This window comes from Passer montanus, unplaced genomic scaffold (assembly GCF_014805655.1).
Source record: "Passer montanus isolate IOZ18808 unplaced genomic scaffold, ASM1480565v1 scaffold52, whole genome shotgun sequence".
In the NCBI taxonomy this organism is placed as follows: domain Eukaryota; kingdom Metazoa; phylum Chordata; class Aves; order Passeriformes; family Passeridae; genus Passer; species Passer montanus.
In genome coordinates this window covers 3,522,557-3,810,914 of record NW_024370152.1, presented here as the reverse complement: position 1 = coordinate 3,810,914, position 288,358 = coordinate 3,522,557, and the positions used below count along the sequence as shown (strand labels likewise).

At 37.2% G+C, this 288,358-nt stretch overlaps 2 protein-coding genes across 2 annotated transcripts; both read right to left on the bottom strand.

The window, feature by feature from the left end:
* Nucleotides 1-107,516: 107,516 nt before the first annotated feature.
* CHSY3 (chondroitin sulfate synthase 3) lies at nt 107,517-250,911 on the bottom strand. The gene is made up of 3 exons (XM_039724189.1): nt 249,961-250,911; nt 248,074-248,357; nt 107,517-111,659 (listed from the first exon to the last, which is right to left on the bottom strand). Exons 1-3 carry the CDS (start codon nt 250,673-250,675, stop codon nt 110,094-110,096), a joined length of 2,565 nt encoding a protein of 854 aa, XP_039580123.1. The 5' UTR covers nt 250,676-250,911; the 3' UTR covers nt 107,517-110,093.
* Nucleotides 250,912-274,138: 23,227 nt separating this feature from the next.
* MINAR2 (membrane integral NOTCH2 associated receptor 2) lies at nt 274,139-283,448 on the bottom strand. The gene is made up of 3 exons (XM_039724194.1): nt 283,284-283,448; nt 275,147-275,392; nt 274,139-274,318 (listed from the first exon to the last, which is right to left on the bottom strand). Exons 1-3 carry the CDS (start codon nt 283,446-283,448, stop codon nt 274,139-274,141), a joined length of 591 nt encoding a protein of 196 aa, XP_039580128.1.
* Between the last annotated feature and the right edge of the window lie 4,910 nt (nt 283,449-288,358).

Below are 288,358 nucleotides of genomic sequence, written 5' to 3'. Positions count from 1 at the left end.
CCAACGTGTTCTCACTAGAAACTCATGCCTTTCTGGTCTGTAATTTCCTTTCCTAGCAGCACTGCCAGTGGAATTATATGTTTGTTAGTTATTGCATGAGCTTGCTTATCTGAAAGCAACTTAAAAATGTTCCAGCAGCTGAGCAAATTTGAAAATGGACCTTTTAATGGTTTTGCATATGGAACACTGCACTTTATCAAGAACTTAGTAAATAGACAAGTACAAGAAGCCCCAAAAATGTGGTTATTACTCACGGCCAGATCAAAAGTTACAGAAATTGTCAATTTATTGTTGCTTTTCATATTCCATTGGCAGTAACAATAGGTCAGAATGAGTATGACTACAAAAGAAAGTGGTGGTTAGAGAAACATTGTTCATTCATTTGTTTAACGTACAACCTAACACACGATTGAGACAATTCTTATGCTATCTCCACCCCATAAGAAAATGTCAAGTTAAACATAAGTTTTTTATTATTCCCCAAATACAAATTTGATCACCCTTGCAATCTTAACGCAAATGCATTCCTTGTCAATTCTCCTGGAACAAAGGTCCTGGAATAAAAGTCCAGAACTGTGCAAAGTGCATTCAAGAATTTAAAGTGAATGAAGTAATGCCTACAGTGTGGCACAGAACTTTGCCATCAGTGCTACAGTCCATAAGTCTCTGCTTTTTCTACTCTGGATAAATGAAGTCAAGAATCCAAGAATGCATATACTTGGGGCTGATCTCCCCCTGAATCTTTGCTGGACACCCTCTCTAAGTATTTCCACCCTTGACAAAACAGTCTATCACCTGAACAAGCAGAGCTGAGGAAGTTTCTAAAAAGTCAGTGATATATATATATATATGTAGGTAGAGAGGTAAGTATCTATACAACAGAGAGTTCAAAGCAATTTCTCAAATATTAACTATGTTTTATAGCTTCATTTGGAGAAATAAATCTCTACCTCTTTTGTCTTACAACAGTATTTGTAGGTACTATTTTCCTGCTATGACTAATACCTGTAGTGAAATACAGTTTGAAGACTATAACTAGTACGGATCGGCTTAATTTTTTTACCTTAACCCTATTGCTGAATTTGATGATATATTTTTGGTTTCTTTTACACCGTTATTTTTTCTTTTGTCCTTTTCCCTTTGTGGAGCTTCAGAGTTTTCTGCAATTATTTAATATTTTTTTTAGAGTATAGGATATCCCAGTAATTTTTTTGTCCTAAAAGTATGTATTAAAAAAGAATTTATATGAAGATAAAGTATTAAATTATCATATTGATAATATGTCATTGTACCATAGGCTTAAATACTCATGGTTTCTGGGTTTGAATTTTTTTAAATACTGATTAAGACTCCTGGCTCAAATAAGGAGGTAGATTGTAGTTACAGACATCCTTAATTTAAGGTAAGGAAAGGTTTCCTGATATTGTCAATATTTATTTCCTTTGTCTATTTCTGTAGTTGCTAGTCAGACATTTCTTACCTGTCTATGCTTACTGCTTATATAACAATTTCAATCCTGCCTTACATTTCCTCTAAAATCCCATTCTCTTCTCTTTACCATGGGATTATCAAAATATCAGAGCCTTGGCATTGGACTCACATAATTTCAATCAGTTCAACTGATTGAGGAAGTGAAGGCCAACCAGATTTAATAGTTTAAAAAATCCCCTGTAAATATTTAAGTTTGAATTCTGATAAAGATTTAGAGCTTACCAGACTCATTAAAGGCTGAAACATGCACCATTCCTTTTATAATCTACAAAGACATAAAAATATGTTTGTAAATGTCCAGATAAAAGAAAGGTAATTTTTATCATGAAAATAAATAAACAAGGGAAAACAGGAAATGGGTTGAGATTGGCTTGTTTGGAGATCCACGGTCAAACTGTTAAAGCTGTACTAAGACCTCTTAAGAATGGAAAAGTGGTTTTATCCACTCAATAAGAATGATGGTGTTTATCTTAGCTGACATTATAAAGAATTCTTGAAATAAAAATCTGCTAATTTTCTTTAGTACTATATAATAATTCTGTATGCAAGTCAATATTTAAATAAAACAATACTTTTAAACAATTTTCCAATCATTTTAGATTTTGACAATTTTTTATCTTTTTCTTCTTTGAAAATCACAGGTGATTACTTACATTCTTGCAGTTTAAAGTCACTTAGTCATTCTCTTCTCTCTTCAGCTTGATTGTGTTGCAAGCTTCCAATTCATTACTTTTTCATGGAGTTTGCTATCTAAAATAATTTTTAAATGCACCAGTTGCCCATAAAATGGCTTTGTAAACACTAGTAAATCAATAATCTGTAGAAGCAGGAAAATGTTTTGTCATCCTAGATTGATTCAGAGAAGGTAGAAATGAGCAGTGCTGCTGTACCATGTTGCATTCCCTCTTAGTGAAAAATCATCCACCTCACAAATATCTGTTATGCAGCTGCCCATGGAGTACATAAAATGTAAGACTACCCAGCGCACATCACTCTCAGGAATTTAGAGGCACACGGGATATGCCTACATTGTCTTCTCCAACCAGCACTCAAAGCTCTGTGATTGAAGTTACTGCAAGCCAAATTTTATTCTGAAATTAGTATATAACCAAATTTCACAAGAGTTTGGTTCAAGATGAAATGTTCAACATTAACATCACCAAAAAATTTTAATGTCCAGATATTGCTAAAAAGTTGTGCAGAGAAAAATGTGACTATTTTCTAATAAAAACATATAGTTTAACCTAATAAAAGCTAATAAAACCTAACAAAACCTAATGAAAACTTATAGTTTTTACATCTCCTTTTTAACCCCATATAGAACTTGTTGCCTTAATTTTTTATTAACGAGATTATAAAAGACTTAGTTCCATGTGCACAATTGTAAAATATATTAGTAACACCATTTCTCACTACACTTTTTCCAAAATAATTATTTCAAGTGCTGTGCACTTCTTTTGAAATATTGCAGTGCATAATATTTTGTCTGAATTCAAGTTCTGAAAGATAATAAACCTTTTCAAAATGCCAAAGTGGTTCCTTAAGTATGAAATCCCATTATAAACTAATATAAGAAGAAGAGGACATATTTTGTTCTATTTATCAGGCAGAAATTTTGTGAGGAAGTCTGATACCTTGCTAGATGTTCTGCTGATTATTAGTAAGGGGAATTAGTGCAAAGCAGATCACAGCAGAGCAGATATGTAGTCAACATAAATCACTGTTCATTGGTGATTTGCTATTTGGACTAAATTAGTCAGATAGTCAGATTTGGACACAGATTAGTCAGTGTTTCACAAGAATGTTAAAAGAGCCAAAGATACTAGATTCTAGACTAGGAGCTCAAAAGAAATAAAGGCAACAAGATACATTAAGTGCACCTCAAAGTTTAAAACACATCACTACAGCCATAGTTCAAAAAGCAAGATACAGAAGGTGTTTCAACTTTTGAAAGAATATGCTACCATTTTGACTGCGTACACCAACACAAAAAGAATGCTGGGAAGAGATAAACAACACACATGAGATTATCATGTAAACAGGTTAAATGAATTTGAAGGTTTCAGTAAGAAAGGGCCCCAGGGAGTTCAGACCTGAGCACATGATACTGCAAGAAAATTATCCTAAAAAATAATCAAAACTGTACTTTTCTATGTTACAGTTCTGGTGAAAGTCTGACATCTATACTCTTGAATAGTGGAAAATGGAGGGAGGTGGCCTGTAGCCACAGAGGTGAAGAGCTTTGTTTTCTTGCTTTCTTTTTTGCTTTTGCACACAAGAAGACAATATTAGCCAAAATTAACATCTATCTTCAATGCTAAGCCGCACCAAAATAATGTTCCTGTATCCAAATATAAGGTGTCTAAAAGTATCAGAATTACAAACTCTGCTAACACATTAGTTCAAGTAAATTTTTATGGTATTTGATAAACTCTAAAGGAAGGAGGAGAAAGGTCCCGAATTTTCAAAAGAACAAGCGGAGGAGTGCATAAGCAAAAAGGCTGTGAATCATCAAGGGATATAAGACTCATTGCTAAAGATTAGCCTTATTAAAAGTCACTGGAATTCAGTATGTGACAAACAGCATATTCCCACACTCTACAACCAGTTAAGAGTGGGTGCTCTCACCCAAGAAGAGATCTTGAAAGATGTCAGCATGGCAATTCCTCAGCTTCACATGAAAGAAACATTTTCTAAGGCACATGAAAATCATCTGTGATCCAAAAAGTTAATAACTAATTTTTTTTCCCTAGGTTCAAATGTATGGAGGCACTGCAAAATGCATAGTCAAAATGAGCCAGGCAAGCAAAAGAGATGATAATACCAGTGCTGTTAAAAATAGCCCTTGAAAGAGGAAGCAGTTTATTGTTGCCAGAAAAAAAAAAGAATCTATTAACTTCCCTGACAGTCTTACAAAACACAAGTAAATAGGAGATTATGCTTATCCAGTGTTTCATTTTTAGATGGAGTATCTGTTATGAAATTACCTTGAAGACACATTTCACAACAGAATACAGGTGAAATCCTACTTATCATTATTGCCATGAAAAATGTCTTAGTGGAAAGTAGCAGGAAAATAATAAAGTACCTCCTACCAAAATGGTGCAGACAGGTTTTGATGCTTATTCAGTTATTTTAAAAAGCAGAATAGCACAGGTGAAAGGCAGACTTTTTAAGACCTGCATTAGAAATTAACATCAGGTTATCTAATGACCTGCTGGTATGTATTGACGAAGAAAGCAAAACAATATACTCAAAATGTGAAGTTCCAGGAATTACTAATATTTTTTGAAAACCAGATTGTATCCACCTCTGGTGGGAAGCAGCTGTTACTAACAGCAGAGGCAGGCAGTAGTCAGACATAAATGGGCACCTACAGCACCTAAGTGATGTCTGCAGATCCCAACAGGCAGAGAATTTAACTGTTGAGGTGTTTGCTCAAGAAATCCTCATAGACATAATTATTACATTAGGTTGTAGTAAAGAAGTCCCAGAACATACCACAGCTAAAAGCAATAAATTAAACAAAGCTGAACAATCTGCTGAGATCCCGAGCACTTAATATAAAAGCACTTCAGGCTTGCTCACTGGCTGTTTATCAAATTAAGTATACAGCATTGATGTTTATTAGCTGTTTGTTGCATTTGGCTGGGAGGAAGGCGACAAAAAATAGTAATTTTTAAGAGCATGCAGCCCAAACCCATATTGATTAACAAAACCTCTTGATCAGCAAGATAACTAATAATCCAAGTGTGTTTTGAATTCCCAGGTTTAGAGTGGCTTTTCATGCTGAGACAACCTTTACACTGTAAAGAGATGACTTTCCCAAACTGATTTTTGTTTCCAGAAAAGTGTACACATATTAGTGCGTTTGGTACTACTACAGGGGAATCAGAAGGTCTGCCTCTTCTCAACTTCACTGCTTTCGAAGTTTAATAAACTGTTGAAGAGATGGGGAAGAAGAAGGCAATAAAGTGGGGGAAGGTGTATCTTACTGTCTTGAGTCCAATGCCAGTGCATGTTCATCTAGAGGCACATACTGGAAGATTCCTTGGATGTAGCCATTACATGCTGTACAAAAACATATAGGTTTCATGCCATTTGTGCCTTATTTATATTTTGACACTAGGCTTTAGCCAGAGTCCTCTGAAAACAGGAATATTTTATTATCAGCGCACAACATAATTGTGTGAGTTTCATGGCTTTTCTTTAACACAGTAATACAAGACTTGTCAGATTTGTTGAAGCATCTGACCAGCAGTTCCCAACAGTTTTCTGCTCTGTGTTCATGGAGTAAGATTATTCTCTGCTTTTGCATTTTTCCCTCCCAGAGCCCTTCATTACTCTGACAGCAACTTGCCTGTGCCAGAAACCAAAGTTAATTATCTTAACAGATTTCTCTCAATGCTGTTTTCTACTGCACTTCACAAGCTCCACTATGGACAAAGGAACATGGACAACAGGGACAGGACCTAGAATCCTACAGCATTCAGGGTTTTTTGCAGGTGAACCTAATCATTAATATATTTCCCATTGCCATTAAAATAAAGGAAAAAAAAAGAAAAAAGAAAAAAAAAGGATTGTGACCTATGAGCTTTCCATGTCTCTTCAGTAGCATTTCATACACCATTATCTGATATACTTCTGTTTTCATTACTGGAAGATTAATAAAGCCATAGAGTATTTGAAGGTCTGTCACAAAAGTTTTTGCACTGCACACTCACCTTCCTGTCTCGTTTTTTACATGGTATTCTGCTTCCATGTCATGTTAGAAATACTGTTGTATAAAGGTGTAATAATTGATTTAAGATGATTGATATTAGATTGGACATGAGGAAAAATTTCTTCAACAAAAGAGTTACCAAACTTTGCAGTTGCCATGCTGACAAGGGATGTAGATGAGTCACCATGACTGGGGCATTTAAAAGACCTGTAGGTATGGCATTTAAGGACATCATAATGGTGGATTATGGATTATTAATGGATTCTTATGGGTTATTATTAGTGAATTACTTATCACTAAACCTAGTGATGGACTTGAAACTACTCCATGCTGGTAAGCTCTTGAACTTTCAGAGCACAACTACATTGATTTCATCTTCTATTGACCTTTTTTGACTGGAAAAACTTCCTTTTAAATCACTTGGAATTCATAGAAACATTTTAAATTTTTAGCCAAATTTTTAAATTTGGAATTATCATATGTCCAACAGCAATAATTAAACTAGCTTTTTATAAATGCATAATTAAAGTTAGCCTCTAGGTGGTTCTTTATTTCCTGAAGCCTTTTATGCTTCCTTAACACTACAGTAGTTCCAAGAACCTTTCCTAGTTGATGACAATGCGATTATTATGAACATTGTAATACTTCTTTAAAGTCTTTTTAACTAAAAAAATCTTAGCACTGATGTATTTCTGTACATCCTCACAGACATGAAGGGTTCCCTTTAATAATTTTGCTTACTCGTCTCAAAAATTGAGAGAATCCTTAGTAGTAATCTTTAGTACTTTGATTGCTCAGCAAAAGATATATTTAGACCTATTGAGCACTGGACATAGCCAACCCAGTTAGAATAAAAATGTTTGCAATATGAAATGGTTATTTCCTCCCTGTGGGTGCATAATTAATGAACATACAGTTGCAGTCAGTGACAACACTGAGACTTCATTGACAGGGGCAGAAACACAGGGAAAAAAATGACAATGAGCCAATATATTTACATTGAAAACTGTGATGTCCCAAACCTGGATGCAGGAAATCAGTAATGAAATAATTAAATTCAAATAAATGTATTTATGGCAAAGAAATTTATGATCAAATGATTGCATGACTTTTCAGTCTCATCTAGGATTCCTAGTAATATGCAAGAAAGCCATTTTATGTTGACACCTCCTTTGTACAAGCTCTTCAAGTTAAATTTAAATTGACCCATCAATAGACAAAGAAAGCCTACACAGAACTCATGAGTTCCCAGCTGTAGCCTACCTTAAGGTAAGCTGGACGTGGCACACATGATCTAGATATCAAATAAGAGGTCAAAAATATGCCCTAGAAATCATTGGGCTGTCTTTTGAGATAGGGAGACAGCTTTCATTGTGTCAGTAGAGAGGAGTATCAGAGGGAGGCACTATAAATAGTTTATTTGAATTTACCAGTTTCATAGACTCATTCTTTTAAAATTTCTGCTGGACATTTTCAGGCAGTTTATGTTTCTGCTTTCTTCCTGTGGTTATACTTACTTTTGCACCATTACGAGTATTTCTGTTCCACAGATCTCTGTGTCTGCATAGGTTCTGACCTACTGAAGACAGTTCACCTATCTGAGATACTGACATGTATAAACACGTTGGTTTTCCACACAATTTAATTGTTTAGATTATATATTCTGACACATAACAATTTTATGTAACAAAGCCCCAAAGAGAATAATTAACATTAAAACATGAAAATAATGCATTTTCAACAAAACAGTCTCACTTGACTTTACAATGCACATCCAACACTGCTTTCTAGGAAGGGAAAAATGTTTCCTTATGAACTATGCAAATCCTTTTCTGCCTTTCTTTCAAGAAGAAGGGTACAGCTTTTTATTTCTATGACTAAATAATCTTTTTCTGTTTTGTGATTGAGTTCATTGCTCATATGAATGGCTCTGATAGAAGAGGATCACTGCAGTGCATTTTTATGAATAGGTACAGAGTAAGTGTTTGCTATCACATTTTTGTACCCATGTTCTCAGACAGAATGATATTGTAGGACATCAAGTCCTTATGAGACAGCAAATAAGTAGTGGCAATCGAAAATAGCTATTAGCTAAGTTATGTGCTATTAAAAATATCTGTAATTAAGTTGGAGTTCTGCTTGTTGGCAAGTACCCATTGCCAATTTTCTGATCCTCTACCTTAATCCTCTGCTCCACTGCACGGTGACAGGGGGACCCTTGTCTGCAGAGATAACCATGCTGACTTCTTCTGGCAAGCTGGCATGACCAGCTGGAGAAAAGGCTGTGCAGAGCCAAACTGCTTGGAGACTCCACCTTCACTTCTACAGCTGGATCCAGGTCCAGATGGGCCTGAGCCCAGCGCCAGCACCTACTGCAATGCCAATGCCAGCCTAGACCTCGACCCCTATGCAGATGCCATGTATGAGACCAACCCAACCCAGTCCATTTCCAGCTGAGGAATTGCTGCAATTCTTTAGTCTGCTGCAGGAGCTCTTGCAGCTCCTAAGGGGAAAAATTTCTTGAGCAGCACAATGATGGACCAGCTCCAGTGCAAGCTGCAGAGTGGACCACAACCCTTTCCTTCTGGGACAATGCATGCTGATCCAAAAGTAACCTCAGTGCCAAAACCTGCTCTGTCCTGTCAACACCCCTCTCTGCATCCATGTAAATGCTGATATTGACTTAGTTGTTGAAACAAAGTTGCCTGTTTTCTCAGCTAACCATGTTTGCAGACCTGCTGAGTCTCCTGACAGTTTCTAAGTGACATTTTGCATGATAAATCTGCATGTAACCATGCACTATATATTTTAGCAAATAATTCCTTTGAAAAGATAGGAGTTTTCTTGTTTCACATAAGATAGATCATGAATGGATGGGAGAAAAACCAAAAAAGTTTTTAGCTTTACCATTATGGCATGCCTTATGTGAATTATTCAACATGCTTTTAAGAAAATAACAACATTCTTATTTTTCTGCACTACACCACCATCTTATTATTTTATGATCAGCATTACAATGATTTTTAGGAAAAAGAGAAGTAAAATCATAGGCCATAAAGCTGCTTTTGGACAGGATAGCCTGAAAAAACCAGGTATTACTCTCAGACTTTATCACTGGGAGACATACATCCACATATTCTTCATGCAGTGGTAGCGACAGTCAATATTCTTCTAAGAAGAATGTGCTTTTAATCCAGTTAGATGATGATTTGGTAAGTATTTACTCACTCTAAAATTAGTAGAGATATTCTTCCAAAGAATCATATTGTTTCATGAGATGCATATGCTTTTAGCAGTCTTAAACCACTCTAGTAAAAAATATGTTTTCACATGAAATACAGAAAAAATACACTCTGATCTGTTACCTTCAAACATGCTATCTAAAGCAATTTTTATTTCTCTGATATTTCTTATTTTAACCTTTTGTATCAATCAACAAATAAACAGTTTATGAGAATAAGCACTTCCAGAGCTTGAGCCTTTTCCAGTTATCCATTAGCTAACATAATAGCTAGGAAGTGTCCAGAAACAATAGACACAGAAAAAAGATTTGACTATGAAAATGAAATATTGCAATAGACCACTCATGAAAAGAAGTTTATATTTATGCTTTTCAGAGTTCATAGTTTTATATGTACTTGTCATTGTTACAAGCTTGGTCCCTTCTGACCACAATATTATCTAAATTAAAGCGGACATTAAATTCTGAAATTCAGATGGTTTTTCACTACGAAGAGCCTCAAAACCTTATGCCACATACTCTGCACATTTCCATTGACTTTATTTCACTGCCTTCAGTTCTGCACCTTGTTAGAGCACGTGTAAAAAGATCTCTCAAATGTCAGAGATTGTGATCTGAAGAAAACTCTTTACACAAGGATGTGTGTATATTTACGCGTGACAGGGAGAGAAGAATAGGACTTGAAGGCTTCTGGAACAACTACAAAGTTACAAGATATTGAATTTTCTAACATTTGCAAAAAGTGTCTGTTAAACTGCTGGTTTTAAATTGAATCCTAAAAACATTAATCGAGGACAACCTGAAGACACAAAAAAATGAACACCAAGTAAATATAGTTTATTTCATTTGTTTGTTTAATTAATACTTATTCTGTGTGTAAATATAGAGACCTGTCTCAAGAAAGACTAGTATTACTTTGCTTTTAGAATTTGATTCATTGTATTAGCACTGCATCTGAATCCAAAATCTTCCTGTAAATTTACATGATGAGTATTCCACTATGTTTGGTTTTGTTCCTGTTGTGGGGAAGACATGACCACAGAGGTTAGAGGCACAAGAGGCATACAGCCATTTGAAAAAAAATTTCTTATACTACACAGCTTAGATAGAATGTAGTCCTCAAAAATATTTATCTAATTCTAGATTAATGTAATCAACTATTTTTATGAATCATCTTGATCTTACATCATTGCAATATCGTTTCCCAGCCTAAATTACTTTTGCTTTTCCTCTGTTTTGAAATAGTGCTTATGTCATTTGGGACTAATAATAATATTTTCTATAGTTCTAGCACGTGTATCCTTCATTCCCATGCTTAACTTTTCACCACATATGAACAACTCAGCATTGATGATATTTTCCTTCCTTTGGGTGGTCCAACGACAGCCACACATGTTTTTTTGCAAAACCTAAAGGCTAAAATGCAATCAGTCCTGCAATTATAGCTGAAAAATTTCAGGATAAAATGAAATGTCTTTGGATTTTTTCACTAAATCTTCTGACCAAAAGTATAGGGTACATTTATTAAAGACAATGTTTTGACTGGCTTTATTGTTGACTGCAACACAGAAGAGAGAAGAAGCTGTCATAGAACATAGGAAAACACTGCTCTGGGGCTTTTCAGCCTCCACCGAGGGGTGATCATGGAGGTGATGAATCAAGGGTAAAAAGACCAGAGAATCAGCATGAACACCCATGGCTGGGCTGCAATTCTTTGGAGTGTGCCTCCACTCCCTGACAGTACACAGAGATTTTGGTGAACAGCACATACTGCAGAATCCCTCCCCCACACTACACAGACAAATTGTACTATTCATCCAAGCCAACCAGGACAATTTTTTTTTTTCCATGAATAGAGTCCGTATTCAAAAATCTTTCTGGATGAATTCACCTAGTTTTGGAAACCTTATTGCAGTCTAGCAAACACCTCTTTCATAAAGTCCCTTTATAAGTCTTGGCTAAAATTATGTAATAATGAGTTTAGGTCCAGCAGCTAAAAGGACTAATTTTAACAATGAGGTCAGTAAGAGGGAGAAGATGATGACGTATGATTTGGTGGCTCAAATCCAGTCCAAATAGTCAGTAAAGTAAAGTAAATAGTTCTAGTCTGGCTTTGGTCCGCTCTTCCTTTGGTCTGCACCTGCTGAAAGACTTATTGATGTACAGTATATGAAATTATTACATCCTGTGTGCCTTATTAACATGCTCAGCACTTACAAGAAGTCATAAGATTGCAACATTTTAATCTGTTTATTAAGAAACTAACCACTAATTCTTGTTACAGGAGATATTTAGGATTTGTTTCCACTGTGCATGTTGCACATCAATACTGTCTTAATAAAAAGCAAAAAGTATAGTCTCTAAATATTACAACAGAACTATATAGAAAAAACTCCACCATTTACATGTATTGAACTATAGCCCTGTCGTACTTCAAATTCCTAAAGAGAGAAAGAGAGGTTATGAAAAGAGAACTAATGCTCCCACTGAGTTTTGTTGAATTTCATCTCTCTTTACAGCTATAACCAAATCATTCAGTTCAATGTTCTCGCAAAAACTTTTGGAAGCTTTTATTTTGAAGCAATCTTTCCTGAAAATATAATAAATAACCCAAACAAATATACAGTCGGTATTAAAATTTCAAGTTTTAAGTTCTTAGAGCATTGCTGTTTCCATTGAGTAGTTCTTTCAATACAGAACTTTCCTTTCCTAAACACAATGATGCTGTCTGGCAGATAACATCATCAGGACAGCATGGAAGAAAAAGGCATTAATTTCAAGTAGGGCTAAAATTCCAGATAGGCAGCCATAGTCAGAGATTATTTTGCATCCTAAAAATAAATTAGAAGAATTGGTTTCCTTCTGAAATATCTCTTGGAACTCTCCAATAAAGCTGTGAATACACCTTTGGCTATACCTAAATACGGTCTATCATGCAAGGAAATAGGCATAAGCCAGAAATGCTGCTCTTGCAGTAGTCTGTACTGAAAGAGCATTATCTTTTCCTGCAAAATTCTTCTTCCACTAACATCATAATTTGGGAGTATCTTTCTGCTCATGCAGAGTGATTTCAAGGCTGCAAAGGTAGGGAAGAACTTAGGTATTTCTCCAAGTCTACCGAAAATTCCGATTTTCTAAAGAAATGCTGAAAGGTTACCATCTTTGTCTTCTCCACATGTTCTGATTGATGCCTGTCATGACAGGACTATTAGACATTCTTTTTGAAGTGAGAAAATGTGGAGAGTATTCAAATACCCCTTTGAAATGTTCAGGGTTAATTTTCATAAACTATGAAAAAAGTGATTTTTAAAGAAACCAATAACTTTAAGGTTCTATTTGAAATTATTGTCAACATTTAAGGACTGTGCTGCTTCCCACTAAATTCAGTGCTGGGAGCTGGTTTCTCCCTGTGTATTCCTGTGATTAATGTCTCGTAACTAATAAAATGGGCCTTGAGAGGCCACTGAAACTTTCATCAACTAAGGTGACCTGGATACTGGAGAAATGTCAAGATATTTGCAATGAAAATTCCAGTATCAAAAACTGTATTACACCTAAGGTTAGGCAAAAACTATTCTCTTAAAGAGTCTGTTATAAAAGAGAAAAACTCTTCAATATCTCTCAGTAAATCATTCCCTGTAGGCTACAAATATAACTTTAATGTATAGCAGAGTTGCTGGGTTGTTTCCCTCCACATTACAATCGACTAAACACCATAATTCCTGTGTAAAAGCTGACCCATCTCTTGGCTCATGCTGTACCAAAGAGTTTGGCTAAATTATATTTAGGTATTATGAAGCAGGGACCACAGAAGCAGTACCAGCTCAATACTTAGTTACATAGTTATTAACAAGAAAATGAACATCATGTCTTCAATCTCTAGCTACAGACATGTTTATCTTGACTATAATTTCATAAGACATTGTCATGAATTATCAGTGTTTTTCAAGACTACTGCATTCCTTAAGGGAGCTGATTTTTTACTCACTAAACAGCAATTTTGTCCTTGTCAGTATTAAATGTAAAACTAGCTAAAGACTTCAGTTGTTCCAGCATGCATGAAATGGAGCCATTACATGATTCTCTATCTGACCAGACAAGAGAGAACAAGGAGAAAACACAGTTATTGATAGTTTATATTTAATCTTAAGATCTTTAGGTTCATCTCTTTCTATTCACAATTTGCTGCACTACTTAGCACCACAGTCATGGTTGAAACAAAGATTTCTAGGTACAGTGAAATTTAGTATTCAATAGGTCCTTTTTCCTAGTATGTTTTGCCTCCAATACCACACTGAATAGGAAGCTTTAGAGGTAGCAATACAAAAAAAAACCCACAAAAAACCAAACCAAACCAAAAACTTTTGTCCCAGTTTTGTTGGGATTTGTAGTAAATTACAAAATGAGGCATGTCTAAGTGAAAATAGTTTTACATTACATTCTGTGGGTCATACCTATGTCATCTGAATAGCTTTTCAGGATCCAGAAAATGCTTGGTTACAAAACTGCATGTTGTGAAATTAAGCCCACTGTTGGGCCAATTGCAATAGAAAGATAAACCAATGAAATTGGTTACACGGTGTTTACTCTGATCATCACAATGAGTTTTGAATCAATGTTGATTCTGACGAACAAGATATGACCCTGTGATAGAAGAACAGAACAAACCCATTCAGACACTTCACCATCAAAGCAAATCAATCAAAAGTTGAACAACTGACAATTTCAGAAGATACAATGGATCTGCAGTCATGCAGCACTAGAAAAAGTATCAGTCCTCCTTCTTTACAAAGAAAGTTATATTTATATCTAATTCTTACAACCAAATACTCTATCAGCATCACCAGAGACAAACGTCACCACTGAGGTGATATGGGTCTAGGAAGATTCTTTTTGATCGACAAAGCTATCACTCTTTGAGTACTAAGATCTCTAAAATGACCGGTCACTGCACTAAATGTCATTAGCTCACTAGACAAGAATGGAAAACAGACCCCGCTGGACATCTCACAGAGTAAGTCTGATAAATGTCAAGCTATCTGATCTGGCAAGATATCTTACAATAGCTTTTTATCTTTGAATCCTCTTTCATTTGCATTGTTAGGCCAAAAATTACAAGGAAGAATGAGTGGATGAGGCCTCACACAGATGTGGGCCCACAGGCCCTGAGGGACTACAACAATCCTAATAGGTACTAAAAAGAGAATACAAGCAGTACATGAGCAATCCAGATGGTTCATGAAGGACATCAATGACATCAATTCCTGAGCCATCTATAAATAAACCAACCATAACAGGTGAAGGACTGGATCTCATATCCCAAAATCAGGGAGGGTCTCATTGTGGGACTGTGAAGTCTGAAAGCAGCCTTAGCTACAGGGACCATGACATGGTGGGGTTCAGAACCATGAGACAAGAAAAGGAATTATAAAAAAAGTAAGACCCCTGAACTGCAGCAGAGCAGAATGTGACCTCACCAAAAATATCCTTGGAAGGGTGCAACAGTGTGACACCATGGAAGGAACAGCAGTCAAAGAAATCTGGTCAATATTCAAGGATTCTGATGAAATTACATTTTTTTTGCACCTCAAGTGTTCCATAGGAGGGTGTGCAGATGTCCGTTGACACTTTGTCTAAGTATATTGCTATCCCCACGCTCATGTGTTCCTGCATATTAATCCTCTACATGTCCAAGCTCAAGAGTAAACCCTCCCAAAGACCCTGCCCAGGTGTTCAGGCAGAAATGTCAGAAACCCTGTGTGAATGTATGACATCCTCCAGGTCCATGAAGGAAGAGAAGGAGATAAAGACTAGCCAGCATGGATTTGCCAAGGAGGAATCTCGCTTGACCAACCCAACAAACTTCTATGACCCTCCATATTCTCAGGAAGACCTGGAGCAGGCAGGGCTTGGGAAATCTTATCAATGTGTTTATACACCCAGACAGGATACAAAGAGGGTGGAGCCAGGCTCTGCCCAGAGGTGCCCCAAGACAACACAAGGGCAATGGGCGCAAACTGAAAGACAAGTTCTGTAGAACAATTGAGAAACCTATTTTTACTGAGGATGACTGACCACTGACACAGGTTGCCTGGAGACACGATGGAATCTTCCTTCTTGGAGAGTTTCAAAAACCATCTGGTCATGATCCTGTGTGAGCAATTCTAGGTCCATCTGGGTCAACAGTTCTGCTCAGCTCAAGCAAGTTGGACTAGATGAGCTCCAAAACTGTCCTTTAATCTTAGCCCTTCTGAGTTTATGCACATATGTGGGAATAAGAAATGGGCTTCTGCAAATGTTACAATAAAGATAATAGGTAGGAATATATTGGATTCTGAAGAAATTACATTATTTTTTTGCACCTCTGGTGTTCCATAGGAGGCTGTGCAGATGTCCATTGATAATTTTTCTAAGTATATTGCTATCTCCACGCTTATGCGTTCCTGCATATTAATCCTCTACATGGCTTTTGCTGGCTATCCCCATGCTCAAGAGAGAATATAAAGCAATATGGGCTGAACACAAATTAGGTGTGTAGAACATGTGAATATCAGGAAACTCTTCTACTGTGAGCATGAAAAATCAATGACACTTCCACAAGCAAGGAATATTTGAAAATCGTTGTTTCCCTACAGGTTAATATTTTTTATATTGTTTACAGTGGATAAATGGATCACCAATAAAACAAAGAAGCAGGCAAGTTAAAAGCAGAATGCAAAAACAAAAGTAAATATTTATGTGACTGGAAGTAAAATCTAAATCCTTTCAAGTGACAGCTCACAGCTGGAGAAAAGCACAAGTCTCTTCAGTTTTCAAGACATATGTATTTATAAGCAAAACAAAAGAAGAGTTATTAGACTGTCTGATGATGTAGGAGATTGACCATCACGGAGGCAGCAAAGCATTCTTTTAGTGACTTTTTGCTGTGCTTGTGAAAAATACCTTTACCTAAGGCTGGAAATTAAGCCACCCAAACACAGAAAAGGGGTAGAAAAGGGGAGAGGGAACTTTGTGTGGTATAGATTCTCTTACCTCACTTCCTATGAATACTGGAAGTGCTGGTGAAGAATGGCACCTTTTTCCTTTATTATTCTCATATTTATAAGTAGCTTTTGGAACTCCATTGATATATCTTTCAAAATAAAGTCATACTGCATGCTATTAAACAAAATTTTTATTGTTATTTTTTATAGAATAGTCTGCTTGGAAAAGTGATTTGCATTTCAGTTTTTTGCGTATGCATCCTCAATTATGTTACAGGATATTCTGTTCAAATTATAGTGGGCTACCCAAGACATTTAGATCTTTCTTTAAAATAACTCAATTAATAATAACTTCACTATTTCTCTGTAAGCTACACATCCAACCCGGCAAAACCAGTGACTTGAATGTGCAATAACATCTGCCTAGAAAAAACTTTATTGAGAAATTTGCAAATTAAGATCCATCTATAGAAATTTTTTTCAGGAAACAGTTCTAATAAGGATATATATTATAAAAGTTATAAACAATCCCAGAGAAAACAGAAATAGAGGCTGAATGTCACAGTACTGGAAATATGTGATACTCAATAAATGCAGTACAACTGCTTGATTAATATTAAAGTCAAATATGTGTTCATCAGCCCTCACTAATACTTCATGTGCAGACACATTCTCCTAATCAAGAATTGCACAGTAACAGAGTGAAAACAATGGGCAAAATCTCTTTTCTTCCATTTCTTTTGAACTATAGGACGTCACTGGTAAATGTTTGGGTGAACAATTTTTGGAGCTTACAGTTTGAGTCCTTATAATTAGAATGATTTTGTGATACTGCTGACAGCATCATATCTGTTTTTTGTCAAAGAGATTCCATTAATTTCCAAAATAAATAGATTAAATAAAGTTGTTAGATTCAAGCGCATGTCAGAGAACTTATTTATCTGTCCTGAAATGCATGACTATATATTCTAGTAATTTAGTTCCATAGCCCCATTAATTTTATTGCACCCTCATGGAGGTGGGTTCCTTCAGATAACCCTTTATAACTGTAACGGACTAACTCTTCCCCGAGAATTAATTTCCAGAATTAAATTGATGCAGAAAAACAGTCCTCTCTGCTGTAATGGGGGTAAAGTAGTCAAATGGTGCAGGCTGAAGCCTAAATTATGCGGGAAAATGTGGGAAAGTAAAATTAAAGCTGCTTTGCTTGTTTTTTTCAGAGGAATTATTTTTTTTAAATGTTCTGTATTTCTGACTTACTGACACAATAACCAGCAAACGATCTAGCAATCTACAATGATTGATGATTTTTTTAACAGATCTTGATAACAGACAGAAATTGTTTTTAGTAGGTTACAGATTACTAAGAATGGAGATTAAAAATTTTATTGTTAAAGCTCTGAAGAACTATGCACCTACAGAAAAAACATTCATCCATGTTTCTTTTCCATTCACCTGGGATAACTTAGTACTTAAAAAAAGTCTCAGGAAAATGTATTAAATTATTTCTTGTGCATCTACAACAACAAGAATTTATGAATCCTTCAACTCAGGTCATACCTATTATGTTGAATTTAAGACCACAGAAGTATTATGATCAATTCAGGTGAATTCTTTTGAAACTTTTATGGTAATTCATCCACATTTCAGTCTATATGTAAATGAAAGTCAGATGAATCAAAATGTCAGATGAACAAATCAAATGAGTAAGATATGAGTGACAGCAATTCTGGCAAATTTCAATCAGTTCTTGATTTCAGTCAAGAGCTGATTGAAATCAAGAAATCTCTCTGACTCTGTCATCATTATGTTCGTTACAGTATTTGGTTATTTGGATTTTTTTCTATTACACTTTATAATGTAGCATTTAAATATTTTGTGTGGCACAGTGTCATCACATTTTCTTTGTGACATTTTATTCTACTCTTAATTGAATTTAAGTAGGTGTATTTGAGATAAGCAATGGTACTTTTGGAGAGCTGCAGATGTGATGGCTTGGATCCAGCATCTTTTGAAGTAAATGGAAACACTTCAACTGATTTAATGGGTCTTGGATTTGATCCAAGGTGCACTTTGACTTAATTGGACTATTCCTGGGAGTAAGTGCAGTATCTGCTTGAGAACTCGTATACAATGAAAGTTTGTGAGATCTAATCCTTAGAAGTGAGCATCTGAGAGGTAAGAGTCATTCTCATGGTAAAAATAGTTAAAAACCAAAAGAAATAAGAACTGTGAAAATTTTGCAAAAGTGAAAACAACTTTGTATAAATGTAGCAGAAAACAAGATAAGAATGCACCTTTTCACAAGCTAATACAAGCTAAACTCCCAGGGATTAAAAAAATAGATGCAGAACTTGGTCACATGACATTGTAGCTAACAACAGTAATTGATCTTATTATCATCAGGGTATATGAAGTACTGAAAACATGCCTTCATATAATCTCAATCATAATATGTTAGACATTATTAATCTGAAGGTGTCTCTACAAAACTATGGCACAACGCTTTTCCCATTTCCCTATCCACTGCAAATATGAAATACCCTCAAAGGGTTTCATTATGAACCATCTCCATTAGGTCTTGAAACAAAAGACTTTTAAAGAGATTGGCAATCCCTGTACTAATTTCATGGATATCTATCTATCTATCTATCTATCTATCTATCTATCTATCTATCTATCTCAACTTTTTTTAGTTTTGAGAGGGGTCTTCTGCCATTTTAGGTTTGAGAGGAGTCTTCTGCCCTCAAATACTGATCTCACAAAAAAGCACCCAAACCAAAGCAAACAACAACAACAAAAAAAACCCAAGCAAACAAACAACAGACCAAAAAAAATACCCAAAAACCAAACCCAAAATAAACACCACCAAAAAACTCCCCAAAAAATATAAAACAACAAAACTACAAAAATAACCACAAACCACCAAAGCAAACAATGAAAATGCCCCAACAAGACTGTAAGGTGTTGATAATTAGTGAGATAATCAGAGTTTACTATTTTCACATTCAAGGTATCACATGTATCAATCAGTAGTTCTAAACAAGGAAATTCAGTTTCCATCTGCAGTTGTTGAGAGCTAGTACTGAAGACAGTGCACACTTCATTGCAATAGGAACTTGGCCTGGCTGAGAGCTGGTGCCAGACAGCTCTCTTCCCTGGTGTGACCCTTATGTGCTGTGATGTCCAGCTGTTCTGCCCAAGTAACTCAGTCACTTCTGCTCAACTCTGTGCTGCTGCGGACTCACCGTGTCACATACCAGCCATACAGATGTAGAAATTGTAGCCAGTCACGAACGCCACAAAGGACATTGTCTTCAAAAACCCACTGCATAACAAAACCTTGCTGTATTGGGTTTGCATGACAGGGTTTTGGCAGCAGAGGAGCTTACAGTGCTGCTTCTGTCTCCCAAGTCCAACACAGCCAATCTCTGTCACCTCCAAGACAGACCAAATACCAGCCAAAGCTGAGGCCATTTGCCACAGTGGTAGGACCTCTGGAATAACATATTCAAGAAGGAAAACATTTACTGCACAGAAGTATTTGCAGCCAGGGAACAAAGGAGTGAGAACATGTGAAAGCAAAAGCCCTGCAAACACCAAGGGCAGTGAAGAATAGGCAGGATGTTCTCCAGGTGCTGGACCAGATGTTCCCCTGCAGACTATGTTGAAGACCACGGCTAGACCGCTGTGCCTTGCAGCCTATGGTGGTGCACAGCGGAGCAGAGATCTATCTGCAGCTCACAGAAGACCTCATGCTGGAGAAGGTGTACATCTGAAGGAGGTTTTGGGCCTGCAAGCAGTTTATGGTGAAGCAGGCTTCTGTCATGATCAGTGAAACTGTTGAGAGGAGCTTTCACTGGTGCAGGTTGCTTTCACTGGTTGCGAACCTCACAGGGGACACATGCTGGAGCAGTCTGCTCCTGAGGGACTGCATCTTATGGGAGGGACCCACACTGGAGGAGTTCATGAAGCACTGCAGCCCAAGGGAGAAACACATGTTGGAAAAGTTCATGTAGGCCTGCACCCCATGGGCAGGACTCCATGCTGGAGCAGGGGAAGGGCTGAGGACTCCTGCCTCTGAGGAGAAAGGAGCAGCAGAGACAATATGAGATAGAGTGAAAGCAGTGTCCATTCCCTACCCTATCCTTATCTCAACTCTGGATCCTTTCACTATATTTTTTCTCCCCTGAGCAGTCAAAGAGATGAGTAGTTTTGGTGGCCACTTGGTTTTCAAACAGGGTCAACTCACCAAATTTGTACAACCCAGAGGTCTCTAGAAAGCCACCATTTAAAAGCCACCCTCTGCTGTGATGAACTTATAACATGACTGTACCAGGCTGGTATGTAAAAATCTGCTGCATGAGACACAGAGACATCTTGGCTCCAGGTATATTCAGCCTGCATCCCAGCAAGTTACACGTGAACACATGAACTGCAACAAAACAGCAGAATTCACAGTGCAAATGTGTGTTTGAACAAAAAGGGGAAGTGGGCTGGACTGGGCTGGGGGTGGGGGAAGTTTCAGAAAGAGAAATTTTGTCTGTTTGAACTGCAAAGAAAGAAATTCTGTTCAGAGCAAAATTACTCCAACACAAGGTTTAATTTTTTTTCTATTTTTCTTGTCTTCCCCTGCCCAATTCCTTCTTCTATATGGTCTGTCTTTCCTTCAGTCTCTTTAATGTTTGCGAATTTGAGAGGGTCTCCCAATTCTCTTTACTAATGCTACTTTATATAAGTATTTTCACAGTCTGTTTGTGGCTTTCATTTATTTTACTTTGTCTATTCTACAGTTTGGACTTTGGAAGAATTATGGCAAAATAAATCACTGAAGAGGCATGTTAAGTTATGATAATCAAGTAACGCAGCTCTATGCAGCTTTGCACCAAAGTAGTTAGTTTAAAAGAAATCTGAATGTGTTACCTACACAGGCAGTCATCCCTGCAGCAGCCCCTGGCTCCAAATCTGCTACACAAGCTGATAGTATTTAGTATGTTATGGGTACATTTCTTCACATATATGCAAATTCAGAAGAAAAACATTTCTGACCAAAATGGAATTTACAGTATAACCTAACAATATTTTTCCATCCCTTTTCAAGATATGCTGTGTTTTTTACAAGTCATATAATTAAAAATTGATTGGTGTCCAGCCATCCTCTGCTGAAGATGCCAGTAATGTGTATTTCAAAGCAGTTAGTATTTATATATCTTAACAAACAAAGGAATGAATGCTTATTGTCTCCACAGTTCTCTTATTCTTAAGGTTAAATAATTCCCTCCCTTCTTATGGTAGTTAGTGCACATGCCCAGCCTTTCAGTTGATGGTTTTGTTGAGTCAGTGGTTGTGAGTCAGTGGTCATGATCTGCCCTTGACAGAATTACCTTTTACCTTGTTGGAGCTGATTTCAACACAGTTGCTGAGGTGGCTTTCCTTGTGGTGTGTAAATTCTGCATTTTTTTGTGTCTATTATCAGTGATCCATTCTTTCCCCCAAGCTTTGCTAATCTCCCCCTAAGTCTGGGGTAACACCTGGACAATAGTACTACCTTTATCTTATCTCAAATTCCAGGTGTGGTGGCTTATTTTACAGTTCAAGTCCCAGGTATCCATGGAAGCATATTTGGGGGAGGGGGTGAGGGAGAAGGCAGCTTTTATGGTATTGGTGGTCACAGAGGGCATCTGTCCCATAAGTTGGGGTGATCTTTGTTTGACCAGTGGTATGTCTGTGTGTGAACAGCTGCTTATTTACACAGTTTGCAGAGTGGGAATTTTTGTTTAGATTAATTACCCAGGAGGCACTAGCCAGATCTTGCCTCCACCAGGCCTGGAGATAGCACCATCCTAACACTCCCTTCTGTGCTTATCACACGGCAAAGCCCATCTGTGGCCTTAACAATGTCTGAGAGAAGCCGCTGTGCTCTTTACATCCTTACAAGGCCCTGATGCACAAAATAATAGGTAGTATGACAAGGGTCAAATGTAGGACAAAATCACTGAGCTCCTTAATACATACCTTTTAATGCAATGCAGTTATATGCATAACAGGCTGAGTGCTAGCACTGTTCTCTCTATAGTTCTTTATGCAGGTACAAAGTAGAATATTCTGTTAGATGGTTGTATAGCAGCAACCAGCCATTTCAGTTTTCTGTCCATAATTTACATGTTGACCTCACACACATTTAGAATGTTGTTATTAAAAATATCCCTTGGACAAGATTATTTAATGCCTCTGGAAACATTGCTTCCACTCTTATTCTTCTTGCTATAGAAAGAAATGCATGAAATTGATGAAATTTTAACTTTGGGAATCTATAACACCTACAATCTATTCTTTGCTTTAGAAGTATCACAAGAAAAGTGAATACTATAGCTGTGGCCATAAAGCATACAGACAAAAAGTCTGATGAGACCACCAGCCTCAAGCTCCTGGATATATCAGGCCAATAAACCTACCCAGACAGTTCTCTTCAGTTATGCTAGAGCGCTGTGCTGTAGCACAGCAAGTGGTATAGCTGAGCTTCATTCAGAGCTGTAAAGGGAGCAAAACTCCTTAAGATCTGTCACTCCACACTGAAAGAAAGTAATTCCACAACCAGAGTACATCCACCAGTTTTACTCAAACAAGGCACGCAGCCATGTAGTTACAAAAGCAAAGTGCCTGCAGTGTCACAAACTTCTTCTTTTAGTTCTGTAGCAGGCATACATCATAAATTTACCATATGCAAATCTTCAAGTAAGCAACCTACAGAATTTATTTAAGTATCAAAATTTAGTAAGAAAAACACATGCAGGTTCTGCTGCTCTGGAGTAAGGTTACTGCTTCTTTTTGGACCCTGATAAATATATTGCAGGCCCATGCATTACCTAGAAAAAGAGTGATCAGGTTCACCACAAAAGCACAAGAGAACACAGGTTTAATTCCACTATTTCCCTAGGGGCCATGATTTCTCTGTGGACATAGAGTAAACTGGCTCTTAAAATGATAAATCCAGTGACTCAAAGGAATTGCAAGAAAATTCAAGTATCTTATCTTCTAATTAAACTTGTCTAATTTCTCTGTTGAATTTGACTAAGCTCTAGAATTCTGAGTTGTCACATGAAAGAGGACAGAAATAGCTCTCACAAGTATTTTCCATACCCAAGCATATTTGGCTGTAATAAACATTTGGACCAGCTTGTAATAAAATTCTGTAATTTGATACAGTATGTCCATGTATCATCAGCATCTAGTAATTTCTGATACTTAAGCTCTGATCTTGCAAATAGTTATGTCTATTAAGATAGTGCTGTAAATTTTAGAAACACCAAGCTTATTTAGTTAAATTATACTATCCATATGACTGATTACAGAATTGGCATGTCAGCAACAGAAAGCCAATACAGCAAAACTGCATTAAGGAAAATGCATAATCCCTAAGTCCCTGTTAGGACAATCTTTAACAAACACGATTTTCCTTTTTTATTGGAGTTTATATGGGTAAGTTTAAGTAGATTATTATCTTATCTTCTGAAGTACTATATTGTCAGTGATATTTTGTCACACATATTTTTGTGATGAAAATAAAATCTTGAGTGAGCTAGGTGAAAATTAACTGAATTAGCTTGCAAAGATATATAGCATTTTCCTTAAAGGTGAAAAATACTAATTTATGAGAAAAACATTTTCTATTCCAACAGTTGGACAGCCTCATTAAAGGTGCACTTCTACTTTGTTCTTGGTATGAAAAAAGTGTAATAATTTTTTTTATTTTTAAGAACTGGAAAAAGATAAATAAATTCTTTCATGCAAGATGATAAATCACTCAAAACACTAGAAAAAAAAGTGTCCAGATAAGACTGGACACTACTAAGAAAATAATACTTAGAAAAATTAATTAAAAGCATTCCAAAGACAATGTAGTCCATTAAACCTGCATTCTGGGCTGCATCTGAAAAGGTGTGGACCCAGAAGGTCTAGGGAAGTGATTCTCCTCCTCTAGTCTGCCCTCATGGATTCCACCTAGAGTATTCCACACAGCTCTGGGGTCTTGGCACGAGAAAAGCTTGCATCTACCAGGGTGAGTCCAAAAGAGGCCTAAAAGGCAGGAGCAGAGGAGCTCCAAGGGCTGGAGCTCATCTTCTGTGATGGCAGGCTGAGACATTTTGGGTTCTTCACCCTGGGGTATGAAGGCTCAAGGGAGACCTTAGCACAGCCCCGCAGCTGAGCAGGGCTTACAGAAAAGAGCAAGAGCAAATTTTTTCATGGAAACTGAGGGGAACATTTTACACTAAAAGAGGAGAGATTAGATTAGATGTTAGGAAGAAATTATTTCCTTGTGGCATGGTGAGGCACTGGAACAAGTTGCCAGAGAAGCTGTGGATGCCCCATCCCTGGAAGCATTCAAGACCAGGTTTGGACAGGGGTTCTGAGCAACCTGGTCTACTGAGAGATGTCCCTGCCATGTAGAGGGTGATCTTTAAAGCCCCTTCCAACTCAAAGCTGAATAGAGCTTCTGCTTCAAAAAAGAAGCAATATCAACATCTTAAAACATACTCAGTCAACACTGAACTCTGCCTTTTTTTTTTTTCCTGTTTTGTTTCTTTTATTTTCCCCTTAGGTGGCAGTTTGTATTTACCACACAAGGCTTTGTAAGAACTGCTCACTGTTAATAGTTTCTGCACTGGTTAATAGATTTTCATGGTGCTCTGCTTTCATTTCAGCTATTTCTTTATTATTTGTATCTGTCCTGATCTATTTGGTAAAGACAACGGCCTTATGGTTCTCCTGTGGTTAATGACACAGCATTCACATCAAACCTCTCAACGATTCTGAGAAAGAGCATTTAATTTGGCAATATACACATTCATTTTCCCTTACCTTACCAAGGCAGTCCACAATCTTACAGTTTACTAGATACAGTAAGGTCTGGCTTAAGTTTGTATGAATAAAGTGGCCACTGCTACATATAGAGATCAAATGTGTACTTAATGTTTTTTAGCCTTTTTACAATACAAGGCTTATCTTAGCATTTTATTGTTGAGTTAAGAATACTTAAACCACTGAAACACAAGAAGGGCTAATTTAATGCAATTTCTTAAGTGGAGTTCTAACCTTGATAATATATTTCATTCTTTGTGCTTCAAATCCTTAGAGATGCATTATGTCAAACTTACTGGAATAGCTTGTTTTACCCTGTCACTCAGCTGCTGTCACTTTCAACAACAGAATTGAACTTTATCAAGTGCTATAAAGGCTGAAAAGATTCAACATTCATTTAAAGACAAACAACCAACCAAGAATCCCCTCCAAACCCAACAAAAGCACACAACAAAAAAACTCAAACCCAACTGCACCTTTGTTCCTTACCACAAGCAGTTGTTGAATTTATTTCTGTAACCCTTTTGCATTTACTACACTTCAGCATTTACTTCTACTAATTTTTTTTTTTTTTCTGGCAGGAAGCCATGATGTCACTACTTTATATTTCTAGTCAATGTTAACTCAACTGTAAAACAAATTATGTGACCTATTTTAGAAACACTGAAGTGGCAAAATGTTGCAGCAGAAAATGTTGTAAAATGACCCTTTTTTAATCACCCAAACCAGCCTTGCCAGAAAATGTAACTGGAGTAAAATTACTGCTGTGTATAAAAGCCATTTTCAGGAACAGAAGACACAATATTTGGATTCTGAAGTGCTAAATAAGCTATAAAACTTTATTACTCTTTATTTAAACTTTTTTTTCTCTGTAAGAAAATGTACTTGCTCTCTGAAAGAACAGAAAAACCTCAAGAGAAACAAGTTTCTCTAAGAGAAGCAATTGCAGTTCACCAAAACTGTTCAGAAAACCAAAGGTAATGTTCCTTTTTCTGCTCTCCTCCCCTCCTCTCTGTTTACAGGACAGAAAAATACTGCCACTGAAATAAACCAAGGAACTTCCCTGTAATAGATTTCAACTCTCAGACCTCCATTCTGCAATCAAGTAACGTACAGCCTGGCATAGTCGAAAAATTGTTTTCTTTCTGGAGCTTCCAATCCATCTACATCAAGCAGAAAGCCCTGTAAAAAGATAGTAAGATAGAAAAGACCTTTATTGCCATTGCCATGGTGAATTCAAAGCTATTACTTTCCAGCCATCTGACCCATATATCACAGGTAAAGTGAAATAGGAAAAAACAACCAAAGAAGTCACTACTACATTCATGGCCCCATGTGGGTTTATTTTAAAGTTATATATGAGCAGAATTTACTCTGTAAGCATAAAGCTCAGTACAGACAGTGACAATTCCCAGCATAATTCTAAAGTATCAAATTCACAATAGTCATGTAAATCACCTTACTTATATTCTGTGGAAAATTTACAGAATAAAAATGCCTTTCTCCCCACATGATGGAAATTTTTATAGTGGCCAAAAAAATACAGAAGTTCCGATAGCTCTTTCTATTGTAATAATAACTGAGAATTTCACAGCTTAAAAAATATCCAGTCACATGTCCTCAGATTTGCTACCTGTTCAAACATTTCTTTTGTCCTGAGAAGAGTCTAAGTGAACGTACAGCCAACAAGCATTTTAACAGTTCTCTTTAAAATTTGTTATTACTTTCATAAGTTAATGGTTTTGCTCCATCTTTATCTGAGGGTGAAGTCATTTAAGAAAAGAACACTGAAAAATAAAGGATCAGGTTGTTCATTTGACACAAAGAAATCCTTTGATTGCTCATTTATCATCTAGCAGTGTGTATTAAGTTACTGCACCACTGTTTACAAGAGATCAAGACAAGTAGACATCTTCTCCTCCTTTTCTAACTGCTAAAAAAAAAACCGCAGTGAAGGTAAAGCAGACTTTGATTTTGTGCCTGGCAACAGAACAACAATAGATATCTAACACTTCTTTTCCTAGGGAAAGTTCTTTCATTTCTACTAGTTGCCAGCAAGAAACCTATCACAGGTGACTGCTCTCTTGTACATATGCTGTTAGCTCTGGTTGTATGTTCACTAGGATGAATTACATACCTGAATGTCCTCACGAGCATATTCAGAGAGGTAGTGCCATCAGCCTGCAGGAGTCATTCACCTGGCTAGAAAAGAAATGTACAAAATCCACTGCACTGACTGGAGATCCTATGCCTCAAGTCATGGTACACTCATCTGTGTGCTGAGGGATTTATATTTCTGTAACTAGTGTGACATTCCAGCTGACTCAAAAATCTGAATTTATTACTTCACTAAGTTACCCACCTACAAGAACAAATAAATTGGAAGCAATTTTCACTTGTTTAGCCATTCCATAAAGGACAGCACTGCAGGATAAAAACCTTATGTTCTAGGGAAAGCAGATAGAAACATACCACTATTCTGAATCAAAGTGCCTCAAAGTAATTTAGAAAATACATTGCAATATTATGTTGAAGAAGCATAAAAATTCCACAGGGAGGCATTGTATAGTCTAAAACACTTTTCAGTCTAAGACAAAATATTATACAGGAACAACAGATTGGCAGGCCTATGTAACTAGAAACAAAACTAATCCAGAAATTGAAACAAAATTATGTTTGTTTTCAAGTCTTGTGAAAGGCAAAAACTAAGGTGATATTCTTCATACAGACTTTGTAGCTTTGAATAAGGGAGAAGCACAGCTCTGCCTTTCCTTGATTTGATCTTTGTTTTGCAATGAGGATTACAATTTTAATATTGTAGTAGTAACCTGCTGGAATGGAAAGAAAGAAATTCTCTTTAACATGGAGTAACATAATTCATAGGGTATATTTTTTAAAACATACTGAAGGAAAAACTTAAGCTACCTTGGAGAGACCAGCATCCACTCACAGAAGCACAAGAGAACACAAGAAAAACTGAGATGAAATTTCTGGTAAAGAACTTCTGGTGTTTCACATGGAAAATAAAATCTCAAACCTAAATGAGGAACTTGCTTGGCCTGTCATGCTGCAGACCTGTTTGCAGGTTTCCAGCTCTGTCAAAACACTTGAGTGAGTTGTATTACCCTTTCAGATATAAGCAGTGTAGGCTGCTTTGTAACACTTCTATTCCACACTGGGAAGCTCTTGGGAACCAAGCCTACAATCAACAGTCTAGTTCTTTCAAAATGAGAAGTGTCTGATAGTCTAGCTTCAGATGCAGCCAAGTCTCATCCCACAGCCATCTTTTAGAACTAAAATTCTGGATTCTAGATTATATACCTTTATGAAGCAGAACACAATCTCAGGATTTACCAGCAGCCCCTCCTGACTTTGACTTAAATTTTGCTGCTGACATGATTTTACATTTCAGGCTTAGTTTTGCTGTCCTTTCCAATCCATATCTTATATTAGTTTACTCACATTTTTTGACTGAGTCTCCTACCACAGGATGCTTCAATCATTATCATTATAGAGGGTATACATAGCAGATGCAGTTTCTGTTTAGAGGCATCTCTACAAACTGTTTAATCTAAAGCCAATATTGTCTGTTGATCTGAACACTAACTCCATCATAAATTTTACTATTAATTGCAAACAGATGGCTTAGATGTACTACAAGGCTTCTGTTGAAGCTTTACTTAAACTAGCAGCTCCTTCAGAATACAGCTGTCTTGTAACTAACAGAAGAGCCTGAACCAAAGCCATCACCTCAGCATCAGGCCAGGCATCTCTGTGGTACTCGCCTGATATTTATATTTCAAAGACATATAAATAAGGGGATAATCTTTGTAGCATAATATGTAAAAACAAGCCTTACTTAGGTTTAGTTAGATCTTAACTTAAAGCCAGATTTAACCTGTCTCACTGACTCCTTACTGGGCTAAATACAGGTCACTTACACCTGTGCCTCCTTTTTTAAATTTGGTATCAACAGAAATATGCTGTTGTAGATGAGTTGTAGATCCAGCTTGTTAACTATGCAACCCATTTGCTGTAAGCACTGTGGAATAAAAAGAAGCTTTAAAGACAATATGGGAAAATAATTCCTCTTATTATAGGGTGCCTGGGTCTGTTTTACATGTTGTTGTGATGCAGTGCCTAGAAGAAAGGAACATGAACTGAAATGGTCTTAAATAAAACTGGAGGGGAGCTTCCTGTACAACTTTCTCTTTTTGACTGCATATGTATAGCTCTCTCCTTGGGCTGTAAGCTACCTTTCTAAGGACTGAACTGTCCCAGTTGTTTAATACCAGAATCTTATCTATTGTACATAAGGATTTGGATTAATTGTCACACCCTTTTGCTTTTTTACGTAGTAAAATTTTAATTCCTTAATGCCCGGAACTTAAAGATCATTGTACTTAACTGTGTTTTGCATAATGGCAAACTATATCATGTACAGCTGATGTGTCTGTAAGAGACAATGATCAATATTCTAATGGTTATGGAGGACTGTGGTGGGTTGACCTTGGCTGGATTTCAGGTGCCCACCAAGCCAATTTATTACTCCCCCATCTAAGCTGGACAGGACTGAAAAAATAAGATGGAAAACAAGACATAAGTTGAGATATCTCAATTTACAAAAGCAAATGCACAAGGAAAGGAAAAAGAAACTATTCTCTACTTCTCACCATCATGCAATGTCCAGCCACTTCCTGGGAAGCAGGGCTTCAACATGGGTAGCAGTTGCTCCAGAATGCCAGTGTTGGAAATTACGAATGCCACTCCTTTTTTCTTCTTTTCTTAGCCTTTATATCCAAGATATCAACATCATCTGTTATGGAACACCCCTTTGTCAGTTTGGGTCAGCTGTCCTGGGTGTTTCCCCTCCCAAGATTTTGCCGGCCTCCACACCACTGATTGGGGTAGAATTTTTGAGAGACTGCACTTAAGCTGTGCCAGCAGTTTTCAGCTGTAGTGAAAGCACTGGTGCATTATCAATACCCTTCCAGCTACCAGTGCAAAGCACAGCACTGTGAGGATGCCCATGCAAAAAATTAACTCGATTCCAAATAGGCTAAGTACAATGACTGTGGAAATATTTCCCTGGACTGAACATATAAAAGGGTATATGTGCAATGAAAAGTGTTTATTGAATTTGCTGGATTTCTGAGACAATTCAGAAGGTGCAAATAGGACTGCAGTATCTCAGTAACTGTTGCAGCAGTGTTATTGCTGGAATAACAGTAAGAAGGCTCCTTTGGCATATGAACTACAGGCAGGAATTTTTCCCTTCATCAGATCAAATCTGTATGTATGCACTGGAAAAATTCTGTCCAAGGTACACCTAGGTAACTCTTCTGACCTACTTGTTCTAGACACTGATCATCCAATGAGTCTACTCAAATGTTTGGCCAGCCGTTGGCAAACATGGTCCAGCTGCTATACTTCACTGAGGTGCAGCCAGGGGAACATTGAAAGGATGCTCCTATACCCTGACAGATGCCAGTTTTTCTGCACCTATCCTTACTCTATTCTATGTTTTAGTTTGTATGCCTCCATGTAGTGGAGTGCCCAAGTTAATGAGAACTGTATGAAGCAGTGTTGTCACTATAGGACACGAGACACACAACGCAGACACGCTGTTGCTTTCACATTACAAAATGGTACATATTTGGAGTGATTTCAGAAACAACGATATAACATCAAAACTGTAGAAATTTTTCTAATCCATGAAAAAGACAATAATGTAGGCTTTTTGTCAGACAACTGAGAAGAATTTAGCTAATATTTTTCCACCTGTGGAAATATCAGCCCTGGCTAATAGCTTAACTATTTCTATTTCTTTTCATATACTGTTATTTCACAGCCTTTTGAGTAGCTACTATGTGAAAAAAGAACACTATTTTTTGCATCCAGATAAAAGGTGATATATCAGGTTCTCCAAGATGGGAAAGTACAGCTAAAAATCCCTACCATTTGATTTCACTGTCCTTAGAGAATCCTTCTGCCTTCCTGCCCCCATCCTCCACATCATCTGACTTCTCAGCAGTTTGGCTTCTGGAAGCCATGAATACTTTGCTAATACCTGTGCATCTGATAATTTCTTCCTAACTTCTTCAATAAATCAAGGTAAAACCTGAAAACACAACAAACTGTGCTGTCTTTGGACATCCAATCAGTCTGAAATGATGTGTTTATGAACCAAGCAAAGCTCTTCAGCAGGCGGCTCGGGAAGATAGGTACATGCACTGGGTGTCATCAATCAAGGAATTTTCCTGCAGGTCATTGTCAGAACATCCATTTTTCTGAGGGCAGTTCCAGGGTTTAAAAATTAAACTAAATGTATTCTGAAGACAAGATTACTTATGACAATTTGTCTCTCTTGTATGATATTAATATTTAAGATCTGCACCACTGCTTTAATAGAATATATTGACTGAATTCTGTCCACAAAGTTGGGAAAAGGCTACACATTAAGTGACCCAAAGGCCTATTTATTTCCCGAGTCCCACAGCATGTATCAATAACAAAAAAAGAAAAAAGCTAATATCATTCCTACTTTTTAGAAGTATTTCCATTGTATACACAATTTTTCAAAGATCTGCTGGTTCTGGGAGATTCTCAGTTATGAATATAATATGAAGAAAATCCTGACCATTTAAGAGATCCTCACCAGATCAATTCTTCCTACTATTCATGTCTGCTTTGACTTACGAAAACACATATGGATTGAAGGAAGGTGCTCTTGACAGTGTAAAAACACTCTCACATCTTATTACCAAGGACTCAGTGATCATATTGTAATGAAAACCAAAAAAGAATGGTGCCTGAAAACGTGGGTCTTTTTTCTCAAGCTCCTTCCTGCGTATCTAGTGATATGGCTCAGAAAAATGCAGATAGATAGAAAAGCTACCACAAACATTCCTGTTCAGGTTCCATTTACCTCACCGATGCCCATGAAATAGGTGACCCTTTTTTCTGACTTAATTTACCATATGCCACTGACTACTTTTTTTCTAAATTTGTGGGTCCTGTGCTTTTGTGTTTTTCTCTCATGAATATTGCCATGTCAGGATAATTGGAGAATCACAAATCTCAGCCATCCACAGTGTTAGACTGCTCTCTAACAAAGAAAAGCAGAAATTAGTCAGTTATGCCAACTCCCATACAAACGTGGAGTTTTATCATAGCAAACCCCACCTACTGTGGTCCTACACAGTATTCCAGAGGCTGGAATATTCTTTTAAAAACACATCTTATTAGGCACAACTGCTGATACTTTCAGGCCCATCAAATTCCAGTAAAAGCTTACTTGCTCTTATAGGAACCTGGATGACACAGTGTTCTTAGCTTGAGAAGAATAACAGGTTCAAGAACAATATATCACATTCGATGAGAAGAAAATCAGGCAAAGGGAGCAAGAGACCTGCATGGATGAAAAAAAGCCTCTTCATTATGCTAGTATCAGCACAATCATCTCTTGTGTATCTACACAAGAGATAAAAGCAGGGTCAAGCCACTTGGAAAGGATATGGAGAGGTTTTCAGAGTAAGTAGAAATGAGGCAAGGAAGGCCAAGGCCCATTTTGAATTAAATATGTCCAAGGACGGCAAGGACAGTGAGTAAGGCTTCTTCAAATACATCAATAACAAAAGGAAAACAAAAGATAATATGAAACCATTACTAAATGGAGGGGGAACCCTGGTAACTGGATGCAGAGAAGGCAAAGATACTGAATGTCTTTTTGTTCAACAAGGACAAGAAGAAGAACCTAGGGAACTACCAGCCATTGAGTCTTACCTCAATCGCTGGAAAGGGTAAAATCCCTGGAAAGTCTCTGTCTATTGATGGAGGTCATCCACATGGATGACAAGAAGGTGATCAGGAGGAGACAGCATGGGTTCATCAAAACTAAATCTTGTTTCACCAACCTGGTTGGCTTCTAAATGAAAAAACTGCCTGGGGGGACAAGGAGAGAGCAATGGATATTGTGTATCTTGGCTTCAGCAAGGCTTTCCACACTGTCTCACCAGTGTGGAAACTTCCCCACCAGCAAACTCAGGAAGTTTGGACTGGATGAGTAGACAGTGAAGTGAATGAAGACCTGGCTGAACAGCTGCTCCCAGAGGGTCATAGTAGCACAGAGTCAAGCTGAAGGTCTGTCACTAGTGGTGTACCCCAAGGTTCCACACTGGGCCCAGTGTTTTTAACTTGTACACTCAACAAGTGTCAGCAGTGCCCATGTGGCCAAGACAGCCAAAGGTATCCTGGGATGCATTAGGAAGAGCTTTGCCAACAGGTCAAGGGAGGTGATCCTGCCCTTCTACTCAGTCCTTGTGAGGCCACATCGGCAGTACTCTGTCCACCTCTGTGCTCCTCAGTGCAAGAAAGACAAGGAGTTCTGGAGCAGGTTCTGTGTAGAGCAGCAAAGATGATGAAGGGAATTATGAGGAAACATTGAGGGAGCTGGGCTTGCTCAGCTTTGAGAAGAGATAACTGAGAGGGGACCTCACCAATGTCTGTTAGTATCTGAAGGGAAGGTGTCAGAAGATACAGCCAGGCTCTTCTCAGTGGTGCCCAGTCACAGGACAAGAGGCAATGGGCAGGAACTGATCCATGGGAATTTCCACTTCGACATGCAGAAGAACTTCTTTACTGTGTGGGTTACCAAACACTGGAACAGATTGTCCAGAGAGGGTGTGCAGTCTCCCTCACTGGAGATATTAAAGAACTATCCAGATACAATCCTGTACTGTGTACTCTAGGATGGCCCTGCTTGAGCAGGGTTATTGGACCAGATGACCCACTGTGGTGCCTTAGAGCCTGACCTGTTCTATGATTCTATGAAAATGTGACTTGGAGATAGCTAGAACAATGCTCTTGCTCCAGCTACCAGAGTACCAGTCATTGTAACATCTAAGCACTAGTATTAAAAAGACACAAAGAGATAAATCTCTTATTTATCTGACATGTAATTTGTTACTCTGATAGAACAATAACTATATAGAAATTTATTGTAGCTTTTTTTTTTTTAACCTTAACTCACTTGCCAATCAGTTTTACACTTTGACTGCTGTTTGTTTTATTAAAATAAAGTTGGATTGCTATGATTCAGTTTTTGCAGTACTTAAAAGACAGTTCCTAGGAAACAGTGAAAACAAAATGTTGCATGTGATAGAAAAAAATACAGCAATTATATATAAAAAAATTCTGTCTAGATAACAAAGTAAATGTAGAGTAAATGAGACTGAAGACTTTGTTACTTAGGTACAATTATCTTACTCAATCCTACATGGCTTTAATTTATAAAAGGAATTTTCTGCCATGTTCAGAAGGAGCATAGTGAACATTAGGATGTTTCAAACTACAATCCTTACACTCTTGGATATATTGTTGTGTGCTATATAGAAGCATAGGGCTCAACAATATATCCAAAAGTAAACTAGTTCCTCTCCTACAAAATATTTTTAATACTAATGCATTTAATGAATACATAGATGCTTCAACCATTTTTACAGTGCCAGGAATAATTGATTTTGGACATATTTTTAAATACAGCATTTCAATGTTAACTTTCTTTCTGATTTCATTTACCCAGTTTTGCAGTACAGACTTCTAACATGGAACATGCATTAGCATCTGCAAATTTCTTCTGAACTCTAGCTAGGGGTTTACTTGTTTTTCTATTAATACTGCTTGGCTTAAAAAGTCACTTCATTAATTAAATATGTTGCAACATTTTTAGCTGCAGAGATGTCAGGGTAGTGACAGTCTGATTTTCTTAAGCAACACTGATGTGGTGATTCATTGAGTGACAGGAATAAATGAACAAGGTGAACAAATGTCACACAGAAGTTAGGAGGAATATTCCTGTATGCAAAACTAGAAATTTCAGTTTATAATTATGCTGTTTTATTTTATCAATAACTGGCACTTTCAAGATCATCCCTTTTAATGCAGTCTCATTTTTTGAAGGGTTTTTGAAAGGCACTGCAGTAGACATGGTATTTGATTGAAAATTCGTTTTCTGTAGTGACTCAAAAACTGCAGGGGATTCAGATGAATCTCTGAACAAAGATTGTTGCTGGATTTTATTATAATGACAATGACACTGATAGGAGGTAAATATTAGCTAAGTAATGAAGAAATTGAGCTTATAAGAATTTATAGCTTGCCTCCTGAGAAAACATGCACATTGCCTCCGAACAGATTCATATCTGTCCATGATTACAAACTCTGTCCTGGAAAAAGTACCACAGAAAAGACCTTCAGCACAATGAAAACAGTAAAGAGCTACTATTACAACAAGAAATGGGAAAATAATTGGAAAGACAGCAAAGCAACAACAGCAAAAAAGAGCCTGGAAGAGGGTTGAAAATATAGATATAAATACACCACAAATAGCAATGCAGCTTTGGGAAGGGGACATTGACACACTGGGAAGTGAGCAGATGTAAAAGCAAGGATTAAAATCAGGGTATGTAAGGAAATACAGAATGGTGATGAAGAATATAAAGAGAACAATGAACAAAGTGAGGAAAATACACCCAGCAGTAAACAATTATATCTTAGAGACATACCATTGCAAGTACTTAACAATTTTCTAGGGTTATTTTACTTATCTATTGAAAGAGCATGAGCTACAGATAGGCAAAGGAAAAAGACTTGAAAGAACCAACTTAATATCAAAGTTAAATTGATTACTGTCTCACATAAAATGCAACCTGAAACTCAGTGCAAGCACATCCCCTTGGAAACTGGAATCAGAAAGAACATCTTTCTACTCACTAATATAATAGTATTTTTTATTGCTATATAAGAATTGTATTAGTTTACACCCCAGAATCTTCCTAGAATATTTAGGTTCCATAGAGTTCCTCTGAGTGGAGGTGGTCTGTGCTTCATAAATTTTGAGTTATTAGACTTAGGAATGGAATGGAGACATACTTAGATTTCTATTTCTTCCATTTCTTAGGGGAGAAAGGGATAAGCCAATTACCAATTCTTAAAAAATTTAGGCAAACTACCAACATCCAACAGATCAAGTTTAAAAGACCACACCCTGGAACCCAGCATTTTTCCTAGAATAAATCTAAGTGCCATATTCATAAGATGATGCTTGAAGCCTTCCAGCATATGGGTAGAAACTGGCCAGTAGCTTTCTATTGTAGCAGCAGGCCCCACTGGGTAATAATGGGCATTGACTCCATGATTGCACAAGCCTGATCAAATGCTTTATTGTTACTACACTATACTATACTACACTATGCTATATGGAAATCCCTTTGCCCTTGCCACACAGTCCAATACACACACATGGATTCAATTGGTCAATGAATCAAAACACCATCACCAGTGTCCAAATAAGAAACCACCTTCTGGTAAACAATCTCCATAACAAATTCCACATGTGCATAATAACAGGTGCAGAGATTAATTTAAGAATTGTTTTTCTATGAGCTTTCTCACAGCTTCCCAGGAAAATCCTGGAAGATAATTAATTCTGTCTCTGTTCAGAGGATATGAACATATCCTTACAGTTTTCCTGTAAGACATTGGCTGAATTACTTCAACTGGATTTATCTTTTCATTCATTCTCATTCATTCCTTCATTTATTCAATAAGTCAGTTATTAGTTAGAGCCCCTGTTTTCTGGTGATTGCCTTCTCTATGATCTATCTGTGTTTCCTAAACATTCCTTTATTATGACAGGAAAAGAGGCATTCATTCCTTTTAAGTGCACTGCCCTGCCATGAGATTATAAGAAGTGTATGAGGAAAGCCATAGGAAATGCAATGCTTTTGTGTGTGACCCAAAATGGATTCTATTATTCTCAAAAACAAACAATTGCCTAAAGAAGGTCAGAAGCTAATTATTTACCTGATTGTACATTAAAGAAATTAGAAGAGCCAAAGGAGAAATAATACTACTTATCCCTTTCATAATCCATTATAAGATCACAGGAGGGAAATAAAGGACTTAAAACTGTTAGTCATATTTGTATGAATTTTATGTAGTCTTCTAAGGGAATAAAAAAAGGCTCTGAATGATATACACAGAAATTATTTTAAGTAACCGAAGTCCTACTAAATAAATTTTAAAAATCACCAGGAAACCCCCTCAATTTCAATTGTCACAGATTATTTTCAGAAGTGACCTCTGCTCCAGGGTGCCTCAAAATTTTGGGAACCAAAAATCAGACATTATAAAACATTATATTCCTTTAAATATGGATGTCAAGCACACTTCTTATGTAAGAGATAAAACTTTTAAAATCACTACTCTTTGAAAATTATGGTCTATACAAAATTAATATTAGATATGTTTAAGAATTATTTAAATGTATCCCCAGAAAATAAATTTCTAATAACATAGAATGTGGCTTTCTGTGCTGATAAAGTATGAAGGAAACCATAAAAGTAAATGGTTATTTCTAGACTAAGACTTGTGACTTCTGAAAATTATGAATTTGGGTAAAAATCAAAAGGTGTGTTAATATAATGGGCAACAAAGAGCAAAGTGAAGAAGGCTCTTGTTTCTGTTTCAAAGTACTTCTGTGTCATGACATAAATCTACAGATACAAAACCCAAGGTGACCATAGGATGTACAAGATTCAGTTTGCTTCTTTGCAAAAACAATTGGTTTCTCTATAATTTCTATTTTTCTGATTCTCTTTACAAAAAGACAGTAAGTGAACAGCCCATTCTAGAATGGAAGGAGAGGAAAACCTTATTTAGCTACTCATTATAAGTAGCTAAAACCTTTGAAAGACAATCACAGACAGTCATTGTGCCTGGGATTAAGTTATTGCGATGTGATTGACTAACTACTGAATAAATTCTTTAGAATCAGCAATTAAATAAATTTTTACCAATGAAACATGCCTGTTTTCACAGTCTGAAAAGCAGTAAGTCTAGTAATCATTCTAATTGGACCCAATCTTGATGCACGGTGTGACTCATTGCTGTGGTAGGGGAGCTCCAGCTATGCAGCAGAGCTGAAAAACTTGATAACAAAAAGCCAAAATATACTTTTGTTCTTCAAAAATATCTCTACCATTCATTGGTTGAGGGGATCTCAACAGAAAATTTTGTAGTACACGTCTCTCTGTCTATGTGTATGAATAATTATTATTAAATATTTTATGAAGCAAAAATGTCATATGTAGGCAATTAAAGACTTCCTTTGCCTTACAAAGATCTTTGGAGATGCCTCCTCTACATATTTTGTCATGTCAGCCCATATTGTCATGTATCCAGACCTGAGCATGGGAATAGCCAGCAATTCCCATGTAGAGGGCTATTATGCAGGGACAAAATAACCCTGGAGACAATAATATACACAAATACTACTTAGAAAAATTACCAATGAACACCTGTCTACTTCCGTGTGGAGCCCCTTACCTAAAATAAAATAATGTAGTTTCATCAGAATTCATTACATAATATATTCCTATTTTATTTGTCTTAGTGTCTACAGAAAATCTTATCTACATCTTACCAGTCAAAGATTGGACTCAATCATTGTGGAGGTCTTTTCCAACATAAATGACTCTGTGATTCTGTGAACCTATTTCTTATTCCCACATATGTGCATAAACTCAGAAGGGCTAAGATTAAAGGACAGTTTTGGAGCTCATCTAGTCCAACTTGCTTGAGCTGAGCAGAACTGTTGACCCAGATGGACCTAGAATTGCTCACACAGGATCATGACCAGATGGTTTTTGAAACTCTCCAAGAAGGAAGATTCCATCGTGTCTCCAGGCAACCTGTGTCAGTGGTCAGTCATCCTCAGTAAAAATAGGTTTCTCAATTGTTCTACAGAACTTGTCTTTCAGTTTGCGCCCATTGCCCTTGTGTTGTCTTGGGGCACCTCTGGGCAGAGCCTGGCTCCACCCTCTTTGTATCCTGTCTGGGTGTATAAACACATTGATAAGATTTCCCAAGCCCTGCCTGCTCCAGGTCTTCCTGAGAATATGGAGGGTCATAGAAGTTTGTTGGGTTGGTCAAGCGAGATTCCTCCTTGGCAAATCCATGCTGGCTAGTCTTTATCTCCTTTTCTTCCTTCATGGACCTGGAAACAGGCACTCTTCCAAGCACTGAAAAGTCCTCTTTCTGAAGAGGTCACAATCTGCTGTGCTGCAGTTCAGGAGTGTGATCTTTTTGTACTGTTCCTTCTCTTGTCCCCTGGTTCTGAAACTCACCTGCAGCCAAGGCTACCTTCAGCCTTCACATTCCCAGTGAGACCCTCTCAGTTTCTCAGTATGAAATCCAGCCCTGCACAAGTTGTAGCTGGTTTCTCTCCAGGCGGAAATTGTCATTAATGCCTTCCATTGTAATCCTCTGTTTTTGTCTATGTCCTCCAAGTTTTTCTTTCTAGTACACATAAAGGAAGTTGAAGGCTCCAATTAGGATCAGATCCTGAGAACATGACTGTTTTCTGACTGCAAAGGCTTCTTTTTCTTCCTCAGCAGGTGGCTTACAGCAGAGACACTCTACCTTGTCACTCTTATGTGCCTTCTCTTTAACTTCATGCATAAATTCTGCTGCCTCTCTGTTGAACTTCAGGCAGTGTTCCATTCACCCCCAATATCTTCTCACATGAAGGGTAACTTCCCCTCCTTATCCTGCTGGTCTGTCTTTCCTGTAAAGCGTGTAAACCTCCACTGGAACATTTAACTCAAGGAAGTCATCCCATATCTGTGATCCCAATGTCGTAGGTTAAGAAGGAAGTGAGTTTTTTGGGAGTTTGTGGTCAAACCAATCAGTGCTTGGATTTGAATATTGGCACCTGGTTTGGCCACTGAAGGTATGGACCGCCTCTGAGAACACAGTGGGTTAAAAGCAAGAACTCCCAGGAGAACTCTCTCTTGGTCCCGGTCAGTGAAGGAGCTCAGAGCTCCCCTGCCCAGCCAGGGCTGGCTTGGGGAGGGAAGCCATGCGGCCGGGTGAGGTAGGCCGGAGCCTTGGGCAGAGGAGGGGGATGAAGGCCTTGCAGGATGGAAGGGTGGAGGAGCCCTGAGAAGCATCGGGCCCCCGCCGCTACCCCCCAGGAGATAGAGAGAGAGAGAGAGAAAGCCAGTGCCTGTGCTGCCTTGAAATTTGATATTATGGACTGGATATCTCCAGCCAGAAGGAGAAGTGGAGGATGCGGCGGAAAAAAGTGCCCTGCCTCTGTGGGAGTTCTGGGCAGACAGAGGCGAAGATTTTAAACCCTTTCTAGAATAATGGAAACCTTACAAATACTGATCCTCCTGAATCTGAATGAGGAGAGATGAAGAGGAGATGGGCAAGTGTGATGAAAGTGAGTACAAGTAAGAGATGTTAGAAGAGGTGAGAAGAATCCTAGGTGGGAGGAGATGATGGAGTGACCTTGAGCTGGACTCTTTCTTGTATGGCCATGGAGAGACCCATGTTTTTCCTGTAACACAGGGACTGCATTTAGAGGGAGGCAATGCTTTGAAGCCAAAGAGAGTGCAGTGAAGCAGTAGCGAGAACAGAGATGGCTGAGAAGGGTGTGAGATGCCCTCTGTCTCCGTGGAGGGGAAGATCTCTGTTCACGAGGCCCCTCGGCCCCAGAGGGTGAAATTTGGGGGGGACTGGTGTCCCAAAGTTGAGAGACTGCTGCTTTTGTTGGAACTGGGTGGGACATCCTTAAAAAGGGAACCCTAAAGGCAGTCCTGGTCCATGTGCAGTGGTGAGAGCACTGGACATAGAGGGAAGAAGTTCTTCGGGCAGTGCCACGAGTGACATGGAAACACAAGAGGTTTCAATTGTGTTTCCAGGAGAAGCCTATGGTGCAAGGAGAGACTCCTCTCTCCCTGATAGACTTGGGAGTTGATTATTTGAGGGGTGATGATGGACTCAAAAATTGATTATCTGAGAGATGGTGACGGTGTGGAAATCTATGGTGTTATTTCATGCTGTGGAGGAATAGGGGGGAGGAGGAGGAATGTATTTGGGGGGCTTTCATTCTTAGTGTTGTGTCTGTTCCTTTTTAGATGCTGTAGTTAATAAAGTTTGTCTCCTTCATTCCTAGTTGGGAGCCTGTTTTGCTCTGTTCCTGATCACATCTCACAGAAGCCACTAGGGAAAGTGTATTTTCATGGGGGCACTGGCATTGTGCTAATGCCCCCATGAAAATACACTTCAAACCATGACACCCAGCAAGATCAAAGCCCTGCAAATGTCCACAGATCTGCAGCTCATTTGTTTATTGTCATTGCTCCATGCTTGAGTATATAGGTACTTCAGAGACACACCCCAGCATACTGATTTCCAAGAAATTTTTGAGATTTCTCCATAATGGTATCTTGTAGGCATTTCCTTGCTTACTAGCAAAGTGGTGTAGGCGACCCTGCTTAACTCCCATTTTGTTAATTTTGTGATCCTCTGCTATCACATCACTCTGTGATCCTTACCCATTAAGCCCGTCCATCATTACTTTTCAGGGTTGTTAGTAACTATTTAGCAACTAGTGTTGCATCACTATCATTCATAGTTTTAAGCCCTGCTTGCCAGCTCAGGCATTCTGCTGGCAAAGATAATTCTGATCTTAGTAAGATGAAGTCCACTTCTCTCAAGAAAGTTATGGTCTGCATAAGGTGCCCAGTGCTTGTAAGACCTAAAGCCCTGTCACTAGCAATAGATGCACAGTCATTTATCAACTTGAGTTATCAGTACTCTCCTTCTCACTATTTTACCCTCACTGTCAGAATAGAGAGCAACACCACCTGGGCCCCATGCCCTTAAATATCACCTCCAGAACTCTGAAATAACTTCTCATACTGTCCAGATTCTTCCTAGCAGCATCAGTGGTATGCATATTGAAGAAAGCAGGAGATAATATTTTGAGGGTCAGGAAATATTTGTCAGTCCCTCCAGAACATCTCAGATCTGAGCTCCTAGCAGGGACCAAACCTGTAGATGATAGGTTAGTTTGGCAGACTGGTGGCTTTGTCCCCGGAAGCATGAAATCAGCCATTTCAATGAGTTTCTACTTTTTTTTGATGGACATGCATGATTTAGTGTCAGGAAGGTGAGTTCATGGACGCATTTGGATCCCTTTCAACTCTAAAGGCAGTGAACCTATTTTGTAGTTGTAAGGGCTTGGGTAGGGCAGGAGCCTTCCTCTTTGTGTCTGAATTCACCAGCTTCATCCTCCACCTTCCTCCAAAGTTTGCACTTATGCCAGAGATGGACATTGCCTGTACCTCAACAACAGCTGGGGCCCAGTTCTTCTTCTAAAAGATCCTTGTCTATCTCCCTTTCACCTTTTGTGATGCTTGCAGATTGCTCACTGTCCCCTGCAGCTCCTCCAGTTGGATGCACAGTTCCTGCAAGATGGCATGCCTCCCACAGGACAAGAGCCATCTTTTCTGGTGTCAGAGAGAGGCTCCAGGCACTCCCTGGGTCATGAGGCTTGAAGGAATGCTTCCACCATCTGAAGATCTGTCTGCGCCTAAGCCTCTGTCCTGAGAGAGTCAACTTCTCCAACATTTGCATGGGAAACTGCCCTGTAGCATGTAAATTCTGTACCTGACAGTTTACACAGGTACAAATTCAGCTGGGGTTCCCTTCTTTATGCCTCTCTGCACAAACTGCTGTATCAGTTGGCTGTCTTCATCTTCCATGCTCTAAGGATGATTCCAATAATGGCTTCTCCTCAGCTTTGGCTAAAAGTTTCTTGCCCCTCCCTAATGAGGGTCTCATGTAGCAAAACCTTTAGAAAACCTGGCTCAAGGGCAGCTGACTGCATTCAGTAAAATCTGCTAGAACTGCTTCAGTCCCCCACTTAACTATTTGATGTGATTTTGGGGGACAAAATTATGGGCCTGGTGAAGAGTGAGTTTCCCATTAACTTCCCAGCAATCAAAAACTTAAATCTTGATAACATTCTTCATAGGGTCATGGGAAAGCGAGTATTTATAATTTATAATTTCTCTTTTGTGGGAACTAATGCTCCTGAGGCACCTTGTTTTGAAGCAATAAATAAGGACATAGATACTTGAGGAATGGCAAGACAATCCATGCTGTCTCTTTGCTAAGAATTCTCAGCACATTTATCAGCTTTCCTAGCAAACATTACAAAAGTAAAAAAAAAACCAAGATGTACTGAACTAGCCACAGCTATATATTTTAAATGGTAATTTTTTTGTCAAATTAACTAAGAAATCAAGAGTATTTGAGTCAGTGGCAGAGATTGTGACAGGAAAAAGTGCATGGGTGATGCAGAAAAGTGATGTGCATCCAGATGAGTGATTTCTAAATTTTCCAATAGCAGAGCAAACCCAGACCCAGACTAAGACATACCAGTCACGGTTGCTTGGAGTTAATGGCAAATACAGTAAAAATATGTCTAGCTGTAGACCCTTAGGTCTATGGGCCCCACATAAATAAAATAACTCCTGCTTGCAGAGGAGAAAATTTAATGGTAGGGAGAAACCTCTGAATATGTGTTTGAAAAAACATCTTATCTCCATTCTGTAGAACTCTCTATTTAGCTGGTTCTGTATTTATTTATAACATCCAAATGTAGGCAGTCTCAGTGAAAGGGCTGAATAAAAGTCTCTTTATAGAAAAGCAGACACTTTTCCATTTATAGGGCAGCTGCAGAAATTTGTCACACTAGTTATTCTATATAAAATGGAGTGAAAACATTGAAGGAAAAGTCTGTACCATGAGGAGCATTAATAAAGCTAGAACATCCATGATAATTCCAGGCAGACTAATGAATACTTATATCCCATAAAGATCATTGATTTCCTTTCTTGCTGTGCATTATTTCAGTTATAGATACATCAGCTTCAAGGTGATGTAAAATAAAAGAAAACATTCCTTAAGAAATCAAAAATCTGTAGCATGTGAGGTGTATTAAGAATAGGATACACAATACATTGGAGTATACAAAACTCAATGATAAAATCATGCAGAATTATATGTTGTGCTAAGAGCCTTTAGATGGTACAAATTATCTTGTTACTACACAGAAAAAAAAATGATTAGCTTACGGAGTATTCACTAATTTGGCCTGATTAGGAGGCATTGCACTCTGCTGAATGCAAAGCAATTAGTAAAAACATTCCATACACTGCTTATTTTCTGCAACCAACAAGGAAATTGATGTTATTCATACTTTCAAATATAGCTGTATTTATTATAAACAAATTCCAGCTTTTAAAGGAATCTACTGCATTTTCATACATAGTTATCACATATCTGGTGTACTACAAGGTCTATAGGACATATCTAGATATTTTTGACAGCTAATATTTTCTTGAATCGGAGTTTTGTAATGCATTGCATGTCTTCATAGAGAAATTCTTAACAGGTATCAAATACTGCCTTCAGTTCAGAAAAAAGGCATAGAAGTTCATCTTTTGTGTTAGCTTAATTTCTTGTGCTGAAGTGAAAGAAACACCAGAGTAAAACACAGTGAAAACATCTGTATATCTTAAGAAGAAGCTCCTTACAAGGCTTGTCCACCTCAAAAGGATTTGTTAAAACATCTCACTAGATCATAGAAGAAGATCAATGTAAGGATTATTTTGGCTGGTGTTTAATCTAAGACTGACTGTGAATGCTACCATCAACACTGCTTAGCGTTATGCTAATTTAAAGTTTCATCAGCTTTAAAACAACATGCACATTTTGGTTTTTAAGCTTGATATTTAATATTAATTCATACAATCCAAAATTGTTCTATAGCGTGTATTACGTAGGATTTAGAATTAAGCAAGCAGTTTAGTTAAATATGCTAGAATTTCTTGGAAAATATAGTTTTGATTCACATATGCAGTAGAGGAGAATGTAAATTAGCAGTACAGCAACGAGGTAAGCAGTGCAGCTCTAAAGTGCTATAAAATATGTGTAAGTAACTGGATACTTGCAGGTAAACAGCTGAGATTAAGCTAAGTGCTCATTTTAGACTTGCTATTTGAACCCCAGATTACAAGGGTAACCCTTTCTTCCCCACAGGATTCTCTTCTTTTAAGCCCTCCCTCCCAGGAAACATTGCAATTACAACAAATTTTTTGCTGACTGCACTTCATTCCCAATTTTCTTTCTGAGTGGTGTGAAAAATGTATTTAATTTAAGGCAATCAAATTATCAAATCATGAAAATTGGTGCAATTCCTAGGTTTAACTATAAAGAAAATAGGGGAATTTACACAACTCAAGAACCTTTTCTTTCCACTGATCTGTAAGACTATCTCAAGTGCTTTAATTCACCATATCTCTAAAGAATAGCTTTATGATATATTATGTATTATTATATATTATGATATATGATATATATATTTATGCTCTAAAGCATATGCAATATATATTCCCAAGCCCCAAATTTGCTAATCTGCTAAATTAAATTCAAATGCCTGTATAAAATGTTTCACTGAATAATTAAAAAAAGCAAATAAAAAAGCAAATTTTTGGATTGTCAATGAAGTCTTTATTATTACTGAAGAAACTTTTATGTAAGAAGTAGAAACGTAGCTTGAAGTCATACTTAGATGTTCAAAATTGCTACCTACCATTCAAGCAAAAAGTTAATTATAGACTGTGTCTCCAAGTAGAGACTCTGGGTTGACACTGCATTTTTTATTCAGTTGTGGTGTTAAATTTTAATTGTGTTTACCTTACTCCTATTGCTTCCCACTTCCTAAAACTTCCCCACAAAATAATAAGAAAATGTGATCAGTTTATCTACAATATTTTCCTATTTCTTAGTCTTTCATTTTAGCTCTAACAAAGTTAAAGTTAGATTGTCTGATTGTTAAACAGTTGATATCTACAGTCAGCAGGAAACCTCACTGAATCAATATTCCCCCTCTGAGACAGTACCATTTGATTTCCCATGGATGAATTTCTTCCCAGTCTGGTGAACTGAGAAGTTTTCTACAGGATTGGTGATAGGAAAACATTGTTAAGTGGAAAATGGAAGTTTACAACTCTATATTGCCTGTAGAATGACTTAGTAAAATCTAGTGACCTAACCTCTGTAATGAAGAACAGCTTCTTTGAAAGAGAACTATAAACACACACACACATATATATACTTATTGGGAAGTCTGTCTGTCTACTAACTTGCATTTTTGACACACCACAGAATTGCCCACTGACAGGGAAATAAGTGCTTGTTTCATGTACATTTTGAAAACTATATTTTGCTGAATGAAATATAATTTCAACAAGATGTATAATTATACACCATCTTTCTTTTAAGCACAAACTTATCTTTCAATTCTTCAAAATGAGGAGGCTCTTTAAGATAAGGGAGTTTTGGGGATTTCAATATTAGACATTCTTAAAATGACAGATATGGATTTCTGCACTCGTAATCTAGTATATTAGAGAAATTATCTCAAATATTTTATATGACAGAAAAGCAATACACACCTATGTCATCCATGTTATTTATTAATCCTTTTTTGGTCAATATGTATTGCAATATCAGATAATTATTCATGTCAATCCATACTTGCTGAAGTACTTAGGTAGTGTGAAATTTTATTTTCATATAATTAGCAGTATAACCTAATAATGCATGTGAAAGAGAACATATTGGAAAATAGGGTGAAAACATTCAAGGTAATTTGCTGAAGGTGTTGTGAAGTCTCTAGATGCTTCCATTGCTTTTATAATATTTTTTTATTAGCTTCCCTTTCAAAAAAAAAAAAATATAAATTAAAAATAAAAATTCCAGGCTTCTAAACTGTCTATATCTCTATGAATGGAAAAATATCTGGACCTAGACGGCTTTGACAATATCTGCTTATTTCGTTATAGTAACCAAAGACAAATGGCAAGAACTGAGAGGAAAAGACTAGAGATCAAAATAATTATAATACTGTACACTTTCCTCTTACACTTGCATTTTAAATTCTGGATATGGATCTGACTATTTGGCGTCAAAAGGATACAAACACAATAAAATTAAAAGAATTATTAGAGTTGTAGAAAATTTTCCACATAACTGAACAGACAAAAAGCTTCTTATCCAAAGAAGAAGCAGTTGGGGAAGATTTTGACAGACGTACAAATTCCTGAAGGAGAGAAGAAAGAATGATTGAAGTTCTTCTTCAGAAAGTGCATATTGTAGCCTTATAAACTCACTGTTGCAAGATGCTTAAAATATCAGAATAGAAGGCTAATCATCAGTTAGGTGAGTGAATAGTAGAAAAACACAGAGATACTGAATTGTTTGAGTGTTGCTCCAACTCCTAGCTCACAGGGAGTTAAAAAACTGCTGGAAAATAGAATTTAGCTCTAGAAATACAGTGATGCCTCTCATTTTGCATTTTTTTTTGTCTGTGACCAGCGAGAAGCATAGTTTTCAGGTTCTGATGCTCCTTAGGATTGACCTCACATATTCTTAGTTTAGCTTTCTTAGTGACAAGCAACTAAACTCCTTTGATAAAATTGCTCCTCACACTATGAAATCTGGACTGCTATGGCATGTGTTTATAATAAAAATACAGGATCACCTTGTGTTAGAGAGTAGCTTTGTTCAGCAGTGCTTTAATCACTTTATCAGCATTCTAAGCCTTGCTACTTAATTTTTTTTCATAGTGAAACAAAGGTAAAAAAAAAAAAAAGAAAAAAAAAAAAAAAATTACCGGAGTTTGATCAGTCTGCATGAGGCCACAATACAGAAACACTCCTGGGTCCCAAATAGAAAATTATTATCTGTGTTCTGGTCAATAATTTAGAAAACTACTGAAGAAAATAAATATTGTCAGTATATGCTGGTTGCTCAAAATTCAAGAAAAAAAATTAAATTTGTAGAGGAAGTACCTATTGTCTTCACGAGCAGTCAAAACGTGTTACAGGATCCAATGGAAATCTCAAGTGCTACTTACAACATTCACAATGGTGAATGATACAGCATCATGCTAGACTCATAATCTTGTTTTTCAGGTCACCCATGTAACTGCCAATCTCATGACATGAAGTTACAAAATGATGTATCATAGAACATATGTATCGTATGAAATAACATATCATAGATCTTCCTGAGTTGGAAGGGACTCACTAGGATCATCAAGTCCAGCTTTTGGCCCTGCACAGGACAAACCCAAGAATCACACCATGTGCCTGAGACAGTTGCCTCAGTTGTCCTGAGCAGGACATTGCCTCTCTCTGGCTGGTGGAGCTGTGACCACTTCCCTGGGGAGCTTGTTCCAGTGCCCAGCCACTCTCTGAGTGAAGAAATTTTTTTTGTTAATAACCAACCTAAATCTCCCCTTACTCAGCTTCATGCAGTTTCCTTGAGTCTTCTTCCAGACGGAAGAGACCAAGTAACCTCAGCGACTCCTAATAAGACTTCTCCTCCAGACCCTTCATCCTTGTAGGCCTCCTTTGGACACTTACTAAGAACCTGTCATCTATTTTATGTTGGGGTGCTCAAAACTGCTGATATTACTCAAGCTGAGGCTGCACCAGGGCAGAGCAGAGCAGGACAATCCCTTCCTTTGTCCATTTAGTGATGCTATGAAATCGTTATCTAGCAAACTGCAGGTTTTTCTTTTACCTCCTTGTTGAAAACAGCACGTAGAATTAAATTCTTTCTTGTCTTTTCATAGCTATCCAAAAGTGTAGAGAGAAGAAAGCAGGAAGACTCTTGAATTTTGTTTTCCTTTGTAGGACAAATGACAGTGTTCTTCAGTGACAAATGACATGTCAGATGAGATTGGTAGAAATATAATTTTTGCAGTGATTGCTTCAATCCTCTGAGAGTCCAAAGCTCTTATTAACAAACTGACTACATCCTGGAAATTAATAAGAGGTTGCAAAGCAGTTAGATAATTATAGCTATTTTAGCTCTCTGACTCACAGGAAGATCAAGTAACGAACTGGCACTTCTTAAATTATGCCTTTACATAAGGGCAAGTAGACTGGATAAAAAGTAATAAGCAAGAACTGTAGAGTTGTCCCTTTTTTCTTGTCATTTGAAAATCAAAATGAAAAGTATGACTTTTAGAGAAGATGTTTCTGTGCAACGAAAGTGAAAATAAAATTTTAAAAGACTGGCCAGCAGAAACAAAAAAACCCAAATAGAAGAAAAAAAAGAAAATAAAAACACGCAAAAGAAAGGAACTGTAAGGCAGGCCTGTATGCCCAGGTGCCCTGTCTTTACTAATGGAAAACTTTTGTAACTTGCTCTGCTTGGTTCCCCAACCCCAGCCTCTGCAGTTTTCTTATGCTCTTTCAGATTAATCTCGACCAACACTCCTTTGTGTGTTATTACTTGAAATTAAATCAAGATCTACAGTCTCTTGCTCTAAAGCCTCTAAGTCTCTCTGCACAACTCCTACTACACTTCGGCACTCTAAAAAACACTATTTTTCCTAGCAAAAAAAAGAAAAAAAAACCAACAAAAAACCCCCAACAACAACAACAACAACAACAAACCAAACCAACCAAACAAAAAAACACAACAAAAAAAACTAACCAAAAAAAACAAACCCAAAACCAACCCAAACCCAAAAATGCTTAGATCAGAGTAACAACTATATTTATTGCAATGATCACAAATATCCAGAAACTGCAGAGATTGTCATCTCTTTTAGTTGACTGGAAAGAAAGGCAGTTACTCTGCAATGTGAGAAACCTCATAGACTTGGGCAATGTCTGTGCCAAAGTCTATTGTCTGTTACAAAGAATTATTTAAGAGTATTTTTTAGAACTAAAGTTCTGAACCATTTTAATAACAACTAGGAACTGGACCTATAAATCTCATAATCTACTGTTACTTTTTTTTTTTTTTTGGTTGCTACTTAAGATATAGCAAAAAGTCATTCAAAAGCTGGAGAAACAAATAATTTCATGATTTAACAGCGAACTGATTGTTATTGTGCTGCATTGGGGAGCTGTCAGTAAGAGGCTGATTTCTTTTGAAAACCATACCTTTTATTACAGTATTACAGCTTTGAGGATTTTTGAAGAATATGCTTGTCAGCCCCTTTCCACACATGAAGAATTGTACATTGAAAAGAGATTATAATTAGTTTTGTATCAGAAGTGACTTTTGCAGCACCATTTTAACTGGTGTATCAGTTCCGTTTCTCATGTCAAAGAGGAAGAAGTACCATTTCTAGAGGTCTTGAGTTTTGAGAGGGTTTGAGCATTTACACAGGGATAATGAAAAAATCCTTACTGTAATTCACATGAAGGAGAGGAATCATGATGTCTCTGGTGCAACAGAACAATGCCTATAGTCTCTGTTTTTAGAAATGTTGTTGTTTTAGAGGGAAGAGAAGGAAAAAACTTTGCTGGTGACTTAAGAGTGTTTTTGGCTGATAATTTTTAAGCCATGTTAGTAACTCTCTGACTTCTTCAGCAGTGTGCTCTCTAAAGGTGCTCAACCAAGAAAACAATTTCATTGCTATGTTTTCCTAATTTTGAAAATCCTCTCAAGAGATTATGGAAAGTTTTTATGAATTATCGTAGCCTTCTCTTTGAAACCTGTATGTCCTCTCTACAAAAGCTGTGCAAACTGTTAACCAAACTTCTGAACATGAAACAGTGAACACCTCTGTGTGTCAGTAAGTCACTTCTCTCCAAGACTTTCTCTTTTCCGGAAAGGAAAGGCCAACCAGCCTGTTTACAGTACTCTTAGCAGAAAAAAGGCTTATTCCTTATCACATCAAATACCTTTTAGAGAAAGTGCATGCAAAATTCACCATCCACTCCAAAGGTGCTGATATTACGCATCATTTGGGCATAACTAATTCATTTCTGTGCTGTGCTTCTCTGCCAAAATTATTTATAGTCTCCAAAGCATTTATAATTTGTGATTTCACACTTTAAAAAAATGAAATCCTGTGACAGTTTAGATCTTATAATTTGGGATAAATGTCTTAATATTCTACATCCAGAGAAGTGAGACAGGACTTTGCAAAGCCCAGCAGAGAAATTCACATACTCCAGTGGTATTGGCATCTGATTTATGTATAAGATCTCCTGCCCTAACTTGCCTAGGTCAGAGACAGTTCGCCACACTCACTTGAAAAATAAAGTGTTTCAGTATTTGATAATATCCCACTTACTAGATCTTTCCTGGCTTCCAAAGCAATCTGCGTTTTTAGCCTTCAGATATAAAAAACACTTTGTATGACAGGAAAACAAAGGTAAGGCTGAAGAAGCCTTTCCAAAAATATAGTACTGTCAGATTCATTAAGGATTTTGAATGAGAATCTTGATTCTCTAATTTTTTGTCATAAAGACATCTTGGTAATGGAAGACTTAAATGATTATGAGAAGTAACAGCAAAAAAGTAATTTACTGTGCCATATTCAATGAAGACTATTAGATAAAAAACCTAAGATTTTGCATTTATTAAAAATTTTCTGAACATCTTAAGGAAATCCACTTTGTTCTGTGGCTTATCTAAGAAGTGTTATCTTTTTGTATTCTTATTTGATCTGAACATGTGAAATAATACATACAGGATGCAGTCTCACAGCCCCTGCTTTGGGGCCATGCTGGATTGATAGTTAATAGGTGAAGATACACAGGATGTGAGATGACTGTTTTCTGAACGTATTTCCACTATGTCATCCTTTAAATTTTGTTTGAGGCTAAAAATGGGCACTAGCTGTTTCAAATGAAGACCTTGATGGGAAGCTAAAATGAAAATAGGAAGTGCATTAGCGTCACTTGTTTCATTTTTCCTCAAATATGATCAGACAAGGACTTAGAAATCCAAGATGCAGATGTATTTTCTTTCTTTGCAAAGACAACAGCAAGAATGTAATGTCCAAGATGGCAGTTTAAGCGAAACAAATGGAAGACTTTCAGAGGTTATTCCAGGGTCTGATCTTTAACCAGATATTGACATTTCACATGACCTGAACATTCTTTTGAAATTGAGAGTAATTTAAAGAGTTTGGTTTTAATTTTCTTTTATTTCTGGTTTGCTTTGTTTGTTTTCTTGGTTTTTTGGTGGAAAGCAATTTTTACTGATCTTTGCTGTGCAAAGTCAGGCAGGTTGCAATCACTTCCAATAGACTTGGACTTCTACACGAATATTGAGAAAGATTTATTCTTTCAACCCCGAGATCTGCCTTGTCCTGCTGCTCAAATTCCACACAAAATGAGAAGGTTTAAAAATATTTTTTTTATCTGGAATGTAAATTCACTTCTGTCTATATCACCACATAATATTCTGTTTAAGCCCCTACATTCTGTTTCAGCTCACTAAAATATGAGAGGTTCAGAATAACTCTTTTTAAAAAAAATTTGATCTTTTACTTTCAATTTTTCAATTTAAATTTCATTATATGCACATTCCAGATGAAGAAATGATAGTAATCTCTGCAACTTTTGCTTTGCAGCATTTACTTTTTTTTTTCTTGTATAGGTACTTATTTTGTTAGTGACAGTTTGTTTTCATTAGTCTTGAGACTGTTTCAGCATTTCTTTATCAGAATTTTTAAATTCAACATAAAAAAGAACGCTTCTTAAATATACATAAGAGATTAAAGCATTCTTCTGAAAGTATTACACTTAGTTTTAAAAAGACATCCAAAAATATTTTAATATCTGGGTTGCATAACCAAATGCAGGGGAAATTTTTGTTCTGATCCCGAACAAATCTAACTGCTGACAAGCTCGGAATAAGCATTACTTTTGTATATACATTAATGAAAAAAAAAGTAATTTATGAACTGCTCACTGCTTCATTAATATTCTATTTTTCATCTCATCTATTGCAATTGTTTTACATATTCAGATTCCTATTGAAACATAAGATCTTTAAATAAGCTCAGAAAGAGTTTAAAGTCCATCTATTTTAGGAATAAATTCAATATTTAGGTCAGGCCGCACAAAATTTAATTACTATTAGTAAAATGGTTGGGGAAATATAACAAATAAAAAACTGACCAACCATAGCTATTATAATTATCTCCAAATGAATTGCAATAATTTGGAGATTAGATGTTTTCATGATTCATATAATTTGCACTGCCTGTTTTTCCAAGTACTTTGTCTGTAAAAATGACCACAGCAATGACCTCTCCCAGTAATTTAATGAGGAAAAGAAGGTTCTCATGCAAATTACTACCACATATATAAAATTATGAAGTCTTCTGTCTTGAGACATATGGTTGTCTGCCTATCTGAAACAATAATAACAGTCATCTGTTTATAATAAGAAGCATCTGCTGCTGTTTATATAGCATTGAGTGGTAATCAAAATTATCCTATTGCTCTATCAATGTTAACTAATTAAACGCCAGGCTCCCTTCTGAGGAAGGACTATTTGATAGACTGTGGAAGCAGGCCTGCTCAGAAAACAGTTTAAAGATACCAAACAGATACAACTCTGGTATGTGCAGGAAAAAAACCATCAGGTACATCCTGATTAGGCTGCACCCTTTATCTAGGATAGCAGATGAACCATTAGGACTTGATGAACCTCACAAAAATGGCTATGATGTCCTAATATAAAACAGATCATTATAGTTATTTTGGTGAGTGTAGGTTATCCCTTCTTACCTAGAAACCGTGATTATTGAAATGAATGGTGAAAACTTCCCTAGCATACTAGGAGAACAAAAGCTTTGAGAAGAAAACGGAAGGAATCTGTAAGGACCAGAATCTCTAGGGTGAAAAACCTGTTTGAAGAGAATCTGGGATCAGATCCCATGCATCAGTCCTTCCTTCTGTTACAAATAAGATAGGTATGTATACATTTATTACTGTAATATTAATTGTTGACTTTATGATGTTCGTAGAGGAAGCTGTAGAATGTTTCTTTGACATCATAGTCAGATAGCACTGTCCCACAGAAGTACAGGTTAATTAACTGTATGGAACTCCCACCTGACCATTTGAAGGAGAAATTAATTTTGCATAAATGTAAAAGAGGTGGGTTTAAAGAAACCTCTAAACGGGTATTACTAAAACCAAATTTAGAACTCTGAGAACAATTTCCCTCCTTTGTATGCAATAGCAGTTCAGCAATGCAGAATGAAAATGCAGAGGGGTACATATCACAAAGAGGTCAGTCCAACAAAAAATAGTTATGTTTTTATATCTGATTTTCCAGGGTTTAGTTGAAATATCGATAAATATTTATGTGATGAGAATTTTTGAGTGTATTCATGCAGGTAAATTTTTAAAGCTAAAATAAAACTAAATGTTAATTCCAACTGATCCACTAGATTTCTTTGCTGAAGATTAAATTTTATTAAACGTACTGGAAATTAATTAATGTACCAGTTAGTCTTTAGCATATCATACAAATCTGGGGATAAAGCACTGAAAAAGCCTACCCCCAGGAGATGGTTGTGGCCCCAAGTTTACCTATGCTCAATAAGGATTTGTACAGTGGACTTAGGCGAGAAGTCTAACTTGTAGATTGCCTTGTGTAGAGTCAGGAGTTGGACTCAGTGATCCTCACAAGTCCCTTCCATTTCAGGACATTCTGTGATTCTAAGTGGAAATTTTCTGCTTTTTAGCATAAAACACAACAGTTTATAATCAAACAGTTTTATTCCATAATAAAACATAAATAACTCTTTTTTCACTCTCTAGGGTTAGGTGACTCCTAAATTTTATTAATCACAATAGATGATACTTGAATGTGTCCTTTAAAGTGCTTTGTGAACTTGCGCTTTACATCTTTAGATAAATTTTAAAAATAAAGATGATCATAAATAAAATACTGTGATATTTAAAAGCAAACTATCCTAGCCCAGTAATTCTCTGCACTTATTTCCCAGAAGTATTTCATATCAAACTAGTTATACAATGTCTCCTTTGGTACCTTTTAATATATTTAATAAGAAAACAACTAAGCTTTCAGTTTAGAAGCTGAGTAAATTGATGATTATAGAAACAAAGATGTTCTACCTTGGGAATATAGTTTCCTTGAATTTCTTCTGACATCAATAACAACTAGTTATTTCTCTAGTCATCAGCAAGTGCCTGACAACTGTTAGCAAATCAGATGCTGACAACAAAAGAAGCGGTAGGAATGGATCTCTTCTTTTATTGGATTATTCATATCTCAGTTAAGCTTCCTGTAAGTAATGAAACATTAAGGCATCCATCTAAAGTATAAATCATTCCTGCAAAATAGCAAGAGGAGAGCAGAAGGAGAGAAAGGAGAGGGTGAAAGCTATATAAATAGCTTTTTTTTTTATTATTATGCATTAGGTGTTAAAAAGGATTATGTAAATGAGATGGAATAGAGATGAATGCTCTCTTCTTGTGTTGAATGACTTTCAGGACAGGACTTTTAGCAGTTAATTGAGCTGTTTATCACATTGGAAGGTCATGTCATGGCTTTCAGAAGACTTCAGAATAAAGTGCACTATATATGCTAAAAATAGAAACAGAACCCCACCTTCATTTATGTTGTTTTAAATTCTAATGTTGTCGTTTAATGTCAAAGGAGAAATAAGCATCATGATTGTGGCAGCACTACTGAAATCAGAAAGTCATTCAATATCAGCTAGATTTCTCTGCAACTTAATGAGATTTTTATATAAAATAGTCCTGCGGTAAAAATTAGATCAAGTGATTTTGGGAGGGAGAAGAACATATGTCAAAGTAACAGTATATTTCATATAAGTTTTCAAGATTATTTTTACCCTATGACAACTAATATCAGTATTATTCCAAAGCATTCACCATAACACTTCTACACACTCTAAGATGGACTATTGGTGACATGTGAGACAGATCCAAGTGTAATTCCTCTGCTGTTGCCATGAGCAGGTACCACACACCTTTTGTAGCTTCTCTATACTGCACAACTACAATTTCCCTGCTGAGACAGACCTAAAGATTAGACCTTGTGCCCATTCTGATTTCAGTGCTGAAGCTTCCAACGGGGACAGTCATGAAGCAGACAGGCTCTTACTGATAGGGTCACCTGGTCAGGAGCAACAGAAAAAAATCCATTTCACACATCACCAGAAGTAACTGTGCACTGTGCGAATCACCCTATGTTGATACAACAGAGCTCCTAGAAACTTCATGGAGTACTCAAGAGAGATGATAGGGTCTTGTACCAAGTGCACTGAGCTGATTACCAGCTCCAGAGGTGGAAGGCTGTCAATAAAGGAAGTATATCCTTTTATTTTCTCAGCATTTTCTTAGTGCTCTGCCAATGTCTGCCAATGCCAGTGTCATGGCAAGTACCTTGCAGGCAGGACATCCTGATTAAGAAGAAGAAATAACTACCTTAAGGTTTTGCCTTTCCCTTTTCTTACTGATTTATAACTACAGCTCCCGCAGGGAATTTGTGTAAATTAAGATTTTCTGAAGTTTTCTCCAGGATTGACAATACTGAGAGAAACTTAAAGTGAGATTTATTGGAAAGGAAATATTTTGACAAACATCCCAGGCTGAACAGTTTCTCTTGGGAAGAAAAAGTGCTGCCAGTGAATATGAAACTGTGAGTGCTTGTTCTCTCTCACCAAATCATTCAGTCAGTCTTTTCTCAGAGAATCAAAACTATCCCTTTTTTTACTCACTTTTACATGCATAAACAGTTTTGCCTACAACAAATACACAGGCATTTCTAAAATAAGGTCTTTTTGCAGTTAAGGTAGTTTTAGTTCAAACAAAATCAACTCAGTTTTGACATATGTTTAAACCTAAGACTTATTTCCTAAGAATATTTCAATTTGTACTTAAAACAAACAAACAAAAAAACCTGATTGCTTTGATCTTTCCTAGTGTACTTTCTGCTGAATGTACATGAAATTCTGCAGCTCTGTATTTGAAGACCTAAACTTATGGAACTAAAGTATGATAACATTCTGTTGTACCTGAACTAGTCCTTTTAACAGGAAGTTATATTTCACTGAGCTTGTCCTTAGAGTCTATCTCCTAGAGAATGTTTTTTTAAAGTATGTTAAGTAGCACTTGCAATTATCTTCATTTTTGTAACATAATGTTTAGCTACCTTCTCCATTCTGCAGGCATTTTCCAAATAGCAGACAATATCATGCGCTGAGGAGTCAGCACACTGTTTGATGAGTGTTTATGAATTTAGGGACAATATTTGCCCTGGCATTACCCTGGCATCAAGATAAAAAACTAGAAATCAAAAGGAATAACAAGATTCTAGTTGTGTCCACAAGCCTCAGCAAATAACCCTTTAGACAAGTAGTGTTATGTTTCAAATGCAGTGCCCTGTTAAAAACCTAATTAACAACAACAACAACAAAAAGCAGGCAAAAAGAGAACCATTTAAAACCTTCACTCTGGTGTTGTATCACTCCTCTTTTTTTTAAAAAAGCCCCTTTTTTGTACTGGAAGGCTCAGTGAGTCTCCCTAGAGCCCTCTTCTGCTGGCTGAAGTATCCCAAATGTCTCAACCTGTCTTTAGATGAGAGGTGCTCCAACCCTTGGATCATCTTTGTGGCCTTCCTCTGAACTCATTCCAACAGATACGTGTCCTTCTTGTGTTGGGGACCCCAAAGATGGATACAGTACTAGACAGCCAGAAATTATTCTCTTACCCTGCTGGTTGCATTGTTTTTGATGCAGCTCAGGATATGGTTGGTTTTCTGGGCTTTCTGGTTTTCTGTAAGCACAGACTGCCACCAAATTCCTACTACTTTTAAGAAAACAATGTTTCCTTCCTATCAGTCCTGTTACAGATATCCCCCAGCTTATATTTTGCACAGTAAAATTTTAATTCCTTTTTCATTTTAACTGGTACCATTTTATGAAGAATTTAATGGGGAAATTTTTTTCCTTTGTTGCACAAGGATGGGTTTCTATGGTGTTACTATATTCTATTGATTGAGCAATTATGTCTTAATCACAGAAAAATTAGGGAAAATCAAAGGCAGAAACCCCAGCGGATTAAATCATACAAGAAATTATAGGTATGATAATGCTTTAGGGCCAAGTACTGTGCCCCAACTCAACACCTCCGGAAACCTTCCCAGTTATTGTTGACCTCAGTTTGATTCCTGCATTCTCCTTCCGTCTACAGTGTAACTGTCTCAGGGTGCATCTCTGACAGCTTTGTGTCTGACACTGAGCCAGCTGTGCTACAAGTAGCCTCACTGCCTTTCAAGAACCCAGAGGTTTTGGGTTCTGAACCTGCCAAAACACCTTCAGTATTTCCTCTCCATAGTGAAAAATCCAGGGCAGCTGCAGCGACCCGATTCTGCAACCTCTGACTGAAATGAAAGCATAATATGCTGAACTAGATAGGGAACAGTCGGTACTCAGAGGCTTTGTTGTGCCTGTACTGGTGATGTATCAGGGCCATGACACATTGGCTCTGCTAACAATGTTCCTTCTCTGTAAATACCTAAAATTTATAAGTCTATTCCACCTCAACAGAGCCCAATTTCTGTCAGAATTATGAGTGTCTTATGAAAACCTAGCACCTCCAGGCTATAATAGCTGGCTGGAAAGGACATGATCTGTAGCTGCTTCCACATTTCTCACAGAGAGGCTGAGCAGGGCCAGACTTCCATCTGAAACTCCATTATATGCACAGTTTAATTTAACAAGTAGCAGTATTTCTGCTGCATGTTTCCTGACCTGCTATGTTTCCAGGCTGATTTTTTGTTTGTTTCCAGGCTGAATTGTTTTTATTGATTTTATGTCATTTTGTCTAATGAATTTTCTTTTAAACCTCACTCAGTATGATTTATCACCCTTATTCCTCTGCCACAAATTCAGTTGCAGGATGCTTACTCTAGCAATAGATCAATTATTTTAAACATTAGGTGGAAGGGTCTTCTAAGCAAATTTCTTTATCACACCTTAGAAGTATCCTCTGACTTTTCTTCCTCCTGTCACTGTGTATTCAACCTCTTTATGTCTTGCTGCACACACACTCCCCTTTGGAACGTACTTTTTAGAAATGGCCTTTGAGGATAAGATATCTGGGGGATTCCACTAGGCTACTTTTAGCATTTACTCCGAAGTTGCCATCATTTGCTTATATATCATTTGCATATATAGCCTGATAGTTACAAAAGCCATCTGTGGATGGTTCAAGCCATTAAACTTCAGAAAGGCTTGCCAATCAGGTTTGATTTACCATCAACACACCTAGAAATAAAGGAACAATCAAAACCCTGGTAAAGCTGTAATTTGAACTGTCATCTCCCTCATAAGCCCATTAAACTCAGGCTACAATGCAGTTTACATTTTTTCTCTCATCTTAAACTACTGAGATTTTAAATCATCTTAAAATCAGTAATCAAGTAATTCATCCTTTCATGTGCTCTTCCCAAGTTTTAGAGATAAAATGTCAAAGCAGTAATCTTTGTTGAAGGCAAAAAGATTTTTTGTGGCTTTAGTCCAGGGAAGATGTCATTTGTGACTTACGTGTTAAAAGCTACAGCTAAGAAAATAATCCTGATGTTTCCTGGTAATGATATGTGACTGCATAAAACAACAAACCTTATGACACACTCAAATTTTATAACACTAAAACCTTATGACACACTAAGAATAATTTTTTCTCCGCTTTTTATATTAGCAATCCCTAAGAAGAAAATAAATCAAAAAGCACAAAAAACTGCTAGTTTTTCCATTAGTTTAATCACAAAGTTGAAACTGAATTTTGGTCTAAAACCTCTGCTGATACTTAAATATTGCATTAAATATTGCATTAAGTCAGATTACACAATAGAATTAAACAAATATTTTTGTTATTCAATTTCAATGAATGTGTATTAAAAGCTTACAATCAGTCAAAACATTAACAACAAGATTTAATCAAGAGTTACCTATTTTAATGGTATAAGTCATAATGCAGGTAAAAGAGATTTTCCAAATGTATCAGAACAAAGACAGATAAATTTTATTTCCAATTATTTTGATGAAGAGGGGGTGTTTAAGGAGTACTAGATAAAAAAGTATTGTATTAAAATAGCCTGACTTGACAACATTTACCTGCAAGGTGCTGTCATTATGACTGTCCATTTTCTGTAAATCTTTAACACTGACAATTGCCTCCATTTATCACGGTTTATACCTGACAACCAAATAAAGATGATGGACTCAGAAGCATGTAAGCAGTAATTTCCGTATAACTGCATCCAGCTGACACAATTTCTGGTTACAAAATTTATTTTGTCAGTCAGTTTTATATGCTGCATGGCATATGTTTCTGAAGCAGATGCAGATACAGTCATGAATTTGCTTTATTTCTTCAGCTTGTACGTGGAGGCATTCATTGTGCTCTGTTCAATAGCTTTGTTGCAAGTGGCTGGTGCAGAGCAAAGTGGATGGAATGTGCCCATGCACTGTGTACTTGGGTATTTTTCTTTCTGAAACAGGCACAACATAAAGCTGCCCTTGGACTCCTCAGGAAGGACAACATGATAGACAACACCAAGGAGCCCACTGAACCCTAGCCTGATATGTCATTTATAATTATTTGAAAACTTAGCTTCCACTTGGCTATAGAAGAACAAAATATTTTGTATCTGGGTTTAAGTAGTTACTTAGTTATGTATTTTAGCTGGGTTTTCTGCTTCATGTTGACACATTCTGACAAGATGAAGAGCACACATACCATATGGTTCATTTTTCATTTTCATAGAAACATATTTTTTCTATTCTTCAAATTTTTTCAGGCCTTAACTCCAAAAAAGTTATTTGATTTTGCTTTACTCTATCTGCTGATAGATAATGTCATACTGTTCCCACAAGGAAAAAAAAAAGAAAAAAAAAAAAAGAGAGAAGTCTGGAGTTTAACTCCAGAGAATACCTTATAAAGAGAATGATCCATTCAAGAAGTACCAATTGTTCACCATTTTCTATGTGCAGTTATAGACTATAGGATAGCTTCATAGCCATCTTGTCAAAAGAAAATTTTCGCTGATACAAAATTATTTCATGTGAGAATAGATGAAGAGAAATAAAAATAATTTTAAAAGTACATTCAAGATCCTCCATTCATTGCATTTAAGCAAAATACTATGTGGTTTTGATCAGCACATGGGCTAATCCTTGTCTCAGCAATGTTATATCAAGCCATAGTCTACAGAGAAAGGAATAAGTTTTATAGACGGACAATGTAATATGTGTTTACTGTGTCCTTAAGCAAAAGAGGGCTTAATGCTAATGTATGACTTAATTAACCCTAGTAGGTGTTAATAAAACTTTATCTGTGTAATTTTACTGAAGTATTTTAGATCTCAAATCCAAAAGATTGGATAAACTTCTCATAATCTCCCTGAACTAATTAAAGAGTCTTATCTCTCATTAAAAATCCAAGTACAGAGGACTTGGATTTTGCTTATATCATGTTCCATTCTGCAATCCTCAATGATAATGGTTAAAAAAATACAATAGCATTGCATGACATGAGTAATGTCTCTAGACGATTAATTATTCTTGAATAATTTATCCGTCGTTTGCGTCAAACAAAGACATATCTTCAAGAGTAGGGAAACAAAGGTCTTTTCCCACATATACCCTTGCCTTCTTTGCATATTTTTTCTGTTCTGTGTGCATGGCAGACAGAGGCGTGTGCCCAGTTCTTTTGAAGAACTGATGCACCATTTTGTAAGACAGCTTCCCCTAGAGGCTGTCCAAACACATTTTGTGGAGTAGGCAAAAGTGTCTGCCTGCTGGTCTCTGTCTTACTGCTACCTCCCCACAGGATTTATATTAGGCTTCACCAAAATATTATACAAAGCAATTTTTACTGGGGAGATGCTTGCATGTAAGAGCAGAAGTGCACTAAATCTGTGCCCCCAGGAGAGCAAGTCCTACAGACACTGCCACTATAGACATGTGTAAAAGATGTACCCTGAAAAGTGCAATAGCCTATCCCTAATTCTGGCCACACACCTGTAACACCAGGCTCACACAATAGCTCTAGGAGAATGCCCACTCAACCCTCACCACAGGCAGACTACACATTTCTGACAGGCTACAGAATCACAGAAACTCCAACACTAAAATTTACATGGAGATGCAAGCTATTAGAAAGTTATCCATTGATACCTGATGCATCAAGAAGATGTATAAATTGAGTATTCTTGCATGAGGTAGATGTTCAGAATGACAGGAGACCAATACAAGAAGCAAATACAAAAAAAGAAACCTGTTATGAGAGCCAAGTATTTTATTTCTAAAATGATAAGGCTCTGAAATACCTGAGCATTAACAGCTACTAAGAGGAAACTCTTTCTCTTCAGAGATGATGTCTTTCTAACCCATACTAACACAAAAATAAACACTACTCAGCTGATGTGTTCATAATAGAAGAATTATCACCTCACCTGCAACTACGATTCCCTGTAGTATTTTAGTACAATCATTATTGCAGATTTGCTATGTAATACATCAGTTTTAAACATTAATCTGCTAATACCCTTGAAGCACCCCAATTGTATCTCTGCTGAGTATAGTATGACCAGATCAGGAGAGACAGCATGCATCATTGCGAGATTACAAGCACTTTTAATTCAGTCATGCTGACTTTCCAGCAGTGAGCTTAAAAACAGCTGAAAAATGAATTTTTCAGTGACTAGATTGATAGCAATTGAAATTTAATTGTCCCTGGTGTTTGTGTGACTAAGAACCTCACCTTGTGAATGGACTGGTTTTAGTAGCACCAATAAACAGAATGATATTTCAGCTTTGACAGTTACACCTGAGAGCAAGGATTGAAAACAAACTAGTTAAAAGAACCAAATATATTAGCTTCTGTTTTGAAAAAGATAAGTATTTGATATTTCTTACACAGATGTATCTTTCAAGATGTGCCATTTATTTGTTTATGGTACTTTCAGGATATTGAAAATACAATAACTAATTCAGGAACCAAACTAGCATTAAATTGAAATTAAATGCAGCTGTGCCAACCCCTTGTTGCCTTGCCCTCCCAAAAAACCAATAACTGTTGGTGAACACCTTTCTGCACTGACACACATTGCTTAGTTCTTCAGTGTAAGACACATTGGCACTTCAAAAATCTGATTAAGTCAAATTATCAATTTATTAATTCAATTAATTCCATGAAAAAATTGAAGTCAGTAACAGACTTGCTTCAGCTTTAAAAATAAAGCTAGAAGTGCAGAGGGAGCATCTGCAAAAAGTACTTTGGGAAGATGCACTACACATGTTATGTTCTTTTCTTTTATCGTGTTAAAGCAAAAATTCTGTCTTAAATTGTGCTAATAGTTCATTTTATTTTCAGTTAATAATTTAAAACCAACATTATAAAATATAACTTCATGACTTCCTGACAACACCATGTAGGAAAAGAAAAGTAGGAAGTTTTAGAAAACTAATTAAAACAAGAGACAGGGCATTTTATGATCATTGTGTCACACATGAACTGTGCAAAGAACAAATGCCAAAATAGAGACTGTCAATTTAATAGAATCCAAGTATGGTGAATCTTGTGATTTATAACGTGTTGGAAAAGGCCTGAAAATATTGAAAATACTTACCACAGCAGAAAGGATCTTTAAGCTAGAAGTAACATGCTGGCTCATGCTCATAGGAAAATGAGGGTGAATTCCTAAAGTGCATGGAAGCAGGCCCTGAAAAGAGGGCCTGCCTCCTGCTGGATTCACTTTGTCTAGCAGAAAAGTGAGTAAATTTTAATTGAAGCAGATGTGAGGGAAAAAAATTTCTTTCTGCAGAAGTAGTTAAAAAATACTGTTTTCATCACAATTTCTATTCCCACACCCTTCTGGACAGTTTGTGTCCTATTCCAGCTAAATGGGGAATCTACTGTGAAAGACATTATGCTTTTTTTTCTTTAAATGAAACAATTTCAAAATTTATAAGCACTATTTTAACTATTTTTTTTAATTGCCAGACTAGACGCACATCAAATTAACTTGTTTGGAACTCAGAAAAATATAATAAATATTGTTGGGATTCTTCATAGTGCTGCAGATAATCTCTTTGTTGTACATGCAAAAGCAATTTTGGGAAGTCTGGAAAGCTGAGTTTGTTTCCTACTATTGCAGGTCAGTTTGGAGATTGGTGGAAATGCAATAAATAATGGATACAACAGGAAAACTCCTGAACCTGGTGTGCTTATCACAAAAATATCCTGAATTAATAGTTATCTACTGACTTCTATCTAATTTCAACTGAAGAGTCTACCTGTAATTTAAGAAGAAGACAGATCTCATGGAATGATTTCTAACACTACCACTCCTTAAGGAAACTAAGAAAGTAATCCACATTTTCACAAAATCCAACTAACATCCCCAAAACTACCAATGTAGTATAGACAAATGCCCTCTACTGAAGTAAAACCTTATATCCTTTCTAACATACGTATCTAAAAGAGAGAGGAAAACGTGAGAACTAGAAAGGCAGTCTTGACTTACATTTAGGAATCTACCAGAAGAAGCTCCAAACAGGCAAATGCTTATACAGAATGAAAGAAAAATTAAAATTAGTAGAGACCAGATAAGGAATGTTATAAGTTTCACCAGCATTCAGGTGAAAGCATTCCTGTGAAACATCTCTCTTTCTGTTCCCAGCCTTGGTAGATGATTTTGTAGAGGTATCAAAGTGCTGGTGCCTGAACAACTTGAAAGTACCTTTGAGAGTTGAATTCACTGGTTTTTTGGGTGTTTTTTTTTCCTTAAAAACAAAAAAGAAGGTCAAGTTATACTACAGCCATCACAGCTGTCACATGAGGTTCAAATCTTGTAACAAGAGCTCCTGACATCTGTAGTTTTTTTGTCTCCGCATCAGTTACAACATGGTGCAAAACAGAGAGTGAAGGCAAGACCCCATATAGAATGGTTTTCTCCTCTTTCATTAAGATCCTAAAAATAGTCTGTGGAGCCTTTACTTTATGCCCCTCAGGTGTCTGTTAAGTAGACCCAAAGCTCTCTGGAGTAATAAACATTCTAAAACATCATCTCATTCACGTAATAGAAACTTATAACCTACATTTTCAGCAGTGCTTGTCTAATGGAGAAAAGCACCCAGAGCCATTGCTATTTTAGGTGACATCACCTGAACAAGCTAAGTCTGAAATCCCCAGTTCTAGCAGAAACACAGCAGACAGTAACAGGAAAACTTTCTAAATCATTGACAAAAAAAAAAAAAAAAAATTTTCCCAATGTAAGATATGTCTCTACAAAATTTTCCATTCAGAATTGCATTTCCTTAGGAGCATGGCTTTAGCCTGAAAAAAAATTGCCTTCTGAGGTGTAGTATTTTGATCTAGAATTAAGAATCATGGAACAACATAATCTAAAGCAATGTGAAATGGGAATTATGCATTTATTTATAATTTCACAGAGATAAAAAATTAATTCATAAGTGCCTAAAATTTATTTATATTTTTCCAGAGTTATACCAGATTTGACATTTACATTATAAAATAATATTAATTTATTTTTAAAAACTCAACCATGAAACAAAGAACTTCAATCAAGTCACAAAACTGCTAATGCTTTATGCCTTTTCATATTCCAAACTTAATGCAAACCTTCCAATGTTATTAGCATAATCCAGTCTGCAGAGGGGTTTACTTATCTAGTAAATCCATGAGTATGGAGTATAAGATAAGAATTATTGATCAAAGCTCAGAACAGCAGTTTGTCCATCCTTCTCCACACAAGAACACTGACTCAAGATCACATGTTAAGAAAAATTGCAGATTTGGACACAAGTAAATGGTCCTATTTGTAAAGCAATTGCCATTATTTTGCAGTTAGTCACCAAAACCTGTGTTTGTACCATGTTTGGGTACGCAATGTCCACCTCCACCAGCAGCATAGCAGCTGCCATGCTGCAAGCACTCCCAGAGGCCAGATTCCATCACCCAAGAACCTCTATCCACCTCAAAGCACAAAAAATGCATCTGGGCTATCCTGATTGGCTTTGCATGCATTCAAAGCTACCTCTTGCTGCTCCTTGGCACTTCAGCCATGCCTCTGACAAGTCACCAATAGTTTTCATGAGAACACACAGTCATCCAGATCAATAAAGAGAATAGTAATCCTTAAAAGAAAGAAAAAAGAAAAATGTGTGACTTTTCACATTATCAGTTTTCTCTATTTTAATTTAACCAGCTCCTCATACACATTTCTAACTAGGGATGGAGGTAAGACAAAACCAGAAAAAATTCCTTACTGTGGCTCCTGAGTCTCAGTTAGATCTTAATTTTCAACACACTGCTCTTATACAACCACAAAACAAAACATCTAACAATAATATGAATTCTAATTAAATAAAATGCCCTTTATGCTGTAATGCATAATATTAAATTGTTGGGATTAAAGCAACTTTACTTATAGAATATTAGCACTTCACTTGTGTAGGTTTATGTTTAATTGAAAACTTAGCCTTGGCTTAAAACTTGGCACAGGTGAACTTCAAATGAGCATGAAAGGCTGCCGAGGCAGTAAACAAAGGTTTACCTTTCAGATAAGGCTTGAGACCCTGGGGGACCCAAAGCCTGTCCCAGGCTGAAAGATCAGAACAATTAATGGCCTGCCCATGTGAGCACAGAGGAAGAATCCAGCGAGGTGTTGGAAGAGCCCTGGCCCTTAATCTGGCCCATTGGACCAAGAGGTGCAGGGCGTGTGTAGAGCATGTGAGAATCAGGTGCAGAGACTGCAGGGGTGTAAAGGCCCAGGGATTTTCGTGTTCAGGGTCCCTCTCAGAAGGCACCCATGTCAAGCTGAAAAAAAACTGACTCTGCCTCAGAATTTAGGGCCCAGAATCTTCTTTAACAAATTACAGTACTTGAGAGCAATTGTTCTTATTTGGCACACCTAGCAAATGCTTTAATACACAGAGAAGCATTGAGCAGCATATCTTGTATTTAAAAAGCCAAAAGAACTAAATAATACAGTTAAAAATTATAAGAAATTTTTCTTAAATGCAAAACTAATTCTGTCTAAAATCAGAAATATATACAAAACAATGAGTTTTGCAAAAACTCTTTACAAAAAATGTAAACTTTGCATTAAAAATGTAAACTTAAAAAAAATGTAGACTTTACATTAAAAATGTAAAGATACATTTTTTACTGCAAATTGTGCCAAGAAAATTATAATATAGACAGAATCAGAGGAATAATCCTCACACATTTTCCACATATAAATATTGACATGCAGATGTACAATGAACTTTTAAATTTCTACTTAAGAAAACAAACTGAAGAAGATGAAGACAAATTCTTCCTTTTACTCTACTGCTCTGAATGATGACAGAAATTTTGCTGTCAGTGTAGATGTGTCAGGTCTCTGATCTATAGTGGATTGTATTCTACTTTGTTATAAGGAAAACATCTCTCTTTTGTCCACTTCCATAAGGAAATGTTAAATTAATTTCTCTTATTTTCATTATATTTTGCATAGTTGGCCCAATCAGATTTTTTTGCTTGCTGATGTTTAGTTTTTATCAAATTGTATTTGTTTTTCATGGAAATGGCCAAAGAATACTTTTAAATCTGTTACCTGGGGACCCCAGATAAAACAGACCAAGTGGTAAAAAAAAATAAATTATGTTTTGCATAAAATTAATCATCTTTAAATTAAAACTAAGCCATGCCCTATTTATTATGCCTGAGGACAGTTCAGGGACACCATTAAAATAACTTCTATATCTAGGACTATAGTCATTAAACTATCTGTTATCTTATTTTTCATTTCTAATACGTAGAATTGGTAGTAAAGAAGTTAGAAAAACACCCTTGTTTTTTCATATATATATATATATATATAAGTATATGCACATCAATATCACCTGGTAAAACAATTTAAATATCCTAATCTCCAAATTTATCTTGCTATAAAGAAGATTACTGCTGAAGGTAGCAGAAGAGAAAGAAAGAAAAAGACAAAGACAAGAAAAGAAAGACAAAGAAAAGACAAAACCCAAACCGACACTAAGGTAAAATTAATGAAAAATGTGATGATCATGTCTGTCAATTAAACAATGCTCTTTGGGGCAATTTTGCCTTATTGTGAATGTTTTCTATGTACCTCCATATGCAGATATGTACAACAACACTCATTATGTAAATTGAATAATACTTGATGCTGAATTTTATTTCTTAGTGAGAATATAAAAGAATTTTTATCTCCATACGATCACCAGCTTGATCTAAATTTGCATACTGTTTTCACTTAAAATGGCTTCCCTTCCCTCCCCTCCCCTCCCCTCCCTTCCCCTCCCCTGGCTACATCCAGGCTGGGATGCCGCCTCCTCCCCTCCCCTTCTTTTCATTATTCCCATTCTTTTTCAGTTTCAAGAGGTGCAGTCTACTCTTATGTACAAATATATTGGGTGAGTCTGAAAAATTTGGATAGAGATAATTTTCAACTTTAGAGCTTAGTCCTTGCTGCTGTTACTTACTTCAGAAACAGGCATTTTCATAATTAATTTTGTTAGGCCAAAGATAGGTGCTGTGTGAATGACAGGCAAAATCAGAGTGAAGATTTCTTAAAAATATTATTGCAGGGTTACTTTAACCTGAGAACTACAGCCTAATGATACGGTGTCATCCATGGATTTACTTTTTTTATGTTCATTGAGATATCATTGAAATATTTTGTTGTATTAACTCGAGGGATATGTTCTGTGCTTGGTGCTATCACAAGTTAGTTGTGATACATACAAGTCTGGATTATTTGTGCTTAAACTCCTCACAGACTAGAGGGCCACTTCTACTTATGCCAAATGCAGTCCTCTTGGATGAGAGATTTGTTTGCTGCTTCATGACCACAGGAACAAACAAGGCCAAAATGAAACGGAATGGCAAAAATCCTTTGTGCCAGGTGTCTCTCTCATGTCCTTTAAAGTAAAAACACATTAAAAAAAAACCAATGCCCTATTTATTATGCCTGAGGACAGTTCAGGGACACCATTAAAATAACTTCTATATCTAGGACTATAGTCATTAAACTATCTGTTATCTTTTTGCTGTAAAAAAATCTGTTTGCTTTTTCTGTAATGCTGGTGTTTTAATTCTATTTTGTTTTCTCTCTATTGAAATGGAAACTCCACTGCATCACTTCCTGGAATACATCTTATGTGAAATAATGTACAACTTTCCCAGTAAGTGTTCCCTTCAACTGATTTAAGTGGGAAGTAGCTGTCAGAAACACAGCTCGTTGCAGAGCATCAAATGTATAGAACATACACTCAGGTAAGCACTCTAGCAAGATTAATCTTCAAATAGATGCTTAAGTACTTGCTTCTTAAGTTACCTTTAAGAAAAGCTAGCTTTTTCAGAGATTAGAACCAAATGGACTTTGTGCAGAGGAGGTGATATTACTGATCACATGTCCTTGATGACAGAGGATGCTTTGTCTCTCTTTCTCACAAACAGTAACAAGTGCAAAAAACCCCACATATCATGTTTTGTGGTTCAATATTTTGTGTGCCGAAAGGAAAAATGAAACTTGTTCTTTGCTGTTCTCCCATATCACTGCAACAGAGTGGTCAGATTTTGCCCATGCTGTGCAGAAAACACCCACAATATAATTTATTATATCATCTAGCTGTCTGGAGCTAGCAATGTGAAGATTTGGTATAACCGTCACACCTAATACTCTGTTTTTCAAAGAGTAACAGATGTACAGGTGTACAAACAAGGATATCATTCCTCATTCCATTTGAGAGTTTCCTTATTCCAAACAAGGCCTTGTGATTGTATTCTGACCTTCTTTTCTCTTGCCATTTCATTGGAAAAAGAACTGTTTGCACTGGAAAAATACACAGGACTGAAACTGGAAAAATACAAAGGATTGGTAATACTCTAATTCTCCTTAAAATCCAAGGTGTCTTAACACACAGGAAATTTTGTTGCTACTAAGCTCTTAGATTTAGGTCAATATGCTATTCCTTTTGAGATTATATAACCATTCTGACCTGGATTTTGATAATACAGGGATTTTCCAGAGCAGTTCCTGTAGCTGGCAAGCTGCAATGTGTTAACATGAACATGCCTCAAAGATTTGCTTTTAGGTATTAGGTGGACAGTCTGGGGAAGTTATGAGGAAATTATTCACAACATGCTTTCAAACATTCTACTGTCATCCTCAACATACACAGCAGTTTACCCGAGCTGCTTTCTGTAGGAATGGGAAGACAAAACATCTCCAGCAATTACCTATTCGAGTCTCTTTTACTATATACAAGTAGGAAGAAATTTAATATAGTAGTAAGGTGAAAATAAATGTTGTATTATTTTAGATTAGATGTTTAACTGGTGAAGACATCAGTACTATAATACACAACAGCTATTATTTTATTTCATATAAACAGCTATTCTTTTATTTCATATATTATTTCACCCCAAAATGTGTGAAAATTCCTTTTTAAATAGAACAAATGGTCTTGGGTTTTGAGCAGCTCCAGTGAGCCAGGAGAGAATCTGCTTTTCTATATCATGGTCTGGAAGCTATAATACACAAAGATTTATGAGCCAAAAAATGAGAATATGAAGGAAAGGACAAAGTTATCAAAGTTATTTGCTATATAAGGAAGACTGCATCTGTTTATGCATCTATGTTTACCAAATGTGAGCTGAATATTGGAGTAAGATCTTGCTCTAATAATATGTGTCTTACAGAACATTGAACACACAACTTAGGAAGAAGCAGAAAGAAAAATGGTGCAACATCCTGCACTAAGGAAGACAGGAAAAGAAAAACTCCCTTCACATATGTTCACTTTTCTCATTTCACTAGGAGTGGGAAAATGTCACTGAAAACTGATGTTTGATACAGAAAAATATCTGACCCAGCATTAGAATGCAGGATTGTTAAACCCAGCATTTCACATATATTTGTGGGTTTTTTTGTTGTCTGCAAACCTAAGCTCTTATTAATTCAATGACGAGACTCTTGTCTTCATGAATTCATAAATGGCAGCTGAAGGAAGAAAACCCATCAAATGCCATGAAATTCACAATTAATTGTCCCAGGCAAGCATTACTCTAGGAAGTTCAAAACAATAGCTGGAAGAATTTACATACGTCAAAGGCTGAAGACTTCCACTAGGAAGCCAGGCAAGGGCTCAATGCTGCATTTGTATATATTTCACATACATTTGGTGGAATTACAGAAAGGAACAGCTACTGCACTTGAGCACCTAAGTACTTATGAAACTGTACATAACCAATCTGTATAATTTTTTTGTCTAAATCAATGTTAAGATCAGATCTGAAGAATCTGTTCCATTTTTAAAACTAAAGACTTTTTTGCACTGTAAAAATGGCATCTGCCTAAAACTTTTTCACAGTTAAATTTTATTTATTTATATGTAACACTGACCACAGCACTTCAGGCAATTTTACCTTATTTACAGCTTGATTGATGCCAGTATCTCTGTTACCAGACTGTTAGTACAGACAAGTCTAACTGCAGGTATGGAAAATGACCCGATTTCATGTGCAGAAAGCAATCTCTATTTTGACGGTGTGAAATTGTGCTGCTTACACTAGATGCTAAGATTCTTAGAGTGAGTACACTGTCTGCCTGGGTATGTTAGCATCCTGTTGCAAAACCACAGTGACAGCAGAGGGAAAACTACTTGTTTCAGAGCATTATTGCCAAATGGACACCAAGCTGTTATATACAGGAGGCAGCTCATCAAAGGACAGGACATAGGATATAAACTGGATTTCTAAAGGGTTAGAGACTCAAAAATGTATACTGAATGTACCCTCAACACATCTTTTATTTTACTTGGCACTGCCTTTAAAATGTTCAGGGCATACTCACGTGGAATCTCGTGGTGCAGATACCCCAAATACTTGGACAGTGTAAAGGAGTAATATATATGTTAACTTAGTGTGATGTTCCTTTGCAGAGATGAATGACACTTGCCTGGGGACACAATTTTACTCTAAGTGGTACATATATGCAGTGCATGACTTGGGAGTAAAAAAGAGTACAGTGAAACAGAAATAGGGTGTTTTGTCAAAGAAATACTCTTTAAAATAATTCAGAGTGAAAGCGTTATGATAGCAGTGTTTGGAGTTTTATCAAATTTTTTTTGAGGTATGGCAAAGGCTATTTATTATAAATTTGTTTTTCATTTTCTAGGACTGTTTGTTGCAAAGTAGGAATGAAATATCAAAAAGTCAGAGGGAACACCACAGACATAGAGAACAGCAATTCTTTTATTTATATTCACTATAATCTTGCTCTAACTTAGTAAGAAGTTGTATCCTGAATATAATGCAGTCAGTCCTACACTTTAAAGAGTTCTAAAAAATAATTATCTCTGTAAAAGGCTGCATTTGAGGAGCCATTTCACCACTTTCTTTGCAAAGCAAATACTTAGGTGTTATGTTAAGGACTCTAATGTGGTTACACAGCCTTTTTTTTTTTTTCCTAGGGGATCAAGTCAGAAAAATTGTTTCTTTAATCTCAGTTTTAAAATCTGCACTGCAGTAGATCATGTCTTCATTTGCTGTATGGCACTCAATCAGTACAATTTTAATACAAATCTGTATTGCAGAACATTGCAGGCATGGTATTATGTTCAAAACACCAATAATTTCCATAGACATCATTAGCAGTCAAACATGCTTAGAAAGGTTATTTTTTTAAAATTTAATTCCATGGTTTTACTCTGTGACTAATAAAATTATGCAAAATCACAGTACATCAAAAGACGCAATTACCTTAAATGAAGTACTCTACCATAATACAGAAAAAACCCCAACAAGACAATGTTTCACATCAAAGCCACTTCATAAATAAATATGACACTTTAGGAAAGGAATTTGTAAACTAACAGCTTGGAAGTCACAGAGGAAAATGGTCTTCTCAAATAAAAATCTTTGAAATCTCATATTTTTGGCATTCTAAGAACCTACTACAGCAATAAAAGACATTCTCCTCATATGCTCTTCATTATATATTTTTTTTTTTGACTGGTTTATGTTTTGCTGTGCTTTCTAAATTTACTGCCTTTGCTTTTTCTTCTGCAGAAAAGATGAGGTATTCAAAGGTATAATTCTAGTCTCTCACCTCATTTTTGACAAAATGAAGAGGGCAAGTAGGGCTGTCCTGTAGACTTTTACTCTTGACAGAGGGAAAAATTTGACCTGGTGTTATGGCACCTTTTCTTCTCTTGATTGAGTAGATAATACTCAATTTCTCATTTCAGTATGTGATGTAAAATAGTTCTGGAGATATTGTGAATAGAAATACATGAAATGTTTTGTGGCCCTGTGCTGCTGACAACCAGGTCTTTAAGGAAAAAGCCTAAAATAATATGGTTTAATGGGGATTAACATCTCTAATATTTGGAAAATTACAGATACATCCAGACACTTGATGCTTATCATAGCTGTCTTCCATTAGTTTGCCTAAGTGCTACTCCAAACACTCCTGTACTCTGTCCCTCCACAGCCTGATGACTAAAGATTTTGCCCTAGGCTTATAGGACTCATAGGTATATATACACCACACTATTCTTCACTTAATTTTTCTCTTCTTCTTTCCCAGGAAAGCTCTGTTCTCTCTTCATCCTTTTAACCAACTCTGCAATCGCTCCTAAAAGAACAGTTTGTAATGGACCCATGGTTTTTTTCTTAAAGGTAGTAAGTAATTAAAGTACCTTATGAAGTGAAAATAAGGCTAGTTTTTCTTGAGTGCATTTCTTTGCATTTATGGATACTGAATGAGATTTGCCCTCTCATTTTCAGTCATGCAGCATAAACCAAATTTTCCTTAGTGCTTCCTGGGAGCCTTAAATGCACCTATTTGGGTAATTTTGTACTATGTCCAAAGAACTAGCACAGAAGGTATCTAGTTGTGTTTCCATAATCGCAAGCTTCTCTACCTAGGCAAAAGCCTAGACCCTGTCAGACACTGAATTTCATCAAAAAAACATATTATAATATAAGGGCATGAAAGATCTGAAAATGGTATCTCTGAGGAATTTGTAAGTCTATGTCTGTTCTCTTCTTACTTAACAGAAATTATGGTGGTTTTGTCTCTTAATTCTCATTTTCATTTCAAAGGCATATCTTGTGTCTTTTGTATCATACAACTTATATATTAAATTTTCTTTAAAGCTTTATTCATTAGTAAATTCCAGTTAGATACATAAAATTTAATAACCATTTGTTAAAAATTTGTTTTGTATTTGTGAGATGTTTGTGAGATTGTTTAGCTTCCAATCTTCTGGATAAAAAGAATTTATAGATGAAGGGTTATCATAAATCTCAAGGAACTTCTACAAAAGTCATTGGAAAAATAATTCTTTGTTTCACTTTTACTGCCTAGGCTTTTTCATGCCTTTTTTATTCTTCAGCAAATCATGGTATGCTTTCCCTTTCTGCAACAAGGAAGAACATTACTCACAAAAAATCAGAGACACAAGTCAAATAATTCAGCAGTCTGGCTGATGTTTCAGGTAAATCACTTTATATGAAGATACTGTTCCTATTTCTATTAATGTCCTAGTAATTTTTCTGCCTAATGTTGCTAGCAGCTTTTCTGTAGAATAAGAATTTTAGTCATAATATGTTCAAGAGTTTTCATACCCAGCCATTTTTCTTCTCCAATTTAGGTGCATTATTGATGCAGTTTTGTCAGAAGCTAGAAGGTACATTAACACATCTATGCAGCTCTTAGTTCCCATACTTAAGTGGGAGATTAGAGCAGATGATCTCCAGAGGTTCCGTCCAACCTCAAACACTCTGTGATTCTGTAACACGTGTGCGTGTTTTAAGGGAAAAAACATAGATATAACCAATATATGTATTTATCAGATTTAGTTTCCTGTGAAGGCACTCAAGCAGGCACAATTACCTCATTTATGTTTTACTGAATATCTTCCATACAGACACAAGAAAGATTAACTAATTTACACGAAGCAACTTACAGAACTTTCAAAGCATCCTTTGGAATAATGCCAGTAAGTAAAATCCAAGAGTTTTGTCCTAGACAAAATTAAAAACAAACCCATTTTTAATTTTTTTCACCATTTTTTCAGTAATTTGAGAGCATTGTGTGGGAAGCTCTAACAATTTATCTGAGAAATAATCACGGCCTCTCTGCTGTGCCCACAGGTTACTGCAGGCAGAATGAGGAGCAGCAGAGGCAACTGGAGATCTATGTGCCACAGTAGGGCTACAGTCTTGCTTGGGTCACAGAAACACTGTGGAAAAACTCACATGGCTGGAGTGCTGTGATGGATTGACACAAGCCCTTTGCAAAAGACAGTCTGGCATTGAGAGAAGGGGCTCCCTTGAAAGGGGAAGAGCAGCCTAGGACAGGTGCTCTGCTGTCTGGGAGTTTATGGGTCAGAATTAGAGGGCAAACCAGTGTGGGCCGCATTGTGGTGGATGTCTACTACAAACCCTCTTATCAGCAAGAAGTAGAAAAGGCTTCTTCAGCTAGCTGAAGAAGACTCACACTTGGAGGCCCTGGTCCTTATGGGGTGCTGGAAACACCCAGATAATCTACTGCAGGAACAACACAGCAGAACACAAGCAGCTGTAGAGGTATCTATGTAAGTTAATGGACTTCCTAAGACAGGTGACTGAGTTGATGATGAGGTAAGGTGCTGTTTTGGATCTGATTCTTACAAACAAGGACAATGGGGACATAAGGACAATATGGACTGAAGCAGCCGAGAGAGCCTGCAGTTCAGGAACCTGAGAGGAGGAAACATTGCAAATATCAGAATCACGACTCCTCACTATGAGAACAATCTTGGACCTGTTCAGGGACTGGCTTGGAAGAATCCCATGGGAGCTGGTCATAGAAAACAGAGGGGTCAGAAGAATTAGTTGACTTTCAAAGACATTATCCAGGCTCAAGAGATCAAGTAACAGTGTCAGAATGAATGAATTCCTGACTAGAATCAAACAAAACAAGGAAGCATACTTCCAAGGAGCTAGAAGCAGGGACAGGTGACCCAGAAGATTTATCCAGACACTGTCTAAGAGTGTAGGGATGGTGCCAGAAAAACTAGAACTAAAGCCACTTGCACTGATCCTACTTTAAGGAAGCAGTTGGATTAAATGATCTCCAAAGATTCCTTTCAACTTCAACCACACTGTTACTTCAATGATGGCCGTTTTCAAGCAGTCACTTTTAAATCATCATTTTCACTTCATTTGAGTATTTTTAATCAGAACAATGTCAAGAGCTATTCCTCAAGTACAACACATAATGTAAGAAATTTTAATAAAGAGAAAGACAATACACATATCAGCCCCTTGATAGAAGAAGAAAACACATACGTCAGAATGCATTATAGTCTTATAACAAAGACTGAACCACAGAACATGACTTTATACAATATTAAACATAAACTGGAAAGAAACACATCAGTATAGAGAGTTTTCTACATTTTAAGTAAATCACAATGCATGTCCTCTTCCTGAGGGTCTGATGCTGTTCTAGTTTTTGCTTATTACAGGTGTAAACACCATTGTCACATCACGATTAAAACCGTAATTACATTGGTCCTGTTCATCTTTTACATTATGTATGATTCTGTGACAGTAGAAGTTATTCTTTGTTACACTTTCTTTGTGTAAAATGTATTGACATAAGGCCAATAGCCTGCTGAAGAGGAGCTCTTCTAAAAACAAATGAAAAATATGCATTTATTGTTCTTTTGGAGAGATCATTATATTGCCCTAAAGCAGATCATAGCAACTAAGGCTTAAGTTATAATTTCATTCTAGCTGTGCCTTCTAATTTATTTTCTCGTCTGGGTAAGCAGGACATGATCAGCCTCATGCAGCAAAGTAAACCTAGCAAAACACATCTAAAAGTCCATAGTTTTATTAGAAGTGGGAAGATGTAAGTCTACTAAGGCCTGGATGTCTCTAGATTTTGTAAATTCTTCCAGCAGAACTATGAAATCAATGAGCCATCAGCAAACAGGAAGATTATTGAAAAAAAAGCTCCACAAATTCATTTCAAAACAAGCCATAGCAAAATAATTTCCTCACTCATTGTTTTTTTATCCTTCTCCACTTAATTTTAAAACCCTCAGAAATGTAGAGCTGAAGAAGAATTCAAATATTACTAGTCTGCAGCAATGTAAAGCAGTGGCTTCCACTACAGTTTTCAGGGAATTTGTTTTGGACAAGTAGAGTGATGAGGTAGGTAAAACAAATTAATTTCTATGAGGTCAGGTATTGGCTTCCAAATCATTGCAGGGAAAGAAAAACCTCCAAAGCCCCAAAGCAAAACAATGGAATAATATAGAGGGAAGGAATAGTTTGACAGTAACTTGTAACTGGCTTCTATAACCTCAGAATTAAAGTGGGGGAGCTACAGAGGAGGGACATTTGTAGATGTCGTTTTCTGAGCAGGTTCAATCCAACAGTTTGAAATTGTTTGAAGTACTAAACGGAAAGAGAGAGGTGCATATTTTCTTCCTCTTTTGAGCTAGATGTGTTCAGCCAACACTTTCATATGGAGAAGGATTCTTCCCTTATGTAGTGCCTGGTGAATGTACTGAAGAAATGTCAAAATGGGATTTATGATTTTTAAAGCTCCAACTTCTTTGCTTGGCCTTCCTTGCTGATTTTTAGTTTATTATTACTAGTTTAGGTCATACCTCCCAGGTACATGAGATGTTCTCAGATACACTTTCTGACACACATATGGGAAACCTGTGTAATTATCTGTCATGCAGAATTAGCAACCACAATCTGAAAGGGTAGGTTTTTTTACAGCAAAACACCAATGTGACATCAAGGGAAAGAAATTATTGGCTACAAAGAAAAACAGGGCCAAACAATTGACTATCCAGCTCGCTGGCTTTTAGAGGACTCAATGGAATTTCTGAAAAGGTTTTATTAGTAAAGGAAAATAAATTAAATGCCTTTTTAAAACATTTTGGAAGTGATTTTGATTAAAAGCAGACCGCATAGTCCTTGGCTCTTTGCACTAACAGTTTTCAGCCAGCCTCTCTTCTTTGATGAAGGACTGCAGAATCTAGCTGAGAGCAATTCAAAGGAATAATTATATCACTTCATCAGTTAAATCTCACCACTGCTATTCCCAGCAAATTTGACAAGCGGAGAAAGCAAGGGGTGCTGCACCAAATTTCCAATGAATGCCTATGTTTACTTTTAGAGCAGATATTTTCAGCACATTTGGTTTAACTCATTGTCACAGACCCAAAACACAGGCAGACAACAATGAGAAGTGGACTAAAAGATAATAAAAAATATGAAGGTGATTTAAGACACTTTTCAAAGGAAATGTAAGTATTCAGTTGTTATGCAGAGGTCAGTTGTATGTTTTAAGCCTATTGCCATATATGAGATTATGAAACCAAAACTCATTCAGGTTCTAATTTACATATTTCAGAATATTTTAAGGTGACAATCCAAGCACAGTCATGCTGAAATCAAATATGTTAGTGTGCAAACCTTAAGGTGATTTTCATAGCTACAGCTGAGTCACTAAGGCAGCTCAGCCACTCAGTGGAATTAAATATAATAAATTAAAGGTAAATGTCATTTGCTGTCTGTATTTATCACTCTTTTGCTTTTCACTGCATTTGAATGTGCTCAGGGTTCATTTAATAAAATCTCCTTTGCCAGAATTTCTCTTGTCTCTTTCCTTTACTTTCCTGTAAAAAGGATCTTTGTAAACATGAAAAAACCCAGATTACAACTAGTATCAAATGAAGTATAGACACAAAATGGTTGTTTGGGGATTTTCAAGTCTCTGCACTATTTGTTTGCTTTATTCTACCGGGGTCTCAGAGGATAAGAAACTGATCATTATGACCTGAACTGAGTTTCTGTATGCCTTCTCATACATTTGAAGGGCTAACTTTCTGGTTTGTTTCTGGTTTGTTTTTTTACTGCCTCGTAGAAGTTGGCAATGAAAACAAATATGTACCAGTTAAGGCTGTCTTTCCCATAAATAGACAGTTTTTGATGTCAATAACCTGCTAACATCTGCCATCAGTGCCATAATTGCAATGGCATTAAAAGTGTCCCTCTTCTATTTACTCCCATCTGACACATCTGTTACCAATACAGCCAGCGCTCCCTTCTACTGCCCAGTTATCTCCTAAGTGGCAAGGTAAATCTTGCCATATTAACTGGTCGTTGATGCAGCAAGAGCCCAGGAAACAAAGGTACTGTTTTTCATCATTAGAATCTTCACAACTGAGGGTGATATAGTGCAACTACAGCCAGCCTGCCATCACAGGAATGGTTATGCCACATTGCTCCTCTCCATCCACTCTTTCTCAGCCAACAACAGCCATTCAGAAGCAAACTGGGATGCAAATTAAAGTCCCTGGAATGACCAGTTCCAGAGATGCCCCCACCATCAGTTGTGCTGTCCTGGTAGTACTCTGTTGGTTTGAAAAACAGGGCAGACAAAGGACTGGCAATGAAGTATTCGTCTGCTATTACATATTTACTGCAGGGAAGAAAGCTTCCTTTAGAATTTGGAGTTGCAAGGAGTTGTTTTGAACTGCAGGGGACACCGGCTATCAGACCTGTATGAAGTGAGGTGGTCTGAAGGTGAACTCCTTCCCAGCAGGTCAGCTGCTTCCTCAGAGATGGTGAAGAGGTGATGGGAAAGTAATAAGGCTTGTGGTAATAAGATGGTGAAGGGAAAGCAATCAGGCTCTAAGAGCATTTCATGTCAAAATAAGCATGTCTCTGAAAGCAGACACAGCTGTAACAGGGTGGTGTAAATACAAAAAAAACCCACCAAACTTCCAGCCAAAAATAAATAATCAGAAAAATTAAGGCCCTCCCATTCTTTTTTTTTTTTTTCCTTTTTTTTTTTTAACCTGCATTCTCCTATTCTGCTAGACTTCCGGTTGTGGCAACTCCCAAAGAAACTCAAAACACAAGGACTGAAAAACTGGTTTGTTTATTCCTGTGCTGTGTAGCAGGTAGGTGGATGCTTCAGTTCCTTGATGAAGAATTTGTTAAACTCAAGAAAAAGTACCACCAAACTTCCAGCCAAAAATAAATAATCAGAAAAATTAAGGCCCTCCCATTTTTTTTTTTTTTTTTCCTTTTTTTTTTTTAACCTGCATTCTCCTATTCTGCTAGACTTCCGGTTGTGGCAACTCCCAAAGAAACTCAAAACACAAGGACTGAAAAACTGGTTTGTTTTTCAAAAACTGTGCTGTGTAGCAGGTAGGTGGATGCTTCAGTTCCTTGATGAAGAATTTGTTCTTTTCAAGAAAAAGTAATTCAGTGATTCAGTGATATGTCCATAAAATCACATTGATTTTATGTTGAGTCTGTCAATTGCAACATGGCCTGAGGGGGTGTATATCCTGGACTTTATCACTCAGCATTATAAGGACAAGGCAGGACATCAAAACTTTCACTACATGGAACTTGAGGGATAACAGCACCATATCCTTATCTCTGCACATCCTTGGTTGTGAACAAGAAGTACAGAGCCTTTTCTTTCTCACCATTTTTTCACAGAAAGGCTAAAATACATTAATTGTTCCATATTACCCTGCTGGACACCCCAAAAGGCATAACCCCGCTGCTGCAAAGCTCAAGACTTTATATGGCCAGCTATGAATACAAAATCTACCATGCTCCTTCTTGCTAATGTTGCTCAGCACTGCAGTAGTTCTTTGTATTTCAAGGAGAAAAGATTTTACCTCATTAACATTGGGCTAATTAATCCAAACAACCTTAGCACTCTTCACAAAGAAAGGAAGCTCTTGCCATTTACAAAATAGATAGATTGAACTGATACCAGAGAGAATCAATCAACACATAAAAAGCATGCAGAAGTAAAAGGCACACATCTCACAGATTTGAAAGCCCCTTTATAAACAAGAAAGACCTTAATTATCTTCGACCTACTGGAATACCAAATGTTACTAAAACCACATTGTTTCTGACAGATTCATGTTATTTCTCCAGTATGCGGAGAAGTAGCTATTTGAAAAGAAATTAACTATTAAAATCTTTTAAAATATGTAATTCAAAGCAATATATCAGGTGGGGAAAACAGGATGACTACTTTTGCTTCCTATTCAAATTGAACTGCAGATGTGTCAAAAATTTCTGAGAACAATAGTACATTGCAGCAGAACTGAAACTTTTACAAAAAAACAGGCAAATTGAAAAATTTTTAAGGAAATAATATAATTGTATATATCACAAAAGTGTTACTAGGTTATTCTTAACCCTATAGTCCAGCAACATCTTTAAAGTGGTCAGCTTAACACAGATTGGTCTAACATGCTCTCTAACTCAGCTGGTACTGAGTGCCTAAACCAGCTGGTGCAGGAGGTTAAGTGCTGAAGGTCTTGCTGAACGTTATGTCAGCCTAACAACACCAGATTTGCCATGTGAAAGTAAGAGAAACACAGCACAGAACCTTATAAGAATCAGGGTGCCCACCTGTCCAGGTACTGGAGTTGTAGACCTGGAGTAATCATTTTTCTTTTCAGAACAGATGAACCCACCAAGTCGGGGAAATAGGCTTCTAGAACAGGAATAGGTGTCTCAGTCTAACACTTGCATTTGAACTTGCTAAATATTTTGCTTATACTTGCTGTATAAATTTACAAATTTTTCTTCTTTCTATTTTTGCACATGCAGGTTTCTCCTGCCACTTTCTGCTTCTTTTTTAAGTAGAAAAGGTGAAAGGATATGCTCTAAGAATTACTGAAATGCATGGAGGAATGTGGTGGAAAAAGGCACATAACAATGCCAGGAAGACAGCATTTCAAAATAAGGCAGAATTGCTGAATCAATTGTATTGCCAGCTTCAATTCTCATGGTTCATAATTTCCAAGAGATTGATTTAGCAGCCTTTCCATTATTTGGAAATATAATGACTCAATGTTACATTTATGTTGCCCTTAGGCCATTGCACAGGAGGCAAAATGCTCCCTGGGCACTCCTGGCTGACCATCAGACTGGGGTCCTGCACAAATGTGCCCTGATGTGTTTCTCTTGGAAGGATAACCATGTAGCTTCAGGCACCCGAGCTGCCAGAGAGACTGAAACCTTGAATAATCAGTGACTTTCCTCTCTCTCTTTCTCCCCCCAGTCCTCCATTCTTCAGGAGCTGCTCAGTTGACCTGACAAATTATTTCCCTCAATTCCTAGGGAAAGAGGATCTGGTTTATTTTCATATGAATCTGCCAGTCTCAATTCATCTGCTTAGTATAGGGCAAGTATATTGGTGTACTTGCTTCAGAGAAAGACATTAAGCTCACTTAAGTAACAATTTTCCCCAGAAGGGGACAAAAGAAAAGTACAGTAACAACCCTCTATCCTGTCCTTCTCTGGCAGAAGGCTTGGCTGGAGACAGGGAGGGATCATGTTAGGTTTTAGGGAGGGGCTAGATCTCCATGAGGACTTTTCCAATTGCCTTGGTCCTGAGCCAGGCCAAAGTACTCAAGTCTCCTCTTCACATGGCACTATGCCTAGACTTGAAGAGATTTGTTCCATATCTGTTGGCAGATCAAAATTATCTCAACAGATCAAAGGTGTTGAAAAATTACCGAAAAGAGCCACTTCTCATAAACCAGCTGTTATGACCTGTCAAAGTAAACATATTAAAGAAATTTTTTAAAAAGTTTTCTGCCTTCTTCACTACCTCATTCAGGGGCAACACGCAATAAATCTTGTCTGTATCAATTCCAGACTTGTATGTCAGATATTACAAACTTGTATTTCAGATGTGGAATTTACGTATGTAATCATATAATACATAAATATAATATATTTATAATTACTTTCACATATTTGGGGAGGGTATAGAATGAAAATGTAGAAAATGGTGGGGAACACATATTTGGGAAAAGATAGACTGCAATGGGTATTATTTTAGGGAAAATATTATAGTAGAAAACCATTATTTAAGTTGATGCTTATTCTATGAACCATATAGTCAGTAAATTTGAGGAAAATTACTCTGGCAAAAATAGCCGTCATGCCTTTGAAAAATTAAGAGTTTTGAATAAGCCGACATCTGCTGTAATTAAAAATAAAAAAGTGGGGTATAGCTGACAGAGATGGAAAATTTGTTTGTTTGTTTGGTTTTGTTTTGTTTGGTTTTTTAATCCAGACACTCTCAGTATGTACCTACTGTAAATGGTTATTCCTTATTTCAGGAGATTATGATATCACCACTCTTTCCAGGTAATTTACCAAATGTTCATACTAAAAAAGTCAAAAAGCCATGAAAATTGCTTTTTAGAATATCCAAAGTCACTATGACAACATATGAAAAATAACCTTTTGTCACTTGGTGCCAAGGACTGACCTGTTAAGTGAATATTAAGGGAAAATTCTGACACACATGCTCTAACCCCACTTTAGCTCCACAGTCTCCAAATGTATTCTCATCAGGTTTGGTTTTTCATATGGACACAGTTTTTTTTTGAGACACCACCAGACTTTCAGGAGTCAATATCTATGGATCTTTTTCTCCAAGTTCAAAAATGGTCCATCACATCAAGTAGGAAATTGATGAAGGTGGCAGGAGCTCTACATGGATGAGCAAAGAGCTTGTGATTGAACTTGGACATAAAAAAATTTTACAGTAGGTGGAAGCACCAACAGGAGGAGGAAGTATAGAGTTGCTGTCATTGTCTTGTAGAGATGAGGGTAGGAAAGTCAAGGTCGATATGGAAGGAGCATAGGATGCAAAGGGAAAGAAGAATGTTGTTCACAAGTACATAAACAGCAAAAGGAAGTCTAGGGAAAACACGGACCTGCTGCTGAATGGGGCAGGGGAGCTGGTGATAAAGAGCACAAAATGGGCGAGCATATTCACCTTCTCTGACTTGGTCTTTACCAGTAAGAAAAACCTTCACTAATCCCAGGCCTTCAAATCACAGGCAAAGTCTGGAGCAAGGAAAATGTATCCTTCATGGAAGAAGACTAAGTCAGAGAGAGCTTAAAAAATACTGCACATACATAAGTCCATGGGGTCTGAGGGAGCTTTCTGATTTCAGTGCAAGGCTGTTCTTGATAGTATTTAAATAATCATGGTGACTGATTTTAAGGAACATATTCAATGCAGGTGGCTTGGGGTGCAGCTGTCATGAGAGCTGCAGGTTGAGCTCTGGGTGGGAGCCTGAAGCAAAAGTCAGGAACTGCCGACCATTGGCACAACAAAAGGCACAGAGACTGGACACTGAGGCAGTGCAGGAGCCCATGAAACCCGGACTTTCATGTTTTCAGACTACAAGGATAAAAAAGCTCAGGGTTTCCTTTGTTCAGGATGCCTCCTCAGAGGGCAGCTCAAGCTGTTATTTTGTTATTTAGTTATTGCATCAATTTAATTGTTTTAGGAACTGGGACATCAGAGACTCTGCCATGGGAAACGTGGAGTCAAGCCAGTAAGGAAAACTGATCTGACTGTGTGAGTGTGGGGTGTGTGCAAAGGGGCTTCAGCACCAGCTCAGGTGGTGCAAGTATGGAAGTGGCTCCTGGTTGGTTGAACAGGGAAGTTTCCTTAACACTGGTATTGGTGATCAAGGCTGGAATAAAACAAATGTCACACTCAGCTTAAAAAATATTCAATTTTATCTGCATTCAATAATATTAACTTTCAGCATCACTTATACCAACCAAACAAAAAAAATTTGAGATCTTAAATCTTTAATAAAGGAAGCTCCAGTTAATTTAGTCTCCAATTATAACAAAAAATTGAAATAAATTGTGATAAGAGATATATCAAATTAAGGCAGGAATATATTTTTCTCCATAAAATGAATATGAGTTTGGCTTTTTATTTCAACACCAAACATATGTGAATAGTCGTAATGAATAATGTCAAACACTGCCAGAATCTTAATGAAAAATACAAATGTGCTGCTTTCAAGGTAGACTGGCATTCTTTCTGTGAATTTTATTTATTGCCTTTCTAAAACTGAAGTGCTAATCTGCTGGGGGTTGTTGCAATTTTTTGTTTGTTTGTTTGTTTAGTTCATATGGATAAATGCTTTAGCAGCAGTAGCTCTAATTGTAGCAATTAGCAAGGTCATATATTTCCTCTTTAAAGAAAATTCCATCTGAAAGTAAATAAATATAAAAAATATTAAATTAAAGGTACTGAAGGCTTCCCATCATAGCATCTTCCATTTACATTCTCACTGAATAAAGAGAGATCAGGATGACATTCATTTGTGAGCTTAGCATGCAATTTTAAGAAAAAAAATACCATGACCACATGAAGGAACCATACAGACCACAAAGTATTTTTTTCTTGCCTAGGAGATCATCTGTTGTACTCCAGAATCTTGATTTTCCATTTTATACTTGCCTTTATCCTGATATGCTCCTTACTGAGAGGCAGGCAAGTAACAACAAAAGCTTAAAGTTTAGGCAACTAAATGACTTCCCAAATGTGAGCTACATTTTGCATCCTTTCTCTTCTTGTGCCTTTCCTCTAGATTGGTAAAGTAACTGGGCAAAGAAACAAAAAGTAATTTATATTTTAAAAACGTGCCCTGAAATTTTTCTAAGAATATGTTACATGCCCAGCCTATCCCAGTATTGCATGTAAATTACATCATCAACTGCTTCATCCTCTGAGGAGGGAGGTAATGACAGAGGAAGTCTATAGCTCCTTCTCTTGACCCATCCTCCACCTCCATAAAACAATCAATCACCAGCAGTGATGTGCAAGGCCAACCTGGATGGTGACACTCCACCTCCTCTACCTCAGTGAAATGCCATGGATAGACAATATATCACTTCAACAAGAACATCATTGGTTAGATGTGGCATGGACATTAGCATGTTTCTTGCAAATCCAGTCCAAAATATTCCTGGTCAATTACAGGAGCATTTTTCACTAATTCTAGGCATGCAACTGAAACTAAGTCATGCCAGCTGTATCAGCTAAATTAAAGAGGAAATATATTTTTAAAGGAAGGATAAAGATGCTAGGCATCTGGGTGGCCTTTAGAGGAATTGCTATGGTAGCCCTAATAATATTCAAAGGTTCAGGATCAGATGTTATTAATATTTTAACCAGCTGCGTATTTAAGCCACTTCTGCTAGCCATACAGACCATACCTCTCTAGCACTCTTAAGTGCAATTTCTTCTTTTCAGCTGGCATGTACATATTTAATAGTCTGTTATATATTATGAGGTAGTCCAAAGTTATATACAGCATTATTTGTGAAATCCTGATTTGCAGCTCAGTATCGCTTTCTGGTACATCACATATTAACACAAGACGGCTGTTGACTTCATGTCTTTTGAGAAGAATATTGCCAAAAGACAAAAATATGTAACTACTTGAATTTACTGCATTAGAATGTAGAGAGTTTCACTACATTTCTTTTTCCCTTTATGCTTCAGTAAGTGGGACACAAAAAGCAAAATGAATTCTAAGCAGTTTTTCATGTACTTGTGGCAACACTTTGCAGGAGAAAATAAAGGAATAGTGAAGAAATGAAGTCTCACTCTTACAAGTAGGTAAAAATATTTCTTTGCAATAAAAGAGAAAGTCAGTGGCTGAAGGCCAAATCACTGTCTGAAGAAAAGGAGGAGGGAAAGATGCAGGGAAAACAATAAGAAATAGGAAATTGGTATATAGTTGACAGAATCGTTGATTAGGAAAAAGAACAAATAAAATATGTATCTACAAAAAAAACCCCATAAATGAAGAAGATAAGAAAAGTTTGAATAGGTATTTGCTGGATATCATCTTTGAGTGTTTTATATTTTTCTCCCCCTATTATCATCAAGTTTTCACATGAGAATACGTAGATGTAAATTAAATCCAGTGATTAACTAGAACCTAGAAAAACTTCTGCTGAAATTGACTTTTGGCTGTGAAATGCATACAGAATCAGGATGTGATTCAGTTAGCAGAATTTTTTTTTTTTTGACCATCTGTTCCATGCCTTGAATTAATATTAGAGTCTTCCCTGAAGATGGTTTTGGAGTCTTACATATTTCTGCTTCAAGGAAACAGTCAGTTGGGATTGTCCCTGGTCAACATCAGTGATGTCCAAAAACCTTTGCTAGGGGTAGAAGCATTAGAAGCACCCAAGAATATGCCTCTTCTCCAAGGACAGTGTAGATCAGGATGTGTAGATGCCAGGCTTGTAAAGAGAAGTAAAACAGGTTATTATTGCCTTCTGATACCACAGCAAATATATAAAAAGGAGCGGGGAGCAGGGAGGGATAGAGAAACACATTCATTTTAATGGCTTTTTCTAGTAAAGAAATTGATACTATTATTGTTATAGAAAAGATTCAGCTAGATCACAAAATGTTATCTATTCTTTGCAACTTTTTATTTTACAATCTTTTCAAAGAGAGTCATTTTAGTCAGGATAACTTGGCTTAGAGTCTCCTTCTCTGGAGACATTCAAAATCCACCTGTTCACAAATCCCGTTCACTCTCCTCTATGCGAACCTTCTTTATCAGAGGGTTTGGATTAGATGATCTCCACAGGTCTCTTCCAATTCCAATTATTCTGTGATTCTGTGAATCCATCTGAACTAAAATATCTAGCGGCTGAGTTTAGTTTCCTCTATATGTCATTATGGTAATTAAAGGTTAAAGGGCAAGAGACTTAATACATTTGTGCTAACAAAATATTGTGCCTTGATTCCAGTCAGGACTGGGTTCATTTTTGCAGTAATCAGGAGGGGGCATATCAAGGACCCAGAGGTTATTATATACCACCTCACCTCATTGCTGGGGCACGAGGAAAGAAGTCTCTTCTGGAGAGAGGAGAGTCCTGCTGGTTAACTAAATGTGGTGGAGTGAGCACTTGGGTGGTGCTGGTTCTCAGCAAACACATGTGAATTGTTCCCCTCTCCTGTGCTTTTAGTGTTAATATGGTTGCTGTCACTATTCACTTTCTTATCTCATTTCTGTTTCCAACAAATTGTTTGGAGAGTCTCAGTGGGAGCACTAAAATAAGGAGTACCTTTTCTAAACCACAAGATATTAGTACAAGTTCAGACTTTCATTAAAAATTCCATGTCATAAATTAACTTCTAAAAGATGAGCCATTCACCTCTGTGCATAACATCCCCTAGAGAGCTCCTCTTTGCTATGACACCTTCCCATTATGCTCCAAGAGGTCTCAGTCATTAGTTAAGCCCTGGCCACTGCATCCTTAATGGAAACCATAGAAGCATAGCATAGGGTACACCTCAGCTATGAATTTCAGTGTACTGAAACTCAGTGCTAACTTCAGGGGAATACTGTAGAGGTCAACAACCATTATCCCCTGTGGCAGTAACTGTGGATTTTCCCTTCATCAGAGAAGAGATGTTATATTAGTGAGGGCCACTCAGTGACATTTTCGTCCCTCATGGGAGTTTCAGTCTGCCTTAAGTTTTGTGAAGGCTCCTGGAGCTCTGAAGAATGATGTGAAGATGGACAACTATGGCATCATTTCTGTATTTCTTCTTAAGGTTTTTCATCATATCATGGAATTTCATTAAATGTTGGGTGAATGGCATAACCTGGCTTGTTGTCCTTTTACACTTAATGAGCAACTGTAGCACCTTTCCTCTGCTTCACTTTATCTTAACAGTGAGTTTGTCTCTGTAAGCTCATTCCTTTTATATTTAATTTTCTGAATTGTTTCTTGAGGTCATCCTTGTCTAACAGAGAGCATTAGGGACTACTCATGGCTTAAAAGTCAGGCCTTTGAATGTTCACAGGATGCTGACTTCAGTTGGATTTTAGCTCTTTTGTAACCCAAGAGTCTTTAGGCTGCTAATGTCCACAAAATGAGACTATAGTGGTAATGAGGATGTGCTGGACTTAGGCATTGAACTGGTATGAAATCACCAAGAGTTGTGGCTGATTTGTCTTATTTCCATTTTTCGATATTGCACATAGTGCATTTTGCTGCTGACACTTCTTAAAAGGTATTGACATTTTAATCTAGGACACGTAGGAAAGTTTTGAAATCTTTGTATATCTTTCAGTTGGTCTAAACTTTGATATTATACTGATTTACCTTACTGTAGCCCTACAGGAGAGAGCACTAAAAGCAAAGAGTTCCTGAACAAGTAGGCCAAAATTTTGTTACCATATGAATCCATTCCAGTAATTTTTATTCTCTCGCTTCCTTATTATTACACATTAAATGAAATGAATACTGGAAATAATTAATTTACCTACAAATTCTGTGACAGATCTCTGGCAAGAGCAGCTGCAAAACAACTTAAAATTTATTCGTCTCAGCTTGGAATCAATTTAAACAGATTTTGAGAGCTTGTGAATATATCATCAATCATATCATCATGAGAATATCATATTATCAGTGATACTTACAAACAACCTCTTATGTGTGCTCAGAAAAATATATGACTGAATTTGCTGAGATGCTGTATTCAAAAACATGGAATGCTCCTTCTCTAGTATTTGCTGTTCATCCTCATGGGACTCTTTTAATGGATTAACAAACCCTACAGAGTATTGGGGAAACAAGAGCTTAAGCCACTTATGATCCCAAGAAATATTTCTGAAGAGTAACTGGAAACACCGCTTTGCAGAGATCTGTCAGATATCTGAATAATCACTTTTCTGGCACACTTCTCACACTGAGGAGCTAACACTTAAGGATTTTACAGAATTCTTACCAACCTATTTTCATGTGTATTCAGTAAATTTCCTAAGCTTGTCTCTATAAATCAGCAGATTATTTGGTTCCTTTGCCATTTAACTGAATTATTTAAACGGAGGGGGAAAAAAAGCTTTAAAGCACAACAAATTACAATTTAAAAAAAAGTCACATGAAAATCCACATCATCTTTTTCATTATTCAAAGGAAGTACAGGATCCAAACCAAGCCACTTGTCAACAATTTAGCCTAAATATTTCATTAGGAAGATTGTCCTGAAATTCTGAATGAATACTCTTCCTCCTCACATTCACAGTGGTCATTTCAGAGCTATTGAACTACAGAAGACCTGATACCTGTCAACTTGTTCCAGCAGCAACTGCTGACTGTGATGGAGTGGTTTGTGGCAGTGAAATCTAAAGACTGCACAGATTTATCTTACTGAACATTGTTTGAGACTGGGAATTTAGATTCCCTACCAAAAAAATTTCTTTAAAAGTAGATATTTTTGTTGTTGTTGCAACATTCAAATGACAATTCTTCCAGCACAAATGGATAGGATGAAAGGGTGACTTCTCACTCTTTAAAAAAAATTGAAGAGAATTAGCAGTTGCCTAGAAACACAATTGGTTTTTTTTTACTTTCTGTGTAGTTAAAGAAGCAATGCAATATTTTCCCTTCAATGATTTTAAAGACTTAAGCTGGTCTTTCACAAACACAAATCTTTTAGAGCTTGTCTGTAGAACTGACAAATGTTATTTATAAAGCAATATACAGTTTAATCATAAGAAGTTATGCAATCTTTGAGGAGTGAAATTAACTTCAAATTACAATAAATGTCCTATTTTTTATCATATTCTGCTTTGGGATTGTGATAGTGTTTCCTAACAGTAAACACAGGCATGACATGGCTTTTAGATATGATCTTATACTGGCTAAAGTACTCAAACAATCAAAAGATACAATTTTAAATTTATAGTCATTAATATTGTACCACAATTGATATACCACATCAATTTTATGTGGTACATCTTTTATCTGGAGTTTTATTTGCAATATTTCATTATTACTTTTTTCTGAAACTTAACTTTAAAATATTTGATATATGATATAGTATATGCTAGTATTTCCAAATGAGTTTGGCTCTTTAATCAATAACTACAAAGGAAAAACAGAGGAAACATTGCTTCAGGTCAGGCTTTCTTGTAAACTGAGAGCACATGTTGGCAAACACTTCCTTCTTTTTCCCATTTCCATTCATCCTAATATCCTTTTTTTTTTTTTTAAATAGCACAAGAAAATCTGCATGCAAGGAAAACCAATGCGTGTCACATCTTGAAGAAAAATCAGTAATCAGGCAACGCATTTCTGTGCAAATATAAAGAGCCTGCAGTGGCAGTGAAAAGCAGGGGAGCATGGCTCAGAAACTGGCTGCTGCAAAGTCTCAGGAAATGACCTTGTACATACAAAGATGTGCAGCAGTCAGATTTGCCTGTGTATTCAGAAGATCTTGTAGATGTAATATGAGATCATCATCAGACCACGCAAAAGCCTCACGCCTATTGCACACCTCATGCCTATCACATAGTTTACTGTGTTTCCCTACACAGAAAGTAATTTTCAACTAAGCAATGTAAAGAATTGAGAGAAAGAAAAGCAAAGACCATTTCTACAAAGGAGCGTCAAAGAGTTTTGTCATGAGAGAAAGCACAGATTAGAGTCACCTTATTGTTGGGGACCCCAACTACTCCCACTCAAAAAAATTTCAGTGCTAAAAATACTCCAGATTTGGGTGCTGATGAACCCAAATCTGGTGTATCCCATACTTCATCTGTGTTTGGTGAGAGTTTGTGTATGAAAATATACTCTTAGACTTCAAATACATTTCAAATAAACTTTATAAACCCAAGTTTTCACTGTTTGGCCCAGAGCAGTTAAAGTTAAGCTTTTTCCTTTGTAATTTCTACACATTCAGGGAAATCAGGATCTGTTATTTGCCAAACACTAATATTAGTATCTTCCTACTTGAAATATTGTATGAAAGTTATTTGACAGCATAAGTATGAAAGCCTTAGGGCTTCCACTTGTTTCCATTTGATGTAACTGATGTGATGCTTGAGGATCACACATTTTTTCTCAATGCAAAAGAATGAACATGCATTTCTCCTGAGTAATCTGAGTTCACTTAGAAAGAAATGGGTGTTCATCTGTAGTTTCTACAGTCATTTGCAATTTTCCTTGAATTTGCAACAGAAGTGTAAGTAGTTTCAAACAATACAAACACATCAGATCTTTCAGTCTATGGGAATCACATCAATTTTCACATATATGATTTCAGAGAAATTAAGATAATTAAATATAGCATCACACCATGCTGCCATAATTCGTGCCCAGAAATTTTAAGTGTTTTGGGATAAACTTGGTTCTTTGTGAGATTTTCTGACCAATTTCCCAATCAAACAGCCTCGATAATTATCTGAACTTCAGGGCATTTCACATAAACTAGTTATCCTTTTGAGGTCAGCCCTTCAGTAATTTTTCATTTTTCTAAGTTATTATCATATATACTTTGGGCTGGGATTTTTTTTTGTTGTTGTTGTTGTTTTGTTTTGGGGTTTTTTTTTTCTTGTTTTGGTTTGGTTTGATTTTTTTTTGTTTAGTTTGCTTTGGTGGGGTTTTTTGGTTTGTTTTTGTTTTTCGTTTTTTTGGGGTTGTTGTTGTTTGGTGGGTTTTTGTTTTTGTTTTTGTCAATCAAATTTCAAACAAATATAGCAAATATAACAAATGTATTGTGCTGAATTATCCCATTTTAAAGTCTGTTTATTTTTTCCAGAATTATTCAAGCTGGGATTTCAAGTATTAAAAGAAAGAGTATTAATTTTGACTCATGTTATCTACATATTTGAATGTCACAATAATTACCCCAATGTTGTTCAGAAATGTAACCCCCACTTAATTCACTAAGATTGTACTGCACATAGGCCAGAACAAAAGTATTTTTTGTTGTGTTTTATCTCCAGGAAATCTAGCATTCTGGCAGTGCAATATAGGGAAAAGTGAGACAATTGAGCCATGTACGTTACTCTAGTCACAAACAGAAGTGTCCTGATGAGTGGCTAAAACTCTTCAAGCTATTGTTCTTAAAATGGAGATGGAGTGTGGATCCTAGTAACATGGGCAACTCTGGAAGCACATGTTTCTGTCATCCTTTGTACTCCCCACTTTAAGCTTTATGATTTTATCCTTCATGTGGAAATGCTGCATTTTGCCAGACCCTCTTGTATGCGTTGACTGTCAAACACATTGCTCCATGACAAAACAATTGCCCAGGCTTCTTAACAGCACTCCCATCAAAGAAGAGGAGACCAGGGATATATCAATTTGGTTTGCAAATGAACGCTCTTGACACACGTTGTTGTGTTCTTATTAAGTAGAAAATTACGTATGGAAAGGCTCTAAAATAACTACATTTAGATTTCTAAAATGGAAAAAAGGTAACTTTTGTCAGACTGTAAGAAATTGTCAGGTCTTCCTGAAATTCAAGAAGACAATTATGTCTATTTTTCCCACAGTACCCATTTCAAGGACTTCTGAACCCTCTCATCAAGCAGGTTAATCAAGGTGCCATACTGGAAATGCTACATGCCTCAGTATGGAAATTTCTGTTCACCTTGTAAGCAAAATATGTTGCAGCATCACCACCTAGGACCAGGACCAGGACCAGCACAAATAAGTTCAGAATTAGCTACAAAGGATTCACAGAAAAAGTATGTTGAAGGTTTCCCCTGCTCCCTTGCCTGTAGCAGGCACAGGGCCTGCACGGCCTCCTTGGCGATCAGAGGCCTGAGCTAGGAAATGCCAAGTCAGCATGACTAAGGCTTTAGCAGCCCCTCTCTTCCGCCTTTCGGACCGTGTTATCTCCCTGTAAATCCATAGGTCACTTTCCCCTGACCCTTACTATTGGACAGTTTTCAAAACCCCTGTAGGGTATAAAAACCCCTAATTCTGCCCGGTTCGGCAGAAGAGAGCTATCACTGGACCCTTCGGGGAGACTCGAATAAAAGAATCCTGCGGAACCCATACAGCGCTTCTCCCTCTCTCTCTGCGTCTGCTGCAGCGGCACCTAGGGCTGCACCTAGCAAGCTAAAAGAGCTGAAGTCACTAAAGAGCTGACTATCACTAGGAGCTGCAAATCACTATAGCTTGCCTAGGTTGCCTGAGCCCCCCCGCTGAGCTATCCTGGCCGGCCAGCCGGCATTCCCTGCTGGGCTTTTGCCCTGAGGGTAATGGCCAAGCTATAGTTGCCCTTCCAAAGACCTGTTTTGCAAGTATACCTAATTCTGTCAGGCACAGCCAGGCAAATGATACTGATGTTGTAACTACTTTTCAGAACTCACTTCTTGTAGATACAGAGGCTGTGATATTTAAGGGGAATATGCAAAGACTAAAAATGTCAGCACTAACTACTATAGTATCTCTGAAACTTCTGACATTAAAATTAAACACTTTTGTCTACATTTGCCCTTTTCTCCAAATGAAAAAAACCCAACATCACTCACTGTATCTAATTTATAGAGAAAATACTGAAACATATACATATTTTCTCCATAGAAAAGCTTAAAATCTAAATAGGAATCCCCAAAAAACCCTCTGATTGTCATATGAACTCTGTGAAAGATTGCAAATATGAAGTGAAAATACTGCACAAATAAGTTTTATAGGTAGAACTGAACAGTGTGGTTTGGAAAGTAGATAGAATTTGCCTTCAGCACCTGCCTACCTCAGCAGTTATTAAAATGCTTTATTTCCAAAGTAGCAACTAGTAATGATCTATGTAGAGAATTAAAGTCTTGTAAATATCACCCATTGAAACAATCAAGGAATGTCAATGGTCCACTTGAGAGGCACAGAACATGTTCTTTGATGGCTTAGAAATGAAAAATAGATTTTAAGACAGATTTATCTCAGGAAGGGGGGAATAAAAATTTATAATAAAATAAAAAAATGTACTCTGATGTTCCCACCTTGCTATCAAGACTCTAGCTGAATCTAGCATGGTTTCAGCTAAAACCCTGAATTACTCTAGTATATAAGAGAGAATTTTAAAATAAAATTAGAAAAACATACAGATTTTCATTTCTATACATTTTGAGTATCCTTTCCTACTGCTCTAAGTTAATGTGGAAATGAAGGCTGTACAGCACCAAGTCGTGCAGGATGGACCAGAGGACACCAATAATGCTCCCAGCTCAGTGGAAAGGGCAGCCCTGCAGTGTTTGCTCTTTCTCACACTTGTAACAACCTGAGCTGGTCACCACAAGGAACCCTCTAAGAGTGACCCATGGCTCCCTTCAGTCACTGGTAGGGGAGAGTGGAAGGAGAATGACTGCATCCATAAATCTTGTTTGCACTGAGTTCTGGGAGAGGGCTTGAATGTCTTCCAAGAGCCTAGAGATGCACCAAAGCCCCAGGATGTAAGCTGTATGAGATATCAAGTGTAAAAGAAATACTGAAGACCACTGACTTCAACAGAAATTAGCTCTGGTTTACCTGGTCTAGATACCTGATTCAAGTCTCAAAACTATAGGTTGACCTTTGAGACATAATCCCCCCATAATCAAATATGTCTTTAATAGGGCCATAGCATACATCTCTCTCAACAGAGGCAGACAATATAAATGAGTTGCAAGAAAAAAGTTTTGTCTTTTTATGTAGTCAGGTAATGCTCAATGAACAGCTAAATACAGTGCTAAAATGCTGAGAGAATTTTCGTTTTCTTTGTTCTGTTGAAAGTAACAGCAATCAAAGCAACTACATTTTTACTGGCTTCAGAATCCTCTGCAAAAGCAGTGAGAAATCTAGGGGGAAGCTACTGGTTCATGGGATGAAAGAAAAACACTGTATCCATCACTTTTCATAATGGAAATTCGTCAGAGTTTGTGATTGCTTACAGGCTCAGAACTTCAAAACAACAGTGTTGTGCTATACCACCTTATAGGTGCAGTCTCTTCACTTCACAGCACATGGAAGATGCATGGGAGACAAAGTTGGGACTTTCAACAGAGCAGGAAGCTGTGCTCCTTAACAGGCTTTGCCTTCCCTCACTCACTTGGTCACAGTTGTCTGTTCATCTCAAATTATGGGAATGCTTTCAATATGCACTTCTGCATTAGCTTGTCATTAGTTTGGTTACTTCATGAGTGGCTCTTAATTACTGCAATTTTATTCCGTGGTCTTTGATAAACACACACAGAATCCCTTTTTCACTCTTTTGTCCTATTGAATTGAAGGTAATGACTCCAGTAGCTGCAAATGAAGTTAATGCAGGACACAGACGATAACCACAGATGATTAGGTGCCCATTATGGATGGCACTTTTGTTATTTCAGGAGATACAGCTTTGATATGAGTTAAAGAAAGGTAAATGTCCAGCACAGAATCATAGAATATGCTGATCTGGAAGCGACCCACAAGGATTATTGCGTTCGACTCTTAGCCTTGTGTAGGACACATCAAGAATCAGCATGTGTGGAAGGAAAGGAGAAAAAAACTAGATTTCACTGCATTTTATTTGGAGTGAGTTGTGGCTTCATTCCATTTCCGGGATTCTCTGCTACCTGAATATGTTATCAGATGCCTGTGCCTGCCTGCCAGCATGTGTAGTCTGCAGGAATAGCTATAGCTGTGGAGGTGGAGAAGGGGTGATACATTTCACTAATTCCCAATGGACAAAAACAAAATGCTGAACAGAGTTACAAACACCAATATTGTTCTGAGGATAACTTCTATTTCACTGCTTCAGAACTAGTAAGTTTAAAGGCAGAGTGACCCTAACCAAAGAAGATCCCCAAAGCATAATTGCATTTCTAGTTGTTTTTTTTTCCCCTTTGGGGGTTTTTGTTTGCGGTTTTGTTGTTGTTGTCTTTTGTTAGAGTTTTTTTAAACTGATCCATGAAGATAAATTCTCTCTGCTGGCATGGTTTCTCTCCCTTTTATTTCAGGCAGAAGTCAGGAAGGTCAAAAGCATGCAAAGAGTTTATATGACCAAATTAATTGCACTCTTAAGCCTGTCAGAGGGACATTTAAAATGTGAGATCAAGACAGTGGTAGGGATAAGCCTCTGTATATATGGTTGTGCAACCATTTTCTTTTTGGGTTTTATTATTCCTTCTTACTGAAGTATTTTTATGTAAATTGAAACAATTGGAAGTTTCTGTAACAGAAATTTTGCTTATGTTCATATTCCTATGATTAAGGTTTGACTTGCAAGCAAAAGATTGGATGCTATCATACTATAGATAAAAACATTATCTCTGCAAACCTGGCCTCCTGACATCAAATTAGTATTTAATTCTATTGGATGGTGAAACACAAATACAATATAAGACAAAAATCACACTAGGGTTTTTTTTTACTAGGGTTCATTGGAACCCACAAACAGACTTGTCAGCCTATTGTACATGGTGTAAACACTGGGTGAGAAGTAGAATGGATCCCAGAGATCTACTACCCATGTGCCAGCTAAGTGAAAAGAATAAAAGAAAGATGAAATAGACAGCAATGCCAGCAGAATCCACTCATAATGGTATAAAATTATTGTTTAAAAATTTAACAATAGAGTTTCATAGTAGTATCTTATATTGATGGTGAAAGAGATGTGATGTGTATGGGGTTGAGGTCAGCTCCAGAAGAGCAGAGAAGTATTCACAATAGGAAATACAGAAAACTGGTGGATAGCATGGTGCTGAGTTTCTAACTTTTTTTTTTTTACTGGAAGTACATAACTAAAACAAAAATAAAGCAAACTCTGCTTTGGATTTGCCTAGGTTTCTATTGGCTGTCATTTTAACTCTGACTTCCACCATGGCTTCCTCATTAATTAAGATTTTCAAATAAAAAGTAAGGAAATTCCCAAATTTTACCTCACACATTAGATATAATTGCCTTTGTTAAAAATGTGCTCTCCTTATGTACTCTTTGATAAAACTTTATGAAACTGCATTATACAAAGTGGAGCACATGCTTCAATCCATCAAAGATTATTCAAGACAGACAGGTATCTTCTATAAACTATTACTGCTAATTGAAACTGATATTGCTGAAACTGGAAGGATTTCTGAAGGGTCAAAGAAAAGTAATGGTGATGATATTTAAAGTTTCCAGGAAAGGCATCTTGATCTCATAGGTTTTAGCAGGTTGTCAAATTGCATTGCTTTGATTAAACTTTGAGTTGTAAACCAATTGTCCCCACAATCGTTGACAAAGTAAACCATGTTTTATTCCTTTGACATTTGTTCAGAAACAAATCCTGTGACTGGAAACATTTTACACCAGCTTCTCCCAGCAAGGTTCCCTGAACCACTTTGACAGCATGGGCTTCCTCAAACAGCTCCCTAGCTTCAGTGACATTTTTATCCACACCTTTTCTCATTAACGAGTTTACAAGCTATTTTCCAGGGTAAGTAGTAAATTTTTTCCTGATTTTTAATACTCATCTGCATAGCCATGGCATGGAGTGGATTTGGGTATGAACCCCACAGTAGTCACCTGGGCACACTGTCATTATGCTTCTCCACTCTTTCTTTGTGTGACATTTGGCCATATCAAATAATCTTTTTCTTCTCTAGGTGAAGGATGATGCAGTTTTTACAGCAGTTATTTCTCTCTATCACCCTGTGTTTCCTCCAGATCCCCTGTATTTCTTTCTGGGTTTGGAAGCAAAACTTGCCTATTTGCAAATGTTGCCTGTGGGGTATCAACAGCACAAGAAGTGACTGCCAGGTAATCTCCTGTGACCCTAGTGCTGGAATAAATTAGAGCAGCTACAGGATAACTGCCACATGTACTCACCAGCTGTGTGAGACTAGCATAGCAATTCCCTTGTCAGTGCCTCCATAGGGTTTTTCTAGCTCCATGCCCTTCAGAAGCGAAGATATGCCCTAAAAACGCCTCACAGCTCCACTGTGGCCTGTTAGCAACCATTGCTCCTATTCTCTTGCTCTTCAGACACTGTAAAGGCAAGGCACTGTCAATCTTGCTGCCTTCTCCAAGCCTTTTAGATGCAGACTGCGGTCTCAGTAACAAAGCTTACCTCACAGTTCTCTTCTTACAACAGCCGCAGAAATTGTGCTGCCTGCTGCCTGTTCAGTTCAAGCAATCTGCCATCCTTCCCCTGAAGCTGGCAGCAGCCTTTTATAACCTCAGTAATCACCACCCCCTTACCAGGACTGAAGTTTTATAAAGAGCTCATAAAAGCCTGTAAGAAAATTAGATTTTAATTTTATTAAGTTTTCAGTGCAGTTATGTCCAGTAAGCCAACTCCTTTGCATTCATAATCTGCTTTCTCCTAGATGATTATTTTTACACCACTTTTCCAAAAATTGGTCTTACCTACGCCACAACAGCAAAGCTTTTAAGAAAATGTAAGTGCTTCAAATGATCTCTGGTGTACCTTTAAGCACCCAAATAATGTCATCCAATTGATATTCATCCCTTGTTTTATTTCACTTTCCTGCAGATTTCTATTTTAATAAAAAAATTCCCTGAAGAAAATCTTAAAAATCCTCCATTAAAGTCTTCTATAAAGATGAGTTCATCTATAAATGGCCCAAGAAATAATATAAATTCCCTCAATCTTACTCTCAAAATGAGGGCAGATGAAGAGGCAACTGTGATTCACTTATATGACTGACTGACAGTGGTACAGAGGTCAAAAATCCTTTCTAAAAGTTAGAGGTTTAAATAAAAAAGGCGTATCACAAAGGTATGGTTTATATAGAGTATGGCCTACTGCAGACTATCTTATCATTCTGATTTATGAATCCTATCTTAAAGTAATTAGGACTTGCTGAATCACTTGATTTTGATAGAGACCATCTTCAATATAGAAGTGAGCTCGTGTATCAAAATAATATAAACATATCCTGCTTTGAAAGACTGGTTTTCAGTTTCTCAGAAACTGATTGAAATTTTAGGAAAGGCAAGTGGTTCCAGAGATTTTCTATCTCTTCATGCCTAAAGAATATCATCCATTCAAGGTGGGTGAGAAAGAACAGGAAACTGGTTCACATCAAATTTTGTTGGAGGACAAGATGGAAAATACTAAATAATCATAAGGTAACTACTACTATTGTGATACTCCTTAGGCTCCTGTGTGAAGTAGCAGATACTTAATGCCACAAGGATGCGGCACTTTGGGCAGGAATCTTACAAGCATTGTGCTCCTCCTTTAGTCCTGAAGAGCTCTCAAAGACTGTTTGAAGTTAGGTTATGGCTTTATGTGGTCTGACTCATGTAAAACAAATTTGGTAAGTGAGCACAGAAAGATGGTGTGGATTCACTGTGGTGATAGGAAAATTCTAATTCCAGAGACATGTAAAACACAGTCTCAATTACTGATACTACTGTGTGAACTCTGAAATTGGAGTAATCTGGAGTCTAAAGCTTGCCATTATAAGATAGCTTGATTTTTAGATATAGGAAACATTAGAGAATTTTCACTACTGAGTTCTGACAAGTGTTTCAGTCTTATAGATATTCTTTAAAAGCTTCATAAAACTGTAATTTTTCCCTCATCCTAACTGTCAAATGCCAGCAATAATTTAACTAGTCACTTGCTGCTTTCCAGAGTTTTTACCTTTTCTGATCTGGTTTGACAGCCTTATAATGACAACAATTTGGCATATATTTGTTGCCACTACTATTGACCACACTATTCAGCCAGTTTAAGTGACCCACAGTAGACAGAAAAGATTATATACAGCAGTAACGGAAGGAGCCATTTCTTGCCTTTCAAAGGAGGAAATGTCACTGCCTAGGAAACCCCTCAAGAACTGACAAAACACAGTTTCTCTTGTTTCTATAGTCCTAAAAGATAGCAATACATACCGAATATTTTCTATCAGAGTCAGTGAGATTTGCCTTAGCATATTTTCTTTTGCCATCAGGAAATCATAATTGCTCTTTGGTGCTTTAGACTAGGTTTGCAGGAACTGAAGTTCAGCCAAAATTTTGTGTATCATTACGTGATGTTATTCAAAAAGTACATGAATTGCCCTGTGGCATATTTATATGCTTGAGTATTCTAGTGACTGCTGCAGGACAAGGCAGATCCTGGACAGAAGCTTTTTTTGCACCTGTATTCACTCCATTGATGTTTTTTAATCTAGTAGTTTTTAGCTGCACAAATTACATGTGACAACAAATACAGCCTACTAATGAAAGAAAAATCAGTGAATTCTACCCATCTCTGAGCAGGCTTTGGGAAAGGACATAATTCTCTAGTAGTTTTTAGCTGCACAAATTACATGTGACAACAAATACAGCCTACTAAATGAAAGAAAAATCAGTGGATTCTACCCAACTCTGAGCAGGCTTTGGGGAAGGACATAACTGAAGACAGCCAGCACAGCTTCACTTCCTGCCTGACCAACCCACTGGCCTTCTACAGTGGAGCGGCTCCACCACTGGAAAGGGAAGAGCTATGGATACAATGTACCTGAACTTCTGTAAATACTTTTATATGGTCCATAACAACATCCTTTGTACTTAATGGGGTTAGATGGGTGGACTGTTCAGTGGATGAAAAGCTGGTTGGAGGGTGGCATCCAGAGGGTGGTGGTCAATGGCTGTGTCCTGATGCATGTCAGTGACAAGCAGTGTGCCTCAGGGGTCCATACTGGGACCAATGCTATTTAACATCTTCATTAATGACACAGATGAATGGATCATCAAGTCCACAGATGGCACCAAGCTGAGTGTGGGGTTGACATACCTGAAGCATAGGATTCCATCCAGAGGGACTGGGACAATCTCAAGAAGCGGGCCCATGAGAATGTCATGAGTTCCAACAAGACCAATTGCAAGGTGCTGCACCTGAGTTGGGGCCACTATCAGCACAGGCTGGGAAATGAACCAAGACCAACAGTAGCCCTGGGGAATAGGATTTGGGTGTGCTGATTTGGTGGGTGACAGGCTGGACATGACCCAGCCATGGGCACTCCCAGCCCAGAAAGCCAAACGTGTCCTGGGCTGCATCCAGAGCAGCGTGGGCAGCAGGGGAGGGAGGGGATTCTGCCCCTCTGCTCTGCTCTGCTGAGAGCCCACCTGGAACCCTGCACCCAGCTCTGGGGTCCCAGCACAGGAGGAACATGGAACTGTTGGAGTGGGAGTAGGTCCAGACATGTTCAAAGGGTTGGAGCACCTCCTCTATGAAGACAGCCTGAGAGAGCTGGGGTTGTTCATCCTGCAGGAGAAGGCCCAATGGAGACCTTACACAGAAGCATTTCAGTACCTCAACATGGCCTAAAAGAGAGGTGTGGACAACCCTTTTTTGCCCAGGGAGGTGGGAGATGCCCCATCCCTGAGAGCATTCAAGGTCTGGTTCTTCAAAGTTTTCTGTCTCAGTTTCCAAGGTTTTTGCCATCTTGTGTCACTGAGCCCTTCAATATCTGCTGAATCAGTGACTCCTGTATACTTCAGTCCTAATTTTGGAGATGCATTTTAAGCCTGGGAAGGTTTCATATTTCTGTTCCTGGCAATAAACTTAAGATGTCATAAGAAGAGGCTGAGGGAAGCAGTAATAAAATTCAGGATTTAAAGCGAGTGACAGGCAAATGGCTTGCAACAGAGCTGGGAACTAATGCAAAGAAATGCTGTAGTTCTGCAATTTTACACATCAGTGACATGATTACAGTGTCTAATTTCATATTTGTATGAATAAACTAGAAAAACTCTGGAAGATAATTTTATCTGGGATATATGATTTTGGTTTAAATACATAATATTGTAACAAAGTTTGTGTGAAAAATTAAATTCATTGGTATGATGCTATTAAAAGTAGATTTCCTTAGTTTCCTTTAGTTTATCCTTAGTCTAAATTTGTCATCAGTACCAAAGTACAGCAGAAGCTAGACATTGAAATTGTGAGGGAATGAAAGGTGGGGCAAGACTGCAGAAGTGCCTGCTGACTGCCAACTTTTTGTAATTGGAGAACATTTTAACCACAAAAAAGATAAATTCAGATGTGTGATAGCATTGGTACTGCCATTTTGCTTATTAAAGATATCTCCCATATGTTTTACTGAGTTCAAAACCACGAAATTCCAGTAACATAGTATCTGACTAGGTATTTACCAGGCAGGGTTGGGGCAAACCAAGAGGAAAACAAATGTAGGTATTTTGAGCTCTGATAAAAAGCAAGCAGAAGGAAGAATATTTTAATATTACCTTGGCATTTGGTCCCTCAGCTGCACCCCAAGCAGTGGGATGCAGTGCTACAGAAATGCTTTCCATAACATGTTTCCACTGTTTCTTGAATGGCACCACGAAGTATTCTCTATCAAGGGCATAAATTACATCTATGCTAGTCCTTCAGTTGCTTTTTATTAAATATTTTTCAATTCTTCCTTTCTTTCTGTGGTTTCTTGTGCTATTTTTTCACATATACTTTAACGGCGACTGTAATTAAATTTTGTGTTTAGACTCATACTCTGTTTCCTGCACTGTCTTCTCCTTTCTTTCAAATCTATGTCCTTTAATTACTCAATTTTTCCCCTACATATCCAGGCTAGTAAAATAGCTTACACACACAGTATCTTTCTACTTCACATGCAAAAGAAATTAATTTTCTTGACTCCTTATATGTTTTCCGGAACACTTTCTTTCCCATCACCCACTGGTATTTGGTCCTGTCATACACACAACATTTATGCTTTATTTTTAGTGCTTCTTTTGCCTGGTGCCAAGCTCAATCCAGGAAGACCTGATAGCTCCCTGATGAGCACAGCAACACATCAAGCCTAAAAGAAAAAGAGGAGAGACAATCTTCTCTTTGGTTTCTAGCATGCTCCCTTTGTCTACATTGATGTTTCTTTCAGAGTGGACTCTCTTCTAAGGGTGTTCCATGTTAAATCTTGATCTCTCTGGTCTCTTTCACACATGAGTGCAAGATCAAGGGATTTGCCCTTGTGTCTGTCCCTTAAACATTGGTTGACTGTGGCAGAAGTTATGAGTGATATACTTCTACAAGTTAGATCTTCTGTTACCAGATGTTCTGAAGTGCAGAATAGTGTTTCGCATTCAGTTTTACTAGACACATCTTCCTATAACATTTTTGGTTAAAAATACCATAGTTTCTGGATGTCCTCCAGTAACAGCACATGCCAAAGGAATGGCTCATTGCTTGGTCCCAGTTCAACAGATTTGCTCAATTTTGTCTTCAAAAAACATTCAATTGTAACTCATATTAATTCTGAATTTTTTACCAAACAAAACCATTGTATGAATGCAACAAATAAATTACCATAGAGGAATGTACTTTGTTTCAGCCATACATCTGTGGCTGCAAGGTTACATTGCATAAAAACTACTGTCCAGAAGCCTTTGTTTAAAGGAACTTCGTAATTTAAAACAGGGATGTGCCATGTAATAGTCCAATATGTGAGGATACAATGGAAAACTAAAGCATCTTAGGCACAAAGCACTAAAGCATCTGTGACACAAAGCTATCAAAGATCCCACTTAGTAAAATAATAAAGTGCATCATATCTAAAAAGAGAAGAGGAGGGACTAAAAACTGCCAGCTTAGCTATCACTTCCAAAAACATGCGCTTACGGGTCAGAACAAATCAGATGTGGAAGGTATATAGTTTTGATATTGCTCCAGAGTGTCCCCGCATTCCTCTCTGCATGTACAAGTGGAATGTACAAGGGGAAAAACTTTCAGGAAGAAATTAAAGCAGAGTTCTTTAAAAGGTGTTTTATCTTCTACTGTCTTAAAATAAGAAAAGGTACACAGCTCTCTGGATCTACATCCTTACTATCCATCCTGTCACCTGTGAAACATATTTTACTGCATTTCTCACTTTTTTCTTCAAGTGCTGGTAGCACTGTATTCAGACTTCACAATGCCTTCTCCTGGCAATCACTCACTAAGCACTAAGGTAGGTCCCCAGATACCATGATACCTTGCACAAATTTGCATACCTTGCTGCTACTTCTGATGCTGAAATTGTCCTTACCTGGTAGCAGGTCTCAGTTTTGGTTTCAGAGTTGAAGTACACCAAGCAGTTCTCCCTCTGGTCACTCACGGTTCGATCATTATCTTAAAAGAAGTTAGCTTTTCTTCCCTTCAGCCAACAGTGTATGGACAGATGTGAAAAACAAGCATAATTTATTGCTCCATATTACCCTAATCAAGAATGAGAGCAAGTCATAAAGGCTTCCCAAATAACCAGTAAGAACAATGTTAATAATCTCAAGCACAAGCATTTTTACACTTTTTTAATTTCTTTTTTTTTTTTTTTAACAGAAATCACTTAAAGGCAATTTACCTGCTCTAAGTAAAAGTGTCTGGCACCAATGTTATCTAGAATACATGTCTTTTAGGAATATCTTCATTGAATCAGCAGCTTGCAGTATATAGTACATCTTTGGATCTCTGCCTACATGGTTAAGCTCTCTACTAAGACTACATAAATACTGAACCAGCAAGGACACTTTTAATTTATCTTTAAAGTCCCTCTAAATAGAAAATATCTGTTTTGTAATAAACTGACTAGAAAATAAGGATGTAAAATGACAGTTTGTAGGGTGACGCTAATATATGTGCTGCCTTACATCTTAATAACTATTATTTCTTTTATTAAAATTATAGAACTGGTAAGTAAGGTTCTGAAGTTTGAGATAAAGGACTTGAAAACAAACAAACAAAAAAAAAGGAAACGAAAAAGGAAAAAAAAGGGGGATCACACAAATCCCCTTGTTCTGTTAATTTTCCTAGATGTAAGCATTAAAAAGTTTTTGCTTTTCCTTCCTTTAGTGCGATTCTGGTATGAAGGAGACCAGAGGAAGAAATGAAGTAATAATATTCAGAACACTTTTAACTTACAGTGACAGGCAAATGGAAACAATTTGAATAGGCCTGGAAACTCAATCTCTAAAATATTCTACTTCAGCAGTTTTGTGTGGCAGTGAAATCATAAAACTGTAACAGAAATATCATATATTAGCTCAAAAAATTTCAATTCTGTAGTAACACATACTACAAATGGGACGATCCAAGAAAAAGAAAAATAGGAAATTGAGAGTGAGTCATGATAAGTAATCTTATTAATCAAGTGAATAAATGCTGATGGAAGAAAATTTAAATTATTCTAAGAAATAAATGAATTAAAAATGGATTACACGTTACTTACAGATGTACAACAGACGACAACCTTCGGTGATACTCAGTTATTGTAAATAGTTAGACTTAGTGAAACATCTCATTTTGCTGCATTTTAGGACCACAATTATCACTGCTTCTTAACATCATGGCTAATTTTTATGTGTATCTAGCAGAGCATTTTATTTTTCTTCTGATTTGATTATTTTTTAAAAATACAGCAGAAACATAAACCTTTCCCCCAGTCAGTGACTCACCAATTTCTAATCCCTTTTTTTCCATAAATTTTAACTGATTTCAAATTGCAAGAGAAAAAAAATAGACTACACATGTGGGGTTTTTTGTGCCTTAAAGCTGGCTTCATTATTTGGAGCAAAATGTTTGATGTAGCAAACTACATCTTAAGTAATTGTAGTGAGACAATTGTAATTAAGATATCAAAAGAAGTTTAAATTGTTTATTTCCCTTTGATTAAAAAAAGTGGTTTTTAACTCATGCTGTTTGCAACTCTCCAGTTACTGAGCATGTGCAGTACACTCCTAGGAGTCATTTTATCCACACTGTAATTTTTTTTAAGAATCTTGAAGTATTATCAAGCACACAGTAGGGCAAAGCTCCAGAAGGCAGTTTTGTGCACAGCTGGCATTTGCTGAGTGCAGAAGGTGCCTCTCTCTGTACTGCTCTTTGGGAAGACCATGTGGCACCTTTTCCTTCCACATGTCCCATGCTACAGTAGGACCCAAGTGCATGATGCAGGTCCACGAGCCACATGAAGTTTTGCCCCTTCCTTCAAAGCCCTTCGAGTGCAAACAGAGGCAAGCCATGTGGGACCAGGGTCTTTTCCCCTGGGGACAGTGAGAAACATGATCTGCACAAGACAACCTGCCACCCCACTCAACGAATCCCCAGTTTGGGACCCTCCTTTCATCCCTCCCTGATTAAAATGGCCCTTTTGCTTCTCAAGAGCAGGTGGTGGCAGCAAGTACAGCTTTTCTGTGCTTGTTTGAGCTGCTAACTCACAGTTCCAAGACAGGCCATAGGCAGCACAGGTGGCACCACAGGTGTTACCTGGGCACAAGGTGCCAACTCCTGTGGCTGAGCCTCACACCTTCCCCGGCCTTCTGCCTTTCTTCAGCTTGTGAACCAGTACCCTGATGCAGAGTACACTCATCCAGTCTCAGAGAGATCAACAGGATGTTTTTCCTTCATCCAGGAGAGGCAAATACTCTGTTAAATTAAGCACTGTGACTGGGAAAACATGCCATGATGGAGTGGTTTGGGGATTTCTGAGGTTTCTGAGTAGTGAATTCTGAGATTTTTTTAAGAATGGCTGTGTCTGAAAAGCCAAAGTGCAAGTGGTTCACAACCCACTTCCCAGTGATGAAGCCAGGAAAACTATTCCCAGGGGAAGGAGGTTTGGGGAAGAATTGATTATTATGTTCTATTATGAATTCACTTTTCACGCATTTACAAAGGGACATTATACACATAGAAATTTCATTTTACAATCAAGATTATGATTCAGATTGGACAAAAGCAAACAGTTGATTAACACAGATATTCCCATCTTAATCTATACATACATAACATTACTCTAACACTTTTGTGCTTTTTTTCTTTCTTTTAATATGATTTCCTTAGAAGGCATATTATTCCTTAGACAAACTAACACAAGTTCTCAAGTTATCTCAGGATAGTTATTTCAAAAGAAAATGCAATATTTCATAACAAACATTTATAATCAGGTTTTAACAAAGTAATTCATCATATAAACAAATGAATCAGTCAAGACACTAAATAAATATTTGTCCTGGTAAATACTAGCATTTTGCTTATATCATATAGGACCTGATCCTGCAAGCCCTCTGTATACATCTTTATCCCCACTGAATGATTGGTTTCATTGCTTGTTCTAATCTACTATTTTACTTTGAGCTGAGCAAATACTTTCTGGCCACTAAGTAAAGTAATTGAAATAAGCACTGGAATACATCCCAGCAGACAATGATTTCCTTAGATATCTTTCTAAGTCATTAGGTTTTTTCTTGTTTATGAAATTGTCACAAATATTTATCAACAGGAAATCAGTTTTTGATATTTACAATCTGAGTTGCATTGGTTAATTGAGATTTTTTCAATATATCAAGTTCCTTGTTCTTGGCTTTTTTGAGGGAAAAAAAAGTGTGACTTTTGCACACAATTTGAAGAGCAATTTCCAAGAATTATATTATAATTGAAAGTGAATTTTTCTTGTTTCATACATTTGAGCTAACAATACTAAGCTGGGAAGGTAGGAGCCTCCAGGAAAATAACAAGCCAGGAGTTCCGCTTGAGGAGGGCTGGTACAAGCATGAATTACACTCTCTGTTCTCACCTACAACAATTACTACCTTCTCCAGGGCAAAGTAATGGCCTTTTTTAGGGTACACAATAAACTATGGCCAGTCTTTTAATTCTGAATGTACTCAATCCTTGTCAGGGTTGCCTTTTTCTTTGCATGGTAAGTCCAGAACAGAGAATCACAGATAAGAGACATTAACTGACCTATATACCCTCTTCAAACCTTAGGAAATTATCTGGATATCCTCCCACAAACAGATGTGCCAGTGAATTCCAATCACTTAGTTGTTTTGGGGGGGTTTGGGGGGGTTTTTGTTTGGCTTTTTTTTTTCTTAAGGAAACACAGAAGCAGTCAGTTACAGCTAAAAAACTTACCACATTTTCTTGCCCAGCTCAGTTTGAAATATAGTTTGAAATAAAGGGTACTGAGGTTATTAGATGTACCCATTGTACTAACTTAAGTTTAGCTGAATTCTGATGGTTTCCTGAATGTCTCTAAGCTCTTACCACAGTATAACATGAAATGTTCCAAGCATCTGGCAAAAATAACAACGATTGTAACAAATCACTGCCTGAACTGAAAAGTGGAACATATTTTGAAATTACTCTCTCTATATATCTATATATATAGGGATATACACACACGCGCACACACACACACACATATATATCCCTATATAAACATTTCTTTAAAACACAGAAATTAATTTTATTATTTCTCCTGTTGGTATTAAATACTTTACTTTATGAATCCACAATATGGCAACTTCAGGCTGTTTGGAGAGATAATCTGAAAACAGTCTTATAACCTCCACTAATATAAATATATTGGCAAGGAACTTTGACCAGCAATAGTAAATTTTGAAACTTAAATAACTATTCTACAGTTACTTTAATTTTAACAACAAGTTGCTACTGAGTACCAATATTCATGAAAAATGTAAAACAAAAAATAGAGCTTTAACTCTTAACACTGAAGTACAGCCTTATGAAAGGAATGCAAAAGAAAATTATGTATTAGACACTCATTCTAAAATGAGAAAGAGCAACTTATACTATGTGTTTCAAAGTAAGAACACTGTATGCTTGCACTGTATCATAAATTACCATGTTGAGTCATAGTTTCTTCTTGCCTGCAAATGAAGGATGTTGGCTCAAATCATCTTCAAAATGTACATGAGCATTTGATTAAATCCTGTTTGTTGTGAAAATAAAGTTAATTTACACTTTGACTGAATAACAATGAGGAGTTTGTTTTAATAATAAGACATTTAAGGACCTTGGTAGCCAGTACCAGCTGTATTTGCAAGTAGCTCCTCAGCTTTACTCTTTTTTTAAAAAATAAAGGTACAGTTATTATTATTCATTTACTTTAAAAATTCTAAAGATGAAGAAAAGTAGCATTTATACATATAAGTCCTCATATAAATTATAAAACTCAAGTTTATCTCAGAGAGTTCCATCCCCAGAAGAAGCATAAAGCACTTTTGTGGTACCTTCACCAGTAAGTATTTGTATCACATCAAATCTGAGAAATGCAACAAAGATGATACTGAATCCAAAAGCTGAAAGACAACATTCTTCTAATACAGTCTCTTGTGATGAATATGCTCCATGTGCTTGTATGATTTCCATGAAAGACTGAATTTCAAACAAAGGAAATATGAAGGAATTCACCTCACCAGTTCAGTAGGTATAAGAAACATCAGTGAACAGCAGAGTCAGCCCGTTTGAGGTCAACAGTCTTTGGAAGACTACGAGGAGCGAGTTTAAAACTACAACAGCAAAATCAAATAACAGCAATGAGGTAAACTCCCCTAAAAAGGTCAAATAGGCTGAGCTGTCAGGAGAGAGTCCAATTGTACCTGACACCCAAATGTTTCTGTAGCCAGAGTCCAGCGAGCTGCATGGTAGAGGCAAATGTACTTGCTTTGGACCCTAAGCACATTTTATATTGTTTTGGATCTAAATTGGGGTCACACTGAACAGGATGAAAAATATGGACAACTCCTACTTCCTGACTTCTGAAAGCCTTCAAGCCAGATGTTATCACTTTAGTAAAGAGATCTACATCCTCAAGTCCCCAGCCTTGAATTGAGGTATCAAATCCACCAGCAGTAAGTAAGTCACTTTTGTAAATACAGGTAATTCCAAATCCATACTCCCTCCAAAATCCAGTTCTTTTTGTGAAAACAAAACTACTGTCAGCTGGAGGGTTGCCTCCATATATTACTTTTGGATCATATTGGCTGAAGATGATAGGGTAGTAAACTTGTTCTCCCTGAATAGTATTATCTCTGCATCGCTGGAGGAAGTCTGATGTGAATACCAGATCAACATCACAGAACAGCAGCAAAGTGTCATTGTCAAAATGAGATGAGGCCATCTCAAGAGCTAGACCTCTAGAAAACTTCCCTGACATTGGAATCAGGGTCATATCTGCCTTGGGATACTTAATGCTGTATTCTTTCATTAGCTCTATGTGTTTGCTAGAGTCTGGGCCTGAATCAGAACTGAAGAGAATTATTGCCAACTTTACATTCTGCTTGGGAATAAGACAAGTCTTCTCAAAATTAACCATAAATCTTGAGAAAGTGTCAAATCTCCCTGTGATAGGGACAAGAATATGTATTTTCTTGTCACTGTGTCTCCCAATGTCTTTGGTTCCTTGGAATGACGAGGAAAAAATCTTTAAAGAATTCGAAAGGAAAGAGAAAGATTGAGTATCACTGTTGGTGTCCTCCAGCAGGCTTTTTACATCCAGCTCCTCTGCTTCTTTGAAGAAAGGCTTGCTAAACAATTGCTGAAGGTAAGCATGGCGTCTCACTGGAACTGTAACTTTCCTTCCTTTGTGCCTTTTGTACAAAAGCAGTAAATCTAGGATGTACTCTACTCCATGCAGAGGGTCTACCCTGCGGTACCCATACTGTATTTCCTTGAAATCAATGAGCCTTCCTCTAGATCTGGAGTTCTCATTTATCATTTCCATGACCTGCATCACAGTATCATCCAGTGCAGCCCGCAGGACACTGCTCAGGCTCTGCCGGGGTGGCTGGTTCTCCACCATTGAGTAAAGAAACTTTCCTGTCAGGAACTCCCACTCGATGACCTCATCCCTTTCACGTGGCTGGAAATTATTGAAAGACGGCACCACTCCCAGTTGCTGATCTTCCTTATTTACTTCAGTGTTACTGAGCTTGCTCATCAGGACACTTTCTCGATGGAGCTGGATGGTCCGATGGCGCAGTTTGGAAATTTTGCGACTCAGTATGTAATTGTGCAGCCTGTATTGGTAGGCAGGTCTTTTGTTTGGATGAAGCGTTATGGCTGTGTGGATCTTGCTGTTGTGAAGATCTTGAATGTAACCCTTGCGGTTGTGTTCATAGTTTTCATGGAACAATTGCTGCATCTAGAAAGAGAGAGAGGGGTATCGGGGAAAAGAGATATTAGGTTGAAGTGCTTCTACCCAAAAAAAGGACTCACATTGGTACTGGTATCACTACCAATTCTTATAGATCATGGTTATTTTTAGGCACAGAATTTTAAGGTATTCAGTAGAAAATAGTTACTGTTTTGGTCTGAGTTTCAGTAGTGTCCACAGTAAGCAAATATTGTCCTCTCTCTAAAGAGAAGGTGAGTTATCTTGGGTTTATCTTCATTTCAACCAGCTGCAGAACTAAGGCAAATTCACAAGCATAGATCTGTGGGTAATATTTCTGAGTTCATAGGTGCTATGCATGATGCACTGACTATCACTTCTATCTAAACCCCAATTAGAACAGATCCTTAATGGAAGGTTAGCAACATTTATATTTTTTTAAAGAGCACCCTGTATTTGTGTCTATGGAGCAAAAAACTGGTTGTACTGATATATGCAAATAGTTAGTGCTGCCTAACACTCAAAAACTGAATGGCCTTAACAAATTTAGTTTTTTTTCATGTTGACAGTAAATTCAGTAATTAAATAAAACCATTTGAATTTACCTTTTGTAAGGTACACATATAATAAGAGTATGTCAATTAAGTAATTGTGATAGTGATTTCCAATTTATTTCTGTAGCAAGAAAAAACATTCTACTTATGTCAAATTAGTAATTGTGATATAGTGAAGAGATACATTTGTGGCTGACAAGCCTAGGATCCAAAATATCTGGCCTTTATACTTTCTGTGCTGACAACTAAACTATAAGCAAATCACAAAACTATCTTTTGACTCTGGTTCCTCCCTAGAAGACAACTTGGATCATTATTCATGTGATGAGTATTTATTCTTAAATGGGAAATCATATGGACTAGTAAAATACTGGTATCATAAATATATTTAAAACCTGCTGCTCTTTGCTAACACCTACTAACTCTGGAGAATTATTTCCCATGACTGGCAGATAAAGAAGAAAAGGCTGGGTTTTTTTTTCATCTGCAAACTGATTGGTCTGTAATTAATACATAAGGAAAATGTGCTAATTAGATAGAAGATGTTGTTTAATAATGTGTTTTAAACTTGGGCTGTAACCAGATTCTGAGATGGGTATTGAAAGTTGTCTTTTATATACTGAAGAAATCGGGAGAGGTAAATCCTGATTGCACAGTGTATCAGACTCAAAACATTTCTCTCATTTTACTCCAATTCTTTCAAGAACAGAAGTTTTGATACTGGAATATTAAGTATGAGGCAATATTAAGAATAGGGCAATAAATGCAAAATAACTCCTAACAAAGATAAGAACCATGAAAGTTATGTAAAATTCATTAGCATGTACAAGACATAAACATTGTCACATTTAGAAAAACAGAATTTTAATACAGAACTTCTGAACTACCCCTCTCATCTCATTCAGACCCCAAATTCCTCTGATTGAGCAAACATGGCTGCTACTATTACTCATGATTAAAATTTTTGAGGTTAGTCATATAACATGTAGAAAAGCAACAGGCACATTCTGAGAAACAACTTAAGCTCTAATAAAACAGGCATCTCTGTTATATTAAAGTGAAAATGAATGTGAAAAAAACATAAAAAGTTACAACATGACTCATATACCCCTTATTACAGAACCTATCTAAAGCTCTGTGAGAACATTTGTTCTGTCTTGAAATGTGGGTGTTGTGACTTGTTACATGAGATGAGATGAACCAGGGACATGAGCCTCATTTCCTTGTAATCACAGAGAACAGGAACAAACATCATTAGGCCTGTTAGTGTTTTAACTAGCAGTGCTGGAAAAACTGAAATAGGGCTTTCTTGAGAATTAGAGATGGTCACTGGCAGGACAGGTGGATTAGAGATTAAAAGGCAAAACAGTGTTTAGGAAAGAGCTGGGTGGTGACACCTGCCCTTTGGAAAAACAATTTTCTCTTCTTGCTCTACAATTTACATTTTGAATAATTAAAAAAAAACCAGCTGATCTGGCTAGATTTCCAGCTCTACAGTTATAAGTTGCACTTCCTTCCTGATCTGTTTTACTTAAAATTGTATGCTGTGAGCTCTGCAAGGTGACTGTGCTTTTTGCATTGTCCACTTTTTCTGCAGAAAGCTCAAGGCATGATTTTTACATCTAGAATTTCATAGTAAAGTCCCCTTAAAGAAAAATAAAGAAAATGTGTAATGTTGAAAACAAAAGAAATAAGGGGAGGTGGTTTGCATGACTTTCTTTTCTAAGCTGTCTAATGAAGAATGCTATTTGAGTACAAATGAAACAACCATTAACTTTACTCATTTACAACCATTAACACCTTTACACATTACATTTAAAGTACATGATTTTTCATAATTAAGTACATGAAAGTTTTATGTAAAGTAGTAAAAAGGATTTTATCCAAAAGATTTGCAACAGATGACATATTGCTGCAAAGCTAAATGCTGCACAAATTCTTCTGCAACCCTTGACTTATTACAAAATCAGCTTTACAGAAGATTCATTAGCCGCACTTATTTAACATAAATATTCTGTTGACATAAATACTGCATTTTTCACACATTCCAATTTCAGATGCCTGGGTTTATTTGATATGCTCCACTGAAACTATGGAGAGAAGATATACTCTATTATAATAATGATTTAGCTTTTGATAATCAACAGATTAAAAGTAGCAACGAAGAAAAATTTGAATCAACTCAGTAATACAGTACTATCACACCTATGCAAAACTGTACTAATCCATTTTCAGTTACGTTACTGAAAACTTTTAATAGATCCCAATTTGGAGAAAACAGAACAAACATGACACTGAAAGCATCAACACTTCCTGAAGATAGCCTGTTTTAATCTTGGTGCAGAAATTTGTTCTTAATGTTGCAAGAAAAAAATGTTTTATCACAATTCAACTTATTAACATCTAAATGAAAGCAATTCAATTTGATCCTAACTTTGCTTTGAAATTTCTAAGCAGCATGGTCAAGCCCAGAAGGCAAAGGGAGGGATGATTAAATTTCCTGGAAAATGGATTTGTGTGAGAGTCTGAATTGAAAAATGCAGTCATAAATTATGTGGCAAAGGAGGTGGGTTTAGGAAGTATAAGATTTATTGACTGTAAATTAAAATTATTCAGCATGGTAAGAGTAAACCTTTCTGCAAAAGTTTTCATGATTTTGAATGGCAAGGTAATAAAATGCCAGATTAAATTCTGTATAGATAAATGCAAAGTACATGTGAGGAATACAATCCTAACTCTGCCTGAAGAATGTCAAACTGTGTAAGCTGTTGGGACTCTGTCCTAACAGTACCAGTCTGCACAGTATGCAATTCTGTGTAGGTGTCACACAGAGGTCCAGCAGTGATGAAAGGGAAAGAAAATAGCATGAGGACAAGTCTAGAGTGAATCAGAAGCTTCATTACATGGTTGTGTCCATAGCACACCAACATCTTGAAGACTGTGGCCAGGCACCTGGTGAGTATCATCCCATCTGAAACTGATAACACTGAATTATAGAATGTTAAGGGTTGGTAGGCACTTTAAATACCATCTAGTTCCAATACCTCTGCCATGGGCAGAGATACCTTCCACTACACCAGGTTACTCAAAGTATTATTCAACCTGACCTTTAACAGTGAGGGCTGGGATACCCACAACTTCCCTTGGACAACCTGTTCATGTCTCACCACCCCCACAGGAAAGAATTTCTTCCTAACCTGTAGCCTAGGTTTTTCCTCTTTCAGTTTTTACCCATTACTCCTTGTTCTATCAACACAATCCCTGAAGAGTTGCTCTCTGGCTTCCCTGTAGGCCTCCAGATAGTGCAAGGCTGATGTGAGGTCTCCATGCAACTTTCTCTTCTCTAGACTGAGCGGCCCCAGCTTTCTCAGCCTGTCTTTGTACCTCTTATCAACTTCATGTCCTCCTCTGCACTTGCTCCAACAGTCCATGTCCTTCCTGTGTTGGGGGCACCAGAACTGGCACTCCAGGTGGGCTCTCACCAGAGCGGAGCAGAGGAGCAGAAACCCCTCCCACGCTCTGCTACCCACACTGCTTTGGATGCAGCCTAGGATCCCACTGGCTTTCTGGGCTGGGAGTGCCCATGGCTGGGTCATGTTCAGTTTGTATCAACCATCATGTGACTTCAAAGGTCCCAACCAAGGCTATCCAACGATTACACATCTGAATCATTAAATAAACAGATAACTAGGGCAAAAGAGAGAAATCCAAAGAGGGCCAACCCTGAGATGAATGGAGTCAGAGTAGTGAGCACCATAAGAAAAATTGACTGGAATGGTACCACCTCTTCTCGCGTAACACTTACAAGGATGACACTTCCAATGCATTCAAGGATGCATTCAAGGATGCATTCAAGACTCAGACACCAATCTTACCGACACAGCAAGCTGCTGATGGTAGAATTTTGGGTCACTTTAAAGAATGAAGCAACAGCTTAGTGAGAAACTCCAGTCATTGCTGTCTAGAACACCTGGAACCCCAGCTGAAGATTTATCACAACATTTCCTTATTGTCCTGTACCCCTGCCTCAGTTTCTTTCTACCAATTACCCAAGATTGAGGATATTTTTCCAAATGAGCATTTAGTTTGACATGATACAACTAATTGACATTCACTGAAAGCAGTGAATGGAAGAATTTGTCTTCAATTCAATATAATACCTGGAGGCACAACATTTTATCTTTTCACAGTGCATGACTTTTGACTTCTCTCAATAGTTTGCTGTCTTCTGAATGGTTCCTGCAGCACAACTAATGCAAGAGTTGGCATGGACTTCTGCTTGCCTTTTTCCATGCCAGCTGAAACTAGAAGTTGGCAAGAAATACTAATGATCTAATCATGCTCTGAGGAACTCTGGACTGCAAGCAGGAATTAAAAAAATTATAAGAAAGAAATCAGAATAAAGGCAATGTTTTATTATTGTGGTAGAAAAATACAATTGCTAATACACAAGCACAAAGTAATTTGCATTGCAAGCTCTGAAATCATTGTAATCGCTGTGATTTACTGATGTAATAAAAAAGGAAGGTTCTTACTGCATATACACAAAAGCCCAAACCTACCAACTTTACTATTGCAAGACTATCACTTATTAAAAGAGTGAATGCAAATGGTGCTTTTTAAATTAACACAATTATTCTTTGAGCATTAGCAACATTTAACAGAGAAGACATAAAACTTAATCCTCCATTCACTCAAGCTGTTCTTAAATCCACGGGAGTGCTAAACTGTTGATCATTTAATCTAAACTGGACTTTTAATAAATGTAGAAATAAGATGAACAGGAATTACTCCTGGTCTTTCTTCCCTCTGTCTTTAGAGTTTAGCTCTGCTAAAGATGAAGATTTATCCACTGCTGTCAGTGAATTCAAGGGACATTTCATCCATATGAAGTACATATGTAAATCTACTGTGATTGAGATGATACTGTTTTGCTGAACAGCAGGAAGTTGGGTGCTTAAAGATGACTATATTACTATCGGCACATTAGGATGGTCTCAATAATATGTACTATAATTAAATGCAATACTAAGCTACTGCTATTCTAAGTTTCTGGACAAATAGACAGATTTGAGCAGGTCAGTTTTGATTCTCTGGAAAATGCTATGAGCCTTGAGAAGATAAGGATTAAGACAGGAATTATGAAAAGCAAACGAGCTAGATAACAGAGAAGCAATCACAAGCTATGTACAAGTAGGGAATTATCATTTTGGAGAGAAGTTATTACAGAAGCTTCTAAAGAACAATATTGTACCAAGTGACACAGGCACAAAATCTTAGACACTGCTCATGGCACACAGTCAAGAACATTACAACTAAATGAGAAGACAATACAACCCATAAGAGCCAGAGAACTTGGAAATTAAGAAGCTGCAGAAATTAAGTCATTATAATAAAATAACAGATATAATGCTATACCCATGGTTGTAAGACGTAGGTGACTAAGTATCTTAGGAAAACTCACTTTTTAAACTGGAAATAATTGGCATACAAAGAAAACAGGAGAATAATACCAGACAGTAAGGTGACATGAAGAGATTATGAAAATTCAGTGTGAATCCTACCTACAGAAAAGGGACACAAAACTTAGTGTTGCATCAGTCAGAATATTTTGGAAAGACATGGCAAAAAATTTCACACAATTCTAGACCTGTTTTTTTATCAAATGCATGGGACAAATCAATGCAAAAGAAACTTGTCAGGACTCTTCTAATTTAGCTTGTAAATAGAGAAACAGCACTGTATATATATAAGGACAGCAGCATGCATGGAAGGAAACAGAAAAATGTCTTAAATTACCCTGGGCATTATCTAAGTGAAACAATTGTGGAAAAGGCTGCATTTTAGTAGTCAGAAGATTTAAGGAAGGTAGGCTGACAGTCTTCCAACCTCCCTCCTCAGGTCTGGACTGCCTTGGTGTCCCTAACCCCCTTCTTTGGAACAAACCAGCCTTCAGAAGAGAAGCACCAGGATAATGTGGAAGGGATGACAGGTTAAGAAGCTGCTAATATCAGTTCCAGTTACAGTGAACAACAGCCCCCTACTCACTGCCAATCTTTCCACCAGGATGTGAAATGGAAATGGCTGACTCAGCAGTTTTGATGATGCCAAAGATCTGACTCATTTCCTGTTCTGGATGTAAAGAATGAGTGATCACAGAGAAGGTATAATTAATTTTCCTAGCATAGCTTAAGCTTCATGTAACTCAGTGATGTTCAGACTTGTGGTTGCTCCTTCATACGCAGTTACCGAGAGAGCTCAGCAGAGAAAAGTGCTTCTATTATCAGGGAATAGAGACACAGTGAGACACAAACAAACGCACTAGGACCAGCTACATGTTTACACCATGAGTTTTGGGAGCTGAACATGCCCCCCACGGCATTAAACTAATATCCCTGCAGTCCAGCAGGTAGAGCCTTCTGCAGTTTTGCCATTCTTTGCCTCATTACAGAAGGTGGTTTACCACAGTAGCATTGCCATTATCACATCCGGTGACAGCAGTATGTACTTCATGTCCTTTTGAACATCTTGGCAGTGCATGTGTGCTTCCTTAGGTAACAGGTTGATGCTAAAAACTTTTCCAAATGCTATAATTGTTCTCCAGGTTCCACACGTCAAGCAAAGGAGCAATCCACCCTCCTTGAAACCAAATCTCCCATGTCCTCAGGATCATATTCCAAACTGGATCTTGCCAACGTTTCTGCCCTGCCACAAAGGGTGCTTCAGCTCCCTCACAACCAAATACCCTTCCCTGGCATGTCTCTTACAGTATGAGACAGATACAGAATTTATTAATATGTGGTATTTCACAAATTTAAAGATAATTAATTCTTTCTTCATTTGTATCAAGCCACTAAAATACTCCATTGTCAAAATAACACGCAGTACATTACTGTCAGTAAGCTATAACCTGCATCAAGTACACGTTATAAAAGCCCTGTCTTGTTATGCAGATGCTTTATAATTTACAGAATTCATACTATATATTAAAAACATTGTAAAATTTGACCACAAAAGTAATACATAACATTTCATACCAACACATCTTCAGTGCAACACACTAAACCTTCCTGAAGGCTCATACTGAGTGATGCACCAATACACAGCATTTACCAATATTTCTTCCTACAAAACATGCACTTTTTTAATACAGAGTTGAGAAAAATGCTTAATTATTAACTTTAAGGAACAAAAGAACAAGGAAGTTATTTTGCCAACCTCTTACACATAAGAATAGTCCTGAAGGTAGTTTACAATGATTATTGAACCATAACACTAAAAAAACCATGTTTGTATTAACAAAATAAAAATTAATTGTTTTAGTGTGCTTATGGACTTATATATTAAGTGAAAGTTACAATTAACTCTATTACATAACACATGTATGCAAAGTGCGTAAGTACTTTTATTTCATAATCTGTCCCTTTCTCACTATGTGACACATTTGGCCATATAGAGGCAAAAATATCAAATCTGTCAAATAATAGCCTTCAATGTACGCAACAGAAAAAAATGGAGAAAGTCTTTAAGGTTATATATTTAGACAGAAATATCAAGCTCTATCCTCTGAGTTAAGGAAAAAAAGATGAAAGAGTGATTTGATGACTTATCATAGTTTCTGAATTGTTTCTATGTGTTGGGACATAAAGTAGTGTATTTGTTCAAAGATAAACTTTTCTAAAACGTAGATTCATGCATTTGTGTATCTAACCAAAGATTTGAATACTGTTATTATTCTCTGAAATGCATCAACACCACAAACGCCGATTCCACATATAAAAATTATATAGAATTTGAATATTTTGCTTTTTTTGGGTACTTTGTGAGTACCATCACAGTTGAACTAGCAACACACTCCATTTTACAGGATTACCACAGGTGGAATTTTTACTGCAAAATTTCCTTTTTGTTACACCAACAAAGATCATGTCCCTTCAGTCCTACTCCATAGTGCTCATATGTTTACATTTACCTTATCCCCAAAGCCTTCCCTCCTACAAAAGACCCCACACTTCTAAAGAAAACATCCAAATACTGACAGCTAGTGTGGTGAACACTTTTTAGCATGGATATACTCAGCACTCTTCACAGCATTACAGGAGAAAGTAGTTTGATTTATTATAGTATGAAGATGGCTGGGACAGTATTTCATTCACACCTGGCTAGAGCCATTCCTAAAAAAAAAACCAAAAAACAGTGGTAATGTATCCTTTTTGTTTTTCACTTGTTGAGATCAGTCTCTTTGTACATGTTTGAGAATCTTTATCCATCCAGACCCATTTCACGCTAACCAAGCAAAGTTGAAGCCACAGAACTAAAAAACTGTAATGGCCTGAGGCCTGAGGCACATGGCCTTCACTCTTATCATACCAGCTGACACCAATTCAGATGCTTAGCACACTATCTGCACTCCTGTCACATTGTCTGACATGGGAAAGTAACCTGCTTCACTCAGAAACCTGCCATATTCAATGCAGGAAACCTCTTCCGCTGAATGAAGAATTGGGGAGATTTTCTTCTGCAGTGCAATATAACAAAATTAATGTTTCTAAAGCCTTTATGCTTCAAGGACACTGAATGTGTAATCTTGAAACACTGGGAGAGGATAATTTCATACAGCAAGAGAAAGCAGCCCTCTGCATGCCCCTGCCCCAGTGACAACACTAGCAATAAAAAGTATGAGGCACCTGTGTCATGAAAACACCTTATACTGCAGTGATATTTTACAAGGCATAATTCTTCCTACTGGGAGATGAGCATCCTGCAAACTACAACAGTCTTACACAAAGGGTTCCCTGGTATTTATGGCTTCCCTTAGAAAAATCAATCTTCCTGAGGAATCTGCATGCCTGTGCCTTACTAAACCTGTTACCCACTAGAGAAAAAGGTACATCTTACTTTGCTCATCAGGAACTTAGAAGGATTTTCTAAAGTATCCTTACTTTGAAGTAACTCACCAATTCAAATGTTGAAGTAAAATTTGAGAAAAAGCCATTTTAAGTCCTAATTCTTCTCAAAAAAGACCTATCAAAAAGAATCAGGCTTCAGGGCTACAAATACTGAGATCTAACTGCTGTTAAACTGCACTATTTTTCTGCTTTCACAAGTTGGTCACATTTCTGTCTAAATGAAAAATTCTAAGTGAAAACAATCATTTGACTTCACTAGTTACAGTATATTTATCATTATATTCTACAAAAGGGAAATGCTGTGAGTTACTATCCATCTGTTAAGTCAATTATGGGGACACAAAAAGTTTTTCCTATTGTTTTAGGAGTCTTTAATGTACTGCCATTTGAGACAAAAATTTGAGGCTAAAATGAAAGTAATAAATATTCTTCTCAAGCTGTTTTTATTGCTTTTTACCCTCAGTTTTACATAAGTTTCCATAAAATCCATTATGATACAATAGCAAAACCAAACAGCCTTATCCTTCCAAAAGTCCACGGTTATTTGGAAACAGAACTTCATTTTCAGTAAATACTAAAAGCAAAAATAGAATCATCCTTAATAAGAGGATTTATCTATGCAAGCCATTTACCAAAAAAGTTCTTCCTTTATGTCTCAATTATTTATAAAGAGCTACTTAATATAAACTACTTTTGCACAGTGATAGGCATTCTATCACATCTGTCTGTCACCCTCAACACTTCTGTTTGCAAAAACATGAGGTTTTGGAGCTTGTTAAATAATGTTAATCCAGTGCAACCTGATGGAACTTTGATTTTCAGTCTTGAAACAGATCCTGCTTGAAGACCAAGGGACTGGACCAGATGATCCCTGTGACCTGTTAAACATATATTACTTCAGAGCCTTGCTCCACATTAATTAGTAAACTTATATTACAAAATTTGAAGAGGAACAGAGTGGTAGCAATGCCTACTATAGAATCAATATTAGAGATTCTGCACCTGACCTCCTCGAAAAGTTTTTCACAAATATATAAACTTTGGGAGACTGGAAACACTGACAATTCAGCATAATTTTTAATTTGTATAATATGATCTATATTATACAGCATATGTGCAGAGGCAAACACATAGCATGATTCAAAATTATTTTGAGTAACAGCCTTAAAGACATACTGCTTTCTCTGTTCATTTATCCTTTTTTGCCATTATTTTACAGTTAAGTTTTTCACTTACCTCTTTTCTTGGGAGTGTCTTACTCTTCTGCAGACTTGTGGAAGGTACATAGTACAGTAAAAAATAATAATTCTCCTGTGTTCATTTGATATCTTTTCATTTATTCACATATCTTTTTTTTTCCCCACATGTTCATAATTTATGCCCAAAATTATGCACTGGGAGTCCTACAAGCTGAGTATAACATACCTGAAGATGAAACACACGGTCTCAACAACAGTATTGTACACATCCAGTTAAAAAAAATTACACCAATGGCAATTTCTTTAGCTGAACTTTCATGCAATTAAAAAAGCTGGCTCATTTGTTAGTATCACACAGGTAATGCCATAAATAGTACAGTATATCATCTCGTGGAGAATACAGTATCTCTTTTTAGCTAACAAGTCTGGATGCACACCTACCAGACAAATAAGAACAGTCAATGCTTATTTCTTAGGCAAACTGTTAAAAGTACTGCCTGAGGAGTTTGCTAACATTGTCTGAAAAGCCCATGAAGGTGGAGAATAGAAGTTAGTAAGAAAGTGTAATTTCAAAAAGTCAAAATAGAAAGCATGACAAGAGGGAACAGATGGGATGGCAACCTATCCTGAGGAGTGATGAGGATCAATTAAATTACAGGAACATGCAGAAGTTGGAAAGGTCACATAAACTGGAAGGAACTTCTTGATCAGGAGGTCTTGCCACATACAGAAGAACGCAGTGCACCAGCAGATCTCTTCTTTGATACCAAAATACTTCTGAACAGTAAAGACAACAATGCAGGAGGGTACTGCTGCATATAGGGCTTACTTTGTCTTAAACCGTATTTATGCCAGCAAGTGAACACTGATGGCTCTTACCACCACTACAACATAAGTCTTACCCACACCCACCTCCTCCCACTGAGAAATTAAGCCATATCAGGAATGTTCCCATAGCCAGAACAGGGGGATTTAGCTACAGGGAACCATAATAAAAAAGCACTAGGTTAATGAAAAAGGCCAATTTTCTAAAACTAAGCAGAAGATCAGCCCAAAAGTTGCCAAGGACGCCTAGCCAGAGCAGCAGCGATCCCAGGTGGAAATGGCAGGAGACTGAATTTGCTATCCCCTGCAGACTGGAACCAAAGAGGAACGAATTTGGTGAGTTTCTCAAAACAGTTTGTTCAGATCTCTCATCTGAAGAGATCTGCAGAGCAGAAACAACAGAATGTTGCACTTGCCTTCACTGTGACTTGTGTGATATTTCTAGAGATATTTTCTCCTCAGTATAGGCAGATCTGAAAGGAAGTCTTTTCATGTCTGAAATAATTCTAACTCCTAAGAGTAAATCACATTACTAATAAAAATTACCTCAAGCACTGAAATGAGAAAAACTGTTTCAAATGTCACGAGGTGATGAAAAAATGAGACTGGTTGGGAAAAAAAATTCTGTAACTCCCTATATATTTGAACATAACACATAATTATGCATGTAAAATTTTGTTTCTTTTGAGGCACAGGCATGCAGCTTATTTTCCTCGCTACTGTTTACCAACTACAATTTTCTTTTTTCTTTTAATCTCAAGAAGTTATCATACCACTGCAAATACACTTCAGAAAATTGCTGGGTCTACCCTTTAAAGAAGCTTTCATATACTTTAATTATTGAAAGAAAAATTCAATAAATGCGTATAGCATTAATTGACTACAGATTTATATTCCAGCACTATAAGATAATGCTGAAATAATGCAAGAAAAATGGCATCCATAACTTCCATTAAGTAACACCATAAATTCTGTTTACGTACTTCATCAATCAAACAAATTAACTGTCTGCATACATTACACATTTTGTTTACATTAATACATAAACATCTGTAACAAAAACAGTGTAGGAAAACACCTGGCCTTGGTTGACTTTATTTATTCATAATTAGCAAAATTTCTCTACTAGTTTATGTATTTTAATTCCTTAGTCCATTGGCCTTACTTGGATAGATTTTTTCACTCAAAATAAAGAAAGGATAAGCAACATCAAGAGACAGACATAACAGGAAAACATAGTAGCTTAGCACAGGAATGATACCTCATTATAACTTCCTATAGAGAATAGGACTTAAATCTGAAGCATCCATTTTAAATTACATTAATCCAGGCAACATCAGATAAAAATTCTTTTAGCAGTGCTGGTCTAAGGATGATGCTAAGAATGTGAGACAGGGGTAATATATGTTTCTAAAACTATCTAGCAAAATGGACATAAAAACATGCTTATAGGGGAAGCAAAGTTTTGAAGACCTAAAGCTACCTGGAAGCCTTTTGGATACCTTAAATAGCTGACTAATCTCCTTGCTTTAAGCTCAGACCAAGTTGTTTCACTTCCTGTTTTCTGGTAACAAATCCCATATACTGACAAAATCTGAGGTATCAAAAGAGATAAAGGGTGGAAATTGGCACACAAAAAAGAGAAAAATATCAGGACTAGTGCCTTTAGTGCCTATTTAGGCACTAAGGAAGAACTTATTAGGATAAAAACAGGTAATCTCATACTATCAACACTCGTAGTAGAGCACTGATTTTTTGTTTAGAACTCTAAGAGCCTTGAAGTTATTTTATTTGCTTTGAAGTCTGCATATTTATTCAAACTGTCATCAAAATCTGGCTTTTTATAAAAGCTGTTGGGTAGATTAGGTGTTAAGATATGGACATGCTGACGCACAGAACTCCTGAAAGGCAGCATCTAAGGGGGAAAACTAGTGTGATTTTATATTAGCTAGGATAGGCAGACAAATAAGGTAACAAGGATGGTGAAGGAAGGGCCTAGAACACAAGTCCTGTGAGGAGCAGCTGAGGGAGCTGAGGGTGTTTAGCCTGGAGAAAAAGAGGCCCAGGGGTGAGCCTTTTCACTCTCTACAGCTCTCTGAAAGAAGGCTGTAGCCAGGTGGGAGTCAGCCTCTTCTCCCAGGCAACCAGCAACAGGACAAGAGGACACAGTCTTAATCTGCACCAGGGGAGGCTTAGGCTGGTCATCAGGAGGAAGATCTTTACAGAAAGCATGATTAACCACTGGAATGGGATTCCCAGGGAAGTGGTGGAGTCACTGTGCCTGGAGGTGTTTAAGGAAAGACTGGATGTGGCACTGGATGCCATGGTCTGGTTGACAAGGTGTTGTTAGGTCCCAAGTTGGACTCGATGATCTCAAAGATCTTTTCCAACCTGATTGATTCTGTGTGATTCTCTGAAATAGATTACACAAGCACACTGAACTGCGTCTAAACACTTACTCATGCCTTAATTTATTTATATGTATATGGAAGTGGTCTGGGAGACTTAAAGCTATGGCAAGGGGGTGCCCACAGTGGGAAATACTGACAAGTGGTAATCATTAAAGCAGTGATCCAGTAAGAAATGCTCCTCTCTGGGTGCCATATATTTTAATCTACAGGAGGCAAGAGGGAATTATAGAATAGGTTGAATTGCAACAGACCTTTAAAGGCCATCTAGTCAAACCCCCATTGCAATGACCAGGGATATCGTCAAGGAGAACATCTTGCACAGAGCCTCATCCACACTGACATTGAATATTCACAGGGATGGAGAATCTCCCCACACACTGGGCAATCTATGGGATCATCCTCATTGTAAAAATTGCTTTCTTGTATCCAATCTAAATTGATTATCCTTCAGTTTCAAAGCCATTCCCTCTTGCACTCTGGTGGAGTGGAAGCCATTCCACTCTCCCACTCTTTTTACCCTGGTAAAAAGTACCTCATCAGCTTTCTTGTAGGCTCCCTTCAGGTACTGGGTAGCTGTTCCAAAGTCTCCCCAGAGCCTTTTCTTCTCCAGGCTGAGCAGCCCTAACTTTCTCAGTCTCATTAGGAGACATGCTCCATCACTATGGATCATCTTTGTGGATTTCCTCTGGACTTGATCCAAAAGGTCCATGCTGTCTTTTTGGAAATCCCAGAGCTGGATGCAGGTTTCCAGGTGGGCTCTCAAAAGAGCAGAGCAGAGGGGCAGAATGCCCTCCTTGGCCCTACTGCCCATGCTGCTTTGGATGCAGCCCAGGACACATGTGGCTTTCTGGGCTGGGAGTGCCCATGGCTGGGTCATGTCCAGCCTGTCAGCCACCAGCACCCCCAAGTCCTTCTCACAGGGCTGCTCTCCATCTGCTCATCCTCAGCCTGTGCTGGTACTGGGGCTTGCCCCAACCCAGTTGCACCTGCTTTACATAAGGCCATTTTAACTTGGCCTTGTTAAAACTCGAGATTCCTATGGAGCCGTCTTGAGCTTGTCCAGGTCCCTCTGGATGGAATTCCATCTTTGGGTGTGTCAACCACATCACTCAGCTTGGTGTCACCTGCAGATTTGCTGAGAGTTCACTTGATCCTGATGTCAGTGTCATTGATGAAGACATTGGCACAGGCCCCAACACAAACACCTGAGGGACACCATCTGTCACTAATATCCCTCCATCAGAACTCTGAGCTGTTCACCACCACTGTTTGGATGTCACCACTCAACCAATTCCTTACCCATTGATCTCTCTACCCCACTAATTAATCTCTCTCCAGTTTAGAGACGGCATCTGACTGCCATGATTTTTCAAAAATCGTCGAGAGTAGCTTGGCAGCTGTATCAGCCAATTCCCTCTATGTTCCCCTCTTTGCTCACTCATATATTGGTGAGGCTTTGTATTCCTCCTATGCACAGCTGTTGCCTGCCTGGGTAGAGAGTCTATCCCTCCCAGCCAGAAGCAGATGACTGAATTGGTACTGGAAGCTAAGCCTCCACTGGGTTTTTTTAGTGCTAGGAATATTAACTTTATGGAGGAAACATACAGTCATGCAGTAACAAAAAAATATGAATAATTTATAAATAGTAATTAACATCAATGAGACATATATGTTTTACGAGGACAAAGAAATAGAAAGTCAGCAGAAGCAAAATGGAAAAATAGAAAATGTGTGCGAAAAAGTACTTAAGGGAGATCAAAATTATTGAATTTTAAAATTATTGAAGCTCACAACTTAGCATGAAGCTAAAAGGATGAAACATACAGATAATAAGAAAATCCAAGATGATATTATAAAGAACAAGAGCATTGAGAATCCTTACCGATTCAGGGTAAAAGCAATTTGGTAGCTCATAATAGCGCATTTGAAGGTGTCAGCACAAGCTCACCACAAAGATCAAGCCTACAGAATGCAAAATTAATAACTTCTCCAAGGGAAATATATTTAGTAAAAAATGTATCACATCACATTAACATTCTTAACACAGGATTTTCAACATCTTTGGGCAACAAAACAATAAACGTAGACTGATGAAAAACTAACTGTCCTCTTCTTTGGTAAACGTATCTTGAGAACTCTTAAATGCATTGCCAAGTCACATTTTAAGCTCTCATATTAAGTAAGAAAGCAGAAGTGCCAGCAGATCTAGCTGATATGGACCAGGGCACTCTAATCTATCCCCATTAATTAAATACTCCATCATTCTTAAAGGAAGGTTAATCATAAAATTTGTAACAACTTCAAAATTTAGGAATAACTGGAACCTGATTGTTATCCAGTTATCCAGATTTCATCAGTCTGCACCCTAGCCAGATTTCTGCATGATAGGCCAGTTTTAATCTGTTTTTTTATTTATTTTTTCTTACATTTGTACTACATCAAGTCATTACACAGCTGAGACACTGAACAGTATGACCTCCTTGTCAACCAAGTCTTCACTTCTTGTATGTCAGTAAAACAATATCAAAACAAGGATGTTCAAATTAGGATTTCATTTCTTATGGTGTAATCAAGGAGATAAGTATGGCTTCCTTCAGGCTGATTGTATTATCATTAAAGTTTATGATAAATTATGAACGCCCTTGAGCTAAACATCCAATTAAAATAACATAAGCATGGCAGGATGTCTGTTACAATGTTTTCCTTAGAAGAAATCCTAATTATATTGCCATTATACTTTTCCACAGGCATAGCTGAGCTTTCTGACTGGATGGTATGAAAATGTAACATTAATTAAGATGAGTGTGCTCTTATAGCATCACCGAGAATTGCTCTTACATTAAAATAAAAAAATCCAAGCCTACTGAGCTATATGCTCCATGGTGACAGCAGATCTATGATTGAACAGTGATTCTTCATCCTCTCATTATCATAAAATATCCCTAACAAGATCCTTCATTGTTGCACTTCTGAATTGGAAAGTGTGGTTGATTCGTAAAAAGTCTTTCAGATAGACAGTGATAATTTGAAACCTATTTGATATTGCCTCCTGTCTTCATGGCTGAAAATATTAATGGTTTTAATGGAGATTTGAAGGCTTATGTTATGAAAAAAGTGGTATTACCCTCCTATTTAAGCCATAGATTTGAAACTAATTTTTTTCCAGGCAAAGACCTGCACATTCACTGATTGGTTCTTCAGTAATAATGATTTTCTTAGAAATCACTGAAGTATGTGATTAGTCATTTAGCTCATTAAGGAATTCATAGTTTATATGCATTATGTCTTGTTTTATATTATGTCCCTGCTTTCACACAGTATTCTGTCATAGAATAATCAAATACATAGAAAGCAGTTCTATCTTTACTATAGGTTTTCAAACCAAACAAAGCAAAAAGAAAAACTCTAAAAGATAACAAATAGGGAGGTACAATGGAGTACAGAAAATAGATGGGATTTATATATTTGGAGAATTCTCAGTGAAAACAGTTAGAAAAAATATTAAAGACCTCAGATTTTACCAATCCAATTGACTTAAATAATTCAGAAATTGTATTTCTAGTTTTTATAAAATTGTTGATTTGCTTGAGTTGTGCTTTGAATGGAGTATATGAGACAGAAGAGAACAGGCAAAGAAGAGTAAAAATTGAAACAAAGGGCAATAATCCATTTTACTTTTCTCTTGTCTCACTATAAAAGGTAATAATACCATGAAGAAATGAGAACAGAACTATACATAGCTGAGTCTATTTCTGTAGGATAACATTACATTTTTTAATAGGATGAATATTAAGCAAATAACTACTCTGTCAAGGTAGCCAATAGTTCTATTGCATAACAATGGTGAGACCATTAAGAGAAACTCTTTCTTATACAATTTTTGTTTATGATCAGATTGAAAAAACTTGGAAGAAAGAGCTGCTTGAAACCCTCCCAATGTGTTTATTATATCTGCTTGGATGTGTGCCTACAGAGAGTTGTTGCTACTGTGACAACTATACGTACCAAATCCTCTAAAAAGTGAAATAAGGCAGTCATAGAATCATACAGTGGTTTGGGTTGGAAGGAACCTTAAAGATCTTCTAGTTCTAAATTTCTGCCATGGGTAGGGACACCTTTCAATAGACTGGGTTGCTCAAAGTCTCATCCAATCTGGCCCTGAACACTTCCACGGATGATGCATGCACAGCTGCTCTGGACAACCTGTTCTAGTGCCTCACCAACCTCTGAGTGAAGAGCTTCTGTCTAATATCTAACCTAAATCTCTCCTCTTTTAGTTTAAAACCCTTCCCCCTTATCATATAATTATCTGCCCATGTAAAAAGTTGCTCACCCTCCTTTTGTAAGTACTTTTTATGTACTGAAAAGTGAAATGAGGGCTCCCTGGAAATTTCTCTTCCACAGACTGAACAACCCCAGCTCCTTCATCCTGTCATCGTAAAATAGAAGCTTCAGTCATCAGATCATTTTTGTGGTCCTTCTCTGGACTCTCTCCAGCAGGTTGATGTCTTCAAGAAAGACAGAGGACTGCTGAAGACTCCAGAGCTGGATGCAGTACATCCAATGAGATGCACAGTGACAGAGTAGGGGAAGAATCACCTCCCTCAACCTGCTGCCTAGGTTGACAATGTTTGTTTAAAACAAAATGGGGAAAGCTACAAAGAACTTTTCAGAGAGATGATAACAGAAATAAGTTCATTTAAATATGTGGCAACAAAATTACTTTTCCCTTATTGTGACTGAAGACAGACGTAGCATGAGGGAATGTAAGCAGTAGTTAAGTCACAAAGGATATTGACACAAGTTTTAGGAAGATGGATTGAAGTATTAAGTGTATCTGCCTCAAAACCAGGTAGCCTTTGCCTTCTGAGAACTGCATAATAAAATGCCCTCACTCATATATGAGGTTCATTAATCTTATCAAAAAGGAAGAAAGAATAATGTATTGTGACTTCCTCCTAGTAAGCCAAAATGCACTAAAACTAGAAATTAGAGATATAATCCTTAGTGTTCCTACCACTGTTGTGAATATGCTGATTTGATCAGTTGTTTCCTGAATTTCAGCAAATAATAAGAAGAATCAGCTATCTTTTATTTGGAAATTACATTTGGTCTTTCTCCCTTTAGTGTCAGCTGGGTTCTTTAAAGATTAAAGCATCTACCAATGGTGCCATTCAGAGGGTGATGGTCAATGGCTCCATATCATGATGGAGATCAGTGACAAGTGGCGTCCCACACAGACATTGTTTAATGTCTTCATCAATGACACAGACATCAAGTGAACCCTTGATCAAGGGGGGTTGATCAAGGGTTCACTTGATGTCTGTGTCATTGATGAAGACATTAAACAAGTCTGCAAGTGACTCCAAACTGAGTGGTGTAGTTGGGCTCACACACCTGGTGGACAGGATGTCATCCAGAGGGACTAGGACAAGCTCAAGACTTGGGCCCATGGGAATCTCATGAGGTTTTGCAAAGCTCAAGTGCAAGTCTGAAAATTAAGATTGAAAAGTTAGGAAACACAGGATCCTTTAGAAAAATACTACATTGTTATATTTTACAAGAATAAAATATAATTCCACTTTCATCCTCAATAAACAAAATGACCACCCATAGAATAACAACCCATTGGAATAAATGACTTGATCAACCCCCCTTGATCAAGGGTTCACTTGATGTCTGTGTCATTGATGAAGACATTAAACAAGTCTGCAAGTGACTCCAAACTGAGTGGTGTAGTTGGGCTCACACACCTGGTGGACAGGATGTCATCCAGAGGGACTAGGACAAGCTCAAGACTTGGGCCCATGGGAATCTCATGAGGTTTTGCAAAGCTCAAGTGCAAGTCTGAAAATTAAGATTGAAAAGTTAGGAAACACAGGATCCTTTAGAAAAATACTACATTGTTATATTTTACAAGAATAAAATATAATTCCACTTTCATCCTCAATAAACAAAATGACCACCCATACCCATTGGAATAAATGACTCTATCACATTTCCAATCCTGTCAACACTCCCTCTCACTCACTGAAGTTTTTCCTCAGTTAATCTACATGATTTTATATAATGAAAGTGCCAAATAATTCTTTTGAGATTGTATTTAATTGGAAAATAATGTTAAAGTGAATTAATTCATGGATTAATTAATTCATGTCTAATTTGCTGACTTAAAGAGGGCTTCTATGACCAAATTTTCTCATCTATTTTGAGTAGGTTGAACAAAAGCATTATGTCTCTCTTCATACACACTTTTTCTCATAAAAACTCAAAACCATTGATGCAGTGAAAGAATTAAGCCTGATTTTCCCCAGTTTCTAAGGGTAGGAAATTTCTATGCTTCTATTCTTTACTAAATTCTGCATGTAATCTTCTGTTCCTTGTCAAAAACCCAAAAACTAAAAGCAAGTACCCATTATTACATCCATCTCTACAGAAATAATTGCTCTTATCCAAATTTGCACTTTACAATAAAATTAAAGATCAAAGGTATGGGACATGGCAACCTAGGGCTCGAAGATTATAAATTCAAAGCACAGGGCTCCAAGCCTGGGTGAGAAATAGTCAGGTAGGGCCATTTTGACTTCTGGCTGCTAGTATTAATTAAATTAAATTAAGTACTAAATCCTCTGCATGTGCTTCAGTTTTGAATTCATGAAGGCAAATCAGAAAAAACCCTTTCAGTTTGGTTTGAGTTGTGGATAAACAGAAAGGAGCGTAGGAATGAAAACTCCAACTGTCTGCTTCGGAAGGTGAGTGCTCTAAACCCTATATATCTTCCATCCCTGTTCCTGTTGGTCCTGTTGATGACTCCTACTGTATTTTCTGCTTAAAGCCCTGGCCAGTGCTCCTCTGCCAGTTGCAACACCCTCTGTGTCATTCTCTTCCTATCTGCATTTGCACGTGAGTATTTTCTCCTCCCCAATCCCTTCCACTTCACACCCTCAAGTCACTGCACTGAAGTAATGAGTAAATTACTCCAACGATAAATGTGAAGCAATTTGTCTGTTAGGAGGCATTTTTGTTCTCAGATCAGCAATATAGTTCCCCTAATCTTGCTCCTCAAAGGACGATGATATTTTTTGCAAAATTTAAACAAATATGTTAATGGCATAGAAAATTTTAGATTTAATGGTTCAAATCTAGCAGAAATATAAGCAAAGAAAATAAAGTGTTTTCATAGGAAAATTTATGCACTTACAATTAACAGCAAGACAATTAGTGCAGGCTATACTAAATAATTACATATGTCTGTGAAAGAGCAGAGCAACCTTGGGCTTCTTATACAGAATAAGGTTTTCTTTCTACTCACTAATGAAAAAGACAAATAAATGTCTGATCAGAAGTCTAAGCATGATGACAAAGGCATTCTGTTCACCAAAATTTCCCAACAATTTTGTCACTATAGACTCCTCAGGGTTTGTTTCTAGTTTAGTAGCTGTTCTACTACTAATTAAATTGTGTAAAGATTTTTAAATATTCTGCTTAACTTTAAAAAAATCTGTTTAAGATTTAAAATACTGAAATCTTTCATACCTTTTTCATATATGCTTATATATGCTTCTCTCTTTTTGCCTAATTTTTATTACCTTTAAACTGCAGTCGTAAGAGGTTTTTTACCCCATTAAGAGAAAAAATGTTCCTTGGCATCAGCCAAAATTTGGATCAATCTAATTTTTATTTCACATCAGAGAGTTACATGGTTTAGATAGGAAAACACATAATTTATTTCCCTCTATTAGAGAAATAAGAAAATAAGACATTTTACTGCAGATAACAGTTAACTTGAAAATTTACTTATCCTCAGTTTTGGCCAGACATATTCTGAGAGGAACCTTTTGGGTACCAGCTGTGTTCCTTAGTATCCAAAAATGCACTGGATATTTCAGGCACTACAAGCGCTAGATACAAATTTCCTGGCTTTTTCTTGCAATGTATTATCACAGATTTGAACTATGATGAAAATGTAGAAGAAAACCCCATAATCTGACAATTGAGGAAAACAAAATGGAAAACAGCTTCTCTGGATTATGGATTTATTCTCTCTGGATAAGTTTAAGTCCTGAAAGGCAAAAAAAAAAATCCAAGAACGGGAGAAGGCACTGGTCAGTATAGTGTTGCTGTGCAAATATATGTAAAATTTGGAAGGAAAAGAAATGCAATAAAAAATTCTTTCACAAAATTAATTCTTACATACTATTTTCTTCAGAAGGCATGCTTATGCAGATGGTGACTGTTCCAATGATCTTCAGGCGGGATGTGACATGGGGCTTGCACTACAGAACAGCAGCATCCCTGTAATGAACTTTCAGTGGAAGCAATCCAAGTCAGACTTATGGGCTCAGCAATGTTTTTATTGCATTTATAGCCTTCTACTCCTGTAAATGAAATCTTTGCTGATAAAAGTAAACCTATCATTACTTACACTAGAAAAGTGCTTTGCACAGATGTTCAAGAGCTATGAAAATATTATGAGTCAAGCTGATTTTATACTTGGTTATATTTTCTTTTAAAACAGATGTGTTTCTTTTTATGGCTTGTAAAGCCAATTTTTATATATATTTTAATTATCTTTATCCCATCTGTGCAGTTTAATTACTGATTTATTTCCCTTTTTAGTAAGATATCCATCCATCCATATTTAATTGCTGTCTATATTGAGGAATGCAAATTCCTTTATTTTCCTTATAAAAGTGCTGATGCATCTTTTAAAGACAGCAGAGCTAGGACATGTCACAAATAACTAAACAAACTGTAGAGAGTGAGAACTGCAACTGCAGCTCCCTTTACTAGCCTCTATATTTTATCAGCTAATTGTAAAACTCAGTTTTGTTGATGAGATAAAACAGTATATATACACATTAATATTTATACATTAAATCAATATCTGATTCCACTTCACTTTGCATAAAACTTGCCAAGAAATACATTACAATTATCTTTGCATATTTACAAACTCTATCTCAGGGTCTTTGAAAAAGTTTGTCACTTTTTCATATAAGCACTACAATATTAGTAATATTCCCAGTTCCAATGTAGACAGACTCATTCTGATTTTTATGTAATTCTGCAGATACAGAGAGAGTGGCAGCAATTCCCTTGAGAATTTGTCTTTTTTTAGTAATACTATAAATCCTAAAGTGGGTCCTGCTATGAACATTCCAAGATTTTAACACAACCCTGTCTAAATTACACAGGTGCTTTAACAGTCATAAATAAACACAGCAACAGTAAAGAAATAGTACAATGGATTCAGTTCACAAATCACAGCTGGAAAGTTACCTATGTGAATATATATAAAATTTAGGAAAATGGTATAATTAGGTATAATTAGCTCCTTAGAGAGTTAAGTGCTCACCAGGATTAGTAGAACTGCTTTATCAGATGAATATTTTTATTTTTTAATCCTATCTTTTCTACACAAGTAAGCAGCTTCCAGCTAAATGGAGTACAAAACATCATAAGCACTTATTACTATGCTCACAAATCATATCCTTCTCCAAGAACAACTGTTGAGAAATAACTGCAATTAAATACTTACATTCCTAGTCACATAACAACGCACAAAGCTGCAGCCAAGCAGTAATATCACCACAAACTAGTATGTGTATCAATCCAGGTTCTGAAAGGCCTTCAAGAATGTGTGCACCTTTTTAACTGTCTGACACAAAAGGAACTGAACTGAACTCAAAAAAGGGCACCTTTACAATTGACCAAGCAAAATCTAAAAGAAAGCAAAAACTATGCCACCATTCTTTGTAAACAGCAGCTGCATTTAATTAATGTCAGAGCTGTTGTGAAAGATAAGAATTATAAGCCACCTTATGACAGCTGAAGTGTTTAGTGACAGAAGGAGAAACAACCTGAGAAGATCCTTCTGGAGGAACTGGCAGATTCACATGCTGAACTGCATCACTGACCAAGAACACAGGTTTATTGTAATTAAACTATTATTGTAGTTAAATTATTATCTTTTTCACTGAAATTATCACCAAGGAAAAACTGCAAGCCTGTAGATTGTTGTGCTGCATTGGTTTTATGTGGCATGATTTTTGGTAGTGCATAAATGGGAGGACTACATGGGTGGCTTTTTGTAAAAGGATGCCAGAAGCTTCCCACCTGTCAGACAGAGCTGGTGCCAACCAGCTGCAAGACAAGCTCATCAACAATGGTCACAATGCCTCTGGGATATCTAAGAACAGCACAACTGCAGCCAGAGGAGAGGAATGAGAACATGTAAAAGGAATGAGAACATGTGGTACCCTGCAGACACCATGGTGAGTGAAGGAGGAGAAGAAGGGGATCCAGATGATGGAGAAGAGCACTTCCACAGCAGGCTGTGGGGAAGACCATGGTAAGCCAGGCTCTGCTCCTGCAGCCCATGGAGGACCCCATGTCACGGACATGCCCAGCAGAGGCTATGACCCCATGGGAAGCCCATACTGGAGCAGGATCCTGGGAGGGCATGTGGACCCAGGGAGAGAGGAACCCACACAGAAGTAGACTTGCTGGCAAGACTTGTGACCCTATGGGAGACCTAAACCAGAGCAGCCTGTGTCTGAAGGAGTGTAGCCCCTGGGAGGGGCCCATGATGGAGCAGTTAGTGAAGAACTGCAGCCTGTGGGAAGGACCTATGGTGGAGAAATTCATGGAGAGATTTCTCTTGTGGAAGGGACTCCACACTGGAGCAGGGAAGTGTGCAAGGCGTCCTTCCCCTATGGAGGAAGAAGATTAAGAGGCAACATGTGATGAACTGACCACAATCCCCATTGCCTGTCCTGCTGCATCACAATGTGGCAAGATGTAGGCAATTCTGGAGTGAAGTTGAGCCTGAAAAGAATGGAGGGGTTGGGGCAAGATTTTTTAATTTTTTTAAAATTTATTTCTCATTATTCTGACCAGATTTGACTGGTAAGAAATCAAACTATGTGCCTGAATGGATATTTTTGTCCATGACACTTTTGTAACATGTCAGTGATCCCTCCCTGCACCTCTGCTGATCCAGGAACCTTTAGTCATATTTTCTCTACCATGTCTAGCTGAGGGGCGGGATAGAGAAGCTTTGGTGGGCACCTGGCATGCAGCCAGGGTCAACCCACCATCTGTACTTGATCTTTGTTTTAGATTAAGAACACACTTTCATACCAGTTATCATATATGATATGATATCATATGATACCATATCATATCATTATGAAGTCTCCCAAAAATAAAAAGATTTACCAAGCAAATTTACCTAATTTGGCTCTCTTAAGTCATGGTAGACTTTACTGGAGCAGTTAGCTCAGATTATTATACCTCAATTACTCCCCTTACTTTAGCCCAAGTGAAAGCAGTTATGAATCAATATTGAAGCAAGCATGACTGAGACCTCAAGAATTTCTGTAGCTCCTCATCCCATAACTCCCTTCAATTACTGTTATGCTGTCAGCATCCAGTGGTTTTTAGGGCTCCCTTTAACACACTGACCTGAATTGCCTGACACTAGTTTAACTGATCACTTAAATAAAATAATTTTTGTACAGAAAATCTGTAAAAGGCTAGACCAATGAGAGTCCTCTTTCATTACCTAGAGTAACGGGATGAAAGAGGATTCCTGCAACAAAAGGATAAAGCATATCACACAGTATTAGACAGCAATGGGAATGTGTGTGTGTGGATATGGAGTGCTGTTGTGTGGGTGTGCTTGTGCATGGGCCTGTGTGCTGATAGCTGCAGGTTTATCAGTCCAAGCCCACATTTCCTTGAATCAGCTGTTCCACTTCACCTGGAAGCCACAGGGATACATCTGTGAAGGCACTGGCGCAAGTACACGTGGCTGCGCTAAGTCAGCTTGGCAGAGGATCAGCTCTGCCCTGGTCTGCGCCCTACTCAGTTTGCAGATGAGTAATTCAGTCTTGATTAACTAAAGTGAGAACCTACCAAAAGGCTGGAGCACTAAGAAGGCTCTAAACCAACTCTAAACCAACACCAGCTATCACTGTTGAGTCTCCTGTTGCTTGCAAAATCACCATTCATTGCACTGACCATTTAAAATCTGATTTCTAAAGGACTTATTTTTTCCAAGAAGTTCTCATTCCACTTATTTTAGTTGCTAAAGCCATATGTTTTGCTTTTCTCTCCAAGACATTTTAGCTATTTAAAGCAATATGGTTGAGTTTCCTGTGTTACCTAATGTAAAAGGATACTAAAGTTTTCATTTCCCTAGACAAGTTCTTCTTTTCCTCAGTCTTCTAGATCTAAACAAGAGATCATAGATCTCCTTAATTAAATAGCACTAAAACACAATCCTCTTCTGTGAGGTTCATTAGAAACCTTGATATCGAATTAAAAAAAAAAAAAATGAAAGCAAGATACCAAGCAAAGACAAATACATAACTGATAAAGTATAGCACTTTGCAGAAAACAAACTTACTAAGATGCTCAACAAGACAGGTCTCACTGACAAACAAACTGAAATATAGCAAATTCCAGCATGAAAAAAACAAATGAGAGCATTTAGAAATCCAGTATTTTTAAGTTAAGAATTTCTCAAAATAAGAAACTCAGTTAGTTCAGGTGACCACCCTGGTCTCAGATTATACAATTTAAGAAACATCCACATCTAAGCAACATTGCCTGTGGCCATTGCTGCAGAGTTGCAATGTCTCACTGCAGACGGGGAAGTACAATGCACAATGGTGAGCTACATACAAGAGCAAGTTCTGGAAAAACAGGAGTTCCACAAGGTGGCTGAATAAAGGTGTTCTAGATTTGAGACTGTTTCAGTAACTAATCACAAAGAAATACAGGTTCTATAAGATATTCTGATAAACCAAATATTCAACACCTTTTTCAACCCCTAAATCAGAAAATCAAACATGCCCTATATAGCCCACACTGAGGTAACCTAGACTTGCTTTCAGTAAAGGTGGGATTTTCAAATGATGCAGATGAAAAAGCTAAAATATATTACAAAGACAAACATTAAGTTCATACCAGGAGCTAATTTTCTAAGATAATGTCGAGCAACCTGAAGCTAATCTGACACCTTCACGGACTGTCACATAGAAACAGAGACTTCTCTCATTCTTTCCCTACATACCTCAAGTCCAGAATCTTAGATAATTTCTTGAATTCTGCAACTACTGTAGCTAGATCAAAGGTAAAACTTTCAAGAGAGAAAGTTAGAAACCAGGAGGAGCATTCAGGTATGCATAAAATGATGAAATTAAATATTAAACAAGGAAAGAGGAAATAAATCTGTGGGATTTTTTTTTTTTTTTGGTACCAGGAAATAAAGCTATTCAAAAAATTTGAAAATGTTCCAGTCAGACTAGAAGATCAATATGATAAAAACTAATTAAGATAACGATTTAACATCACATCTGGAAATGAGATGTTAAAGCTGGCTATGAATCTCATCACAGGTCATCATTTCCCTTGACCACTACTTCCCTCTTAGCCTTTTCTTGGGGTGGCTACAGTAATTGAGCTGCCTTTTAGACACCCACTCCTTCTTTCATCTGTTAAAAACATTTAAAAAGAAAATTGCAATTTAAGACATTATTAAATTGAAGAGGGATTATTTTTGTGTGCAGGATCAGAATTATTTTGATTTGTTTTGTAGACTCTGATAACCTTAAGGAGTGACACCAGAGTTGGCAGTCCGCGGAATGGTTGTCCAACATACAATATAAACAACGTCAATGCTGTAAGATATGGTTAAGCCCATGCTCACACACATCAGTCCGTGTTTATAAATCTCATCTTGAACTACTGATTCCTTGAAAGACTATCTCAGATAAATAATACAGGAAGTGTAAGTTACTGATTACTTTTATTATGAAGTTTGATGGGTAAACTTACAAAACTAAGCACTCCAGCACTTTCAAGGAAATAGGCTTATCATGAGTATAGATCATGCTAACTTGAACACAACCACACACACACACACACATACAAAGCTCAAGAAGACTGACTGATAAAAAGCGCTACATTTTAAGCAAAACATTTCAGTCAGACATCTTCAGATATTATTAGATGTTATGGTTAAAACACGGTGTTGTATTTCACTTAGTTCCCTTGTTATAAATACAACCAACAATGTTACTGATAAACAAGGTTTATTATGAAACTATTTTGAAATAACTTTGTGAGAGCTGTTATCTCTAATCTGACCAAAGCATGATTTTATCATCATATTTTTTCACCTCCTTATGCCTTTCCCCAGCTTTTGCTTCTCAGAGGCAAAACACTGTAAGAATAAAACCCCAAACCACTAAACTCTTTTGTGAAAACTGCATTTTCTTTTCAGATAAAAGACGGCCGAGAGCAACTAATAGTCCTCTAACAATATAGCAATCATTACTATTGCATTGCAAATGTAAATTGAAATACAGCAATCTTGTAGATTGCATTCACTATTGTTCTTTAATATCATTAACTACAAGCAAAATAATGCAACGTATTTTGCAAAACTATTTTCCCTGTGTTCTGCAGTCTTGTCCCCCACAAAAAGCTTTTGTTTTGTTTTTTTTTAAAGCAAAAATTGAAATATATTTGCATTTTAACTACATTTCCAACAATTTGCACTGTTAATAAAAAAAATGGTAATGGTGACAAGACTGGAATTCATGTGCTATATTGAAAAACTGATGTAACTAATTATGCTAAAAATTAATATTTGTTATATCTGCATTAAGTGTCAGAGTTTCCTATCTTCACTAAAGGATAAGGATTATTTAGGAACAAATTGCTAGTTTCAGATTTGAAGATCCTATGTCACATTTCCAGATTCATACAGAAGAGTACCTCACACTATGTTTCAATATTGAGATATACCTAACGGAGTTACTTAATCTAATATAAATTATACTCCAAGGCTTAAAAAAACCCCAAACAAACAAACCAAAGTGCAGCACAATAAACATCTGGTTTTAATCCAGCCAAGGACAGTGGGTTGTGCATATTCACAAAATCTTATAAGGAAACATGAGGGGACTTGGTTCTCTCAATCGTAAAATCATTCAACAGCCACCTCAGAAAACTCCCATGATGGTCTTATGTCTTCACAGCCATACACTGCATTTTCCTCTGTAAAATAGGTTGAATTTATGCACCAGAAGCATTAGGGATGAAACCACAGCCCACTCTACCTAAATGATTTTGCAGAGAGTCTGAGTCATTTACGCAGCAAAAGGGTCCCATTTATGTGTGAGCAGCCACAGGCACAGAGAAAACTGTGTTCTATTACCTTCAATCTTATAATTTGCTTTCATTATGAAACTGTAATAGTAAAGTTACTGTGCTTCAGTTAGTCACCTCCATATACGTGGTGAAAGGGAAGAAAAGGAGAGGTAATGCTTTTGGTTCTTTTTCTGATTACGACAATATTTCTTGTGCCATCTGACTAAAAGAAAGGCATCGAAAGTTATGTGACTTTTCTCTTGAAACTCACACTCCAGTTTGCAGACAAAACAATTTCTAAATGGAACATGTGTAGTTAGAGGACAATCCAATTAAAAGGAAAAGGTAATCAGGGGAAAAAATAATGCATGTTGCTCCTTATGTCTACTAAAAATTCACAGTTATATTCGTGCTGGAGAGGGTGCTTGTTCAGCTTTTCTGGTTAGTTGACTGCACTAACTTGGCTCTCTCATGCCATCAAACTGTGTCACTGAAGTAACCTAACAATGGGCAAATATAATTTTCAGTATATTTCAAAATCCTTTCCAGAGTTCACAGTACAGAAATACTGTTTGGAGTAGATCCCATTACCACTCATGTCTCCCACCATGTTACAAAAAGCCACTCTGTAAATACTAGCTCACTCCAGCAGCAAGTATCCCTTACTGGACTGACATCCTTAGGCAAGGTAAGGGGCTAATGGCTCTGCACTACAACTGCGGTAATGAAAATAGCTCTTTTACAACAAAAAAATGCAGAATGCATAAAACCAAACCCATCATGAGCATATCTATTTTAGGTGTCACATTCTATTAGAGATCACAAAGGTTTTTTTCAACACAGAGTACAATAAAAAGTATTTTCCCCAGCAAACAGAATATCTATGGAATTTATGTGAAAATTTATTTCCATTACATACAATCACACACTGTTTTACTGTTTCAGTACTGTGAATAACATTATTTTTTCCAACAACGTTTTTCAGCAGGTAAAGACATATATACAATCTGTACCTCCCAAAAACTTATAGTCATCTACCCCCTCTTTTTTCAGCCTTCAGGACTCTTACATTGAGTGTCACAATGGAAATTCTGAAAAAAAAAATTGTGTAATGCTAACTTGTACTGTAATACGCCAAAGACACATAAAGAAAAACATCTTTAATGATTCTGCAAGCAGAAAAGAAAAACCAAAAAAACCATCATCACACTGTATTGACAGTTTTTTCAGTGGAAGGAGAACACTTCAGGTTGTCTTTTGAACTTCCTAACAGAAATCATCAACTTTGAGTTAACTTTCTCTGCAGCCACTCTCTAGCATGTCAGACTTGTGTGACAACCATGGTTAAGAATTAATAACTTCAAGTTTCCATTAGGAAACTCACATGTACAGAATGCTGACCAAAACATGAAACCTCGCTGCTATACTAACATATTTTATCACGCTCCCCACTGGTCCCCATCTTCTTTCACAGAGATCATCATGTCTTTAATTTGCTTTAGGCAGAGATCGGATGGTAAAACCTTTCCGGCTTCACAGAAATGTATTACTGCAAGATCTGTTGTTAGAGATTGTTTAATGTGTGTCTTGGGGGGCATGGGCTTATGAGTATGTGCTTGTCTCTTTTAGAACAGAAAGAAGTGTCTTCACATTTTTGAAACTACATACATATATTTGTGCCAGAAATGGACTGACATAATGCTTGCAAAAATACTGATCTCCGTTGTAGCTGAAATACTCATTAAGCAGAGGGTAAGACCAGATAACCAAAAATTAAAGAAATCTCTGTTCCATGATTCACTGCAGTTTGAGAAACACCTTATGTCACCACAAATCTACTGGTGACACTCGACACTGGTTATTTTCTGTTATGATGACAAAACTGAAGGACAAAGCAAGAAGGCATTGAAAAGAGATTTAGGTCTCCAAAGCAGCCCTGAAATTATTTTCAAAGCTAATGCTAATGGTTGCATATAAGGCAATACTTGCAGGCACTCATCCCAGCTTTGTTCTTTTTTGCATAGAACACTGCCAACTGCAACACGATATTTAAAAATACTATCAGTGTGCACTGTGTGCAAATACAGACACACCTCTAGATGCATCATGACACCATTTGGCCATCACTGTGCTGGCTCCTGAACATCTAATAAGCTCAAGCTCATGCAAGGGTTTCTCCTAAATTCAAACTACCTCGATGAATGTGAGATGACTGGGTTTGTTTCCTTTCCCTGTCTTTCCCTATTCCTCTCTTCCCCTTGTGCAGTGGATCTTTTTCTTTCTTGCTTCTTGTCTGGAAGTGAGAGGAAAGTGTTATTCACAGAAGTATGATATAAAGCACAGCTCAGGTCAACAAAGTTCCTCCCTCCATGTCTAAGATTTTCCAAAAGAACAGTAAGAGAAGTCTTTCTCATTAAAAACAAAACAAAAAAGCTCTTTGAAGTTAAGAAAAAAAATACAGAAGGAAGTAAAAATTTCACATCTTCCTTTAAAATTTTTGTTTCAAACACTTTAGCAGTTATCCTCATTTCTGTATTTTAATGAAGTAATGAAAGTAAGGAAAGGTTTAAGAAGCAATTATTTGACAGATCCAAGTATCTCAAAACCCAAACCCTCTATGATTGCTTAGTACTTTTCAGTGAGAGGCTCACACTAACACAACTGAATTTCTGAGCTCATTCAGTTTGCCATAATTAAGACACTTTGAAAAAATAATTAGACATTTGCAGTATATTAAGGAAAGGGTTGTTTAAATCCACAAGAAATCTCTCAGTTATCACCAGAAATTGTACTTGTCTAAAATAGCAGAAGGCTCTACATTGGTTTGTAACAACAACAATCAGTGAACCTGGACATGTTTCAAAGCATTCAGAAGAATTCCTTAACTCTTTCCCAGAAAACAAAGTAAGAGATAAAGAAATGCAGACTCTCCTTGTCTTGTGAGTTAAAGTGACAGGTGGTTGTTGGTTTTTTTTTTAGAATATAGCTGGGCCTGATATCTCTTTAAACTGCCTTTAAACTATGAAATGTAAATTTTTTAGCTTTTCTCAGTGTATAGACAATATAGACATTCTAAACAGAGGAGCAACAAAATCTCTGTACATAAAACCGTATATTTAACCTGTTAGTTCCCATACGTCTCTCTTAAAATTTTGACACATTGTCAGTTGTATCTTAATAGCTTTAACATGTACTTTCTTCCTAGCATACAATGCAATTAAGAAAAATTATACCAACCAGTATTAAGCAGTTAATAAAAGTCCTTAGTTCTACACAATTTACCTTTATTAATTAAATCTGAATCTCATCAAGGGATGCAAACGAATCTGGCTGACAGTTTTTATTTTCCATGTCACAGTTCTGATTAATTTTAACTACATTCTTCACTTTAATGAGTTTTTCTTCCAAAAATTAAAACTAATAGTGGACTGTTGAACAGAAAGATGCCAATAGAACACATTTACGCGAACAAGTTATTGAAGAAGTGTAAGCCATGGCAAAGGAGCAAAAAGGGACTGAGAGCTGCCAATGTGTGAACTTGAAAAGTCCCTCAGAAACAGCCCACAAAACAAGCTGTTTAGTTGATGTTACCAACCTTTGAAATGAGTTAGAAATTAGAAAGTTGCATGCAACATTATTGCCTTTGTCATCCCAAAACAAAAGAACAAGACAAGACAATGGGCAGGCAAGAGGAAATGACCAGTAATATATGAGAAAGATACCTGACAACTGCAAAACAGCTGTCTGAGTCTACAACAGACATGATAGGATCTAATATAAAAAATACTTCATAAGGTTACTAATTAAAAAAATTAAGGTTTTAAACCACTAATGAAAGTCCTTAAAAATTCAAATCTTTTCTTGTTGCCTAAGCAAAAGCCTCTCCCTTTCTGTAGCCCCCTTAAGTACAGGATCAACCTTCAAGGTTACATGAAATGTTGAGAACATTGTGCTACTCTCAAGCACAGTAATCTCTCATTTTTTTGCTGCAGATCCATCATAAAATATCTAGGCTATAAAGACAAGAACATATGTAATGGCCACAACCTGTGAGAAGATCAAATGCAGACAAACTGCAACCATGAAACCTCCAAGGCAAACAAAGTTTCTTCTGTTTGGATATAACTGACTGAGGCTGGCAGCCAAAATAAGCTAATAGTCTATGCTTTTACAGTAAATTACGTAATTTCACATTTGTAGATCCGATTACCAGATGACATCATATTTTTTGAGTTAATGCTTGAAAATTCTGTCTGAAATCTACTATTGTGAGCTTACTGTCAAAAAGTCTAGCTAGCAAGTCTAACTGTCCTGAAATATTACACTGTGTTTTCCAATGTATCAGAAAATGCACAGGCTACTACAAAATGGTAAATATAATTATATAAAGGCTCATTTTATTCATAAAGTATTAGACTTCAGATATATGCTACCTAGGAAATAAAAATAAATAAACCACCATAAACACAGCGCTTGCTGAATATGTTAGTTGGGAGGTGACAGAAAAAGAACTGCTACTTAAAAAATAAACTGCAGTATAATTGCAACAAAGGAGGACTATACTAATGAAATGCATGGAATATAATCATCAGATAATATCTCACTTGGAAAGCGTAAATCAAAAGATAACCTTCAGTCATCATACAAGCAGACTACCAGGAGTCACACAAAGTGTTCACAAGAACAAACTCTAACACAGGAGCTGCTAAAAGGTTCCCTTTAAAAGACAATTTTTTAGTGTTTGTTCAAGTCATGTTATACCAGAGGAATAATTTCTGTTCATAAGTGCACTACATACAGTAGTCACTGGGAGTCACAGAAATTAAACATAACATAAACTCTCACCAGGGACTGTAAAGCAAGGATCATAACTGACTGAATTCAGAAAACAGCATAATATGGGGCTATTTATGTCTCCATGTTTAAGAAGATACAACTCATTTTAAAAGTATATTTTATGTTTTTTTACTTTTGACTTGGCTCAAAAATGGAGGTGGAGAACACTAAAACTTCTGAGAACTTAAAATGAGAAAAGATTGGAAGAATTGAACAAGTAATGATGACAAAACAAGATGAGACAAAGAAATAAAGCATTAAAGAAAAGGTAGTAAAAGCATATGATACTACTTAGTCAGATTAATGCTTATTGCAGTTTATGTAAACATCTCTGAATAATATAACCCATACATATTACACTAAGGAAGATATTAATGTCTTAAGCTCGTATACAAGAAAATCTCCACAAAAACTCCAAAGACAGCAAAATAAACAGGCTCATTACAGACATATTATGGAAAGGGGTGGAAGCAGTGGCAAATTATTCCGCTTATTTCAATTTCTAAGGCTGTTTACAGGATTGAAGGCAAATCTGTCATTCTTGGTTACACTGTTTATAAACAGAACAAGAGTATTTAGGACAACATCTGCCTGAATTTACCACCAAACGTTCTTTCTAGCCCCACTTTGTAAATAAATCTCCTAAGGTTTAAAAATTAAGATAATTGACCTCTTCCAGATCTAACTTTCAATGGTGTCAGTATCTGACAAGTACAAAAGTGTAAATGTATTTTGGCACAAGCTTCAAAGTATTTTATTTCTTTTTCAGAATCCATGTCAATCAATAAACAAATATTGCATTCCCCCTCCTCAATTCTTACTTTACTTTTCTGCACTGATTACTTTTCAGTCCTATTAAAAACCATCACTAGTTTGATTCTTTTATCCAGAGTTGCTTCAATACAATCTAATCTTTGTGTAATCTTTCTGCGTTGGTTAGATTTCAGAATATAAAAAACCAGGCTATATTCTAGCATTTTATCTTCCTAACCTTTAGACCTTGCCACACAGTTTCAGTCTACTAAAAGTGCTTGACTATAACAATACAGTTAGTGTACTAAGAACGCACAGAGAAAGAGCTGCAGATTTTATGGCAGTATCATTAGACACCAGAGTTACAATTCTCAAAGGAGGAAAAAAATACACATCACCACTCTTTTACATTACTCCTTTTTCAGAAACAAGAGTTTCCAGAATACTAAATATATAAACATACATTACGACCTTTTGCAATTATAGTACTTTAGCCATAAGATTACAATACAATTAAAATGTTGTGTATGTATACATACTATATATATATACATATGTATACACACATACATACATATTATATAAAGCATCACTGTAAGAGGAACCAGATTAATTCTGCTGTTCTTTTTTGTCAAATCCATGGATAATCACATCTACTTTGCTATCAAATGCACATGATGAACACAATAATAACAAAATATAAAAATCACTTACTTTATAAGTAGATGATCTAGGCAAACAGCAGTTTCACAAAAACAGAAAGGACTCAACATCTGAGGCATATTCAGTTCCTCTAGATAATTCCCTATGCAACGGATAACCAGCAGCTTGTACCAGATGTTTTTCATCTCTCCACTCTGAGGTACAAAGTAGCTGGTTTCAGAGCTTGGAGCAGAAATTCATACGGATCACTGAAGTGATTTTAAGAGCATATAACATCCTCTGACCCTACACACTCTATATCTATGACATTAAATACATGTGCCAACTGAATGTCTCGGGACAGGACCTGCTCGGTTAGACTCCCATAATCCTACTGTTACTCTACTTTTTCAAGCATCTGCCACTCACCATTTTACTCATCCTGGCAGGCAGCTCTGCAGGAATGACCAGCAGCTGCTGTCTGCAGATCCTGACAGTAGATGACAACATGCTCAAACATGTTGGAGATGCAAGTGCTGCCTATTTTGGTATGCTTTTTACAGGATTCTAAGCAAAAAACCACGGAAGTTTCAATTATTTAATGGAGCTAAATTAACAAACCAGAGAAATGAAGTCCCACTCTGCTTTCTAGAAGAGACAAAGACCTTCCGGTGCAAAGCAAAGGTCCAAACTCTTTAAGAGCAGAGAGCTTGATAAATCAGGTTGCACTTATCAGCAAATAACTTGAGATGTTAAAAACAGTCTACAAATCATAAAAATAGGCTTACAGAGGACCTTATAGATAGTAATGAGCTCTGGCAAGATTATTAGCAATGATATTGGTGGAGAAAATGATAATAATACCCATCCCAAAGCCAGTAGTATGGTGATAACTGCAAACATATTTACTTGAAGAAACATGAAGCCCTCTAAGTCAATTTACAATCTGTGTGTTGTGGAAAAACAAGTTGATCCATTTTTAAGCACAGAATAAAACATATCTTCATAAACAGAAAAGGATTTCCTTTTTCCCACATAAAAGCTCCACAACTTGCATTGCACTGTAAAAAAACCAACCAAAAAAACTCCAGTAAAACCAAAATACACCTAAAAGGAAATTCCACACAGCTTGCAGTCTTCTTTCCACCATAAAATCATAGTGTGTTGGCTCCAAAGCTGGGACCTTACACAACACAGTAGAGTCTGTGTTCTGGGATTATGTGATGTCTGTGTCTCAGTGTTGTCAGCAGAAGACTGTGCTGTGCCACGTTTGGGTGGTGGCCTGTGCTGGCAGTTCCAACCCCCTCCAGCAGATCCACAGCTGGTGGTGAAAGCATGTTTAAGGACAGACAAAATCACTGGACAGGGAGGGAAAGAGGTAACCAAAAGACTTAGAAGTAGCAGGGAGAGCATGGAGGTCACAGAAGGAGGTGCCTTTTTAATTAGCAGTAAATGAAATTAATTTCACTCAAGCTGAGTTTACTTTGTCCGTGATAACAACTGGTAAGTGATCTACACTCTTGGTCTTCCCCCACTCACCAAGGGAGCAGCATGAGCTACTTTGTCCGTGACAACAACTGGTAAGTGATCTACACTCTTGGGCTTCCCCCCACTCACCAAGGGAGCAGCGTGAGTAAGCAGTTGGGTGCTGAGGAACTTGATCTTCAGCCAAGGCTAACCCCACTACATTTGTCAAATGCTAACAAACGTGGTTCTGGTTTTACAAGAGCAACTACCAGAACAATAGTGTCCAAACACTTTTCGGCAAGAAAAGCTTCTACGTTCCAGACACAACAACATAATTCACCGCAAAGCCTGCTCATGACCTAATTTTCTAATTTTGTCTGTAGAGAGGTGCCAGGATATGTATCCCCATGAACACTGGGCCAGTTAGCTAAGAGTAAGCTTGACTCTAAAACTGCATATTGCATGAGCATAATACTCATTGTGAACACACTGGGTTTATTAAGCTACTTAAGACTGTAGTCAATAGGTATATCTGAAAAAAAGATTTAAAATTCTCCCGGAGTCATTAAACCAAAGTGCAATCCACTGAGTACCTGGTGAAAACAACAGGCTTGGTGAACAAATTATGATGACACTCATTTCAGATGCAATAATAAATTTAATCTAAGCTAGAAAAAAAAACTGATATATTAACTGATATATTCAGCCTGTACCTGTTTCAATATACCTTGAGTGATGGCTGACTTCCTCATCTCAAAAATATGCAAAGCTATAGAGCATTCAGACACAGAATTCAGCAACAAAAAAGGGATAGATAAAAAACAAACAGTGGTTCCTTAATTCTTTAAAAAGCAGATTTTCACTCAGCCACTCAGCTTTCCAAGTATTTTAACATGTCAAAAACAGATGAAAGCAAAAATCCTTTAATAGTTATTTGCATTCAGTGCTCTAGACCCAGTTAAGCAACTGTTGCACAATGGCAATCAATAGTCTTAAAAAAACTCACAAAACCAAATGACCCTTAAAACATGACCTATTCTTTCCCTTCCAGACAAGGTAGCTGTATGTTGTCTGGAGCTAATCTGACTATGGAGTATGTGAGGATATCAAGAAGAAATGTAGATTTTGAGAGCAGTGAGGTTTACATTTAATACTTTTTTTCAATATGAGCCTAAAACAGAGAGCAGTTATGTCCGAAAATCAGGTTTCACCTTTATTCTCAAATGCAGTTGATGCACATCAGAAAGCATTAACAGTCACTTAGGTCAGTGGGAACAGAATGACAACAGCCTTTGTATCTTTTCAAAACTTAAAACTCTAACAAGAACGCAAATGGGAAGAATAGTAGACATCGACCAGAGCAGAAGATGGAGAAACAGAACAGGTTACACAGACATAAGGCACCAAAAGGAGAAGAAATGGCAATATATAACATGGGCTCTACACAACATCATGATTCTTTCTCACTACTAAAACTCAGTGTCTAATCTTTTTCATAGAGTGATAAGGGAAAAAGAAAGCAACAAGCAGTTTGGTGATCAAGGTGTAATAAATTACTCTGCATAATACTGATCATACTGTTTTCCAACAAATCTTTCAAAAGTCTAAATAAGAGGCAGTAAAAATTAATTTCCATCAGAAATCCTAGTTGAGATGCAATAGTTAAATCTAATCCTTTTCACTACTTGAGAAAAGACTGAGGAGAAACATGCTGTTGGGTGCAAAGCAAGGTTCCTTGTCTCCACAGTAGGCTGGCTATTAATATTAAACTGTAGCATGAGAGAGGCAGGGAGAAGAAAAGCAGGAAAAGGAACTTGGGTTAGTACTGAAATAGACTTTCTAATGAGGTGTTGGGATGTCCCCAACCCAGGAGATTTCTAAAAAGAACTTAAGGAAAAATTTATCTGAAATAACATAGGAATTGATCCTAGAAACATGAGCTTAGTGATCTTTTTGGGTTTCTACAGGCCTGATTTTTCCAAGGGTTACTGTGAGAGCTTCCACTATCAAGGCCAATAGCAGTCAATACAGGTGATCATCTTCCTCATGGATGGGTAATACACATATAGAATCTTTATTATTTATATAAGAAATAGCCAAAAGTTGTTTTGTTGTTTGTTTGTTTTTTTTTAAATATAGCAAATTCATAGCATTTTTAAATTATAAAAATTATGGCATTTTTAAATTATAAAAATTATAGCATTTTTACACATGCAGCTTTCAGAAGACAGACCATATGTGCTATGCTGATGATCATGTTTAGATATAGGTAAAGGGGTCTAAGAATCTAAAAAAAACATTCCGAAACACACTCTTGTTTTGTTGTTTGTTTGTTTTTTTTTAAATATAGCAAATTCATAGCATTTTTAAATTATAAAAATTATGGCATTTTTAAATTATAAAAATTATAGCATTTTTACACATGCAGCTTTCATGTGTAAAAGCTTTCATATCACCATATGTGATATGCTGATGATCATGTTTAGATATAGGTAAAGGGATCTAAGGATTTAAAAAAAACATTCTGAAACACACTCCGTTTGGTGTACTTGAATGTTATCTTCAGGTAATCTTTTCAACTATCTACAGATGTTGGAGAAAGCAGAAACCCAGCTCATGCTGGAAATACAATTTAGCTGAAGAAAACAGAAACTATGACGAGAAGAATGAGTGAAAAATAAGAAGCAACCTTCCAGCATTCAAGAAAACCTCTATGAGGAATGTGGCTATGAGCTTTTCCTCATATTCACTCCAGGGAAGGACTACGAGGAATAGGATTTAATCTGCAGCAAGGCCATTTTGCTTGCACATTAGAAAGAGGTCTTTCAACTATACATACAGAGGAAAAATTATAGGATGAATTAGGATACCCTAAGACTGTTTTAACCAGGAGAATTTTAGGAACATTCTTAAATTCACAGAAGAGGTGGTCAAAGTAGATTTAATAAGGCCTCAATGAACTGAATCCTTTAAGATCAGATGACCTTCACACAGTTGTATTTCAGTGTCTTAATTTCAGCCATTTAAATGCATGTCGCCATATTAAAAGCAAAAAACAGAAAATAAATCTATTTAAATGGTGAACTAGGTCAATATTACCCTTTTCAAAATGTCTGAGGGCTCATCATATAATAATTTATATATAGAAATAAACCTCCTGAACTTTAAGTAGTGTCAACAACAAACAAAACAATGATCAAACCAAACCAAACCCCCTCAAATGTGTGAATAAGTGGCATAAAACCGTTAGTATCTGGAAAAACGCCATATTCCTTCTGGAGGACTTCCAATAACCTTGGAGTTTTTTAAACTGCTCAAACCCAAAAGTCAGCAATAAAAAACTGGTTCTAACTCAAAGGCTATATTTGTTTGACTCTAACATATAAAGACAGGTCAAAAAATTGATGGTTTCCCAGAGGAATGCCTTTCATGTATTAAAAAGTTCTGTATCTACTCTTGAAGTAATCAAAGCTTTTACACATCTGCCAGAACAAAGTCTCTCCCTTAAATTTGTCCTCCTGAACACCACTACAAAACTCTTGCTCAGAGGCACGAAACTTTGTTTTCTAATTCCCATTGCTTTTTTGGTCCTGTTTACTGATTCTTTTGTAAAGGGGTAGAGTTTCTTCTTCAAAACAATCCCAAGGACAGACCACATGTGGCCACTCATTCATAATCAAAAGGCAAAAGGTCTGCAATATTACATCATCTACAAGAGCACCAGCTCTCCAGCATGTGGGCAGCAGCCTTATGATCCAACACATTCTGCCAGCAAAACATGAGAAGTCTAAGATGAACCAATATGATATTAAGGGCAAGCAACAGCCTTCTAGGTGTCGAGATAACACTGGTCAGAGCTCTTCTTGCTGCTCATGTTCAGAGAGGCACTATTAAATTCAACTTAAGGGAGCATATGGGGGTGGGAAGCAGCCACTTCAGCAGAGATACTTGGAAATCGTGCTTATGAACTCATCACTATAACCTCCCCATTTCACCAATTTTTCCACTCTTCTCAGTTGTTAATGTCACTCTCACTCAGGGCTCAAAAATGACACACTATTCTGAGTTCCTTTCATTCAGTTCTTTTATAAACAGACTGTCAGTGAATAAAAGTTTCAGCCATTTCACCCATATTTTCAGGGTGATATAAAAATGTCACAATGTGACTGTCAGCATGGAACACAGAGCACTCAGAGCATACAGAAAAGAGCATTCATGCACTTTAGTGTGCTCCAAATCAATGACCACCAATTGCAGGTAAGGTCTGGATATTTTAATAGGTACTGTATTAAAACATTCAGCTCAGGTAGGTAGAATCTGGATTTAAATCTAACTAACAAGGTTATTTTGCTAGCATGGTTATTGTTGGAAGGCACATTTCTTAGCTCATTCATCTGACATGGGAATGGATTCAGAAACATTATACACATTCCAATTTATCAAAAAAAGCAATGCAGTCTGTAAAAGTCAATTTTAACAGTTTGGTGAAAGTGCTAAAAATAGTAGCAGGAATTGAGCCTATCCAAACACATTCCTTATTAACAGAGGCTATTGAAACTGAACTTCACTACAGCAAAATAAACATTCAGAAAGAAACTTCCACAGGCTTTAACTCAACTTAACCCACTTTAACTATGAACACCAATAGGCATCAGATTTCTTACCCTCACATCATTTCAGCACATTCTGAATATATACAAACACTGGACTCTGACAGAAAATCAGGTCTGCACTGTTCAAGTAGAAGTCACAGGTATAGAAAAGGGCCACATTCTAGAAAGAAACGAGACCTTGCCTTTCTTCAGGTCTAAGAAAACCTTTGTGAAACAGCATTAATAGATTTTGCAGTATTACCATATTTTTTTCTAACGTAGTATGGTTTGAACAGCAGTTAAATGGCATTTTGCCACCTGTGCACTGTGAATTTAGACCAAGTTACAAAAATCTGTATAGACCCCACTCATGCGTATAATCCTTTACATAGGCATTCACCAAATATTTTCAGAAAACATGACTCCTTTAAATTAGATGGTGTTTCAATCATCTGTTACAAGCTTGTCCATGGAACAATGCAATGCAAGAGCCTTAAGAGGTCCCACAGGAGCGGGATATTGGTACAGCAAAGCCTGTCTTTGGGAAGGTCCTGCTCCAGCAATCCTCAGGCTGAAATGGGAGATGGCAGAATCAGAGGCAATTACAAGAAGGAGCATGTGCCTGTCACACCACCAGCATCTAATTCCTTGTCATCCTTGACCAAACAGATCTCAAGACAGATTACAACTTGTACAGTGGGTAGAACAGGAGTAGAAGGAAGCAGAAAAGCATCTTTTAAAGACAAACCTTTGAATTGCCTAAGCCAAGAACTTTTTAATTAGCCTCCTTCCTGAATCACCTTTCCAAATATGGAGGACTCTTTTTCCACTCAGTATAGTATGAGTCCACAATGATGAGCTGATGAGGCTGATGCACAGCAAGCCAATACACAGACTCACAAGTATGTGACCACAAAATTTTCACCTGTACCTTTCCATCTTTGAAGATGTTCTCCTTTGCTTATTAAGCCTATTCTTCTGCACTGTTATAAGAAAAAAAAGGAACACAAGCCATTGTTCAGAAGTGCTCACCTAAAAGATCATGCTACTTGAAAACTTGCACTACACCATTAATCATCTTGATTTATTTGGCCCTCCAGTGTTATCTCACTTTTAAACCTTCCTGATAAGATACACAAGCAGACAAATATTTGAATCCTAATAGGTAGCTTGCATGTAATAGTTAATGATACCATATTTAAATGTCATCCCTTGAAAGGAAAAAGCTACCATGAAGACCACAAATATTGAAAGCAATTAAATATTGATACAAAAATTAGTTGAAAGGGAAAGCTATTAACAAAGATTAGAATCTCAAGGTCACATGTGAAGACACAAAATTTTTCTGGAACTGTTCACAAGCAAATATCATGGTCTAACTACTGTCTGACTGAGGTACTTCCACAATGAAACAGAGTAGGAAGATGGTGCAGGAAAATATATTATGAAGAGCAGCTGAGATGCCACATTCTGTGTGTCCTAGGAACATTTTCTGGCTAACAGACAAGAGGAAATTAAGCACACCAATGAATCAGATAAAATGGAGAACCACTGGGATAAAATAAGTATCACATTAAAAAAATGTTTTATTTTCTGTGATCCATTTTGCATCATGAATAGGAAGAATTGTTACTGTTCTCTGTGGATCTTAACACGCAAAATACAACTGATGCATGGTTTCTTTAAAAATTAAATATTTTAATATGAGAGATGTTATTCAAGGAAGGGCTACTGTAAACCAGTCTGATTCTAGAACATTTTGCTGAAGAAAAGAAGAAATAGACTGTACTGCTTATTGCAACAATTTATAGTTTTTAAAATAATTTGAAAATCTTCCCAGCACATATTTTCAAGCTTCCTCTCAGCCTTCTCCTCCCAACCCACTGCCATTACAGCAAAACACTTAAATATGCTATTAATAAAATAGCAGTTAATCTTTAGGAGTTCCACACAAACTCACTAAACCTGATATGTAGCTTTTACTTAGGGCAATTTAGCTAAGGCTGTAAGTACTGTGTTGTCTTAGAATCATCTTGCAAGCAATTGCTTCCTGAACTTTGAGAGGAAATAATTAAAAAATATTTTTAATCCTTTGAACTTCATTTGGTAGCTCTGTTTTCCTTCATATGTTACAATGAGCTGCACAAAGAATGAAGTTGCTAGACCTGACTGCAAAAATAGAAGTTCCCACATCCACATTTAGAATCAAACAAAGCTAACATGAAATCAAGGTATCAATCAATATCACTCTGATGTCACCACTAACTTCACACAAGGTGAGAATTTGTTTTAGATGAACAGCGCCCATTAGGGTCAATGAATAAAAGAGCTACTTACCAGAAGATATTAGGAAAACTGTTCAGCTTAGGTAAGAGTGAGAACTGGTCAAATTCCGGATAGGCTGTTTGGCCATAGAAACCTGTTCCTAAATCTTTATTATCTACAACAGAATTGATTGCTCCTCTGCATTAATAGTGAAGGCTGAGGGTATTATTCCTTCTTTTTCATTCTGCTCAGCACACAAATCTCTCTAACCCAGCCTGAAAGATATCTGCAACAGTATCTCATGCAAGAACTTGCCAAAGGAGATCTCCTTACACAATGAACATACAGAATATAAGCCATTTTCTGTTTCCTGCCATGCTGAGTATTGTACTGCAGAGAAGCTTTGCATTAGGCAGAAACCAGCAAGTGGAGGCAAACAACTTTTGGAAGAGTGTCACACTCTTCCTGCTGATAAACGTTGGGATTTTTTTTCCTTTTTGTTTGTTCATTTTCTCCCTTCTGAGTGTCTTGCAGAGAAGTGCTTCCACAGCTTTGGCACTTCAGTTCAAAACCTTTTCAAGTCTTCCTTCTGGCGGACAAGTTTGTTAGAGGGTTTTTTTGTTTTGTTGTTTTTTTTTGTTTTGTTTTGGTTTGGTTTTTTGTTTGTTTTTGGTTTTGTTTTTGGTTTGTTTTGGGTTTGTGGGGTTTTTTTTGTTTGGTTTTTTTGGGTTTTTTTTTTTGGTTGTTGTTGTTGTATTGTTTTGGTTTTTTTTTGTTTTGTCCCAGTGAACCACTGGGACCCTGCAGCTAAATTTTACCTTAAACAAGCTGGTTTTGAGATAAAGAAGAAGCTGTCATCAAACAATAGATCCTACAGAAGCAGGGTCAGTGTTCCTTTTAGTGCCAGTCTCTTTCCCACACTGTGAGCCATCACTGCACAGCCACAAAATTCAGTTTACTCGAAAAGTCTGTCCAAGCACACCCAGACAGACAGATATACACTCATCCCCTCCTCTCAACACCACCAGACTTCCAGAATCTTCTCCTATCATTTTCTCTGTTCATCTCCAGACAATTATCTTTTCATAGGGTGATCATACACCCCAGAACATTTATATACACCCTTTTCCAGATCATTATGTTTTTTTCCCCAGTTAGGTTTTCAAAGCATTTGTTCTAATAAGTTTGTTGCTTTAATCCACCCCAAAGTCTGTGAAAAATGACTCTGCCTGGGAGGCAGGTCACAACATCTAACTTACATGCAACTTACTTCTTTGAAATAAATGGAGCACATGATACCACCTCATTGATAAGTCACCAGAATTCCAGAGTGTGGTATTACAAAATATGAGTGTGGGGAAAAAGCCTCTACACAATCCCAAAAAATTAACTGATTAAAGAAAAAAAAAAGCAAGGTCTCATGTCAAGAATACAAAGTGCCCAGGCATTCTGTGCACAGTCACCTTCTAAAATACAACAGTATATTTGTGAAATTAAAAATATTTTTTTGTGGATGAAGAGTGACAGAATATATATAGCTGTGGAGTAATGTTTTGTGCTGCAATTTTGACTAGATATTTTAGTTACTCATTTTTCCCCCAGTAAAAATTAACTCTAAATACTTGAATCTACAGATTGCTGCACTTGTTACTGCACAGATCAACAGGACTTTTCATGAGAATGACAATAAAAAATAAAATTATTTTCATTTCCAATCCACAGTCCTGTTACTCAAAGAGCTGCACTCTTAACATCTCTAGATACTGAGGTAGGCACAGAGAAAATCACACTTCTCTGGCCTCCTCCTATTTGGGTTCTGCATAGCTGAAGGAGGTGGCTCAGGGCCGTGCTCAAGACACTGAAGCATTTCTGCTGACAGCTCTCTGGTTCTGCACCACAGCTACACACACCTGCTGTTGATGCGCTTTGCTTCTGGCTGCAGCACTACAACAGCTAAAATCCAAGGCAGGTGTCTTAGCAGGCAAACTCACACTATGGAGCCACTAAGCATAACCTAACTCCTTTTTTCAAGCTTTCAGTTAGCTGCAGGAAAAGCCTGCTGCAAAGGCACGGAGCTATCCAGCTGAAAATTACTCAACATAAAGCTCTGTATTTGATCTGTGTGTATACTGGTCAGTATATTTTATTAGATTTAAAGCTTTTCAGACCTAAAAAATAATATGCCATGATTTGGTATGGTAGTTACAATATATTAAATCAGGGAGACGATGATGCAATAGGTACCTGTGACTGGAGGACTCATTTTAAAAACACACAATTAAAATGCTGACTGGAGGGGAGTAATGGTATGTTTTTAAATGCTAAATATCAGTGGCTTGTTTTTAATTATAGATGTAATTAAATTTAATCATGTAATCAAGGCTTTGACCACAGAAAGAGTTTTCCTGTTCAGGAAATTTCCCAGTCTGACCATTGATGAGTCTGTGGCAGTTGCAGTCCCAGTGTCAGAGACTGTCACTGTTGGGACCGCAGCCCCTTTGCAAGCGGGGGCTGCACTGAGCCCAGGGCAGCCCCGCTTGAGTCTCCCCACTCTCAGTCAGAGGAGACCTCCCAGGGCAGAGTCTGAGATGTCTCATTCCACAGAAGAATTTATTCACAGCACAGTAACATAGAAACAGCCTGAGCTGGTGCTCCGAGGAGGATCCCGAGCAAAGGAACCCCTGGGCTTTTACAGACGCACAGTCCAAACCGCGCGCAAGTCTCCAGTCTCCCAAACCTCACCCTTCCTCCGAGCCCTCGGCTCCTGCTGTGTCCCCCAGTGTCCCTTTCCCTGGCTGGTGCCACTGCTCTTTGTGTGCTTCGCTGTGCAAAGGGCTGGTAGCCCATGGCCTCTGTGGGCTCTCAGCCAGAACTCAACCTGCATCTCAACCTGCGTCCTGAACTGCAGCTTGCAGAGCCAGCTACCTGCACCAGGGGTATTCCTCAACATTTCCCACAGTTTTAAGCTTGATGTAGGTTTTCCAAGATTCCAGGTTTCACAGACTGAACAAATGTATTAAAATCACAGTGACTCCTTATAACTATTGCAGATATTAAATAAATCTAGATCTATTAACTAAAACTTCATCATTATGTAATAGTATTTCCATCATACTAAACACAAAATATAATTAGAAAATCAAAGTAAGTTGTGTATGCTTTTTGAAAGCTTGGAGAAATTACTTTTAATCTCTAAATGCAATAAAGACAATTCCCTCAAAGGGCAGGAAAAATATTTTTTTAATCAGTTATTTTTGCTTATTTTTCTACAGAGCTGGTATTACTGCCTTATGTAGAATTAATAGCTGGAAGCACAAGCTACATATTGCATTTTGAAAAGCCCATTGTTTTCAGTGGAAAGAACAATAAACTTCCCTTGTAACCATTCAAGTTTTTAATTTGTTTATTAAATAAGTATCTCACTGCCAAAACATTACCCCAACAGAGTAATCTAGAGACAGGAGGAGCCTCTCAATAGTACACCAACCCCATGGATACCCTGAATTATGGGCTGCACTAAACAGTGAAGAACATAATGAGGGGAAAACCGGGCCTTTGCTTCCATGCACAGAAAGCTGATTTGGTCCCATAGTGGCTTCTAGAGGTGTAGAGCTCAGCTGAAAGTTCTGTGGCTGGTGCAGGGGTAGATGCCCGTGCACATGCACAGGCATACTTTGGCAGCAGAAGAGAGCGCTTACCGCCCAAGAGCAGTAGGGCTGGCTCTTATCAACACTGCTGCAGGGTGCCCAGGAGAATGAATTTTAAAACCCAGGTAATAATGACCACCTCCATAGGCTAGGCCATATTTTCACAGCAAACAGCACTCCACTTCAGGTCTGAAGAATAACGTTGTCAATCCCAAGCTTGCCGAGATGGGCTGTGTCAGCTCTGGCTGAACCCCAAGGGCCGTGGAGAAGAGCCACAACATGCTTCACATGGAATCTTATCAGTTTGGTGTGTAATATAACTCAGTAATGACTCCATTAGAATCTATCCATTTTTCTATTCTAAAACATGCAACAGCTATTTTTCTATTCTAAAACATGCAACATCTGGTTGGTGGTTTTTTGACACTGAATAAATCACATCATTCCTGTTTTGTGCAAGAGCACTCCCTCAAACTTTCCCTGCACCATGCTGTCATTTGATGTCACTATCAAGGCAGAATAAAAATTAATGATTTTAACAAGCTGTATATAAGGTCCTGCTGTGGATGGGCTCCCCTATACATAATATCAGACCTTTGCACTGCTACAGTTCAAGCACACATCCACAGCCTTGAGGGGCTGCAGTGAGCATATGCCACCACACATATTTTTATCAAATAAAATAAAATAAAATTTAATGCCAAAGTATTATAACAATATTCCAAACAATTATCTCCAGACCAGGTGCTGTCCCCCTACAATCATCCACAGACATAATCCAGCTCTAGGACCAGGTCATTTAAGCTGATGCTGCACAAAAGTTCTAGTTTAAAAACAAAATTGGTCAAACAAAATTGGTCAAACAAATTTTCCACATGAAGATGCTGAAGAGTTTTTAAGAGCCTGCTGACCAATGTAATGTAAAGATGTAATGTCATTTAAAAGAAAAAAAATAATTAATTCAATTCAGAAAATATGTATTATTTTGATTTTTTAAAAACCCAGAAGTTTGGGGTTTTTTTCACAAAATGCAAACCTACAATCAGGAGAGTTTACTGTTTTAGCTAAAGCAACAGTAAAATATTACAGTATTCAGTTTATTATAGCTGTATAATGATCTCACAGGAAAATGAAATGACGAATTATATATATAGGAATCTCTTTATTTGATAATGAGCATGGACTTACTGGACTGGCATATTTATGATGACAGACAAGGTAGGTGTCAGCAGTAGGCATGTATTTATGCATCAGCAAATGATTACATATAGGAATGTAACCGCATTTCACCCTAATTAATTCAATTTAAACACATCTGAAGATATTAACTTCAGCAATTAATTGCAGTTCCATCTTGCATTAGTTCCTGTTACATCCATTAAATATGCTCACACTTAACTGGATTCTCTCTATACTCACCAGTTGTCTTTCCTGTCCTGAGGCTACTCTCTCTTTTACTTCAGATTTCTGCCTTTCTCTGCACCTTTGACTATTTTCATGGTTATTTCTACCTGGTCAGATTCTATTGCTGATATTTAACTTTACCAGATTTTACTCTATTAAGACAGATACCTGACAAACCATTAGTTCTTCCATTTATTTCTACCCACTCAGATTTTTGATTCTTTATATGCATACTCCTTTTTTTCCCCTTCTGTTAATAGTATAGATATAATTAAAACTGAAATATCAGGGGCGATAAAAAATGAAAGATAATTGAATAGTGTCGCTGAAAATACCAGTCATGTCCCTGCACAACACCCAACAGTCACAGGCAAGTCACCCACATGGAATTATGAGAGAACATTGTTTGGCACCAGTGTTATAAATGAAGAAATTGCGTGTTAGATGGACCATATCACATCAATTCCCACCACAAGTCTGAAAATCTGCAAGTCCAGCTACTGCATGCAGCACTGTCTTCAGTCACTCCTAAAACAAAGAATTCTTTTCTGTTTGTTTGTTCTCCAGTCTTTTCACGGTGTGCTGAGCCAGTGTGTATTTTGGCCAGCACAACGGCTTCAAGCATCACTACAGCTGCTGCAAATCCCCTAAAATTTAGTAACCTCATTTATGGTAGAGAATCAGAAAATAAATTTTCATATATGAGCACAGATTTTTTTAAGGTAATGAGAAGTACCCAAACTAAAATTCTTTTTTATTAATTCAGATTTCAAACTTGATAGTTCTACTGCCTGAAATTATTTTTAAATCCCATATAAGATTTATTTGTAATGTATTATTTTTAATCAATGGTTCCAATATTCCCACAGACTGAGGCTGATTTTTGAAACTTTTTTACATTTATTTACAGTGAATTTTCTCTCATAAAGTGTTTTCAACACAGAAGACAATCAATTAGACTGGCATGCAACAATAATAAATAGAAACACCCTTTTACAATTGTCACATACACATAATAAGGAAGTGTAAATAAGAATTACTTGAGGGTTATTCCACTTGCCTGATGTCTATCATTCTGAGATTGTACAAGGATTTTACACCATGGAAGAAATTGTACTAAAATCCTATAAATTTTGGAAGCTTTATTTCACTGTATGTTCTATCTAACAGGTACATGATCTCAGAAAACAAACCATCTAAAATCATGAAGACTATTTATTCAAAAATACAGCAAAATTCAGAAGTCTATTTAAACACATACATAAGTGCATCATTGCCTAAACTAGATCTACATTAGAATAAAGCGATAATGACAAAATCCCTGATTCTCAGTCATAAGCTCTTTCAAATTTTTACCCATAAAAACACTACAGCAAGGTTTGATTAAAGCAACACATTGACTGTCCTAGATGGGTATGAAAAACATAATCAATTCAAAAGCAATTGGAAAAGTCTAACATTTAGATTTAGCGTCTGTGGGTTATTGGTTGGTTGAGCTAAGTTTCATCTGAAGTTCTAAAATAACTAAAATAAACAGAGATTAAAAAATTATAGAAGTGTTTCTTATTAACTGTCACATATTAATAACCCGGTGAGTAAAAATTAATTCATATGTAACCCTTCATGTCTGTTGCCATGTAATACAGCTGTCCTTGACTTGTGTTTCCTAAAGGCATAGCTCCATCTATAAGTTTCTTTTGCATTTTTTTCTGAAATACTTCACCAGTCAAAAAGAGGAGAAAAAGAAAAAGACAAGTTTTTTACAGTTCTTCTACTACAAAATATTAAGAGTCAAATCCTCACTTATTTTGTTACCAGGAGTACTTAATTATATTAAAATTTCATGTTGTTCTAGCATGAAGTCACTAAACAGACAAATGTTAGTAAATATCCAAAATTAGTTGGGTGTAATGCAGGGAAACAGAGCACTGACCTAGGCTGTAAAATTGGTACATGTATATTTAAATGTCTAATTGACAGAACTTGTGCAGAAGGGAGTCACAGAGGAAAAAACTATAAAGACTAAAGATATATATGAGGTTTAAGAGAATTAATTTTTATGCTGCAAATCAGATTAAGCAATTTGATGTCTTTTTCCTTAATGAATACATTGTTTACAGGTGTCTTAGAACTCTTACAAGTGATCAAAATGTTCTGAAGACTAAAATAGCACAGTGCTACTAGAAGCTGGTAACATAGGAGGGAATTAAAGGGATAGATTGAAATCCTCAAGGATCAGCATAATTGTTGTTTTATCATCTTTTACTATAATTTCTAAAAATAGAACAGTGCCCAAATTCATCTTTTTTTTCATGTCTGACTACGAAAAGCTCGTCTTACCATAACCTTCTGGATGCAACTTTATCTGTCTCTGCATTTCTTTTTTATCTGGCAATTCAGAACTGCTTCCAACAGCACACAGGCAGGTGTGTTTCAGGATTTCCCCCACCCAGTTCCTCCAATACTCATTCTCAAAAAAAGAAGGGCATGAAGATGAGATCCACTATTTGAGTAAGTTTGACAACGAGGATAATACACATAAGGTACATACAGGGAAATATCTTTTTCTCACTGTGTACAAAAAACTAGACAGTACTAATAGGAGACAGCTACTTGAAAAAAAAGGCCTATGGATTGTATGCATTCAAATAATTCGGGAAATAGAACATTAAATGAAATTTTTGTACTAAATTGGAATATAAAAATCTACAAATTATATAAAATTTAGTTCTTAGATAGTCATGTGAAGTCAACATAAAAACTACTGGACCTTGACTAACCTTGGAAAGTGGTTTCTTTTTCACATCTTGCAGCAAGGTTCTGCACAGCACAGCACCATCTACTTGCCCTCACAAGGAAACAGACCTTGTCTGCAGACGTTTAATTTAACTTTATTAATATAAGGATTTACAATTAGTTATAATAAGATATAAGTAGATACTACTATATAACTTGAAATCTTTATGGGGAAGTTATTACTTGTGAAGAAAGTAGGCCAAGATATGAGATACTGAATAAATACTGTATTTTCAGCCCCAGCTGTAATCACTCCCAGTCTTCTGCTGGTGCTTACTGACAAAAATGTTCAAGATAACATAATTCATAAATTACAGCAAAATTAATAACATAATCCTTATAACAATAGAAGTATTAAAATATGAGATTAACCCTAATAGCTAAAGATAGGACAGCAAAGAAGAGAATCCGCAGGAAAGTAACTGAAGATACTACAGATTATGGTAACACAAAATACCATGTAAAACAACTGATTCATTCCTCAACATCAGTGGAAAGCAGCAAGAGAGTGACACTGATCTGACTTTCCAGAATGATGGGAAACTAAGCTTACAGTTAAAAAATTTCACAGAATGATAACAGTATAGTTAGAGATCATCTAGTCTGGAGATCACCTAATCCAACACAACTGCCAAGGCAAGTTCACCTAGAACAGGTGACACAGAAACATGTCCAGATGGGTTTTGAATGTCCAGAACCTCCCCAGGCAGCTGCTCCAGTGCTCTGACACCCTCAGTGCAATGAAGTTGAGGTTGAACGTCTTGTGTTTTGATCATGGCCATTGCTCCTCATCCTGCCACTGGGCACCACTGAAAAGAGTATGGCACCATCCTCTTGGCACCCACCTTTGAGATATTTATATTCATTAATGAGATCCTGCTCAGTCTTCTCTCCTCTGGACTAAACAACTCAAAAGCCAACTCACACCTCCACCAAACCTGTCCCACAAGCAAACAAACAACGATCAAAATAAAATAAACACCCACCACTGTTAATCTTTCATGTTCCTGTTCATGTTCTAAACTCATTATTATTTGTCTTCTGGTAAAACATCAATTTCAAGGAGTAAGACTGCCAACTGCACTCAAATATTGAAAACCTAGAAACTAGGGTTGCTATGCTTCAAAATATATCAGTAATGTTCACGCATTGTACATACCGAGGGACATCTTACCTTTGTAAGATGAATACTGGTTGAGTACTCACAGTTACTTCAGGGTCTGCTTATGCTACTGTACACCTTGCAAATGAAATTCAAATCATATTTCACACATGTCAAATAACAATGAGTATTTGAAGAAAAAGCAATAAAATCAGATTAGAAGAGCCACAAACAAAAAAACAACAGTTGAGGAAAAAGTCCTCAGTGTAGGTTATACAAGAGGCTGGAGATATTGTCAAGCCACAGTTCACCCTGTGAACAAATCTGTGACAAATATTTTGCCCTTCTCGCAGCTGCCTGAGAATATAGAGCAACAGCTCTACTTCCTGTGCTAGATAGCTCATGCAGCTCCTTCATGGAGGGTTCATATCTTCCTTCACAACCAGCTCCAGCTCCCAGTTTTTTTTTCTCTGAATTCACTCATCTGTTTCCTCTGAGGCACACTACAGGCTTGTTGCCTGGCTTGAATTATCAAGTAATCTACTATTAGTAAAACAAAGGGAATAGAGGGGATGTACTGGAGGAAGAAGTATGGTAAGTATCCTTATGTGCAGAGATGTCTGGAGATAGAGAAATCTATCTCTAGACTGAAGGGATTCAGCTTGTGAGTGATAAGAGTCAGAAGACAGAAATTCATATTGTTTATCAACATGGGAACAGACTCAATATTTATAATCATATTCAGTAGACGATTTAAAATTTCTTTTTTAAACATTGTATTTATTAATCCACACCTCATTATTCCCAGCAAGTAAAATGGAAAAATTCACAATTTTTTAGATTGCCTTATGAGAATAAGTTGATATCTTTTTTATAAGGAAAGAACTATGGCACAGAAATTAACATTAAATTTCACATTGCAAACACTTAGGTCACTCTGGTGGTTTCAGTGGCTGGGGTTAAACCACAGCAGTAACTCATTATGTGCTATCCTTTTTTCCATCAAAGCATTCCTAAGTATTATATATTTCATGTATCCAGGTAAAAAAGTAATTGGGATATAACACTGGAAACTGCATGCACAGCTGAGGTGATCAAATTAAAATTGGTATGGTCAATCTTCACACTGACACAATTTAAAACATGAGTATACTTCACTGTATTGCCAAAAAATATTACCAGATTTGGCCTGCCTTTAAAACCACAGTTTTGTCTTGTTGCAACAATAAGAAGAAAACCAACCATCGAACAGTTTAAAACTCAAAATAGCTTTCTGATTTGCCATATGTCTTGGAGATGATCATCTTCACTTATATTTAACAACTTAGAAAAACAGGGAGATGGCTCTTTCAGTAAGTCCCACTAAGTCTTTACTAACTGGAGCTCACAGTTGTTATCTGTTTCATATTTCCTTTATTATTGGTAGATACAAAATAAAAAGGAGTAATCATTTTCTTTTACAAAACTGCACTCTTTCTAGATGTAAGCCTACTTGCAAGTATCTCTGTACTACTGGTTAACATGATCTGAAGTTAATATGATTGTTTCAGATGACACTGGAATGTCATTGTATGATAATTAGTGATGAATGCCTTCTCTTCTTGCTGTTTATATTTCAAAGAAAAATAACTAGATAAGGAAACAGTTTCTACTAAAAAAGATTCCACTTGACTCCTACTGATTAAGGTTGAAGCCAGCAGAACAAACCTTCTGCATCTTTACCTGATGAAAACGTTCCTCTTGCTGTTTTCTTGACAAAGAATAAGGCATTAATTTAAAGATTACAGGAGTTATAACAATATTCAATGACAAATGATATAAGTTAAGGCCAAAATTTGAAATAGCACCTACAACTTTCTTAACGTTTTTCTGTAAATTCTTAGGCTATTGTAGCAGGATCATAAGATCACTTTCTCCTAAAGTGATAATATTGTCAGGTTGTGAATAACTAATTTGAAATGGCAGGAAGTAGAAAATCTAAAATTCTATTCTAGTAATTGGGAGGACATTAGAACTGAGATTCCTTTCACATTTGCTAAGATATATTTGCAACAAATATGACAAGGCTGTGCAGTGGATATGCAACTGACAGCTAACGTTGATTTTCTGGGGAGGCTGCTAGAATTCATGCAAAACAGCATACAGGCATACATTTCAATAAATCTTAAAACATATGAAAGGATTTTTTTTCAATTTGTTTGCAATGAAAAAGTATGCTAGAGGGAAGACTTACTTGAAAGAATATAGTATTCTAAAGAAACAAATACTTTTAAAAATTAATAATCAGGTTAACATCACAATTTAAGAACTACTACTATGGCTTCCTTATTGTCACATCTACATGATTCACTCCATGGACGACAAGCTTAACACTACATTGATAAAAGCTTATATTTAGAGTAGGAAACCCAGGAAGTATTATTCAACTTCATACACTATTTTGTACAGGTCTCCATATTTACTTTATCCAATCTGAAATTTAAATAAAATTATTCAGAATAAAACTAGTAAATAATTGAGCAATTAAGTTATGTCTTCTTGTGAAGACAGAAAAACAGTTTGCTTCTATAAAGCAAGAATTTATCTTGTTTTAGTACAGCATGTTTGAAATAAAGTTATTTCATAATTCTAACTGATGAAAGAAAGAAATTATTTAAGCAAATATTCCAGAAGCATGACCTGTGATGTAAGTAATGTTCCTTGAACATAAGATGCAACAGAGGTACATGCTAGATGAGGCTTTGGAAAAGCCTGGAATCCAGCCAATGGCATGCTGAGCCCAGCACCCAAGAAATAGGATTTGCCAAACCCCCTGTCTGACATACGTATGGTCTAAGCACAGACTGCATTGTAAATTTCATTGTCCCTTTAAAGGCAAGCCAGAAAAACTCTTCAGCTCAAAATATAAGACCAGTATTTCTTTGCTTTATTTACTTAAAATTGATTTCTGCACGTCAAACAGTTTTAAGTGGGATGCATATTATAACCACAGTTTAGGAAAGATGCAACAGGAATACTAACAAATTTAAAGGATTTTGAAATTTTCCAGTAACAGTTTGAAGTGCATTACATTATTTCGGAGAACTTTATGAGATTCCTCTACTCAACTCTTGTTTTTATTCTTCCAACTCTCACTGTCAAAATTTCTACAGCCTTTTAATCTGGCACAATTATTCTCTGCACGACAGAGGACTCTACAGTAATGCTGAAAGCATACAAATGGATGACTTTGAGAACAAATGAGGCTGTACTATCCACACAAATACAGTATTACCATAGCAAATTGCACTTAACAATTCTACTTGCTAAAATACTATACATTTACATTGCTTGTACATGAAAAATTCTGACAATGCAATTCTACAGTAAGTAAAGCACAATCTCCTGCTGACCGTTTTCTTTATAGATGCAGTAGAGAAAAGGGCTAGTTGAGATTTGGTACAGTGCTCTGAAATATGCTGAAGGACTTTTTTGTTAGGTGTATTTGCATAGATCGATCTGGAATAGAAAAGCTGTAAGGATCATATCACGTAGTTCTTTTCATAAAAGTATTTAACAAATGTCTCTGAAACCCAGCTACCAAGGATGCACTAGATATACTACCTGACACTGAGTAAATTAATAGGTACATTTCTACTATTCAAAATATTTCATGTTAGAGTACACTCAAGGACAACTGCCAATTTTAAAAAGCAGTGAGGTTAAGCAGAGGATCAACACAATCTTTTTCTAAAATTAATTCTATTATTTTCTTCTACCTTGTATTGGCAATTTCAGGAACCTGTTGACATCAAATTTTAACACTTTCAGAACACTCCTGAAAGTAGTGGCAAATAAAGAGACATCTGGTGTTTCTCATGAATAGAAACCAAATTAACTCTCCCTACTACAATCATCTCTCTCTACACAGACATGAAAACAACTAAAGAATTTTTAAATTAACATTTCAGATTTCTTAACCAGCACTAACACTGAAAAACAAAGTAGTGCCATACTTCTTCCACAAGGTACTTCTAATGTTGAAAAATCTAGGCATTAAGTTTTCTGTTTTTTTTTTTTTATGATCAGACAGTATACTGAAGAAACTATCTCACTCCAACAGCTTTTAAAAAAATCAATTTAAAAAACATACAAAACGTGACAAAATAATGGACATCCTACAGATAAATTTTTATTTGACATCCGTAAGACAAAATAATAGGAAGAATCCTGTTTCTCTACTTTCCTTCTATAAGGTGACTTAAGAACAAATATTGACAGACCTGCACAGAAAAACAGTGGCAAAATTCTTACACCAAGACTGGTAATGGTCAGTATTCCACGCATTTCTTTGCTGTGACATCTGAAAGGCTACACATAAATTCTTGAAGTAACAAATGATGCAGTACAACTTTGCATCTGATTTTAAGAAAGGGTTCTTAATTTTTTATTTTTTTTTTTACCACAACACAGATTCTGAAAGCTGGTAAGATATTTGATGTCTAAGCTGACTTGAATGAAGTGATGCTTTCAAGTTAATACATAGCAGCACAAATGCACTTAAATTTAAGGGCTTATGGGGTGAGCTTTGAGGGCTAATAATAAAAGCATATGTCCAATTTTGAGCCAGGTAGACAACATTATCCCTTTTTGATTTGCAAAAGTTATAATTTCCCCTTAAAAACCTATGAAGTCAAAATGTCATCTGTTTCAAAGCTTTAACAGTAACCAAATTACTTACTTTCCAGTCAGCTGGCTAATTCAGTTCTCTCATTGAACTAACATTGCCATTGGGATGGGATAAACTGGCATTTATTGATGGAAGGAGCCAGCAACACGAAATCTCTGTGCTACAGAGGAGCCTAACAGCCCAACACCCAGACACTCTGAGTATGGAGGTGCATTGGACTGCCACCAACTAAAAGTGGGGAAAACATGTCCCTGTACTGAATGACACTGCTTTGCAACAGACATGCAATAAGCCTTCCCACTTGTTTTCCAAAACCAAGGTGCAGTTTATTTTTTGTAGCAGTTATCACTGTTCATTACTTCTCCCTACTACCAAGCAAGAATTTAAATAAGAATTCTTATAAATAAATAAGAATTCTTGTAAACAAAATTTACATTTTCATTTTAAAAAGCTACAAGAAAAAATAGGTTCTTTAGAGAGTACATTCTTCTAAAATGGCAATATATTAAGGATCATTTTTTACTGCATTAAGTGCTATGGGTTTATACTACTTACCAGTAATCCTCAAAAAATTTCTGCTCAGCAAAATATGATGTTTTCTCTATCTGATGGCAACTTACTTTTATCACTGTCTTAAAAACAAGAAGTGTTTGCGCCTTCCCACAAGAAACAGTCATCATTCAAAGCTGCAAATAGGGCAGACATGGAGGGCTGCCTAAAATGTGACAGCTGCTGGAGTGCTATGCCTATACAAATCGGTATATACCACAGAGCTGACTCTATCCAAACTCTATTTCTGTAGAAATAGCTAATCCATAGGAATTGAAAGATAAATAAATTGCAAAAATGGTCCTTAAGTTTTGTTATGACCTTCATAATCTCTGAAAAATGTTTAAAAGTTTAATTGACTTAAAAGTTTCTACTCTAACAATCAGACACAATGTTTCTCACAGTTTCTACCCACCCAAGACTCTTTACAGGGATGTAGGACAGAAGCTTCATCATGACTGTCAAAACCTTTATGGCTCTGAAGTTTCTGCTCTAATCTGCTGTTGGCTTTGAAAGAATCTTATCCTTACTCTTCCCAGATGTGTCTTCCTGTCCCTATCTTGCCTTTAGAGATTTTAAGCCATACCTTGTCTCTCCTCAGCCTACATGATTTTTGTAAAAGATATGGTTGTTCATAGTGACATTAATGTATTTAAGTACTAACACTGACACAAGTATTCTGCAGTCTTCACTACTGAGAACTGCTGCTATAACAAAGATTTTATTGCCTTTAAGACTGGCAAATAGGTAGATGGAGAAGATACAATATTACCACAACAATTTTGGAAAGGAATTTTAAGTTACTCGATAGACAAACTTTACAATATTCATTTCCAGAAGTTAAAATTTAGCCAGTTATTCCATGGAGTAACAATACAATGAAAGTTATAAAACATCAATAATATTAGCATCCCTTATTAACCCAGCAAAGAAATGAGATAATCTTTACTCATCTCATTATAAACAACAATATCTTTGCAAAATGAATTCTGTAATAAAAAAGGGCAAGTAACTAAACAAGAAATAATTCTTATGTGAAGGCTGAATGCAAAGATACATAAATTTGATATCTGAAGCAATATTATCCCATGTGTGGTGGTGTAGCATGGCTGGGATGTAAAGTTTAGGCAATGTACATCATGTTATAAGCCTAAAGACAAAATGGCTGAGGAAGCAATGACTGGAATTAATGGCTCTGCAAGTGACAAATACAAATAACCTTCCTTACATATACTAGCACAGAAAACAGGTGGAAGACTTATTCCACTTTAGAATTTAACGTATTTTTCCACTAACTTTCACCACATACATACCAATGTAAGAGAAAAAAAAAAGGCCTGCATGTAAGATTTTTTCTTCCTCAATTTTTCCTAAGAGTTGACCTGGCAGTTTTCAATTTGAATCATAAGAATCTTAAAAAGAAAAAAAAAAAAGAAAAGTAAACAAACTTCAACAATTGCAGCTCTGCTGTGGTTACTGCCTCTTTCACCCTAAAAGTACAGAAGAATGAATAAGTAACAAAGCTGCCATGTGTTTGACCCTCATCTTTTTCACTCTCCTTTTTTTTCTCTACTGTGAAACCAGCTCAAAACTACCCATAAAGCTTGAAGAAAAAGTAGTACCATTTTTACAACATCTTATCATTATCAGTAATATTCCTATAAAGATAGGGGAAAACATGACAGGTTTTAGTCAATAAAACTTGCTACTTCTTAATACTTTCTAACAAAAAAGGAAGAAAAAATTAAACCCATTAAACTCAGATTTTTCTTTTATCTGTAGTTGATGATTACTATTGCTTACATTCTTTGAGAAGTTCTAGGTAAAAAAGTTTCCCAAATTTCCCAATCTGGTCTCACAGGAAAGGCATTTGATTCAGCAACTCTTCTTAACAGAGTATAAAAATACAACCTTAATTTAACACTACAAGATTACCAGGACCACAGTGATGAACTATGTATCCAAAATAGAAATTAATTATGCTAGGAAGTTCTAAAAATATTCTAAGATTAATCATCCTCTTCATTAACCCAGAGAGGTCAGTCTACTCAGCTTAGAACGTATACTTGCTCTATATGTTCTAAATGTTCAGTTTGCACATCAAGAGGATAAATCAGCTGTTAGAGTTGAGATGGTAAGAATCTCAACTGATTTATTTCAGACTTTTTGTCAATTGTGTTACTTAAGTTTAAAATAACAGTGAGGATATCATATTATGCAAACAGTAAAAACCAAGCAGTTTGTGAAGACATTTGTTGCAAATTATTTTTGTTGTTTCTTTAAACACTTTCCTATTTTTAAATTTAAATGGATGTTTTGTTATATAATTTATGTACTGAAGCCTTTATACTACCACTGTTAAATATACACAGCCTTCTTCTAATTGCATTTCTTAAGATTACATCAACTTCTTTATCCTATAATTCATAGCAACTATGACAATATTTATGAAAATAACTTAGTTTGTAAAATCATTTCCTAAAAGTGAATCGTCTCATCAGAGCACTGTCTGTTGGAGTAAGTACAGCCTCTGTGCTGAAGTAACCATGCATTTTTAATGGATTAGGCTATTGAAAAGATTTAAAATGCAGAAATAAAATGTCCTTGAAAAGGATCTCGCCATTCTTTAAAAAACTACAGAAGAAGTCAACAGAAAATACTATCTTTTGAGATCTACATTTTTCATAATTGCAGTTTTATAAACCACATTCAAAACTTGCTCCAGGGTTGCTGCTTTTTGGAGATAAAAGCAATATATCCTATACTCAAGCAGAAGAGGAATAACATAAAACATAAAAATATTTTCGTACTTCTTATAAATGCCACAATGTTAAGGCAAATAATTAATAAAAATGAGATATTGCTGAGCCTGACCAGATCCTCCTCAACGAAGAATTAATTCTCCATTTTTGACAGTGCATTGATGTCTGTCTATACAAGTTGAGTGAATAAACTACTATTTAAAAAACACTGTTCTAATTTAATTTTTGTACAAAATATAAAAATGCACACACACACACATGCGCGCGCGCACACACATATATATGCACACACATATACGGATTTCTTCTAAAGCAAACAGTTTGGAACTAGATCAAAATAAATAGATACACACAAACAGCAGGAGATAATTAAGAGATTTCCCTCCTTCAGATAAGTTCTTAAAGAATATTTTCCATTCATATATCAGAATCCAGACATTCATTATCAAAATTACCATTCAAAATAGTTGTCAAATGCAGAGGTTTTGTAATTGCAAACAATATTTTTATCATAAGTAATGTGTTGAATTTATATCCAAGTGGTAAATAGCTACGAGTTGTTAATCATTAAATTACATGGAGATTTTAAATCAATCATTTGAGAACTAAACAAGATGCTTAAGTGCAAGTGTTCTTAATATCAACAAATAAATATTAATCGACACCTATGGCACAAATAACCATGTGTGTACCTAGTACCCAAAGAAAACTTGCTTCACTGAATGTAAGGACTTATCAAATGTTCTCCTGTTATTTTTAACTTTCCATTATTATTTTTCAGCCTGCCTTACAGCTCCTTGCTAGAGAAGAACAGTACAGTTGCTTCTACACTGGCAATAATTATCCAGACAGTCCCAAAGCCTCAACTTTCCTAGAGACCTGTTTCTAAACAAGACATGTTAAGTCTTGTTCCCTGTAATGTTTCTCTACAGTTTTTACAGGCTAATGAGTTGTGCAGAGACCTGTTTCTAAACAAGACATGTTAAGTCTTGTTCCCTGTAATGTTTCTCTACATGTATATCCATAAGTTTTTACAGGCTAATGAGTTGTGTTAACCTGAAGAAATTAGCAGCTACAATATTACTAGTTTCTAGGAAGCACACACTTTTAATGTTTATACACTGACTAGCAAAAGGAAAATCACTGTCTGCTAAGCAGCTTCATCTTGTAAGGCAATATAATTAAATGTATCAATTTCTCATGCTGTGTATATGAAGTAAGAATGACAAAGCCAACAGCCACCTTAGGGCTGGACCTCCCTTTTGGGCTACCTAATCCAGCTGACATGACTGCAATAACACTTCAATGCGTGCACCACTGCCAGAGACTTCTGGCCCCTTGATCTATCAGTCAGGCTGCTACTTAAATTTAAGTGTACCCAGTTAATTTTCATTAAAACAGGACAGGGTACAATTCCAGTGAGAGCAGTCTCACACAGAGAGGCAACCTGACCTGAAATGACAACAGCAATAGGAAGTGACGGCCCTCAGCCTGCACATTTACAAAAATCTCAACTTGTCAGCAGATTTCAATCTCAAAGGAGCTGCACAAGTAGAACATGGAAATGTGTAAGAACCACAAAACTACTACCATATAGGAAAGGGTGAAGGTGTGGGACAGCAGTGTAAAGCCCCTGTGACATATAATTTTTATTTATATTTCAAACAATTGTGGGTACTTAATTCATGATAAAAACATAAATATTGTAAGTAAGATAAGAAGACATTAATAAGCTGAAATAAAAGTAAACAATGGAAGTGCATTCCACAAACTTGTGCTTAGTTCAGATGAACTTATTGGAGTGAATGCTTTTCCACAGAATGCAATCCATATAGTGCAATCAAGCACTGGATAGTAAATAATTAGTATACAGCATAATAAATGACATGAGCTCAAGTGTCTGAAAGATGGGGTTTCCACAAAAGGGTAGCTCAGGCTTCTAATACTAATATAGTAAAATTAATTTCCACATGCAAGCAAAAATATAGCAAACACACTTTTCTGCAATGTGTATTTTGTTGTTGCATGGTTATTTAATGATTTTGAAAGTTATTAAACACAGATATCTATAAGTCTGTGTGGCTTTAAAAGCATCAATGTCTACTGTCAAAACACTCACATTCATCAAGTAGTTCCTTAGAAGACCACTTGTTTTTATTATGCTAATATCCAAACACATAAGTAAAAACAGCTGTGGAAAAAGAGGCAGGAAAGAAGCCTTTGGCACAGAAAGCAACACACTACTATCTTTTATCCTTTATCTCTGCATGAACAACATACTGTCATCTTTTTCTCCCTCATATTTCATGGGGCACAGCCTTAATTGGTGGAAGTTTGCTTCAAGCACCCAGTAGATGCCATCAAAGTCTTTCTGGGTCAATGAACTCTATTCACTGCTGCAAATATAGGATGTGCTCAGAAATGAAAGAAAAGCACACAATTTTCAAGACATCTTGGCACAAAGATCTTGATCAGGAGGATCTTGAAATCCTGAAGAAAATTTTCAAAAGAAAACTTTTGACCTATTGCAAGATAACTCTGAACTAATTTACTATTTGGGTTTTCTAGATTTAGAGTAGAACAAAGTAACTTCAATCCAGCTGCAGCCCAGACATAACGCAGTTCACCTCTTTTGATGGCTCATGAATAAAGGAACAGCTACCCTACGGCACTTATCTAAATACCACAGCCTCCTCATCTCAAAATATCCTGTGCTCCAGTCTTAACCTCAAAAAACAAAGTGTACTTTTAACCGGATAATTTCAACTTCTAATACTGTAGACTGCAAAACTGTCAGGCCACTTGGGTGAAGTTCCTTTCATTAACTGATTAACATGTCAAGAAACACAGTTAATGATACTATATTGAGGAATACTGACCCTCACAAGCCCTCTATTAATCAGACTGAATAATTAGGCTGAAAAGCAAAATTGAAGAAGTAAAATGGAACGGTTTTGTATGGCTCCTGTCACATTCTAGTGTCAGCTACACTACCCTGATTCTATTTCACTGCCTTTTGCAGTTCCATGCTGATATTTCTTAGCATAAATCATATATTTTCTTTATTTTTTCTGGGTAGGAAGTAAAGATGAATTATAATGAGAGCTTTTAGCTTAATTCACTGGATGTTTAGACTGGTTGTCACTTAAGAAGAGGTGGGGAATGGAGTATTATGGTAAGATTGGCTTTGGTGTAAGTTTTGTCCAAAGGCCTGTATCCTCTTTATTAGTCTGACCACAGTCATGGTATTTCATGTGACAATGTTAAGTTTTAGGGGAAAATCATAAAATTATCTGGTGTGTTTTGATGAAGAAAAATTTTACATACATTAGCTAACTAAAGAAAAAGAAAAGGATGAAAAATAGAAAATATTGCAATCTGTACTTAATGTCTGTGATTGCTATTGGATACACAATAGCAGTTAACACCAAAAGAGATTTAAAATGTTAAGCCTCGTTAACCTCCTTTCTGTCCTTCTAAAAAAATCAAAGCCTTCAAATAATTAAAATGTCCAGACCTGCCAGCACTGTTCACATGGTCATGCCCAAGAGTATTTTAAAAGCCTGACGAGTGCATGTCTTTGGCATTTACAATTAAAGTCTGCACTGGAAGGAGCTAAGTTTTGCTCCCAGCTCCACAGTTTGACCATAATTCCATTTCTGCAATTCTAGATAACAATTTTAGGCATATGCTCTGATTAAATTAAAAAAAAAAAAAAAAACAAAAACCACCAAACAAACCAATAAACTATATTCTACATTAAAACAATGTGAAGTGTTAAGTATGATGTGAAGATGCAAAGATAATTATTCAAACTGTGAATGCCAGTACATATTTGCCTCTAGGATGTTGAACTCTATTTGTTATCTATAACAGAAAAGCTTCCAACTGCACATATTCTTAACTAGAATACTGTTTGTCTCTGTATTTCCTGAAGTATTCAGACTCATCTTCCCTTCTCTTTTTTCCATGTAGTACACAGAATTATTATTTAGGTATGTATTTAATTGGTATGACTGATTTTACAAGGGTTACCAATACTCAAAAAATTCGTTGCCATGTTGTATGCTTTCTTCTTCTATGAACATTTCTTTTTCATCTAGCATTTCCATGAACAACATGCAACATACAAAAAAAAAAAAATACAAACCAAAAACAAAAAAAACTCAACCAAAAAATTCTAGACACTGTAAGGAGAAACATTTACACAAAACAACAGTTAATTGGTTTGGATCTATCACTGAATATTGACAAAGCAAACTACTGAAAAAGACAAACATTCCCTCAAAAGAAATAAATATCACATAGCAGCTGAAATACTGCACAAGTTGCATTAGATGCATTAACTATATTTTCTATAGTGTAGGAAGTATCTTTTTACTTTCTGTGACAATTTCCTAAAATTGTGAAATTGTAGCAGGGAAGCATCTTCTCATAGCTGATGATTCTTAATGTCAAACTGAACAGAGTTCTGTGAGACGACTTTTTTTAAAAGCAGGAGTCTATCCAATTGAAGGAAAGTTGTAAAAGCAATTATCCTGAAATCTCTTAAATTCATTGCAAAGGCTTGCAATAACCTGACAACAAATCAATTGGGCTTGAGGAAACACACACTCACAACTTTTTTTTAATCTGTTCTGTAACAGCATGCAGAAAAATGCTCCTATTTGTGGAACATTTAAGGAGTTTTACACAGTTCTGCAATTGCAAATACCAAAATACAATTTGAATGTAGCAAGCACATTAATATTAAGCTCACCAATCATTTTACTAGAGAACAAAATTATGACGCATCCTAGCAGACACTCTGTATGCAGCCATATTTAAAGAAAAACTCTTTTCAGCTTGCCATGACAAAAACCCTGTTACTTATACATCATCAAAATTCTTTCTAGAGAGTAGCATTTTAAGTGAGTGGGGCAGGAGTCCCTGATCTAACTGAGATGTAGACTTAAAAGGCAGAAATAAACTGGGAAGAAGTGTATACTCCTCATTTATTCTCAGTACAGTCTGTGCCTTTCACTAAGCTATCCAAGCTCATTGTATAAGCTTGAATAAATGAAAAGAATATGAACCCGACCTTTTATAATTCTACAATTACTGGGCAAGACTACATTCAAGGTAGGATTCCTAATTTCATTTTATGCAAAGGGTTTTGTAGATTACTAGAGAAACCTGAAGACTTAGCAAACCCCTGGATACTTTAAATTTTTCATTCTAAATTTACTCTGATTGGAACTTCCATTGATTTACTTTCATTCTTTTTAAGATATCCTACAAGATTCTTGATTGAATTCAGATAAAAGGCCAATGATTTGTTTTTTGTAAGAGACACGTGCAGTAGTCAAGAAAGGTGCCATGATTCAGTATGTGAATAGGCATTACAGTACCTAAGCTATCATAGGTTCAGACAAAAGGCCAATGATTTGTTTTTTGTAAGAGACACGTGCAGTAGTTTAAGAAAGGTGCCATGATACTTTTATGATTCAGTATGTGAATGGCATTACAGTACCTAAGTTATCATAGGTTCAGACAAAGTTTTCAGTCCCTTCCAACTGAAAACAGTGAAAAGGTTATAAATAATCCTTTTTTCATGAATAAGAAACTGTATTTAAAATACTTAAATGTCTGACAGTTCATGAAGATCTGTTAGAGAAAGTTAGAAATTCAGCTAATCAGTACAGCTTAGGACAAACCTGTTTCATGTAGAAATTTAAATTTGTATTTCAAAGGCCTGAGCATGCAATAACCACTGAATCAGAGTCTGGCTGAATCAACAGGACATGGCCTGAATAAATTATCTTTACTTAAGTCTGACTGAACAGTAAAACCTGTATCAAAACCAAAGAAAATCAACAAAATCAACAAACTCCCCTAAGCATTTTGACCTATTCACAGCTAATTTAGCTATAGTGATAACACCATATGATAACTACAAACTGAAAAGTGAAAAATCTTCCACAGTGACAAAATTGGTGAAACAGTCAAGGAGTCTATCTAAATGCATTACCCACTGGGAACACTCTGCAGGTTACAGTGACATTGCACTTTAGGCTGACTTGAGTCCAGGCTGTTTTAGCCCACCCACCTGTGTCCAATCCCCCTTCCATCAGCAACTGAGCAGGTTACTCCTCCTCTGGCCACTCCAACATGAGAGGCTTCCCTTACTCTGAGATGAAGGTATATATCTGCTGTTGAACCAGAGCACAGTAAAAGCTACTTGCAGAACTACATTGATTTTAAACATCCAAATTAGGTAAACTGAATTACATAAGAGACAACTTCTAATCTCTTGAATACCAGCTGAGCTGCTAAATCAATTAATTTTCTCTCTTATTGTTTGGTTTTCCTGCAGATATGGAATACTATGGTACGTGATATTTCAATTCTGTTTAACAAAACAGTGCCAACTTTTAAAATCACAAATGTTTCTTGATGCTATAAGAAACATTGTAGGCAATGTGGCAGAAGGAGATCAAGTAAAGTGGGGGAGGTATGTACTAATATTTAAACATAAATTTAAAACATAATGGTACTATAATAATACAATTGAAAAAATTACTATGTAAAGAATCTAAAAGCAGAATTAATACCACAAATTCACGTCGCATAGCCCAAATTAACAGTCACAGTTAGCAGAGATATTACATTCCCTCTCTTCTACTCTTTTGTGTACATACTCATGGATAGGGAAATCCCAAAAAAAGTTTAATCACACATCCACAAACAGTAATAGTGGAAAAAAATGCCAGGTACTGGCCAGTAAAATAAGCACTACTTACTTGATGCAATACAGATACAGTCAAATCTCTAAACAATTTTTTACTGAAACATTCTTTTGATGTTAGAGTATTTTACCTGTATTTGCACAACAAAATCAATTTCAAAGGCTTGACAGTCACCATGAAATGAATTCTAATCCTCCTGATATATCAACAAATAGTTTCACCTCTGCTATGCAGACTATTTTGAAGATAAAATAAATGTAATTCAGAAGTCAGAGCCATGCAATCTCATAAAGTGCACTCATAAAAAGTGAATCAGAAAATATAATGAACTAAAATCAACATTTCAATTTAGCTTGGTCACAAAGTGTGGGCTTAACACTGACTTTGGAATTGATCCTTGACCAAGATTTGACTAGATTTAAATACTAGTTTCTTCAGACTCAAAACATGGACACACTCCATCATTTCACAGCTGTCCATGCAGAAAATACCCAGGAATTTTTATCACTTCTCTCTGAAATTCCTTTGTAACTCTGTTAGAACCAGACACTCTACATTTCAGCACTTCAAGGGTGACCTGCAGAATCAGCAACACACCCATGACAGCTATTGCAACATGATGCCTTGGAGACAGGTTTTTTCAGTCATCTGCGGCAATGCACTCAGCCCAAAACAGCAAAACATCAAAGGGGCTTATGCAGAATGATTGCTGAAATGGGTCCTATTTAATAAAAAACCACGGTATTCAGCTGACAGAAGAGATGCTACCACTTATCTGAAGTAGGTGGTTTCAGGTTTACTTTGGTGCCATTACCTGGAGCTAGAGGCAGAATATTCTGCTGTCAAGGCTAGAAGCCCTAGCAGAGGGTGGCAGAGTTTCTGTAACTCCCTCCTAACTGCTGAGGGGTCAGCAGCCCCAGCCCAGACCTGTATCTCATGGGGAGCAACTTACAGGTCATTAACCACAGCGAAGCACACAAACAGGTACAATCACAGTTCTTCAGAAGGCCAGAAAAGAAGCAACCACTTTAGTATTTTACAGCAGATTCACAGGTACTTTTATCACAAGCCAACATATAACCAGTGCAGATTTGACACACTCACAGCCCTCTGGAATGGTCCTCAAAGGAAAGATCTGGCAGGTTTTTCTCTGCAGAGAAAATTTCAGCCAATTTCACCCTAGATTTTATGCAAACTGCTTTTCCTTACTTTCCTTATTTAATTAAATATTCATATTTAATTAAATAGGAAACTGCAGGGTTTCCACACAATTCTGTAAAAAACAATCAAATTTAATGAAAGTTTCTATAGTTTGACATTCTACAAAGCAGCTCAAAAGACACTATGAAAAAGAATGCTACTATTGTCTTCCTTGAACCTTTGTTCTTCATGAAAATTGCTCACTATCCTGTTCACCAGACATACAATATTATCAGTCTCACAGTCACCTCTGTGTTGGGGCTGTGTAATAACAGGGCTGCCTGCAAGAATGCTCCACCCACCCCTACAGAGAACATCCTAACAGCTGAATTCTCTGCTCTAATGGCCCTTTACTATTGATATATGTTGGGTACAAGTTTGACAGAGAAGCTATTACTTCAGTTTTTCCTTTCAGAAATGGTGAAGCTTGAGATTTAGTTTCATTGAACACAGGCTCTTGCATCTTAATAAGTTCCTCCTTATGCTCTTTCCATACCAGCAAATGTTTGTCCTTTCAGTGCTAAATATATAGTATCTAAGCATCATATCTTCCTGTAGAAACAATATGAAAAGGTAGTAACTGCATATTTGATTTATTGAAGCAAGTAGGCAACAAGGAATCAAAGAGTCAGTTTAAAGATGCGTGATTTGTCTTGGACATGGTACAAAAAGTTGTTAATTTTAATTAATAATATGTATACCTGTATACACAGAGATACACATACAGTATTTGCAATAGTTCTTTAGGGAAGCCCACTTTCCTATCTCTCTTACTGCTCTTCTCTTACTTATTAGCCCTGAACCTGAATTTGAAATATTGAAAATCTTATTTTCAGAATATTTTTAGTGAGATGATAAGTACATAGATATATTCACAGGATGAGAATTTCTTCTCATCCTCAAGTCCCATTCAGTCAATGCTCATGTGGCAAAAAATGGCTGCAGGAGGAAAATGCTAAAAAATCATATATCTTCTAGAAACAGTTGTCAAAGTCAGGAATTAAGGATCAAGTACGCCACTAAAGCCTGGCTAAGCTGTACCAGCAGTAAGCATCATCTGAGATTACGTTTAGATTGAATTCCTACATTCAATTTCCACATTGGTATCTGTGCATTTACAGTGAATCTAATCCAGCTACACAGCAGATTTAATTAAAAGGCGGATTCCTTCCTTTTATGCCCTCTCCCTTTTAAATCTAGCAAAATCAGTAACCTAATCCCAACTCCAAGACAAATCAACACATGCTGTAGCATAAAACAGCCTTTCCCTTTTAAGTGTGAAGTTGTTTTTCCTTTTTCTGTACTAAATTTCTGTGTGGTACACCTTCGTTCTACAAACTGGCAAACTAGTACACTTACATACACACACATACATGCACAGTATGTATATACAATCCTTACAAGTTGTTTATGCTTGTCAGCTTATTGCTAACAATAAAACTAAAACTTCTACCACAAATCAAAAAATAAAGATTTTTAAATGTTAATTAACAGTACCAATCCTAAAAAGCAGGAGGAAACAAATACCAACTTCAGGGGATTAAATTCAGAGAGATTGAAGGATAGTAAAATCTTTACCTGCTGTTAATATGAATGGCTGAGGTCAACATAATGCACATGGACAGTAATGAAAAAAAAGTTAGGACTGAAAATATTTATGCCGAAATTGGTATCGCTTCAATGAACACTAACAATACAACATGGCATGACCAAAACATTCAGGTTGATTGTTAGTTTCTGCAACTTTATTATTCTTAGTGTCACATCTAAATGTGGATTCTGCCCTTGCCTAACAGACTGCTCTTCTTGAACTTTAAGATGCCCCTTGGCTTCTTAAACATCTGATCCTAATAAGTCTCATACCAAGACTCTTACCATCTTACTTTGATCAATCCCACAACAAAGAATACAATTGAAAGCTCTATTTCCTGGCCTGGCTGTTGACAGTTAAGACACAGGAGTTTTGCTCATTTTGCAGCTAACCAGAATTTCCAAAATAAGGTTATAAAATCTCTGTTCCTTGGATTTTCTTATCCCTACTGAAGGACTGCACTTTTTAAAACGTATGCAGGCTAACAGATACGGCTCTGCAGACACTGGCAGCCAGCACTTCTGCAAAACAGCCCCATATCTGGGGCTGAAACTAGACTTGTGACTGCATAATTTTGGCAACATCTAGAGATCTTCAAGATTGGAACCACAGACTACTGGGCACTGTCCAAACACAGTGGAAGTAATGATTTTTCTTTTTCCACAGCTATTGTAAAGTCTTTTTAAAAACACACCCCTATTGGCAAGTATTCAGCAGGATTCCTCAAAAGCAAGAAAAAGTAAATAAAAGAAGTGTGTATAAACAACAAGACACTATCTAATCTTACATCTTTTCATTACTATAAGCAGTCATCAGATAAAAATTAGGCACCTCTTCCCAAGCTTGCTTCAAAATAATTTAGACCATTGCAGAAAAAGATAATTTATGAACTGAAAAAAACCTTAGAACTGTCACCAAATAGCATTTAAAATACAAATATACATAAAGTTGGGAAAAAAAAGTCAGTGTTTCTGAGCTTGAAAATACAAAGAGGAATCTGTCAAAGCTGCACAAGCTAGTTGATCTCCAAATCAAATCTGGGAAGAGAGGCAGGTAAAAATGTAAAGTTACTGAGTGTGGAGACACTTTTACTATATTGTTATACTTGATTTTCCTGTGACTCTTTTCATTATTATAACACTTTCCTTGCAGGATTGATTGCCATTGGCCATAAGAAAACTCAGAATCTGACTCTTTATTGAACCAGAAATATCTGTTAAGTGTCTTTAAAAAGCTATGATTACAAATAGTATTTATAAAAAGAACCCCTCAATTTGAATTTATAACTGAGTTTTTAAAGGTTCTATAGAATAAATCATTATTAAATTTAATTTTTCTAGGAGGTCTCAACATAGGGACTAGAAATTACCATCAGTACTTGGAGAAATAAAAGAAGTGCATCTGTTATCCTGAGGTACCTAGGTTATTGAAGTCAATCCAGCTGAAATGAAAAATCCTAGTAAGAAAGGTATTATTTGTGTTTACACCAAGAAAAAGAAATATATTTGTTTCTGTCAAAGCTACTATGAAAAAATCATCTGTTGCTACTATATGTAGATGATACTCAAGTTACAATAATTCTCTTTAGCAGAATACTGGCTTTTTGGTGTGCCTTCTTTTCTTGCTTTTATTTTCCCTGTCATATCTTAATGGTTTGGTTTTTTAAATTTTTTTTCTGATATTTTCTTTGACTACTCAATTCACTTACACAGAGCTATGAATATTTTTAAGGAGACTTCCTTCAGACTCTACATTTAGCTAGTCATGAGAGAAAAAAGTGTGACCAGACCAGATTAAATTGAAAAAAATGCATTCTTAAAAATAGTTAGGTTTGAATAAAAATAACTGCTATTAATATTATAACACCTTTAATTAAAGGTTGCTTAAGAAAATGCTTAAAACAGCTTCTCTCTTAAAAAAACACATACTCCAGACATTGCTAAAACTGTGAACTAATGTATCTGAATGCCCCTTGTGCATCTACAAGGACACCTTGGAATTATGTAATATAGGGAAATTTTTTGTTTCTCATTTGGCTTATGGGACAAATAACTTACCTTATTAATGGTATTTTGTGTATGGGGCACAACCATATAAATGAATCTGTGTACTTCAAAAGAGCTAAGAGTAGTAAATTATTTTATTATAGAGTATTTGCTGACCATTTATTTTCCTTATCGTACTGCAAGAATGAATGTTTTGCTGGGGAATAAGCATTAACATCAATTACTCAGTAACTTTCTTTCCAGAAAAGGAGTTATATTCCTTCAAGATTTCAAGAAAATCCAGGACAAAAGTGGTGAGTTGCTGATATCCTGAAATGTTCCACAAGGCAGCTCCTGAGTTGTTCCACAAGGCAGCTGAGGCAGAAAACAGTGCCCAGCCCAGTCAGGACATCAACTAATAGTTCATTTCTCGTTCTGCTCACTTTGTTAGGGTTTTGGCTTGCCACAGCAAGAAGGTATGGTATATACAGGAGGTTTAAACTGCTTAAACAGCTCCAGAAATAATGTGCTACAGTCTCAGTAGTCAGAAATTCCATGCATATCAATACAAGAAGTTGACCACCGTGTCCCCTCTGCTCAGAGCAAGCTGCCATGCACACAGATAATGTATATCCATGTTCTTTTCACATGTTCTTTTCACAAACACAACTCGATACAGTCAACATCACCATTCTTACACACACATTTTTGACTTGAGGATGAAGTCAAGCTCTGACATTTTGAAAAAGGTCAAAAATATGTAAGACCTGGGTTTTAGTTTCAGAAATATGATTCAGAGAAGAGAAGCCTCTACTGCAAAGAGAAAAAAAAAATTGTTTAAATTTACTTCAAACACTGTCAAATCCAAGTCAGAATTAAAAGAATTTAATGCTTACTATCTGTTAGCCTGATAGCCGGGACTAATGGTTGCATTAAAAAATAGTTACAGAAATCTTAATGCAAATTTTAAAATTAATTTCACACAATGAATATGAAGAAAGGGTTTCAGGTCTCACCTCTGCCAAAACCAGCAGAACCAACAGTGGAAACTGGAAGGAAATTGCCTGTACTAAAAATAAACAGTCTAATAAGAGTGAGAATGGGAAAATATTTTGTTATCTGGATAATTATTAACCTGGGTAAAATTATAAATTCATATTAATTCAAGTCATTTTAAAAGCAAAGAATTTTTTTTGTCCTTTTTTTTTTTTTTTAGGTTAATTGGAATTTTCAGAACTACTTCACAGCATGAAACAACAAACAACAGACTTCCTCTGGTGCACAATCAAATTCATGTACTTGTGCCTATTTTTCTTCAAAAGACCCAAACTAAGCAATAATAGAGACATGAGTGCTTTATAAATTGGTTTCTATTCAACATACCAGACAAACAAACAGATAATATTGTAAAAAAAAGTATTATAAAGGCTTTTTTTATATATAGCTAATTTAACTTGGAACTTTCTGATATGAGATGTATTTTATTCACATTATTGAATTTTCCATCTGTTTTTAAATATTTTGTCCTTAAATCAATTTTGTGCATATGTGTTGCTTTATACTGCCTGTATGGAAATAAGGACTAGTAGAAACCCTAAACAGTTATGCAACTTGTCATAGTTAACCAATGACCCATGTGCTGGACACTGTACAGAGAGCACCAAAACTACAATGTAGAAGAATTTAATACATTAGATGAATAGACACAAAAGAGGACAGTTTTTTAATAGCATCAATAGTCATACAACTGTTAGAAAAAAACTGATTTCCAGGAAAAGAGTTTATTTCTCCAAAATAATTATAAATTAAATATATGTCCTTTTGAAACATTAATATAAAGCAGAAATACTTCTATCATTAACCATCAACAAGTAAAGCAATATTGCATTATGCAGTGCAAGGCTATGAAATGCATATTGTGAATCTATTCAGGATACAGCTCACTAGCAAAGAACAATGTAATAAATCATCTGGCAAAATGCATCTTCTATAATCTCTGTGAACATAACTTTCAGTATACCAAATATCTCGTTCAAAGATTTTGTTGTTGTTTTCATAGCTTAAGCTTTCATATGTATAAGCTAGTTTTTGGTTCATTTTCTTTTTGCAGGATTGCACAGAACAGGGCTGGGTGTTTGAAACTGATTGTTATCACTATTGGTTTTATACTAGTAATAGTGCTAGAATCTGGATCATAAAGACTGATAAAAATAAAAAACTCAATTTCCCAGCACACAATACAGTGAACACTTCTGTTTGACACCACCTGCCAGCAACAACGTCAGTTCTGGCTTCAAAGCTCTTTTATCAAAGAGTTTAGCTGCATAACTATATTCTTACTCAGACCTTACCATCAGCCTCTTTTAAGAAGTCTCACTTAGCCCAATTGGCATTTTCTGTCACTACAGGAAAATTGGGCAAGTGTGTAGTACCACACATTAGCATAATGTATTAGTTCCAAATGTCAGTATTTTCTTACAGAGGACGTTACACACATTCCCAGAAACTGTGAACTAAAAATACATTCTTCCTGAAAAACTACATTTTCAACCCCTATTTTTGAAACTTAAACAATGTCTTAAGAAGAAAATGAAATTTAAATTTTTATATACCAAAAAATTTGAATGAAAATTTAAAGACTGAGCAGAATGCACCAAGGACATAAAATTCACAGTACACAGTTCATACATCATGGGTTTTTTTGATACAGACATTTTATATCCACTCTAATACAAAACCACTCTTCAAGTAAGGATATTTATATTAGTAAAATGACTCTTCTAAAGTGAAGAGTAATAAAATGTTAATATATGATAGTTCTGTCTTACCAGGAATGAAGGACAATAGCACTCTTTCTAACAGGTAATTCACAGAAAAGCAATAAAAAATGTTTTTCTGAATGAATGATGTTCTGAAATTCTACAACCACAATATCTAGAAAAACAAATTATAAAGGAAAATACATATACATTCCATTTCAGCAAAAAATAACGATATCTTTTTTCCAATTTTTCAGGGAGAATGTTTATAAGTGTAGGATTTTTTTTCAATATTAGAAGGAAAAAAAAAAACCCAAACAACTAAAAATCCCCTAGATCGAAGGAAAGAAAATATAGAAGAAGAACTACAAGGACACAAATTTAGAAAATATGAAGCCAGCTTGAAAAAATCTCAAAATGGGAAACTTTCATTCTTCTTTTACTTTGTCTTAAAATTCAATCTAACAGACAGATGAATGAATTATTCTCCTTCTCCCATCAGCTCATTTAACTCTGCTGCTTTTGTATTTTTTATCAGGAGAATGTTATAATAATATAGCTTCCATAAAATCTCAGTTGTGTCTTCTGTGTAAAACTCTCAAGTGTTTTATTTTTCAATATATTCATCAAACATCAAAGTAGCCACAAGAAGTTTTCCTCTATATTTGATTTAAGAAACAACTCAACCTACAGACTGCCTTATTATTAAGAATAAATAAATAAATAACCCCTAAACTCAACCCTAAACCTAACCCTAACCCTAATCCTAATCCTAACCCCATGAAGCTTAGTTTCAGGTTCAAAAACAGAAATAATTTGAGAATCAAAAAAACAGAGCTGTAAAACAAAATTGTTGTATCCTGTAGCAAACCTAACAGTGAGGAGAAAATGGATAGATAAACCTTGCCTCTGCAAAAAAAATATAGACAGACCAAGCAAAGAGGGCAGAAAGAGTAAATAATAAGGTAGTAATTAAACAGTAAATAATAAAATATTCATAATTAAAGGCTTTACCTAGAGAGGAAATCTGAAAAACTATACAATGTAACAGAATCCTCCAGGGAGGAAATGCTTAAATTAGAAGAACTGGCATGTTCTGACTAAAGCAGTACGCTAGACAAAAGGAGGTATGGATTACATTTAGACATAAACCTCCTAAAATTTTGAGTAGGCATCTACTTTGACAGTGTTTACATAGCTGAACAACGTGGTGGTTGTTTCAGCACCGACCCTCATGCCTGCCATTTCACACCTCACAGCCACCAACTAAGTGACTTTGCAATAATCATGCAAAATACCCTATGCAATATGAGGGAAGAAAGAATAAACTAGCTGCATTTTAATATTCAGCTAAGAAAACAAAGTAAAAACCTGACCTCCACTCGACAGAGTATTCTAAGTTAACATCTGCATAAAAAACATGAACAAAGTAAACTTTAGAAGAAAATTTCCTTAAACACATTCTATGAGAATTTTTTACATTCAATAAAAGCCTCATTATAAAGGACTTTGCTACTAAAACATGAGAATAATAGCAATTTTGAAAAAAAACCTTCAAAAAAGTTACAAAACCTTTAAAAAACTGTTAAACTCCTGTGTAATTATATAGCTTTCCCTGAATTCTGTCAAGTCAAAATCAAAACTTTTCAGTGGAATATGCACATTTTTATATACTCATTTCTAATTAAAGAGATTTCAAGTACATCTTTCAAATTCCAATAATTTTCTTTCTAAACAGTATCTGAGCAATATAATAGTGTATTGTGCAGTCAGTATTAAAATATTTCAGCAGTCCAAATGTCCTAAAGAGAATAGAAGATGAAACGGTAGGAGATTTTTGCTTTCTGCTTATAACCACAAAATTTTAAGCATTTCTGATTTGCTACAGTTCTTAATAAACCACACATCATTACTAATGTATTCAGTTTATATACTTCTATATTTTTTAATTTTCTCTGGCTTAGTCATATTATGTTATCTTGCACATGATAATACTAGATCAGGTATGACAGAAGACTGTGTTGAGATATTGCCTGTAGAGTCAATGACAAACTTCTTCAGTGATCCTTTAAAATTCTCAGGAATGGTCCTTTTCAGTTAGCACCTGGAAAACCAACTTTGAGTCTGATCGTTATTATTTCTTGACTTGTTTCTAGTTGGAAAGAACGTGTCCCTGATTAAGCCATTGGAAGAAAAAACACCAATATTTTTGTGCTTCTGTTCCAATAAGTAGTAGTGTGCTAAAGCTGATTAAAGGAACAACTCAGAAGAAGGGGTGCAATGAAATGCTTAAGGAGGCAGCCAAAAAACAAATCCCTCTCTGTCTCTCACATAGGCACAGCACTGTGAATACTCTCATACCTACATTTTCAAAGAAACAAGCAGCCAGAAAATATTTTTGATGAGTCAGAGCTAGGATTAAAAAAAAAACCAAAACACTAACCCAAACCACCTGAATAGCTACTAGTGTGAACTGTAGGATTTTTTTAATCAAAATATATTTAATGGTAGAAGTACCATTTTACTGTAATTTACACTTTACAGCAAATAAACATTTAAGAGATCATAATACAGTGCTTGCAACTTATACTACAACCTCACCACTACAAGGAAGGCAGCACAAATAAAAACATTTAACATTTGTTCCAAATGTATTATTGTGTGCAGCGAGTGGTCAAAATAAATAAATCATCTCCCCAAAGAAGCAGCTCTGCAACAACCTACTGTAGACCTTTGCTGAAATTCCAGTTCCTGTTGAAACAAGCAGATGCATCAGTCACAACCAGTGAATAGGTTCAACACATTATCAAACCCCAGTGTTACATAACACTTAAAGTACCAGAGACGCACAGAAGATGTGTGAAAAATCTACAATAAATTACTGATTGGAGGAGTATTAGCAGAGTGAAAAAACCATAGAAGCAAATTTAGCTAAAATGCTATTCTCCCAAGAAACAACAGCAAAAAACCCAACAAAATCCCCCAAACAATAACAACAACAACAAAAAAAGTCTTCTGTCTTCCTAAAGGTAGTAACTCAGAAAAACACTTAAGTACGCATATTAAAAAGCAGTTCTCAAAAGGAAATTAATACTTTTCAAGACATTACAGAAGGAAGACCAGACATTTCCTGATTCCAGAAAAGCCTTCAATGTCTTCATTCTCTTCAATGAAATAAAGAACTCAGAAATAAAGAACTTGATGAAACGATAAAAAGCCACAATTTAGATCTTGACAAATAATACGAAAATAAATGAGAGGAGATTGTAAGTACATAGAATTTAGGCAAACACTGAACAAAAATCAGCCTAAGAATGTAGGTGAAATCAGCATAGAGAATGAGAAACTGTTTAATAGCTACAGGAAAACTTCCTCCCCCTATATGAAATGGGAGAAAAAAAACCAGGAAGATCGTTGATGGAAAGATCTTTTTTTTTATTTTTACTACGCAGTTCAGAATTGTAGGTGTACCTATGAACAGCATCAGAGAGGACTGACACATTGAAAATAATGTAAGTTGATGCAGATCACCAGAAATAGTAACATAATGTAAACTGGCTATTTTTTTAAAAAAAGTTAAAAAGAAAATATTCCAGACCACAAGATGAAGAGGAGACAACAGCATCAGAGAGGACTGACACATTGAAAATAATGTAAGTTGATGCAGATCACCAGAAATAGTAACATAGTAAGCCAGCAAACTGGCTATTTTTTAAAAAAAAGTTAAAAAGAAAATATTCCAAACCACAAGATGAAGAGGAGAGGAGAAATCAGAAGACACTGAATACTGACAAGGTCCTAAAGAAATATATAAAAATAAGTAAAACAAAATCACAGAAAATTTAATACTGAAAGATCAGAAGAACACACAGTAATAGGGGAAGTAATACCCACATTAAATATTAAAATGAATGGAGAAAGGGAACTAGAAAAAATACTTTATAAAGCACTTCCCAGACATCAGCCTCTGATAGAAGAAATATAGTGAAGAAATAACACCAAATGAACTTGAAGTACTGCACATTACAATAAAGAATCAACTTCAAAAGAACAAGGTCCAGGGGAAAAAAAAGTCTTTTTACATAGGAGAAAGCAGAGACAAATAAAAACAACCAAGTGCAAAAAAACTAATAAAGTAAACAATAAGGATAATTTAGAGCTGGATAGGAAGTGTAACTTGATTAACCAGACTGACAGTGAAAACAGGGAGGGGTATGAAGTCCTAAAGCAGTCCACAGAATAGAATATAAAGGAGGATACATGGAGGACTTAAAGACTTTTTAATAATTTAAACCAAAGAACAGTAGTGGAACTCAGCGTAGATATAGTTATTATACTGCAGCTGAACACAGACAAAAAAAGGAAAGGATTAGAAAATGTTATTAGGTATGAGAAATGTCCTACATTTATATGAGAGAATGGATAGAGACCACATATTCTATAGAAATAAGTGTTAACAGCCCCTCTCTTGAGCAGAAATGTAATAAATTAGCAGATAGAAATAAACAGCATGCAAAAAACCAGAGCATTAGCACAGCTTCGAAAGAGAAAGCATTATCACTTCAATCAGATCACCTACCATTTTAAATACATCTGATCACCTACATAATCTCAGAATTATGAAACTGCTAACCTACCAGAATTTTATTCTTAAAAATATGATTATTCTTAAGTACAACTTGTAAGAAAAAAACACAATAGAAATTACTTAAATTAAAAGGTTTGCTTTTTTCCCCCCTGTGGAAATGTCCTCCCATGGTGATGAAATCTAAGGCATAATATATACTTCTAGAAATGGTATGAAAAACAGCATTACCAAGAAACTAGATACTGAAAATGAACTTCAATATAATTACCATAATTATCTAATAAACAAATGCATTTTTCTCCAAGGGAAGGCATAGTGTCTTATTTTTAAAATACAATGCTACTTCTGGGAATAAAGCCATATTTCTGTTTGTGATATCATGGAGAAAGAGCTCCCTGTGTTAGTGATTACTGTACTTGAGACTAAAGTGGTTCACAAATTCCTTTCTAATGGAACAGCTGGAAGCATAGATCAAGCAAGTCAACATAATCTGATGTTAACAACTCCCAACAGTTTTGGTTCAAAGAAACAAGGAAAAAAAGCACACCATTGTTTTAATAATTTTATCTGTACTGTTTATTACCTTATCTACTGCCAGATCCTTTTGACAATATACACAAAAAGAATCCAAGTGTACCTAGTATAATGAAAGACTTAAAATAATTTATAAATAAAATGTTACTAAAAACCACACAATTTAGGAAGTAAATGTACTTGTCCAGATAACCTGAAGGACTGGAAGATAAGGTTCATTTCAATTAATGTTCATTCACACTGACCTCTATATATTCACGCTTGCATTTAGTTTACTAATACAAAGTTCTGGTTTTGCTACTCATTTATATAAAACTTCACTATGTGATAAAGCAGTATTAAAATGCTATGTTGCATTATAAGTTTCACAGTAGATTTAGCTACCAATCTCACTGATTTACAAAGTTCCCCCCAGCAAAACATGGAAGTATGAAATCTGCATGACTACCAACCAATACAATGACTTTGGATTGATAGAACCAAGAGTTCCTGGGGTTTTGTATGTGCTCTGTGCTCTTTTGTATGTGCCTGAAATATTGTCTGAAGTGACAGCGGTTGACAGAAATAACCACTCCTCTTCAAAACAGAGTTGCACAGGTGTGGTGAAATGGAGAAGCCATTTCTTAAACATTAACTGTATCTAAGTAAGTAACCAAAGAAAGCCTTCTGTATAAACACATTCTATTTTGCCGTGAAGCAGACAAAGGAAAACAGGCACCCTGGCAGCAGTTAGTGATAATCAATTTGAAAGCACATTTGTTTTGCAGTATTCAAGTGCTTCTGTTCTTCAAAAGGAAAACTGGAACTCATCAGGATCTTCTTGGCAGGCAAGAGACTAAACTGCTGAATGAACAAAGTATGGCTCTGTAGAGCCAAATTACAACGAAATGAGCCAAGGCCTCATTACAAAATCAGAATACTTGCAAGAGAGCCACTACTTTTGATGTAAATCTAATACTGATGTAAATCTAAGAACAGCCACGAAGATTTACCCATCCAGAATGTGTCAAAAATTTACATTGCTCTGTGTATACAGTGGACAACAAGCTGCTTTTAAAGCAGTAATCCTGAAAAATAGCTTAATGTTCAATAAAAAAGGGTAATTTAATTTTCATTCAGTAACAAATTATGCTATTGTAATATATCTCAGTAATATTGAAACACACTTAAAATTACAGACTTACTAGCAAAACTAACTGCAATGTACCTGAAACTGTAACTACATTTAAACTCACATACTTGCCCTATATTTTATTACAACATAAATCACAAGATAGCCAACAAACTGACACGGTAATTAGCTTCCTTATTTTGAAACTTGTGTTTCTTCTCTAACCATTACATACTCTTCTTCTTCCTAAATTTAACAGTTTTGATTCTGTCACTGTTCAGAATCATTTATCAGAGAGTAATTTTTCTGTCCTGCTTAACTGCATTAATAGTTTTCTACCATCAAACATAAAGGCTTTTCTTCTCCTTTCTCCTCCACAAGTCGCTCATTCTGACCGTGTATCCACTGCTTACTTTCACCTAATTCTGATGTCTTTCCAAGCAGAAGGTAAGCCAACTGAGCTCCATTAAGCAATTCATTATATTAACATTTCAATGTCATTACTCTGTTGCTTCCAGGGAGCAGATGTAGATTCTGACTCAGAGGAACATAAGCTGGACCAGGACAGGATGGGACTGCAGTCCTACTAAAGTAACATTTGTTAAATGCTACACTCAACTCAAACTATGCAAATGTGCAACTACAGTATGTAATGGCATAAATCCATTTTTAATGTAAATACCTGAAGGGATGATGGTGAGAAAGGGGTAACAAAATTAAATGAAGGGATAATATAATGAACCTGAAATGGAGGGGTAATAAAAAATATGGCCAGGTCTTTCCACTGGTCCCCAGTCACAGCATCAAAGTGGGTCCAAACTGAAATACAGAAATGCTGTATGAACTATGGAAAACACTTTTTGCTGTGAGAGTGACTGAGCAAGGTACCCAAGGAAGTGGTGGAGTCTTCAGCCTTGAAGATCTACAAAGCAGTCTCAGTGTGATCCCAGGAAAACAGATCCCCTATTTAAACAGCATAGTTGCACCAGATGTATTTACCTTTCTGAGATTATGAGTCCATCTCATTCCTCTGTGCTGTCTGGCTGAGAAACAAAAGTCACTCATAGAGCACACTAATAATCTTAGAGGAAATTCTTCTCGAAGTTCCTCTTAAGTATTTATTTATTCAATCTTCCCTGATTTGCTTCTTTTTACCAGACTGAGCTTCCAACGTTTTTTATTTCTTTATATATTTATTTTTGTTCCCTTTTATTTACCAGACTAAGCTTCCTCCAGTTTTTATTTCCCAGGGAAAAAAGCCTATCTGGTAGCTATAATCTACGAGTTCTCTCAATAATGACAGTGACTCTCTCAATAATGACAGTTCTCTCCAACCATGACAGTGACTCTTATATTCTACCATTTCTTACTTTGCATTATTTTCAAAAAATACTGACAGAAGTTCTTCTGTTACAAACTTCATCTTCAGACAGGAAGCAGCTACCACTGATAGTGCCAGACAACAGAAGAATAATTGATATTGTCTATCTTGACCTTAGAAAAGCTTTTGACACTGTCTCATAAAAGATCCTCAGAGAAAAGCTAATAGGCTGCATAAGCAGATAGTGAGGCAGATGGAGGACAGACTGAATTCCCAGGTTTCTTGCAACAGGCTTTGCTTCATGTCTTAAATATTTCTACATCACCTGCCATTAATATGATAGTTGCTTTGATCCTATACATTTAAGCAATCCAACTAAGAGCTGAGGTAAAAGAAGCAGCTTGAAAACACACCAATCCCTGACAGGAAAGCTGCTAATTATGGATTATGTTTAAAATTTTAAGAATTTAAGGAAGCATGCTCATTTAAATACTTACAGTATAATCCACTGTAAAACTACTTAAAATGCTAGAATTTTACTGTTATTTCTTCAATATAAAATGTAAAGAGAAATGTCATATTGATAGCAATGTGCAGGAAACCAAAGTCAAGTGAAAAGTAAGATGTCTCAGTGTAGCAGCTACTAAATATATCACTTATATGTGCTCTACTGATAAGAAGAAAATATAAACATCTGCTTTATAGATAACATTATGTTTATCATCTTAAATATTACATGCTGATATACTATCTTCCTCTGCTCTTTACTTATTAAAAAAGTGCCTAATCCTGAGTAAATAATCACACAAATCAACTTGATTTTATCTTGTATAGTGACCATTTCCATTTCCATCATCTTATTAACTGGATAGAAAAACCTGTAAAGAAAAGTGCACAAAAATACATGTCGTGGATGTTGTCTCCATGCTCAGGTCAGAAAATACTTTAGATTTGCACACTGGGATTGATACTGTTTTGCTGTGGATAAAAGGCCAATACAGCCACCTGGCTGCTGTCATGCCACTTGCACACTGGTGTGTATTATCATAAAAAACTAATAAGGAACCCTTAGCTCACCCCTTCCTGCCTTGGAATATAACTTTAGCAAACTCTTAATCCTTAAGTTTCATCAGGGAAATTGTTAATGTCTACCTCAGAATAAATCTCATTTTCTGTAGAAGGAGGGAAGCCAGACAAAAGAAAGGTCATGCCAACTAAACAAACCACTGTTTGATCATATCAAAATGCTTGAGAATTGTTTTAGCAGAAATTGTAAAAGCAGAAAACAGATACTTGAAATCTGGCAAAACCTGAGTGAAAGGGATGTTGCTTTCTGCTATCTTCTAGGAAAAATTACTGTGCAAAACAGACCTCTTAAAAGACAAAACCTTTTATACAACATTCTAAGGATTGCAGTTGCAAAGTCCAACATTTCATAAGATCACTCAGAAATAACAGTATGCAGGTTCCTTAATTTGGGTCACAGAATACAATCTTAGGTATACATTTCTCTAAAAGGGCTGACATTTTAATGGAGGCATAAAATGTACTGTGGTTGCTAGAAAAATACAATGAAAAATAGTCGCTACCTATTTTATCCATATATTTTACTGTATACCTCATAAATTATGTTCTGAACTAACAATGATTAGTTTTTCCTATGGTCTTCTGCAATGATTATAGCTAAAAGAATATCTCATACACATTAATACCTTTCTTCCTCTCACAGCAGACCCATAAATTTTTCCACTTTAACAAGTGAAGGAATAAAAACAGATTAAGATCCTAAGGATGTACTAGCTCTGAATTTCTAGTTCAAGAAATGTAGACTTAATTTACAAATGATTGAATATAGAAATCACTGTGCTAATGCTAAAGCAATGTAAAATTCAGCAGTCATAACTAACATATTAGAGTTTGATTGATTTTGTACTTCAGTTATTTTTGGTTCAGATAAATAGATTGTGTAGTTAGACACACTGTTGAAAGACAGGCTGGTCTTTTCACACCAAGAAAATCCCATTTTTGCCTAAAATACTAAAAAATGGCTGGGTATTTGTAATGGCAGGATCTGTGATATGTGAGTATATATTTTTACAGCAACCAATTATACATAAGATGTTAGGTTTAAACAATGCTGAGGCACTAGAAATACTCCATTTTTTGATCCACAAATTAAATTTATGCACAAACCTAAGTTAAAAAATTATAGAGAACTATTTCATTCAAAAAATTTTCATGGATTTATAATTATGATTTTGTCCTTTATATCACTCATGGAGCAATATCTTTCTAAGTTTTATAAATAACTAAATATTAAATTTAGAAATTACAGCCTGAAAGAAATCCTAGCTTTTAATTTTCAGTTTTCTTCACTTCTTCGTAAATGATGAGCTCATTAAAGGGCTTAAAACTGGAGCAGTCTGGGCTGTAGTGACCACACCCCTTTTGAGCTCATGATCCTGAGGAACGCAGGCCCAGCAAAGATCACAGAGCAAAGTCAAGACAATGAATTTTAGAAGAGTAAGATTCCAGCTGCTCAAAGAATTAGTGGGTGAGATCCCCTGACAAATTATGCTTAGAGACAAAGCAGCTGATAAGAGCTGGCAACTCTTTAAGAACACTTTTCTTAGAGCACAAGAGCCCTCCATTCTGATGTTTAGGAAATCAAGCAAGGAAAACTGTACACCTGTAAGGTTTGAAGAATAAGGTCTGCTCCCCAAACTGAGGAATAAAAAGAAATGCACATCCAGTAGAAGCAGGTATATGTGGCCTGGAAAGGTAGAGGGATAAGGTTCAGATGTGTAGGGATGGGATAACAAAAGCTAAGGCACAGATATATGGGACTGAGCAAGAGATGTGAAGAACACTAACTGGGGATTCTGTAAGCGTATCGGTCATAAAAGAAAGCCCAAGGAGAATATACAAGCTCAGGAAATGTGAAGGTAGAACTGGTGACAATGGATACGGAGAAGGCTGGGTTTTGCCTCAGCCTTCAGTGGCTTCACTTACTTTGGACTTCTCTCCAGTCCATGAACCTCTAAGTGGGTGTTGGGGGAATGAAATCTCTCTCACTGTAAACAAAGAGCAGGTTTGGGACCACGTGATGAAACTGAACAGCCATGAGTCTATGAGGCCTGATGAGATGTATCCCAGGGTCCTGGCTAAGGTTGTTGCCAAGCCTGCAACACCTCTCAATCGTATCTGAAAGGTCACAGCAGTCACACAAAGTCCACTGTGGCAGGAAAAAGGTAAGCATCATTTCTACTTTTAAAAAACATAAAGGGAGGCCCAAGGACTACAGACTGGTGAGCCTTATCTCTGAGCCTGGGAAGATCATGAGGTTGATTCTCACAGAAGCCTGTTAAGGTACATATGAGATAAGGAAGTGACCCAAGACAGCCAAAAAGGTTTTACTAAGTCCAAATTTTGCCTGACCAACCTCTAATGTGGTGGCCTTTAGTGACTGAGGGACTGCAACAGTCAACAAAGGGAAGACTGACTAGATTTACCTAGATCTACCTAGATTTCTTTTTGACATACATTTGAAGGGTAGACTATTTGAGGAATAAGGAATTGGCTGGATAGACACAGCCAGACAGCTGTGGTATAAGGCTCTATGTCCAGATGCAGGCCAGTGGAAGTGATGTTCCTCAGGGCTCTCTCCTGGGTCCGGTACACTGCAGTATCTTCATCAGTGAAACAGACAGTGGGATGGAGTGCACACTCAGCAGGTTTGCAGATGACAAGACAATGAGTCATGCTGTTGACAGAATGATGAAATGTCATCCAGAGGGATCTGGAAAAGCTTGAGAAACGGGCCCATGACAACCTCATGAAACTCAACAAATCCCAGTTCAAGGCTCTCCACCTGGTTCAGGGCAATCAGAGACACAACTACATACTGGAAGTAGAACTGAGGGCAGTCCTGTGGAGAAGGACTTGAGGTTGCTCTGGATGAAAATCTGGAGATAAGCCAATAGTATGCACTTGCATCCCAGCAAGGTGATCCTTCCCCTATGCTCTTCCCTTGTGCACCTCATCTGGAGTACTGTGTACAAGAAAGCACAAGAAAGACATGGACCGCTTGGAGGGGGTCCAGAGGAGGCTATGAAGATGACACAGGGCTGGAGCACCTCTTTTACAAACACAGGCTGAGACAACTGTGCTGGGTCAACATGGTGAAGAGAAGGCTCAAGGGAGACTTTATTGCAAGGTCCTTCCAGTATTTAAAGTATTCCCCTTCCTTTATAAAGAAAAAGAGTGACTTTTTACACAGGCAGAGAGTGATAGGATAAGAGGGAATGGTTCTAAAGTAAAGGGGGAGAGATTTAAATTAGATATTAGGAAAATATTCCTTACTGTGAGGATGGTGAGGCACTGGAACAACTTGCCCAGAGAAGCTGGGCATGCCCCATCTCTGGAAGTGCTCTAGCCTAGATTGCATGTGGGTCTGAGCAATCTGATCCAGTGAATGGTATCCCTGCCCATGACAGGGTGGGTGGAACTAGAAGATCTTTAAGGTCCTTTTCATCCCAGACCATTCTCTGATTCTGTACTGTGGGACTAGATACCATGGCAATATGAAGATTTTACATCATGCCACAGGTACCCAGATGCATTTTATCCTTAACTTTGCCAACAGTTTCTCTAGAATGAAATTATTACTTTTTTAGTAATACACATTACTAAGGAAATAATAAAATTAATGGCTCTCTAGCCTTTTCAGTAAGGGCAGCTATAAATATACATTTATCTTCCAATCTTTTTCCATAAAACTAAGTTTGTGCCACAGAGGTGCACTAAAAATACTAACAATGTCCCTAAATGCCAAACATCCCTGTGAAACATGAGAATACTCTGAAGTGCTGCATATTTACAACAGTGAAATGGTCCCCTTCAAATGCTTCTGCAAACTGGTTTTCCTTCTCTTGACCACTAAAGAGGCTTTAGGAGATTGCTAAAAAGAGCCCCCTCACACAGCTGTTATGAACTACATTTCATAGTAAGCCTGCAGACACATGATCAATTTACTGGCTCCAAAAGCTGTTTGTTAAAAAAAAGCACCTACACAGGCAAACAATCTAGAAGTAATTTTAACAGTAAAATTTGCATCAAGGTAACGTACCGAACAGAACCAAATTCCCTATATTTGTCATATTAAAAGAAACCCCAAAACTTCAGCTCCAGGGGAAAAATTATGACTCTCACTATCTCTGCTCTCAAATAGTAAATTAGCATCTTACAGACTACATTACATCTTATGAAGGATATAAAAGATATCAAATCTAATTGAAAAATACAACACCAGCATATACTTCACATTTGCCTTGTACATGAATGTATACACATATATACTTTTTCACATAGTGAATTAGAGAAAGACAGAATTACAAAACAAGAAACTATTTACTTTGAAATATATTCAACTTCCAAAGTCTATACAAATTTATATGACCAAGTAGAAATACAATAAAAAACTTGCTTGAAAAGGCTGAACAATATTGTTCAATGTTTCATGCTTCACTAAAAGCCTTTTCTGGTATTGGTTTTCATGTTACATGTTACTTAGCTGCCACCTCTTTTCCCATCAATTCCTCTCTCCTCAAACAGACCTTCAAAGCCACAAATCTTTTATTTCTTTCTCTTCAGATCTGAAGCTCAGCTCATTTCAGAAGCCTGGTTTTGTACTTGTTGTTCTCAGGACACATAACTGACTCTTGACAGCACAGTGTAGCTTCTTGAGTAAGTCAAATGTGTCATTGTGTGGTCATTAGAGTAGATGAGCGCCTATAGAAGCAGGTCTCCTTCCACTACCACAGAACTGCTATTGCCCATAGAGACATATTTGTGATGAGAACACAGCCCAAAAACTGTTACTTGAAAAGGCACATGATTCCCAATCTAAACACGTCTATGAACAGATTGTATGGTCTCAGGGAAAACTTAACAACATAGGTGATTGGATGGAAAATGAGACTGACTACCATAAAATAAAGTAAAGGTAACAGCAATAAAAAGTTAGGATGTTTTCAGAAAGTTTATATTTATCCTCAAAGAAGATACTCCTTATTTCCTTTATATTGGGACTTGGACCCAAAAGGCAGCAAAGTAACGCTATTAAATGCTTTTCTCTTCCAGAGAGAAATAAATACAGATACCTTAGATGATCAGCATAGAAATATAACATAGAAAAATTGATCTTCTGTGATACCAATCTGAAATTTCCAGTTAGTTATGTTTAATATGATATTGTTTATACAACCATGAGTAAAGCTCTAAGAGCCAATTGTTACAGAATCTAAGCAGAAAATACTGTTGGGTTGTACCGATAGTACATACTTAAAATTACTAAATTCCAGGCAATCAGTAAAATGCACTGAAGAAGACACTTATAGCCTGCAGTTTTAAAGTCCACTTTTTCAGCAATTACAAAACTGATGGATCAAATAATCAGTTTCACATGCAGAAGCTCCAGTCCCTGATATGCATTTTTCAGAGGAAGAAGAAACAGATCAGAGTGTCAGTTATTAACAGTAAGGTATCTCTGAAGTCTTCTGCTTCCAAAAACATTATATTGAACTGAGGCTTTAGGAAATTACTAAAGTGTTCACTGAGATAAAAACCTTTTTAAAATTGCCCAAGCAAAAAGGAAACATAAAGTGCTACTAAAACATGCCTCACTTTGGCCAATCTTAAAGGAAAAGAAAATGCTTGAATGATGCAATACCTCCTTTCCAACATGACACTTTTCAGAAAAACAGTTTAGCAAGTTTAGAGGGCACCAGTATCAGCATCATCTAGAGGACAAAAGGACTTACGTGATTAAAGACAAACATTATGCTTGTATTCTGAACAATAAAATTAAACCTCAGGAACTTATTACCAAGATTAATACTTCTTGTTCCTTGTAGTAAGATAATGAAGTCTAATCTTGCCCTGGATCTAACACAGTTGTGGAGACATGGCTGTGGATGTCTCTGCAAGTGCAGCTGTGTGCCCTGAAACAAAAGGAAGATTTGAGGGGAACACTTGATAGTTCATAAGATTTACCAGGACTGTTATTAAACTGGATGTGAACACATTGATTTTCATGCCTTCATTATAGATGGACCAGCATAACTACAGGCACGACCGCCTGTAAAGAAGTCTCCTACACCTTTCACTAGTGCTGGCAACAAAGAGGAAAGAAGAAGGACTTCAGATCCTTCTCCCTGTGCTGAAATTGATTGTGAGAGAAGACGACAGGAGTTAATTACTATACATCACAGGAATAAAGAATGTAAATGGTTATTCTATTTCTTCTCAACTGCTCAGGTTCTTGCTGTGCTTTATTATAATTCTGGTTTCATACTGCACCAGCCCCAAACATAACTGGATTTTTGGCTTACAATTGCAGTGACATGATACCCTCCAATAACTTAACAAAACTCATGTAATGCAGGCTACATTACTGCACACAAACTCCACACTGTCATCTTCCTGCACCTCTGTTATCCTAGCGTCATGGAGCTCTCTACTATCCTGAAGTCTGCAGTACAGAAGAACTCATATACCAGGGTATTTGAATGGAATTGGAATGTTATTATAGTTTTGTCACATGTAATTTATTGCTCTGCAAGAAACATAGTTTTGCACTGATCTAAATCCTCAGAAAGGACTGCTCAAAAATTAGCAATCATACAATTGTGTCAGAAGGGAACACTACCTCATAGTTAAGCTGCAGCAAGATTAGATAAGAGGATTACTGAGTTATACTTAACAATGTTTTCACATATTTTTCTGCAAAATCTTCTCCTTACTGAGGAGTTAGGCAAACAGGAATTAAGCCACTAATATTCAAGAAACAGTATTTGAAAATTATGAAACATCATTAAGATTAAATTATTTTCTAATTCAGCTAAAATAATCAGATACTTTTATACAGTCTGGGAGCATTCAAAAGAAATTTTTAAAACATAAGAAAAAGGGAAAACCCCAAATAAGAAACCACCCATAATAGTTACTATACTAATTATACAACATCTATATCCTTAGTTATCTAGAAAATACATAAGAAACCAGGTTACCTTGAAATCATTTAAAGTGGAATAACTCTGAAGACACAAAGACTGCACTCAACAAACACAGAAGGATTACAGGGAAAGGAAAGTACCATTCTTGCAGCAGAAAAAGATGTTCACATCTCAGATGAATTACAGCAGATGTATGTAAGATTCCTGATAATGAAAATGTCAGTTTGCAAAGCCCAACTATGTGTATCAAATACACAATGGAGCCACAAAAGAAATTATGCATCTAATCAAATACACATAAGTCATATTATTCACACAGCACCCTCTCACACTTCCCAACACACCTCATCTAATTTTAGAGAGTCAAATCAGGCAATCCAGATACTGGGTCAGTCCCTGGGATAAAACAAAGGGAGGAAAGGCTGACAAATGAGAGACATTTTAAAAGGAATGGGAAAAAAAAAAGTCTTACTGCTCTTTAAGAAAAGACTGCTCTTCTGCAGGATAATTTAATCCACAGGACAACTAAAAATCAAAATCCAGTGGCCAAGTGGCAACATAAAAATTCTGGAACATAATTAATTTTTATTAGTCTTCCGTCCCATCAGATTCTATTTTTCCTTTTTAATTGCAGTAATTCTATATAAGCTTATATCTAGTAAAAAAAAAAGATATTATTCATATAAATCAATTAAATCAAATAATGGACCCTATTAGTAACATGGTTTATGCTTTATAAAATGATGCAATTTTCCACATTTATAATAAATAGTGCAGTCATTCCCAAAACTTTTTAGTAATAAAATTTGTTACAAATGCTACTTACACTTGTTATAATTCAAAGCAATCCCTCAATGAATGTAATGACTAATTACAATAAAAGAGAAATTCTTCCAATCAAGAAAATGCCTAACAAAAATTAACATATTTATTTCTAGACTAGTATCTCCATAAGAAAGAAGTAAGGACAATTTGTCATTGGATAGAAGTAACTGCCAAATTGCTCCATGAAAAATGCCATAGGCATAGCTGCAGCATAATTCTTGATATAACAGCAGCAGCAGGCGAGATTATAATTAAGGTTTAACTTTTTATTTTATTGAGTTGCATGAAAGATTAATTTTCCATCTGCTTTTACAATATAGTAATTTGCCAATGTCCTCAGCTGGATTTAAAATCTGCGTGCTCTAATATCTCACTCTCTAGCATGTACTAAAATTAAAAGTGATAGAAAAAGTCACATTTCTAAATTCCATTCCATGGGGAAAGAAAAAAAAAATCTGATTAAATTAATAGTAGTAGCTATGCACTGTGTTGCACTTACTTTGATTATAAAATCACATTGGAAATATTTGTATTTTAACATCAAAGCAAATGTTACTCAGCAAAAGACAAAATACACTATTTTCCAATTTGAAGTGTCTCCTCCAGTTAAAACTGCCTTCATTTTCAAGATCAGAATAATTTTGGCCTATGTGAATTTCCTGGTTATTATGCAAAAATGTCACAGACTTTTGGAAAACAGCCCGCTTTGGATTTGTGTTTTTGGACAAACTTCATGGTCTTTTCCTGGCAGAAGCTCTGGACTATTTAGAGGCATCCAATATCATCCAGTAAGTGAAAGTGCAAGACATGCTAACAAGAGATTTATTCTCCACAAGCATGATATTTCAAGGTCAAAAAATCACACAGCAGTTCAAAACACATTTGAGTAAAAGGGTTTTTTTTCTCATTTAATAAAATATTTTTTAATATTTCAAAGTAAAATCAGGAAATCACATCCAGGAAATTGCTATTTACCTAGAGAAAACTGTTTCTATTTGATCGTCCTTTATCCCCGAGTTAGTGTTTTTACACTTACAATTTCAGAACAACTCTAATTTGCTATTTTTCACTCACTGTTACTCAATTATTGCCTTCATGCATAACGAATGAAATTTAGCGTTCTTTCTCCTTTTTTTTCACCAGTTCTTCCTGCATTTCTGATACACACACGCCAATTTTCTAGTATCACCAAAGCAATTAACAGACACATGTGCCACAAGACACAGCTGTAAGGCTGACACTTAAAAAGTCATTGATTTATAGTCTGCTTATCTAAAAAGCTGTAACTGCTTGATAGAGCAAGTTATTAAGAACTTCATAAAACACACCATGGAAGAGATTCAAATGAAAAATGTAAGTCTTCCCAACAAAACACAGGAGTAATTGCTTAGAGAGCAACAGGAGTAGCTGTAAATATAGAAAACCTAAGGTGTGTGTTTCACACTCTTAAGAGAAGTTTCAGATTCAAAAAGTTTTTAAAATATTAATAAATATAGCCTAGGTAATAAGCAACAGAGAAATGCACTGCTAGAAGAGCAACAAAATTGAGTTTTGCAAGAAAAACAAGTACAAATATCACTTCCGCAACACTTGATGACAGGCATCAAAGGCCAGTTTTAAAAGTCCATATCACATGCAGAACTTGAACAGTCATCCTGTTATTTTGAATACTTTCTTCTCTACCTTACCCTACTGGAAAAGCTTCACAAAAGTCTTCTGCCTCATACCTTGCAGAGGACTGTTACTCTGTTTCCTATCTTTCTTCTCCCTCTTTTCTGTACTTTAGGACTGGCATTCTAATGCCAAAAGCTGTCACCTTTGATCTCAGTGACTACTTAACTCTTGGACACCATAACTGCTTAGAGGTCCATGCCAGCTAATAACATACTCAAGAAAGATGAGGGCTACACTCAAAGTTACTGTTTTCACATCAGATTTAGTCCCAAGGTTTCCACAAAGACACTTTCAGAATCCCATTTAAAAAAATAGCAAGGATACTGACCGTAGAAGTGACTCTCTTGGGCTTCTACTATCATAAAGCACAAGTCTTCCCAAATTATACTCTTTATTTCACTGCACAATTCATCTATAGGAAAAAGAGCTTAAAAACTAAAATAAAAACTGCAACACTGAAAATTTTCCTGCTCTCTCCCTGCTTCAGTATGCTAAGTCAGTCAGACAAAACACCTTAAAGAGAATGATATGCCTGAAATCTTACTGTTACAGGCTTGGCATTAGAAGTAATGAAAAATTTGCAGCATTAAAACACACCATTAAATCTAAACAGCCTCAAAAATGAATGACAGTTCCTAAGGTCCAATGTAAATGTCTTCAAACATGAACAGTAATAAAGCAAGCCCTTGACATCAGATGATTAGGGTATTTTGCTGACCTAGAAGCAATAGGTGAGAATTCAGAACTCAGACTTCAGCATTTAAGCTCATCCCACGGACGATCTGGACCTTATTTTTATGTGCTGAACACCAGAGAGCTGATGTTTGGAATTGAGATGTCCAAGAAAGACACCAACAGCTGTGAAGTATCTCTTGTCAGACAAGTCTTGAGTAACTGTAGAAGGCCCCAGATTTAAAAATAAAAACACTGGATTTTTTTCTCCTGGGCAGAGATCACCAGAAAAAAGCCTCTACAATATGTGTAGAGACACATGCAGATGTTTCTGTAAAAAGCTGTATTGTAACAAAGAATATACTGAAGTTTTATGCTGCATGTACACAAGTAAAGCATACAATTCAAAACTAATAAATAAATAAACAAATACAAATATGCTGAAATTATACTTGAAGAGTTATTGTGGTTTGACAAGATATCAAGAATCATATGACCACCTGACAATTTTTTTTCCCATACTTTATGTCATAGATTTGTTTTAATCAGGTCTTAGTGTTTCAAAATACTGACCTCTTATTAACCACTGTCACAATGTCAAAGCTAAATATTGCAGCTAAAATATTCAAGTGTTCTGATTTGCTATACTCCATGTTCTTTTTTCAGTACACAGTGACCTGTGACATGGCTTGAACACAACCCCAAAGTAACCCAAACTTTTGGATTAAATAAGAGTGACTTCCAATTTTGCGTGTAACTTGGCCAGCCTTGTGTTTTAAGGTGCATATTGTCAGGAAACTACAGTATAACTTCACAAAAGCCCACAGAAAATAGTAGGATGTGGTTCCCAAAAGACTGATGGAGAAGCAGTAATTTTTAAAGTTGTCTTTGAGTGGCCAATTTTTATAATACATCTGCATTTAAAAGTGCTCTATGGATAATTCACACAATTAAGACTGCATTGCTCAAAGATCCATGAAGAATTAAAGATCTTTCCTTGATGCCTTTCCTGAATATATCCTAACTGCTTAAGTGATAAAATAATTCTATTTCCCAGTTTACAATGGATTTTCAATTGATTTAGGGACCAGTGAGCACAGATCATTCCAGATAAGAGCAGGAGAGGCTGTGGCTAACTGAGGAAAGCCCACAAGTTTTAAGAGCTGAAAGTCAGCTTGAAACATAATTGTACTACAATCAAGCTAAAAATTCTACAATATACCTGCTTCCATCTCTATCTGTATAATCCTGAGGTTTTACTTATTCTATCTGTGGTAATTGCTCTTTCTCTTCCTGCCAAAGCAGAGTCAGTTATCAGAATGGGGAATTGCTTCATAGAAGTAACCATAAAACTCAAGTTTTCAAGTGTACAGAAACAAACCACTAACAATCACTAAGAGTAAAGTTAGGCACTGCACATGTAGCTCCTCATTTTTCCAATAATTACTATTATCACCTCAAGGTTGTCAGAACAGAATTCTAGTATCACAAACACTGCAGTGTTTCAAAGTATGTTACAGTAGCTGGATTTTTAAATATCCAATTATTATTGCTTCCATAATGTATATCTCCTCATCAAAACAAGTAGACTAGAGATTAAAGACAATTTACAAAACTTTACACGTGAATGGCTGCATAAAATTATAACAGTTCTTTAAAATCTTACAAATGTAACTGTTTTAATCTATCTTATTTTCATGCACAAATATAGAATGATTTCCTGCCACCTCAATTAAAATAACCAGATCTTCTGGCATCCAACACTGCTACATCCTCTTGAAAGATGTCACAATACTGGACTAAGCTTCAACCTTTGAAGGACGCCACTAGCGACATGCCTCCAACTAGACTCTGTGCCACTGACTGGTTGCCAGTCTCTGAGCTCTGCCATTCAGTGATTCATCCACACACTGTCCACTGGTCCAGCCACTGCCTCCTGAGTTTACTTATGAGGGCATCATGGGAGACAGTACCAAAAGCCTTGCTGAAGTCTAGGTAGGCAACAACCATTGCTCTCCCCCCCCATCCACCAGTTTTCCCACCATAGAAGGCAATCAGGTTGCTTTAACAATTCCATGCTGACTATTCCTGATCATCTTCATGTCTTCCACATGCTCATAAATGGCCTCCAGGATAAGCCATTCACGGTGAAAGCCATTCCATCAATTTTCCAGGGTCTGAGGTGAGGGCTTTCTTCTCATTTTCCCCACAGGAAAATGTCAAATGCAGACCATGGCTGTATTTAGTTTCAGACTGAATGATATACCTTGTTTGACTGAAAGCTTTTTTTGGCACACTGCATATTTTTACATAAAACTGAAATTAAGTTTCCAAATGCCAATTCATTTGGGAACTCAAGAAACAAAAATGTCACAACTTTCTGATTTTGGAGCAGAAGATGCCTCTACCACTAGCTCAATTAACTTAGTGAAAATGATGTGAACTCACCTAAAAAAGAAAACCACACACTATATACCAGAGTCTGCGTACCTGTGGCTAAGCTACTTGACTGGAAAAAAACACAACACATACCCTGTTCTGGCCCACTAAATATATTTAAGTACTTTTCAGTTCTTCAGAGTATACTGTGCACTCCTTTTAAACATGGCAGGAAAGACATGCTGAAGTTTCTATATCATAATGATCCAAGTTGATAAATTCCTGAAATTTGATTTTTCTTCATGAGTCTAAAACACAAACCTCCCAAAGACACACTACTGTACTGAACACATGACTTTTCTTTAAATCCCATCACTATGATTTAATATAAAATATGCAAACTCTCCCCACCAAGTGCTAAGGAAATACCAGTTGATCAAAGCTGCTGGAAAAAGCACTGTCTAGTCAGCCACCAATCACTGTGAATCTAGCTGACAGAAGTATGCTACTCTCAATTTACTCACACACTTCCAGTTGACCAAATTGAGACTTACTTAAAATATACACATATTGGATCAAAATATCACAATTTCAGAATTGTGCTTGTTGGAAAATGTAATAGATTATACATATAAATTCATACTGAGACTACAGTAATCTCACCTGATAAAAATTCTAGCATACCAAAGGAGGGTTCTGGGAAATTCCCTCTGATGAAATTACAGCGATATGCACCAAAATCCTGGCCTGAATATTCGTCTCCAGAAATGTTGACTCCAGAGGATTATTCATCTGACCAAACCCCAGCAATATGCATTTGACATGCATCATCAATAAGATAAATATGTGTCTCCTAGAATATATATTGCAGGAGATTTTCCTCTAACAAGGTGAATTATTTACCAGTTTTGGGAAACTCTCAGCAAGAGTGGCAACAAGAAAGGAAAAACTACATGAATATGCTAAAAGGATAAGATCAACTATAAGGAAGAAAGAAACCGTCCCCAGCAACCCTCAGAGCTTAGAAATGTATAAAAAAGACTTTGTGAGAGCTGTCTCTTTGTGATGCACAGAGGAGAGGAGCCAAAGTGCCCCACCTGTCTCACCGGATGCTGTTAGCCTGGTTCAGCACCAATCTGATCTTTGCTTGTGGCCTTTTTACGATTGTATTTTAATTATGGAATAAATTATCCTTATTAATCAAATTAGCTAATTCATTTATAACAGAAAACAAACAAAAAAAACCTCTCCTGACACTATATGCCACTTCATGGTGGGAGGGGCGGGGAGGGAATTTTTCTGATAATTTTTTTCTGTTAAGAAACATCATCAATTCAGGAGTCACAACTTCCAAAACTCAGAGAAAGGGAAAACCTTAGGAGAAGTCCAGGGCTGGAAAATGACAATGTCTACTAGAGTTTTATAAGCCTTTCTGAGGCCTACATCTCAGCTGCATGTGGTTAAAATGCTTTGGGTTTTCTCATTCCAAGCATGACATTAGAACTTACTTTGAATCTGAGTTCATACAGCTGTTTTCAGATTCTATCTGTGATTCAATGCTGTGTTTCATTGTTTTCATCAGTTATACTCCCCATGTAGGTATTCATTCCTTAGTTGTAAAGAGACCACTTGATTTTTTTTCCTTTCTAACCATGGGTATGAACAAGCTACACACAAGAACTGAATCCTCAAACATTAAAAAATTTAGCTCACTGAAACAATTTTTGCAGTATTTCAGATGTAATCCCTTAAACCTAGTATTGAATTTTCCAGCTGAAGACCATGGGGATCAGGATTATAATGACTATATGAAGAAATGACTTTAACTCACTATCCTTTAGAGACACATGCCTCAGAAAGAAATTACCATTAAGAGTGACACAAAAGCTTTTGGTGCTTTGATTTGGTGCTTGAGTGATGTGACTCAAAAAAAGCATTTCTGTGTTCACTATATCTTCTCTCACAGATTCCATGCAAAAGCTGCCCAGGTGGTAGACCAAAAGCTTTCCTAGCTGGAAGTATTGCAAATTTAGTCTAGGCTGAGAGCCAAGATAGGCACTATCCATCTCAGGAATTATAACAAAAAATAAAATGATCTTCACTCAGCAGCATTTATTAAATTCTCTCAAATCTGTTGCGTCAAAAATTTATTTCTTCCAGCAAAGGCCCTTAAAATCAGGTTCCCATTTCTCAATCCTGACATCTTGCTTTCAGAATTTTCCACTAGGTTTCCAGGCCACATTCTTCATCCTTTCAGGCAAACAGAGCTTCTCCATTACAGAGAGTGCTGATGCTAGTGAATCTAGTTCCCAAGGTGTACCCCATCACCTCTGAGCTTCTGTCCTGATTCAAAGCAGAAAAATGGTGATCCTAGCAGAGTCATGTGCAAACCAAAAGTAACCTATGGTCAGAACAGTATTCATCAGAAATGTAATTGGGAATCAATTTACAGCTCCAAGTTTTGAGTGATATTTGTTCTGCAGAACTTTAGGATAATGCCAAATAGAAACAACATGTATGATCGTACACAAAGAGGCATGATGCTCCATAGACCAAAGTAAAAGAAGATTTTTTTAAAAAGAACTTTACTTAAGGGCATCATCAGTATTTTTTTTCTTCCAACACACTATCTATTTCCTCTTTTTTTGGCAATATAAATTATCATGGTATTATTACTGGTTTACAATTATTACTGATTTACAATGTGGAAGTGAAAATGGATCAACAGTTCTTCCATCCACCCCACATTTCATTTTAAAAAATAAAGGAAGGAGAGGAAGGAGTGTCCTATCTTTTAATACCACTTTTGTTTTCTTTACTTTTCCCTTCTTTTTTCCCCTAATGCAAAAGCAGATTAAAAAAGAACATTAGCAAATGTTGTTTCAAGCTCAAAGGCACCATATCACCCAACTTTTAGTGAGTTCCCAAACTTCTGTTGTAACATAATACAGTCTAACTCACGAGGATTGTATTCCTCCTGCAGACCACTCTGCTGTTCCATTTGTCTTCACAACATAACTAGTTTGCCTGAAATTTAAAGTAATTCATTCATAACTCTGCAGCCTACTGTATTTCATATCTATAGTTTTTCATAGAATCATAGAATTTAGTTGGAAAAGACATTTCAGATCACCAAGTTAAACTGTTACTCTCATATTGCCAAGCCCACTCAAACACATCAAGTGGTATAGAATGATCATATCAAGATCTTAGTAAGTATATTTTTTAGGGCTTCCAACCAGTAACAAGCTATTTTGCCCCTGCTTGAAACTTTCCACCTAACTCTCCTTATGCTGTGCTGCCTAAAGACTTGAGCCTTTCAAGAGATTTTCAGAGTGTGATGATCCTATCAGTCAGTACATCCTCATGCCAAGAAAACAATGCCTTTTGTATATTGGTCCTTGAAATTTCAGATGAATATCACTTAATTTAGTTTTTAAATTATTTATCCTTTTAAAAAGGATAAATTAAAAATCATTAAAATTATTAGCAGTCATTAAAAAATGTACCCATTTCCTTCTAAAAGCATGCAGCACAACCAAGTTTAAATATATAGCCATGGCAAGTACAAAATAGAAAATTTCTCACAAATTATGTGGCTAACCAGGCACAGCACACTCATTGACACATCTTTATAAAATGTGTAATTATATCCTGAACTGCATGCCTTTAAAACACAGTAAAATACTACTCAAAATGGCAATTTTAGTAGCAAGTATAAAATGGCAAAATGGCAAGTATAACTCAAAATAGCAATTTTTAACAGCCTTTCAGCACCACTTACAGCTTGGGCAGACTTCATATTAAGAGGCATCTCTCTTTTTGTCAGGTTTTATTCACCTTGAACTCTTATTTGCTGTTTTTCATCTATCAGAAGCCTATAATAAATATTCTGAGATTAATTACTTTACTACAGACTAAATTAAAAGGATTCCAAACACAAATGATAATTTTGGCTGTGACTCTTCAGGCCTTTATCACAGCAAAATCTAAACTTTCTGCTTAATTAAGACCTGTCAGTGAAAAGGTGCAATGCTTAAGGACAAAAACAGCTGTCTAGACAGTGTGTCTTTGTATTATCCTTTACACATTCACCCAGTGTCCAGTGTATGATTAATAGCCACTCCACAAAAACCACAAGCCCATTAAAGATATGCAGATAAAGGCTTAAAGCTCTCTACTGTAATTCTGTCTTTTTGATAATTTTTGGGACACCTCTCCCAGAACATCACTTCCATGATGCAAAACCAACATACATCTTTTTGCTAAAGAACTCCCAACTCATTTGGCTTGTCCTAATAAACAGAAGGGTTTTACATCAACAGAGAAGTGGTATCAGATGGCAGAAAGCAAGCATCATAAAATGACATCAGTTTATAATTTCAAGACAAATCTTTCAAGAGTGAGTTTATATCTTATTTAGTTATTATCAGCAGCATTGAAGAAATTATGGATACACTTACAGCATGAAGATTTGCTTTGAAAATATACAGGACTGTAGTAATGCCAACCATACTGATACAGTGCAGAAAATATTCCACTGTGAATCACAGAAATGAACAAGAGTCTAAAACTGGTAGGGGGCAAAATTTATTTTTTAAATTCTAATGCATTAAGAACTTCTATCTCTAGTCTGTTACTGATATCACAGCAAAAATGTGTTAAGGTTAACACCTTTGTAACATTTTTGCAACATTTTGCAACCAAATCAGGCTTCAAAAGCTGGCAGCACTGCTGCAGACAAAGACTGTGCATCACTGAGGTGTTCAGCAGCATGATGTAATGTTAGTTAAATCCAGGATTTACTTATCCCAAATCCAGGATTAAAAGCAGTTTGTAACCAAGCAGATCTGAAAAAAGTTAAAGGATAAGGCTAGCTCATAAAATTTAATAGGGGTAAGGGAAGTAGAATGGAGAGAAACAGAAAAAAAAAATTTAAAAGGATTTGTGTCCTGAATCAATCCAGATTACCAGATTACCAGATTACTAACCAAGCAGAGTAGGGAGGAGGAAGAAGGGGAAAGAGAAAACAGGATGCTGCAAATAAAGAGCAAGAGCCTCTGTTTTCCTTGGCAGGTACTCTTCCCACACTCTCAAGTTCCTGAAGCTTAAGGCAGGGACTGGGGGAGTTAATTCCTTTCCACTGGAGGTACTCAAACATACCAAAGACTACAGAATCCAATAGGATGCACCTCACGATCTTGAAGGAAATGGCTGATGTAGTTGCCTAGCCATTCTCTAGCCATCCTCATATTTGAGCAGCCCTGGCAGCCCTGTGACTGAAAAACAGAGAAACATTGCACTCATTTCCAAAAGGGGTAAAACGGAGGTCCTCAGAAAAATCCAAAGCCTGGTAAGATCATGGAACACATCCTCTTGGAAGCTGTGCCAAGGCATATGGTAGACAGGGAGGTGATAAGAGTGAGTCAACTTGGCTTCACCAGTGGAAAACTGTGCCAGACTAATCTGGTTGCCATCTGCAACAGGATGACTTGTGCTGCTGGATAAGGCAAGAGCAACAGTATCTCCCTAGACTTATGAAGACCTTTGATTTAGTAACACACAACATCCTTGCCAATAAACTGGAGAGACACAGATTTTCTGTATGAACTAACTATTCCATGGACAAGGAATTGGCTGGACAGCAGGAGCCAAAGAGGAAATACTACAGTCAACAGCTCAATATCAAAATGGAGATAAGTAACTGGTGGTGTCCCAGCAGCCAAAGCCTCTGCCCAATACAATTTTCTCATGGTTCCATCACATGCAGGCACCAAGAGGACCTTTGGCTCACTCTACAAAGTCTGTCATGGGGGGAGAAAAGCAAATCTGGAAAAGTGCTTCTTGGTAGCCAACCACAGCAAGCACAGTCAAGTGCCCAGATGGTCCTGCTTCTGTTCCAACATTTCCTGCCTACACTCTTTCTGTTACTGGTAAAGAGAGGATTAGGTAACCTGAGCACTAATCCCTTTCAATCATACACCCAGAATTTGCTATTTTGTTTGATTCTGCCCAAGTCCTGGTTTGCTGTCTCATTCATGCCTACATGAGAGAACAAAGCATAGTAATTCCTGTTTGTCCTAGGTTGTTGTATCTGTGACATCCCAGGCCATAGCACCTGGAAAGAAGCAAACTTCAGGTGAACGCCTGTCAGACTGACAAATGGGTCAGTACTCCTTTGCAGAGAGGTATTCACAATGAGCACTCATAATCTCTTTTTGTGGTTTCTAATGTGTGCTGTGGGTATGGTTTCTCCCTCCAGAGCTTGCTCATTGGGGTCTTCAAGTGTTAAGATATCCTAGAATCAAATAATGTTTTGGGTAGGAAGGTACCTTGAAGAACATCCAGTTCCAATTCCCCTGTCATGGTCAGTAACACCTTCCACTAGACCAAGTTGCTCAAAGCCCCATCCAACCAATATTGCCAGGGATGGGACTTCAACTTCTCTGGGCAACCTGGGCCAGTGCCTCACCACCCCTACAGTAAAGAATTCTTAATATCTAATCTAAACCTGTAGACTCCCTTGACATACTTCTAGTCTATGCCCTGAAACCTTCTCTTCTCCAGGCTGAACAATCCCAATTCTTACAGCTTTTCTTTGTAGTAAAGGTGCTCTGTCCTTCTCATCATCTTGGTGGCCTCCTCTGGACTCACTCCAACAGGTCCATGTCCTTTCTATGCTGAGACCCCAGAGCTGGATGCAGGGTTCTCAGAGAGAATCACCTCCCTTGACTTGCTGGCCGCACCGCTTTTATTTTCATCTCATCCTGGTTTCTATGCAGGAGAGGGGAGAGTTCTGCTCTCGGGGGTCACCAGATCTGCGGTGCTTTACTCAAGAGTACCATCAACCATCAGGGACTGGTTACGAAAGCCTTCCTCTGTTTCTTCTTCAGCCTGTCCAGTACCACACGGACTCCTGTAACTCAGCCCCCTGGTGTGCCTGGCCTCAGCCCGCACTTTCACAGATACTTGCTTGTGCCTCAGGAGCAAAGCCTGGACACTCATCACAACATCACGGCCACACTGCACTCCTCCACTAGCACTTCTGCCTGGGAGACAGGCACCCAGACAGCCCAGGGCTTCTCCCAGTTTCTCCTGGAGATGAACATCCAAACCCATGCTCTGCCCACAGCATGTTTGTAATTAATTACAAATACATTACTTATTTAGAACTTGCCATAGAAATCAATTCTTAAAAGGCCAGGAGAAAGGGGAAAGTGATGGCTGTGTTTCCATGTTTCCAGAGTTTTTGCCCCCTGTGCCTGTCACACCTATGTTCAAGTGCAGTGATAGGTTATCAGCTACTTGTATTGGCTGAAATAGCAGTAAGTTTCACACTTCCCACAACACAAATGGGAGCCTGATTTGATTAAGGAGGAAGACAGTGAAAAAAACCTCGTTGTTATAAATACCGATTTTCACTGTTTGGGAAATTGTCTGTCCTCCTCGGGAAGTTTACTTATCAAAGTAGATGTCTCACCAAAACTGTCATCATGTTTGCCTCGGGTGAACACAAAAAAAAGCTGAAGCATGATCTTTGCTGATGATGAGTAACTTCAGGATTCCCAGCATGGAAGCCAACAGAATTACAATTCTAAGAACACTGTTGTATTGTTGCCACGTAATTCTTAAAATCACTGATGGCAATTATGCATGTACAAAAAAGGATTTGTGTATCATAAAAGCCCTAAGACTATGCTGAGATTGCTTAAACGAGATACTACAGACAGTTTAGTTACCTCCACAGTCCAGGAAATAATTGCCAAATTAGCTGAACTGTTCAGCCATTGTCCAAGATAAACTCGTTGGGACACACTTTTCAGTTCATGTAATATCCAAATGTGAAGGTTTTTGCCCTCTATTAATAATGAAATGTATCTGAACACACTTTTCAACAGACAGTATAAAATGCCAGCATGTTACTAACTTATACTGCATTTGACAAGAATATTCATCTTCCATAATTCTTTGAAAAACATTGTTTAAAACAATGAGATGCCTAGAAAATTTCAATGCAAGCAGAGTTTGTGGAACAATAGAAAGAAATCCACAGTGCTCATACCAAGACATCACATTTTCAAACAGGACAGATACGCAAGAGGTTTTGCAAATGGGACATCAGGTATCATTCTTCCAATTTAACATAATGATATTTTTCTTGCCAAAAATGTAGCTGAGTCAGAATACGCCAACAGAAGAACCCAATCATTGTAATGCATTGTTGTCAGCTTTCTGAAATAACAAGGTGACACAAAGAAATCTTAGAGGAGATTTGCCTCAGAGAAAAAAATCTCATCTTTTCTTGGGAACAAAAGCTGGATTTTTTTTTTTTTAGGTTTTTGTTGTTGTTGTTGTAGTTGTTGCTTTTTGGCGGTCTTATTTAGTGGATTTTTTTGGGTTTTTGTTGTTGTGTTTTGGGGAGTTTTTTTGTTTCTTTGTTTTTGTTTTTTAGGTTGGGGTCATTTTTTTGGTCACTTATTTCAAAGAAATTCCCTAAGAAAAATTCAGAAAAATACTATGGCTGTCTTGATTTCACTGAGGCTAAGAAATTCTGACCTAGGAGGCATCAAAGATATTAGACAGGTAGAAGACATTATCCCTGTCTTTAGATACCCAAGTACTTCTAACCACAATTAAAAAATATATTCTTCTCCACAAAATTCTAGAAAAATTAGGAACCAATATTATAGTATATGTTTTAAGATGTGCGGATATATTCAAATATATCTTTTTCTGCTATATTTTTATAGCAGAAGTTCTTAGGACCTTTATTGTGAAATCATTTATTTGTGGTAAGAGCCATAGCACATAAATACAGAGACATATACACACATAGATAGATAGATAGATAGATAGATAGATAGATAGATAGATAGATAGATAGACAGATAGATAGACAGATTAGATATCTAAGATGGTTAAATACTTTGGTCATAGGAAGTAGGCATTTGTTTTCTTGAATTTTCCTGCCAAAACTGCTTGCTTTAAGGCTATTTTATCCTTCAGATTTCACAATCTGTTTCTTTGATTCCTTCATTTCAAAATGGTGGTAAGAATACTATAACTCATATTTCCATTATTTCCAACATTCAGATTCCCAAAAAGAACACAGATGTACTGCCACAAAAATATCTGGATTGTTTTCTCAAGACTGCACAATTAAATCAATTTTAGTCACGCTTTTAACTGAAGATAAATCACTGAAATCTGCAAGTTCCCTATCAGATTTTTGTTTTTTTTATTAAAGAACTGTTTCATTTGAATACCCAAGATAGATATCAAGTAACAGAGAACAATGAAAAGGTAAAGATGAGCATAAGGCACAATCAGCTACTTCAAATGGCCAAAAATTCAGGCTTGTTGTCTTTATTAGTAACATTATGTTAGTAATAAATCAACACATTACAATCTACATTTGCAATTGTAGATTGCAATCTATTTTTTTTAAAAATCAATAACTAATGTGGAGATAAATCTAAATCAAAGGCTTGCAGGCTCTTGTCCTGCTGGAGTATTTTGACCACCCTGACATCTACTGTAGAGGTTGCATGGTGAGCAACCCAGGAGGCTCCTGGAACGCATGGAGGATAATTTAAGACATGCTACTTCCACCCTGGACCTCGTGGTCACCAATGCAAGTGAGCCATTTGGAAACATCAAGATTGGAGACAAGCCTGGAGTGAAGTGGAGACACACTGGTGGAATTTGCAGACCTGAGGGTGAGGTAGAGAGGAAAGAAAGTCTTGAACCCGATGAAAGCACATTTCCATCGCCTAAAGGAACTAGTCAATAGGGCCCCAGGGAATCTGCCCTCAGGGACAAGGAAGCAGAACAGGCCTGGCAGATCTTAAAGAGCACATTCCATAGAGCACAATCCGCAAGAGCAAGAAATCAGGCAAACAAGGCCAGAGACCACCACGGATGAGCACAGACCAGTTCGTCAAACTAAAGGGCATAAAGCAAATGCAGACATGGTGAAAGCAGGAACAGGTTTTCAAGGAAGAGCATAGGGAAGGTGTCCAAGTATGTAAGGATGGTAGACTCGGCAGTACTGGGTTTATGGTTGGATTCGATGGTCTTACAGGTCTTTTCCAATCTAAACAACTCCATGATTCCTCACAGTTGCCAAGTCCCTCTCCATGACATCTGAAAAGCCATGGCAGTCCGGTGAAAACTGTGGTGAACAAAAACAGAAAATAAATTGCACCCATTTTTAGAAAAGGCTGCAAGGAGGATCCTGGGAACTACCAACCTGTCAGCCTCCTCTGTGACTGGGATGATCCTTCTAGAAGCCATGTTAAGGTACACGGAGGACAGGAAGATAACTTGAGACAGGATGGCTTCACCAAGGCAAGTCCTGCCTGACCACCTGGTGGCTGAGAAGCTGGACATGACCCAGCCATGGGCACTCCCAGCCCAGAAAACCAAATGTGTTCTGGGCTTCAGCAGCATGGGCAACAGGGCCAGGGAGGGGATTCTGCCCCTCTGCTCTGCTCTGCTGAGAGCCCATCTGGAACCCTCCATCCAGCTCTGGGGTCCCAGCACAGGGAGGACACAGACCTGTTGGAGTCCAGAGGAGAGACAAAGAAACAAACAGAGGGAACACCTTTCCAATTACTAAAGGCTGAGAAAGTTGGGGTTGTTCAGCCTGGAGAAGAGAGAGCTCTGGGATAACTTCATTGTGGCCTTCTAGTACCGAAAAGGAGTTTACAAGAAAAACTGGCATAAACTTTTTAAGCAGGGCTTGTTGAGATAGGACAAAGAATAATGTTTTTAAGCTAAAAGAAGGTAAATTTAGGCTACATGTAGGGAAGATGTTTGCCACAATAAGGGTGGTGAAATACTGGAGGATGTTGCCCAGAGAGGTGGTAGATGCCCTCTCCCTGGAAGCATTCCAGGTCAGCCTGGATCGGACTCGTGACGTAGCTGAAGATGTTCCTTGCTGGAGGGACATCGGAGTAGATGGCCTTTAAAGATCCCTTTCAATACAAAGTATTCTGTGATTCTATAGTAAAGTAGCTTGCATCTGTGCAAGACTTAGAAAAATTAATTAGCTGAAATAATAATTTTAAAAGCTGCATCACTATGAGATCATGAAGGAGAACGAGTATGTGAAGTAATAAAACAGACACACAACCTTCTCACAAGAACATGGAAGTATTCCCCAGGTGATTACTGCTTATTTGTTTAGCAAGCAAGAGATTAGGGGACTGTAATACTGAAATTTGATGCTTAGACACAGAGATGAATGCCTTCAATATTGTACTGCTAAAACAAAAAGCTTTAAAATGCATTGATTCCAGTTCAGCATATGTATTTTTAAATATATAAATTATATTACTAATTCAGCCGAAAGCAAGTATATATGCAGCCAAAAGCAGCTATACTGAACACGATACCTACTTAAATGAAACATCCCTACCTAAACTTTAATCCAGAAACACAGAAATTATTAACTCCTCAAAAATATTTCATTCACTAGCTCTCTGTTCTAACTCATTCAAACAGTGCCACACACATCACATCATCCAGCTGGAAAAGCCATTGCACAGTTGTCCACAGAACAGTGTGAAAAAGAACAATTTTCTCCTTTAGACTGCATGTTTTTAAAGGTTGCTGGGATTATTTCTTAAAAGCAAGACAAAAGTAAACCTCTAATTTGGGGAACTATTTTTAAATTTACCTCCCATGCAAAGAAACAGGAGAATGTGTTTTCAACCCATTGAATACTTCTCTTATAACAACACCCCAAAATTTTATTGTTTTATACTTTAGGTTGGAGAGAGAAAAAGCCAAGAAGTGAAATAAAATAAATTTATACTTGTCTGAAGATACTACTTTATGAAGGAATAGTTCCAGCCATTTTAGAACACTCTACTGTTATAACCAATACTCAATTTCCTCTAACTTGTAAAGCATTATCTGAAGGGCAACTCAGTAGAATTGAAAGCAAACAGAAGTGACAAAGCAGATTGTAGTCAGTTACCTTTGAGATGCAGAGACCTGCAGCACTTCAGTTTTACACTGTCAACAAAGAGTGCCTGTTATACTTCTGTAGAAGTAATTTTACATTTAAGAGCTGTCAAAGCTAAATTGTGTTCAAAAGTTCAAAGCCAAGAAATATGTAATGATTCATCACATGATACATGAAGTGAAGACACAATTAAGAGAACAACTTTAGATGATGCTACACAAATTCTCTGTTTTATTCAAAGATGCAGCTGACTACAAAATAACCAATGCTCCACAAACCACAGCTGATAGGTCTAAATTTCTTCATTTCAAACATCACTAAATGCTAGACAATTAGTGAATTAATTTTTAAGTCACCTAAACCTATTCAAAAGGCATGTTATTAAAGCCTGTTTTTATAGTCTATATAATACATTATTAAGGAACAGAAATATGCTTTAGAAAGAAAAATTCATTATTCATTATATTACCCCATTTACAAGACTGTTGTTATTTGGGATGAAATGTCTAATAGAGACAAAAGAAATCATGATCTGCTGCCTTACCAAGGTCACTATATGTTACTGTTCAGTAACGAATGCTCCACCAGCTTGTGATGATTTTATGAAAGTCCTTTAAAGTCAAATTTTTCATTTCTCCACTGAAATAACACCTACATGCTAGTCTATAATTAGAAATTAGATTTTAACACAAGCAATAAGCATTGAAATTACATCCTGTTGCTTCAAGTTTTGAGTGCTCAACACAGCAACCTTAATTGTTTTTAATAGATAGGTTTCATTTGCTTTGTCTATATCCTTTTAATTCACTGCCAAATGAAGAATCATTTTAGAAAGCAAACTAATTCAGCAGCTTCCAGAATCAAGTTTCAACAAGCAGTCTGAGAAGGATTTCTAATTAATTACACTAAGTTGCTTCCTTTTACCCTATTGACAGTAATTTAGTAACACACTATGATAACTGAATCTAGTGCAGGGATTAAAAATGCCCAGAGCACAACACGAGCCTTGTCACACTAATTTGTCCCAGAATTTGGTAGACACCAAAGATTATCACTAGGGAGCAACACCCCATACTGGAAGTAATCTCTAGACTGAGCAGCAGGTGATGTAAATATCTAGCCTTGAGCAGGATATGGTGGTAAGACATATCACAAATTTAATTATGAATTCCTACAATAACATATTACACACTCTCTTCATGACTTTTCCAGCCACATCACTCTATTACTCCTCCATGCCTATAAAAGTACACAAGTTGCTTAACAGCAAATGGCAGTTTTTTAAACAACCATACTCGAGGACACAGCTTTCCTAAAAAGGTTCCAGATTTTATTATATAATACACAAAAGCAATAATCAGCTCCACTGAGTTTTGAAACATTTTTACATTTCTTTTATGTTTTCACATCAGACATTTATTATAAGCCATATTACCTGACCGCATTTAATTAAATGGTCTTTTTATGCTGCAGGATTATTTTAACTGAGTTATATACAAGGAGAAGCAATCCACAAAAAGGGAGATAAATCTCCTAAGTTTTATATTGATCTCAGAAGTGTATTGTTGCACAGTAGTGTCTCCATTTCATTCTTCTGTCTCAACACACTCTAGAGGGAGGTTGCTGCTACAGCTACAGTAATTCATAGAGCTATTGTAGCTTCTGCTTTGTTTCAAGAGATGACCTATATCCCTCTTGTACAGCAGATCTAACAAAAATGGAATTAACCCAAGTAATCCTCAGTAACTACGCTATATTTAATCACCAGGGGGTTTGTAACAGATCACTCCATCTTTTTTGAAACAGCTTAAAATACTATTCTTTTTAATATATTTTTGATTTTCTTATCAGAAAGCGACAGAATGGATCGAACACCTTTCAATAACTTTCAAATAACTTCCAATTTGCAAAAAGCTTTAAAAAAAGCATATTAAGTAAACTACTTCAGTAGAGCCAGGTCTTAAAACATTAATCTGTTCAACACTTGTGTGATTTAAAATGTAAGTCTGAAATACATGGCAGCACTTAGTACAAGAATCACATTCCTGCTTCTGTGTATGTATACGATTAAGCAAGATTATTTACTGTAAGTTTCATACAGACAGTAATTTATAATCAATATGTATACAGATATTTGCTGTCTCTAACAGCTAACCAGTCACCAAAAGACAACAGAGGACAATGTGGAAAAAAACAACTAGAGAATTTATTATTCAACGTATTCAATAAAGATGAAGTTGGATCAGCCATCTGTACTTAAAATGCCACAGTTGGCATTTACAATATCCACTGGGACACATATTGATATCAACAACAGATAAGCCCTTTTGAACAATTTAAGAGGGGTTCAGCTCTGAAAAAGAGAAACCTCAGTTGATCTGCTCACTGAAAGAGCTTCAAACAGAAGCTTTTGTGGTAACTTAATTTCAACTAATTAGTACTTTCTAGAAACATACTAAATGCACACAACTCATATTTTGAGAAAAATTGCTGTTTTCTCTATTTAAAGCCCTTCTTAGTCTTCCCTTCCTCAGACTAATTTGTGAAACACATACATAAATTTAAGTAACACAAAAATTTCCATAAAGAGGCAATCTGACTCATCTACAGAGTCAGCTTTCTTGCTCACTCACTCTTCACCAGGCTTGTAAGCCTCTGAAATCAAGCTGTAACAGACTTCAGCCTGCGCAGTACATTAGTTGGTAAATTATGCCTGAAAATTTATTTCCTGTTAGTGTAGCAGGTTTTTTTCTTCTCCTTCAGAGAGGATAAAGAACTACCTTTGGAGCGCCGCTCTAGTCAAGTGAGGTTTTTCTGCATATATCATAAATCAAAGTGCACACATTATCTGAAGCTTGGAGATTTTGCTCCTGTAACAAGAAAAATGTTGTTCTTATGAACTGTCCAGTTCACACTTTTTTTTTCATTGTACTCACTTGATATGATTATAAATATGCAGGCATCTTTCTTAAATCTTTTATCATTTCTGTAAAAACACAGTTATTTGTGAATGAGAAGGTGTGAAGCTTTGACAGAGGCACATGGCATAGATGCTTATCTTAGTAGTCAAGGAAATATTCATACAGAAAGCATGCACTTAGGATGCTGCAAGAGGATTTAAGAATGTAATTGGGGTGCTAGAGGGTGTCAGGGCCAGAGCATAGGATACGGTTACAGAGAAAGAGGGAGGGAGGGAGGGAGGGAGGAATTTCTGTTGCTTTTCTTATCATAACTAAACTGAGTTTGTTTTTTCTTCTTGCATCAAATGCAGCCAAGTCCTCTGGGCCACTTCCTCTGCCTAACCACAACTGCAGTGTAATCAGCAGGCAAGAAAAGCCTGCATGTCTTCAAAACAGAAAGAAGAGTCACAGATCTGATTTCTGATCATCAATGCTGCATACTGTAAGACCATTAACTGTCAATATATGTTACTGACAGGAAGCATGTGGATCTGATAGGAAGTGTTTCATTCTGATGACAACTCTACATTGCTGTATTTTAAAACACTTGAGTTTGCTGCAATAGTGGCAACGATTTTTGCTAGCTGTGCATCCTAACAGTCTCATGAATTAAGTGTTTTCTCTACAGTGGGAAATAAGAGGCTACAAAAGGGAAAGAAAAGTAGCCCTAAGTCTATGATTTAGGTGCAATCTGACAAAGAGAAGTCTGACCAACTTCTTAAAGACAAAATATTGCTGCAATCTGATATCATTAAAAGGTGCCAAGTCAAAGAGTTTATACAACAGACACTTTTTTACTTAGAGAACATTAGCAAAATCTGACATAAAAATATGAAGGAGTGAGTCTGTCAGGCATAAGAGCACTGGAAAAATACTATAATCCCATCTTATACCTGAATGAAATTTATGAAAACTATAATGAATAGCCAATCAATACAACCAAATAATGTATGCCATTTAAAACCATTACAGAAAATTAAACATTTTCATATGTTTTCACAAGACTCTGATTAAAAACAGTATATAAGCTACTGTTTTTATCATTCTGCCCTTTTCAAGCTTAAGTGATTTTTTTTTCTCTCTGCTTATGGTTTAAGACTGTTGAAACTCCAATTTTTAAAATATCTTTGGAAATTCTAATGCCATAACTTTAGTGCTATGAATGTTTGAAACTATGAAGATAACCTTTTTTTTTCCTACTTTTTGTTCTTCAAATAAATTCCTGTGCTGGTCCATAGCTATCTTTAGCAAGGGTAAATGTACTTACAAAAAATGCCAATTAATGTACAAATATTTGTATACCCATGGTATATTTTACAGCACAGTCATCTACACTTGAAAAGATAGAACTGGTGTCACGACATTTCACTCAAACAAGGCATAATTTATACAGATCTCCCTAACATCCAACAGCATCATTGATTAGTCACTGACAGTTCAGCATCTTAGTGTCTTTTGTGTACAAATCAAAATTAGTTCCTACATACTACCTACTGTCCAGTCACCATAACCCAACAAATTTTAAAACTGAAAACTAACATGACATCAAATTTTTACAGGGAGCATTTTGTGATATACTTACTATTAAAGAATTTACACTACTATATAGGATTAATATCATCCCCTTTTTACCAGATTAATTTACTCCCTACATCCATATAATAATATAATATAAGCGGATAAGCTTAACACTTATTTTTCCCTTTCCAACATTTCACCTCTGTCGACCAACCAGACCTGCAGAGCTCTCACGAAGCCACCGTCCTCTGACTAACCACAGCAGTATTTTACTGTGATTTTGTCGTCACAGAAATTAACAGAGAGTGCATTGCACTAATTGCCTTCTGCATACAAACTTAAACTGAAACCCACTGGACAAATAAATCCATCTTCCTTTAGGTATTTGCTGGAAACTGGAAATTTCCATTACAATATCAAACCAATTTTTAAAAGAGATGTCAGAAGAAATATGCTTTCTGGAAATGTAAAAAAAATAGCACTGCATTATCTTTATCAAATACAAATATTACAATTCTTATTCCAGAACTATAAACTATGAATTATCATCATGCCTCCATCAGAACTAAAATCAGCTGTAGCATGACAGCTAATGAAGTACAAATCCAGCATAATAACACAAAACCACACCTATTATGAGCCTGAAGTTTAATTTCAAACGGATACTAACAAATAGTATTTTAATATTGAGAGAAATGAAGAATTAAGAAGCGGTGTATTCAAAAACTTTGTTAGCACAAATAAATATTGACAAAATACTGAGAAAAATTAATTTGCAAGTGGAAACATTAATAAAATTACAGAAAACACTTTTTTAATGCCTTTTTTCAAAACTCAACACTGAAAGCAGCTTTTGCAGTTAGGATTGCCTGAAACTATTTAATCACTGAGAGAAAACATAAAATAAACAGATTATCTTTGCTATTGTTTTTGTCATGTAGCTTTACTGTATTTCCTGCAATAAATAAGAAGTGTCTCACTTGAAATCAAATATTTGAAGTATGTTTTTTCCAATATATCCTATCCTAATGGCATGCTAATGGACTGAAATAAAACTCACTTTGTGTATGAAAATTAAAGCAACAAAAACATAACCATTATAGCCAAGACCTAAGAAGACACTGTGAATGACATGCCTTGAAACCAATTTAAACACTGACTGCTTTTGGGAAAGGAAGAGGGCATCTCTCAAACTTTGATCTTCCCTTTTTTTTTCATGCAGAGAAAGCAAATTATTTGCACTGAACACAAAGAATATTGACATAAAGATCACCTTCAGTCTTTACAGGAAAAAAAATTCCACTTTTTTTGTTAACATTTTTGAAATTGCTATAAAATATTTCCATCTTCTCCAGCAACAATGTAAACAAAGCAAGTAGTCAGATTTGTGTATTCCTCTATTTTAAAAAACATTAAAAAGCAAGTTTCTTTACACACTGAAATATAACAACATAACTAAGAAGAAGCAGCAGAGGTCTTACAACATAAGAACATAAGCATGGACACAGAAAGCAAACTTCAAAACATAAGTAAGCAAAGTATCAGAAGGTGAAAAGCTGAGAACAGCTAGAATGATAAAGAAACCTTAAATAGGTTTTGACTTTCAGTCAGTCATTTTAAATTCAGTTGCATTTGATTCTGTAAGTCAAAGTAGTGTTAGAATAGCCATTTTAGCAATCTTTTTAGAGAACAGCATCATAATGTCAACTCTTTCACAGATGGCACAAGAAAAGAAGCACATAATACCTACTAATTATGAACTGAGTCCACCAAAACCAAACTAATCTAATTATAATAGCTAAACCACTGCCAGTGAATTAATCTGATCATTTATGGAAGTCTATTAGGAACTAGAAGATACCATCACTGAAGATGTATCATCAAAGAAAATGTCTATCCATCTCTGCTAACTGTTCAATGGAGTTTACTATTTCTCCATCTCTTACATAGTAGACAAAAGAGAAGGTTTATTAAGATACAAGATGAAAACTTAAAACTATATAGACTCTTTCCCACAAAGCTGAAGTGAAGCAATGTATCCTTCAACTCTGTAACAGCTAAATACTGCTTTTACTCAAATAATCTGTATTTTCATTTTAATCATAAACTTAACAAACAACTTTTGACCAAGTTAAAAAAAAGCCAACATCTGAAAAAAACCCAAAAACTTGATAAATCCTCAGAATACCTAGCCAAAAGGGAAACCTGATAAATCATACAGAGAAACCCGATAAATTAATTCCTGGTTAACTCTTGTTACAATAACAGATTCTGTATCAAATATTTAAGGGTCTTGGGAAACTGCAGGATAACTGTGAAAAGCGTTGGGCACAGCGGAAGAACATTTAGAATTTAACAACCAAAAGAAACGCAACAGACGGGAAAAATTTCAATACTTTATCCCAGGGATCAGAAGAAATAATAAAAAACAGCATGCAAAGCACAAGCTAAGTTGTCCTTTCACAGCAATACAGCTCATGAATGCTACAGGTTTGAGCTAGGCAATCAACACACGCTGCTTGTCTTTGAATAAAGTATATTATGGTTTAGCTTTTAATAAAAAAGGATTTCTCTTTGCAAAAGTAACACATAGCCATAGTGAAGCTAAGACTATCAGCAAAGCTGCTGAAATCAAGACACTACTCATGTGGCAACAAAGACTTCAGTGCTGTTTGTCATCCATACATGTTTTTTTACAGGGTCTCACTATCTCAGGGAGAAAGTGTTAGACTACAACTTTTTCAGGAAGAACAAAATGTCATGACAAATATAAAATCAATGGAAAAGAATTTTGGAGTAAAAAGCTGGATGAAAAAATTACAGAATAGGTATTTACAGACAGTCACAGAACTTGCTGTCCATAAACAGCAAGTTCTTTATATATACATATATGTTCCTTTTGCACCTGGACAGAATAAAATAGCTGTTACTGCATGACAGAGAAATTCCGCATATTTTAAATTACATTAGCTTGCATGTCAGAGTAAGTATGCTGATAACACAGGGTTACCATTAGTATAGACTATAAATAAAAGGTGGAAATAAAACTTTGAATTAATCAGTTTTGATAAAGTAATCATGAAGCAGAAAAGTTCTCAGAGTATTAAGTGTTCAACCACAATTTACAATTGACCAAATAACTGTGGGGGCTTTTTTCTTTCTGCACCTCTCAGGCAGATTTACACAAAACAACCCCAGGAAAGGGAAATATGTATGCTTTGCCCTTAAATAATATTCTGATTCTCCTACACTTTGTGTGACAAAATGGCACAATGAATGTCTGTAAAAATATTCTATTGAGTCAGTCAGGGACAGAAATGACACTTCATGTCATATGCATGCTAGATACTTTAAAATATCCAGATATTATAATTTTGAACCAAAAACCAAAAAATAAAGCCCTAATACTTATGGAGCTGACAATTTCTATAGCAAATCATATCTGCTTTTTTTTTTTTTTTAATGGGACAAAGCCTGGGAGTTGCAATGTCAGAGAAATACGCATTCAGAAAAGTCTCTATTCCATGGTCCTGCCCAATTCCTTCACAAATAAACACGATTTTCCTCCTGTGTTACAGCAAGTGAAGGACTGCCCAGATTGTGAGGACTCTCCTGTGACTAAGGAGGGTCTTGGAAGATGCCAACATATGGGCTGAAGGAAAGAAAAACTACCATATATGAGTCCACGGCTGGTTGCACCCAGAAAGGCAAAACACCTTCTGGTCCCTCTCTGCCTGCCAAAAGGAAGGCTCTTGCCTTTTCCTTTGCATTCCTCAACCAGCTGATGATGTATCCTAACACTTCCTAAAACTAACAGATGTGCTGATGGAGAGTTTCCTCACAGTGCTTCCCCCCAAAGAGCTTTTCATGATAGATGACATGCATCTAATTGAAGAGTTGTGGACTATGACAGTAAGAAAAAAACAGAACATTCACAATTCATTTGTCTCCACTTGGCTTTATAGGCTATTTTTTTATGAGATGGTGATTTGCTTTCATGTTGGATTGCTATCTCCATAATGCTCTTGAAATTCTGAGATGGAAAACAGACAAACGAACTTCATCTGTCTAGCAAAGATTTAAAAGAAATTATATTTTATTAACTGTAAGCAAGGAAGAATTACTGAAATTGATTATGATAATTCACCACATAATTGCCATATTATTTAAAGCTAGCATATTCAGGTGAGCTACTAAGAACCGCATAAGTCTATAAACTACAGGCTTCTAAGCAACAGCTGCTCTGAAGTCAGTTTGTGTTGGAGCTTGTCCTGAAGAGGATGGGCCATACACTGGGCACACAGCCACACCACAGATAACCAACATCATGCCTAGAGAAATAAGAGGCCACAACTAATGACATCCAGGCAGCTTAAGCTGTAGAGCAAGGGACCCAAAAAGGAGTCTGGGACCAACTGGGAGTGGCCATGCAATATCCTGTGATTGGCCAGAAGGCTTCTCGAAAATTCTATGAGAGACTATATATGTGTGACAGCCCCACTTTGAGTCTTCTCAGCAGCCTCTTTATGTTTTGTTTTGCACCCTTGTTTTTGCCCTTTTATTTAATTAATAAAATCTACAGTTTTGGCACTTCAGCTGTACCCGTCCTTTCCCTGTTGCTGTGCCATGGGACCCCATCATCGAGCTCCCGAGACCAGAGCTTTCCCACGAGCTCTGCAGATCCCTCGCGGTGCTGTGGCCCGTCTCCAGCCGCTCTGCTGCTAGCCAAGTCAGAGAGATCACCGGCGGTCAAACGTGCACTGCAACAGGTTTTCTTTTCTTTTATTTTGCTCAGACACAACAGTCTGCAAAGACCACATCTGCCAAGCATCAGAATTTTATCTTTAGCTCACGCTTGCAGAACTTGTTCTAGAATGTAGCATATTAAAAACTGAGCTGCTTTCCAGTACATTTACTGAAGATAACTGCTGATAGGAATGAAATACAATTTTCAGCTGCAAGCCTGTATGAAACAATAGCATGCAGCGTAACATATACACTGGTGTAAAAATAAGATCTATCAAAAAAATCACCATGTAGAATCAAAAGGTAACTGAAATTTGATTATGAGACTGCAAAGGGGGCAAAACAGTAAACTAACAAAATAAACAGGAACAAATTTTCCAGTCCTTTTCTTTTTCTATTGACATTCTTCATGGGAAGAGAATAGACTGAAAACAAAAAATATTTCATGCAAGATGGGAAGCATTCAATAAGTAGGGAGTAAAAAAATCCCATTAGTTTGAAAATCCTGCCTTCAAACACCATATTGCTCCCCATGATCAGGAAAGCCTATTTGAAAGAGGTGCTCTTGACTTGGACTATGCATTTGGACATGGAAGAAGACATCCAGTTTTATCCAGGGCCTGAAAAGCAACATCTGAAGGAAAACATGGGCTAACTTCCACTTATAAATGACTACTGTAAGTTGATAGGGAGTCACAAAAGCTGCAACATTATACAGTTTTTTTCCCCTGCTGCCCACTTAGACTGGACCCATACAAAAACTTTTACAGAAAATTAACCTAACCATAGGTTAGGTTAATTAGGTTAGGTTAGACCAAGCAGACCTAGGCCTAGCTGTCTGACCTAGCTCATGAGCTAACCAGGTGTTAGAATTGGATATTTCAGTATTTCAGCACTCAACTAAGAAGCAAGATACACATGCACATTATGAAAGTGAAGGTGCTGAACAACATCATCAGCTTACTGCACAGATTGATGTGACTTCTTGTTGGTAGTGTAGATAATAGTGAAAGGCTGCAGATTTATCGTTCCAAGAAATTATAGAACAAGGATGACTGAGTGCTGGCACTAAACCTTTAAACTGGGGGTGGGGGGTGGGGAAAACAACACCAAAAAAAACAAAAAAAAACCACCAAAACAACACCAAAAAGGAAACAAATCAAATAAATTAAAACAAACAAACAAAAAAAAAGCCCCAACAAAACCAACACAGCAATAGTGGCAAATCCCTATAAAATATAGCTTCATACATTTAAACTTACTCTCACTCTTGCTTGTATGAATCATTCCTTTTTTTTATATCTTTATTAATTTTGTGTTGATCTGGGTGCCTATGACACAAACTATAAAAGTAAAAATTAATTATAAAATTAATAAATTACGTCTTTAATTAATAAATTAATAAATTACATCTCTCTAAACCAGGAGAGATGTAAAGAAAAAAATCTAGTTTTCTAAGGCTGCTCAACAGGAGAACTTTTTGCTATTAAAACTGCAGTTGATTCAAGGGTCCTTTATGTTAAATATGAACCCTTAATGAACTGGCTCTTTTAAACAGTGAGAGCACATTGGCTTCTTCCATGAAATATATATCATGCCTTAACTAGTGCAACTTTAATTTTGCTTGGAACATCTCATCACCACTACCATTCTATTTTGACATTATTAGCATTTAGTAGTTCTTACAGTTTATCTTTTCTTCATTCACCTACAAGAGCCCCAAACATATCTCCTTAGCTGGAAACAAATCATTCATGACCACAGAAAGCCTCCCTGTGTTCTCAGCTATAAGAGCACTTGGTTCAAAGTCTTCAACTTCAAAGCCCTAATGCAAGGCTATACATGTTACCCCAGACTGGAGATATTTGGTTTTATCGCCTCCTAAATGTGCATATTTTTTCCTTTCTCTCCACTTTCCTCTTTAACTCACTTTGTCACATCCATCTCCCCCTACACAGGACACAATGGTGAGACTGTTGCATGTTATTGTCTTTTTTGTCTTTTCAGAGCTCATACAAAACTTTTCAGTTGGGGATCTGTTCAGGTATCCTCATTTTGCCTAATAAAAACATCTCTCAATCTTGCCTTCCATCTTCAGTGATGATCGTGCAGATGTCCAAGCCATGCATGTGATGCTCCCAGCCCCTCCAATTCTTCAGCACTACAGGGCTTTGCTAGACCTGGCCTTGAGAGCATATACCCTCTTAAAGGATGTATTTTTTTCTGTGCCTACATTTCAGAGCTTCTGTATACAGAAGCTCTGCAGCCAAGCCAAAAGTATGCGCTAGCAGTTCACAGTGCAAACAACCATTCGACTTTGCCTACCACTGATTACTTACAATGCACACACCTAGTAAAAAGTCACCTTGATGAAGATCATAAACCATTTGAGCACTGGAATATTTTCTAATCACTTGTGCAGAAGTCCAAACAGTTCAGCTCTCGAACAGGGCAAGAATCCATCTAGCTAAAAAAATTAACGTTGTTGAGCTGGTCAATAATGCGCGGCAATACTGTAACAATTTTCAAAGAGATTTATGTAGGCTGACCATAAAACAAAAAAAGTTAGACGAAGATTGTCAAGCAGATTATGGGATTTCTTTGGGTCACTAGCTGCCAGAACCACAACTGGTATCTCTTCTAGAGGAAGCACCTCAGCTAGCAGTACCCCAAGAGCTCCACTCTTCACTCTGGTCTGCAGGCATTCCCTGAGTGTGGATTAAGGAAAGTGAGAAATGCATGAGGTACTGCCAAGATCATTTCTTTCAATTACCTAATGTCTTCCATAAGTCTCCCATCCAACTGATTTTGAGAACCAACCACATTTAACTGATTACATCTGAAAGATTTAGAACAGAGAACATGGCTGCAGGCATTCAGGGAGACACACACATTACCAGGGTGAAAGCATTTTTATTGCTTTGTGATTTCACCATCTGGAGAACATTACGGTATTAACGTGTATGAAATTATTAAACATTAAAAATGCTTTCTAAAAGCTATTACTGTCCTCTTATTAGGGGAAACCTTGAAGATATGTCCCATGAAAATTACATTGTTCAGGTTTTTGAAAATTTGTAACAAAGAATACTACATGTCATTAATATTTAAGAGCTGAAGAACTATGAATTATGAGTCAACAAAGAGGATATATAAAAAAAAGTCTTATGAATTCTGCAGCAGTTTATATGACCTTTTGCTACTGAAAAAAAGATACTGAAGATAAATAATAAATTATAATAAAAACAATAAAAAATACTCAAGACACAGAGGTGAACAGGAAGCCCCAATAAAATTGAGTTTATCTTAAAATCTGTCTGGTGTCAAAGCAACACCTCAGGCAATGGCATGTTCAGCACTATGGGATAACACAGAAGAAAGAAGGTATCTTCAATGCCAGCATCACTGTGAGGAAAAACAACCTGGTGTCTCACACCTTTCATTTCAGGATAGAGTGCACTACAAGTTGACACAGCAGTAACCTATACTCCATCCAACCTCAGAGAATTACCTTCCAGCTGCTGCCTTCCTACAAAGCTAAAAAGCCTTTTAAAAAATCATAGGACTTTCTCTGGAAGCATAAGACTATAAAGGCAGTATTCTTAAGAAAATACATATATTAATTAAAAAATCTGAAGATTTGAAAGAGAATATAGCTGAGAAGTGTCTATGGACATATTTCTTGATTGAAGGAAGCAGCTTACTTAAAAGCTACTTTTTTGGGACCTTGGTGGGGAAAAAAAGCTCAAATACTACAGAAAAAATATACTTCCTCTTTAATGACCTTCAAAGTGATTAATGTTTCATGCACTGAAAGTGACATCTCCCCTTTCTACGTGTGTTCAAACCACTGAAGGCAACAAGGCAACATTAACAGCTCACATCATTCCTTTAATATGTTTGCCTTGCACATCCATTTCATTAGCAAGATTTTTTTTCTTTTCATAGACAGATCACAGCTTTTGTTGAAACAGTTTCACTTCCACAGTAACAGCAGCAATTTTGTATGGTTTTATAGGCTTTCACATCACTTCAAAAGCAGAAGCAATAGTCAGAGCCAAAATTTGATTGTAAATGAGACCAAGTGGCAACAGAACACAAAGGGCAAAGCCAGAGAAAGAGACAGAGGATGAAGGGAATGTAAGCTCTGAGCAGGGAGGCAATTTTATGGCAGAAAATAAGTCACTATATTCAGTATGTGACATACATTTAATTGAACTTTAAATTGAAGAGACTTCCCACAAAGTGGGCTAGATGTATACAGAGAGCAAGTGCAGCAAGGTAGGAGAGGAGACAAACTTTCCTTAGGGGAGAAATGACTCCTCTTAAACCAAACACTTTAGTGAGTTTCGTGCTCCCACATGGTTTTGTGTCACCCGAAAGCAGAACACCAAAAAGCTGCTGCAGACCATGACAAATCCAAGGGCTGCATCTCTCCTACAAGCCACAGGTTCCCCACTACAGCTGTCAGTCAAAGACATAAAAAGAGAGTGATTTTTATCAGAGCAAAGAGAGAGCGTGGACTGATTTCATCTTGGCTCAGAACACCCTTCATGGGCAGTAGCTTTAACGCCTCTACATACTAAAGATCCTCAGAGCTTCCTCAACAGTTTTATGGCTCTTCTCATCCTTTGAATGCCAAAAAGGCACTGAAAACATATCTTTTCATACCAAAGGACATATTAGCATGTAACACATATCAAGGCAAGGAGACTCCAAAGGCAGTTTTAGGTCTACATTTATTTATTCACTTAGGAAAAGCTAAGTTCTGCAAAAGTTGACATCTCTCTTCCAAGAAAGCTGCCAGAGCTGGCAGAAGCAGACTGCTTCTACACTGCAATGACTGAGCCATTTGTTTGGTATCAGTTGCAGGACTGGTGCCAACCTGAATGCATAGACATTAACTAAACTGACTAAGGAATATAGGTACACGTAAGATTTAACACACATATATTTACTATTTATTACTGCAGTTTAAAAGCTCTGAAGAAACATCAACACTGGAAAAAATCCATGCATTTATGCAAGTCTTGTTTTCACAAGAACATGATTGCCAACCTAGCCAAAAACCTCTTTTAAAATTTTGTATATTATTTTAGATACTACAAGAAAATTGCCTCAAGCTGTCGCATTGAAAAGCAGTGGTACACTCTTCTAGCATTTGTCACATATATATATATATGTATCTACATACATACACACATGTGTGTGCACACATTTACATACACACTTCTTCCAGCTTTGATACTACAAGAAAATTGCCTCAAGCTGTCGCATTGAAAAGCAGTGGTACACTCTTCTAGCATTTGTCACATATATATATGTATCTACATACACACACACGTGTGTGCACACATTTACATGCACACTTCTTCCAGCTTAATTTCCTTAAACAATTAATTGGAATCTTCCACTTCGATTCTTCATGAATTAGAACATTCATGAACAGCACACAGAGGATTTTTTTTTCTAAATTAGGTACAAATTTGTAGCACAAAAGGACCTGTATTACACAGTCAACATGCTTTAACCAGAAACATTAACTCTGCCAGCAGACTCTAGCATTTGTTTATTATTTGTCCTTGCTATGAACGGTGCAGACCAAAATGAGAAACTACTGCATGTTTGTCTTCCATAGATATTCAGCTTTAGGTTCACATAACAGATTTGAAAAACAAGTCCAGTGTTCAAAGATAAACCTTTGAGGGTTTCTGATCATCTCCATGATTATTTGGAGTCATTTAACTAACATGAACAGCAGAAAATAAAATGGCAAATAATAGAGCATAAAGTTGAAAAACCAGAAGGTGACTTCCTTCTAAGATGCACTGAAATGCTTTCTTTAATTGGAATTAAAGCCCTCAACAAGTACCATAATGTGACTTAGGTTTTTGTGAAATGGAACCCTTCTTATTCACTACCCATTTGCCTGACAGGAGGCACAAGCAGACTGGACACAACGGCTGCATTTTCCACATGGGACATGATCACACAATACTACACATTCTCTCTCATACTAACCTAGCATCTGCCTTGGCTGTGGAGATCACAGTGGGAACCAGGAACATTCCCTTCACACAAGAAAAGGTCATTTTTTGTCCAACATGATGTTTAGAATGGCACAGTTTTCCAACAGCAACAAGATTAAACAATGCAACTATTATACTAGCAAATTTTAACACAACTAGAGTGTTCTGCCAGTCACAAGTTCAGTAGGTGAAAACAGCCAAAGATGACACTGACCTGGCAGTACTAACCCACTGAAAAATGGTGATGAATTTACAGAGTGACAAAGCCTTGAAAATGATAAATGGAATCCAGAGCTGCAGTGAGCATTGAGCAAGGCTGAGCATTGAGCACCACAGCAGAAGCTGGACACAAATTCCCACACATAGTACCATAGTAAAAAGAGAGACTGAGGTAAATGAAAGGAAGGATGATAAATGGAACAAGAGGATCATGAATCCTTATACCTCACCAAATAAAAGCTCAATAGTACCTTATCAGTACAGATACAAGGGAAAAGAATGAGAGTTTTTTAAAGCAATAACAGCTCACAGAAGAAAAAAAGGACACATATTTGCTTCAAATAAGTTTAAAGCTACTTATTCATAAGACTTCATTTGTACAACAATATTCTAGTGGAACAGGACAAGTAAAATGGAAACTTCTATTATTTTAGACAGAGCTCAATTTGTTTATAACAAATTTATGGTGGGATCTGTGGAAGGTCTCAAATACCTCCTCAGAGTCTGTGAATGAATGGAAATTTCAACCTGTTAAATACAAGAGCATTGCTGGTTTATTATCTGTATTGATTAACAGATGCCAAAAACTATTTAATATCTCCCATTATTATGTATTTTTCCCAGTGCACAAAGAGTAATAATTTTACCACAAAACATAGAAAAAAAATTCTTTGAACTGTTTATAAAAATAGAGTAACTCTTTACAATTCCATTTTTTTATACTGCTCACTACAGCTTATTTTGCCATATAACTGAAATACTTAACGCAGCAACTATTTTTTTGTTACCTTTGGTCTACTATCTACTTGGTCATTATGGATATGACAAGGGCAAAAAGTTACTTCATTTGTACAGGCTAGTATCTACTCTGCAGAGAAGGTTGAACCAAACTGACTAACATAATTAAGGTCAAACAGAAATAACTAAATGAAACTCAACAAGGAAAGAACAAATCCCTTCCTCCCCCAAACTCAGGGCATCAATTTTTTTTCTTTATTTCAAGTTAGAAAAAGAATACAGAGTGCACCTACACTGAAGGTAACATGACTATTAAAACTAATGAAAACATCAGCTCATTTGTTTTTGTTGGCCACATCACGGATTCATGACAGAACCCTCAAAAAAATCTATTTGGAGGCCATTTCCAAGGAAAGCATTAGGTCCCCAAATGATATTTAGCAATGAAAAATTAACAACAAAGTTTTTTACTAAAGTTATGAGTTTAGTACTAAACTAAACTCTCCAATAAGCAATGGCGAAGTTCTTTTAAATTGAGATGAGCAGGAAATTTCTCCAGTTCTGGACTTTCCCTACAGGAATGCTACTTCTGAAGCATATTTTCATATAATAAAGAAGGTACCGCCAGCATTCAGAACTGTGAAAAATTTGACTACTCCTACACTCATGAACATATTTTAACATGATTGTCCTGAAGTCCTCAGTTAAGATTTTTCACCTTCTGAACTCTATCAGCGTTTTATCAACACTATACATAGCTAATGGAAATCTCATTCTGATCAGCGTGGATGATTAAGTGCTTTCACATCACTCAATACTACCAAAACACAGGCAGTAAGTGAATACTATAGAAAATTACTGGCATATTTAACAGAAACATAACAACATTCTAATGCTGGATTCTCACATGGGGATGAGGGGCCTACATTATCAGCCAGTTCTAGGCACAACAATTGCTATAGTAACAAACAGTCTCCAGAGAAAGTCAGTAACAAACTGACAAGTATTTAATGGTCTTTATCATTACTTGGTCCCCAAAGTGGAGTAAAAAAGCAAATGCCAATTTAACTGCAACTTAACTTAACTGCATTATATATAAAAATATAAACAAGTACCTCCACCCACATATATGTATATACACGTCTACACAGACAGAGAGAACTTCAACACCACATCCTATTTCCAGACAAAAACTCATGAAAGAAGTCCTACTTGTGCAGATGAAACCTAGCCACAAGCTCATAGGAGACTGTTATCTAACTTGCCAAACTCAAAGGCAAGTCAGTATGTCTCTAACCCACCTTCTTTCAGTATTTCTCTCTCCTGCTTTGAGCATTCACACAGTCATAGAATTTTCAAGGTTGGAAGAGACCTTCAAGGTCAAGTCCAGCCATCCACCCAGCACCATCACTGTAACCCACAAACCACATCACTTAACATCAGATCCAGATGCCTCTTAAACAACTTCAGGGACAGCAACTGCACCACCTGCCAGGACAATCTATTTCAATGCTTGAACACTGTAACAGTGATAACTTTTTTCTAATATCTAATCTGATTCTCCTGTCTCAGCCATTTCTTCTTGTCCTATAACTGCAGGGACAGTAGAAGTGACCACCCCCACCTCACTACAGCCTCCTTTCAGGGAGCTGCAGAGAGCAATGAGGTCTGCCCTGAGCCTGCTCTTCTCATGACTAAACAAACCCAGCTCTCTCAGCCATTCCTCATAAGACGTGTTTGCTAGACCTTCCATGAGCCTTGTTGACTTTAACTGGACAAGCTTCAGCACCTCAGCATCCTGGAGGTGTGAGAGGGGGCCAAAACTGGACTTGAGGTGTGGCCTCAGCCAGGCCAAGTACAGGAGGATGATCACGTCCCTTGTCCTGCTGCCACACTGCTCTTGGTTCAGCCCAAGCAAGATGCCATGGGCCTTCCCGGCCACCTGGGCACACCGTGGCTCACACTGAGCCAGCTCTCAAGGAGCATCTCCAAGTCCCTTTCTGCAGAGCAGCTCTTAAGCCAATTCTCCCCAGCCTGCAGTGCTGCATGGGTTTGCTGAGACTAAGGGGCAGAACCCAGCACTTTGCCTTATTGAGCCTCATGCAGGGGTCCTTGGCCCATGGACTCAGTCTGTCCACATCTCTGTAGAGCCTTCCTACCCACAAAAGGATCAACATTCTCATTCAGCTTTGCATGGTCTACAAATTTACTGAGGGTGCCTTCAGTCCCCATGTTCAGACCATCAATAAAGATGTTAAATAAGACTGGCATAAAATCAGGCCCAGGCAAGCAGTTCTAGTGATCAGCCACCAAATGGATTGACCTCCATTCACCACAATGGTCTGGGCCCAGACATCCAGTGTTTTACCCCTCGAACAGTCCACCCATCCAACTACGTGATTAGTCAGTTTTTCTTGGAGGAGTACAACTAAAACAATAAAGCCACTGCTGTTCGAAACATTTTTCCAGCCATGACTTATGAAGCTCAGGCTGGGCAAGTTGTTAAGCATACTGCAAAAAGAATCTTAGCTCGCTCAAGCCTCTCTGCTCCACAAAGACTCTTTCATATGTTATGTCACTTCCATGATAGAGCTGTCACCTTCAAGCATACATGTCAGCACCACAGCATGGCTAGGAATTTAAGAACAGAAAGGTGTTTATTCTTGGACTTAATAGACTAAAAACTAAGGGCAACAGATTTGGAAGAGGGGACATGAGCATCAACTTCCTATGGCAAGGATGGAGCAATGCCCAATGCATAGTTTTGAAATAGAATTCTTTCTTGAAAGTAAAAACAATAATCATTTTTTGCAAGGATGTAACAGACAGACTCCATAACTCTAAGCAAGCCTCAAGCATTAAATCCCACAAAAGAAATACATGTACATTTACACGTCCCTCTTGGATCCCTCAGTACTATATTTTTCAAAATTATTTTGTACTATTTGACCATATTTTCTATGGTAGTCAACTACCCTTGGTTAGGTGTAGTTTCCCCTCCCACCATATGAAGAAAAAGGAAACCACAAAAATATAGCACAGAAGAAAAGGATGCAGAATACTAGCATCTGCTTTCATTCCATCTTGCAGGCCAGATTCACACCTAACAGATGATTTAAAAACAACAATTAAATATATCAAAAGCATATAAAAAACCTGTTTCATTTGCTGAGTTAGGCACTTTCCTAAAAGCTTAGTCATCAGCTATGTTTTTTGTAGCTAAATTCCCTGACTTCTGGAACTTACTGCACTTCAGAAATTTTTTCCCCAAACTGATAAGAAATGGCATAAAAAGTCATGGTGTTTTGTCAAGATCAACAATAGGAACTTGTGCAATTCTAGTAGGATAAGAGCTGGTCCATAAGATGGGCCTTTTCATGATGAAAAGTCATTATGATAATAGGCATACTACAGCCTGCAGAAGTAAAGAAAAAGCTTTCAAGGAAAGCTGAAAAAAGCTATGTTAAATTGAAGGCAAAAATACATTTATACAGAACAGAAGGACACAGATCTAACTGGAAAGATAAATTTAAAACAAACTGAAAGCTAAATTCTTTAGATTTACAGTAGAGAGACTGCAGTAACTACTTGGAAGCACAGCTTATTCCCCCAAAGGACTTTCACTGATGCCCCCAGAAGCTTGGTTAGGCACAAGCTTTAAAGATATGTGTATGTACACATGCACATTTCCGTGCATGCAGAGTTACAGTGTACGCCTCATGTACCAGCAAAACCCACAAATATTTCCACTGCATTGCAGCCACATATACTGCTAAAGAAATGCTGCATTTCTTCAATGCATTTGTTCACACACCATGAGGAGCTCATTCACAGATGCTGCACACAGAAAAGACCCCATGAACAAGCACTTCTCTTATACCAGCAAATACAGAATCAACAGAAGCACTGTCCCTGGTAATCAGATTTTCGTCATTCAGATGTTAACTTGCCTCTGAAATGTTTGTAAAAAATAATAATAACTAAATGGGAAAAAAAAAACCCACAAACAAACAAAAAAAAAAATCCCAAAAAAACAGTTTAGGCACTCAAATGTTTTAAAAGCATGGCAAAGCACTTGAAAGCATTCCTGAAAGCATAAAGTATTTCAAAGTAACAAGCACACACACATTAAAAAAAAACCCAAACCAACCAAACAAGAAGCCTACCATCCTATTTTAAACTTATTAAAATTAACAGTTTCAAGTTTCTAAATAAAATATCACAAACCAAAAATTAAAACCAAACAGACAATCTGTCCAGTCAGAACTTCAGCTTTCAGTATTCAACTGTATGGTTAAACCAACATACTATAGAAGACTTATTTTAAGCCTTTTTTTAAATATTTTTAAGTGCTCATCTTACTAAAGGTAAAACTTCAGCCAATGTGTTGAAAGTGTATCTCAAGACTACTACATAAAAGATAATGGAAATGTAACACAACACCACTACATTCCAAAAAAAAAAAAAAAGCTAACTCCTTTTCTAGGTTCATTTTAAAACTAAATCATACATAGAACAGCATTCAAGAAGCCTGTATCAGCTACCAGGCTGCTTATCCTCCTCCAGAATTTCCTAAAATTATACCTCTAGTTCAAGATGTGCTTTATTTTTGAAAGTATATGAGTGCTTTAATAGATTTCTTACAGGCATGCCAAAAATCTTTGCTTAGAGTAATACCCAGAAGCTAAAAATACTGCAGCAGGGGTGGAACTACACATTTATTTGCTCCCCAGTTCCAAATATGTACTAAAAAGTGGCCAACCTGGCACTCATCTTGAGCTTAAATCAGTACCCAGCACTGGTCTGATGGAATAAACTCCTCAAAACTGGCAAGTCTCGCTACAGTGTTAATACATGAGGTATTCTTCAAGTATTTTGTGTTATTCCATGCAATGAAGTAACTAAATGAAAACATACTGCAGAGAATATGGTACAGCAGCATATGTTGATGATGAGTTAATATATGCCTTCTCACATAGGAACTGAAAAGAGCTGGCAAGCACTTTGGTAATGAGAACCATAAAATAAAGCAAGAAGACTTCAAATGATCCAGCTACATTTTATGCCTAGTTGTCTACCTGAAGAAAACTCCCAAGAAAAACACTGGAAGAGTAGCTAGAAAGGTTATTCCTCTGAAAAAGACATATCCTACTGCAGAACTCCACTAGGTTTCAAGAGTACAATTAATAAGTTTTTATTTCAAGTATTTTTTGTAACTCACTCTGTTTACAACTTCCAGCTTCTCTCTTTTGTGAGCATTTTCTATTTCAGTAGAAATAAGTCTTTTGAGCTCAAAAGACCTGAAGGTGGAAAGTCAAAGTTATGAAAAAGTTATCTCTGTGAAATTTTTCTAAGTTGGCATGAGAAGACATACAAAGAATAGCCCAGAACAAGTAACAAAACCCATCTACACTGGGGGTCAGGAGGGAGCAGGAGGAAATAACTTGTGGACTATCCGTGTCTTTGAGAAAACTAAACACACTTCCAGTAACTCTCTATTATTCCATTTCAACTAACCATTCATTTCAGAAAGGCAGAAGTAGGACAGTTTAACAAAACTATCAGCCAAAGCATGACCAATTACCACAATCAGATCTGTACATGTGAAATACAGTTATTTTACAACTTGTTGGAAAGACAAAACTTTGAAAGCATAGGTAATTCTGGAAATACCTATAGAAACAAATGCTTCCTGTGTGGTTATGTTTACTTGATTTTAAGGTAAAGTATAGAAAACTATTTCAGAAAAAAAAAAGTAAACATAAGGATTTCATTTTGCTTTGCTTCACAAATTCACTTAAAGTTGGAACTAATGCAGTTATTAATCCGTTATTCTCATTCTAAAAATCGAGCTTATTCCTTGTACAGTAATAGGGCACTGTAAAGACTGATGATCTGATGGTTTAAATGAGATAAGTCTTACAACAGTTACGCCACAATTGCATAAGCTCATGACAAACACTCTTTGAAATACCTGAACACCTAGACTTCTGTACTAGACATCTGTGGAAGTACCACCTAGATATATACAATAGCACAAAAGTCTTGAGAAAATATTTCCAACAAAATTACAGCAAACTTGAGGGAAAAAAATCTAACGTGGTTAGCTTTAAACATTCAGAGACACTGAGACACGGGTCAGGATACCCATATGCAGAACAAAAGACACATTTCTAACAATTTAGGAACTTTTTTTTCTTCTTGTGTGTAGGATCCTTTGGTAAATCAAACAAGAACTTATTCTTAGAGGAAAAACTCTGAAATACTTGCTTTGAGAATATTCAAACATTTGCAACTGACTCAAAAGCTGTTAGCTAACTACTCAGTCCTCCAAACAAAGGGCTACTGTTAGATAAAACAACATTGGAAGGAAGGTGTAGCCATGCATTCTTCATACCAGGGGCACGAAAATATTCCCCAGAGTCTTTCAGCAACGTGGTAACTCAGCACAAGTGTCACAATTACACAGCTGTAAAACTCCAAAATCACACAAATAATATTTCCTCTTGGGGCAGGGCAGAAAACACAGGACAGTAACCTGAAACCAAGACAGGAATAAATGTAAGAGACCTTAGCATTCAACCAGGGGAGAAATGGCCCTTTAGCTGTTGGCTCCATGTATCAGATGCCCTCATACAGTGGACCACAGCCATAGGTTTGTGTGTTCTTCTGCACATTTCCATGGTAGCTATGGGAATGTTATCCATGACAATAAGGACACCAGAAAAGGTATCCCCAGCTCTTGCTGTTGCGCTGAGCCACATGAGGAAACACGACTCAGAAACATGCAAGTACCAGGAATGATGCAGCTTTCTCACCATGATGTTCCTCAATTTCCCAGCCAAGCTGATCTTGATCTTGACAGGATCAAGAAGAGCTTGGAATACAAGGAACCCCCTCAGGATTCATGAACCCAAGGGAGGCAGGGCCCTCAGGCAGCCCCCGCAAATTCCCCACATAAAAGAGCAAATTAACGACAGGAGGTTATGTAGAAAGCCATAGGAAAAAAAGAAAAAAAAAAAAGGCAAGCAGGAAATCTGCACAGCACAGTCAGAGCTGGCAGCTCAAGTGAGGACCAGGAAGAGCGACACAGGGCAAGAGTAATGACCCAACTTAGCACCATGGTTAAAGCAACAGAATGTGCATTTAAGGATTGACAGTTATTTGCATCATGTACACACAGAAACACTATACTGCAATAGTATGATTTTTCTAACCAGGTGAGAATCACATAAAGTAAAGAAATTTGATATGTACAGTTAACATCACTAATTGGGTAGATGTTGGTAACAAACAGTTAAGACAGCACACAAGCAGTCCTGTACCAGAAAATGTCCATTTATGCAAAAAGTTATAAGCCCTCTGGGATCATCTGATTTTTCTTCATATACATTCAGAGACCCCTACTGCAAGGGTCCACTCTTCTAAGCATTTCTTATTCTAGGATCACTGATGTTTTTTTAAAGTATTGGCTGCATTTATGTAACTACCTAATTACGCTGTCTGAATTCAACAACTTAAGTGGGGGTGGGGCACTGTTGCTTCAAGATTGATCATTCCAGTACCAAAAATGAGCAAAATACCATCCTATCATCAAAAACACCCACATCTCTAATGTTTCTGTTTGGTGCAGGGTTGAACTCAAAGCTTAGTACCGATCTTCACCAGAGAGATAAAGCTTAAATGACAGATTAAAATACAACAGGAAGGAAGTCTTAAGTTAAAACAGAAAATATAAAGTATTTTTAGAAGAAGAGACATAAAATGGTTTACAAAGTTCTAGTACCACCAGAGACAGTCAAAATACCAATGCACTGTAAAGGAAAAGTTTCTGAGTACACAGCTTGATCCAAAGAGGCATTTTCCCATGACATTTACTGCAATATTTACTGTAACTACTGGGATTCAACAACAAATAGGATAATAGAGAGCTTTTTTACTAAAAGAATGTTGCAGTAATGAGACTGCAGTCTATGTCCTTGAACTTTGGAAACAAAGGGGAAAAAAACAGTAGGAAAAACAGATATATAATTTATGTGGAGTACTTGTATGTACAAAGTATCATATTTTCTTTCAATATCAACCTACACAATACCAAAGGAACAATACTGTATAGGATGTTTTGGAGGAATGTAGTTTTTAACTCTAAAGTGAACACAGCAAGCCCTGGATTTGATAATCCTTATGAGTCTCTTCTACCTTAAGATACTCTATATGATTTTCATCCATAGAAAGGGAAAAAAGGCTACAGAAAGAAAAGCTTTGCAAGTATTTGAATATATGTTACAAACACATCAATGAATTGCCTTTAGATATTTTATGCTGCATTTGACATTTTTTATTTTCTTAAAAAAACATTCTCTAATAGTATTTACACCCTGACAAAGTCTTCTTCAATTGTTATAGCCACATTTCATACACAGTATTTCTTTTAGTCATTTTATGGAACTACACTATTTGATCTGTTCAAATTTCAGGTTATATATTATAAAATGGTCTTCTGAAACCCAAAACATATTTTTTAAAAGCGGGGGAGGGAATAAAGGGGGAAGGGAAGAGAGATAAAGCAATCAAACCTTTATTTCAAATCATCCTCTACATTCAAATCCCTCTTAAACAGCAAAACAAGGAAGTACAGCTTTTTAACTATGTTTTCAAAAGAATAGAAGACATATGACTCACTAAAATCAAGATAATTTCTTCATTCCTTTAAAATAAAAACATTCAAAAGCTTGAAAATTAGTGGAAGAGAGGGAAAACTTGAAATATAGACTCTGAAAACAAATCAAAAGGCCTTTTTAATCTTTAGTTTCTGATTTGACGAAGCAGAAGATGCTTCCCCAAAAGCACCTTACAAAATACGAACAGACTTTTAATAGAGATACTTTGGACAAATTTGTCAGGTTTATTATACCTCAGTCATTACAGCATCATCAAAAAAATAAGGGTAAATTAAAACATAATTGAAAAAATATACCAGAACAAGGATGGATCTTCTGTAGAAAGAAAATGTTCCATCCAAAATACACTTCTGGCAGATACCTTCTCATGAAGCAAGGAAATGGACTAGATTTAGGCTACAGTTTATCTGTTGCTTCCAGACAATTTGAATCTAAGCTGCTGTCAAGACAGCAGTTTGACACTTTGCTAGTCCTTTATTCTTGCCTATGACCACCTCTTTTTCTCCTGATGCTCGTGCTCAGCAAAGTGGATTCTCCCCTGTTCCATCTTACCACAGGGCTGCCCAAGTCCAGCAGAACAAGACAGCAACCAAAAAGAGACACTACCCTGAGTGTCCTCCTCTTTCTGTCCTCCATTTCTCACAAGGACCCTAAAAACACTGTCATTAGATTCCCTCTCTCAGCGATCTAATGTCTAATTCTTTATTTAGAGTGGAGGAGCTCCATCAGCAGATATACAGAAGGCTCATCACCTCAGCCATGAGTCACTTGGTACGTAGGAGTCTCAATCTTTAGACCTGGTTTCAAATCTGACAGAACTAGAATTTAACTCTAGAAAGCTCAAAACATAAGAGTGGCTCACTGCAGGCCCATAAATATCTTATTTTCTTATTCATTCTTACAACAACAACAAAATTAAATTAAAAAAAAAAACCACCAAAGTTGTTACCCTCTTCTTGTCAGAAAGCATATTATGCATATAAGCTACCATATGCTTCTGGGTAGCCCTAAGTAGCAGCAGAAAAAACTGACAGGCAGCCAGTCAACTACACAGGCTAAGCCACCCAGCAAAGATCAAACATTTCAGGTTTTCTCAGCAACTCTTTGACTTTCCAATCCAGTTCTTGAAAAGAAATATAGTAAAAAATGAGGCAACAGTGATTCAACTCTTCTGCAGCTAAAAAGCTCCTATGAATTCTAATGTAATTGTTTCCAGTTTACATTGGTCTTCACAAATACATACAAAATACAAATTATTTATCTTACTGAAATCAATTAAGTTCATAATAATCTTGCAGCTCAACAGGACTCGGTTTATTACTTACACAGAACAAGAGGACAAAAGTGCAATTGGCTATACAGGAAGTCCTGGCCCCAGTCTTAGATTTTGTGCACATGTATCTGAAGGAATATTCCCCTTCTAGCACATAGAGAGCATTTCTGATCTAACACAGGAATGAAAAAGCACACAGAAACAGTTTCAGTGCCCCAGGGGAAAAAAAAAATCATTCTTTTCACCAAATAATCTAGCAATCTTCAACACACAGATCTGCTCAGGTGGAGTACCATACTGTTGCACAGCACAAACTATGCCAAAGCACAAATGCAGCTTCTCTTTCCAGATACCCCACTTCACTTCTTCCCATCTAAATAGGTTTAATGCTGGGATAACATCCTAAGCAGCTTTGTCTTAATCATCTGCATTTTCCCAAGCAGCTTCTGCACTGGCAACAGAGTCAAAGATTCTTCAGAATCAGACAGAAATACTGGTCAGAAATTAGTAGGGACTATTGCAATGCCCAACACATTTTTTCTTCTTCTATTCTTTATTACATAGACCCAGGTCCTTCAAGAGGAACTGAAACCAACTGGTGTCACTCTATTCCAGATCCCATACAAGCATGAGTTTTTTTTCAAAAAGTTTGTTTTCAGGCCTCAATTCTACCATGAAAAGCTGAGCTTCTGGGCAGTCATATAAACCAGTCTCCAAAACTGTATTTTTTTTTGTTCCATCCCCCTTAAGATCAGTGCCTGGAGCCAACATTTCCTGACATTCAGCATCAAAATAAATTATAACCATGGTGACAATATTATTGGCTTTCATCCACAGATTTCTCCCCAAGTCAAGCCATAAAAACAAAAACAAAACCCCTTTCCTGATACAACTGTCAAGGTAGAACCTTAATGCTGCCACCTGATACAGATTAGCAAGCATCACATACCCATAAGGACTGGAAAGCAGCTTTGTACAGACACAGCCCAAACACATCAGAGTGTACAATTAGGCTGCAGATGTACCACACAATTTGGACGTCTGATTAGGAACCACTAGTAGTATATAGTTCTACGTGGATTTCCAACAACACCATAAATGCCTTCCCTTCTCTGCCAGAGTAACAGGTACATTTCACAGTAGCATTTACAACACATAATGAAATAGGCTCAAAAAGCATATTTCTGTTGTGAAGAAGACTTGCCCCTCTAAGATTTCTACCTAATTAGTATCAAGCATGCAGCGTTTTCTTTTGTTCACCTGCTTACATACACTGTAGTCTACCAAACACATTTATAAAGGGTCACCTTTCCCTGGACCATTCAGAAAAATGCTATTACACAAGATTATTTTTTTTGTGACTTTTTGACACTAAATACCACATAGCCTCTTTCTGTGGCCCATTCAAATGGATTTTTCCTGATTAATGAGGGAGTGCCACAAGAGCAAACACATATTAATATTAAAGAACTGGTCAAAATAAGTGAAATAATATTCATCATATTACGTTTCACCTTTTACCCTTTCTTGTAGTTGTATGCTCAGCCTATTTTAATCTATGAGGACAGTCTTGCAAATAAGCACAATAATTTCAGAGAAACCAGCATGAATTTTAATTATGGCATTGCAGATAAAGTTTCTGGGTACTGCAACAGACCCTCATTACTTTAGAAAATGCTACCACTGAATGAAGTAATTTGTTCCTAAAATTACTTCGGCATAGGAAAATTTATTACACTGCACGTATCCCTAATCCGTTTTAACGGTGTTCTACGCTAAGAAAAACACTATTAAAATTGTATCATAGAAAGGCAGTAAAACAAATTTCATTTCTGTACAAAATAAAGACCAACTCAGCCAAAAACCACCTATTTCTGCTTTTGTCAATAACAAACTTGAATAAGATACATCTGGGTAATTAAGAAAATACAGGCCATTCTTCAAATGCTACAATGTATTTTAAGAGACTGTGATGGAGAGCAAACAGATATGCTTCGTACTTATCTAAACTTGAAAAGATCTGCTTAAAACAATCAGTCCTGAACAGTATATATATCAAATGTAACAGCTTCCTGTCAAAGATTGTTTTGAAACCCTCTAGGTAATGCACTAGCAACTTACAGCATAGCAACGCTTACAACATGGCTGCAGTAAATTGTCACCAATGAAAACTGTAAGACACAAGTAGAAATAAATATTATTAATATGCTGTTAATGTTTTCCTCTCTTTTTTCTTTACAGTCTTCAGTTCACATCCTGATGCAAGCATTGGAAGACAATTAAGGTGGAAAGAGATTGCAGGTCCAGCTACTTACCTTGCAAGATGAAAAACTCTGTAAACAAATAGCACACCGCAATTTACATTGTCACTTACCTCATAGGACCAAACGCACTGAGTTCCTCCAAACCTCCGGACACACCTGCCCACTTCCACATCCTCATGAGTGGTGTACATTTCTCGAAGACATTCACCTATATGTGGCACCATCCTCCGCAGAACTTCCCGGCTGAAGATCATTCCTGGCCCTCCCATGCAGAAATTTTCTCCAGGCTCCAGTCCGAGTTTTCCAAGTTCTTCAATATTACCCAGACCAGTCTGCCCCAAATACAGAGGTTTACTGCTGTTCAGTGAGCGAAGAAACTCCTCTAATTTTTCACCTGACAAAAAGACAAGATTGTTATTTCCCTGACTACTCTGCCAACCATCTCTTGTCCTGTACTTTAAGCTCTTATAAAAATGTAACAGGTACCTGAGACTATCAGAGGAAATTACTTCCAAAGCAATATCCTAGATCTCGCAGAAAACATCCTTAACAGTTTTTTTTAAATTAACATTAAAATGGCATTTTCCTTCCACCCACAAGCTGGAAGGAAACTTAATTTTTGACAGTGAACTTGTTCTATTCAAACAATACTGATGGAAAACACTTGCTAGTACAAAAGTCCCTAAAGTTGGACAATTTGGACAATATAATTCCAGGCTGGGGAGGAAAGGGAGTTGATGGGAAATACCAGGTAAGATTTAATATGATTAATTTTCAAAAATACCAGAGTAAATCTAAATTAACTAAGAAAAACAGGATTACAGACTAATTCTTGGAAAGAAAATTAAACTCTTGTTAGTTTCAAATAGCTCTAGTGCTACAATGTTTAACAGCACTTAGCCAGTTATTCTAGGAAACTTTAACATTTATTTGAAACTAAAAGTTTCTGGATAGGTTTAATTTCATACCATGTAATCAATTAAAGACACGTTCAGTACACCTTCGAAATGAACTCAAAGAAAACACAACTTTATGCCTGCAACTGAATGTATATACATATATATATGTGTACATCTGCAAGTATTTGATAGGTGAATGACAACTGATGAGCAGGCAGCCTATTACACGATTCAAAATTAAGTGACAAACAGGGAAGGGTACAGCCACCACCAATGAACTTACAAGAGTGTAAGCAACCAAGCTCACAACCTGGGCTTATGCTTTCAACTTTAGCTTTCCTTTCCTCAGCGCGGGACACGGCACAAACAACGCCAGCCTCAAGCGCAGAGCAAAAGGAAGAAGGCTGCAGAACATCGCGTCCTAACGGTGCGATGAAACTCGCACGGGAGCAGGGCTGGTGCTTCCCGGAGGCGCCCGCTGCACTGAACAGCAGCTTCACTTGGAGCGCCGGCGGCTCCGCTCGCCCAGCCCAGGGCCGAGGCAAGCGAGGAGCTTGGTACCGGTGACAGCAGCCCCGCTCCCCAGGAGTCCCGCACGGACTCCTCCGAGGGGCCGGGGCGCGGCACGGCCGCCAGGCGCCCTGAGGTCGGGTCCTGAGTCCTGCAGTGCCTCGCAGCCCGCCGCGCCCGGTAAGACCAGACCCTCTCGGCCGGACCACGGCGGAGGCTCGTCCGCAGGATCGCCACGGAAGCGAGGGCGGGGACGGCACAACCGGGACCACACGCCCATCCAAAGGACCGCTCACCGCGCCCGGCGTGGTCCAAGCCGCAGTTTTGGCTCTCCAATGAGTCGCGGCCTCCAGAGAGACGGCCCGGCCCGGGCACGCCGGGGTTCCCTCAGGGATGGGGCGGCTCCCCATACCCCGCACACCGGGGCTGGAGGCAAACGCCGGCGGGGCAGTGGCAGGTCGAGGCGCCCCTCGCTCTCCCCGCCCCAGGCGGGAACCGAATCTCTCCCCGACCCACAGGGGGAATCCGACGGTCTCCCTCCGCTCCCCTTCCTCCCTTCTTCCCGCCGGCGGGATGCGCCCCGGTCACCTTTTATGTAGACGTCGTCGTCCGCCCGCATGAACCACTCGTACTTGTCCAGGTAGTGGTCGTGCATGTACTTGATCATCATGAAGGACTTCTTTTGCGGCGGGTAAGAGTCGTCCACTCCTGGCAGGGCAACGACGGGCAGCGGGGGCATCCCGGGGGGCGCGGCGGAGCCCTGGCTGGAGAAGAACTCCACGCGGCCCGGCACCGAGGGTGCCCACGTCCGCTGCGCCGCCACCGCCCGACTGCCCAGGTACTTCTGGGCCGTCATCACCCCCACGTAGAGAAAGTTGCGGGGCTTGGTACAGCCCTGGGCGCCCCCCCAGTCCCCGCTCCCGTTGTGGCTGCCGCCAGGCCGGCCGCTCCGCTTCTCGCCGCCTTCGTCCTCCTCCTCTGGCTCCCCTTCCCCACCGGCAGCGGGGCTGGAGACCGTGCCCTCCGCCGCCGCCGGCGGCAGCTCCCAGGGGCTGCTCCTGAAACTCGTGCCGCCCAGCACCGCCGCTGCCCCCGGCGGCGCCTGCTGCCCGCCCGCCGCCGCCGCGCCCCGGGCCGCCCCCGGCCCCGCCGCGCGGCCGTAGTAGGAGCAGAGGCTGGCGCCGCGCCGCTTCTTCTCGCTGAGCTCGGCCACTCTAGGGGCGATGAGCCAGGAGGCGGCGGTGAAACCCAGCACCAGCCCCAGCACCACGCTCAGCCAGGGTCTCCGGGATCGCGCTGCCATGTCGCGGGCGGGGCGGCTCCCAGAGCAGCACTACCGCCACCGGCGTCCCGCTGGAGGCGACCCCCGTCCCGCGGCGGCCCCAAGCGCGGCGTCTCCCGCCGCGGGTCCCTGCCCCGCCGCGGCGGCCGGGCGGCTGCGCTGCTCCCGAGTCAAACTTCTGCGGGTGGAAGGGCGGCGGAGCGCGAGCGGCGGCGCCTCCGCTCCGCTGGCACCTTGTCCCCGCCGCGGCTGGTCCCTCCCTGCCCCTCCCACCGCTCAGCCTCCTCCGCCCCGGCCCCCGCGCAGCGCCCGCCGCCTTCCTCCGTGGCTGCCGAGCGCCTCACCCCGGAGGGCGCCGCCGGCGCCCGAGCTGCGCCGGAGAAGTGGCGGCCGCCGCCGCCGCTCCGGAAGGAAACGATTTTTTTAGCTGCCTCTCGCGGATCACCCCCGCCGCCGCCTCGACACCCGAACCGGCCCCGCCGTCCGCTGGCCACCCTCCTGCCCGCTGGGGCGGGGGCAGGGCCGGTGGGCCTCGCTTAGCTCTGGATCCCCCGGTGTGCCCCGGACCCGCCGTAGCAGCGGCCGCGGCTCGGCACCATCCGAGGGCGGACACGGGTTGCCGGACGGGAGCGTTCTGCCCGGTCTTCTCCTCCAGAGGGGTGGTCCTGGAAGGCAGGTCCGGGTGTCGTGTCGGGAGGAGAGATGACCTCTCCACTGCCTCCGCTCTGGCCTCTGCCTTCTGCCCTGGACAGTTAACAACTCCCCAGCTAAAAGTGCCTTTTCCTGTGGCGTGGATTTCCGCGGCCTGGGTATATCATTAGTGCAAGGAGTGCTAGTATTACTGGTATTGTTAATTTTGTTTTGGTTCTCATGAGCTCCAAGATCCTGGCGCATTGCTTCTTCATCCTCCTGACCTCTGGGTAACCTCTGGGTAACTGCGCTGTCCACAGTCGAGGATGACTGACAGCAGCAATAAAACGTTAAGGACACTGTGGCTACAAGGACAGTTTTAATTCTGAAGTTTAGGGTTGCCTGTATATCCTTCATATTTATATGCATCCCTAATTTAATTGTGCAAGATGTCTGTATCCAACAAAAGCCATAAATTGCTCCTCACATCTATTCACTGAAATACATCAATACAACAGATCCAGTAGCATATATTTAATAGTTTTCAGCAAAACCACACATTTGGCTAATCTGCGGCGTTGTCTATCACTTCTTGTGACTTTAGCAATTGTTAGACACATGCCAAGGTGGGAGGAGGAGTATGGAGGCTGGTGGTCTGCGATGTTAGCAAAAGTATGCGAATAGTGAGAGAAAAATTTAAAGCCTTTGTTGAAAATGATACAGCTTTACCCACCTAACAAAGCAAGTCTACTCTGCATAGTCTTTAGCTGTGAAGAGGTCACTTACTGAAGTAATTTGCAGTTTATCCATATGACTGTGCCACATGCAGTAAGCAGGCAGCGTGCTCTTTGTGTTTTTGAGATGTGGAAGGATCAGGCTCAGGAAGCATACCCTATGGGTTCTCCAGGAGTAAATGTCCTTTCCAAACAGACCGTGGTTAATTTCCTCCCCATGGGCACACTGGCTGGTATGTTTGTAACACCGATCAGTAAGGCACTAGGCATTCACTCCAGCTGTGCCACTAAAAAGAACAGCCCAAGTGTTGTGTCTGGGCTTACGATCACTACCCGAGATGTGTGTGCAGCAAGGTAGCAGATCATGAGTCTGTCTTCCCCAGGCTACTAACAGACAAGCTAAGTGTAAAGGATGTCCTCCAGAAAGGCTTTACAATGCCATTGGGAATTACCAGTGTTATGAGAACACTGTATGAACCTTGCATTTTAAAATACTATCTCCCCCCTCTTCCCCCCCCAGCTCCTTGCAAGCAGAAGTTGGGAGTTACTGGGCCACGGTGAGTTATGTGCAGTACAACCTCTTTGAGACCTTCACAGTCCCGTCATAATGGTGTCCTAAATTTTCAGACAACTTACTGCTCTGGGGTTGCAGAGGTTCAATGTATGACACTCAGCCACTTCTCTTGCTTATGCGTATACTAAAATCACTCCAGTCAGTGTCAGCTGCACCAGCTCCTCAGATCTGGCAGCTCTTATTTTTGTCACAAAAACAGCAGATAAACCCATGAGAGGTGTTTTATAAAGACCTTTTAGCACTTCTGAGTTGAAAATGGACCCCAAGGTATTGTGTATTATCAAAATAATTTATAAATAAATTGAATATAAGGTGTGTATCTACCTGCATTTGTATTTTTAGTTCAATACTATTCCACTGTTTTGATACACTGCAGAGAAATCTGTTGAAGGCTTGTGGGATTTAATGGACAAAGAGATAGACTGGACCACTCTTATAGCAACAATGGTGGCATCTAGTGGTTAACAAGAACAGTCCTGTACCTGTGTTCAGAATGCCCTTAAAAATCATGTAAAGGGCATCTAAAACACCGTATACATTCATAGCAGCCATAGGTGGAAAGCACTGACTAAATCTGGCTGTCCTTTAGGTGTCCCGTTAGAAAGTGAAGAATAATGGCTGACTGCCATTTTCAAAACAACAACAAAAAATCCTCCAAAAAATGGCGAGAAGTGGATATGCTTGATGGAAGAAAGGGGAAATGTATGTGTTATAAATTAATTGTTGAAAGGACTGGAGCTATTTCTATCATTAATCAGACAAATCTGAAAAATTTGCGATAGGGTGGCAGTGTTCAAATCCAAAATAAAACCTTTTTCACTTTCATTCTTTAAAGTATCACCACAAATCAACAAATAACTCCCTTTTAGGTGTGTGACATTAAAAATTAATTAGAGCATTTGGCTCTAAGTGATGGAAAATAATGTGCCCAGCTCACAAAAATAGCTCATATGAGAGCTAGCACAGCCACCTGCAAAAGATAAAATATCAATTGTCTTTGTAGAGCAAACTTACAGGAACATAATCTTGAAATTCCCCTTGGGCATTTGGTTTCATTAGGGAGGCATATAGACATCATTGACAGAGCAATAGTTGTGATTGCCAAAAATCCTATAACATTTTTGTAGGCATATATTTATTCATTGATACGCCTGGGTATGCATTAATTATATCTTAACAAATATATAGTCTTTAGTCTTTGTTATAATGTTCCTAAACTCCTCAGGGTTTATGGCTTAATTTGGTATTTTTATGTTGTATTTGCAATATTGCAACATCTGGCTCTATAACCATCTGCATTTCTATGCACCATTCTATTTTGGAAGGTAATTCTATGTCAAATCTGTTAACCCTCACAGACATTTGACTGAAAGTGGTTAAAGCCTTTTCAACTGATTTTACTGGGCACTGGATGCAGCCAGATCTTAGATTAATAAATTGCTTTCTTTCAAGAGAAATCAGCTGCTTATGTCCTTATGGTCTGTCTTGGTTTGAAAAACAAGTGTCTGCCATGGAAGGCAGCAACCTCCCTTGGAATGAAAAAAAAAATTACCCCATTCCTCTGAATTACTATAACTTTGAAATTAAGGGACTTTCGGACGGATATGGGAAAAGGAACAACAGTTCTTTTCTAGTATATGTATGTGTAACAAGGCAAAAAACCAACAAAAACAACAGCAGAGACAACAAAAAGAACCAGAAGAACAGAGCACCTCTGAGGAAATTGGTTGACTTTTCCCCCCTTCTTGCCTGTCTACCTGTAAGGAGGTGAGTTTTAGTGGGACCAGGGAAAGTGACATCCCAATTGGCAGTGCCCTCCCTGTGGAAACCCTTGATCAGCATAGCTCCCTATCTCTGTTTATACAAGGCAGCACAATTTATTTAAAGAATATCAGACTTCCTAGGTTTTCAAACTTCCAAACTGAAATTGGTAGGGTGCAGTTAAGGCTAAATTTCTGATGCACACCCTTTTCCTGTGTCCTGTGAAGCGGCACTTGGGAAGTGATTCCTACCTGCCAGTGCTACAGGAAGCATCTCTCTGAGGGGGGAGAGGCTCAGGGATCCCGACCCAGGTACAGAGGCGAACTGCAGCCTTCCCCTTCCACCTTCTCCTCCTCCCCCTCCTCCCAGACACATCTTTTTTTCTCGTAAGTACTGTGTCCTGTGAAGCGGCACTTGGGAAGTGATTCCCACCTGCCAGTGCTACAGGAAGCATCTCTCTGAGGGGGGAGAGGCTCAGGGATCCCGACCCAGGTACAGAGAGTAGCGAACTGCAGCCTTCCCCTTCCCCCTCCTCCTCCTCCCCCTCCTCCCAGCCACATCTTTTTTTCTCGTAAGTGTCGGTAGTTATTGTTTCTTAGCAACAGATGGGACAAAATTCCATGAGAGAAAGAAACAAAAGGAATAATTTTGATTCCCCAACACAGTTTTACCAGAATTTCCTTGCAGAGAAATTACACATAGTGCAGCAGGAGGCCAACTGCAATATCTTGCTCCTTCACTACTGTCCACAGAGACAATTTTGATGCTCATATATTCAGTTCTGTTCCAGACTGAGATCAGTGAAGTGCGACAGGTATTACTAAAAACAAAATCTTTGTATCGTCTAGAATTATTTTCAGTTCTGAAAATCCATCAGTATAAAATTTTAATTAAAATTTTACATTCGAGATGATTTTACAACATAACTATTAGTAAAACCTCTTTTGTTCCAGGAAAACAAACAAACTACACAATCTACAATTTAATTAAAGCATCATATGCAAATTTAAATAAAAACTAAATTTAAATTATATGATAGACTATTCTAGGACATCTGTGCTTCTGAAAAGCCGTTTAGATGTAGCATTTTCTCCATTATTTATGAAAAAATATTATTACACCAAAGTTTACATGGACAATTTATATGTAAATTTGTTTAATCTGCTTTATTTTACTTTTATTTCAAACTGTTTGTCTTGTCTATACTTTGAAGTTGTTTTCCCTCTCTTCTTAGAAGAGTTTGTTTAATCTGCTTTATTTTACTTTTATTTCAAACTGTTTGTCTTGTCTATACTTTGTTTTCCCTCTCTTCTTAGAAGATAAATAAATGAGACAAAATCACTGTCTTTTATGAATAGAAGACCTCCATACATAGCTCCCACCTCTAGTGGGATACACTAAAAGGTTCTAAGTGGTGAACAGCTGTGTTTACTCTCTTCCTTCTCAGGTACCCCCATAGCCATGGATGAGAATGGAAGTAATAGCCTCCAGTGGTTTAAACAGATTTGCCTTAACACTTTTGTCACACATTTTTGACTAGTACTCTAATGAGAAATGAAAGAATTAAAATAAAGTCAGCAAAGTTGCCATTTCAAAGAAAGTCAGTAAAGTGTGTTTCCAAATGCTTAGGATAGACAGAAATCCACTGTACCTCAATCCTGGTAAAGTGATGGAAAATAATGTGCCCCGCACAGCAGAAAATTTCTCTTTTAAAGACCTCAGCAAACACATTCTCCATTCTCCATCTGAGAGCAGCCTGTATGGAGGAAAATCAAGATTGAAACTAAAAATCTTTCTTGCTTTACATAACTTCCTTGCAATTCCTGCATTAGGAAAATAAACTGTGTAGCGTTTTCTTTCAAAATTGTAAAATATGTTCATAAGACTGAAAAAGTTTCAGTTGTAATAGCTTTTATTATTTGTTTTATTACCAAAGGTAATAACACCATTTGATTAACCTGGCTACAAGAAGTCTTTATTCTTTTTCCACCTTGAAAACAAGAGAAGTTAAAATAGAGGAGTAATTTCTAATAGCAATAGCAGTATCCTATGTACAAAAATATCTTATTGGTTAATCTGCAGACTGCAGTAATGCATGCCAGGAAACTGTGTGACATACTTTGTGGTGTGGTTTGGGAAAGGTAGAGGTCACTGCTGTAAGGCTGCTCAAGCAATCTGAAAAGAAAAGTCTGGCAAAGTAAATAAAAACTTAAACTGAATTTTTTTTAAAAATTTCACTCAGAAGAGAACTCTGGAAAGGTAATAGTAGGATGCCTATAGACATGAACAGCTATTGCTCCCAGAGGAAGAACTGAATAGTTAGCTTTCATTATAAACCAACCAAAACAGAAGTGACAGTAAACACATACATATCCCCTCTTCCAACATCCAGTGTCAATGAACCATGTGACATCTTAAAAGGAAAAACAAGAAGGAGAGAAGTGTATGGTCAGAAGTCTGATTCTAGGCACATTGGTTCATGCATTTATGTAATCCTTTTTAAAGAACTGATGAAGGGGTTATAAACAAATTGATAACAAACAACATTTTTTCCAAGTTTGTTAGGAATTTTACTCAAATATGACTTTTACTCAGATTTGATATCAAAGTCACATAATGGAATATCATTTTAGTCTGCAGCTTGAAATGCCTGAAAGTACAAATTCTGATACTTACAAGACTCACCATCTTCATTAAAAATTGCAATAACATTGTTTTGCAATTGCTATGTAAAGCCAGAAAAAATATTTTGTATATTATATCACTTTTCCCACTTGATCCTAGAGACAAATTTCCAAAGTCCGAATTGAATTCCAAAGTCCGAACATTAAGAAAGCAAAATATAAAGAATTTTTATTAGAATCCACTCTTTCAGTCTGCCAGTATTCTGAATTTGTGTGGAAGCTGTCCCATTGAATTTGGTAGGATTATGAATGTGTCAGCTTCTTGTTCTTATTACTAGATTAGTGTATTAGCAATCATACTAAGATTTCTAAAAAGCCAGACAAGAGCTAAGCATTATGAGATTATTTTTCCTGAGAAGTTTATATTTTGTCTGCTGTAGCTAATCATACATGGGATTAGAAAGCCTGGCAGGAGAGTTTAAATAGATAAACTATTAAATTCCTATCAAAGACATTGGAAAGCTGCTTATTGATTTCAACTAGCCTTGGAATGGGCCTGAAATCTTGTTTATGCCTGAGACCTTTCTTATGCTTTCAATACAGATAGGTTCTTTAACAGCTGCTCTGGGAGCCTAATTAGATGTTGGACGAGGAAAATACACATGCACAATAGGAAGAGTAGTTGTGCCACCTTGTGAAACAATGTTGTGGTTGCAGTCAGATTATGTCTGACAGAATTTCATTACAATTCAAACCATCACATTATGTTTTCAGAACCAAGTTGTTATTACACTGCTTGATTTTATTCCTTTTATTAGAAAAAATACTTTGAAAGAAACAACTTTTCTACTTCCTTTCTGATTTATTTGCTAAAAATGCTATCACAGTTTTGAAAAAATTATCTTTTACCTGCTCATTTCTGCCCTATGTAGTTGCAATACTTTGTGCAAAGAGTAGATATCTCTTAATAGCAGAAGTTTTTCCAAAATAATTCTATCTTTGTCAAAAGTAACAACTAATTATATAAAGTATTTTGTTCAGAGAATCTAGAATTTTGAGGGGAAACACATACAAACAAACAAAACAAACCAATTTTCTAAGAAGCATAAGGGATTTCCCAAGGAGAAAGTTGGATTTTTTTATTTTATCTTTCTATGATTGCATTCAAATTTTTTTTAAAAATTAAAACAATTGAAAAAAACACTTTTTAGATTTAAAATATATTTCTGTGAGTAAAATTGTGTGCATGAAATATCAACCATGAAATCCATATTTCTACATGAACACAGTTGCTCTGTTTTAAAAATACATCTTATAAAATATATACATCATAATTTTACTAGCATTTTTTACCTATAATACAAATAGGAGATTTGATTAGTAATGTTGTAAACCTACACTTGACTGAAGAGAACCCCACAGCTGAGGAAAGAGTTATCCCTGATTTCAATTCTATCATTTGACTTATTCAACGAGCAGTTTGTAACATATTTTCTCTACCCAGTACATGGTGGCCCAAATTCAGCAGAATATGTTCTTTTTAGCATGGAAGCTATCCTAATGGAACTAGGACAGTTAAACTAGAAATGTCAAAACAAAAATTATAAAGGTTAACTTTGTGCGTAAAATAAAGACAACACCACAATATTTTGCTTTAGAATGGCTATATTTTATGAGATGCTACAAAGTAGAAGTACAGGTTTGCTTTTAAATGCACTGTCCCCAAATCACTAATGCGGAAATTAAGCTTGTTGTGATTATAGAAATAGAGTGCTTGAAATTGTCCATTTTAGGTTTTTTTTTTTTTTAATGTTACTCTTAAAGTGGCTATATTGAAGAGGGAAACTATGAAATTCAGTTTGTGACTCATATGCATTTAGCAATTTAACATTCTGAGGGCAATGGCATCAAACATGAAGTCTGGCAAATTCGCTTTGCAAAATCCCACTGCTTATATTGATACTTGTATTTCATGCAACGCTTGTAAAGGAAAAATTTGCTTGTTGGGGAATTGGCATTTATAACACTGATGAGCATCAGCATGTACAAACTGCAGAAAATATCCAGGATTTAGGATTGTTTATCAATTTAGATTGTGGCCTTGAGGAAAGAAGGAAGCAAATTTCGTTTTACAGTGTCATGCCACAAGATTCTAAGATAAATTTTCTCATGGGTAAACTTCTGAAATTTCAAATGATCATAAGACAAACAAATATGGATTCATTTCTCTGATGATAAAGTGAGCATATGTGTCATACTCTCTTTTGTATTTTCCTGACTGTGGTTATCTCCAAGAACTGTGTCTATGCAAAATCTAGCTGAAGTAGAAAAGGCTTTGGATTTTAAAGGAAGACTAGTTAGTCAGGCTCCTGTCCCATGTGGGAACCCATCCTTCCAGGCTGGAAGATGCAAGGGTGATGACAGCAGGCTGATCCTCATGAATTCTCATTTAATTCATATTAGTGAACATTTTTATATGCCTTTTGTCTCCAAGCTGCTACGGTGTATGGGGCAGCCATAGAAGAAGGGGCTGTTTAAGATCTTCTGAGTGCTCTGTGGACAAAGATGTGAAAGTTCCCCTGGGTCAAGGAGGATAGATTGCCAATTGTTCTTAATTAATAAACAAAGGACCTAGGAATTCCTCAAGTAGTCTATTCCACCACTTCCATTATGTATAGTTCTTTCCACATGGCTGAGACAAACAGGACTGATATGGAGAGATATCATCATATCACCCAAAGGAAGCAGCCACAAAGAGTTTAGCAGGAAGGCATGCACTGCTCCTTTTGGCTGGACTGGTAAGACTGACTGCTGTGGCCATCAAAACTTACCCTCTGTCATTTTTTTCACTATAATCTTTTGTAAAGCAGGAAGGAAGGAAAGGACAAGCCAGCAACTAACTAAACCAAACTTTCAAAGGCTGTAGATAGACCTGAAGGCTTAGCTGTGTACCAAAATACAAAAACATTTGAGGAGGGGAGACCGCCCTATTCCTCCCTATTCCTGGGACATGAACATGAACATTTGATTTCATTACTAAAGATATCTTTTATATTAAATTGGTGGTTCAAGTCTACTATTAGCTATATTTGTCTTTACTTCACCTGTAATTGTAAATGAGAAAACAAGGAATCAGCATTTCTTAGTCCTTGCTGTGTGTATGTGGCTAATCCTTGTCTCTGGTTCCTTTTATTCAAGTAATCACCACTAGGAATTTTAACACTAGAACTTATATATTTCAGCTAACTAATTATTTTCTCTCAATAACATTTTCAACAGATTTCAGCTGTTCAGCAGCTAGTGCAATATAAGAGCATATCCAATAAAACTATGCCCTGTCATTTGCAGCATTTCTCTTCTGCCATGGTACAAAAGGTGATTAATATGCTAAACCAGTGTTATTGGTAAATACAGCTTATAAGTATGTTTTCTGTCAAGCACACGTCAAGATCCCTCCTACTACCCTGAAAGCAGAATTTCCCAGCAATATAAGGTTGCTGAATTTATTTCTTGGAGAACATTTTCTACAGATTGACATCCCTATTCTGATGGAAAGGTTCAGACCTCAACTCTTCTCATATTTTTGCCTTTTCCCAAAGTGTGATTTCCTGAGAAGAATATTCCTTATCTGTCTCTTGCAGTGTCAGGCAGGAAATTACAGATTTTATTGAAGATCTAAAATTTGCCCTTCTCTTCCATTTATTTAGCTTCACTCTTTTAAACCAGGAACATGGGAAAAATGTCTTATCTTCACCTTCAATACACTCAATGATTCATCTCTTCTGTTTTCAGAGTTGTATTTGAAAGCCTTTTCACATTGAAGAGTGCTCAGCATGTTGCTTTATGCCTAAACAGTAGCTGACAGATCCTACACAAGAAAAGAGTCTCCTTTTCAATGCCTCAATTTCAATGAAGCTGAGGCTTCATTGGGGCTTCATGGGGGCATATTCTTAGAAGAGAACTCACCACTGACACCAGTTTTCAGCAGAATGATACATTACAGAATGGGCAGGCATGAATAAGTTTAGAGCACTGCCATGCAAAAATTCCTTGGGTTTTAAAGGAAGCAAAAAATTGGTTTCTCAAAGAAACAGTGCCAGCACTAAGAGAAATTCCCATTGTGTGCATTTACAATTCACCCATTGGTAAGTGCAACAACTGAACCCATCTGACTTAATTTTACATCATTTAGCGCCTTAAATAAAATAAAGACGTATGCAAAATGTGAAAAATAAGTACTGAAAACAAGGCTGAACATTTTTAAAAGTATCTAGGGACTAAAATTACGCAGGACAACAGTAGGTATCAGAGCTAACAAGAACTTCTTGTGTAGGTACAGAAAAAGCAGTGATGCTGAGCAGGCCAGAGGGCAGATATGTGAGCACTCATTATATCTTTCTTTCCTTTAAAATGCCATCATACTTACATTTTTCATTAATTTTAACCAAGAAGGCTATTTTTGAACTGTTTGATAACACAGTCAGCACCAAAGACATAAGAATTCAGTATAGGATGGGGCAGGAAGACATCAGTGAGAACCTTTAGGGAAATTAGATATTGCAAAGGTGAAGTCTTGGATGCTTCAAGAATTGGGTTGCTGCTGTAAAACCAGAAGCTGCATCTCATAATAATGAATTTGGTGAGGTTCTACACAAACAAAACAGTACCAGAGTTAAACTGGTTTAAAGTTCAAACTTTGCTGTTTAAAATCTCATAATTTGCTTAACTATGGCTTCCAGAGAGAATAACCTGAAGAGAATAAGCCTAACAAGAGCTGAGAGTAGAAAGTTCTCCTGAACTTGGGGCTTTCCTGAGCACAGGAGGCTGTGCTTGGTCAATCTCCACTTTTGAGAACAAAAACATGTCCTGAGACTTCAATATGCTTTACTGAATCAAATCAGGATTTCTTGAAGATGACTGAGGTTCAGTCACTCAAAAATTCTAGATTTTTGAGCATGGCACTCAAAATTAGACCAGGAAAAATTGATATATTATTCTCAGTACCAATTCTTTAACTCTTTTCAGATTTTTCAGGTCCACTGCTGAGATTGATGTTGAAAACTAGGAATCTGTACTGATGTCTGTACTTTAAAAGCCTTCTACCATTGTTGTGATCAGGAGCTCCCATCTGCTTTCTTTTTAAGTTCAAGTGACTTCAACACCACTCTCCAAGCCTGTGCTATAAAATGTCCTAGTTGTGGTTTCTTAGCAAGCACTTGTTGGTACACTTACAACGATGAATTCTTTCTAAAAAGTTATATTCCTTGTCTGCCATTTGTCTATCTACGTCACAAGTGTGATGACTGCAATAATGCATTTTAACAATCAACAATCTCCCAAAGGAAAACCACCAAAACTTCAGTTTTTAAAAAAATTTAATATCAGGAGTGCAGTGTTATGATGTCTTGGGAGAAAACCATTGGGTTTGTATCTGTAGCTTGTATTAGCTGTAAGTCTTGACATCCGAGTTTTTAAAAAAATTTAATATCAGGAGTGCAATGTTATGATGTCTTGTTGTATTAGCTGTAAGTCTTGACATCCATAGATTTGGTATGAAATACTAAAAATTCAAACCAATTCACAATATCATAATTAAATTATTTTGTTGAGGGATTTTTGGTGCTTTTTAAATAAAAATAATGGAAAGATAATATCAAAGTTGAACCCTCCAAAATTAAAAATAAGCATTTTTCTTCCTGGTTCTTCAGTTATTTCTACTTCCAAAAAAGCATCAAATTAAACTTCAAAGGAAAACATAAGTTTTTAAACATTATTTAATAAATTTTAAGGCATTATGTAATACAACTGTAATCACATTTATGTCCCTTGGTTTGATGCCAATATTTTCATCATGGGAGTAGATGTTTGCTGAAGAGCTTTTTTTTTTTTTTTAATGTAAATTGTCATCTGAGCATTCTAGCTGTAGATGCAGAGGCTACACTAAGTGGAAAACAAATTTATATTGCATAATAAAAAATGTACTTTCATAATACAGCTTATTGCCTGCTTTGGTGTGTTTGTATTCTCTGGAAGAAAAGAAGTGTTTGTAAACTAAACCCCAACCCTGCAATTATATTGCTTAGTAGTTATGGTCATTTACATTATAAAATCTTGTATAGCTTTTTTAAAAAAAATTTTCTTTAATTTCATTTGAAACTCCAAAACAGGAGTACTTAGAAGACAGAACCAGCTTAAAAGTCAAAGCCATCTGCTTTACTTCCTGAGAAAAAAAAAAGGACAAATATCTAGGTTATGGGAAAATTCTGCCAGCATAATTAAAATAGAACAAAATCTTTGTTTATGAGCAACATATACTGAGAATTTTCTTCACTTTCTTTTTCTGGAATAGATAGGAACTCATTTTGTGTCTTAACATTGCCACATAGAAGAAATTATGTGGAAGATGAATCAAAATTATTCACCTCTTTACAGAGACCAAGGAATTATAATAAAAACCAGTTACTGCTATTTTGTCAGAAGCAGCATGGAGATAATTTAGGCAGTGTCTCTGTGCCAGGCAGCTCTCAGCTCCTGCTGTGTTCCTTAGGAGTAGGACCTGAGTAGCTAGGAACAGGGTGGTGGTTCAGTGACAGCCACCAACTCCCGAGGAGTTCTCAGCTTCCCACTTCTTAAAGCAGCCCAGAACTGTTGCTTAACAGCACCTGGTCATCTGCATCCTGCCTCTGAGAGCATCACATTTCAGAGTCTATCTGTTTTCATCTGTCTTTACCCCTGCATTTTGAAGTCTGCTTATTTAAATGCGTAATGGCCACTTTTTGATGCCCCTGGCACTAATGCAAAGCATTACTCTGATATAGGTGGTGGTGCAGCTTCCCTGCAGTGGTATGACACTGGCTGAGATAGCTCAGTGTGGCAAGCCAGTCTCCAGAGAATATTGCATCGCCTGTGGTGTAAATATGGTGCACTTGAAAATATGTCAGAGGGAGCTGCAAATATATACTGATTTATTTTGAAGCCTAAATGTGCTTGCCACCCTTGCATACTGTCATTGTGCAGCATGAATGGGAACTGGCTAGAAGCAAGCAGTGGATGTAGCTGGCTCCATCTTGAACTGTGTCAGATAACTAAATATAATATTGGTATATACAGATATAAGCAGGATGGATCACAGGAGCTAACTTTGTGTCAGAAAATAAACTTGAGAAGAATCTCAAATCTATAGTGTAAAAGGAGGATTTATCTAACAACACTGCTGATGTCACAAAGAACAACTTCCAAGGGATCCTGACATCCTCTCTGAATGCCATGTATTAAAGGAAAAAATTACTAAATCTTAAGCCATCGGACATTTTTTTCAGGAGGATATTATTCAGATTCCTTAGAATGAATTGTCAAGACATGCCACTTATTGTTATCAAGTTTTAAAGGTATAGCTGGAAGCAGATCTTGCAATAGAGAGCAGGCAGGGAAAGCCTCCTGGACTTTAGTACTTGTCAATCGAGTATACCACTGTGCTACTAGTGACAGTTGTCTTTAGTTAGCAGAACTTTATAAAGGATGTCTTCTTCATCTCACTGATCAACAAGTTTCTCCAATTGATTCTGCTGAAATCATTAGTAACAGTTATTCCTTAACACTTCATAAGCATGCAGCAGCAGTTTACTTAATTACTAGGTTGGAAACTGAGTTTGGACACTAAGCAACTCCTGATAATTCACATAAATACATATAATTTTGGTTTTGGTGAGCTGTCACTGTATCTCATATTTATGGTCCACATCACCATTCTGAAAATGAACTTAAAATGGATTAACAATAGCAAAAATAAGTTTTCTTTTCAGCAAGCTTTCAGCCCCCAGTTATAACATGTAAACCATTTGCAGGAGAGAAAGTGGGGAAGATCTTTTTCATTAAAAGAAAGGGTCATCTCTCTGGAGTGAACTGATCCCACAAGAAGATTCAGCAGGAGCCAGCAGAGATGACAAATTCTGCCTGCCTGGTTTGCCCCGTTGCAGAGCTGCCTCACTCCCCAGGTAGCCAGTACACCCTGCTGAGCTGCTTCAGTGTCCAGCTCCTTGTCTGAACTGCCTGTCTGACAGGCAGGGTGCCCATACCCCTGCGTGCCCTGACAGCCTCAACTCACAGCTGTGTGAGAAATGCAGCTTTACATACTCTGCATAATTCTGGATTGAAAATACACTGAATAGCATGCCTGGAGCAAGAGTTGTACGACTGAGGATCCAAGAAATGTTACAGGCTTCAAACAAACGGAAAGGTCAATGATGGATGCCTGCTGCCAGGATGCAGAGGGAGGAAGGCCAGGCACTTTGGCAGCATCTGTTTGAGCCATCATCACAATTGTTGTGTCCAAACTCAGAGGTGCAGTGAATAATCTACCATAATGGAAGGAGACCTCACTTGAAATGGAAGCAGATTTTCTGATGGTGGAATTGCCTTCTGAAAACAAGGTCACTTACTCTTCTCTTGTCATGGGGCTACAGCACTGGGGAAAGTATCTGACCAAGGCACATACTCTTAAATATAGCCACTAAGGTAAAAGTCAATAGATTTCACTATAAAGAGCCTACCTTTATTTTTGCCAAAAAACACCCAAAGAAGCTGATTTCTCACTTCAAGGTCAGCCATGCATTTAGTGAATATGAATGTCCTAAATGAATTCTTTTCTCCCTCAGCAAATTGCAGTGTATTGCAGCATTCATTTCCACACAACATTACTGCTATAAACCTTTTTACTCACTTGTTTTCTACTGCCTTGGGACTTGACAACTGGCCAGTTTAACACACTGCCTTCCAGGCTGCAAATAATATCTCTATTCCAATTGCCAGGAGAGCCCATTTTTCTCTGGCTTTTAACTTTGCATAAACTTATACTTCCAGCTTAATTACTTCTAATATTTAATATTTTAACCCATCTGTAAAAATTCCAAGATACTGCTGTATCAGTTCATTCAATTCTAAATGCCTTGTCCAGAATTTATTCTTGTCCTAAGTATACTTTCTATGTCACTTTTCAATCAGGGACAAAGCCTGATTTAATGTCATAGTTTTCTCTTTATCCTCAGCTTAATCTTAACAAATTAGGAGGTTTTCTAGTCCATTTCTTGTTATTTTATTTTTAAACAGTCTCTATAAACAGTCTCTATGGTAACTTAATATTGCAGGCATTTCAGAAGTGTTTATGGGGTGCAATAACTTGTCAAACCTTTAGAGCAAAACAGACCATTTCAGACAAAACAGAGCTTTCAGTTTCCTTATTTAAATTTTTTCCCCCCACAAATGATCCTGAAACTTGATGCAGTTAATATTAAGAAACAGACATTTAAAAAATAAAAGTAAAAAAAAAAATTTAGGCCCTCAGCTATGCAAATTACCCACATACCAGTTTACTAACACTTGGTTCAACTCGCATCTCAATGAGCTGAGACAATATTTATGGCATTGCTCATTAAAAAAGCCAGAGAACTAATGTAAATTTAAAGACTAAATACCCTATGCTCATTTTAGCCTAAGAACTACTTTTATGAGGCACACAGTCTCTCCTTTAGCAATTCACCAGCAGGGCTAGTCACACACAGAACATTATTTACTAATGGCTTCTGTATCCAGATTATTCTATATCCCAAGCAGTTTCAAAACATTATCATTCTCACAGTTCAGAAAATAAAAAATGCATATGCAGGTGTAGAAAAGAGAAATCAGACTTTGAGCAAAGGCAAGCACTTCCCACATGAAAACCATCCCCTGTTATTTACACTATCTTTATCACTTCCCTTTCTGAGAAAGCATCAAGATATTTCGAAGAGAGACCCAAACAGCTGAACAGCAACAACAACAACAGCAACAACAAAACAGACAAACAAACAAAAACAATAACAACAACAACAAAAAAACCCCACAAAACTGCTTCAGCATGCAAGCTTATGTGTGTGTTTTCAGTATTCAGTTGTGCCTAGCGAAAAGCAGCTTTAAAGGCTAAACAGGCTAAACTGTTAATACACACACAGGTATTAAAAGCAGCAGTCTGCCAAATTTGAAGCAAATCAGCCAAACACTCAGTAGATTTGTGCTGTGTGTTGAACAATAACTGTGCTGCCATAAAACTTTCTGCCTTAACTCCACAATGCTTCCTCCAAGAAGACTAACCTTACCACAGGCAAGAAGAATTCCCACAGATGAACCCACTTACAGCTACAAGAGTTTCAATTTACTACAGCAGCTGCAGCAAATTGATTTCTGAGCTGAGAGTGGCTTATTGGAGAATTTCCAAAAAGAGCACAATCAGCACAGACAAAACCCCAGGGAGAAACAAGCCCTCTTCAGGAAGGCTGGTTCATATCCTGGGTTGTCTGTGAAGCTAAATACATGGATGGAAAAAATAATGCACATCAACTCAGGATCTGTGTGTTTTTGTCAAAATGACATAGCTAGTCATGCTGCTATGAATTAACCATTCTTCTCAGCCTAAAAGTTGCCGGCCAACTGGTTACAATAATGCATTGAAAATATAATTGTGTACAGGATTTTTATTGCTGGGTTGCCTTAATAAAGTGTAATATATCAGAGGAGAGAGCATCCAGCATTTTTTCCACAACCAGATGACTTACAATAGCTCTGGTGAGGAAAAACAACAAGTAATTTGTAACAGAATATTCTGACTCTTGGATTCAGTATCTCATGATCAGCATTTCGCCATATCAGGATCATTGCAACAAGTTTCCAGTTGTAAAGATTCACAAAGCTTCTGTGATTAGAAAATCCTTCCAAGTACCTCTGATAGGGAAGAGGATGCACTGCCACCACTGACCAGACTGGCTGCTCCCAGGGAGAAGCTCACTAAGGAAGAAAAACTGCAAAAGGAAGAAATCACGAGGGTTAGGGCGGTCTGGTCAAAAGCTGCTTACCTTAATATACATGTTTATTCAAATTCCACCTCATCTCAGACTTGAACTTCATCTGCTCTTCAGCAGAAATCTGCAAAGAATGTGGGTGTTTTTTGGAGAGGAGGGGAGGGGGCAATGCTCCCACAAATCCCAAATCTTGCAAGTTAAATCTTATAGAGATTTAGATTCATGCACTTACAGATGAATATTACATGAAGAAATTTGTTTTTCTCTATCATTGTTCTGCTGTCCTCCTTTCAGATAAATGACTGTAAGTGGGCACAGACCTGTCAAACTTGACTTACAACTCTGAGTTTGCAGTGCAACCAGGTTGCTGAGAAATTAATTGAACCATGGCACATGTCATATTCCTATGAATATATGTAGGTACCGCATGTACCTGAATAGGGGTGTAGCAGTGTCTTGAGTCCAAACCAATATCATGGTAAATAAGAGCTGGAACAGAAGAAAGCCTTTCAATATAAGCAGGATCTCACAGACAGAAGAGTCTTTTGTGCATTCAGTAATTCATTTCTCCAGAATGCAAATAATCATGTTTGCAAATAATCAGGTTATGACCGTGCAGGCCCCAGCAGAACTATCAATCCACATAAATTTTTATGCTTCTTCATCCACAAAGACTAATTAGGAATTTTTTTTTTAAGTTCATAACTCTTAAGGCACTTTTCACAGAAGAAGTTATAGAGGAGGAAGTACTGTTTTTAAATAAAAAAGTGTAATTGACTTAAAATACTAGGTGCTTAAAACTTGAAATTTATCTTGTGCAACAAAGAGATGATACACTTTATCTTACACCTGTCCCTTGTTACAGAAGGTAACTGCTACTCTAACTTTTCAAATCTAGATGCATATTCTAACCAGTAAAACCACATGAGAAAATAGGTGACAGAAGTATTGCATTTGTTGTGCTGAATGCCTGTCTGATGGCTGACTAGATCCCTCATAAATTTGTATTTCAGTGAATTACTCAATTTACAGGAGCATAACCACATAGAATAGATCCTTGGAGTATATTCAGCAGTCTGAGCTGCTTCAAAATATCTCTGAACTAATCAGTGGGACCTGGGTAAGGAAATTTGTGGTAGACCTTCCTGATCTTTCAGTGATAGATAGCAGAGATGCACAGCATCTACACAGATTTTGCTGTTATTAATTTACCATTCACACACCAAAATATCATAATTAAAGGAATAGCTTCTACCCTACCCAAAGATATTTATAGTATATTGCAACTCACAACTTACACTGCTTCTTTCTTTTACAATCCTGATGTAACCATCTAATTTTACTCACGACAAACTCAAAAATGTCTCTTTCCCTCCCTCCCCCCCCTTTTTTTTTTTTTTTTTTTTTTTTTTTTTTTTTTAGTTTGTTTTTTTGTGTTTGGTTTTGGTTTTTTTGGGGGGGGGTTTTTTTTTTTTTTTAGTTTGTTTTTTTGTGTTTGGTTTTGGTTTTTTTGGGGGGGGGTTTGTTTTTGTTTGTTTGTTGTTGTTATAGACCTTGCCTTCTGCAATAGGTGCATTGGAAGGAAAAAAAAAACCAAGACCTTTTTTTTTTTGCTTTTTTTTTTTTTGTTTTTTTTTTGGTTTTTTTTTTGTTTTAGTTTGGTTTTTGTGGGTTTTTTTTTGGGGGGGGGGTTGGTTTTGTTTGTTTGTTTGTTGTTATAGACCTTGCCTTCTGCAATAGGTGCATTGGAAGGAAAAAAAAAACCAAGAAGATGAAAACATGTACCCTGCTAAAGCAACAAGCCTTGTGAGATCTTTTCATGGACCAGGTCAGTGCTTTACTGAAGGGGAGTGGTAGCTATAATTTTCCCAAATTGTGACTGCTGAACTGCCAGAACCATGCAGAACTCTGTTTTCAGCAACTTTACAGGCCAAAACCAAATAAAATGAGAACATAGTTGCATATTTCTGGATAGTTTTGGGATGAGAAGCATGAAGCAAAGAGAAAGGCTGAGAATTTCCTCAGCAGAGACTTCCAATATGTTCTAGTGATTTGGGAGAGTAGTTGTACTGAAAGCCAGTATAAAAATTTCAATCAATTAGGTAGTTTAGAAAGCTAATCCTTATTTACTGGCAAATAGGTAATTTCTCTAAAATCACTTGTGAAATATAGTACAATTATAAGTGGGCACAATCTGCAGAATTCTCATTTGCTTCCAGGTTGCTGCTGTGCAGTTGTTAAGAACAAATTCCTGCAGTTGCTGCATGTTACTGCAAATGCCAGTTTTCCCAGCAAAAGTAGTATTATATATTGTCCTACATCTTTTTAGAGGTGCTGGTAAGATACTGATGTATCAACTTGTATGTTAAGTTTCACTGACTACATAGGAGTCTTTGCTGCTATTTTAGTTGATTACTGTTGAAATAAAAATTTTAAAATCAGGCCAAGATTTGTTTATGTTCTGATGAAAACTTGACCTCTTTCCTATCTTTAAGCACCTGTTTAAAGTCTTATTGAAGTTAAGTTTTCTGGAGGACTGCAGGAAAGGGACCTTGGGGTCCTTGTTAAGGGCAAGTTGATCATGAGTGAGCAGTGTCCTTGCAGCCAGGAGGGCCAGCTCTGTCCTGGGGTGCATCAGGCACAGCATCAGCAGCCAGGAGAGAGAGGGGATTGTCCCACTCTGCTCTGCACTGGGGCTGCCTCACCTTGAGTGCTGGGGACTGTTCTGGATGCCACAATATAAAAAAGATATTAAGCTATTGGAGAGTTTCTGAAGGAGGGTTGTGAGGATGGTGTAGGGTCTGGAGGGGAAGCCATATGAGGAGTGGCTGAGGTCACTTGGTCTGTTCAGCCACAGACAGAAGAGACTGAGGGGAGACCTCACTGAGGTCTTCAACACCCACACAGGGTGAAACAGAGGAACAGGTACCAATCCCTTCACTCTTGTGACCAGTGACTTGAATAAATGGAATGAAGCTGAGTGAGGGGAGGTTTGGGTTGGATGCCAGGAAAAGGTTTTTCACCCAGGGGCTGATTGTACCCTGGAATAGTCTTCTCAGGGCATTGGTCAAAACATCAAGCCTGACAGAGTTCATGAAGCATTTGGACAATGCTCTTAGGCACACATTCTTGGGGTGTCCTCTGCAGGGCCAAGAGTTGGACTTGATGATCCTGATGGGCATATTCTGTGATTCTGTGAAAGTATGAAATTATGTGCATAAGCATGCTCTCAGGGTAGGAAGAGACCAATGGATGTAGATCACAGAGATTACTTACTGGAAACTTACCTAGTAGAGTTGTTTCATTCATGGAATCATTTAATAATTAAGGTTGGAAAACACCTCTAAGATATTCGGTGCCGACTCTTAAACCAGCACCACTGTCATGAGCACAAAACCAGGTGCATGCAAACCATGTCCATATGTTTCTTGAACACTTACAAGTGTTTCTTACACTTACACCATTTCTCTGGCCAACCTGTTCCAGTGCAAGACAACCAACAAGTGCAATTCTTCACAACAGTGAAGAATTTTCTTATAATACCTATTCCCAGCCTTCCCTGGCACAACTTGAGGCCATTTCCTCTTGCTACCTTGGGAAAAGAGGCTGACAGCCACGTCTGCAACCTCTTTATGTAGTTGTAGACAGTGACAAGGTCCCTCTGAGCCCCCTTTTCTTATAGTGTTTTAAGCACTTTTGGAATATACTAAACATTCTGTTCTCTAACCATCAATACCGATGCTAGTTTATTATGAATGATGTCTGATGACTTGTTTTCTTCAGTCTCTGTCACTAATGAATTAAAAGAACCTCAAACTGCCCAAACCAACAAAAGCAAAAAACTCACATGACAAAAGAAACAGCACACAGCAATGCCTACCAATGAAAAATTTAATTTTTTTTCCTACAAGATATGTTAAGTAACACTGCATCAAATGGTTAAAGGAGGGGCGTCTAATTTACTGTTTTTAGAGTTAGCATATGGTGCAAAGGATCCCAAGGTTCCACCACTCTCCCCTGATGAAAAGTCTTTGTCTCTCAGTCTGTTGAGCTGGTTGGTTCCTCTCAAAGTATTCGAGTGTTGTTTGTTTTCCCATGACCAGCAGCACAGCTCGCGTTTAAGCAGACAATGGGTTCTTCCCATGCGGTGCTCCCTGAAGGGCGCAGCAGCAAGCCCCTTCCTTCTCGGGCGGGCAGGTGCTCCCGTATGGTGGTGCTACAGCAGCAACCTCCCCTCCCCTCCCCTCCCCTTCCCTGGAACCCGCTGGAGCGGCGCGGTCCCTCCGCCCGCCGCGCTCCGCCGCGAGGGGTCACCAAAGGAGCCCGCATCACCATCACCCCACCACCAAAGGTGCCTGGGGATCGCAAAACATCGAGCACCCTTCCCTCACGTCCAAGGGAAACATGACATTATGTTTAAAAAAAAAAATAAAATTCGTTCCAAGTGGCATCTTCGCGCCTGACACGTTTTTCCTCTTTGCTGGCTCTCCGCTAGGTGACAGCAGTGAAATCGGACTAAAACAGCCCATACTTTACTTGTGGAGAAAACGGCTTTATCCTTTCGGCTAAGCCCTCACAGAGTAATGTAGTTGAGAAACTCGCATTATTGGCGGTTTTCCTGGAAATTACAGAGCTCTTTGCTTTTAGGCTTCCAGCCTGCAATAATTTACAGAAGTATGTCTCTGCATTATATGCAATGCACTTAAAGCAAATGTACTTGGGCTGGAAAAAAGTCAAGTATTGTTGTTTTAATGTTAGTAGTTACTTCATAAAGCTATTAGTCTTGTAAAATACTCCCAAGTTCTTACTTTCACAAACTGAACGATCCTGATCTTTCAGACAAGAACCCCCATCTGCACTGGAACTGCAGCAAGGCAGGAGACTGAGTTCCCTTATAGATTTACAGCAATGTCCAATTTTGTAACAGGAATACTAATTTTGTGCACGTGCGTTTAAATTCTGCTACTCTTTTACTGTTGTCTGTGCACCAGATTAAAGCAGTAAGCTTTTTTAGCTTGAATTTTTTTTAGGTTGAATCTTCACACTAGTTATAGTACAAACTAGAGTAGGGTCCAAGAAGTTACAGCGCACAAAAGAATCAATCATGGACCAGATGAGAAGGAAGGAATGAAATACACTTGTCCAAAGGTGGATTCATCTTGACATGAGTTAAAGCACTGTAAACCTGCTGTAGGTAGAGCGCATTCTAGAATTTGGAGGGGACCTTAGTTCTATTCCTGACTAATCCAAAGCATTTTTTGTGGGATAAGAAGCAGACCTGGTATAACCTCGACTCTCCAGATTACGTGCATCTGGAGATACTCTTTCAAAAGGGAAATCCGTATCTCCATAGTATTCATAGCTCCTTAAATACCAAACACAGTTATATAAAGGTTTTGCAGCACCCAGAGTAACTTTTCGAAAAGGAAATAATTACTTGAAGTTCTTGTCTCCCTGTTCACTCACTTTTTATTTTGTAATTTTATCTCATGTTTTATGATTCTCCTGAATTATTCTGAGGTGTATTAACTTAACAGTCTGTGTGCTCTAAACATTTCATTTTGTTCTTTTAATTTACCAAGAGCCTTTTTTACAGCCTGATTATATAACTTTAATATTTTTAAGGTGTATTAATTCCAGTTTATACTCCTGTACTCCACAGATTTTGTTGGAAGAAAAAATATTGTCATTCCATCTTTTGGGATGACAGAAATATGTTGAAAGAATATGACCTAGTGATAGAAGAACTTTGTCACAGGTTATGGAATTTTTTTGTTAGAAACTCAGTGATCGATTTTCTCTTTTTCTTCTCTGAAAAATTGTAAGAAAATATTTATGTGTTTAGGCTGGCTTTTACTATGTGTTACATCATTGCAGCAATGCACTCTGTGGCTAAGTAATGTGTTAATTTTTGTTTTATAATTCTTTGTGATATCTTGAATGATGCTTTATAATGCTTTTCTATATTCTAAAAATAGCTATCATAAAAAGATAAAGAGGATGGTAGATGTTTATTAGAACAAATAGCCAGCTGGTTCTCTATACACACTATATGTAACATACCACACATACTGACTTAAATCACTAGACCAAAGAAGGCACTAAAAAAGCTAGAGTATAGTTTCCTTTTTAAATTATACCTGTAAGGAGACATTCAGCCATGCACAGAATATTTGTCTCTTTTCAGGGTCAATTCCTTGTGCTGTACAGGAATATTTTGAAGAAATAAATTGTGTTTGTGACCAAAAAAAATTGAATTCAAATAAAACCAGAGAAGGAAATAGTTCAAAAAAAATATTTATTGAAAAAAATTTCATCATCATTTGGCTAAGCTAAGTAAGTAAAATACTAAGTGTGATTACAGTAATTAGAATGCAAATGGCTAGTACCATGAGCAGAATGATTCGGCAATATTTTGAATGTTTTTTTTCCCGCTCCTTCTTTTTTAACAAGGTATCATACCCAGGAGTATAAATATCCCCCATCCAGAACTGTAGATCATTAGGATTTTCCTAGAAGAAAGTCAGAAAATGAAATCAGTTTCTCTCTTTTACACACAAAGTCATTAGAACATAGCCAGAAGTATTTTGGCTATCATCAGACACTGATTAATGAATTTAAGATATCACAACACATATGCAAGGCACTTTCATTTGAATCTAGGTTGTGCTACTTTCCAGATGCTGCAAATGTTCCACTGGGGAAAATTAAAACCACACTTTTCATCCAGGAACCAAAAGTAGGACACCAGCCATTGAAATGTGTTTAAAAACCCAGAACAAACCATGTTGTCTTCTCAAGAAGAAATGTCATGCTGGATAAACACATTTCTGACTCCCTTTTCAAAAAAATGGAACAGCAAAAAACAAAACAAAACAAAATAAAACAAAACTAAAACAAAAGTAATCCCAGAAGTTATTTGTGCCAATCCACAGGAAGGCAGGATCTGTATTGTGTGGATGAGGCTGAGAAAAGCATATGTAATTTGATGACAAAATTTTGCTATGAACAGTTATAAAGTGACTATATAGTATTTAAGGGCCACATTTGTAGCTCTTGCCTATGTAAACAGGGAAGCTGAGTTGTACAGCATTGTGGTTTAAGAGTTTCTCTAGTCAGAGGTCATGTACTGTAAAATTTAAATTCCTGGAATCTTACCAGATACATAGACTTCTTTCCTGATCAGACTCATGTTAGTGTCGTGTCTGTACCAGAAAATATCTGCATATTTACTTCTGTAATCCCACCTAAAGATCCAAGAGGGCTGCACAGTGGTTTATGCACGCACCACACAGCTCACAGCAGTTCACTTGCTCAAACTCAGCAAAACAGCCAATTACCTTGATGTGGCTGGCCAAGTTAGAGTGCAGTGACTGTCTGTCATAGTCTTGCACAGTCCAGGAAGGGGTCTTTTTCTTCTTCTCCCAGTCATCATCCACATGGATATCACTGTACAATGGGTTGCTCTTGATTGTGGATTTCAAGGTGATGGGAGTAATGTGTTTCCCCAGGGATTTGTCTATTATTTCTTGACTGACCCTGTTCAAGTCTAAGCCTGGCAGCTCAGTGACAGTTCTCTTTTCTCTCTGTAAGATACAAGTTAGATCAGAACCTGGCTTTCATTTGCATTACCTACAATACAGGCCTCCTTCCAGAATTATCAATCATAATGTAGCAGAATAATTTTAGAACTGAACATGCAACCATTTTTCTCCTTCTGGCAAACTTCTACAGTGAGGGATCCTGACTGCCCACTCTGGACAGATTTCTTCCTTCTGAGGAAAGCAGGTGGGTAAAATCTGAACATTAAGTTCTTTTGCAAATGTGAACTGACATTATAATGCCTGCTGGAAGAAGGCTTCTGCTTTAGTGACACAGTGCTATGGAGAGCTGCAGTAGAACATTATAGCTCTGGTGGAAGCCATGGATGCATGATGCAGGAGCAAAGATGTAAGGACAAAGAAGAATGATCACAGGGGCAATGGTGTGTAAATGACAACTTCAACTGGAAATGCATCTCTGACAGAAGGGGTGTGACACAGGTCTGTTCACACTCTTGAATGCTAGATCTGTGTCGGGATATGAAGAGGCTCTTCATTAGGCTGAGGACACTGTCAGCATTCACAGGTAATTAAATATCTGAGCACTCTCCCTGTAACAAAAGCTGTTAAATAAGACCTTTTAAAACATGTGGGTGTCAAGGGAGGAAGAAGAACAGCCCTGGTGGAATCATAGTTTTTGAGAAATCACAAGCTGCCTCTCAAAAGAGCAATAAGGGCCTCTTTAGGGGTCTGTAAAATAGTAGTTACGATACTTTTCAATTTGTCATTGCCTGGAGAAATGCAATCAGACTCTCTAGTCCAAGCTATTCAAGATTCATCCCAACCTTCTGTTCCCAAGACTTTCAATTAACCTGGTACTAATCTGTGGTACCACAGTGTGTCAGCTACCTAAGAGCTGCCTGCGTTTTTGCAGAGCCTTTGTCTTACACTAACACGTCTCCCATCTCTTAGGATTTTAGAACCAATACAGAGTATATTCATCCCTCCTCATAAGTACTTTTATCTTTAGGAACTTTTTGTTGAGTCAAGGGAAGCCTTGACCTGACCCAGTGGCCCTGTGTCAGGTATGTTGGGAAGGGGCAATCCCCACCTCTCTCCTGCTCTCAGAAATCACAAAGGTGTGGGCAGCACCTCCTGCACCGTGCACTAAGGTTAAGTGCATGTAGTAAACAACCAGTGAAGAAGCTGGGTCCTGAGAAATTTACTTCCATGTAAGGAAGACTTTCCCTGAATTTTTCACTTTTACTGAGATCTCCAGATGTTAAGGTACCTCAGGCTGGATGGTACTTTCCGCTGCAAAAGGGCTAGGGGCATGTAGTGCTTCTCCTTACACCTTTCTGGTGGGAGCTCAGGGTATCTGACCTCCTGCACACTGGCTTTGGGAACTGCTTGGATGCCTCATCAAGACAGTGAAGGTCCCTAAGATAGCAAACTGTTGGCTTCTTCTGCTTGAGTAATTTTCTGCCCACTTTGTGGGGCGGGTGAATAAATTTTCAGCGGAAATCAGATGTGTGTGTCATCACCTGCTTCATGACTGCAGTGTCATGTGTGCATGTATAAATTGGTACAGATCAGTCTGAGGCAGGTAGGTGTGGAAGGAAGTATAATGACAGATTTCCTTCAGAAAGTGAAGGTGGAGAAGAGAAAACAACAGACTTTGCCTAAGAAACTCTAGGAGGAAGCATCATGCTGGCATTCCTATCACTAAATCATGCAGAAGTGACTAAGCATGTTTCCCATCAATAATTGCCATTAGTAGGCGGGTGGATCCTCAATGACCTCCCATCCTTCTGTTAGTTCATAATTTCCACATGTTGTTCCTTAGCCTCCACACATCCCCTGATAATATTACTCTCTGCATTGCAGTTACAGCTGGCACTGAAGCCCTCTGGGCTGTACTGGTCAGATTTCAGCTGAGCTGGTGTTTTTAACTGCCTTTTCTTTCTGACTGCATTTTATTTTATTTGCTTTATTTCTTATTTAAGATTTGTCATTGACCTTAATGACTCTTCCCTCAGGCTTGCTAAATAGTTGAACTTGGAGAACATTTTGTTGAAGAACGCGAACTGTCTCACCAGGGGTTGATTGGTCTCCCTAGGCTAAAATGTTGTGAAAAGAATGTGACTTGACAGTAATTTTTAAAGCTGTTTCCCATAAAATTCTCCAAAACTTGGAATAGATGGCATGATGCAAAAATTTGTTCATAAAAACTGCTTTGTAGTGAAACTTTTTCCCCCTACTGTGTGAAGTACCTTCTTCTCATGGGTATGAGGCAAGTGTGGTGGCTTGGAGCAGATATAGAGAGGGAAAAGCTTGGGAGGGGCAACCAGGTTTTATCATGAGAGCTGAACCAGAGTTTGGGGTAGGATATAGTTTGCAGAACTTTTAGAGAACAGACATCAAAGTGACAAACTAATTGGGAGAATGTACTTGATTACAGCTGATGCTTGATTGTAAAATTTCTGAGATAGATATGTCCTTCAGACTAGTTAGGGAAAATTAAGGATGGAAACTGGAATCACATGCAAGCCCCAAAAATTTTAAGACTAAGATATCATAAAAAGAAATATGAGCAATATTGCATTAAACATATGAATTTCTAGAAGCAGAGAAAGATTAGAAAACAAAAATATGCTTGCTAGTATTAATTATTGTAAAAGCTACATTTTTACATTTTCTTTTAAGATTCAAAACACATCCCAAGCTTTGTCACAGACTCTGACTTATGCAGCAAATGTTCAAAGAAAGAAAAATATCATAAATGTAAATATCAATATCCATTACAGAATTCATACTATATACACTGAATATAAGAAGACTGTGTGAATGAGACTGGAACAGAACAAATTAAAGGCAATTTATATTATTATTCACTGAATGGAAGGAGCAAACAGTGAATACTCAAAGAAGCAGTAGTTATGGAGAACACTGAAAATTGTAGATGAAATACATTTGTGAAATGCTTATTTTACAAGCTGAAAAGTGCTCAACTTTGCAAACACATAATGTGTTTGATCTACATGTAGCTCATGAGCAAGAACACTCTTATAACTGGTTAATAACCCCTTTTCACTATGAAAAGTATGTTCCTTTTGGACAGACCTAGAGAACTGTCACATACAAGTACTAGCATTCTGGGAAAAGCCCAGAGACCTATAAAGGGCTGATGTTACTTCCATTACTGTGTCAACATGTGCTCAACTATTCCATGTTTTTTTCTTGCTGATTATTTTATAATGCAAATTATGCATACCTTTCAATACACATAACTAAAATTATAATTTATAATTATAATCTTTATAATTATAAATATTTATTAACTTAAAATATTTATTACTAGGAAACATTTTAATCATATTTTTATCTTGACTTCATCCTTCTGTTTCCACTTCTGTTGTTGTTGATAGCACTAAAACAACTCAAAAGCCTAACCATTATTTTCTTAACCTGTGATATGAGGTATCACCCATCAAGCCCAGGACATCAACAGTTAAGGCTAGACCTTGATTTCAAGCCCATCTACCTGAAAGAAGAGAACAAAGAGACAGATAAAAAAATTAAGGAAATATACTTCCTGGAACTCAAGCTTTTCTTTCTTTTCTGCCAGATAGAACTAGCTTCTCTGTTCCCATGGCCAGCCCTAGTTACCACTTGATGTTGGCAATTATGCTCAGGAAAAGAAATGCTGTTGATGGTCAGCTACAAATAGAAGTTTAAACTAAGGCAGTCCTACAGAAACTTACAGCCACCAAATTCTACAGGATTTGTTTCATAACAGCCTTCTCAATCCTAATGAAAGTGACTAGAAGGGTGGTCATTATATTTGACAGTCGTTTGTTTAACACGATAACCTTCTATTGTGCACAAACCTTGTAACAGATTGTGGAGGACCCTCCTTGCACTCATAAGGACACTTTTCTGATGTAGTGAACTATTTTGAAGGCAAACAGACTTCTAGGGTGTAGCTAAGAATACCTGTGGTAGGTGTATTAACTGTATAAGTATTGCTAGACATTTGGAAAGTTAAAAGCTCTTTTGTTATGAAGAATATTAGCACTTGAGAGCTTCATTCAACAAATCACATCTCATAGGAGATACAATGGAAAAGCAGTTGGGAAGGCAAGGATTAACCAAAGGTGCATAAGGCGATAAGAAATACAGTAGGGTAGGTTTCTGAGAAGCCCGAGCAGATCCGGACAAGGCTGCGAAGATGATCAGAGGGTTGAAGCACCTGTCCTATTTGTGCAAGCTAGTATTGTTCAGCATGGGGAAGAGAGGGCTACAGGGAGACCAGGTAGCACCCTTCTAGTACATACAGATGTCTGACAAGAAAGTTGAAGAGAGAATTTTTACAATAGGACAAAGGAAATGGCTTTAAACTGAAGGAAGTTTTAAGTGAAAGAAGGAAGGTTTAAGTTTGCTATAAGGTTGACATTCTTCTCTGTGAGGATGGTGAGACAGTTAAACAGGTTGCCCGGAGAAGTTGTGAATGCCTTATCCCTGACAGTGTTCAAAGCCAGGCTGACTGGGGCTTTGAAGACACCTGCTCAAGTGGAAGACATCTCTGCCTATGGTAGAGGAGTTGGCACCAGATGACCTGTAAGGTCCCTTCCAACTCAAACCTTTCTATGATTCTAGAAATGAAAGTTTTCTTAATGAAGGAAATGAAGGGGATCTGGATTACTGGTCAGAGACATTAAGGCAGCCTCAGGTACTGCAAAACTGAAAAGCCACCTGACATGGGCAGGAAAGAGAGCAGTAGATGGTTACAAACTCTTCAGCCAAAGTGACAGGGATATTTAGACAAAAGTGAATATTCATATGGACTATTTTAATTGAGCATTGTTGACACTACTTCTTCTAATGAATTGTTTAGTTTAGAAAGGTGTTTTATCTGTCACTGGCAATGCAGTTCTGCAGGGCTGTGAGTGCATTATATAAAAACTTTTGTACAGCCTCAGACCAAAGCTCCTGCAAACCTTGCAGCTGGCTCTTCTTGTGGCCAGTTGCAGATGTCTAGGGAAGAATAAGGGAGAGAGTGGAAATACGTAATGCATGTATGAGCCAGGGGACAAAGAAGGGATTCTAACCCGGCACCTAACTTACAGATTTTAAAAAACCCTCTTGTCCTGGTATACTGAGAAACAAGCAAGGACAGGACACAGGCATTAACTCATACGTAAAGCCAAAAAACCACCATGCCAAGAAGTATCATGCTGCTAAGACTGAATGCTCTCTGCTGTCTTCCAAAAATAGTGGGGGGAAAGGGAAATATAAACAAGAAAGAGAAGTCTTGAGAACTGCAGAAAACTACCAGGCTGACTACACGGGAGACATGCATGAGAAACAGATATGGAGCATTTATCATCTGGTGTGTGCTGGGCATTAAAACATATTGTGGGGCAGAGACTCCAGCAGGACTGGAAATTGTCAGGGAGACTAGAATGTGGTCAGCAGTGATACATTTGCAGGAGAAAGTCTGTGCTTTTTATGCTGTTTTTCACAAGGAAGGGCCAAAATTCCACGACTGCTTTATGGTTTGTTTTAGTCAAAGTAGACTATGAAAGTACATGCTAAGCTGAGAAGCTGTTCAATTTGCCTGATACCAAAGAGAAAAGTGAGGAGAAAGATCAGCAGGTTTTTGTCATTACATGAAGCTGCTTTTTATAATGGAAACAAATTTTAAAACTTAAAGGTGGAGAAAACACATAAGGACTTCAGTGCTTTTGAATTTAATTGATCTCATAATAAAAGTTTGGAAGAGACCACAAGCATACCACTGAGCAGTCACTTTGCATAGGGAGACCTGAGTAGCATTAGTTTCTTCAGAGAATATTAACTTCTAAAGAGGGAATTTAAACTACTCTAAGGTTTAATGATTTTAGGAATCTTTAGATCGTGCACACATGTTCTGAAATTAATTCTCTCTCTCCTCCTCCTCCCATCTCCCCTTTTTCCATTTCTGAATTAAATAATCCCTAACCCCATTATCTCTCTCATCTTAAAGTGAAATATGTTATTCCTGCATCATTAGTTCTCCACTGTGCCATCATGTTTCTTCTAATGTCTGAAACTCATCATGACTTTTCCCTTTCTTTGATTGTCAGCAAAAGGAGAAAAATAAGGCAAGCTCCTAAGGGAGAGAGAATGGCACAATGGATTTTTATCTGGACAGCTTGAATTCTCTAATGATTACACTAAAAAGTATAGATTGTATCCTAGGTTTAACACTTATAAAATATACCACTTTGCAAACTCCATTTTTGGAGTCTTGGTGAGTACAGACATTTCCTTTGTAACAGCCATCCCGGGCTGGGACACAGAGTTCCAGGAAAACCCTCTCGCTGGTGGTGGCGTGGGAAAAAAAAAAAAAAAAAAAAAAAAAAAAGCACAAGTCAAAAAGCACAGGGCTCTCTACACATTTTTAATCCTCCCGCAGCTCTGCAGCCCTGGCTCAGTGACAGTGCGTCCTGATTGACAACAATGGGGAGAAGGATCCCTGCTGCGGAGGAGGCTCTGTGTGTGGCTGCCTCCCTCCTGCATAACAGAGGGGCTCAGATGGGGGAGGGGGTGAGGCCAGCATTGCACCATACCCTATAGTTTGGGATCCTTCAGGCTCCGTCCCTTGGTTAGGGCTGTTTGCATGGGACACTACGGGCGACCGCGTGTTCCCCGCCCCAGCTTTCCTTGGGGAGCCGCCAGCAAAGATTATACAACACGAACAGAGTGACTGGAGGCAGTGGAGTAGGCAGAGGGAAGGGTGCCTGGAGTAGGGAAGAAGCTAGGGAAAGGAAGGGGGGAGCGTGGAAGCGGGTGTCACGGGGGACGGACTTTTTCAGTTGGAAGAGGACTGGAATGGACTCTGGGAGGGAGCAAAGGGGTTTAGAGAGCTGATGGGGAGAAATGTCTGAAAAGGGAAAAGTGCAACAGGAAGTAGCTGTAGGAGACTTTCAGCATCATTCTCCTCCCTTCCCCCAGGTTCAAGCTTTTTTGGCTCCTACTCCTCGTTTCCCTGGGGAATCAGACCCCCACACTAAGGATCCTGAGAATGTAGACCCTTCTCCATCACTCCCCTCACCCCCAACCACTTATGTATGTCTCCATCCCTTGACAAGAACCAGACCTTGGAGCTTTTGCTCATGCTAGGGGTGGGGAAAGGCGAGGGGCTCCCCGGGCAGCAGGGAAGGAGCACTGTGGAGCAGCAAGTGGGGCCCAGAGGGGTGTGAGCTGATGCAGCTGTACTGCTGCTGATCCAGACATGAACTTCTCCTCCGCCAGCTCCAGGGCCTCTGCTAGGCAGTGCACATTTACATTTTTACCAAGAAACTGCTGCTACCCATATAATAACCTGGATTAATGCAGTCAGCATGTTTCACACTTTCAACAGTTGTCTTTCAGAATGCTAGGAAGGCAAAAGTTGAATGAGGGAAAAAATATAAGGAAAATAAAAAGGAAGTTATGGTGCACTATGTAGATATATATATTTGTAGCAAGAATCTCTCATGTCCCTCTAATGTGCCTTTTCATCAAGTTTAAGGGATATGACTTCTTCACTTTCAGTTTTAAATCTGGGGCTTTTCTTACTTCAGAGAGCATATTCCACACACACCTTTAGTACAATTAAGTGGCCTTCAGTAGACTTTACGCAAAATGCAATGAAAATGTTACAAAGAGCAATAGAAATCCTAATACACCAAAATAAAGTCAGTGGAGCCCCTGGAAAAGAGTAACTCTTCTCATGGAGCCTGATCCTTGCTGATGTCCATGGGAAAATACACAGGAATATTAATGATGCCGATTAAGAGATGCAGGAAGCTGAAACTACAGCTGATCTGTCAACATCATGTAATTTTTCTCCTGATCCTTAAAACAAGGTAGAAAAATCAGGAAAGTGTCAGCCTCTTTTAGACCTTACCTGTAAATAGATCCTGTTGTGCCACCGCTGCACTCCAGGTAAAGCTGCTTCCGGGAATTTTGCCCAGTTGGCTGGTAGAAAGGCAGAGCTTTTCACTAAAGATTTAACCTCCAGTTGCAGGAATTTATCAGGATGGTTGTTGTTTGGCAAAACGGAGAGGTCCATGTTTCTATGCTGTAGAGTAATAATGAAAACAGCCCAAGCTTCTGCTTCCTGGCTGTGCACGCTCTTTCTATTATTAATGACGTGAAGAAGGATACGACAGTTTCCTGAAACTGTATCTGACCCCTGTTTGGTATCAGGCTCACTTATATCATCTACCAACGATAAAAGATTGTTTAGAAGTGGCAGAGCAGATAGGACAAGTTTCTGTAAGTGCCTGGCTTAAGTTTTCAGGTTCAAGGTCTATTTTGATAGATACATATGTGCTCATTAAAACTAACTGAGTACCAGTGAGTAGATGCATAAGACACTTAAATGCATACCAGCACTTCCTCAAGTTATCTGCCAAAAATGTCAAGCCTACAATACTTCAAAGTAACATTTTTTTCCCCCGAGAAAATTAGAAGCAGCTTCCCGTCAAAGCAAGTCTTCCTCTTCTGCAGCAGTACCAAGAGGCTCCATTGTGCTGTGTGGGTTGGTACCATTTACCACAACAGCTACGACATGCACTTTTTTTAGGATCAGGGATTTCTTTCACAGTAAATTCTTCTTGACCCTGGGAAATATTAGATTGTTTCAAGTAATTGATAACAGAAGTTTTCAGGGAATTGATTCTGCTCCCATTCAAATCCGTGGAAAAATTCACTGTAACTGACTTGAACAGTATGGTCTCAGTCCCATTCCTTTTATTATTTTATTCTGAGATTCGATATTTTCATCATCATTTTATGAGTCTTAAGTCCTTTTGACTTTCAGCTAATGAAATTCCCCTTCTCATTATGGCATCTATGTATGACTAGCAAAAGCAGCCTCGTCATTTTATTTTAACCTTTTCTTAAAATATGTATGTTCTTCTAGCATATGTTTCATTTAGATGAAATTGCTACAGAGGATAAGCTTTTGAAAGGTCATTGCTTGAAATCCAGGAAAACCTTTTTTGAATCAAATTTGTGCTGAGAATTAGAGCATCACAAAAAATTTAGCTCTGTACTTAGACACAGAATCAAACCAATCTATTTACCACACAGAAAATAGCTGAAATATAGAAACTAAATAAAAATAGGAAAACATTTTAAAATCCTAAAGTAAAAATGAATAGTTGGATATACATATAAGTTAAACCTGTTATTTACTTAAAGAGCTCATGATGTTTCTTTGCATGTAATTATTGGAGATTATTTTAAAGCATATCTGTTTAAAATTATTAATATGCCACCTTTCAAGTAGATGCTCAAATAAGTATCTGTGAGCAGCCACATAGACAGTAGTGACTGTGCTTCTGAGGAAATGTGTATGCTTCTGGGGATTCTGGTGCTACATTTACAACTAGGTCTCCCCAGTTTAATGAAGCCCTGAAACACTAATGCACCTTTCCAGTGGTGCAACCCTAGGGATTACCATGAAGCTGGTGTTTTGGATTTACCATGACATATAGTTCTCACTTTTTCCCTGTGCAGTAATAACTCAGAAAGTAATAATTTCTGTTCTAAAATGCATGGGTATATGAAACCAAGACTTCTAAAACATAGGATTTCCAGCATCTCTAGAAACACAGGGCTTTTCTGTGCTACTGTAGCATAAGACGTTTTCTGTGCGTGTGTGAGTTTACATACCAATACTACGCCATTGGACATAAGAACATAATAGGTATCTTATTAAGTCAGACCTCTCCCAACCCCAGGATCTACCACTTTGTTTGAAAAGGACAGGAACAAGATGCTTTTTAGGGAGACAGTTTACAACCTGCTGCTTTCTGCAGTTCATTCTTCTGCTCCTTCAGAAGCCACAAAATTTTTTTCTTTTTGTGCTGAAGTATCTCTTTTCCAGGCCTTTTATTATCTATTTATAAATTGTCAATAAAGTTGTCTGACTGCTTTTCAATTCTTCAGGCTAAATTGCTTACTTTTATGTAATTTAAATTAATTTTCGTATTAACCATATCAAGGATGCCGTCTTTGTAGTACTGCAGGGTTTTAAGAAGAGCTCCCCACATAGCTTATCCAACACCTTCAGGATTCTTTAAACTATAGTTACTATCTTCAGACTCTTTCTTTTCAATCTGAATTATCAACATTTTAAATGCCATCTTGTAAGTCACCTAGTCTATCTCCTTACTAATTTTTATTTTCCATTTTCAATGTGTTGCAATGTAATTCCACTACATTGTTCATAAGAATACAGCAACCATAAATGAATACAATGCTCATGTTGTGGTTTTAGACCAGTTCCAAAATGGGAAAAATTATATCTTTCCTTCTGAAAACATCCATCAGTTTTTGGTTCATTTTTCCCTGCTATTCTCATAGCAGTAGTGACTCTCACAGGGCTAGTACCTTCACTTCTGTGACCGCCAGTTGCAAATTCAGTGTCTCATAGGAATGGCTCGGGCTATTTTTATAGCTATAATACTTAACACATACCTACCTCAAATTTTTTCAGTTAATGACTTGTCTAATCACTCAGTTTTGTGTTTCTTGTCAACTGAGGCAAGAGTTAACCAGAAGAGCTTTATGGCACCTGTATAGATGGAGAACTCAGTTTTTGCTCTTCCTTTTGCCACGGATGAAAATACCAAAAACCCTAACTCCTTAGGGAATCATACTGCTGAATTCTCTCCATCCTGAAAGATGACCATTTTGCTTCCAATACTTTAATCAACTTTCAAGCCATAAAGATTGTTCCTGTAGTCTTGTGTGAATGCAGTTTCTTGAATATCCTGTAAAACTGAACTTTGTCAGAGATCTCTGCGTCCAGCAGATCCTCTTTGCTCCATTCACAACTAAAGCCATGCTGACTCTCACCCAAGAGCAGATGCTTATCCAGGTGCTCAAGGATCTTACTTTTTTTCGTTGGCTATTATGGCAATCTGTAGCTCATGGGGTTGCCTTTTCCACAGGCAGGAATTATACTGCAGTCTGCTAGTCTGGCAGACTGACTCTGCAATGACAGCTTGGGCCCATGGCAAGAGGCTCTGATACTAATTTCCCAATTGTGTTCTTCCAATACTCTCAGGTGGCTGCAACCCTGGATACTGTTTGCATTGAACACACTTATTTGGTCTTACTTTCCTGTATATTTCCTTCACCTTGATCCAACTTCTCTGACATCTCTGCTATAAGAAACTCTGCAACATTTCATCTGGAAAAGCCAACACAAGTAATTCACTGAACTTCTCTTTCACCACTTATCACTCCAGAGTGTCCCTTTCACACTTGTGTTATCAGACGGTCCCACTGTCTCCCATTTCAGCTTCCTGGTTTGGATGTATTTCAAGTTCCCTTTCTATTAGTTTGCACATCTTTTTTTCAGACGTCTTTAAATTGTCTCTGAGTACTTCTAATTTTCTTTTTATAATTGATCTGTTAGGTTTTAGTGCCTCCATTGGTCTCATGTCGGCAAGCATTGTATTTTTAGCGTATTTTTGAATATGCAAATGACTGTTTCTCTGTCACTGAAGAAGATAATGAAAACTGAATGGAAAGAACCTGAAACAACCAAAATGTAACCCACTTCCTCCAGAACTAAGCAGCAATTTCCCTTCAGAATAAATGACAATGCTATTAAAATTCAGGTATTTCTTTAACAGAGTTATGAGAAGTGGTAGCTGTTGTAACTTTTGATCACTACTCTAGCTAGCCAGCACATATGCAGGAGGAGGAAGTAAACCTGCTGTGCACCAGCCTAGCACAATCCCTGTGTACCACTTAAATCCCACTTAATTCAACAAAATAGGGTCTAAGTGGTATTTAATTAGCAGAAAGGCCTACTCTAGCCCTTAGTAGCCCAGAGTAAATTTCACCTTTACATGCCAGCTGAAATTGATTGATTTGACACTCATTTGTCGAAATGTTACATATTCATCAGGCTGGAAGGAAAACATATTAATGCAGAGGGATTGTTCTTGAAGAAGAAAGAACAAATAATAATAAAAAAAAGTAAACTCTGGACTGTCTATATCTGCATAAGGCTATGGCTTGCCTGAACACAGCTGGAAAGGGCTGCCTGCTGCCACCCAGGTCTATGGAAAACTCTGCAGGGCTGGCACATGCCTGCCTTCCCTGCAGCATGCTGTGGCTCAAGACATAGCCTAGGCACATTTTCAGATTGTTCTTAGAATTTTCTGACCAAAAGGGTATTTCAGTCTCTACTGCTCCTCTGAATGATGATAGGATATACTGAAGCAGTAAAATGAACTTGCTTTCAAATTCAGAGCTATATTTGCTATTTAGACACAAAACTGCTTCAAAATGATTCACACATATTTAACTAGTACTTTTGTACTACAGATGCTAAAGGAATCAGAACCAGACTTTCCAGCACTATAACATTCTGATTTCACTATAACGTCCTGATCAGACTGTGACATCCTGATCAGACTATAACATCCTATAACATGCTGATTTCACTCATTACATTTCAAAAAAAACAGTCACTTTAGACCACAACTTTCCATCCCTGTCTCCCAATGAAAAGAACTTCCTTTTAATGATCTTATAGAGGTGATGGGAGGATGATTTCAGCAGCAGTCACTGGTTTGTTTTTGACAGATATAGCCAGGGTTAAAACACACATCTTAAATTTTGTGATTAAGATGACATTCTTGTTAGTGAAATATTCAAAATCAGCAGAGCATAAACATTTAGAACAGTGAGGATGATATCACTGGCTGATAAAAATTTTCCTCTGGCCCCTGGTCTGGAGCCATTTTTTCTTTTTTTTGCTTGATTTTCAATTGTGATTCAAGTAAGTGCAGGAGTATTACTAAGATCTGGTGGTAAGTATGAAGAAAATTTAAAATAATACTTGCTTCTTTTGCCTGCCAACTACAATAATTCTATTAGACTTTCAAATGTGCTTCTGTGACTTTAAGGAATTATGCCCCAAAGCAACTGAATTTTCTATGCATTGAAACT

Coding starts and splice junctions, on each gene's coding strand:
- MINAR2 (XM_039724194.1), bottom strand. CDS start 283,448: ATGGACCTCTCCGTTTTGCCAAACAACAACCATCCTGATAAATTCCTG. Junction 275,393..283,283: donor ACAACAGGATCTATTTACAG/GTAAGGTCTAAA, acceptor TGTATCTTACAG/AGAGAAAAGAGAACTGTCAC. Junction 274,319..275,146: donor ACTTGGCCAGCCACATCAAG/GTAATTGGCTGT, acceptor ACTTTCTTCTAG/GAAAATCCTAATGATCTACA.
- CHSY3 (XM_039724189.1), bottom strand. CDS start 250,675: ATGGCAGCGCGATCCCGGAGACCCTGGCTGAGCGTGGTGCTGGGGCTG. Junction 248,358..249,960: donor CGACGACGTCTACATAAAAG/GTGACCGGGGCG, acceptor TCTTTTTGTCAG/GTGAAAAATTAGAGGAGTTT. Junction 111,660..248,073: donor AGTGCGTTTGGTCCTATGAG/GTAAGTGACAAT, acceptor CTCTCTTTCTAG/ATGCAGCAATTGTTCCATGA.